General features: G+C 41.6%; 2 protein-coding genes and 1 long non-coding RNA gene across 11 annotated transcripts; 1 reads left to right on the top strand and 2 right to left on the bottom strand.

Annotated features, from left to right (window-relative positions):
- Positions 1–57,258: 57,258 nt before the first annotated feature.
- Positions 57,259–208,600, top strand: pex5lb (peroxisomal biogenesis factor 5-like b). 5 transcript variants are annotated; one of them, XM_036985505.1, is made up of 14 exons: positions 57,259–57,716; positions 112,093–112,188; positions 122,648–122,762; positions 157,243–157,473; positions 161,152–161,281; positions 161,625–161,712; positions 161,988–162,086; positions 181,159–181,275; positions 189,931–190,074; positions 192,490–192,560; positions 194,387–194,722; positions 202,924–203,089; positions 203,223–203,380; positions 207,629–208,600. In XM_036985505.1, the coding sequence occupies exons 1-14, from the start codon at positions 57,702–57,704 to the stop codon at positions 207,822–207,824; spliced, it is 1,962 nt and encodes a 653-aa protein (XP_036841400.1). In that variant the 5' UTR covers positions 57,259–57,701; the 3' UTR covers positions 207,825–208,600. The 5 variants fall into 5 exon arrangements, with proteins under 5 accessions (XP_036841400.1, XP_021468336.2, XP_036841402.1 ...); XM_021612661.2 differs by having other exon boundaries at positions 57,260–57,716; positions 194,507–194,722; XM_036985507.1 differs by lacking the exon at positions 112,093–112,188 and having other exon boundaries at positions 57,260–57,716.
- LOC118965520 lies at positions 146,286–156,169 on the bottom strand. The gene is made up of 3 exons (XR_005052882.1): positions 155,819–156,169; positions 151,867–154,178; positions 146,286–147,801 (listed from the first exon to the last, which is right to left on the bottom strand). It is a non-coding gene; the product is annotated as an uncharacterized LOC118965520 (long non-coding RNA).
- A 32,661-nt stretch (positions 208,601–241,261) lies between the features above and the next one.
- Positions 241,262–266,025, bottom strand: mfn1a (mitofusin 1a). Of its 5 annotated transcripts, none has more exons than XM_021612658.2 (18): positions 265,688–266,025; positions 265,426–265,549; positions 264,994–265,129; positions 264,401–264,563; positions 263,911–264,035; positions 254,984–255,092; positions 254,589–254,696; positions 253,997–254,159; positions 253,530–253,597; positions 253,302–253,423; positions 252,579–252,705; positions 252,002–252,106; positions 249,557–249,659; positions 248,773–248,999; positions 248,246–248,377; positions 247,059–247,255; positions 241,824–241,958; positions 241,262–241,665 (listed from the first exon to the last, which is right to left on the bottom strand). In XM_021612658.2, the coding sequence occupies exons 2-18, from the start codon at positions 265,538–265,540 to the stop codon at positions 241,596–241,598; spliced, it is 2,205 nt and encodes a 734-aa protein (XP_021468333.2). In that variant the 5' UTR covers positions 265,541–265,549; positions 265,688–266,025; the 3' UTR covers positions 241,262–241,595. The 5 variants fall into 5 exon arrangements, with proteins under 5 accessions (XP_021468333.2, XP_021468335.2, XP_021468334.2 ...); XM_021612660.2 differs by having other exon boundaries at positions 248,246–248,353; XM_021612659.2 differs by having other exon boundaries at positions 253,997–254,150.
- Between the last annotated feature and the right edge of the window lie 899 nt (positions 266,026–266,924).

Below are 266,924 nucleotides of genomic sequence, written 5' to 3'. Positions count from 1 at the left end.
GAGTCCAAACTTGAGATTTTTGGTTCCAACCGCCATCTCTTTGTGAGATGCAGAGTAGGTGAACGGATGATCTCTGCATGTGTGGTTCCCACCGTGAAGCATGGAGGAGGAGGTGTGCTGGTGTTTCAAACCACCTTCGTAGGTCAAATAAATACAATTTTATTGGTCACATACACATGTTTAGCAGATGTTATTGCGGGTATAGCGAAATTCAAATTTGAACAAAAAGGAGAGTGATGGAGTGCTATAACAATTGACCTGACCTCCACAATCCCCTGACCTCAAGCAAATTGAGATGGTGTGGGATGAGTTGGACCGCAGAGTGAAGGAAAAGCAGCCAATAAGTGCTCAGCATATGTGGGAACTCATTAAAGACTGTTGGAAAAGCATTCCGGGTGAAGCTGGTTGAGAGAATGCTAAGAGTGTGCAAAGCTGTCATCAAGGCAAAGGTTGGCTATTTGAAGAATCTCAAATATAAAATATATTTTGATTTGTTTAACACTTTTTTGGTTACTGTAACGGCCGTTGTTGGTGGAAGAAGGTGAGGACCAAAGTGCAGCGTGGTATGTGTCCATATTTATTAGAATTAACACGGAAATAACCAAAATAACAAAGAGAAACGACCGAAAACCGTTCTGGCTGGTGCAGACACACAACAGACAAAAGAAAATAATTAAATCAAATCAAATCAAATCAAATTTTATTTGTCACATACACATGGTTAGCAGATGTTAATGCGAGTGTAGCGAAATGCTTGTGCTTCTAGTTCCGACAATGCAGTAATAACAAGTAATCTAACTAACAATTCCAAAACTACTGTCTTGTACACAGTGTAAGGGGATAAAGAATATGTACATAAGGATATATGAATGAGTGATGGTACAGAGCAGCATAGGCAAGATACAGTAGATGGTATCGGGTACAGTATGTACAAATGAGATGAGTATGTAAACAAAGTGGCATAGTATAGTATAAAGTGGCTAGTGATACATGTATTACATAAGGATACCGTCGATGATATAGAGTACAGTATGCATATGAGATGAATAATGTAGGGTAAGTAACATTTATATAAGGTAGCATTGTTTAAAGTGGCTAGTGATATATTTACATCATTTCCCATCAATTCCCATTATTAAAGTGGCTGGAGTTGAGTCAGTGTCAGTGTGTTGGCAGCAGCCACTCAGTGTTAGTGGTGGTTGTTTAACAGTCTGATGGCCTTCCTGTTTTTCAGTCTCTCGGTCCCAGCTTTGATGCACCTGTACTGACCTCGCCTTCTGGATGATAGCGGGGTGAACAGGCAGTGGCTCGGGTGGTTGATGTCCTTGATGATCTTTATGGCCTTCCTGTGACATCGGGTGGTGTAGGTGTCCTGGAGGGCAGGTAGTTTGCCCCTGGTGATGCGTTGTGCAGACCTCACTACCCTCTGGAGAGCCTTACGGTTGAGGGCGGTGCAGTTGCCATACCAGGCGGTGATACAGCCCGCCAGGATGCTCTCGATTGTGCATCTGTAGAAGTTTGTCACCCACGAATCACCCACGAAACACAATAGAAAACCCACCTAAATATGGTTCTCAATCAGGGACAACGATAGACAGCTGCCTCTGATTGAGAACCATACCAGGCCAAACAGAGAAATAGCAAATCATAGAAGAACTAACATAGACAACCCACCCGACTCATGCCCTGACCATACTAAAACAAAGACATGATAAAAGAACTAAGGTCAGAACGTGACAGTTACTACATGATTCCATATGTGTTATTTCAATAGTGTTGATGTCTTCACTTTTATTCTACAATGTAGAAAATAGTAAAAATAAAGAAAAACCCTTGAATGAGTAGGTGTTCTAAAACTTTTGACCGGTAGTGTATATAGGCAGCAGCCTCTATGTGCTAGTGATGGCTATTTAACAGTCTGGTGGCCTTGGCTGTTTTTCAGTCTCTCGGTCCCAGCTTTGATGCACCTGTACTGACCTCGCCTTCTGGATGATAGTGGGGTGAACAGGCAGTGGCTCAGGTGGTTGTTGTCCTTGATCTTTTTGGCCTTCCTGTGATCTTTGGTGCTGTAGGTGTCCTGGAGGGTAGGTAGTTTGCCCTCTGTGATGTGTTATGCAGACCGAACCACCCTCTGGAGAGCCCTGCGATTGCGTGCGGTGCAGTTGCCACACCTAGCGGTGATACAGCCCGACAGGATGCTCTCAATTGTGCATCTGTAAAAGCTTGTGAGGGTTTTAGGTGCCAAGCCAAATTTCTTCAGCCTTCAGCCACTATCTGTTTGGATGGACCATTTTAGTTTGTCAGTGATTTGTACACCTTCTCCACTGAGGTCCCGCCCTAAGAGCTAGAAGCAAGGCAGCCCTCTTTCATTTCGCTGCCATTTTGAAATATTTATTTTATTCAACCCTTATTTAACCAGGAAAGGCTCATTGGGATTTGAAATCTAATTTTCAAGAGCGCCCTGGCCAAGATAGGCAGCACAAAGTCATTACACAATTACAGACAGACAACATGAAAAACTACAGGTAATCTAGTAAAAAAACATAACATTCACAAGAGTATAATAAAATCATAAAACAGCTAATTAAAAACATTGACAGGTCAGGGAATCAGCCTCAAAATTCTTCATCAATGCTTTAAAAACACCAATCGGGACAAGATCTTACAGTTTAAAAGTACATAAATGCCCTTTTACCAAATTCAGTTCAGACATTTGGAACAGTGTGCAGGATAAAGTCTTGCGAACGAAGAGAGTACCCACCACATTTCTGAACAATAAAAATGGTAAATAGTAGTAAATAAAAATAGTAGTAAACCCAAAATGGCTTTGTAAATAAAAGTATACCAGTGACTGAGCCTATGAATGACTAGAGAAGGCCAGCCAACCCTGGTATATAATAAAGTGCAGTGGTGCGTAAATGTTTTGCAGTTTAAAATAAATCTCAATGCTCCATGGTAAATGGTGTCAATTGATCTCAAACACTGACCAGAAGCATTCATATGTAAAATATCCCCATAGTCTAGTATAGGCATGAATGTAGCTGATACTAGCCTCCTTCTGGCTTCAAAAGAAAACACAGCATGGTAGCAACACAACATGACAACAACATGGTAGAAACATAACTTGGCAGCAGCACAACATGGTAGCAGCACAAAACATGATACAAACATTTTTGGGCACAGACAACAGCACAAAGGGCAAGAAGGTAGAGACAACAATACATCACGCGAAGCAGCAACTGTCAGTAAGAGCGTCCATGATTGAGTCTTTGAATGAAGAGATAAAACGGTCCAGTTGGAGTGTTTTTTGCAAGCGACCCAGGGATGTGTGTGCTTTGGGAACCTTTAACAGATTGTGACTGGCAGAACGGGTGTTGTATGTGGAGGATGAGGACTGCAGTAGGTATCTCAGATAAGGTGGAGTGAGGCCTAAGGGGTTTTTATAAATAAGCATCAACCAGTGGGTCTTGTGATGGGTATTCAGAGATGACCAGTTTACAGAGTAGTATAGAGTGCAGATCTGCTTGTCTCAAATTAATACTAGATTATTGGTCACCAGGATTAGTTATTTGATTCTAGTCTCTTAATAATTGCATAATGGTGCAAGTTAGACACATGTTCATTATAGTCATACTAAGTGGTGACGCAAGGCTCGCTACCTTCACGAGATCCTCTAGAGACTCACAGAGCCTGTTGCATTGATTCACATAATAATGGAGTCAGATGAATAAATGTAGTTTATGATTATATTCAACATCATTTCTACATAATGGTTGGATCATTTCCATCCAACTACAGGAGGACTATCCGTACCAAACTTTTAAGTTGTATTTCCCGGTACTAGCATTTCATCCCATCCTAAAGGTTTAGACATGATACATTCCATAAACAATGTCAACTACGCTTTGGCCCAATTATTGCTCACACAATTGGTTTTATGCAAAATTGAAAAACAATGTAACTGGGTATCAAAATGGCATGCTAATACTTCAAGAATTCCTTGCGATCTGAACGACAGCCTTTTTTGCATTCCCCCAATTGTCCAAATGTGTAATCCGTACCCTTGCCGAAAACATGGACAGTAATTGTTTGAGCACATTCCAAAATTTGAAAGACACATACACATTACCGTTCAACTCTGTTTTTTCTGCATTTGCCCACTTAGGTCAGCTATGCTGGTCTATGGAATCCCTTAGGAAACCCAACTGCCGGACCATCTAATGATGGGATTTATAAATATATTATCTTGGCTCCCGAAAGGACTGATCTCTTTAAAGTATAAGCAACTTTTGGAAAGCTCATATTCTGAGCCATTAAAAAGTATGGTCCACAGATCTAACTGAATCTGAACAACCTTAAGGATCAGTGTTTCACTAGTGGGACAAATTCCGGTGAAACTGGAGGGCGCGGAATTCAAATAAATAATCATACATATTATGGATTTTAAACATTTATGTACATATACGTGTCTTATATCAGATGAAAGCTTAAATTATTGTTAATCTAACTGCACTGTCCGGTTTACATTAGCTATTACAGCGAAAACATGCCATGCGATTGTTTGAGGACGACGCCCCGCATCAAAATATTTTTCCACCGGCTCAAGTTTCATACATTCACATATAACAATAAAATATTCACTTACTTTTTGAAAATCGTCCTCTGATTTGTCATCCAAGGGGTCCCAGCTATAACATGTAGTGTCATTTTGTTAAATAAAATCCTTCTTTATATCCCAAAAAGTCAGTTTAGTTGGCGCCATCGATTTGAGTAATCCACTCGATCAACTTGCAGAGAAACGAATCCGAAAATCTACCCCTAAACTTTGTTTCAACAAGTCAAACTACATTTCTATTTACTCCTCAGATACCCTAAAATGTAATCAAACTATAATATTTATTTCAGAAAGAAGTATGTTCAATAGGAAACAAATTTTAGCAGGTGCATAATGTCTTCAAGGCGCAACCAAACACAAATTTCCAAGACAGTGTCCCTCAACTAAAACTGTTATTTCTCATTCATTTTTGAAATTACAAGCATGAAACCTTGAACATAGACTGCTGACACAATGTGGAAGCTGCTATAGAAATTGCATCGAGAGAGCAAAAATTATTTCCGTTGTTTTGTCATTATTTAGTATGGTCAGGGCGTGAGTTGGGGTGGGCAGTCTATGTTTGTTTTTCTATGATTTTGGGATTTGTATGTTTCGGCCTAGTATGGTTCTCAATCAGAGGCAGGTGTCATTAGTTGTCTCTGATTGAGAATCATACTTAGGTAGTCTGGGTTTCATTGTTTGTTTGTGGGTGATTGTCTATGTTGATTGCTTGTGTCAGCACAGTTCTCATTAGCTTCACAATCGTTATTTTGTTTATTGTTTTTGTATAGTGTGTTTCAGTGTTCAGTGTTTTCTTTATTAAATATCAAGATGAACACAAACCACGCCGCATTTTGGTCCTCCGATCCTTCTCGCCTCTCCTCTTCAGATGAAGAGGAGGAAGACCGTGACAACGTCATTCAGGCAGGAAGTGGGAGAAAAAAGCGGCCAAGCCCTAAGAAGTTTTAAAACCAGTTATGCATTAGGGGGCGCTATTAAAATGTTTGGATGAAAAACGTTCCCGTTTTAAACAAGATATTTTGTCACGAAAAGATGCTCGACTATGCATATAATTGACAGCTTTGGAAAGAAAACACTCTGACGTTTCCAAAACTGCAAAGATATTGTCTGTGAGTGCCACAGAACTGATGTTACAGGCGAAATCCAGATAGAAATCCAACCAGGAAGTGCAGCATTTTTTGAAACCGCCTCATGCCAATGACTCCTTATATGGCTGTGGATAAGCTACGAATGAGCTTACGTTTTCCACGTATTACCCAAGGTGTCTACAGCATTGTGACGTCTTTTTAGGCATTTCCATTGAAGAATGTCCGTCAGGGACCATATATAGCATGTGGTCACATGGTGTCTCCCGCAGAAAATCTCGCGTAAAATACTGAGGTAGCCATTTTTCCAATCGCTTCTTATGAGAAACCAATTGCCTCGACGGATATATTATCGAATATATATGTTAAAAACACCTTGAGGATGGATCCTAAACAACGTTTGCCGTGTTTCTGTCGATATTATGGAGCAAATTTTGAAAAAAGTTTGGCGTTATAGTTGCAGCATTTTCCGGTCGATTTCTCAGCCGAGCACGATGAAGAAACAGGAGCTACAGTGCCTTGCGAAAGTATTCGGCCCCCTTGAACTTTGCGACCTTTTGCCACATTTCAGGCTTCAAACATAAAGATATAAAACTGTATTTTTTTGTGAAGAATCAACAACAAGTGGGACACAATCATGAAGTGGAACGACATTTATTGGATATTTCAAACTTTTTTAACAAATCAAAAACTGAACATTTGGGCGTGCAAAATTATTCAGCCCCTTTACTTTCAGTGCAGCAAACTCTCTCCAGAAGTTCAGTGAGGATCTCTGAATGATCCAATGTTGACCTAAATGACTAATGATGATAAATACAATCCACCTGTGTGTAATCAAGTCTCCGTTTAAATGCACCGCACTGTGATAGTCTCAGAGGTCCGTTAAAAGCGCAGAGAGCATCATGAAGAACAAGGAACACACCAGGCAGGTCCGAGATACTGTTGTGAAGACGTTTAAAGCCGGATTTGGATACAAAAAGATTTCCCAAGCTTTAAACATCCCAAGGAGCACTGTGCAAGCGATAATATTGAAATGGAAAGAGGATCAGACCACTGCAAATCTACCAAGACCTGGCCGTCCCTCTAAACTTTCAGCTCATACAAGGAGAAGACTGATCAGAGATGCAGCCAAGAGGCCCATGATCACTCTGGATGAACTGCAGAGATCTACAGCTGAGGTGGGAGACTCTGTCCATAGGACAACAATCAGTCGTATATTGCACAAATCTGGCCTTTATGGAAGAGTGGCAAGAAGAAAGCCATTTCTTAAAGATATCCATAAAAAGTGTTGTTTAAAGTTTGCCACAAGCCACCTGGGAGACACACCAAACACGTGGAAGAAGGTGCTCTGGTCAGATGAAACCAAAATGGAACTTTTTGGCAACAATGCAAAACGTTATGTTTGGCATAAAAGCAACACAGCTCATCACCCTGAACACACCATCTCCACTGTCAAACATGGTGGTGGCAGCATCATGGTTTGGGCCTGCTTTTCTTCAGCAGGGACAGGGAAGATGGTTAAAATTGATGGGAAGATGGATGGAGCCAAATACAGGACCATTCTGGAAGAAAACCTGATGGAGTCTGCAAAAGACCTGAGACTGGGACGGAGATTTGTCTTCCAACAAGACAATGATCCAAAACGTAAAGCAAAATCTACAATGGAATGGTTCAAAAATAAACATATCCAGGTGTTAGAATGGCCAAGTCAAAGTCCAGACCTGAATCCAATCGAGAATCTGTGGAAAGAACTGAAAACTGCTGTTCACAAATGCTCTCCATCCAACCTCACTGAGCTCGAGCTGTTTTGCAAGGAGGAATGGGAAAAGATTTCAGTCTCTCGATGTGCAAAACTGATAGAGACATACCCCAAGCGACTTACAGCTGTAATCGCAGCAAAAGGTGGCGCTACAAAGTATTAACTTAAGGGGGCTGAATAATTTTGCACGCCCAATTTTTCAGTTTTTGATTTGTTAAAAAAGTTAGAAATATCCAATAAATGTCGTTCCACTTCATGATTGTGTCCCACTTGTTGTTGATTCTTCACAAAAAAATACAGTTTTATATCTTTATGTTTGAAGCCTGAAATGTGGCAAAAGGTCGCAAAGTTCAAGGGGGCCGAATACTTTCGCAAGGCACTGTATTTCGCCTACAAAAATAATGTTTTTGGAAAAAAGGAACATTTGCTATCTAACTGGGAGTCTCCTGAGTGAAAGCATCTGAAGTTCTTCAAAGGTAAATTATTTAATTTGGTTGCTTTTCTTATTTTCGTGAAAGATTTGCCTGCTGCCAGCAGAGCTAGCATAGCATTATGCCATGATAAACTTACACAAATGCTTGTCTATCGTTGGCTGTAACGCATATTTTGAAAATCTGAGATGACAGTGTTGTTAACAAAAGGCTAAGCTTGTGTTTGAATATATTTATTTCATTTCATTTGCGATTTTATGGAACTGAAAATTAAAAAATATGACCTTGGCATCTCGTAATGCGAACCATAAATGTATACATTTTAAATTTGTTCACAGACTGTATTTAACACCAAGGAAAAGTTTTGCGATGAAATTGGCCCCAAATCCCAACTGTTCTCTGTGTCCCCTAATTCAGGTTGGCACATTCCTTGATATGATTTGGGAGTGCCCTGCAGTTAAAAGCTTCTGGTACAAAGTTATTTCAAAGGGCATGAATATAAATATTCAATGTTGTTGCTTCTGCTATGTTACTTAGCTCCTTGAATGTCTCAATCAGAGATGATTACTACTGGCAGGCAGCACCGCCGCAAACAATATGTTGGCTTTTAGATGGCAATCACCCCACTCTCTCCCTATCCGCCAGTGGATACAGTTACTTTCAGAAGTCATAGCATTAGAATTATCGACAGCAAAAATGAATGGAACATTTGAGGCCTGGAAAAATATACTTGACTCTGTAAAAAATAATCTCAGCTAAACACATAAATAAACCATCTATAAAGCCCAACTCATACATACATTATATATACAGATATACTGTATACCTATTTTCATATTTTGTACTCTCTTTGATTTCAGGCCCACAGCGAAGGGGTGGTATGGGGAAGGGTTTTTCTCTGGTCACCGGGAGGGGGACCTAAGTACTTTTTGAAAATGATTGCCTGTGTGATTTGAGCCCCTCAAAAAAAGGTACAAAATTATAAAAAGTTGTTCACAAAAGAAAACACAATGTCTGTCAACAGTATAAATACTTAATAGAACTGCAATACAGAACTCCGATGTGCTCTGAATCTAGGCAGAGAGATGTATTGGTGTGTATTCTCCGAAAGTAGTTATTCTAGGGCAAATCTGAAAAAAAAAAATTTGAATCCAGATTTCCTGGAGACATAATATTAAGTTATGCATATCCTTAGAGGGTGGACGGGGGACCTGATGGAGTGATCTTGACCTAATAGACAGATCACCTGCAGAGATGGCGCACCTTATGTACTCACCTATGTTTATACCTGGTTATCACTAGGTATGACCATGTACAACATCTAAATTGCCTTTCATTTATGCTTAGTTGCAGTCAAAACAGTTCATAAACATCTGTCAGTTGTCAAGTGTGCTCCCTCTCCGGCCTCTAGGTCACCAGGCTGCTCGTTATGGCGCACACCTAAATCAAATCAAATCAATTTTTTTTTGTCACATACACATGGTTAGCAGATGTTAATGCGAGTGTAGCGAAATGCTTGTGCTTCTAGTTCCGACAATGCAGTAATAACCAACAAGTAATCTAACTAACAATTCCAAAACTACTGTCTTATACACAGTGTAAGGGGATAAAGAATATGTACATAAGGATATATGACTGAGTGATGGTACAGAGCAGCATAGGCAAGATACAGTAGATGGTATCGAGTACAGTATATGCATATGAGATGAGTATGTAAACAAAGTGGCATAGTTGAAGTGGCTAGTGATACATGTATTACATAAGGATACAGTCGATGATATAGAGTACAGTATATACGTATGCATATGAGATGAATAATGTAGGGTAAGTAACATTATATAAGGTAGCATTGTTTAAAGTGGCTAGTGATATATTTACATCATTTCCCATCAATTCCCATTATTAAAGTGGCTGGAGTTGAGTCAGTGTCAGTGTGTTGGCAGCAGCCACTCAATGTTAGTGGTGGCTGTTTAACAGTCTGATGGCCTTGAGATAGAAGCTGTTTTTCAGTCTCTCAGTCCCAGCTTTGATGCACCTGTACTGACCTCGCCTTCTGGATGATAGCGGGGTGAACAGGCAGTGGCTCGGGTGGTTGATGTCCTTGATGATCTTTATGGCCTTCCTGTAACATCGGGTGGTGTAGGTGTCCTGGAGGGCAGGTAGTTTGACCCCGGTGATGCATTGTGCAGACCTCACTACCCTCTGGAGAGCCTTACGGTTGTGGGCGGAGCAGTTGCCGTACCAGGCGGTGATACAGCCCGCCAGGATGCTCTCGATTGTGCATCTGTAGAAGTTTGTGAGTGCTTTTGGTGACAAACCGAATTTCTTCAGCCTCCTGAGGTTGAAGAGGCGCTGCTGCGCCTTCTTCACGATGCTGTCTGTGTGAGTGGACCAATTCAGTTTGTCTGTGATGTGTATGCCGAGGAACTTAAAACTTACTACCCTCTCCACTACTGTTCCATCGATGTGGATAGGGGGGTGTTCCCTCTGCTGTTTCCTGAAGTCCACAATCATCTCCTTAGTTTTGTTGACGTTGAGTGTGAGGTTATTTTCCTGACACCACACTCCGAGGGCCCTCACCTCCTCCCTGTAGGCCGTCTCGTCGTTGTTGGTAATCAAGCCTACCACTGTTGTGTCGTCCGCAAACTTGATGATTGAGTTGGAGGCGTGCGTGGCCACGCAGTCGTGGGTGAACAGGGAGTACAGGAGAGGGCTCAGAACGCACCCTTGTGGGGCCCCAGTGTTGAGGATCAGCGGGGTGGAGATGTTGTTGCCTACCCTCACCACCTGGGGGCGGCCCGTCAGGAAGTCCAGTACCCAGTTGCACAGGGCGGGGTCGAGACCCAGGGTCTCGAGCTTGATGACGAGCTTGGAGGGTACTATGGTGTTGAATGCCGAGCTGTAGTCGATGAACAGCATTCTCACATAGGTATTCCTCTTGTCCAGATGGGTTAGGGCAGTGTGCAGTGTGGTTGAGATTGCATCGTCTGTGGACCTATTTGGGCGGTAAGCAAATTGGAGTGGGTCTAGGGTGTCAGGTAGGGTGGAGGTCACCATCGTTACACGCACCTGTGCTTCATCACTCACCTGGACTCCATCCCTTCCTTGATTACCTGCCCTATATATGTCACTCCCTTTGGTTCCTTCCCCAGGCTGATACCCGTCTGTTCGTTGTTTGTGTTTCTTGTTTTGTATTATGTTTATTTTTTATTTTTCCCTGAACATGCTTCCCGACTCTCAGTGCACATCATTACATCAGTGGTATGAATACTTGGTAGAACTGAAGAAATCAGAAACCCTCTAAATGTACACTCTATTGGTATCAGACCTTAGGATAAGACCCAGATGCAGACAGTTTGTGGTAACAAAAAATGTATTACAAAAACAGGGGGTAGGCAAACTATAGGTCAAGGGCAGGCAGAGGTCAGTAATCCAGAGCAGAGTCCGAAAGGTACAGATCGGCAGGCAGGGTCAGGGCAGGCAGAGGTCAGTAATCCAGGGCAGTGTCACAAGGTAAAGGATGGCAGGCAGGCTCAGGGAGACAGAGGGCTGTGAGACAGATCCTTGATCCATGAAACGTGGGATGTATACAGAGAGTGCGGGGCAACAGAAGACAAACAGCAGAGGAGCTAAGGATCTTGGAAATGGGGAAAGGGCAGATAAAACGGGGGGAAAGTTTGCGGGACTCTACCCGGAGGGGCAGATCCCGAGTAGACAGCCGGCTCCAGGTGGTGGGGTTGGCCGAGACGAGGCACCGAAGAGTCATCTCCAGGTCCTGATTGGCATGATCCTGATTGGCCATTGGATTGGGGATGAAATCCAGGGGACAGGCTGGCCGACGACCCAATGAGTGTGCAGAACGCTTTCCAGAACCGGGATGAGAACTGAGGACCACGGTCGGAAACCATGTTTTTTTATTTCACCTTTATTTAACCAGGTAGGCTAGTTGAGAACAAGTTCTCATTTACAACTGCAACCTGGCCTAGATAAAGCATAGCAGTGTGAACAGACAACAACACAGAGTTACACATGGAGTAAACAATAAACAAGTCAATAACACAGTAGAGAGAAAAAAAAGAGTCTATATACATTGTGTGCAAAAGGCATGAGGAGGTAGGCAAATAATTACAATTTAGCAGATTAACACTGGAGTGATAAATGATCAGATGGTCATGGACAGGTAGAGATACTGGTGTGCAAAAGAGCAGAAAAGTAAATAAATAAAAACAGTATGGGGATGAGGTAGGTAAATTGGGTGGGCTATTTACCGATGGACTATGTACAGCTGCAGTGATCGGTTAGCTGCTCAGATAGCAGATGTTTGAGGGAGATAAAAGTCTCCAACTTCAGCGATTTTTGCAATTCGTTCCAGTCACAGGCAGCAGAGAACTGGAAGGAAAGGCGGCCAAATGAGGTGTTGGCTTTAGGGATGATCAGTGAGATACACCTGCTGGAGCGCGTGCTACGGGTGGGTGTTGCCATCGTGACCAGTGACCATTGAAATGAGATAAGGCGGAGCTTTACCTAGCATGGACTTGTAGATGACCTGGAGCCAGTGGGTCTGGCGACGAATATGTAGCGGGGACCAGCCGACTAGAGCATACAGGTCGCAGTGGTGGGTGGTATAAGGTGCTTTAGTAACAAAACGGATGGCACTGTGATAAACTGCATCCAGTTTGCTGAGTAGAGTATTGGAAGCTATTTTGTAGATGACATCGCCGAAGTCGAGGATCGGTAGGATAGTCAGTTTTACTAGGGTAAGTTTGGCGGCGTGAGTGAAGGAGGCTTTGTTGCAGAATAGAAAGCCGACTCTAGATTTGATTTTAGATTGGAGATGTTTGATATGAGTCTGGAAGGAGAGTTTACAGTCTAGCCAGACACCTAGGTACTTGCAGATGTCCACATATTCTAGGTCGGAACCATCCAGGGTGGTGATGCTAGTCGGGCGTGCGGGTGCAGGCAGCGAACGGTTGAAAAGCATGCATTTGGTTTTACTAGCGTTGGAGGCCACGGAAGGAGTGTTGTATGGCATTGAAGCTCGTTTGGAGGTTAGATAGCACAGTGTCCAAGGAAGGGCCAGAGGTATACAGAATGGTGTCGTCTGCGTAGAGGTGGATCAGGGAATCGCCCGCAGCAAGAGCAACATCATTGATATATACAGAGAAAAGAGTCGGCCCGAGAATTGAACCCTGTGGCACCCCATAGAGACTGCCAGAGGACCGGACAACATGCCCTCCGATTTGACACACTGAACTCTGTCTGCAAAGTAGTTGGTGAACCAGGCAAGGCAGTCATTAGAAAAACCGAGGCTACTGAGTCTGCCGATAAGAATATGGTGATTGACAGAGTCGAAAGCCTTGGCCAGGTCGATGAAGACGGCTGCACAGTACTGTCTTTTATTGATGGCGGTTATGATATTGTTTAGTACCTTGAGCGTGGTTGAGGTGTACCCGTGACCGGCTCGGAAACCAGATTGCACAGCGGAGAAGGTACGGTGCGATTCGAGATGGTCAGTGATCTGTTTGTTGACTAGCCTTTCGAAAGACCTTAGATAGGCAGGGCAGGATGGATATAGGTCTGTAACAGTTTGGGTCCAGGGTGTCTCCCCCTTTGAAGAGGGGGATGACTGCGGCACCTTTCCAATCCTTGGGGATCTCAGACGATATGAAAGAGAGGTTGAACAGGCTGGTAATAGGGGTTGCGACAATGGCGGCGGATGGTTTCAGAAATAGAGGGTCCAGATTGTCAAGCCCAGCTGATTTGTACGGGTCCAGGTTTTGCAGCTCTTTCAGAACATCTGCTATCCGGATTTGGGTAAAGGAGAAGCTGGGTAGGCTTGGGCGAGTAGCTGCGGTGGGGGCAGAGCTGTTGGCCAAGGTTGGAGTAGCCAGGAGGAAGGCATGACCAGCCGTTGAGAAATGCTTGTTGAAGTTTTCGATTATCATGGATTTATCAGTGGTGACCGTGTTACCTAGCCTCAGTGCAGTGGGCAGCTGGGAGGAGGTGCTCTTGTTCTCCATGGACTTTACAGTGTCCCATAACTTTTTGGAGTTAAATTTCTGCTTGAAAAAGCTGGCCTTTGCTTTCCTGACTGACTGCGTGTATTGGTTCCTGACTTCCCTGAACAGTTTCATATCGCGGGGACTATTCAATGCTATTGCAGTCCGCCACTGGTCGAGGGCAGTCAGGTCTGGAGTGAACCAAGGGCTATATCTGTTCTTAGTTCTGCATTTTCTGAACGGAGCATGCTTATCTAAGATGGTGAGGAAGTTACTTTTAAAGAATGACCAGGCATCCTCAACTGACGGGATGAGGTCAATATCCTTCCAGGATACCCAGGCCAGGTCGATTAGAAATGCCTGCTCACAGAAGTGTTTTAGGGAGCGTTTGACAGTGATGAGGGGTGGTCGTTTGACTGCGGACCCGTAGCGGATACAGGCAATGAGGCAGTGATCACTGAGATCCTGATTGAAGACAGCGTAGGTGTATTTGGAGGGCCAGTTGGTCAGGATAACGTCTATGAGGGTGCACTTGTTTACACATTTAGGGTTGTACCTGGTGGGTTCCTTGATGATTTGTGTGAGATTGAGGGCATCTAGCTTAGATTGTAGGACTGCCGGGGTGTTAAGCATATCCCAGTTTAGGTCACCTAACAGAACAATCTCTGAAGCTAGATGGGGGACGATCAATTCACAAATGGTGTCCAGGGCACAGCTGGGAGCTGAGGGGGGTCGGTAGCAGGCGGCAACAGTGAGAGACTTATTTCTGGAGAGAGTATTTTTTTAAATGAGTAGTTCGAACTGTTTGGGTATGGACCTAGAAAGTATGGCATTACTTTGCAGGCTATCTCTGCAGTAGACTGCAACTCCGCCCCCTTTGGCAGTTCTATCTTGACGGAAAATGTAATAGTTGGGTGTGGAAATCTCCGAATTTTTGGTGGCCTTCCTAAGCCAGGATTCAGACACGGCAAGGACATCAGGTATGGCAGAGTGTGCTAAAGCAGTGAGTAAAACAAACTTAGGGAGGAGGCTTCTGATGTTGACATGCATGAAACCAAGGCTTTTTCAATCACAGAAGTCAACAAATGAGGGTGCCTGGGGACATGCAGGGGCTGAGTTTACCTCCTCTCCACCGGAAGTCCATGAATCCGGAAGACGTTCTACACCATGAGCTGGGCCGTCTCCTTGGCTGAAGTTAGCTTGGGGAGGGGGATGAAATGGGCTGTTTTGGAAAACCTGTCCACCATTGCGAGGATAGTGTTATTGCCATCAGGTGGAGGGAGACCAGTGACGAAGTCCAGGGATATATTTGACCAGGGATGGTGAGGGACAGAAAGAGGTTGAAGGAGGCCAGCCAGAGCTTGCCGAGGAGTCTTGTTCTGAGCACAGACAGTGCAGGCGGCGACGAACGCGGAGACGTCCGGAACCATGGTGGGCAACCAAAAGCTTTGTAGCACAACGGCCAGGGTTCGACAGGAGACGCTGGAGGGCTTGTCGGTCGTGGAGGAAGTGTTCTTGAGACGAGTGTGAAAAGACGAGGATGTTGTTGAGGAACACAAACCGGTTCAGCATATCCCAGAGAACGTCATTAACCAGGGCCTGGAACACAGCAGGAGCATTGGTCAAACCGAATGGCATCACCAGGTATTCATAGCGTCCACTAGCAGTGTTGAAGTCTATCTTCCACTTGTCACCTTCCCATATCCGTACCAGGTGGTAGGCGTTCGGCAGGTCTGACTTAAAGAAGATAGTGGCCCCCTGGAGCCACTCGAAAGCCGAGGCGATGAGTAGCAGCGGGTAGCGGTTCCTAACCGTGATGTCATTGAGGCCCCGGTAGTCCATGCACAGGCGCAGAGTTTTGTCCTTCTTCTTCACAAATTAGAACCCTGCGCCGGCGGGGGAGGCAGAAGGATGGATAACCCTTGCAGCCAGGGAGTCCTCGATGTACTCCATAGTCCTATGTCTCCATAGCCTTGGTCTCCGGATCCGACAGTGAATACAGCTGTCCCCGGGGTGGTGTAGTGTCCAGGAGTAGGTCGATCCCGCAGTGATAAGGTCAATGCGGAGGAAGCGAAGTGACCCCGGCCTTGCTGAAAACCTCCCGGAGATCCTGGAACTCCGCAGGAACAGCGGAGAGGTCCGAGGCTTCTTCCAAGCCTACAGGAAGACGTCCCGGGGCAGGCTGCGCCGACTTTAGGCAATGGGCGTGGCAGAACGGGCTCCAGCCCACGATAGTACCAGCAGTCCAGTTGATAAGGGGATTGTGGCGCTGGAGCCAAGAAAACCCCAATACAACAGGAACCTGAGGAGATTTGATGAGCATAAACTGTATAGACTCACTGTGGTTCCCGGGAACATGCAGGTGGATAGGAGTAGTTTTGTGGGTAACCCTGCCTATAGAGCGCCCATCCAGTGCTCTAACGTCCAGGGGACTGGAGAGGGGCTGAGTGGGGATGCCCAGCTCAGACACCAGTGTGGCGTCCATGAAACTCTTGTCAGCCCCAGAATCAATAAGAACCCGGAGAGATTTAGACTGGTCACCTCACAGCAGGATGGCATGGAGAGAGGTTTGTGTAAGGGGAGAAGAAAAACTCTCCTTATGGCCCACCAGAGTATTCGTTCCTACTGATGAGCCCGATCTCTTTAAAGGACAGGTAGACACATAATGACCGGCAGTTCCGCAATACAGACAACTCTGGGTCTGCATAAGCGTTCGGCTGGAGCCTCTGAGAAAAGAGTCGGCAGACCTCCGAGACTCTCGGGGGAACTCGGGTAAGCTCAGATCCTCTTGGGGACGTAGATGCCAGGGACTTCCGTAGTTCCTTAGAGGCAATGTGGGATCCTTGGGCAAAGGATTGGGACCAAAATCCGACCTCCTCTCCCTCCTACATTCCCGTAACCGCCCATCGAGCCGGACGGTCAAGGCGATAAGAGAATCGAGATCCATAGGCAGCTCCAGGGCTGCGAGCTCGTCCTTAACCTCCTCAAATAATCTATGAAGAGATGTGTTGAACAGGAATTCCGGGTTCCAGGCACTCTCGGCAGCCGACGTGCGGAAATCAACTGCATAGTCCGCCACACTGCGGCAGTCTTGGCGAAGCTGGAGTAACTTCAGTGCATCCTCTCTCCCGGACAACGGAGAATCTAAAACCTTTTTCACCTCAGCCACAAACTGCTCCAGGCTGAAACACACGGCAGATTGTTGTTCCCACACTGCAGTAGCCCAGGCGAGAGCCCTCCCGGACATTAGCATTATGAGATAGGCTATCTTCGAGCAGTCCGAGAGGAAGGACGAGGGCTGCAGCTCGAAGATGAGGGAACACTGGGAGAGAAATGCCTGAGAGGTTCCTGCCTGTCCAGCGAAGCGTTCCGGAGGAGGTAAGCAGGGTTCTCAGGAAGCAGGGGTGGCCTGGAGAGACGCACTGCTGACAGCGGTGTTGCTGGGGGGCTGGGAGGCTACTGTCGTAGCCGGCGGCCTCACAGATAATCAGCGGAATTGCTCCAGCAATGAATTCAAGGCACAGTCATGGCATTCTGCCAAGGCCTGGAATCCATTCATAAGACCTCAGAGTAACTCCTCGTGTCTCCCAATCGTGGCTCCTTGGGAGGAGATTGCGTTGTGGAGCTGGTCCGAGTCTGCTGGGTCAGTCATGACCAGTTCGTACTATCAGACCTCAGGATAAGACCCAGATGCAGACAGTTCGAAGTAACAAAAGTTTATTACAAAAACAGGGGGCAGGCAAAGTCCGAAAGGTACAGAACAGCAGGCAGGCTCAGGGTCAGGGCAGGCAGAGGTCAGTAATCCAGGGCAGTCTCACAAGGTACAGAACGGCAGGCAAGCTCACGGTCAGGGCAAACAGAATGGTCGAAACCGGGAAAACTAGAAAACGTATTAGAGAGAAAAACAGGAGTATGGGAAAGACGCTGGTAGGCTTGACGAGACAAGACGAACTGGCAACAGACAAACAGAAAACACAGGTACACAAGGGATAATGGGGGAAATGGACGACACCTGGAGGAGGTGGAGACAAGCACAAGACAGATGAAATGGATCAGGGTGTGACAATTGGTGTATATTCTCTCCCAAATAAGTTATTCTACAGGAAATGTTTTATAAATATCAGAATTCCTATAATATTCTAAAAAATTCTGTATGTGCAACCTATTATGGTATTTGGGTTGCTATAACATTTGATTTGAAGTGACTTTTGAGGATTTGGGCATGCTTTTTTAAGCATCCTGCCATAGGCCCTTCCACTCCAGTTGCTTCACTAGGAGCAATGCTAATGCTGGCTGTGGGGTAAGTAGATTAATAAAACTAAGTCATATTTTTGGTCATTGACTCTCAGGATCAATGGATAAATTAAGTGTATTTCAAATTCTGGTGTACTGCAGTCATTTTTACCACAAAAATAGGATCACTTTTTAGCTTTAGCTTTTTTTATGTGGATACTTATGTGGATTGTACTTTGGCAAAAAGCTGCACATTATTTAAGGGAAACATTTATATTTTTGTTTTACAGAATATGTAAATTAAAGGTACTTAAGTCTGTTTTTTTTAGATAACATAATTTACATGTCTAATGATGTTTTGATAAGAATTGAGTTTATATTTAGCTATGATTGTTGTTTTCTCGAATAGTTTCTTTTTGGGGTCAAAATGACATCCAAAATGACATACAGTATTTCAGTATGTGAAATACTGTATGTTGATAGTATGAGGGTTAAGGCCTGCAGTGTGAACAAGGCATAATTAATAGGTTAATGTAATAGGTTATTGTCATCAGTGCTTAGTTACAGAATGTGTAAGAAAAGGTGCTTCAACTCAGTTTTGACCTTGGCGAGTATAGTGCTGCAGGTCTAGGCAGTTTGAGCATGTGCTAAATTATGGATGATGTAGATTTGCATATGAAAAGTGCTGATATTTGGAAAAATGCTGATGTAATGCAGTTTACACTGTGGCAATGTGGTGTCTAGTCTAGAGAATGACTTACCTGGTTGAATAAAGGCAAAATAAATACATACTGCTGGAAAATAATGTGAGAGATAAGAGGCAGATTCATACGCAAGGAGAAAAGGGCAGGTAGGATGATCCTATCTTTCCAACGAATGACTAGTAGAACACAATTGACAGTACACAACATTTTGGGTTTGCATTTTGATTTTACACCCTGAAAATGTTGATATGACAATATGTGTTGACTTCTCATCTACAGGACATGGCAGCACACCACTGTAGGCAGACAATGGTTGCAGTCCAATTCTCTACCTTACAGTGAAGTCATAGCTATACTGAACAAAACACTTGATTTGCCTGCCCTTTATGGCAACATTCCTTTCTTTAAAAACGTTCTGAACAATGTTACAGGTAAGAGTGCACCTGATTTAGATATGGTCACCTAGTCTAGTGCTCTGTGGTCCCATTTCAGCACCATGTCGCTGTCCTCAAGTGCTGCACAGTCTCTATGGGGCTCAAACAATTTCAGCATAGTGGTGCTGTATGTCAATGCATGGACTCATGCTGAACCGGGTTATGATACTGATGGTTTGTAAGGTTGTGGCTAGATTTGGGTTACCGAGTGGCGCAGTGGACTAAGGCACTGCAGCTCAGTGCTAGAGGCGTCACTACAGACCCTGGTTAGATTCCAGGCTGTATCTCAACCTCCCATTATTGGGAGTCCCATAGGGCAGCGCACAATTGGCCTAGGCCATCGTTGTAAATAAGAATCTGTTCTTAACTGACTTACCTAGTCAAATAAAGGTTAAATAAATGGAGTACAACTCTATCTAGTTGTCGCGTCAGGGGTTTAACAGCAGTTGACAACTGTAGCATTTTAGCCAAGCCTAACCCTTTTCCTAACCTTAACCTCATTCTTGTAACCTACTACATGAATTCTCTTAATCTGCTGCGTTAACTCTCCTAATCTGCTGCGTTAGTTCTCCTAACCTGCTACATGAAGTAATTTCTGTCCGTAGCTGGGTTAGGCTTAGCTAAAAAAAACATCAGTCCCAACAAAACATCAGGGTCATCACAGCTCCAGTCATACACACACCTGATACCAACTTTACTTAATTGTCTACAACATGTTTACTCTGTGTCTGCTACGTGTTCTCATTCAGATGTAGGCCAAGGTGTCCGAAATGTCTATATTTTTTTTAATCTCCTAAATAAAGGATGTTTTTACTTCATGAGCGAGAGCTGCACTTGTTCTCTCCAGACACGGTCACAAAAATAGATTTTGAAAGACTGTACAAGGACACAATCATAAGAAATAACTTTAATTTGGCAAACCCACATATCATGACCCTAAGCCTAGATTCAATCCAGACTGCAGAAGATGTGCTGTAAAGGAGTGTACGTTCACTAATGTCTTTAGTCTTACACATTTTTTTGTCTAAACTCTCGGTAAGAAGAATGTCAGCAACTCCAGTTCCAGTTATGATGTTTAATTACATATTATTTGTTCATGAGCAAAGACATTTGGTTTCTGGTAGTACAGAATTAAAATGATTTTGTAAAATATCGGGTTATCACCAATAGTACAATATTACAATGAAGTAACATAACTGCTAGAGTACAATAATATGTCACATTAACAATGACAGTTATAATTGAGTCAGTGATTCACATAGGGAAACCATAACTGTAAAGCTCCACAAGGGGGCAGGGCAGAGCTATAACTAAACAGGCCAAATGGCTTTCAGCGTGGAGCTGACAGCAATTTCAAACGACGAGGAAGGAGGCAGTCATGTGGTGCTTTCAAGACAACTCGGAAAATCAGAACTTTTTTTGGTGTAGAGCTTCCTATTGGTTGATTATGATATCTTCCAAGTGAGAAACTCGGAGCTCATCTTTCTACGAGTTTCCATGTCGAAAATGTCTGAGTTTTCCAAGTTCCGATTAGTCTTGAACGTGCAATTAGCAATAGGAGCCAGCAATTCTCCATCTCCATATTCGCATACAAGTTACAAAGAACCAGTGGAGGAATGTACATAAGCACATGGACACAATAGGATGCAATAAAGGTTATGAAAAATACCTTGCGGTAAAATACATGTCCGCGGTTATAACAAAAACCCTGCATACTGTTGAAAAGGCCATTAAAAATGCATTGTTTATTTAAGCAAGGTTAGAAGATTAACGTTTCAGCCTTCAATGGCCTTTATCAGAATAATCACAAAAAGATAATAGACAAGTTCATATAGGGCACGGGAAAGACAATTAGAGAGAAAACTCTCTTCAACTGGTGGTGCTAATGAGACAGGGTGTGGTAGACTATACAGGTTGGTCCTCAGGAAGAGGGGTTCTGTGGTCAATGTCTCCACTTAATGATGATTTACATATTCACTATACATATGCGCAATTGGGCATTAGGCCACCACTGAAATCAATTAGCGATTAGTTTAACTTGTGTGCTAAAGTAGAAAACTTAATGAAATATACAACAAGGAAATATTTGTCACTTGTGCCTGTGGTTCTATTTAGTTTGTTTTGCTTTATTCCCTCGTGTGCTTTAAATATTTATCCTGTTGTGTGCTGTTGTTTTGGTTGATTTATTTTTACTTGTTTGAGTGACTATTTGAGTGTGACCCTGCTCGGGATGAAGAGCCGAATGACGTGTGAGGGCGTACCAATGGTTTACAGTATGATGACGTTACTGATGAAGCTTTCTCCACCCTCTCCAGACATGACCCGGAACCCCATGATGCTGAAGCAACTAACGCTCCATGCCAAACAACTATGGACTCTAAAGTGTATGTGGTGTGAGTATGCCTGGGCCTGTCCTTGTGTTTAGTTCTGTGTTGCTTTCATACTATAGCCCCCTTTTAATATTAAGAAAAAAATAGAGATATTAAAGAACCGTAAACATTGACAGTCTGCCTCCTGCCTGTGTCTGTGGTATTGGGATTGAAATAACTTTGGTTTTGGACATATGCATTATGGTAAGGTGCTTACTGTTGCATGAACGCACACATACATGTATTATTGGTTAGGAAACAACAAAAGGCAAAGGTGTGCCAGGGGGAAAATGTGCTGATGCGTACAACAAGTTCGTGCAGGTTCTGTATGAATATGCAAATGTACTCACGCACAGAACAGGTGAGGGATTTAGCACCCAAAACGGCACGGAACGACAGAGAATATTGTACATCCTCGTTATAATGCAATTGACATTTATAGGTCATTTCCAATTGAGCCAACATATTCAGCGTTTACCGTGAATGTGGTCTTCGCGAAAGCAGTAAAACGTGCATAGCGAACCAACCATGATCAGATTGAATTTGGCCTTTAGACATTCCCTAGTGAAAGGACTTTCCACCCAGTTTCATTTGTTGTACTTACCCCTCAGAGATGGACTGCTACCCACCACCTTGAGAGAGATTTATGCTTAGGTCTGCAGAGAGACAGATGGCCCTGGGAGGATCGCCATTGACAGAGTGTGAGAGGGGGACAGAGGGTGGGGGGTGGGGTGGGGGGGGGTGGGTGGGGGGGGGGGGGGGGGGGGGGGGGGGGGGGGGGTAGAGAGAGAGACAGGGAGAAAAAGAGGGGGAAGGGTGGGGAGAACAGGAGGGGGAGTATTTTTTGTCAAGCTCCATGTCCAACCCAGACTGACCTCTACATTGGCCCGAAATCCTCCCCATCGCCACAGACACCTGGCAATCCACCAGAGGCCTGCCCTGACGTCAGCACCAGCTTGGGTTGCCAGATTCCAGACGTTGCCCGCGACCTTTGCCGGCCGCCCACTCTGGCCATAGCATGCTGCCAACTGAGCTGATTGAATATTATTTGATTACTCTGAAATCCGAAGGCATCAAGAGATTAGAGCCAGCTCAGAGGGTCAGCTCAGAGTATTTACCTCGAAATACGGCTCACAGACATTTTAGTTTTCAGGAAGACCAAAAAAACAAACAGACGTAACAATGGTATGATGCTTTTGCACATGGTGGATAGGACTATTCACATCAAAAATGTGAATGGTGATTGGTACTACCAACTATGGCTATACAGATGTAGGATCTTAATTTGAGTTTGCTACAACTTGCTACAGCAGGAAAATAATCCTGCAGCAACAGGAAATGTGAATTTTGTGAATTATAATTAATGGTCAGCTGGCTCTTGGATGTACACAGTGAGCTAATATTAATAATATGTATGTCAATCTCTCCTGGCTGAAAGTGGAGGAGCGATTGACTTTCCCAATACTTTTATTTATGAGAGGTATTGATTGACATGCTGAATGCACCAAGCTGTCTGTCTAAACTACTCGCACACAGCTCGGACACCCATCCATACCCCACAAGACATGCCACCAGAGGTCTCTTCACAGTCCCCAAGTCCAGAACAGACTATGGGAGGCACACGGTACAACATAGAGCCATGACTACATGGAACTCTATTCCACATCAAGTAACTGACGCAAGCAGTAAAATTTGTTTAAAAAAAACAGATTAAAAAAACACCTTATGGAACAGCGAGGACTGTGAAGCAACAAAAACATTGGCACATACACACACACACACACACACACACACACACACACACACACGATAACATACGCACTATACATACACATGGATTTAGTACTGTAGACATGTGGTAGTGGTGAAAAAGGGGCCTGAGTGTGTTGTGAAATCTGTGAATGTATTGTAATGTTTTAAAATAGTATAAACAGCCTTAATTTTACTGGACCCCAGGAAGAGTAGCTGCTGCTTTGGCATCAGTTTATGGAGATCCATAATAAGTACAAATACAAATATGTCTGATGGAAAATGAGCTAAATCCAACTCATGAAAGGAAGGTCAAATTACCAAATCATTTTACCTGTTCAGGGGCCAAAAACCATTGTGCTTCTTCACATGGTGACATATCTGAGCGTACAATTGCATCATACTCTGTAGTAGGCTACACAAGACACGGAAAGGCAAAAATCGGCATATATAATCCAAGTTGCTATTTCCAAAGCATCTCTCTGCTATTTCTGTATGGAAAAAGATGCAGTATAGCAAATCCAGAGCTCCAATCACAACACATGTTTTCTGTAAAGATGCAAACGTAGACCAATCATTGCTAAAAATGTATTTTATTTATTTAACAGAAAATAAAAGTTGCACAGCCTCAATACCCCTCCTCGCAGTCCAGACCCAACGTGGTGTTAGTGTTGGTCTGTGATCCACTCCAAACTGTCAATACATAAATCATTAATCAAAATAACCACACCACAAGGTAGTTACTCTACCTGCTTCATTCATAACAAGAAAACTAACGTTAACTGTAAGAAGCTAGCTAGCTGGCCAAGTTGCTAGTTAGCTAAGTTAGTAAACTTGCTAGCTTATATTAACCAGTAATAGAAAATACGCCTAAACGATTTAAAACCTTAGCTGTCACCTTGAGGATTGATAGGGGACATTACCCTGAAGGGAAGGCAATTTCGTTATTTGTTAGCTAGCTAAGCTACCAGGTAGCTTTTACCCCCCATCAAGCATAGCTAGTTAGCCCTACTGGCTGCAAACCTTTATTTAAACTAGGTAAGCATGTCAAAAAACAATTCTTATTTACAATGACGGCCTAGGAACAGTTGGCTAACTGCCTTGTTCAGGGGTAGAACAACAGCTTGGGGATTCGATCCACCAACCTTTCGGTTACTGGCCTGACGCTTTAACCACCAGGCTACCTGCCCCCCCAAGATAAAGAGAAATAAAACTTCTCAAATTAGCTACTAACTTTAGCGTCAACTTCTTTGAGGTATTTTTTGAACAGCTTCTCACTTCTTTATTTATCCAGTTGTCAGTTCGACTACACACCGTTTACACACTCATTTGTGGCACCCCAAAAAATTAAAAAGACAGTTGAAAGTACACAGCAGAAAATACGTGATTCTTGTTGTTAAACTATCAATACAGTGCTTTTTAGCTTGCGTTTTGCGCATGGCTTTATCCATAAGGAATATAAACGTTATAACTAGTGTCTGAAAGAATTATGTTGATTTAATATTTGTCAAATTATTGAGAATGTCTTCAAAACTCAAATAAGCATCAGAAATGGTCCTTATTTAGCCTATCCTGATAGGAGAATATGCATTATGTGCTGAGAATATATATCATGTAGCCCTACTGTCAGTATTTGTCATCATAAAGAGAAAATAAATGTCCACATCTCAGGAGATATAATCCAGAGGGTATCAAACAATTATTTGTGCATGAAAGAAAAATATGGATATCATGTTTGTGAAATGATTGAGCATGTGGTGAAAACTCAGAAATCATCCTTATTTTCAGCATTTCAAAATCCGGAAATGGACCTCAGCCAAAATAAGCACATCTGGAATCAATATAGTTTCATATCTTGAATGTACTGAGAAAACACAGATACGTGATATATATACAGTCAGTATTTAATCAACATGAAGAGGGAAAATGGGATGTCACATATGTCAGGATATTGAATGAGTCCATATCCGGCCATAGAAAATGTCCATATGTGGTATTCGGAGTAATCCCAATATCCTATATGTCTAAAAGACACATTTGTATTCAGAAATGGTCAGGATATGGTGCATATCCACAAAGCAGAAAATATTCATTTGTAATGGCCTGTAATTCTGTAGAATATCAAAAACGTGTCATGTAAAGTTGTCCCCTGATATTGACTCATTTCGCCCAGTGCATGGTTATAGCATAAAGTTAACAGATGGCACAAGCTTTTATGAAACTGGCATAGTTCTAGGCAGACGATTTAATCTTTGATTGACACATCCAGCTTGTTAAACATGGTTGGCTTTTAGCATGTGACAGTACTCTATGGAATGAAATGAAATGTTCCATGTCAATGCAGAAAGTAAACTCAAGTTGAATCCTCACATGAAATCTGATGGGTAAGTGGTATTTTCCCATAGGCTAGGAAAACGTACAGTTATGAATATAACTACTGTTTCCTGAATCGATTGCTCAGTTTGGCATAGCGGTCAGCTCTAGGAAGGGTCTTGGTGGTTCCAAACTCCTTCCATTTAAGAATGATGGAGGCCACTGTGTTCTTGGGGACCTTTAACGCCTTTCTAGGATCTCTATGGACAATTTCCAAATCATGTCTAATCAGGTGAATTTACCACAGATGGACCATAGGTGGACTCCAAACAAGTTGTAGAAACATCTCCAGGATGATCAATGGAAACAGGTTGTACTTAAGCTCAATTTCGTGTCTCATAGCAAAGGGTCTGAAAATGTATGTAAATAAGTTTTCTGTTTCTATTTGTGATGAATTTGCAAACATTTCTAAAAGCACGTTCCCTCTGTCATTGTGGGGTATTGTGTGTAGATTGAGGAACAAAATGTATTTCATCCATTTTGGAATAAGGCTGTAACGAACAAAATGTGGAAAAAGGTAAGGGGTCTGAATACTTTCCAAATGCACTGTATATACACGTATACAGTGTCACAGGTGGGATTGAACCCTGGTCTCCAGTTCTGATTTATAAGTCGGAAGAGTCCGACTCACCTTTGCTACAACAGCACAACTACGTATGTATACAACTCTCTCGTAGAGAGAGCACGTGCCGACTGTATGGTCGTAATCACGTTCGAGGGTAAACCCCTAGGCCTCAAATTCAACTTTTCAGGGGCCGAATCCACAGATCCCATATCTGCGGTCGTGGGTACCACACTCTCCTGTGCGCCTGGGACAATAGATCCAGAAGACACGGAACCCTCCACGGATCCCCGCCTGACAAGAAGTTCATATCCGGGAACCAACGAAGAGTCGCCAGACTCAACAGCAGACCATCCTGACGGACCCTCTCCACGGTGGCCTGAATCAGATATCCATCCATTCTCAAAGGTCCCTCATTGAGAAGTACAGACAACAGTGTGCGTTTTTGCGCGATGCGTAAAGATCAACGTTGGATCTGCCGAACCCCACCCCAGAGAGATATGAGCCCTCTTGAAAGTAGATCCGCACCCACGTTGAGGGATCGGGGACGATACGTCACCCTGAGCAACAGGAAATGTGCACTGCTCCATACAAGCAGATAACGGCCAGGTTTTGGAGAGAGAGAGAGACCACGTCCCCTCGCCTGTTGATGTACTATACTGCCATCCTGTTGTCGAACCTTACCAACACATGCTGGCTCTCCAACATCGGAAGGAAATGCCTCAGTGCTAGCAAAACAATCAGTAGCTCTAGATTAATGATATTCAGTGCCCTTTACGCTGTTGACCAAATCCCTCTTTTCGAGTAGCCCACAAACAGCGCTCCCCTCCTAGTAAGGATGCGTCTGTTGTGATCACCTTTGTGGGACACTACCCGGCTCATGAGAACCCCATGCAACAGCAGTCGCAGGTCCCTTAGGCACGACAGGGATACTTTGAGCCACCGATGGCAGTCACAAGATGCGTCCAGATGCATAGCAATCACCTAGCATTGAAACAGACACATCAACAGAAGTCCCAGAGGCACCACAGCTATCATAGAGGCCATCTGACCCAATAATCACAGGCTCAAGTGAAAAGGCACCGAGTGCCTCAGCTGGAACTGTACTAGACAGAGCTGGAATGCGACCCTCCTCTGTGTTACGATCAACTAGGAGTGGTGGGTGGAATCAGGCGCAGAGAGCAGGGTTCAGTCGTTTGTCAAATTTATTCACCAGCGCAACAAAACAGTCACGCCAACACACATATAAGTTGCCAGTCCAAACAACAGGACAAAAATAGTCGGGAGAATAGAGACACGAATAAATCACACCATCAAACACAGCGTAACAAAAAACAAGCCCGCACAAATACCCAGCGGGCCTAGTGCCCTTAAATACCCTACAAACAAACCCTAATACAAAACAGGTGTACCCAATTACCCAATAACCAAAACAAACGGAAAGGGAATCGATGGCAGCTAATAGGCCTGCGACGACGACCGCCGAGCACCGCCCGAACAGGAAGAGGCACCATCTTCGGCGAGGTTCGTGACAGTACCCCCCCCCCGACGCGCGGCTCCCGCAGCGCGCCGACCACGGTCTCGAGGACGAGGCGCAGGGCGATCCGGGTGGAGGTGGTGGAAATCCCTCAAGAGGGAAGGATCTAAAATGTCCCTCCCCGGTACCCAGCACCTCTCCTCCGGACCGTACCCCTCCCAGTCCACGAGGTACTGCAGGCCCCTCACCCGGCGTCTCGAGTCCAGAATAGCTCGTACTGTGTACGCCGGGGACCCCTCGATGTCCAGAGGGGGTGGAGGGACCTCCGGTACCTTACTGTCTTGTAGGGGACCAGCTACCACCGGCCTGAGGAGAGACACATGAAACGAGGGGTTAATACGATAATAAGAGGGAAGTTGCAATCTATAACACACCTCGTTTATCCTCCTCAGGACTTTAAATGGCCCCACACACTGCGGCCCCAGCTTCCGGCAGGGCAGGCGGAGGGGCAGGTTTCGGGTCGAGAGCCAGACCCTGTCCCCTGGTGCGAACACCGGGGCCTCACTGCGGTGGCGGTCAGCGTCTCTCTTCTGCCGTTCACTGGCCTGCCTGAGAGAATCCTGGACTGCCCGCCAGGTCTCTCTAGAGCGCTGTACCCACTCCTCCACCGCAGGAGCCTCGGTCTGACTCTGATGCCACGGAGCCAGGACCGGCTGGTAGCCCAGTACGCATTCGAATGGCGACATATTCGTGGACGAATGCCGAAGAGAGTTCTGGGCCAACTCTGCCCACTCCGCCCATTCTCCTGGCCGGTCCTGGCAATACGACCTCAGAAACCTACCCACTTCCTGGTTTTCTCTCTCCACCTGCCCATTACTTTCGGGGTGGTAACCAGAGGTAAGGCTGACCGAGATCCCCAGACGCTCCATAAACGCCTTCCAAACCCGGGACGTGAACTGGGGACCCCGATCGGAGACGATATCCTCTGGAACCCCATAGTGCCGGAAGACGTGGGTAAATAGAGCCTCTGCAGTCTGTAGGGCCGTAGGGAGACCAGGCAATGGGAGGAGACGGCAGGACTTAGAGAACCGATCCACAACGACCAGAGCGGTAGTGTTCCCCTGAGATGGGGGAAGATCAGTAAGGATATCTACCGAGAGATGGGACCATGGCCGTTGTGGAACCGGGAGGGGCTGTAACTTCCCTCTAGGAAGGTGCCTAGGAGCCTTACTCTGGGCGAATACCGAACAGGAAGAGACATAGAGCCTCACATCCCTAGCTAAGGTGAGCCACCAGTATTTCCCCCTAAGACCCCGCACTGTCCTATCAATCCCCGGATGACCCGCAGACGGTAGTGTGTGGGCCCACCGAATCAACTTATCACGGACACCAAGCGGTACGTAACTTCAACCAGTCGGACACTGTGTAGGCGCAGGTTCAACCCTCAACGCCCGCTCGATGTCCGCGTCCACCTCCCATACCACTGGGGCCACCAGCCGAGAGGCTGGAAGGATGGGACTGGGTTCGATGGACCGGTCCTCGGTGTCATAGAGACGGGACAGCGCGTCGGCCTTAGTGTTGAGGGAACCTGGTCTGTAAGTGATCGTAAATCTAAAACGTGTAAAGAACATGATCCACCTAGCCTGACGCGGATTCAGTATCCTCGCTGCTCGAATATACTCCAGATTACGGTGGTCAGTCCAGATGAGAAAAGGGTGTTTAGCCCCCTCTAGCCAGTGTCTCCACACCTTCAGGGCCTTTACCATAGCTAGTAACTCCCGGTCCCCCACATCATAGTTCCGCTCCGCCGGACCCAGCTTCTTAGAAAAGAAAGCGCAGGGACGGAGCTTTGGTGGCGTGCCCGAGCGCTGAGACAGCACGGCTCCAACCCCAGCCTCGGACGCATCCACCTCCACTATGAATGCTAACGAAGGGTCCGGATGCGCCAACACGGGAGCCCCAGTGAACAGTGCCTTCAACTGGTTAAAGGCTCCATCAGCCTCTGCTGACCACCGCAGACCCACCGGCCCCCCCTTCAGCAGTGAGGTAATGGGCACCGCTACTTGACCAAAACCCCGGATAAACCTCCGGTAGTAATTGGCAAACCCTAAAAACCGCTGCACCTCCTTTACCGTGGTCGGAGTCGGCCAATTACGCACAGCGTTAACGCGGTCACACTCCATCATCATCCCCGAGCTGGAAATGCGATAACCCAGGAAGGAGACGGCTGGTTTGGAGAACACACATTTCTCAGCCTTGACGTATAGGTCATGCTCCAGCAGTCGCCCAAGAAACTTGCGCACCAGGGAAACATGCGTGTGGTAGAATAAATCAAGATGTCATCAATATAGACTACCACACCCTGCCCGTGCAAGTCCCTGAGAATCTCATCTACAAAGGATTGGAAGACGGCTGGAGCATTCTTCAACCCATACGGCATGACGAGGTACTCATAGTGGGCTGATGTGGTACTAAACGCTGTTTTCCACTTGTCTCCTCCCCGAATACGCACCAGATTATACGCACCCCTGAGGTCCAGTTTTGTGAAGAAACGCGCTCCGTGGAATGATTCCACCGCCGTAGCGATGAGAGGTAGCGGATAACTAAAACCCACTGTGATCGAATTGAGACCTCGATAATCAATGCACGGACGCAGACCTCCCTCCTTTTTCCTCACAAAAAAGAAACTCAAGGAGACGGGTGACATGGAGGGCCGAATGCACCCCTGTCTCAGAGCTTCCGTGACATGTGTTTCCATAGCCAGCGTCTCCTCCTGTGACAGTGGGTACACATGACTCCGGGGAAGTGCAGCGTTCTCCTGGAGGTTTATCACGCAATCCCACCGTCGATGGGGTGGTAATTTGGTCGCTTTCTTCTTACTAAAAGCGATAGCCAAATCGGCATATTCTGGGGGAATGCGCACAGTGGAAACCTGGTCTGGACTCTCCACCGTCGTGGCACCGATGGAAACTCCTATACACCTCTCTGAACACTCGTCTGACCACCCCTTAAGAGCCCCCTGTTTCCAGGAAATAAGGGGATTGTGAATAGCCAGCCAGGGAACCCCCAACACCACTGGAAACCCAGGTGAATCAATAAGGTAGAAACTGATCCTCTCCCTATGATTCCCCTGCGTTACCATGTCCAGCGGAATCGTGGCCTCCCTGACCAGCCCTGACCCTAACGGTCGGCTATCTAAGGAGTGCACGGGGACAGGTGGGTCTATCTGCACTAACGGAATACCCAATTTACGGGCGAGTCCACGATCCATAAAACTCCCAGCTGCGCCTGAATCGACTAGCGCCTTATGCTGAAGAGAGGGGAAAAACGCAGGGAAAAAAATTAACAAAAACATGTGACCAACAGGGAGCTCTGGGTGAGTTTGGTGCTTACTCACCTGGTTTGGCCGAGGAGTGTTCCGCCGACCATCTCGACTCCCAGAGGGACTCCTCCAACACCGGTCCGAAGTGTGTCCTCTCCGTCCACAATAGGAGCAGGAGGAGCCCCCTCTGATCCCCCTAGATGCAGCTCCTCCCAACTCCATCGGAGTGGAAGTGGGAGAGCTGGAAGGTGGAATTAACAGGACCCCTTCTGAACGCCCGCGGGCAGCTAGCAGGTTGTCCAATCGAATAGACATGTCTATTAGTTCATCCAGGGAGAGAGTTGTGTCCCTGCAAGCTAGCTCCCGGCGGACGTCCTCCCGGAGACTACACCGGTAATGGTCCATCAGGGCCCTGTCATTCCACCCAGCACCAGCAGCTTGGGTCCTAATCTCCAACGCGAAGTCCTGCGCGATCCTCGTCTCCTGTCTGAGGTGGAACAGTCGCACTCCAGGTAGTTGTCCCGAGCCGAGTCTGGACTGTTCCAGACTGCGTTAGCCCAGTCCAGGGCCCTGCCCGTTAAACAGGAGACGAGGAGGCTCACACTCTCCTCACCGAGGGAGCCGGACGCACGGTAGCCAGGTAGAGCTCTAGCTGGAGCAAAAATCCCTGGCACCCAGCCGCCGCTCCATCGTACTCCCTCTGGGGGGGGGGGGGGGGAGACGCAGTGCGCCGGACCCAGAGGACGACGTAGGTGGAGTAGGTGGTGTCGGCAGTGGGGGAGCTGGGGTAAACGTCGGTAGACCACTCCTCTCCCATCGTTCCATCCTCTCCATCATCTGGTCCATCGCGGTACCAATCCGATGGAGGACAGCTGTGTGGTGATGGACGCGCTCCTCCATAGTAGGGAGAAGAGTGGTCGCTGCTCCTGCTGACTCCATTTCTGGTGGTGCGGGCTTCTGTTACGATCAACTAGGAGTGGTGGGTGGAATCAGGCGCAGAGAGCAGGGTTCAGTCGTTTGTCAAATTTATTCACCAGCGCAACAAAACAGTCACCGCAACACACAGGGCGTATATAAGTTGCCAGTCCAAACAACAGGACAAAAATAGTCCGGAGAATAGAGACACGAATAAATCACACCATCAAACACAGCGAAACAAAAAACAAGCCCGCACAAATACCCAGCGGGCGTAGTGCCCTTAAATACCCTACAAACAAACCCTAATACAAAACAGGTGTACCCAATTACCCAATAACCAAAACAAAGGAAAGGGAATCGATGGCAGCTAATAGGCCGGCGACGACGACCGCCGAGCACCGCCCGAACAGGAAGAGGCACCATCTTTGGCGAGGTTCGTGACACTCTGTTAGGACAAAAACGCATGATTCAGACCTGGGTCCAGAACAAGACCCAGAAACTGAATGCGCTGAGCAGGAGTCAAACAACTTTTCTTGTGATTCACTATGAACCCCAGAGACTGAATATGGGAAACCATTGTGGCAGTGTGGAGTTACACCTGTTCCCTTGACTCCTCTACGACCAGCCAATCATTCAAGCTAGGCCAATACTCTGACTCCCTGGCACCCCACCGGTGCTGAAGCTGCCTCCACCACCATAGACAAGGTGCGTGGGATAGGAAGGGCCCGAAAGGCAGGACCAAACACTTGTAGGCCACACCCTCAAAGTGTGAGCATTTTGAACTTGCAAATGTTGAGGTGCTTGTACACAAGTCCAGGATGGGATGCAACGTTCCATCGCTCTTGGGAACTAAGAAGTACCAGTTGTACCAAACGCTCTGTACTTTTGACACGTGGGACCACCCAAATAGCCTGCTTTAGAAGGAGAGTGGAAATCTCCTCTCTCAAGACAGGCGCTAGGACCTCTGGGACCAATGACGTAATGACACCATGAACACGCAGCGAACTACAGACCGTACCCCCTTGTCACCTTCCTCATCACCAGTAGAGAAACTACATATGCCTGCCTCTGGATGGAGCACGCTGCCAGTCTCCCATACTTTATCTCTTAAAGGGGCAGAGTGCCACCCTAAGGACTAGGACATTGAAGGATTTTAGTAGGAAAAGGACCCGTAGAGCAGCGTCCTGTTTTTGTTTCTTCTCGCCTGTAAGGAGTCCATAGCCGAGCCAAACAACTTTGTTGGCGAAACTGGCTCATCCAAATACATCTGCCTGTTCCTCTCAGGAATCCGGGACAATTTAAACCAGAAGTGGCACTGAGCCACCACTGTCATCCCCATACTTCCTCCCACAGCCATGATAGTACCGCCGGGACAGATGCAGCACAAAATCAGCCACAGCCCAGATTTGATCAAGAATCTTTGAAACCGGCTTCCCGCCTCCATGGTCTTATTCAGCTCCTGCAGCAGATTGAAATGATACATCTTCAGCATTTTGACCACACTCAATGACCGGGTCGCAACACCCTCAGCCTGTTACACTTTGCCCAGCTCATCTGCAGAGAGCCAGCACTGTTTATTCGGAAGCACCATGCTAGGAGTTACTCATCAGCTTTCCATCTATTGGTGATGTGGAAACGAGCCCGGCCCCCTCCTTAACTCTCTACATTCATGAACTCGCCATAATATGTTAGCACCAGCCTGGCTGGATGAGGGGAATCCCAGGTTGCCTTTAGCTCATCTGCAAAGATCTTTAAACAAGAGTAAACAACGCTTCACAGCTGGGGTATAAGACGGCTAATCCACCCCCGGGTGATCTGCCACCCTACAACACAACTATATCAAAGGTGCATTAACCACCAATGGTTCACTCTCCCCCATTGAATCCAAAGCCAGTTCACACTCTGAAAACCCTCCAGAGCCAACCAGGACTAGTATATCATCCCTACAATCCGGACTTGGCTGGTTAGCCTTTTTGAACTTACTCTTACCACTGGCCATCTTACTCAAGCAAGGAAGCACTGGCTACACAAGCAAAGCAGCAAGTAGCATTTAGCAAACACAAAACCCGATACCAAAACCCAAAACTCGCAACATCTAGGGGGACGAGTACTCTCGCTCCACTAGCCTACACGTAAGTCGGGCGTCAAATCTCGTAGTCTTCATGTGCTTCAAAAGTTTGTAAGTTGCGAGCTGAAGAGCGAATAATTTATTGCCAGGAAGGCGGGGGCATCCGAGGGCGGGCTCGGCATCCATTGGCTATTTTGGTTTGATTTCAGTTTTCTTCAGCTGAATGTGATTGTCTCCCCCATAGTATGTTATACCGCTTTAACAGAATTTCATCATGGGTCCCTGATCTGTACTACACAGAAATGCATACTTATGGATACGATTGTCATTCTCTTCATGGTGATGTATCTTAAATAGGTACACAAATGTGTAAATATGCAATATCCTATGCAAATTTGGGTATTATTCTACACAATGGCTATTATTTTAATGAGCTCTGCCCCCAAACAAGACCAAATTTGGTTGGTCCGGGTCTCACCAAATCTAAACTAATCATAGACATCTACTGTATGTTGCACACGTTTGGACATAACAGTACAGCACAATAGAGTTCAGTAAAGTACAGTAGAGTACAGTTGAGTACAGTAAAGTAGAGTATAGTTCAGTACAGTAGATTATAGGGTACTCAAAATATAGTGCGCTCTACTGAACTATACTCTACTTTTCTTTACTGTACTGTGCTGTGCTGTACTCTGCTGTCTAAACTTGTGAATCCAACTGTGGTTTGTGACTACTATGATTTCCCATTGTGGACAATTCAATTGCAGAACTTCCGTTACCAATTTTTGGGAAATTCCATTACCGATTTGGTCGAGGAATTCTGAGTTTTAATCACTTAATAATTCATAAACGCAATTCATATCAGTAAAAACACTATAAATAATTGATAGGTCTACCTTTACCTTTTTTACTTCTTGAACTTTCATTATCCTCCCTCCCTATTCATGAGGTAGAGAAATTAGAAAATATCTTAAAGATATGTATGTTTTTGGAAACTGAATTTCAAGGCACAAGGCAATGTTTTCTTAAACTTACAGAAGGAAGAGAAATTCCTCCAAAACTAAATATAAGTGTTGATATGAACTTCACATGTTGGTGCTCATGTTTTTTTTACTGCACATGGAAATGACCATCACCTGTTACTTGTTGTCAGCAGATGATTTAGGTGCAAACAACAATCTATACCAGAAGCTTTTTGTCTTTTGGTTCAAAGTAATGAAGACGATCTTCAACAGCGCCAGATTTCCCAACATGCTGCAGTTTTGGGAGTAGTGGATAATGACCTAAATGAAAGTTGTCTCTCACTTTACTGGTGCTGTTTTGGGGACATACAGTATGTCCCTGTTATCGCTGTCTCATCGTCTGACCTTAGAGGCATGGAGGTTTGACAGCACCCCATATGTCCCAATACTCCCCCCTTCCTTCCCTCCCTCCAGTGCTGCCATTCTGAACGGCAGACAGAGCTCTGAAAGTTGGCACTCAGTTCTCCAACTCAGCAGGGCAGCTATAGAAACGGAGCCAAACTTAGTGGGGACACGTCAGGATGTGAGGAAATTCAATTAAAGTCATTTTCACACCCACCCCAGTTGGTGACACGGGGAGTACCGGTGTGTACTCTGCTGATAGAGGCTGCAATATTGCTTGGCGCTCCTGTAATATCATTGGTCACACTGCTGTTCGGTCATGTCAAATCTGCGAGTCTCACAGGCAGGCTACACTGGATGCAGAACTTTAGCAGAGCGTGAGGCGCTCCCATTCATTTCAATGAAACCTGGGTGTAAACAACATAAAATTACGGATGTGAAATTATTAAATTATTTGCCATTTTTTGTAGTCTTTAATTAAGCTGCCAAAGCAGCAGCTACTCTTCATGGGGTCCAGAAAAATTAAGGCAGTTTATACAATTTTAAAAATACATTCACAGATTTCACAACCCACTGTGTGCCCTACTCCACCACTACCACATATCTACATTACTAAATTCATGTGTATGTATAGTGCGTATGTTATTGTGTGTGTGTGTGTGTGTGTGTGTGTGTGTGTGTGTGCCAATGTTTGTGTTGCTTCACATTGCCCACTGTTCCATAAGTTGTTTTTTTAATCTGTTTTTTAAATCCTCATCAATCCAAGGAGATTTAACAGTTTTTTACAGTCATTTTCTTAATGGGTGCGTGCTTATTAGCAACTGGAATAAGTAGTTGTTTCATAAATGCGTCAAGTGCAGTGTCTGGTTGCTCCTCATTACATACCATAGACCAGCAAATATGATTTACATCAACATATGAATCACTACAAAACTTATTGTATACACTATATTAGACCCAACATTTGGAACTTTGGTTTCCTAGATATGGCTACTATATTGTGATCACTACATCCTATGGATCTGGATACTGCTTTAAAGCAAATTTCTGCAGCATTAGTAAAGATATGATCAATACATGTTGATGATTTAATTCCTGTGTTGTTTTTAACCACCCTGGTAGATTGACTGACAACCTTAATTTCAGGTCCAGTACCATCGTTGGGCCGCGGGTGTGAAAGATTCAGCAGACTGCTGGCATTACACATCTGGATAAAAGACTACTGTAGCTCTGCTGGAGTCACTTTTATCGATAGCTTTGACACCTTCTGGAAACAGAAGATACTCTACCGAAATGACGTCCACCCAAATCATCTTGACTCATGGACTCTCTCCACGCATTTCAAGGCTGCGTTGAAACAATGACTGGTAAATTATCGAGAAAAGTGCTAAAAATAGCCCATATTTACATACGTAGCCTAAGAAACAAGGTCCATGAAGTCAATAACTTGCTTGTAACAGATGACATTCCTATTCTGACTATCTCTGAAACTCACTTAGATAATATGTTTGACGATACAGTGGTAGCAATACATGGTTATAACATCTACCGAAAAGACAGAAATGCCAACAGAGGCGGTGTTGTGGTCTATATTCAGAACCACATTCCTATAAAGCTTAGAGATGATCTAATGTTAAATACTATTGAAGTTAAATGGCTACAGGTTCATCTGCCTCACCTAAAGCCCATTATTGTGGGAAGCTGCTATAGACCACCAAGTGATAACAGTCAGCATCTGGATAATATGTGTGAAATGCTTGATAATGAATGTGATATCAACAGAGAAGTATTTTTTCTGGGTGATTTAAATATTGACTGGCTATCATTAAGCTGCCCACTCAAGAAAAAAATTAAAACTGTAACCAGTGTCTGCAACCTGGATCAGGTTAAATTATTGGCCGTTTTTTGTAGACTTTAATTGCCAAAATCAGTTCTTTAAAATCCATTTTCAAATGTTCCGAGCTAGTCCTCCTGATGTCGTTTGACCCCACATGGACTACGACAGTGTCAGCTCCCAGAATCTGCGGTAGAACAGTCGGAAGCAGCCTTGTTATGTCCTGTACTCGTGCTACTGGGTAGCACAGGGTTTTTGCCTTGGGGACCGAGATGTTTCTCACCATAGAGCTGCCTATGATGACAGCTGGCGATGTTGAAAAGGGCCGGTATCTCAGGCAGCCTCACGGTCTGATGAGGCTGGGAGCTCCAAGGATCTGAACCCGAGGTAGAAGTCACCGGAGAGGGAGACAGAACCGAGAACCAAGACGCAGGTACCTCCGGATCCGATCTTGATTGGGAAGCCACCAAGGAAGAAGGCGCCGGAACCTCGGGATCCAGGGCAGCAAAGCTGTTTCTGGTCTGTGTCAGTTCCGGGCTCAACGTCTTCATGGAGACGCCTTCTTCGACTTCCACGGCGAGTGACGTACCTCCATGGCTGGTTGGTTGGGTCGAGAACAGCCTGTTCTCCAGGGAAGGTGGACACCCCTTCGGGGATGGAACCATACCGAGCACCAGCCTGTGGAGAGTCGACACAGCGGCAAAACTTCCACCAGACCAGAGTGGCGTCCTGCTACTGGGGTGGAAGAAAAATAAAATGTAGGTTGGCGTGGGTTCCCCAGTAGCTTATGTAGGTTTGATTCTTACTTGCTAAGAGTAGCTACTTCACTCCTGTCCTCCGCAAGCAAGCAGTTGCTATATTGAAAGTCAGCGTGGTCCACATTGTCCCTGAACAAAGCAAAGTAACAGAGCTCCTGCAATGCTGGAAATGTTCAATAGCGGCCTCCATTTGAGCCCGCCGAGCCAGCTAGGCGAGCTGGGCTTTCGTGTCTCTCCCCTATATGGAATCTGACAAGATCCTAGGACAGATAGCAGGGCTCACAGTAATTTAGCCCAACAGAGCCGCAGGATTCAAAATAATATAAAAGTATATAAAAACACTGTCAGCTCTCAAACCGATGTCTTTAGTTCAGGTTTCGGCATTCGACAACAAACATACGTCGATGGCAATACAACACAGAAAAATAGTCATTGTCATAATGCACACACTATGAATAGGCTACAGTATGTCATAACTTTTACAAAATCCTTCTCTCCAAAAAAATAAGCAATTTGCAAATATATGGCAATTTTTTTAAGTTAACTTCTGTTCTGTTTGTAGAATGTGTGCTTAGTCATTGTACTGTACACACTGCATCTGTGTGTACAGACATACAGAGACATACACACAGTGTGCAGTGCGCATACACAAACACACAGCCCTCGTGAATTATTCCACGTAGACCTCGTGAATTATTACGGAGGGTGCTCCTTTTAGAGCCATGCCACTTCACCCTAGGCTAGCATCTCACAGCAGCTTAGACATACTGCAGCACACAAACCCTGCTGCCAAACTTGAACCTCGAGGCATTCCGAAAAGCCTCTCAATTATTACACAGGATTTCCTCACCCTTTACTGTAATACCATGCACACAAACATTTACATGTACTCAAGCATGGACAAGCATGCACACACACACACACACACACACACACACACACACACGTACAGACACACATACAGACACACGTACAAACACACACACAGATGCACACACGTACAAACACACACACAGACACACACACGTACAAACACACACACAGGCACACACACACACACACGTACAAACACACACACAGACACACAGACATACAGACACACACACAGACACAGACACACGTACAGACACAGACACACATACAAACACACACACAGATACACACACGTACAAACACACACAGACACACACACGTACAAACACACACACACACAGACACACGTACAGACACAGACACACATACAAACACACACACAGATACACACACGTACAAACACACACAGACACACACACGTACAAACACACACACAGACACACACACGTACAAACACACACACGTACAAACACACACACACGTACAGACACACACACAGTAAGACCTTTGAGACTCTATCCTGAGAGATACCAAGCGTCTTCCTTTGTGATTCTGAAGTGATGACTGCCCCCGTCATTGTATTACCTCCAAATCAACAATCCAGGGTAGAATCAGGCCCTTAATCGATTTTCACCCACTTGATTGCCTGAGAGGCCAACATCACTTGTCCTTGGTAAGAATTCATGAAACTGACAAAAATAGTTCATGAGTGAGAGAGTGGTGTCAGAATTCGAAACAAAAAACATTTATTTCAAAGTTACTTTTAACAATTTACATTGAACATTTTACAAACAGGGATTTACTGGGAGAACTGTGCAGATGCAAAGTTTGGGAAGATAATTTCTGTCAAATGTCTCATTTTTATTTATGTGTACATGTTTTCCAAAAACAAGAATTAAGATTCAACAATGTCTGCAGAAATAATCGGGTGTCAGCTATGACATGACACATTCCCTTCATTTTCATTTAGAATTTTTTTTAGGGTGTAGATCAGCTTTAATATTGCAGATAGATTGTAGCTTCTATCAATGTAATTATCTGCATAATTTCAAACCCCCATATATTTTGGGGAAGATACAGTACCAGTCTAAATTTTGGACACACCTACTCATTCAAGAGTTTTTCTTTATTTGTACTATTTTCTACTTTCTAGAATAATAGTGAAGACATCACAACCATGAAATAACACACATGGAATCATGTAGTAACCAAAAAAGTGTTAAGATTCTTCAAAGTAGCCACACTTTGCCTTGATGACAGCTTTGCACACTCTTGGCATTCTCTCATCCAGCTTCACCTGGAATTATTTTGCAATGGTCCTGAAGGAGTTCCAACATATGCTGAGCACTTGTTGAATACTTTTCCTTCACTCTGCGGTCCAACTCATCCCAAACCATCTCAATTGGGTTGAGGTCAGGTGACTGTGGAGGCTAGGTCATCTTATGCAGCACTCCATCACTCTCCTTCTTGGTCAAATAGCCCTTACACAGCCTGGAGGTGTCCTGTTGAAAAAAATATGTTAGTCCCACTAAGCACAAAGCAGATGGGATGCAGAATGCTGTGGTAGCCATGCTGGTTAAGTGTGCCTTAAATTCTAAATAAATCTCTGACTGTGTCACCACCAAAGCACCCCCACACCATCACACCTCCTCCTCCATGCTTCACAGTGGGAACCACACATGCGGAGATCATCCATTCGCCTACTCTGCGTCTCAAAAAGACACGGCGGTTGGAACCAAAAATCGCAAATTTGGACTCATCAGACCAAAGGACAGATTTCCACCGGGCTAATGTCCATTGCTCATGTTTCTTGACCCAAGCAAGTCTCTTCTTCTTATTAGTGTCCTTTTGTAGTGGTTTCTTTGCAACAATTCAACCATAAAGGCCTGATTCACGCAGTCTCCTCTGAACAGTTGATGTTGAGATGTGTCTGTTACTTGAACTCTGTGAAGCATTTATTTGGGCTGCAATCTGAGGTGCCATTAACTCTAATGATGTCACGACTTCCACCGAAGTTGTTCCCTCTCCTTGTTCGGGTGGCATTCGGCTGTCGACGTCACCGGCTTTCTAGCTGCCACCGATCCATGTTTGATTTTTCCTTTTGTTTTGTCTGTTTACACACCTCGTTCCCATCTCATAATTATGTTCCTTATTTAACCCTCTGATTTCCCTTTCTGTTTTGTGCGCGATTGTCTTTCGTGTGTTGGAGTTCGAGTCCTGTTTTGTCCTTGTTTGATAACGGGATTTTTGTTCCGTTCTTGGATTGTTTTTTTACTCTTACCTGTGTCCTGCGCCTGACTCCTTCGCTATCTTCTAGATAGACTCTGACAAATGACCTTGTCCTCTGCAGCAATAAAAACTGTTTTTTAGAAATGTTTGCAGATTTATAAATAAAAAAAAAAAACAGAAATACCTTATTAACATAAGTATTCAGACCCTTTGCTATGACACTCAACATTGAGATCAAGGTGCATTCTGTTTCCATTGATCATCCGTTTCTACAACTTGATTGGAGTCCACCTGTGGTAAATTCAATTGATTGGACATTATTTGGAAAGGCACACACATGCCTATATAAGGTTCCACAGTTGACAGCACAACCTTCCAGAAGAACAACCATCTTTGCAGCACTCCACCAATCAGGCCTTTATGCTTGAGTGTGCAAACGGAAGCCACTCCTCAGTAAAAGTCACATAACAGCCTGCTTGGAGTTTGCCAAAAGGCACCTAAAGGACTCTCAGACCACCTCTGGTCTGATGAAACCAAGATTGAACACTTTGGACTGAATGCCAAGCATCAAGTCTGGAGAAAACCTGGCACCATCCCCACAGTGAAGCATGGTGGTTTTTCAGTAGCAGGGACTGGGAGATTAGTCAGGATTGAGGGAAAGGTTAATGGAGCAAGGTACAGTACAGTACAATACATTACATTATAGTGTGCTCTACTGTGTACTGTACTGTAATGTATTGAACTATACTTTCTTTACTGTACTGTACTGTGCTCTTCTGTGCTGTGCTGTACTGTGCTGTCCAAGCTTGTGAACCCAACTGTGGTTTGTGACTACTATGATTTCCCATTGTAGCCAATTCTATTGCAGAAATTCCAATTCGGTCATGGAATTTCAAGTTTTAATCAGTAATTCATCAGCAAATTTGATATCAGTAAATCAACTGTAACTAATTGAGGTCTACCTTACCTAGGTCTACCTTTACTTTTTACTTCTGTGAAATGCAATTATCCTCCCTCCTCATGAGGGAGAGAAATTAGAAAATATCTTTAAGATATATGTGTTTTTGAGAATAGAATTTCAAGGCACAGGGTAATGTTCCTTAAACTTAGGCAGAAGAAATTTCTCCAAAACGAAATATTAGTGTATATGCCTTAATTTCTAACAAAATATAGACTCTTACCTTTCATTTGACACCCAACTTGACATGCTCCTATTAACTTGACCAGAGAGAGAGAGAGAGAGAGAGGAGGGCCTACAGCAGCACCTAGATCTTATGCACAGATTCTGCCAGAGCTGGGCCCTGACAGTAAATCTCAGTAATACAAAAATAATGGTGTTCCAAAAAAGGTCCAATTGCCAGGACTACAAATATAAATTCCATCTAGACACCGTTGCCCCAGAGCACACTGAAAACTATACATACCTCAGCCTAAACATCAGCACCACAGTTAACTTCCACAAAGCTGTGAACGAGCTGAGAGAGAAGACCTATGCCATCAAAAGGAACATAAAATTCGACATACCAATTAGGATCTGACAAAAAATATTTGAATCAGTTATAGAACCCATTGCCCTTTATGGTTGTGAGGTCTGAGGTCCACTCACCAACGAAGAATTTACAGTAGGACAAACACCACATTGAGACTCTGCATGCAGAATTCTGCAAACAATATTATCCGTGTACAACATAAAACACCAAATAATGCATGAATTAGGCCGATACCCACCAATTGAAAAGAGACGTTAAATTCTACAACCAATTAAAAGGAAGCGATTCCCAAACCTTCCACAACAAAGCCATCACTTACAGAGAGTGAACCTTGAGAAGAGTCCTCTAAACAAGCTGGTCCTGGGGCTCTGTTCACGAGCACAAACAGGCCCCACAGAGCCCCAGGAAAGCAACACAATTAGACCCAACCAAATCAATGCTGTTCATCGACTACAGCTCAGCATTCAACACCATAGTACCCTCCAAGCTCATCATTAAGCTTGAGGCCCTCGGTCTTAATCCCGCCCTGTGCAATTGGGTCCAGGACTTCCTGACAGGCCGCCCCCAGGTGGTGAAGGTAGGAAACAACATCTCTACTTTGCTGATCCTCAACACTGGAGCCCCACAAGGGTGCATGCTCAGCCCCCTCCTGTACTCCCTGTTCACCCATGACTGCGTGGCCATGCACGCCTCCAACTCTATCATCAAGTTTGCAGATGACACAACAGTAGTTGGCTTGATTACCAACAACAATGAGACAGCCTACAGGGAGGAGGTGAGGGCACTCAGAGTGTGGTGTCAGGAAAACAACCTCTCACTCAATGTCAACTTAACAAAGGAGATGATCGTGGACTTCAAGAAACAGCAGAGGGAGCAACCCTCTATCCACATCGATGGAACAGCAGTGGAGAAGGTGGAAAGTTCCTAGGCGTACACATCACAGACAAACTGAAATGGTCCACCCACACAGAGAGTGTGGTGAAGAAGGCTCACTCACAAACTTTTACAAATGCACAATTGAGAGCATCCTGTCGGGCTGTATCACCGCCTGGTACAGCAATTGCACCACCCACAACCGCAAGGCTCTCCAAAGTGTGATGCGGTCTGCACAATGCATCACCTGGGGCAAACTACCTTCCCTTTAGGACACTACAGCACCCAATGTCACAGGGAGGCCAAAAAGATTATCAAGGACAACAATCACCCGAGCCACTGCCTGTTCACCCCGCTACCATCCAGAAGGTGAGGTCAGAACAGGTGCATCAAATCTGGGACCGAGAAACTGAAAAACAGCTTCTATCTCAAGGCCATCAGACTGTTAAACAGCCATCATTGACACAGAGGCGCTGCTGCCTATATACAGACTCGAAATCATTGGCCACTTTAAAACCTCTCTAGGGTACATGGGACGGTAGACCCCCACCTGGCCAACATCCAGTGAAATTGCAGAGCGCGAAATTCAAACTACAGAATTGTAAATATTTAACATTCTTTAAAATACACATGCAATATGTCAAATTAAAGCTTAACTTCTTGTTAATCCAGCCAAGGTGTCAGATTTCAAGAAGGCTTTACGGTGAAAGCAAACCATGCGATTATCTGAGGACAGCACCCCATGAAACAAACACAGACAATCATATTTCATCCCGCCAGGCGCTACACAAAACTCAGAAATAACGATATAATTCATGCCTTACCTTTGAAGAGCTTCTTCTGTTGGCACTCTAATATGTCCCATAAACATCACAAATGGTCCTTTTGTGATTAATTCCGTCGTTATATCTCCAAAATGTCAATTTATTTGGCGCATTTGATCCAGAAAAACACTGGTTCCAACTCACGCAACATGACTACAAAATACCTAATTAGTTACCTGTAATCTTTGTCCAAACATTTCAAACAACTTTCCTAATACAACATTAAGTATTTTTTTACGTAAATAATCAATCAAATTTAAGACGGGATAAACTGCGTTCAATACAGGATGAAAGCTTTCAGGTCACACGCCCCAACCACAACAGTACACTTCACTCTACCCTCGTTCTGAACAGGGCCACTTCTTAATTTCTCAAAGGAAAAACATCAACCAATTTCTAAAGACTGTTGACATCCAGTGAAAGCGATAGGAACTGCAAGTAAGTGCTTTACAAATCTAGATCCCCATAAAAAAACTAATGGAAAAGGGGTTTCGTCTGCCAAATAAGTTCTGTTATACACATAGACATCATTCAAACAGTTTTAGAAACTTCAGAGTGTTTTCCATCAAATACTACCAATTATATGCATATCCTAGCTTCTGGGCCTGAGTAGCATGCAGTTTACTTTGGACACCTCAGTCATCCAAACTTCCGAATACTGTCCCCTACCCCGAAGAAGTTAATAAATGGATCACCAGTCACTTTAATAATGCCACTTTAATAATGTTTACATATCTTGCATTACTCATCTCATATGAATATATTGTATTCTATACCATCTATTACATCTTGCCTACGCCGCTCATCCATATATTTACATGTACAATGGGGAGAACAAGTATTTGATACACTGCCGATTTTGCAGGTTTTCCTACTTACAAAGCATGTAGAGGTCTGTCATTTTTATCATAGGTACACTTCAACTGTGAGAGACGGAATAAAAAAAACAAAAAGGATCAGTCTGTTATAGGATCAGTCTGTTATGTCTTATCTGGTTTACTTTGTGAATTTGGTTCCTCTCTAGGTTTCTCCCGAGGTTCCTGCCTTTCTAGGGAGTTTTTCCTCTTCTCTCAGAGGATCTGAGCCCTAGAACCATGCCTCAGGACTACCTGGCCTGATGACTCCTTGCGATCCCCAGTCCACCTCGTCGCGCTGTGGCTCCAGTTTCAACTGTTCTGCCTGCGGTTATGGGACTGTGACTTGTTCACCAGACGTGCTACCTTGTCCTGGACATGCTGTTTTCGACTCTCTCTCTCTACCGCGCCTGCTGAACTCTGAATGATCGGCTATGAAAAGCCAACTGACATTTACTCCTGAGGTGCTGACCTGTTGCACCCTCTACAACCACTGTGATTATTATTATTTGACTCTGCTGGTCTTCTATGAACGTTTAAACATCTTGGCCATATACTGTTATAATCTCCACCCGGCACAGCCAGAAGAGGACTGGCCACCACTTAGAGCCTGGTTGCTCTCTAGGTTTCTTCCTAGGTTCCCGCTTTTCTAAAGAGTTTTTCCTAGCCACCGTGCTTCTACATCTGCATTGCTTGCTGTTTGATGTTTTAGGCTGCGTTTCTGTATAGCACTTTGTGACACCGGCTAATGTAAAAAGGACTTTATAAATACATTTGATGGAAATTTGATTTATTCTCCGGCTGTCCCCATAGGAGAACCCTTTGGTTCCAGGTCGAACCCTTTGTGTTCCAGGTAGAACTATTTTGGGTTCCATGTAGAACCCTTTCTACACAGGGTTCTACATGGAAGTTGAAAGAGTTCTACATATAACCAAAAAGGTTTCAACCTAGAACCAAAAAGGGTTCTTCTAAGGGGATGGCCAAAGAACCCTTTTGGAACCCTTTTTACTAAGTGTGTGTAACGAATGTGAAATGGCTAGCTTAGTTAGCAGTGGTGCGCGCTAAATAGCGTTTCAATCGGTGACGTCACTTGCTCTGAGACCTTGAAGTAGTAGTTCCCCTTGCTCTGCAAGGGCCGTGACTTTTGTGGAGCGATGGGTAACGATGCTTCGAGGGTGACTGTTGTTAATGTGTGCAGAGGGTTCTTGGTTCGCGCCCGGGTATGGGCGAGGGAACGGTCTAAAGTTATACTGTTACATTGATGCTGTTGACCCGGATCACTGGTTGCTGCGGAAAAGGAGGAGGTCAAAAGGAGGGTGAGTGTAACGGATGTGAAACAGCTAGCTTAGTTAGCGGTGGTGCGCGCTAAATAGCGTTTCAATCCGCGAAGTCACTTGCTCTGAGACCTTGAAGTAGTAGTTCCCCTTGCTCTGCAAGGACTGCGGCTTTTGTGGAGCGATGGGTAACGATGCTTCGTGGGTGACTGTTGTTGATGTGTGCAGAGGGTCCCTGGTTCGCGCCCGGTTATGGGCGAGGGGACGGTCTAAAGTTATACTGTTACAATTGTACAGCACAAACAGATTTGGGACCAAGTTAATACGATGTTGAGGGTTAAATAAAGGATTAAAGGGTTGAAGGTTGAGGGTTAAATAAATATGAGATGTAGGCTCACTTTTGTGGGATTTGCTTGTCTCGACATCATTTTGAGATTATGGACTACATAATCTGCGTAATGTGCCAAATAGCATGCTATCTGTGAGGAGTTCTACCAACCTCATTACTCTAATGTGGTATGTGGGGAAAACGATGGGCGCCTGGAGATTAAATACACTGTATGTTATATCATCTAAAAAAAAATCTACAGAGCTCTATCCTTTGTTTCCTACCTAGGGAAACCTTCACTGGTCTGGGATCAGAATTTTGGAGTACAGATGAACAAAGAAAAAAGGGATGGGGCTAGGTTTGAAGATAGAGATGCAGCTGTCATGACGTGGCCCTTTCTGGTTATAGATCGTGGCATCCCCCTCTCTCTCTCCTACACCCAGGTTCTGTTATCTCAGGTTGTAAATTCCTGGAGGAGACTCTCTCCCCTGGCCATGCAGAAAGATTGTAACAGTAGAACAAAGTAACTCCTTCCACATCACAGAACTTGAGAACTGAACAATATCCATGTTCAGTTCTCAACATTATCCATGTTTTGGAGAAGCCACCTAAAATGAATGAGTAAAGATTAAACTATTTGTGAAATGATGTAATGTGACGTTAAACCGTTACTGTGAGAGAATTGTGTTCCCTTTAAAGTTGAACTAAGTCATTGGCCCGCCCCATGAGCACCGACATGATCTGGCTCATGGGACAGCCCTTTCCTATTGTTATGAATAAATCCCCCTCCTGAAGAAATCCTCTTCAGACCACATGTCCCTCGATGAACACCGGGGGCACAGGTTGAGTTCAGACCACAAAACCTCAGTATAAGCTTAGGTTGTAATGGTTGTTGAATTCCTAACCATACCACGTGGAGCATTGGCTACATGGCGGGAAATGGTTAAACTCTGAGACTATCGATCCTGACAGAATAAGAGCAAATCTTAGATACTACTTACTAGTTTGCAGCTAGAAATTATGTCAACCTGGGATGCGAAGACCTACAACCGCCGAAACATCTATTCTATAAAGAACATTTCTGAATGACACTCTGAAGTATCCAATCTAACCATGAAAGACTTCAGGGAAGCAGAGAGGCGCTGGGATGAACTTTCCAACAAAACGACTGATGATTTCAACAGAGATCACGACGACACACAGGGTGTAAATATATATTGATTGCAATTATTCCCGAATGAGTGAGCGTTCAAGTGCAAAGGATTAGCATTTCAATTAATATAAATATCAACTGTGTAGCGACTCCTTCTGTTCTTTCCCGCCTTTTCAGTCCACACCCACATCCCTTTGTCCACCAAGCCATCATATCGGCTTAACCCCTTATCATTTCCTTGTAACCATATCTACTGTGTTGTTTGTTTTTGCAATCCTGTGATTATTTAGTGAGTTGGCAAATAAATGATTAAGACAATTGATGTATGGATGATTCATAGTAAAGGCTGGGTTCGTGCAGATTACCAACAATTTACTACGTTTGGAATGAGACTAACGTGAGGTAAAGAATAATTCATTAATTAGAAGACTAATTGATCAGTTATTAAAATATCTGAAGAGTTATATTAGGAAAATTCTAACTTTGTAATTAGTTAGATTTTCCTTGGTGCCCCGACTTCCTAGTTAATTACATTTACATGATTAGTTTAATCATGAAATAATTATTACAGAAAATTGATTTGATAAAATAACACAACACAGCCATGATTTAGTGTAGTTCAGTGGCGTGCATTCATGGATGCCAAGGGAAGCCCCCCTCCAAAAAATGGACAAAACATTTTACAAAATAAAAAACTATCTTTCGTCTTTTTTCATAATTTTCCTTCAATTCACAAGAGGCTGAATGTATCTCACTGGAGAAACCCTCCGTACGAGTGAAGCAACACCAAGTTAAACAGTCTGACCAAAAGGTGTATGACATTGTTGCCGCCCGTAGCATATAATTCAATAACAAGGGAATCCAGCAAGCATTTGGTCTCTCTTGATAAAAAAAAAAAAAACATTACAAAATATAGCCAATCAACATTGAGCTAAACTGAGTGGCTCAAATGTGAATGGTCCTGGCAGACCAAACAAAAGTGTCAAGAGAAGCCAATTTGGCTTCAGACCAATCACATAAGTTTGAAAGCAAAACGTAATAAACAGAAAAAATGTGAATTGTTGCATCTCGTTGTGTTGTTGTCCTCCGGTGGCTAGCTAGCTAGTTAAAATCATCCCTTTCCTAAATTAGCCATAGGATGGAGATTTGGATTTGGACTTGTTGTTTCACTTAATTCTCCGTACTGGCCAATGATTATAAAGGCGATTGGGATCCAAACAAAAATTCATACATTGTGCCCCTGGCCTGAGAGGATGGAAGTTCAATATGTAGCTAGATGTAGTAGGCTAATGTTAACTAGCTGGCTCCTCGTTGCCCATGAAAGGAAGTTAGGCTAGCGAACAAATATTTTAGCCAGGTAGCCTAGGACAACAAAACTAAAAGCGTGTCATGTATGACAGAGTCATAGACCGTTTCGGCAACATGAAAGAGAGGAGAACGGTACTTGCGTTCCTCTACAAGTAGGGTGAGTCAACATGTGTTTTCTACTTGCACGCACACGTGCACACACACAGTCTTGTTTAAGTAACCTTGTGGGGACATACAATTCAGTCCCATTCAAAATCCTATTTTCCCTAACCCTAACCTTAAACCTAACCCTAACCCTAACACCAACCCTTAACCATAACCCTACCCTAACCCTAAACCTAAACCTTAACCGTAAACCCCCTAGAAATAGCATACGACCTTGTGGGGGCTAATAAAATGTCCCCAGCTGGTGACATTTTTGTACATTTACAATTATTGTGTTGTCTACACAAGTACAGTAAAAAACGTCCACACACACACACACACACACACACACACACACACACACACACACACACACACAGTCTTGTATAAGTCACCTTGTGGGGACAAAATTCAGTCCCATTCAAAATCCCCTCTTGCCGCTCCGATCCCTTTAGCGGGATCATTTTCGTCTATATCCGGTGAATTGCAGAGCGTCAAATTCAAATTAAATTACTAAAAATATTTAATTTTCATGAAATCAATACGCCAAAACACAGCTTAATTTGTTGTTAATCCAGCCGGCGTGTCAGATTTCAAAAGGGCTTTACGGTGAAAGCAAACCATGCGATTACGTGAGGACAGCTCTCAGCAGACAAAACATTACAAACAGCTAGCAGCAAAGTAGATTGGTCAAGAAAGTCAGAAAAGCAATCAAATTAATCACTTAACTTTGATGAGCTTCGTATGTTTGCACTCACGAGACTCCCAGTTACACAATAAATGTTTGTTTTGTTCGATAAAGATTCTCTTTATATCCAAAAACCTCCATTTGGTTGGCACGTTTTGTTCAGTAATCCACAGACTCATGCGGTCACGACGGGCAGACGAAAATTCCAAATAGTAGCCATAAAGTTCGTAGAAACTTGTCAAACGTTTTTTATAATCAATCCTCAGGTTGTTTTTATAATAAATAATCGATAATATTTCAACCGGACAGTAGCCTTTTCAATAGCAGAGAGAAAGAAAAGGTCTCGCTCCCAGCGCATGCATGCACAACTCTGAGGACATCTGGCTATCCACTGCTGCGATGTGATCATTCTTGCTCATTTTTCAGAATAAAGTCTAAAGACTGTTCACACCTGGAATCTGGATGATATCCCTTTAAATGGAGGATAGACTTGCAATGGAAAATAGAAGTTTCAGAAAAACAGCACTTCCTGGATGGATTTTCCTCAGGTTTTCGCCTGCCATATCAGTTCTGTTATACTCAGAAAATTTAGAGTGTTTTCTATCCTAATCTGCCAATTATATGCATATTCTAGCTTCTGGGCCTGAGAAATAGGCAGTTTACTTTGGGCATGTTTTTCATCCAAACATCAAATACTGCCCCCTAGCCTTTTAAACCCTAACCCTTACTCTAACCTTGGCATTAACCTTAACCCTAACATTAACCCTAACCGTAAACCCCCTAGAAATAGCATTTGACCTCATGGGGACTAACAAAATGTCCCCAGTTGGTCAAATTTTTGTTCATTTACAATTGAAATGTTGAAGTTGAAATGATGCTGGAATGGTGGAGGCAGCTCCTGTTTTCTTTGTGACTGGTGATAACTCTTCGTGGCTCTAAATCAGTAGTTGTTTAGTAGTCCATAAATGTTAACTTGCTTGACCATGCTGTAGGTCATGTAACTGTTTGTTAAATGCAATATGCTTTGTTCACTGGACAGATGTTGCTCTCCGGTATTGTGATGAAACACGTTGTTGAATTTATTCTACTACTGTGTGACTGCCTTCTTATTGTCTCTGCCCTATGCTTATATATTATGGTGGCATATGAACTAACAGGTTGAAGAGCAAACAATGCAATTATTACAACACATAGGTTGCAATACGTTTTTTTCCCCTTGCTTGTCTTCCCTAGTGATTTTACTTAGGCATCCCTGCTGTTTTAGTTTGTGGGGAATTTGTTTCTTCCTCATAGCTCATTTCAGTAGCTCAAACCGTAGCTCTATTCAGTTATTTTCTGTTTTTCCCCAAGATCTTTCTATTTCATCACAAAACTCTTCTTCTAACGAGTTACTCTATCACTCACATAGAAAACCAATTTATGTCTGATTTCGGTCCGATTCCTATGCGTGAAACAAAGGTCAACAAAAGGTCACGAGAAGCCTCAAAAATGCAATAACTCTGTGGGCACAAACTGGTTGAATCAACATTGTTTCAACGTAATTTGTCAACATATTGTGACGTGGAATCTACATGAAAAATACATTGGATTTGAAAAAGTAATCAACAACAGATTTTATGTACAAATTCTGCATATTTTGGGTTTTTCTATGTTGAAAATTGGTTCATTTTAAGGTTGTTTTAAGGTTACATTTCAACCACAGAATTATGTCATCATGTTATATGTTATAAAAAAACAAAAGGCTGGGCAGCACCTTCTACTGGAGAGTTTATCTACAGCTTTCCATTTGGTCTCCATCTGGAGACGTGAATCCAACACAGCAATTATTAGTTTGTGGACAAACTGGATATTGAATTGTTTTTGGTTGTCAACGCAACCAAATATAATTTGAAGGAGATATATCTTCTGCTTTGATAGTTCAATCTGTGCAACTGGCTTTAATTCCAGTTTGTCAAATGAATAAGAGATTGGTTGGATTCACGTCTCCATTTCAACTTTAAATGCACTTTAAATTATAACGTTTGATTTAGTTCAATTCATTAACCATTTTTGGTTGAGATGGAGATGTGAATCCAAAATATAAATTATTCATCTGTAGACAAACTTGAATTAAGACCAGACTAAGTATGGGGCACAAAAGATACATCTCCTTCAAATGTTGATATTTGTTTGCATTGACAACCAAACACAATATCACTTTTGCAATACAGTAAATAGTAGCGTGGGACGATAGCCCTAATGTTGGAAACAAACATCTTTATGATGTCATCCAGAGTTTTATTTTTTGTTTTCCAAGCTACAGCACACAATAGTTTACATAAACCAAAGGGTTTAGCCTGCTTGGTTTGTGTTTTCATTTTTGCCATGGGCAAAATATTGCGATACTGGTATAGTCACAGTGTTACGGCTCTCGTTGGTGGTAGGAAGAGTGGACCAAAGAGCAGCGTGGTAAGTGTTCATGATTCCTTTTATTCAAACACTTAAACAAAATAACAATGCGACCGCGCACAGTTCTGTCAGGTACAGACACGAAACAAAAAACAAGATCCCACAAAACCAAAAAGGAAAATGACAACTTATGTGATCCCCAATCAGAGACAACGATAGACAGCTGCTTCTGATTGGGAAACACACACACACACACACACACACGCACACACACGGCCAAAAACAAAGAAATAGAAAACATAGACTTTCCCACCCGAGTCATACCCTGACCTAACCAAACATAGAGAATAATTAGGATCTCTAAGGTCAGGGCGTGACACACTGTCACGTTCGTTGTAATGAGTAGACCAAGGCGCAGCGTGAGTAGAGTTACACATAATTTTTTTATAAACTGAAACTCACCAAACAATACAAACAAGTACAAACGAAAACGTGACGTGTAGACAAGATCCCACGAATCACAATGGGGAAATGGCTACCTAAATATGATCCCCAATCAGAGACAATGATAAACAGCTGCTTCTGGTTGGGAACCATATCAGGCCACCATAGAAATACAATTCACCTCGATGACCCACCCAAGTCACAATCACGCCCCAACCAACATAGAGAATAAACTATTTACTATGGTCAGGGCGTGACACACACAGCCCCTGTAAATAGCCAATTAACTTGTCGACAAGTTAACAAATTATATGTTGGACTCACATCTCCATCTAAACCAAAAATAAAAGTTAAAGAATAGGATTAAGCCAATGGCTCAGATGAAGCTATGTAATGGAGAAGGTGGAACGTTTTAAATTCCTCGGCGTACACATCACAGACAAAAAATGTGGCTTGTCACCTAAAACCCTGACAAACATTTACAGATGCACATTTGAGAGCTTCCTGTTGGGCTGTATTCTGGTACAGCAACTGCACCGCCCTCAACCACAAGGCTCTCCAGAGGGTGGTGCGGTCTGCACAACACATCACCGGGGGCAAACTACATTTCCTCCAGAACACCTACAGCACCCGATGTCACAGGAAGGCCAAAAAGATAATCAAGGACAACAACCACCCGAGGCACTGCCTGTTCACCCCGCTACCATCCAGAAGGCGAGGTCAATACAGGTGCATCAAAGCTGGGACCGAGAGACTGAAAAACAGCTTCTATCTCAAGGCCATCAGACATTTAAACAGCCATCATTGACACAGAGAGGCTGCTGCCTACATACAGACTTAAATCATTGGCCACTTTAATAAATGGATCACTAGTCACTTTAATAATGCCACTTCAATAATGTTTACATATCTTGCATTACTGATCTCATATGTATATACTGAATATTATACCATCTATTGCATCTTGCCTATACCGCTCGGTCATCGCTCATCCATATATTTATATGTACATATTCTTATTCCATCCCTTTAGATTTGTGTGTATTAGGTAGTTGTCGTGGAATTGTTAGATTACTTGTTAGATATTACTGTACTGTCAGAACTAGAAGCACAAGCGTTTCGCTACACTCGCATTAACATCTGCTAAGCCTGTGTATGTGACCAATACAATTTGATTTGATTTGAAACATTAGATATGTCTATTTTAAATGTTGAAATTTGGCTGTGTTGTCAACCAAACACAATTCAATATTACTTTTGTAATACAGTAAAGAGAGAAAATTGAAGGCTGTCTTAAACTAATGTAACAGTATTTATTCAACACATCCATGGCCATGTTGAGGTTACTGTAGCTATAAATGTCTTCTTATGTAATCATAGAAAGCGTGCATGTTCAACATAGCATGCAAAGATCACAGGTTTGTGGAAATCTTCACAATTGCTATAATAATCTATGCAGAATCTCGAACAGCATTGACCACCTGCACTATGTACATTTAATGTAATCTCAACTGCAATCCAGGTTATTTGGTTGTGATATTAGATGAAGCATAGTGATAACACATTAAGTTGTATAAATACAAAATATCTGACATTGTATATTTGAACTTTGTTGTGCTTTTAAATGGTTGAACGTGCAGTGATAACACATTTAGATGACAAATAAACCAAAAATCAGACATTGTTTTTCCATGAGAATTTTGTTGTGCTTTTAGATAGTTGAAATCATAGTAATAACACATTGGGAATTCAACAAACTTTCTTTTTAAATTGGTGACTAAAGATTGAAATCTTAATGATCAATGTCTCAACCAAATATTATCCCAATGAAATCATGTGGTGTGTGCCCAGTGGGAAAGCCCCTTTCTCTGTAAACACACCAAAATGGGATTCTGACATTGGTGACTGGTGCCCAGTTTTTGGTCACACCATTTGTGGATGAGATTGTCTCGCTGTTTATGGGGGGAACAAAATATCAAATGTAATTGAATGATAATCCTAATCCCAAACGGAAATTTGTCTGTAATCCAGAGGTCTCTGTTCCAAATGAAGAGACTGGCTCCAATCCAGTCTGCTGCTTTGGTAGTCTTTGATGAAAATAGATAGGTCAACAAAGGTCTATTATTGTCATGCATGGAAAATGTGATGATGTTGTGTTGTATTTTGTGATGTAGATGTGGGAGTGTTTTAGGTCAGTAAAAGCTTAATGAAGAGGTTATATTGTCTGGTTTCCGGGAAACAGATTGAGCCTAGTCCTGGACTATAAAGGACTGTCAATGGAGAATCTCTATCGAAATAGCTTTTTGTCAACAGTTGTCTTTTTGAGCCTATAAATCCACAACACAAAACCATCTTCCTTCCTAAGTATAATGATGTGGGCAAATATGGGTCAATAGGATCTTAAATCATTGATACAGGAAGTGTAAACATGTATTTTCTACGCAGACTAAGTAAAAAAAAAAAGTAGCGTCTAGAGAGGCATAACATGAACACTCAACAACAGGAAGAATAGCTGCTGCTTCGGCAAAAGCTAATGGGGATCCAAATAAACCAATAAAAACAAACATGTTATGCAAAATACAGAGAGCACATTTCATTCATTCCACATCAGTTTCATTGGGATGCCTGATATTCTCTTGCCACTGCACAAGTAGATCTTATACAGTAAATAATTATGGGATAGGGAAAGTCAATTTCTCAGTTCAATGGACTTAATCAGACTGTTTCCTATTCTTGTCTGAGCAAATTGGTACAAGGTTGCCTGTAGTGATGGGCATTCCGCCTATTTTCAGTGAGCCGGCTCGTTCGGCTTAGCTCACCAAAAAGAGCCGGCTCTTTTGGTTCCCAAACGGCTTTTAAAAAAAATATGTTTTGTATTTTTTCAAGTCAAACAGTTTGCGATAGTTTGACTATGATTGGTGTTAAAACAATTCTAATGAAATTATTAAATTAAATCATACTCTACCTTAAGCACAATGTATTTAAAAATGCATTGGTTTGTTTTGAAAAAGGATGCTATTAAACATTTGCATTTACAGTATAACTTTTTAATGTATATAAACAATGTGCATATAAATCTAACCATTCAAAACAAATACAATCTGAACAGCATAATAGAATATTGCACCATATCAAAAAAAATGTTTTTTTTTGCAAAACTACAGCATCCCACAAATTGAAATGAATGTAAAAAAGCAGGATGCTATTACACATGTACATTTAAAGTATAACTTTTTTAATGTTTATAAACAAAGTGCATATAAATGTAACAATTCAAAATGAATACAATCTGAACAACATAATAATAGAATATTGCACCATATCAAAGAAAAATAAATAATAATGTGCAAAACTGCAGCATCCCACTTAAAACATTAAACTGGTCCCTCTTTTCTGTCTCTTCTTTATTGCCATGTTATAACCAGCAGCACACAGCAATGCTGACCATATGTTGCTTTTATGAGCGATTTGCATTCAGAAATGCAAGCTGCCTCACTTTCGAAGGGCTGATGCGGTTTCTTCTCTCAGTAATTATTTGTCCTGTTTTTGAGAAGACTCTCAGAGGGAACAGATGAGGCCACTATGCAGAGTCTCCCTGTCATGACTTTAGTAAGCTGTCGGTAGACAGAGGCCTTGTTCTTCCACCAGCTCAGCTCACATGCAAATGTTTAATAGCATCCTTTTTCATAACAAACCAATGCATTTTTAAATACATTGTGCTTAAGGTAGAGTATGATTTCATTTAACAATTTAATTAGAATTGTTTTAACACCAATCATAGTCAAACTATCGCAAACTGTTTGACTTAAAGAGCCGTTTGGGAACCAAAAGAGCCGGCTCTTTTTGGTGAGCTGAGCCGAACGAGCCGGCTCACTGAAAAGAGCCGAAACGCCCATCACTAGCTTGCCTGCACTCCACGGTTGCATGTTTTGGCTAAATTACATCTCAGCTACTGCCGACAAGGACTAAATTGATTAGGCTGCCTCAGTTGAGAGGTTGACTTATGATTCTTAGAAAGGGATTTCACTCAAACCTAACTCTTTATCACTTCTGGTAGACTAGTGGAAAATTACATAGATTCTGCTCTGTTTCTCCATTTCTTTGAAAAGCACAAATGGATGACATGGGAATCTTGCTGGCTTTTAGGCTCTTATAACCTTCATAACACGTGTCAGTCTGCAGTGCAAAATAGTAGAATATCATTTTGGGGGGGTAAAAACACAACTGTGTGCAAGTACTTGTTATGAAATGTCATAAAATATTCATGTTGCCGCGTCTTCTCAAAAGACCATGTCGGGTTAACGACATCTCACGTTGACTCGGGCTGTATTCTCGTTCATTTCCGGAGGGCACGTCAGCGGACGAGTCGCATAGAGCGAGAGTGCGCTGTCTCTTCAGGGGTTGGGACAACCGAAGCTCCATTCATTCTATCCTACTAAAAAATATAGCCCCGAGCGCAATGCTGCTGCAATTTTGAAACTAATACTATTTACAATTGTGTAAATATTGGAAACATGACCCGGGCTCATTGCCGAATCAATACGTTAGTTTGTGAGTAATTTGGCTGGTTTGAGAAACGCCGATCGTTGACTAATGGTCCGGGACCTCTCTTCGCCGATGGGGTAGCAGCTAGCAGGATACGAAAACAGCGTCAACTCCGTGTTCAGTGAACTCCATGAGCAAGGGACAGCCTGTCAAAGCCTTCTGTGGTGAAAAGGTTCAGCAACCAAGTGCTGAACTAGCCTATTCGACTTCAACAATCCTGTTTGACTGAATTATGTACCAGGTGCAGGTAAGCTTACGATTTGAAAAGCAGTCCTCCAAAAGCCAGTTTTTCACGCCATAATGGCACGTGTAGGCTACATAACCTAGTAAAAAAACTGTGATTCTATAGCCCACAGACTGCTTGAGGACATTTTATGGAAGTAAAATGAATTACTATAAAAAAAATTGTGCGGACATAAGATGAATGACGATAGACATTAAGTAGTTTTTGCAAGAGTAATAACATGTAACACCGAGTGTACTAAACATTAGGAACATCTGCTCTTTCCATGAGACTGACCAGGTGAAAGCTATGATCCCTTATTGATGTCACTTGTTAAATCCATTTCGATCAGTGTAGATGAAGGGGAGGAGACCTGATAAAGGGGGTTTAACCCTTGAGACAATTGAGAAATGGATTGTGTATGTGTGCCATTCAGAGGTTGAATGGGCAAGACAAGATTTGTCTTTGAACGGGGTATGGCAGTAGGTGCCAGGCGCATTGGTTTAAGTGAGTCAAGAACTGCAACGCTGCTGGATTTTTCATGCTCAACCGTTTCTCTTGTGTATCAAGAATAGTCCACCACCCAAAGGACATTAATACAATTTGACACAACTATGGGAAGCTTTGGAGTTAACATGGGCCAGCATCCCTGTGGAAGTCTTGACACTTTGTAGAGTCCATGCCTGACCAATTTAGGCTGTCCTGAGGGCAAAGGGGCTGCAAACTCAATTATTAGGAAGGTGTTAATGTTTTGTACACCGTCTATACGAACCAGCCAGGGAATGCCCACAACCTTTACTTCAATGAGTGAGACCAATTTATCTTTTAATGATTTAAACTTCAGTTTATCTTGCTGTTTTCTTTATTGAGAGTGAGTCGTTATTTGGTTTCTATTAGTGGACCACTTATCAACATCTAAGGTATCATGACTGTGCCTGCTGAAAGCACATTTTAGCACTCCCTCTTACAGTGCATTTGGGAAGTATTCAGACCCCTTGACTTTTTCCACATTTTGTTATGTTACAGCCTTATTCTAAAATGGATTTAAAAAAAATCCCCCCTCAATCTACACACTACCCCATAACTACAAAGCAAAGCAAAGCAAAAACTGGTTTTTAGAAATGTTTACTAATTTATAAAAATACAAAACGGAAATATCACATTTACATAAGTATTCAGACCCTTTACTCAGTACTTTGTTGAAGCACCTTTGGTAGCGATTACAGTCTTGAGTTTTCTTGGTTATGATGCTACAAGCTTGGTACACCTGTATTTGGGGAGTTTCCACCATTATTTTCTGCAGATCCTCTCAAACGCTGTCAGGTTGGATGGGGAGTAGAGGTCGACTGATTAATCGAAATGGCCAATTAATTAGGGTCAATTTTCAAGTTTTCATAACAATCGGTAATCAGCATTTTTGGACACTGATCATGGCCGATTACATTGCACTCCACAAGGAGACTGCGTGGCAGGCTGACTACCTGTTATGCGAGTGCAGCAAAGAGCTAAGGTAAGGTGCTAGCTAGCATTAAACGTATCTTATAAAAAAACAATCTTAACATAATCACCAGTTAACTACACATGGTTGATATTATTGATATTACTAGTTTATCTAGCTTGTCCTGCGTTGCATTTAATCAATGCGGTGCCTGTTAATTTATCATTGAATCATAGCCTACTTCGCCAAACGGGTGATTTAACAAGCACATTCGCGAAAAAAGCACTGTCGTTGCACCAAAGTGTACTTAACCATGAACATCAACGCCTTAATTAAAATCAATACCCAAGTGTATATTTTTAAACCTGCATATTTAGTTAAAAGAAATTCAGGTTAGCAGGCAATATTAAACTAGGAAAATTGTGTAACTTCTCTTGCTCTCATTGCACACAGAGTCAGGGTATATGCAGCAGTTTGGGTCGCCTGGCTCGTTGCGAACTAATTTGCCAGAATTCTACGCAATTATGACATGACATTGAATGTTGTGCAATGCAACAGCACTATTTAGACTTATGGATGCCACCTGTTAGATAAAATAGGGAACGGTTATGTATTTCACTGAAAGAATAAACGTTTTGTTTTCGAAATTATCGTTTCCGGATTTTACCATATTAATAACCTAAGGTTCGTATTTCTGTCTGTTATTATAATTGTCTTTGATTTGATAAAATCAATTTAGCCTCAAATAAATAATGAAACATGTTCAATTTGGTTAAAATAATGCAAAAACAAAGTGTTGGAGAAGAAAGTAAAAGTGCAATATGTGTCATGTTAGAAAGCTAACGTTTAAGTTCCTTGCTCAGAACATGAGAACATATGAAAGCTGGTGGTTCCTTTTAACATCAGTCTTCAATATTCCCAGGTAAGAAGTTTTAGGCTGTAGTTATTATAGGACTATTTCTCTCTATACCATTTGTATTTCATATACCTTTGACTATTGGATGTTTTTATAGGCACTTTAGTATTGCCAGTGTAACCGTATAGCTTCTGTCCCTCTCCTCGCCCCTACCTGGGCTCGAACCAGGAACACATCGAAAACAGCCAGCCTCGAAGCATCATTATCCTTTGCTCCACAAATGCCGCGGCCCTTGCAGAGCAAGGGGAACAACTAATTCAAGGTCTCAGAGCGAGTGCCGTCACCGATTGAAATGCTATTAGTGCGCACCCCGCTGGCTAGCTAGCCATTTCACATCAGTTACACCAGCCTAATCTCGGGAGTTGATAGGCTTGAAGTCATAAACACTTCAATGCTTGAAGCACAACGAAGAGCTGCTGGCAAACGCACAAAAGTGCTGTTTGAATGAATGCTTACTGAATGAAGCCTGCTGCTGCCTACCACCGCTCAGTCAGAATGCTCTATCAAATCATAGATTTAATTTTAACATAATAACACACAGAAATGCGAGCCTTAGGTCATTAATGTGGTCGGATCCGGAAACCATAATTTAGAAAACAAACGTTTTATTCTTTCAGTTAAATACGGAACCGTTCCGTATTTTATCTAACGGGTGGCATAATATTGCTGTTACATTGTACAACCTTTCAATGTTATGTTATAATAATGTACAATTCAGGCAAATTAATTACGGTCTTTGTTAGGAATAAATGGCCTTCACACAGTTCGCAACGTGCCAGGCGGCCCAAACTGCTGCATATACCCCGACTCTGCTTGCACGGAACGCAAGAGAGGTGACACAATTTCTCTTGTTAAAAGTCATGTTAGCAGGCAATATTAACTAAATATGCAGGTTTAAAAATATATACTTGTGTATTGATTTTAAAGAAAGGCATTGATGTTTATGGTTAGGTACACATTGGTGCAACGACAGTGCTTTTTTTTGCGAATGCGCTTGTTAAATCATCACCCGTTTGGCAAAGTATTATATGCAACTCATATTTACTGATGATGATATTTACTAGTTTAACTAGTGATTATGTTAAGGTTGATTGTTTTTGATAAGATAAGTTTAATGCTAGCTAGCAACTTACCTTGGCTTCTTGCTGCACTCGCGTAACAGGTAGTCATCCTGCCACACAGGCTCCTCGTGGAGTGCAATGTAAGGCAGGTGGTTAGAGTGTTGGACTAGTAAAGCGTGATTCATCACTCCAGAGAAGCGGCAGGTAGCCTATCGGTTAGAGCGTTGGACTAGGAACCAGAAGGTTGCAAGATCGAATCCCTGAGCTGACAAGGTAAAAATCTGTCGTTCTGCCCCTGAACAAGGTAGTTAACCCACCATTCGTAGGCTGTCATTGAAAATAAGAATGTGTTCTTAACTGACTTGCCTAGTTAAATAAAGGTAAAAAATAAATCGTCCACAATCGATGTCCAAAAATGCAGATTATGAAAATCGGCTCTAATTTGTCGGACATTCCGATTAATCGGTCAACCTCTAGAATAGACCGAGGCGTGCAGTACTACATAGAGCCATGACTACATGGAACTCTATTCCACATCAAGTAACTGATGCAAGCAGTAAAATTAGATTTAAAAAACACCTTATGGAACAGCGGGGACTGTGAAGCAACACAAACATTGGCACAGACAAATGATAACATACACACTGTACATAGACATGGATTTAGTACTGTATATATGTGGTAGGGGCTTGAGGGCACACAGTGTGTTCTGAATTCTGTGAATATATTGTAATGTTTTAAAATGTATAAACTGCCTTAATTTTGCTGGACCCCAGGAAGAGCTGCTCTTCCTAAAGCAGCAGCTAATGGGGATCCATAATAAGTACAAATACTCCTGCATTGTCGTGGCTGTGTGCTGAGGGTCGTTGTCCTGTTGGAAGGTGAACCTTCACCCTAGTCTGAGGTCCTGAGCTCCTCTGGAGCAGGTTTTCATCAAGGATCTCTCCGTTCATCTCTCCCTCGAGCCTGACTAGTCTCCCAGTCTCTCCCTCTGAAAAACATCCCCACAGCATGGTGCAGCCACCACCATGCTTCCTCCAGACGTGTCACTTTGCATTCAGGCCAAAGAGTTCAATCTTGGTTTCATCAGACCAAAGATAATTTTTCCTCATGTCTTTAGGTGCCTGTTGGCACACTCCAAGTGGGCTGTCGTGCCTTTTACTGAGGGGTGGCTTCCATCTGGCCACTCTACCATAAATACCTGATTGGTGGTGGGCTGCAGAGATGGTTGTCCTTCTGGAAGGTTCTCCCCTCTCCACAGAGGAACTTTGAAGCGGTGCCAGTGACCATTGTGTTCTTGGTCACCTCCCTTCTCCCCTGATTGCTCAGTTTGGCCAGCTCTAGGAAGTCTTGGTGGTTCCAGTTTTCTTCCATTGAAGAACGGAGGCCACTGTGTTCTTGGGGACCTTCAATGCTGCTGTGCCTGGACACAATCTTGTCTAGGAGCTCTACGGACAATTCCTTCCACCTCATGGCTTAGTTTTTGCTCTGACATGCACTGTCAACTGTGGGACTTTATATAGAGAGGTGTGTGTCTTTCCAAATCATGTCCAATCAATTTAATTTATCACAGATGGAGTCCATTGAAGTTGTAGAAACATCTCAAGGATGGCCAATGGAAACTAGTTCTTATTCTTTCAAATGACTGCTCGATCCACACAGCAGACGTTGTGGGCTAGGTTAAGAATGCTGTGTTGCAAGTGTAGCGCTACATTTAGCGCTACAGATACTTCACTTTAAGCCTTTTTAGATCCCTTTTTGTGCACTATGCGCTCTAATCTTTTAAAAGCATTTTGCCAAGGCAAAGACTTAAACTAGATAAGAATTATCTTGAGTAACGATCCCTGACTGAATATGATGAAAAAGTTGGCAAACATGATAGGTTTGCAGCATTTGATTCATGTCTGTTGGAAGATTCCAAGGAAGTGCATTTTTTGTCACTATACATCATATGCTAGCCTCCTATATTGCAATGCTCCTCAAACCAAGCTCATGCAAAAATGATGACGGGACACTATTTGGCAGGCAAGTTTTATCTCACGAACATGAGTACTCAATGCACAGTATACTGATGTCAGGGTGGAGGGGCAAATACACCTGAATACTGAGACGAGACAGTGAGAACCTTGAAGTCAGATAAGTGGACAATCTGTACAATACTTAAAGCCCCCCCCCCCCATGCAGTCTTTTTTTTTTTACATTACATTTTTTAAATCGTCACTGTTCATGAAAATAACTCCAAATATATTTTTTATTATTTATATCCCTGAGCGTCCTTTTGCCATTTAAAATGCCCAGTCTGATCGTGTGGGCGTATTGATGCAACTGTAAATATTTACATACACAGCCCTGATTGGTGGATAGGATCGTCTAGACCAGGAGTACTCAAATCTTACCATACGAGGTCCTGAGCTTGCTGGTTTTCTATTCTACCTGATAATTAATTGCACACAGCTGGCGTCCCTGGTTTAAACCAGTTCCTGATTAGAGCGGAACAATGGAAAAATGCAGTGGAACTATCTTCGAGGTCCAGAGTTGAGTTTGAGGGGTGTAGACTTTACCCCTTCAAAGTAGGAGGATCCATATGCAAATAGAAGCTTTCTGATCATTGGTAATAAATAATCAGATTGTTATGTCATGATTAGGGATGCACGATATATTGGTCAACTTATCGGAAATCGGCCGATGTATGTCTAGTTTAACGCTGATGTGCAAAACCGATGTCAAAGCTGACGTGCATACCTATATAATGTAGGCACATGACAATGACGCCACGTAAAATGTAGCGCTACACATGCAACACAGCATTCTTAACCTAGCCCACAACGTCTGCTGTGTGGCTCGAGGAGTCATTTGAAAGATTAAGAAAATTTCAGCGAGACAACGCCAAGATAATGGATTTCATTGCCCTTCTCTGTCGTGGGTGATGTTGGCTTTCACCGACTGGTCGAGCACCTGTACACACTACCAAGTGTGCTGTTTTTCAGATGTTGCCCTACCGGAGTTACACAGTAATAGCATCACTGCTATTAGCTTAACGACTGACATTTGGACCAGCGATGTCAGCCCCATGAACATGCTGAGTCTGATAGCACAGTGGGTGGTGGAGGATTTCGTACTGAGGAAAGTCGTATTGCATGCTCATATATGTGCTGGTTGTCATACCGCTGCTGCCATTTCAATGGCATTTGAGAACATGCTTGAAACATTTAAACCTGAACACACTAGCTAGCTCCATTCGAACAACTGACTGGAGAAATAAGCTCATCAACTGCGCCTGCAGCAGACGTGATACCCTCTGTCATGGCATTGAAACTAGAGGTCGACCGATTAATCGCAATGGCCAATTAATTAGGGCCGATTTCAAGTTTTCATAACAATCAGAATTTTTGGGCGCCGATTTTATTATTATTATTTTTCTACACCTTTTATTTAATCTTTATTTAACTAGGCAAGTCAGTTAAGAACACATTCTTATTTTCAATGACGGCCTAGGAACGAGTCAGAACGACAGATTTTTACCTTGTCAGCTCGGGGGAATCCAATCTTGCAACCTTACAGTTAACTAGTCCAACACTCTAACCACCTGCCTTACGAGGAGCCTGCCTGTTATGCGAATGCAGTAAGCCAAGGTAAGTTGCTAGCTAGCATTAAACGTATCTTTATAAAAAACCAATCAATCAACAACTGTCGTTGCTTCAATGTGTACTTAACCATAAACATCAATGCCTTTCTTAAAATCAATACACAGAAGTATATATTTTTAAACCTGCATATTTATCTAAAAGAAATTCAGGTTAGCAGGCAATATTAACCAGGTGAAATTGTGTCACTTCTTGCGTTCATTGCACGCAGAGTCAGGGTATATGCAACAGTTTGGGCCGCCTGGCTCTTTGCGAACTAATTTGCCAGAATTTTATGTAATTATGACATAACATTGAAGGTTGTGCAATGTAACAGGAATATTTAGAATCATGGATGCCACCCGCTAGATAAAATACAGAACGGAATAAACGTTTTGTTTTCGAGGTGATAGTTTCTGGATTTGACCTGAGGCTCGTATTTCTGTGTGTTTATTATAGTTAAGTTTATGATTTGATAGAGCAGTCTGACTGAGGGGTGGTAGGCAGCAGCAGGCTCGTAATAGTCAAAGGTATATGGTTTAGAGAGATAGTCGACGCGTTATAATTCCTGTAATAACTTGCGGCTGAACTTGAAAGGGGTTCCTTCGTTATTTTACCGTTCATGTCTTCCATAGAGAAAGTCTTGATCTACTTCAAATAAGGTCTGTGTTTCGTGCAAACTTAAACCACCTTGGAGTTTTGATACCCGTGTAAATCTCACTAGGATAAGGTAACGTTTGTCAAAATATTTTCATAAATCCACTACAATTTTTTTAAATCTTCGCTTATATTTAGCCAATATTGATCAGAGTTACCTTGTCCTATGGATATCTACACAGTTATAAAATTGGCAAGGTGGTGTAATCCTACACGAAACACAGACCTTATTTTAAGTGAATCTAAAAATATCCTATGGAATAAATTAATGAAGGAACCGCTTTTCAGATTTTGCTAGAAGGTGTCATGGGAATTATGACTAGCACTTTGGTAGTCCATTATTAAAATATGATTTCCTGCATATAGAAATTACAGTTTTTGTTTTCAACATTCATCACAGGTAATTTAAGCTCTATTTTTATTCAAACAGTTGAGAGTATTTGTCTCCTAAGCAGACTCTTCAGTATCATTGTCACTTCAGAGCTGTGTGTGTGTTTTACAGATGGCAGAGAAAAGCAGAGCACCAGTGTGGGACTATTACATGGAATTGGCACCAGGGAAAGCAAGGTGTCTTATTTGTGATAAAGATGTAAGCATGGGGTCAGCAACGGCTAAATCAAAAAATACCACCAACCTGTGGAATCACCTTAAGAACACCCATCCAAAAGCCCATAATATGTATTATATTAAGTTAAAAGTGTTCATTGCTCATTCAGTATTGTTGCAATTGTCATTATTACAAAAATGTATATACAGTGGGAAAACAAGTATTTGATACACTGACGATTTTGCAGGTTTTCCTAATTGCAAAGCATGTAGAGGTCTGTAATTTCTATCATAGGTACACTTCAACTGTGAGAGACGGAATCTAAAACAAAATTCCAGAAAATCACATTGTATGATATTTAAGTAATTAATTTGCAAAGCTCGGCTTTGAGTAACCCTGCTCTAAATATCGGTGGTGCATTATCTGCACAACACAAATTTCACAAGTGCTACTAGAGCTATTCTGTACACAGTAATGGAAAGTTAGAACAAAGTTGGAACAATGAGAATCTATATTACTGGTCCTTATTACTGATCCTCACAAGTATTTAATTTCTGATCATGGTGAAAATGGAGACCTTTTCGCTTCTTACATGCACGTGTATTGGTGTTTTGACCCAGGGCAGGCATGTAGGCTATTTGTTTCTTCTCTATACTATAACCTGTCTGTGCATGATTCCCTGTTCAGTCCCCCTAGATTGATCTATTCCTTTACCTCACATGTAAGGTTGCACATTTTGGGGAATATTCAGAGGTGGAAATTGTCTGTGGGAATTAACAGAAACATATTAATATTAATACCATGTTTTTTGCACTGGATATATTTACCATATCATGGGATGATTTCACTGAACACAAAAGGGAATATTGAATGATCCATTCCATCTCCTAAAAATGTTTTCAACATACATCTGTAAAATTATACTCTAGAAACTAAAGCTTTGGTTGTCTTCCTGTCAGGCTTCCATGTCTTCTTCTCCCTGGACCTCCTCAATGTCCACGTCTTGAACATCAGACTCTGAGGCCTCATCTTCACTGTCACTTTCCAGCCTTGTTGAGGATGGTTCGTTGCCAGGCTCAAAAAGCCTCACATTTGCCCAGAGGGCCACCAATTTTTCAACCCTTGTGTTGGTCAGCTGGTGTGTTTCCAAACAAGGACCAGTTGCACTCTAAAATGGCTGATGTTGGTGGGATTTGGAGGATGATGGAGGCAAGAGGGGAAAGAGCCTAAGATACACAAAGTCCCTTCCACCAGGTGGCTGATGAGATATGTTGGCACGACTGACATATTGCATCTCCATCTCAAAGCCCTTACTTGGAAGTGTACTTCGCCAGACTGCCAAGAACCTTGCCCTCACCCAGGCCAAGGTGGCGAGACACGGTAGTGATGACACCATAGGCCTTGTTGATCTCTGCACCAGACAGGATGCCCTTGCCAGCATACTTGGGATCCAACATGTACGCTGAGGTGTGTATGGGCTTCAGGCAGAAGTCTTCATGCTTTTTGTTGTATTTCAGAACTGCAGTTTCCTCTGCTTGGAGCAACAGTGAAGTGGGCAGGGCAGTACGAATTTCTTCTCTTACATCTGCAAGCAGAGTCTGAACATCAGACAGGATGGCATTGTCTCCCTCAATCTGTGCAATGGCTACTGCTATAGGTTTCAGGCTGCTTACCACTCTCTCCCAAAATACGTCATCCAGGAAGATCCTCTTGATGGGGCTGTTCATATCGGCAGACTGTGATATGGCCAGAGACACCTTCCCCTCCAGGAGACTATCAAACATTATGACAACACCACCCCAACGGGTGTTGCTGGGCAGCTTCAATGTGGTGCACTGATTCTTCTCACTTTGTTTGGTGAGGTAGATTGCTGCTTGGCCCTCTTGTACAGTCATGGCCAAAAGTTGAGAATGACACAAATATTAATTTCCACAACGTTTGCTGCTTCAGTGTCTTTAGATATTTTTGTCTGATGTTACTATGGAATACTGAAGTATAATTACAAGCATTTCATAAGTGTCAAAAGGCTTTTATTGACAATTACATGAAGTTGATGCAAAGAGTCAATATTTGCAGTGTTGACCCTTCTTTTTCAATACCTCTGCAATCCGCCCTGGCATGCTGTCAATTAACTTCTGGGCCACATCCTGACTGACGGCAGCCCCTTCTTGCATAATCAATGCTTGGAGTTTGTCAGAATTTGTGTTTTTTTGTTTGTCCACCTGCCTCTTGAGGGTTGACCACAAGTTCTCAGTGGGATTAAGGTCTGGGGAGTTTCCTGGCCATGAACCCAAAATATTGACGTTTTGTTCCCCGAGCCACTTAGTTATCACTTTTGCCTTATGGCAAGGTGCTCCATCATGCTGGAAAAGGCATTGTTTGTCACCAAACCGTTCCTGGATGGTCGGGAGAAGTTGCTCTCGGAGGATGTGTTGGTACCATTCTTTATTCATGGCTGTGTTCTTAGGCAAAATGGTGAGTGAGCCCACTCCCCTTGGCTGAGAAGCAACCCCACACATGAATGGTCTCAGGATGCTTTACTGTTGGCATGACACAGGACTGATGGTAGCGCTCACCTTGTCTTCTCCGGACAAGCTTTTTTCCGAATGCCCCAAACAATCGGAAAGGGGATTCATCAGAGAAAATGACTTTACCCCAGTCCTCAGGAGTCCAATCCCTGTACCTTTTGAAGAATGTCAGTCTGTCCCTGATGTTTTTCCTGGAGAGAAGTGGCTTCTTTGCTGCCCTTCTTGACACCAGGCCATCCTCAAAGTATTCGCCTCACTGTGCGTGCAGATGCACTCACACCTGCCTGCTGCCCCTCCTGAGCAAGCGCTGTACTGGTGGTGCCCCGATCCTGCAGCTGAATCAACTTTAGGAGTCGGTCCTGGTGCTTGCTGGACTTTCTTGGGCGCCCTGAAGCCTTCTTCACAACAATTGAACTGCTCTCCTTGAAGTTCTTGATGATCTTATAAATGGTTGATTTAGGTGCAATCTTACTGGCAGCAATATCCTTGCCTGTGAAGCCCTTTTTGTGCAAAGCAATGATGACGGCACGTGTTTCCTTGCAGGTAACCATGGTTGACAGAGGAAGAACAATGATTCCAAGCACCACCCTCCTTTTGAAGCTTCCAGTCTATTATTCAAACTCAATCAGCATGACAGAGTGATCTCTAGCCTTGTCTTCGTCAACGCTCACACCTGTGTTAACGAGAGAATCACTTACATGTCAGTTAGTCCTTTTGTGCTTTCTCTATGATTTGCTTGACCTTCACTTGAACTCTGCATCCAGCAAATCAATAGATAAAGCATGTCTGGTTGGAGGGGTAAGAACATTCAGAAATCTCCTCCAATACACATTCCCTGTGAGCCAGTTGGTGAACCAGTTGCATGCACAGCTCAAGCAAGACATTCATCAGCATTGCTCTGACTACGTTCCTCCATTGAGTCAAATAATTTCTGATTCCAGGATGACCATGAGCTGTTGCTATCGATAAGGTGTCTGATTCATCATTTTCACCTCAAATAGAAATAGAGGGACTTTTATTCGATTACAATACCCCACCCAGTGTTGTAATCAAAACTTACCAGAAAGCATGTTGTCCTTGGCTCAGAAAGTGTAGTAGTGTGGGATCAATAGCTTCTCATTAGTGTGAAAGATCTTGAGAATCAGCTGTACATGTGATGGAAGAATGCACTGTGCATGCAGAGAGTTGCAGTTCCATTGAATTGTGGATAGTTTAACCCAAATATGCCACAAGACCTAGAATTGCCTTATGTGTATCCCACAAAAAAAGGTTCACTGTTATAAGCTAACTTTTTTTTAAATGAATTTAAGCAAAATTCCAGGGCTTAACTTCCCATGGAAAATTTCCCGGAAAGTTTCCGACCCTTTGCAACCCTACACACATGGCTGGCTATATGTCATGTAGGTCTGACCGATAGCTATTATATACACATAGAAGTCTGTCTCTCTGTCATCTCTAATGGAAGAAGCATTGGCTGCGTACTTGTCCATTTCCGTCAATGTCAAATTCGGGCCTTCGAGGGTTGGTGATGTATAGAGTGCGCTGTTAAAATGAAGTGCTTCGTAAGAGAAACAACTTGGAAGGAGACGAAACCTTAACTATGCTGGAGTTTTGAAACTCATCATCCTGAGATGTTTTGAAACATTAAATGGTTTCTTGTAACACTACTAAATCAAGTTTTGTGCAACACCTTGCCAGGGACTGGAAGCACTAACAGAAACAATTTTAAATGCCTTTTTTGTGTCTTAATGTTTTATGTATTTGATAATTTGTCATTTTAGCTGGTATTGTCAAGCACAGTGTTCAAACCACCAGCAGTAACTGGAGGTTGAACTTCAAGATTTGAGGATTCTGCACTTGCCTCTTCCGTTGACAATCATGAATGGGTGCTGTCCTTATTGAACTGCAATTTGCCTGACTGTTTTGGTATCCATTCATCATTATCCAGTACACCTCATCGCACAACAAGCTTAATACTAATATATAAATATACTCTTTCTTCAAACATGCATACAACATTGTGTGAAAGAATCATGAAGTCTACAAATTTTGAATTACCCTCAATCCTTTAAAAACAGAGTTCCTGGCAAGATAGGACATGCAAGGTGATTAGTTCAATCACTGTTTTCTCTCTCTTTGGTTATTCTCATGAAGATACAGTGCCTTGCGAAAGTATTCGGCCCCCTTGAACTTTGCGACCTTTTGCCACATTTCAGGCTTCAAACATAAAGATATAAAACTGTATTTTTTTGTGAAGAATCAACAACAAGTGGGACACAATCATGAAGTGGAACGACATTTATTGGATATTTCAAACTTTTTTAACAAATCAAAAACTGAAAAATTGGGCGTGCAAAATTATTCAGCCCCCTTAAGTTAATACTTTGTAGTGCCACCTTTTGCTGCGATTACAGCTGTAAGTCACTTGGGGTATGTCTCTATCAGTTTTGCACATCGAGAGACTGAAATTTTTTCCCATTCCTCCTTGCAAAACAGCTCGAGCTCAGTGAGGTTGGATGGAGAGCATTTGTGAACAGCAGTTTTCAGTTCTTTCCACAGATTCTCGATTGGATTCAGGTCTGGACTTTGACTTGGCCATTCTAACACCTGGATATGTTTATTTTTGAACCATTCCATTGTAGATTTTGCTTTATGTTTTGGATCATTGTCTTGTTGGAAGACAAATCTCCGTCCCAGTCTCAGGTCTTTTGCAGACTCCATCAGGTTTTCTTCCAGAATGGTCCTGTATTTGGCTCCATCCATCTTCCCATCAATTTTAACCATCTCCCCTGTCCCTGCTGAAGAAAAGCAGGCCCAAACCATGATGCTGCCACCACCATGTTTGACAGTGGGGATGGTGTGTTCAGCTGTGTTGCTTTTACGCCAAACGTAACGTTTTGCATTGTTGCCAAAAAGTTACATTTTGGTTTCATCTGACCAGAGCACCTTCTTCCACATGTTTGGTGTGTCTCCCAGGTGGCTTGTGGCAAACTTTAAACAACACTTTTTATGGATATCTCTAAGAAATGGCTTTCTTCTTGCCACTCTTCCATAAAGGCCAGATTTGTGCAATATACGACTGATTGTTGTCCTATGGACAGAGTCTCCCACCTCAGCTGTAGATCTCTGCAGTTCATCCAGAGTGATCATGGGCCTCTTGGCTGCATCTCTGATCAGTCTTCTCCTTGTATGAGCTGAAAGTTTAGAGGGACGGCCAGGTCTTGGTAGATTTGCAGTGGTCTGATACTCCTTCCATTTCAATATTATCGCTTGCACAGTGCTCCTTGGGATGTTTAAAGCTTGGGAAATCTTTTTGTATCCAAATCCGACTTTAAACTTCTTCACAACAGTATCTTGGACCTGCCTGGTGTGTTCCTTGTTCTTCATGATGCTCTCTGCGCTTTTAACGGACCTCTGAAACTATCACAGTGCAGGTGCATTTATACGGAGACTTGATTACACACAGGTGGATTTTATTTATCATCATTAGTCATTTAGGTCAACATTGGATCATTCAGAGATCCTCACTGAACTTCTTGAGAGAGTTTGCTGCACTGAAAGTAAAGGGGCTGAATAATTTTGCACGCCCAATTTTTCAGTTTTTGATTTTTTTTTAAAGTTTGAAATATCCAATAAATGTCGTTCCACTTCATGATTGTGTCCCACTTGTTGTTGATTCTTCACAAAAAAATACAGTTTTATATCTTTATGTTTGAAGCCTGAAATGTGGCAAAAGGTCGCAAAGTTCAAGGGGGCCGAATACTTTCGCAAGGCACTGTACTTACATTTTGAGCAATATATTAAGTTGGATTTTTTCATGCATTTATTTTTGGTAAAATTAAATGAACAAATTGAAATAACTTGCACACATTTAAAAAGATAGATTTTTGGGGTTATTTTTACACTTTGAGACAGTTATGAAATGACAGGGGGGTACAGATTGGTAGGGGAAATGATTTGAAGGGTTGGAGCGGGGAATTTAATCCCGGTCTTCAGAAGGGAGAGGGATGAAGTGTCTAAGCCGGGTGCGTTACTGCTAGACCACGGGCTCTGCACGATGTGCGTTCATTTTTATTAAATAGGTTTATTTTGTTTTCTTTGTCAATTTCAATTCACCCCAGAATAATTTCTAAGTGTGGTTGAGTGGGTAACATTCCAAAGAAATGTACTATCTTATTACCCCTCCTGTTTCCAATCTGTCTAAATAAAGCAGGGGAAAAAAATAAAGGTGGAAATCCACAAAAAATATTCTCCATAGGCCCTGATCAGTCAAATTTTAGGCTATATACCATTTGCATTTCTGAACCAGTGATTGTATGAGAAACATTGTTTTTGTATTTTGATTCTGCGTTTTACATGCATTGAATCCCCTGAAAGTGTTTTCACAATGCTCTCTTAAAAACACCAATATTCAGGTTGAATAACCACTTTGCGTGTTTTAGTATACTTCATTTCTGTTTTAAAACACATTCTGTGTATTAATTAAAGCACTACATTGGGTTTACATTCAAACACCCTCCAAACACCAGATCTCAGCTTAGGTGCACTACTTTTCATGGTTTCATTACACAATCATGGTGTTTTGAGACTTTACATTTTTACAGAGGGTGGCCGAAGAGGCAAAGGGAGAGCACGACACAGCAGCTGAAGATGGCTGTTTTGTGGGCTTAAGAATGAGCTTTAGGGGGAGAAAAGATGGTGAGACCCATCTTAACTCATAAATGTCCTCCCTCCTGCGGTTTATGGCTCGAGGTTGATTTGTCCCAGCTCTTTGATAGGAATTTAATGGCCATGTCAAGGTGATGCCTCTGAAGAGAAAACAATTGTGAAAATGAGAAGGTGCGGGCGGCACAAAGTGCTAAATGTTTAATTTGGGCTAAACGGCTATATTGGTGACTCAATGAGTCTGAGGTCCAGTCCTTGTTCCTGGCTTGGTCTTGCATGTGCTTTTAAAGGGTAGGTTGACCTTTTAGACATATTCATGGTTTTTCAGACAGTGTTTAAGTCCTGGATTCAGATTTGTTTAAATAACCATAGCTAATGTTTATTTTACATTTTTATTCAACAAGGTAAGATCCATTGAGGTTAAAAACCTCTTTTGCAAGGGTGACCTGGCAAGAAGGCAAAACGGGGAAATATAATACATAAAATACAAAACCTATCTCAGTTCTAAACTTAGGAACAGACAAGGACAGCAGCGACTGTGAACGAAGACTGTATTGAGTGACTGATCTAGTCAGTAGGGAACAGAGATACAAAGGGACTTGCCCCATCAATGCTTTGTACACAGAAATGCCCCAGTGCTTTAGCCTCCTGGTGGAGAGAGAGGGCCATTGCACAATAGCATACAGATAAGTGATGAGTGAGTGATCTAGCGTTGGTAATACATTTTAAAGCACCATGATACACTGTGTCCAGAGTTAAGGTACTTGCTGAGGCATATAGACAATATCACTATAATCCAGCACTGATTTAAAAGGAAAAAGTGCTTTGAACAAGATCCTTTCTGACTAACAAAGTTAGTCACCACCTAACCAAACAACAATAGGAGTGATAGGGGCGTGGTTCGCAATTTTAAAATTGCATAGAAAAGCCATGATTGGAAGTTACTAAGATCTGATTAGGCCACAAATTTGGGACATGCAAACCATACTGCCTCTATCCTAACTGTTTAAAAAGTGAACCTACCTTTTAAATGTCTCTGTCCATTTTGTAGAACACAGCTTCCAAGTAAAACAACCTATATGACCAGAACACCCTATGATTTGCTGTCTATAAATGCTCAAATAAGAAAATGGACAGCGAAAATGCTCTAGCCACAATTACATGCTCTTAAGTGCGTTGGGATTCTGTAATTTGTTTGCAGAGGTCTGTCTTTTAAAACTGTGTGACAATACAATGTGGTTCCACTTGACTGTTCAGCCTAAGTTAACACTTTTCACACCTGCGCTGAGGAAAAATCACTTTGACCAATCTCTGATTTTAAACCAGTAACACTTAAAGGAAATGTTCAGAGGTTTGATGTTATTGGTTGGCTGTTTTTCAAAGCTGTTGAGCAATAATACACTGCTCAAAAAAATAAAGGGAACACTTAAACAACACAATGTAACTCCAAGTCAATCACACTTCTGTGAAATCAAACTGTCCACTTAGGAAGCAACACTGATTGACAATACATTTCACATGCTGTTGTGCAAATGGAATAGACAACAGGTGGAAATGATTGGCAATTAGCAAGACACCCCCAATAAAGGAGTGCTTCTGCAGGTGGTGACCACAGACCACTTCTCAGTTCCTATGCTTCCTGGCTGATGTTTTGGTCACTTTTGAATGCTGGCGGTGCTTTCACTCTAGTGGTAGCATGAGACGGAGTCTACAACCCACACAAGTGGCTCAGGTAGTGCAGCTCATCCAGGATGGCACATCAATGCGAGCTGTGGCAAGGTTTGCTATGTCTGTCAGCGTTGTGTCCAGAGCATGGAGGCGCTACCAGGAGACAGGCCAGTACATCAGGAGATGTGGAGGAGGCCTTAGGAGGGCAACAACCCAGCAGCAAGACCGCTACCTCCGCCTTTGTGCAAGGAGGAGCAGGAGGAGCACTGCCAGAGCCCTGCAAAATGACCTCCAGCAGGCCACAAATGTGCATGTGTCTGCTAAAGCGGTCAGAAACAGACTCCATGGCGGTGGTATGAGAGCCCGACGTCCACAGGTGGGGGTTGTGCTTACAGCCCAACACCGTGCTTACAGCCCAACACCGTGCAGGACGTTTGGCATTTGCCAGAGAACACCAAGATTGGCAAATTCGCCACTGGCGCCCTGTGCTCTCCACAGATGAAATCAGGTTCACACTGAGCACATGTGACAGAGTCTGGAGACGCCGTGGAAAACGTTCTGCTGCCTGCAACATCCTCCAGCATGACCGGTTTGGTGGTGGGTCAGTCATGGTGTGGGGTGGAATTTCTTTGGGGGGCCGCACAGCCCTCCATGTGCTCGCCAGAGGTAGCCTGACTGCCATTAGGTACCGAGATGAGATCCTCAGACCCCTTGTGAGACCATATGCTGGTGCGGTTGGCCCTGGGTTCCTCCTAATGCGAGACAATGCTAGACCTCATGTGGCTGGAGTGTGTCAGCAGTTCCTGCATCAATGCCTTCCTCTTGCTATGGACTGACCCGCCCGTTCCCCAGACCTGAATCCAATTGAGCACATCTGGGACATCATGTCTCGCTCCATCCACCAACTGTTGCACCACAGACTGTCCAGGAGTTGGCGGATGCTTTAGTCCAGGTCTGGGAGGAGATCCCTCAGGAGACCATCCGCCACCTCATCAGGAGCATGCCCAGGCGTTGTAGGGAGGTCATACAGGCACGTGGAGGCCACACACACTACTGAGCCCCATTTAGACTTTTAATTAAGGACATTACATCAAAGTTGGATCAGCCTGTAGTGTGGTTTTCCACTTTAATTTTGAGTGTGACTCCAAATCCAGACCTCCATGGGTTGATAAATTTGATTTCCATTGATAATTTTTGTGTGATTTTGTTGTCAGCACATTCAACTATGTAAAGAAAAAAGTATTTAATAAGAATATTTCATTCATTCAAATCTAGGATGTGTTATTTTAGTGTTCCCTTTATTTTTTTGAGCAGTGTATATAAGGTTGCTTGTATTCTGGGCAGTGCTTAAAGTGAAAGTAATATAATTATATAGGATTAACATGCTATAAATGTGTTAAACAATCTTCGTTTTGAATTGTCATTTATGGTCATGGAAAACTGAATGCCATCTTTTATCAAACTGAAGGTTATTGTTATGTAGTGGTTTTGGAGCAACGGAAGCATGCATCTGTGCACATTAACCTAACCATCCTAATGGAAGATGAACGTAGTCAAGCTCTGGCTTAAGTGCTAAGTCCCACTAATGACACTGGCCTCGGAAAGATCACATAATTTTAAATGTTTGCTTTTCTCGTTCTTGTTTATGTTTGGCTGAACTAGAGGTGCAGCTGTTAGCCAGTGTCACTCTAGAGCAGGGTTTCCCAACTGCTTGAATATTCCCAACAGTACACATTTTTGTTGTAGCCCCGGACAAGCACACCTGAATCAACTTGTCAACTATTCATCATGCACTCATTGAGTTGAATCAGGTGAGTTAAAACAAAAATGTGTGATGTTGGGGGTGCTCGAGGACGAGTTGGGAAACACTGCTCTAGAAAACCATCGGGGCCAGGAGAGTGCCGGCTCCAACGCACGTAAGGAGCTTAGGGACTGACCCCATGAGGGAGGTGCACAGAGATGTGGAGTTAGTCCTGGGCCGCCCCATGGAATGCCACGGGTGGCTGAGGATCCTGTAACTCAGCTGGTGCAGGACTGCTGGGGCACATCTGTGGGCACTGATTAAGATGCCGGAGGCTGGCCAAAGCTGAAGGAGGTGGCTTACGTAATGTGGCAGAGGAAGGCAATGGCTCCCATGGTGGAGCAGGGAGGCCTATGAGAGATCTGGAGGCAGGAGCAGGCTGGGCCCCAGAGTCAGTCAGGTGATCTCCCAGGTGTGAGGGTCGACGTCGTCCAGTGCAGAAGGTGGGTGGCCCCCCCAGATCTGGTGACAGCAGGGCCCCCAGGCCAGGAAACGGTGGGTCCCCCAAGTCAGGGGGTTGAGGGCTTAGCAGGGAAGGAAACCCAGGGTCTGACAGGGCAGGGGACTGAGAAACAAGCTGACTAGGGAACTTGGTGCCTGGCATTAGGACAGGGGGCAGAGACTGCAGAACTAGAGGGGCAGAGCTGGGCTTGTAGCAATGAGGGAGCTGACTGCTTGCCGACTGAGGCTGGGGATTTCGGACTAACTGAGGGCAGAGGCTGTGGACCTAGTATGGCAGCGACCCTAAAGTCTGGCGGAGTAGTGGACTGAGGGCTGATTTAGGACTGGAGATAGCAAAACTAGAACGGCTGTGAAGGCTGGCAGCCTCGTGCTGATAACGTTGGGCCTGACAGGGACACTGACTCTAGGCCTGACAGGCAGTGGTGGGAAAAGTACCCAACAATCATACTTTAGTAAAAGTAAAGATACCTTTTTAATATTAATAGAAAATGACAAGTAAAAGTCACCCAGTAAAATTCTACTTGAGTAAAAGTATTTGGTTTAAAATATACTTTATCAAAAGTAAAAGTATAAATAATTTCAAATTCCTTAAACCAGATGGCACCATTTTCTTGTTTTTTTTTAATTTACGGAAAGCCACGGGCACACTCCAACATTCAGACTTAATTTACAAACAAAGCATGTGTCTAGTGAGTCCGCCAGATCAGAGGCAGTAGGGATGATGGGTTGGTAAGTGGGTGAATTTGACTATTTTCCTGTCCTGCTAAGCATTCAAAATGTAACGAGTACTTTTGGGTGTCAAGGAAAATGTATGGAGCAAAAAGTACAATATTTTCTTAAGGAATGTAGTAAAATAAAAGTAGTAAAACTATCCAAGCATTAGATCTATTTTAAATGTTAATATTCGGTTGCGTTCGTCAAACACACATTCTATATTACTTTTGTAATACAGTAAATAGCCAGTCTTAAACTAATGTAACAGTATTTATTTAACACATCCATGGCCATGTTACGGTTACTGTAGCTATAAATGTCTTATGTAATCATAGAATGCGTGCATGCTCAACATAACATGCATTGGTCGCAGGTCTGTGGAAATCTTCACAATTGCTATAGTAATCTATGCAGAATCTCGAACAGCATTGATCACCTGCACTATGTACATTTAATGTAATCTCAACTGCAATCCAGGTTATTTAGAAGTGCTATTAGATAAAGCATAGTGAAAACGCATTGTTATTGTAAATACAAAATATCTGACAATTTATTCCCATTTGAACTTTGTTGTGGTTGAAAATGCAGTGATAACACATTTAGATGACAACTAAACCAAAAATCAGACATTGTTTTTAAGTTGGATTTTGGTTGTGCTTTTAGATGGTTGAAAGCATAGTGATAATGCATTGGGAATTCAACAAACTTTTGTCTGGCCTTTTTAGAGGTTGAAATCTCATTGATCAACGTCTCAACCAGATATTACCCACATTTCCGCGTTTAAATGACGTGGTGTGCCCAGTGGGAGAGAAGAAAAATGCATAGAAGATTCTGACCAGCCACCCTCTGCAGACAGGGTTGAATATTTCTTTAGACATTTCTTTGGCATGGGTGGGGATTTTAATGAGCAGCTAGTGTGACAGGGACAGGGCAAATCTGACCTTGGTTCTGAAATGAATGCAATAAATAGGCTTGAGGCTAAAATGGCTTTTCTCGAGGCTGTATTAGGAGAAGCCTGTCCGTGTAGGACTGTGCTGTGTGGAATAGGGTATTTTCTCTCCACAAATTATGGACTTGGGGGCTTAGTCTAACCAATTGCTTGCCTTTATTAGACTCTTTTCAATTGTGTCATAAGTATGAATGAATGTGCTCATATAATGGCGATAGAAAACTATAATTCTGTCATTGATTACATTCAGCCTGGATGTGAATGTATTAATATTTAGTTGATATACAGTACCAGTCAAAAGTTTGGAAACACTGACTCTTTCAAGGTTTTTTTTCTTCTACATTGTAGAATAATGGTGAAGACATCAAAGCTATGAAATAACACATGGAATCATGTATTAACCAAAAATGTGTTAAACAAATCTAAATATATTTTAGATTCTTCAAAGTAGCCACCCTTTGCCTTGCTGACAGCTTTGCACACTCCTGGGATTATCTCAACCAGCTTCACCTTAATTTTGTAAATATTTGTTTTATTTTATTTCACCTTTATTTAACCAGTTAGGCTAGTTGAGAACAAGTTCTCATTTGCAACTGCGACCTGGCCAAGATAAAGCATAGCAATTCGACACATACAACAACACCGAGTTACACAAGAATAAACAAAACATACAGTCAATAATACAGTAGAACAAAAGAAAACAAAAAGTATATATACAGTGAGTGCAAATGAGGTAAGTTAAGGAAATAAATAGGCCATGGTGGCGAAGTAATTACAATATAGCAATTAAACACTGGAATGGTAGATCGACAGAAGATGAATGTGCAGGTAGAGATACTGGGGTGCAAAGGAGCTAAATAAATAAATACCAGTATGGGGATGAGGTAGGTGGATGGGCTGTTTACAGATAGGCTAAGTACAGATGCAGTGATCTGTAAACTGCTCTGACAGCTGGAGCTTAATTAAAGCTAGTGAGGGAGATGTGAGTCTCCAGCTTCAGAGAAATGCTTTTCCAACAGTCTTGAAGGAGTTCCCACATATGCTGAGCACTTGTTGGCTGCTTTTCCTTCACTCTGCGGTCCAATTCATCCCAAACCATCTCAATTGGATTGAGGTCGGGGGATTGTGGAGGGCAGGTCATCTGATACAGCACTACATCACTCTCCTTGGTTAAATAGCCCTTACACAGCCTGGAGGTGTGTTGGGTCATTGTCCTGTTGAAAAACAAATGATAGTCCCACTAAGCGCAAACCAGATGCAGAATGCTGTGGTAGCCATGCTGGTTAAGTGTGCCTTCACTTCTAAATAAATCACAGACAGTGTCATCTGCAAATCACCCCCACACCATCATACCTCCTCCATGCTTCATGATGGGAACCACACATGCGGAGGTCATCCGTTTATCTACTCGGCATCTAACAAAGACATGGCAGTTGGAGAAAAAAAATTGATGGTAGACAAAAATCTCAAATTTGGACTCATCAGACCAAAATACATATTTAAACCAGTCTAATGTCCATTGCTCGTGTTTCTTGCACCAATAAATTCTTCTTATTGTTTTCTTTTTAGTAGTGGTTTCTTTGCAGCAATTCGTCCATGAAGGCCTGATTCACGCAGTCTCCTCTGAACAGTTGATGTGTCTGTTACTTGAACTCTATAGCATTTATTTGGGCTGCAATTTCTGAGGCTGGTAACTCTAATGAACTTATCCTATGCAGCAGAGGGAACTCTGTCTTCCTTTCCTGTGACGGCCCTCATGAGGGCCAGTTTCATCACAGAGCTTGGTTTTTGCGACTGGTTTTGAACTTTTCCGGATTGACTAACCTTCAGGTCTTAAAGTAATGATGGACTGTCATTTCTCTTTGCTTATTTGAGCTGTTCTTGCCATAATATGGACTTAGCCCTATTTGGTAAAAGACCATCTTCTGTAAACCACCCCTACCTTGTCACAACACAACTTATTTGCTCAAACACATTAAGAAGGAAATATATTCAACATATTCACTTTTTAACAAGGCACACCTGTTAATCGAAATATATTCCAGTTTACTACCTCATGAAGATGGTTGAGAGAATGCAAGGCAAAGGGTGGCTACTTTGAAGAATCTCAAATATAAAATCTATTTTGATTTGTTTAACACTTTTGATTACTACATGATTCCATGTGTTATTTCATAGTTTTGATGTCTCCACTATTATTCTGCAATGTAGAAAATAGTAAAAATATATAAAAACCCTTGAATAAGTACGTGTCCAAACTTTTGACTGGTACTGGAGATCAGAATTCGGGTGCAGCGCTTTTTATTTTAGGTACAGAAGTATGCCCTATGAATACTTCTGATATGACACCGATATGACATTTTTGGCCGATACCGATATTTGATATTTTCCTTGCCAAAAAAAAAAACGATACCAAAGAACAATATTTAAAAGTTTTGCGGCCTTTTTAAGCATTCTAGTACAATTTAAATAGTTGAAACACACACACATTGACCAAAAGTTATTTTGTTGGCATTACGTATGTCCCCATTACCAGTAAAACATAAATAGGTTTTGATTATTTCACTTACTTGCTGTGCTGTCGTTGTTTATTTGTTCAGTCACAACCAGGATTTCATCATACATGTTGAAATGGCAGCAGTGGTATGACAACCAGCACATTCATGAGCATGCAATACGACTTTCCTCAGTATGAAATCCTCCACGACCCACTGTACATGCTCATGGGGCTGACATCGCTGGTCCAAATCGTCAGTCAGTCGTTAAGCTAATAGCAGTGACGCTATTACTGTGTAACTCCGGTAGGGCAACATCTGAAATATAGCTCACTTGGTAGTGTGTACCGGTGCTCGACCAGTCGGTGAAAGCCAACATCATCCACGACAGAGAACGGTTGATTGTCAAGGGCAATGAAATCCATTATCTTGACGGATTTCGCCTTTGAGTTGTCTCGCTGAAAATGTCATACTCTTTCAAAAGTCTGCTCGACTTGAATTTGTTTGGTTGTAGGATGTGTGTGCTTAGTATTTTTCTACTTTTGTTCTGTGTAGCGCTGCATTTCATGTGGCGTCATTACTTCGTCGGCGTCAAACTTGACATCGGGCCAATGCCGACGTTGGCATTTTTAGCTAATACTGTCCCATTCTGATATGCTTACTGATATATCGTGCATTCCTAGTATGCCCCATCAGGGAGTTCTTACAATTAGTCATTTAACCTAATTTCCACCTTTTTTTATGGTACTAAACAGAGACAGTTCTACAGTATAAGGGTATTTTTATTTTGCGTTGTCCATGCAATTTTCTCCCTTAGCCGTTAGCTGTTTCAAGACAGTGACTCCAATTCCTTTTTCTTTGCTCTTCACTGAGCATGCTTATATTGTAATTCCTCATAGTCTTCTGAAAGAGACCTCATTCACGTTCTCCGAGAAGATTCAGAGGGTGTGAAATAAGCCCCAAAGCTCTTTATTACTCTGTCAATACAAGCTGCCCTTTTCTGTTAACAAGTATAGTGAGTTGATTTCTAGAACTGGAATAAAAAGGGTTTTTCTAACTATACAACAGTGACAGCGTGAGTGGGAATTCACATTAAAACTTTGGGTCATAATCTCCTGAACTGTCACTTGATTTACCTCAACGTGAGGTAAAGGACACTCAAGGAAACTTTATGAATGTGTAAGTATGCTGATTCGCATCAGGTTGACCTTTGACTGCTTCAAATTAGGAGTATAGTCCCATGTAATCCTCATGAGTCATGAAACATTTGTACAGCGAGTATCAAAAGGTGTTCGCTCAATGGACAGAGAATACCCCAACACCAAGGGCTGTGATTGGGTTCCTAGGAGTAGGTGGAAGGAGGAAGCTGCAGAAACTGAGGATGTTTGGTAGTACCTCTTAAATCTGACAGATGTAATGCGTTCTGGTGTGGTTATAATGCATTGTAAGACATAAGCTCTTTGTAAGATCTATTATGTTGAACAGTTCAAAAATCACGGAACATGTTATGTCTCGCAACAGTGTTTGTCTTTGTTCACCAACAGAGCATCAAATAATAAAATCAAAGCCTTGTATGGCTTTTGAGAGATGTAGTGGAAACGTAAACATTGTGTGATGTATAGAAGAAAAGACATAACAAAAACATGCATTACCAGGTGCAGTTAAGGTCAGACATAGGGCACCACTTTGCTAAAGGGCTGTTTCAAGTGTCTCACTACAATGGTTTAATCGGAGAGAAAGCTCAATGTTCAACATTAGAACTACTTTGTCTGCTCAGTATGATCAAAGCAGAGGATGCTTTATCAGCAGGCTAGGGACCCTAAAGCTCTGGATATTGGTCTTCGTCATGCATCCTGTCAATTTACTTGAGAGAAAAAGCAGATGGTTGTCTGAAAGAACGCAGCACGTGGTTCTTAGGTAGAGAAATAAATTGGTGCCTTAACTTCAGGGTAGACGTTGGAGCCGAATGTTATTCATAACCCTCATGAGACATTCATGGCACATCATCAGACTTTTATAATAATAATGTATTACATTTGTTAAGCACTTTTCATTATACAAGAATAATCTCAAATTGCATAAAATAAGTTAAAATAGTTAGCCAAACAAACATAAATAACCATATCATAAAAGCAACAACGTCTAGGAGGAAAGGTAGGACAGCTGATAAAGGGAGTTCCAAAGGTGTGGTGCGTGGGAGGAAAAGGCACGGTTCCCCATTGTTCGGAGCCAGGTCCTGGGTGCATGAAGCAGTTTGGTGAGGCTTGACCGTAGGGTGTGTGGAGGTTCATAGGGGGAGAGTAGATCAGACAGGTAGGCAAATTCAATCTCATTTAGGCTTTTGTAGACCAGGAGAATAATTTAAGTAATTTCTTTGAGGGACAGGTAGCCAATGGATGTGGTCAAGGATGGGGGTGATGTGAGCAGAGTTTTTTTTGTTGGTGTTAGAATCCTTGCAGCACTGCTTTGAATAATCTGTAATTTATTAATTGAGTTTACTGGCATGCACCCAAGTACTGCATTCATAATAATTGAAAAAGCGTCAGAAGTGGTCTTAGGCTGGAGATGTTTTTCATGTGAAAGAATTACGTTTTACAGACCAGACTAATGCGTGGAGGAAGTTGTTCTGCTGCCAGGATTTAAAACCTCTTCCAGACAGTTGGATAAGGTTGACAGAGCAGATGTTGTTAGGCTTGGTTTCAAACAATTTTAAGATATTAACACCAAACCAACTTCCAAATATGCAGACTGCCCCAATGTAGATTGCTTGAGGAAATATAACTATTTAATTTAGCTAGCTCAGTGAATTTCAATGGGGAAAACACTCCATAGACTTTAATTATTTTATTTTTTTCTCCTGGTCTCCCTGGATGGGACACCAGCTTCTGCTGGAAGTTGTGTTAGAGGACTAGTAGTAGGCACCCTTTCCTCTGTTCTAAAGAAAATCACAATGCCCCAAGGCAGTGATTGGGGACATTGCCCTGTGTAGGGTACCGTCTTTCAGATGGGACGTTAAACGGGTGTCCTGACTCTCTGGTCACTAAAGATCCCATGGCACTTATCGTAAGAGTAGGGGTGTTAACCCTGGTGTCCTGGCTAAATTCTCAATCTGGCCTTCATACCATCATACCATCATGGCCACCTAATCATCCCCAGTTTACAATTGGCTCATTCATCCGCCCCTCCTCTCCCCTGTAACTATTCCCCAGGTCGTTGCTGTAAATGAGAATGTGTTCTCAGTCAACTTACCTGGTTAAATAAAATATTCAAGCTAGAGACACCAAGCCAACACATATTCAAGATATCCTAACATCCAGTAACAGTGGGGCAAAAAAGTGTTTAGTCAGCCACCAATTGTGCAAGTTCTCCCACTTAAAAAGATGAGAGAGGCCTGTAATTTTCATCATAGGTACACTTCAACTATGACAGACAAAATGAGAAAAAGAAATCCAGAAAATCACATTGTAGGATTTTTAATGAATTTATTAGCAAATTATGGTGGAAAAGGCCTCTCTCATCTTTTTAAGTGGGAGAACTTGCACAATTGGTGGCTGACTAAATACTTTTTTGCCCCACTGTATATATATTTTTTACATCAATTTAGGGCTGCCCCGATTTAGGCGACTGGTCAATTGTTTGATCGATAGGCTGTTGGTCGACCGAGATTTTTTTTGAGTCAAGCAGTAGCACAAAAAAAGACACCACTGTCTGTTGTTGAAGCCGTGGGGATGGCACAGTCCATCACTCAAAGGCATTTGCTACTGACATTTTATATGGTTATATTACATAAGAACAATGGTGCAACACTAATAAAAATATTTTACAACAAATTCACCTTCTGCCGCATTGGGTAGCGGTCGCTGTCCGTGGTTCTGAAACATCAGTGCGTTGTTGAATTGGCTCCTTTTCCTATACATGTTTCTATGTGCATAGTAGCAAAGTTACCCAGCATATTGGTGTTGAGAATAATGCAGCTGTGGATTTAGGAGATGAGCAAACAACCCTTGACTTATTTGTCTAAGAACAGTGAGGAATCCCAAATTTAATTAGGTCTATAATCAACAGACTAACTCTAGCTACAGAAATAAAGCATATCCTGCATGTGTTGCCTGTTTGAGTGTTTGTTTAATAGCCTACTGATTCCGTGAGCACCAAGCCTCATGCAACCACATGTCGGATGAACAAGTATACAAATTCGGCTGTTTTTAATATTTGCTATGCTGTAAGAAAGGCTTAACATTTTAAACATTTGTTTTTAGAACAGCCTCTCCGGTATGAATTATAATTTATTTAGTGTTTACACTGTTCCAAATTGTTAAATTTATAACCCTTCCTTGATCTCGTTGTTGTTATTATTATGATCATCATTATAATAAGTAATGTCGTTATCATTAGTAGGCTTAGTATAGCAGCCTTGTATAACCACCATTGAGCTGCAGGCCTAAGAGCGCATCCTGTTTAGTCTTAATACCATCATTTAGGCCTATATTTCAATACTTAATCCATTCGGAAAGTATTCAGACCCCTTCCCTTTTTCAACATTTTGTTACGTTACAGCCTTATTCTGAAATGGATTAAATATTTTTTTTTACCCATCAATCTACACACTACCCTGTAATGACGAAGTGAAAATAGGTTTTTAGAAATGTTGGTTAATGTATTCAAAATATATATATTTACAGTACCAGTCAAAAGTTTGGGCACACCTACTCATTCCATTTTTTATTTTTTTTTTTACCGTTTCTACCTTGTAGAATAATAGTGACGACATCAAAACTACAAAATAACCAATATGGAATCCTGTTGTAACCTAAAAATTGTTAAACGAATCAAATATATTTTATATTTGAGATTCTTCAAAGTAGCCACCCTTTGCCTTGATGACAGCTTTGCACACTCCTATCCCTTTTCTTTCCATGTCCTTCAGAAATCATTTATAAACATTTCAAACATTTCCATCATTCTACATACCCAGTTTAAAACCAAACTGAAAAGACCCCACACAATAAATCCCACTGTATTAACACCACTAACTAGAGGTCGACCAATTCATCGGAATGGCCGATTTAATTAGGGCCGATTTCAAGCTTTCATAACAATCGATAATCTGCATTTTTGGACACCGATTTTGGCTGATTACATTGCACTCCACAAGGAGACCGTGGCAGGCTGACTACCTGTTACGTGAGTGCAGCAAGGAGCCAAGGTAAGTTGCTAGCTAACATTAAACTTATCTTATAAAGAACAATCAATCTTAACTAGTGATTATGTTAACTACACATGGTTGATGATATTACTAGATTATCTAGTTTGTCCTGCGTTGCATATAATCGATGCGGTGCCTGTTAATTTATCATCGAATCACAGCCTACTTTGCCAAATGGGTGTTGATTTAACAATCACATTTGCGAACAAGGACTGTCTTTGCTCCAATGTGTACCTAACCATAAACATCCATGCCTTTCTTAAAATCAATACAAGTATACAGTGCCTTGCGAAAGTATTCGGCCCCCTTGAACTTTGCGACCTTTTGACACATTTCAGGCTTCAAACATAAAGATATAAAACTGTATTTTTTTGTGAAGAATCAACAACAAGTGTGACACAATCATGAAGTGGAACGACATTTATTGGATATTTCAAACTTTTTTAACAAATCAAAAACTGAAAAATTGGGCGTGCAAAATTATTCAGCCCCCTTAAGTTAATACTTTGTAGCGCCACCTTTTGCTGCGATTACAGCTGTAAGTCGCTTGGGGTATGTCTCTATCAGTTTTGCACATCGAGAGACTGACATTTTTTCCCATTCCTCCTTGCAAAACAGCTCGAGCTCAGTGAGGTTGGATGGAGAGCATTTGTGAACAGCAGTTTTCAGTTCTTTGCACAGATTCTCGATTGGATTCAGGTCTGGACTTTGACTTGGCCATTCTAACACCTGGATATGTTTATTTTTGAACCATTCCATTGTAGATTTTATATATATATATATATATATATATATATATATATATATATATATATATATATATATATATATATATAAAAATCGGCCGAGTAATCGGTACCAGCTTTTTTGGTCCTTCAATAATCGGTATTACCGTTGAAAAATCATAATTGGTCGAACTCTACCACTGACACATATTCAAACCGGTGAGTTTTGTGTGTGTGGTAAATTGTAGGTCGAAAACGCACACATGAATATGCCTTGACCTTAGCCTTGGGAGACTTCCCAAAGAGATAATCGCCGTCTTCGGGAAAAGTGTACTTTTTGTTAGCATTCACTATGCTACTGCACCACAATGCCCTTCATGTTCACGAACAAAACATTTTAAAAGTTAATTTTAGGTTTTGTAACCCCAATGCTGTCGCTTGACGGAATTGCTTCTTTAAACTCTACGAACAATTAACTCCAATCTAATTCCTCATGACTGCTCCCTTTCGTCCGTTCTTAAAATCAATTTCAGAATAAGACGATATAAAATGTAAACCCCAAGGTTTTCTAAGTTTGTTTGTGTTTGGACAGAATTTCAATTTGTTACCTCTTTAGAATCGTATAGATTCTAAAACCCCAAATAGTTTTTCCTTTGGCAAATTTAGCCAATTTCTCATAAGGAATCTGCAATATCTGATCCCTGGCCTCTATTAGAATGTTGTGGTCTCCTACGTCTCTAAAGACCGTAATCTCTATGAACCACTATTGATCAAACCGAGGCCATACACCGCTATTTCCTTATTTCCTTTCCCACTGTTTTCAGGAGTGTTTGCTGCTGTTGTTTTGACAAAGATGCTTTCGAAACACAACCCAACCAAGCCGCACTGCTTCTTAACACAACGCGCATCCAACCCGGAAGCCAGCCGCACCAATGTGTCGGAGGAAACATCTGGCGACCTGGTTAGCGTGCACTGCGCCCGGCCCGCCACAGGAGTCGCTGGTGCGCAAGGATATCCATACTGGCCAAACCCGGACGTCGCTAGGCCAATTGTGCGCAGCCGACAGTGGGCGCGAACCCAGAGTCTCTGGTGGCACAGCTAGCACTGCAATAACCATGTTTCCAAATATGTAAAAACTTTCCAGAGGGTGTACATTTTCACATGACTGTAAATGTGAATACATTTGCATAAAATGACTCACCAACAGTAACTTTTGAACTGTTAAGCTCGAGACACCAAACCAAAAAAAAAAAATCAAGTTCAGAAATAAGTTCAAAATCAGCAGCCTAAATAAAAAAAAATATACAAAATAAAATAAAATCTGAATGTACACTTTTGGAATTACAGTAACACTGCAATCTAGGTATATAATATATATGTTCAGACTATTCTAACTTGAAATGTGTATTTATTATGGATGCCAATTAGCTTCTGCTATGGCAGCAGTCTTCCTGGGGTCCAGCAAAATTATTGCAGTTACACTTTTTTATGCAATTTTAAAAACATTACAATACACCCCTCAACACACTAAGTGTGTGCCCTCAGGGCCCCCACTCTACTACCACATATCTTCAACACAAAATCTATGTGTACGTGTGTGTGTATAGTGCGTATGTTATTGTGTGTATCCATGCTTTTGTCTTCACAGTCCCCACTGTTCCATAAGGTGTATTTTTATCTGTTTTTTTTTTATCTAATTTTACTGCTTGTATGAGTTACTTGATGTGGAAAAGAGTTCCATGTAGTCATTTCTCTATGTAGTACTGTGCACCTCCAATAGTCTGTTCTGGACTTGGGGACTGAGAAGAGACCTCTTGTGGGGTATGCATGGGTGTCCGAGCTGTGTGCCAGTAGCTCAAACAGACAGCTCGTTGCATTCAACATGTCAATACCTCTCACAAGTACAAGTAGTGATGAAGTCAATCTCTCCTCCACTTTGAGCCAGGATAGATTGACATGCATATTATTAATGATATTAATGTTCTGTTCTGAGCCAATTGCAAAGTCACTCTTTGTGGCACCTGACCACACGACTGAACAGTAGTCAAGGTGTGACAAAACCAGGGCCTGTAGGACCTGCCTTGTTGATAGTGTTGTTAAGGTACAGTAGCTCTTTATTATGGACATACTTCTCTCCATCTTAGCTATTGTTGTATCAATATGCTTTGACCATGACAGTTTACAATCCAGGGTTACTCCACGCAGTTTAGTCAGTTTAACTTGATCAATTTCCACATTATGGAAACAATTTAGTGAGATTTAGGGTTTAGTGAATGATTTGTCTCAAATACAATGCTTTTAGTTTTTGAATTATTTAGGATGAACTCATTCCTTGCCACCCATTCTGACCTGCAGCCCTTTAAATGTTTCAGTCGCTGAGTAGCTGACGTGTATAGTGTTGAGTCATCCGCATACATAGACAAGCCAGTGGCATGTTTTTAGTAAATATTGAAAAAAGTAAGATGCCTAGACATCTGCCCTAGGGAATTCCTGATTCTACCTGGATTATGTTGGATAGGCTTCCTCTGTGTTCTGTTACCTCTCTAAGTCTTTATCCACATCATAGCAGGGGGTGTAAAGCCATTACACACATTTTTTCAGCAGCTGACTGATCGATAATGTCAAAAGCCACACTGAAGTCTAACAAGACAGCCCCCACAATATTTGTATCATCAATTTCTCTCTGCCAATCATCAGTAATTTGTGTGTGCTTGTTGAATTTCTTTCCCTATAAGCAATTTGTTTACTGTAAAATAGCATGTATATCTGGTCTAACACAATTTTTTCAAAAAAGGTACTTAGGGTTGGTAACAGGCTCATTGGTTGGCTAAATTGAGCCAGTAAAGGAGGCTTTACTATTCTTGGGTAGCGGAATGACTTTTGCTTCCCTCCAAGCCTGAGGGGGCACACCTTCTAGTAGGCTTAAATTGAAGACATGGCAAATAGGAGTGGCAATATTGTAATTTTCCATCCAAGTTGTCAGACCCCGGTGGCTTGTCATTGTTGATAGACAACGAAACATTTTTCACCTCTTCCACACTCCGTATACGAGTTTCAGAATTACATTGCTTGTCTTTCATAATTTGGTCAGATATACTTGGACATGTAGTGTCAGTGTTTGGTGGTGGCATGTCATGCCTACATTTGCTTATCGTGCCAATGGGAAAAAAAATACAAATTAAAGTAGTTGGAAATATCAGCGTTTTTTGTGATGAATGAGCCATCTGATTCAATGAATGATGGAGCGGAGTTTGCCTTGCCCAAAATGTCATTCAATGTGCAAGTTTTTACTGTCATTTATCTTTGTTTCATAGTGTATAATCTTTTTATTTATGTATACACATTTCTGCAGCATTAGCAAAGATGTGATCAATACATGTTGATAATTTCATTCCTGTGCTGTTTGTAACTACCCTGGTAGGTTGACTGATAAACTGAATCAGGTTGCAGGCACTTGTTACAGTTTGAACGTTTCTCTTGAGTGGGCAGCCTGATGAAAGCCAGTCTATTTAAATCATGCAGAAAATATACTTCTCTGTTGATATCACATATATTATAAAGCATTTCACACGTTCTCCAAATACTGACTTCACTTGGTGATAGCTTCCCACCAGAATGGGCGTTTGGCGAGGCAGATGAACCTGTAGCCATATTACTTCAACTCTATTTAACATGACTATATATCAACCATAGCTACAGTGCCTTGCGAAAGTATTCGGCCCCTTTGAACTTTGCGACCTTTTGCCACATTTCAGGCTTCAAACATAAAGATATAAAACTATATTTTTTTGTGAAGAATCAACAACAAGTGGGACACAATCATAAAGTGGAACAACATTTATTGGATATTTCAAACTTTTTTAACAAATCAAAAACGGAAAAATTGGGCGTGCAAAATTATTCAGCCCCCTTAAGTTAATACTTTGTAGCACCACCTTTTGCTGCGATTACAACTGTAAGTCGCTTGGGGTATGTCTCTATCAGTTTTGCACATCGAGAGACTGACATTTTTTCCCATTCCTCCTTGTAAAACAGCTCGAGCTCAGTGAGGTTGGATGGAGAGCATTTGTGAACAGCAGTTTTCAGTTCTTTCCACAGATTCTCGATTGGATTCAGGTCTGGACTTTGACTTGGCCATTCTAACACCTGGATATGTTTATTTTTGAACCATTCCATTGTAGATTTTGCTTTATGTTTTGGATCATTGTCTTGTTGGAAGACTAATCTCCGTCCCAGTCTCAGGTCTTTTGCAGACTCCATCAGGTTTTCTTCCAGAATGGTCCTGTATTTGGCTCCATCCATCTTCCCCTCAATTTTAACCATCTTCCCTGTCCCTGCTGAAGAAAAGCAGGCCCAAACCATGATGCTGCCACCACCATGTTTGACAGTGGGGATGGTGTGTTCAGCTGTGTTGCTTTTACGCCAAACATAACGTTTTGCATTGTTGCCAAAAAGTTCAATTTTGGTTTCGTCTGACCAGAGCACCTTCTTCCACATGTTTGGTGTGTCTCCCAGGTGGCTTGTGGCAAACTTTAAACAACACTTTTTATGGATATCTTTAAGAAATGGCTTTCTTCTTGCCACTCTTCCATAAAGGCCAGATTTGTGCAATATACGACTGATTGTTGTCCTATGGACAGAGTCTCCCACCTCAGCTGTAGATCTCTGCAGTTCATCCAGAGTGATCATGGGCCTCTTGGCTGCATCTCTGATCAGTCTTCTCCTTGTATGAGCTGAAAGTTTAGAGGGACGGCCAGGTCTTGGTAGATTTGTAGTGGTCTGATACTCCTTCTATTTCAATATTATCGCTTGCACAGTGCTCCTTGGGATGTTTATTAAAGCTTGGGAAATCTTTTGTATCCAAATCCGGCTTTAAACGTCTTCACAACAGTATCTCGGACCTGCCTGGTGTGTTCCTTGTTCTTCATGATGCTCTCTGCGCTTTTAACGGACCTCTGAGACTATCCCAAGGCAGGTGCATTTATACGGAGACTTGATTACACACAGGTGGATTGTATTTATCATCATTAGTCATTTAGGTCAACATTGGATCATTCAGAGATCCTCACTGAACTTCTGGAGAGAGTTTGCTGCACTGAAAGTAAAGGGGCTGAATAATTTTGCACGCCCAATTTTTCAGTTTTTGATTTGTTAAAAAAGTTTGAAATATCCAATAAATGTCGTTCCACTTCACGATTGTGTCCCACTTGTTGTTGATTCTTCACAAAAAAAATACAGTTTTATATCTTTATGTTTGAAGCCTGAAATGTGGCAAAAGGTCGCAAAGTTCAAGGGGGCCGAATACTTTCGCAAGGCACTGTATATACATTTGCATAAAATAAAAATATCCACTAACACAAACTCTTGAAGTGTTCAAGCTAAAGGGACCTAAACAAACTTGTACATGTTATCCTATCAATCAGTCCTTCACAAGCCAGCACACCACATTTTCAGGAAATTTACTTTTTCTAGTTTTCAATTGAAATGTTAAAAAAATAATAAAGAGCATATTTTCAGGAAATTTACTTTTCAATTGAAATGTTCAAAAATAATAAAGAGCATATAAGATAAGAGCAATTTCTCAAGCAAGAATTTTGCTAAGACTTTCTGGGATTGGTATGAGTGGGGATGGGAAAACTGAAAACTAGCTGGTATTGGTGGAGTGGTTTGGAATTCTTAATTATTGGCCTGCCTGGTGATGTCACCAGGAAGGCCAAAAGTCCATCCCACTAAAATGGTCTGTCTTTTCAAACAGCTCTTATACTGAAAGGACATTATCATTTTCACTATCACCGTATTATTCCAACTTTATAGTGTGGAAATGTGTATAAAACACATGAAAATCAAATGTTTTACTGCACTGGTCCTTTATATTTTCATACATTTCAGGCCTGCGGCAGAAATGCTACAAAAGTAGGTTTCCAAATGATAAGGTAAGCATTCAGCCCAAATAGCAGCCTACAAAGTACAGTAGCAGTGCTGTTTCCTATCACATTGACTCTTATTGCTTGTTAAAAACAGAACCTTTTTAACTTGCATTGCTTTTTCTAAGGCTCCACAGTATTAAAGTGGGGCACGGCAGGAGCCAGCAATACGACTCAATAAGACCCCAAGCCAGTCTGCACACTTCACAAGACAGTCCATTTTCACTAATAAACCAACGCATTAACTTAAAACACAAAAACACAGCCAGCTGCATACATACGCAAACACACTTGCTCTGTCCATTCTCCAAGTTAAAGCTCTAGTTAAAATATAAAATACCATGTTTGTCCATCATTTTCTTGCTCGCATTGCTGGGCAGATGCTTTTTTTAAGCTACCCTCATGGTGGACATATGACCAATTCTTCCCAATCCATAGAACACTGTGTGTTAATGTAGGCGACTTGATTTAAAGTGCCATAACAGTGCTGCAACCCTTCTGGAATTTCATCACTGGTTTTCAATCCATCCTGGAAAAAGAATGCAGATGATGCTGTTGAGTGCATATATGTGGTCTACAGTAAATGGTGAACTGGAGCATGCCACTGCGGAGGTTGACCCATGCGTTATAAAATGAACAATAATGCATATGCAGATTCTGGGAAATTAATGTTTCAAATTTTGTCTGCCTTTAATCTACAATAATCCTAGCACAACTAACCCCTACCCCCAATCACTGACCTCAACCATAGCCATAATCTAGATGTAGATATTAAGAACGTATGACGGGCTTGTCTACGGTCTGTGACTACTCCACTCCATCACTCCATTTCAACCCCTTTACAAGGGTACACAATGACATCGTCACATAATAGACTAGAGCCAGGAAATTAGACCCCAATCCTCACCTGAAAAGTAGTCGTGTTCATTAGGGCACACACCATCCAAACCTATTGGACAGGTTTGGACAGTACCTTCCCACTATTTAGCTGGGAGCCTGTCCTCTCCTCTAGGGCATCTGTACTGTAGTTAGTCACAGAGACTCAGGTGGAAATAACCACAGGAGGGATGCTTTCATACAAGATTTATTAGAAAGAACTCTGCCTGATTACTGGTGGTTATAAATACATAAAACCTTTTGGGGTCAATTAATTTCAGTCCACACAATTTTTAACCTCACCTGACACACAGTGATAGACAGTGGCTAGAGACATGTCCCCACCTCCCCCTGTTGCCCTTGGCTTGCTTTCAGGAGGTTGTTGGCCTGCATGCATATGCTCTTGGCAGTAGGCTGATGATCAGTGTCTGACATTTTTAAAAGCTCAGCAAATAATAATGCATATTAGGTTGAATGATTCATTTCCTAAATAATTAATATCAACTCAGTACCATTTCTGCAATTTCTCAAAGAGGATGTTCATTTTATGCCATTCTGTCCTTGCAGAAAACGCACTACAAATGAATCCCTATCCTCAATACTAACTGGATCCAATGAGAACAAGGGAAGGAGTCGTGGTGACATAGATATAGGCCATGTTTCCTTTTATGTACGTCTTTGAAACAAAACACTGCACTTCGGTTTGCATCTACTATGAAATGTGATGCCCACACGAAATTATATTGGCCACATTCCAGAGACCCAGTATCAGTTGAATACCGCGTATGTCATTACCCTAGAATACGCAAGGACTCTTGCATGCATGTGTGCTGTATTAATTGTGTTTCATTAAAAATAAAAAAACAGCAATGAGCACTAATGATATCCATTTACTTGCATACAGTACCTGGTACACAATAATTACATCACCTATTACTTCATAGTAATCTTGGAATAATGTGTACTAAACATTAGGAACACATGGTCTTTCCATGACATAGACTGACCAGTTGAATCCAGGTGAAGGCCATGATCCCTTATTGATGTCACTTGTTAAATCCACTACAATCAGTGTAGATAAAGGGGAGGAGACAGGTTAAAGAAGGATTTTTAAGCCTTTAGACAATCGAGACCTGGATTGTGTATGTGTGCCATTCAGAGGGTGGATGGGCAAGACAGAAAGCATGTAAATTCCTTTGAACAGGGTATGGTAGTAGGTGCCGGGCGCACCTGTTTGAGTGTGTCAAGAACAGCAACGCTGCTGGGTTTTTCACTCTCAGCAATTTCTTGTGTGTCTCAAGAAAGGTCCACTGCCCAAAGGAAATCACCAACTTGATACAACTGTGTGAAGCACTGGCATCAATATGGGCCAGCATCCCTGTGGAAGTCTTTTGACACCTTGTAGAGTCCATGTCCAGACAAATTGAGGCTGTTCGAAAGGATATTATGCAACTAAATATTAGGAAGGGGTTTCTAATGTTTTATACACTCAGTGTAAGTGTTGCCAATATTTCCAAAGTTTCTAAAAGAACATGAGGTCAGGTTATTCAATCAAATGCAGATGATTTGGTTGGATTGATTTTCAATCCAATCAGGTTCTAATTCTGGCACAGACATGGCTATTGGGACTCATGATATGCTTGACTTGCAAAAGTAATGCATCATTATACAGGTGTGGGATGGTTTTGTCGAAACAGATGTGGTGGGGAAAAAACGTTTAAGCCTCAGCCCAGATCAGCTCGGCTCTGCACTACTGGGAGTCTCAATGGTCGGAGGTAGACTGTTTGCTCAGCATACGACAGGTTTATTTTTAGATCTGAAACGCGACTGCAACTCCCAAGCCACAACGATACTGAAGAGCTTTACAGCCGCATAAGATGCATGCATGGGTAAAAGAGTTGGAGAGAGAACGAAAGAGACGAGTTAAGGTGAGGCCAACATCCATTACCTTCTTATATCCATAAAAAAGTGCTGACTACATGGAGGATGCTAACTGGCCACAAGCCTCTAGTGCAGAGAAGTTAATGTGGGTCCTTTATTGTAGGAACAGCATGTGAATTTTATTTTGATATGCTCTTCTGGAGGTTAAGAGAAGAGCAGATGTTAATTTAGGCAGTCTTGAGATTGGTGTGACTGTAGGTGCCATGCTGGTTTTATGATTTTGCCTTTCCCTAAATTGTAGTACTCTGCTATTTATTAAACATTAAAGTATTGGCTTACGGAGTTGCATTGTACCTGGTCATAATTCATGCTATCGGTCTTACGTTAACATAGAAAAATATATTAAAATAGAAGCTTATTTCAAATTAAATGAACCGCCCCCCCACCTCTGTCATGGTTGAACTATTTTTTTCCCATGAGGCTGCATTACAGTCCTGTTTCTCAGCCCCTTTTCAGGTGTCCCAACTCTTCTCTAGAAAAAATATCATTTTGTCAGCAAGACAATTTTGGTGTTTTGTAACAGATGTCTCTTTCCATTCATCAAATAGATGCTGGAATTATTTTGGAGTGGATGAACATGTGCAGGTAGCCTACTTTTTTCCTGTCTTTATTATTAGCCCCATACATACCCCGAATGTTAAGGTATAATTCGCACTTGGACCATGAGCCATTTAAACTGAACAACACTTTCGATGTCGAAAGCCAAATAACATCGAACAATTGACGAAAGAAGTGCATCTCTCAGTTTGAGCGTGATTGAGGGAGAAAGAGACTGAGAAACGAGATCAAACCTAAAGTTAGCATGGCAGAGGAGTGGAAAAAATCTAAATGTCAGCTTGGTGTTTAGAGGTTGTTGTTGTTGTTGTTTACTTCTGTCCCTTTTAGCCTTTTCTGTTTTTGGTGTATATCTGAAAAGTAAATGGAAAAGAAGCGTGAAACTGCTAGCTTAGGCTGTGTTGTCATTGATCGTGCAGTGGGTTACCTGCCCTGAGACCTGAAGTAGTGTCGCCATCGCCCGATCAGGTCCATCCCACTGGGCACACCACATAATTTCAACATGGACATTTTGGTTGAGAAGTTGAAGTTTATTCACACACTCAGACAGCCAGAAGTTTGTTGAATTCCCAATGTGTTATCACTATTCTTTCAACCACAACTAAAAGCAAACCAAATTCCAATGGAAAAACAAGGTTAGATATTTTGTATTTTTACAGCAATGTAATGTTATCACTTTGCTTCATCTAAAAGCACAACCAAAGGACATGGATTGTAGTTGAGATTACATAAAAAATACATGGTGCAAGTGATCAATGCTGTTCAGATTATTACAGCAATTGTGAGGATCGCCACAGACCTGCGACCTTTGCATGCTATCTTGAACATGCATGCCTTCTATGATTACATAAATGAGACTTTTATATTTACAGTAGGCTAACCTCAATGTGGCCATGGATATGTTACTCATTTTAAGGTTGAATAAACACTTACATTAGGCTATTTACTGTATTACAAAATCATTGAATTGTGTTTGGTTGACAATGCAACTAAATATCAACTTTTAAAGAATATCTAATGCTTCGATAGTTTAACAAATAATATACAGTGCATTTGGAAAGTATTCAAACGCCTTGATTTTTCCACATTTTGTTCCGTTACAGACTTATTCTAAAATTGATGAGGAAAACATTTTTATTTAAATAATCTACACCCAATACTCCACAATGGAAAAGCGAAAACAGGTTTTTAGAAATGTTTGCAAACTATAAAAAAACAGATACCTTATTTACATAAGTATTCAGACCCTTTGCTATGGGGCTCAGGTGCATCTTGTTTCCATTCATCATCCTTGATGTTTCTTCAACTTGATAGGAGTCCACCTGTGGTAAATTCAATTGATTGGACATGATTTGGAAAGGCACACACCTGTCGAAATAAGGTCCCACAGTTGACAGTGCATGTCAGGGCAAAAACCACGCTATGAGTTATAAGGATTTGTCCGTAGAGCTCCCAGACAGGATTTTTTCGAGGCACAGATCTGGGGAAGGGTACCATAAAATGTCTGTAGCATTGAAGGTCCCCAAGAATAGTGGCCTCCATCATTCTTAAATGGAAGAAGTTTGGAACCACCAAGACTCTTCCTAGAGCTGGCCACCCGGCCAAACTGAGCAATCGGGGAAGAAGCGCCTTGGTCAGGGCGATAGTCAATCTGACAGCGCTCCAGAGTTCCTCTCTGGATATGGGAGAACCTTCCAGAAGGACAAACATCTATGCAGCACTCCAACAATCAGGCCTTTATGTTTGAGTGGCCTGACAGAAGCCACCCCTCAGTAAAAGGCACGACAGCCTGTTTGTAGTTTGCCAAAAGGCGCCTAAAGATTCTGACTGTGAGAAACATTTTGCAACTCATGATTACATCTTCAGTCGTTGTGGGAAAGACGCAACGTTAAATACATTTGTAAACAACTGGTTACAGTTCAGAGCCAACCTGGATACTAAGGAGATTCTGAGGGAAATCGATGAGTATCAACATACTCCATCATGGAAAGATCTGGCTAACTCACAAAATAACTCTAACCTGACAAGAAAAGAGAGACAGGTTCATCTATAGACACGGACAATTTACTTACCGTTGAACTAGAGGCTAGTGCTCTTTCTGGAATCTATGAAACACTTAAAGTTGTGTGATGAGGTACAAGGGCTAAGGGGGAGTTTGGAGTTTCGCAAGAGTGAAATTCTCACACTCCATGGAGAAAACAAAGTACTTACAGCCAAGGTAAACACCCTTGATTCCAACATGGGTTGTCTACACGGGGAAAAGAGAGCGATGAGGGAGTCGCTACTAGACATACAAAGCATGCATGAAAATCTAAATATTTTCTTGGATTCCCGAGGACACCCAATAATCCAGAGGGGGTGATCAGAGAGTTCATGCAATCCGCCTTGAAACTTCCTTTAGAGGCTGTAAACAAGGTGGCTTTCCACCGAGTGTGCAGACTTGGAGCGACAAGACCAAGAGTCCCCAACCTATCATCACAAAATTTGAACACTACCAACAAAAGGAGCTGATCGAGAGCAGGGGAAGGGAGCTTGAAGAGACCAAATTCTCAATGACGAATTTCCCCGGGAGATAAACGAACTTTGCAAGAAGCTGTATCCTGTGCAGAGTTAGCAAAGGGAGAGGGGTAAGCGTGCCTTTCTCATTGTGGACAAACTCTTTATAGATGGACAGCTCTTCCGAGACAGCTCCATGACACCATGGCTGTACTAAATTCTACGGAGACGTCAGGGTTCCAAAAAAAAGAAAAAAAAGTATGGGATCTGTAAAAATATCTGAACACTATGAAGTTGATATGAACACACACACACTCAATTACATGCTCACTTACACACACGCACAGACAGATAGACTTGATCTTGTTCTGTTCTATCCTCTCTTTCTCTCTCTGTCAAACTTTTCTATAATTTAATGTGTTTTGCTAATTTATCTTTTCTGTCTTTGTCTACATATTTATCTATGTTTACGACAAACAAGGGGAAGATACCAGAACAGCGACATTGAGGAATAATAACATTGTACGGGATACGTTTGTAGTGAAGCCGTCTCTATAGTAATGCAAGGTCTCTTTCATTATCATGTGAAACATCAATTGCTATGGAAATGCTGGGATGTGTTTTTCTATGAAAATTATGTTTAAGGTAATTATGATGAAACTATGATGGTGATACGATAGGGATTACAATTATCATCCTGAATATTAAGACTGTACTCCATGTTACACACAGACACTCAAACATGCAAATTGGCTGGGTTATTATTTATTTGGACATCACACATTATAGTCTTACTTTTATCCAGACATCGTGCACACTCTTACTTAATAACATCTAATATCATACACATCAACCTACTCGGATTTACTACACACAATATCTTGACCCAATTTTCTAACATCTGTGGCATTGGCTCACAGGCAAGGGACTAAAACAAATATTGCTAGAACCTGTTTCTTGAATTCTAAATATCAGACATTTGAAATCTCTCATTTTGACCCTCATAATAACTCTGATGGCAGTAACTTTACAATCACTTATTATGGTAAATTTCGACTGAGAATAGCATCTAGTTATGGTGAAGGGTGAAATAAGTATAGCCAGTTATAATTGTAACGGTGTAGCAGATTATAAAAAGAGAAGATGAGTCTTTACGTGGCTAAAATAATAGGAATATAACATAGGAAACTCACTACATCCTGATGAAGTTATGGGGTGGTGAAATAATTTTCTGTCATGGACAAAGGAACTCAAAAGGTGTGACGATATTAACACATTTACTGAATGTTCAAAGGCACTTACATTTTTTTGTCTTGCCCATTCACCCTCTGAATGGCGCACATACACCATCCATGTCTCAATTGTCTAAAGGCTTAAAAATACTTCTTTAACCTGTCTCCTCCCCTTCATCTACACTGATTTGAAGTGGATTTAACAAGTGACATGATATGCTTGACTTGCAAAAGTGATGCATCATTATACAGGTGTGGGATGGTTTTGTCGAAACAGATGTGGTGGGGAAAAAAATGTTTAAGCCTCAGCCCAGATCAGCTCGGCTCTGCACTACTGGGAGTCTCAATGGTCGGAGGTAGACTGTTTGCTCAGCATATGGAAGGTTTATTTTTAGGTCTGAAACGCGACGGCAGCTCCCAAGCCACAACGATACTGAAGAGCTTTACAGCCGCATAAAATGCATGCATGTGTAAAAGAGTTGGAGAGAGAACGAAAGAGACGAGTTAAGGTGAGGCCAACATCCATTACCTTCTTATATCCATAAAAAAGTGCTGACTACATGGAGGATGCTAACTGGCCACAAGCCTCTAGTGCAGAGAAGTTAATGTGGGTCCTTTATTGTAGGAACAGCATGTGACTTTTATTTTGATATGCTCTTCTGGAGGTTAAGAGAAGAGCAGATGTTAATTTAGGCAGTCTTGAGATTGGTGTGACTGCAGGTGCCATGCTGGTTTTATGATTTTGCCTTTCCCTAATTAGTAGTACTCTACTATTAAACATTGAAGTCTTGGATTACAGAGTTGCATTGTACCTGGTCATTCCAACTGTTGGATTCGAAATGTTGAACATTGAGATATTAAAGACATGATAGTATAGTAAGGAGTGAGATCTGTAGAAAGACCGAGTGGATGTGGAATGTGCTGGGTGGACTGGGTGGACGGGAGGAGATCAAAGGATTGCCATAGGGGAGACAGATGGACATCTGTGGACTAGGCGAAGGAGGGGTTGAGGTCAGGAGGTGAGGTCAGATCCCCTGAAGGGAGTAATAAAGGTTTACTACCAGTTTCCCGTGGAACCATAAGATGTAAGGATTGGAGACAAATAGTGTCTTAAGGGGAATATATATATAACTGTGATGGGAAAAATGTTGGGTGTCTTTGTTACAGCTGTACAGATCCTTTTGGGAAGAATAAACTTGGTTAAAGCTTCTCTAGTGTCCGTGAGTGACTTACTAAGAACCTAACAATACTATTGGTCTTATGTTAACATATCATTTATTTTATTAAAATAGAAGCTTATTCCAAATTAATGAACCTCTGTTACGGTTTAACCATTTTTTCCCATGTGGCTGCACTACAGTCCCGTATGTTGATATGCTCTTCTGGAGGTTAACAAGTGACATGATATGGTTGACTTGCAAAAATGATGCGTCAATATACAGGTGTGGGATGGTTTCGCAAGAAAGGGCAATCTTTTTGAATATGAAAGTGGATGAAAAACTCATTAATCTATATTTTGGTGATTCCCTTATAAAATGGGTAAAAGTTATGTATAGCAACCCCAGATGTAAATAGCGGCTACTTCTCAGAGTTTTGAATTGTCAAGTAGTTAAACAAGGGTGTCCGCTGTCACCATATCTATTCATTATGGCTATCGAAATGCTAGCTATTAAAATCAGATCAAATAACATTGAAGGATTAGAAATCCAAGGCTTAAAAACAAAGGTGTTCATGTATGCCAATGACTCACATTCTATATTAAGTCTGCAAGCTAAATTCCTGCAATGTCTCATTGAAGATATAGATAACTTTTCTGGACACTGGACTAAAACCTAATTATGATAAGTGTACAATATTACATATTGGAACTATAAAAAATACAACTTTTACATTACCTTGCAGTTTACCTATAAAATGGTCTGAAGGTGAAGTAGACGTACTTGGTATTCATATCACAAAATATATAAATGAGCTCTCCACAATGAATTTCAATAGAAAACTAGTAAAAATAGACAAGCTCCTGTAACCATGGAGAGGTAAATACCTGTCTATTTATGGATAAATTGCCCTGAATAACTCGTTAGTCATATCAGTTTACTCACTTACTTATGGCGCTGCCTACTCCTGATGATTTGTTTTTCAAATCATATGAGCAAAATATATTTAGCTTTATCTGGGATGCTAAACCAGACAAGATAAAGCAAAGCATGCCGATCTATATAACGAATATGAACTGGGTGGGTTGAGATTATTAAATATAAAAGCATTGAACCTCTCTCTAAAAGCTTCACTTATTCAAAAGTTGTATTTGTATCCTAAATGGTTCCCAAGTAGATTACTAAGAAAAGCTTATAATTTTTTTTTTAAATGACCTTTTTGCCTTTGTGCAGATTGCCATGTCTCAATTTTGATTAATTGAAAATAATACTTTTTTTCGAAGTATCTCTCTTTTTCAAACAAGCATTGCAGAGCTGGCTACAATTTCATCCGCTTGAAAAGATAGAACACATATAATGGCTGGACTCAAATGTTCTGGTTGATAAAATACCTGTATTTAAATATGCTTGAAAATTGGTATTTAGTTTTTAAATGATATTGGAATGGTAGCGTTATGTCTTTCATGGAGTTTATCAGAATATTATGGGAAGGTCTGCTCAATCGAAGATTACAACCATTTGATTTCAGCATTACCCCAAAAATGGAAGAGGCAGGTTGCAGCGGGAGGAGGTAGGGAAGTGGTCTGTCTGCCCAATATAAAGGATCAAAACTGGTGGAGGAATAAAAATAGCATAAATAGGAAAGTATACCAGTTTAATTTCAGGACCAGGATGTTGTCTATTCAAGTAATAAGGCCCGAAAGGTGTGGTATATGGCCAATATTCCACGGCTAAAGGCTGTTCTTATGCGCGACGCAATGCCGAGTGCCTTGGATACAGCCCTTAGCCGTGATATATTGGCCGTATACCACAAACCCCTGAGGTGCCTTATTGAAATCATAACATTTTTACAAATGTAATTAGAACAGTAAACAAGTCGTTTGTATCATACCCATGGTATATGGTCTTATATACCACGGCTTTCAGCATTAATGGCTCGAAGAACCCGGTTTATAATTTTTGTTGAACCCTGGGTTGAATTGAAACGATAGCTGTTGATGCAAATCATATATAGGCCTAAATAGTATAATTCATGATTTCTGACTTATAAGCTGTGGTTACATTTAATTTGCTTTGTTAAACCTACCCTTTGGAATGACTTTGATAGCAACAGTGAATATATTTAGTTATTAAGAGGTCTCTTAATAATCATTCTCATGATAGAACATTGGTTAAGCAGAGCTAAGCAGAGCCGGGCTTGGTTAAAAACATGGATAGGAGACTAAATGAATAGCCTTAGATCAACTCTCCAGTAGTAGGTACTGCCCAGCCTTATTTTTGGGGGGATAGTGGATACAACGTTGAAGATCTTACGTTGTTTCAAAGGTACAAATGTAACATATTTTATATAAGTGTCACGTTCTGACCTTTATTTCCTTTGTTTTGTCTTTATTTTAGTATGGTCAGGGCGTGAGTTGGGGTGGGCAGACTGTTTTGTGTTTCTATGTCTTTCTAAATTCTGTGTTCAGACTAGTATGGTTCTCAATCAGAGGCAGGTGTCGTTAGTTGTCTCTGATTGAGAATCATACATAGGCAACCTGTTTTTCACTATTGGTTTGTGGGTGATTGTTTCCTGTGTCAGTGCCACATGGGACTGTTTCGGTTTGTTCACAGTTATTGTTTTTGTATTTTGTGTTCATGTTGAGTTTTTCTTATTTAAACATGGACACTTACCACGCCGCATCTTGGTCCGATCCTTGCTACACCTCTTCAGAGGAAGAAATCAGCCGTTACAATAAGGTTTGTCTATGTTGAAAATTTGTTACAATGGTGACATTATCCTGTGGTTTTAAATTTCACCCTCAAAACAACAGTTAATTCTTTCAAATCCAACATATTTTCTACGTCACATTATGTTGACACAACCAGTTTGTGGCAGGCTAGTGGTTAGCTTACTAGCTTTAGAAGTGTGAAGTGTCATTGCTTTTCTTTTTAATAAAGGAGCATGGAGAGTCACACTCCAGTATTTTTTTCATGCTTTATTGACAGACAGTAGAAACCATGGGAGATAAGTGAAGGGAAAACAAAGTTGAAAGGGGCACATAGGGATTTAACGTGAGATCAAATCTCAAGTGGGACAAATGCAGTTGAAGTCGGAAGTTTGAATACACCTTAGCCAAATACATTTAAACTCAATTTTTCACAATTCCTGACATTTAATCCAAGTAAACATTCCCTGTCTTAAGTCAGTTAGGATCACCATTTTATTTTAAGAATGTGACATGTCAGAATAATAGTGTAGAGTGATTTATTTCAGCTTTTATTTATTTCATTACATTCCCAGTGGTTCAGAAGTTTACATACTCAATTAGTATTTGGTGATAGCATTGCCTTTAAATGGTTTAATTTGGGTCAAACCACAAGCTTTCCACAAGCTTCCCACAATAAGTTGGGTGAATTTGGGCCCATTCCTCCTGACAGAGCTGGTGTAACTGAGTCCGGTTTGTAGGTGTCCTTGCTCACACACGATTTTTCAATTCTGCCATCCAATTTTCCATAGGATTGAGGTCAAGGCTTTGTGATGGCCACTCCAATACCTTGACTTTGTTGTCCTTAAGCCATTTTGCCACAACTTTGGAAGTATGCTTGGGGTCATTGTCCATTTGGAACACCCATTTGCGACCAAGCTTTAACTTCCTGACTGAGGTCTTAAGACGTTGCTTCAATATATCCACGTAATTTTCCTGCCTCATGATGCCATCTTTTTTTGTGAAGTGCACAAGACCCTCCTGCAGCAAAGCACCCCCACAACATGATGCTGCCACCCCTGTGCTTTACGGTTGGGATGGTGTTCTTCGGCTTGCAAGCCTACCCCTTTTTCCTCCAAACAGTTCTATTTTTGTTTCATCAGACCAGAGGACATTTCTCCAAAGTACGATCTTTGTCCCTATGTGCAGTTGCAAACCGTAGTCTGGCTTTTTTATGGCGGTTTTGGAGCAGTGGCTTCTTCCTTGCTGAGCGGCCTTTCAGGTTATGTCGATATAGGACTTGTTTTATTGTGGATATAGATACTTTTGTGCCTGTTTCCTCCAGCATCTTCACAAAGTCCTTTGCTGTTTTTCTGGGATTGATATGCACTTTTCGCATCAAAGTACGTTCATCTCTAGGAGAAAGATCGCGTCTCCTTCCTGAGCGGCGTGACGGCTGTGTGGTCCCATGGTGTTTATACTTGCGTACTATTGTTTGATTAATTAGGGCCGATTTCAAGTTTTCATATCAATCGGAAATCGGTATTTTTGGACACCGATTTGTCAGATTATTATATATATATATATATATATATCTTTTTTTTTACACCTTTATTTAACTAGGCAAGTCAGTTAAGAACACATTCTTATTTTCAATGACGGCCTAGGAACGGTGGGTTAACCTCCTTGTTCAGGGAAAGAATGACAGATTTTTACCTTGTAAGCTCGGGGATTAAATCTTGCAACCTTACAGTTAACTAGTCCAACGCTCCAACCACCTGATTACATTGCACTCCACGAGGAGACTGCCTGTTATGCGAATGCAGTAAGAAGCCAAGGTAAGTTGCTAGCTAGCATTAAACTTATCTTATAAAAAACAATCAATCAATCATAATCACTAGTTAACTACACATGGTTGATGATATTACTAGTTTATCTAGCGTGTCCTGCGTTGCATATAATTGATGCGGTGCGTATTCACGAAAAAGCACTGTCTTTGCTCCAACGGGTACCTAACTATAAACATCAATGCCTTTTCTTAAAATCAATACACAAGTATATATTTTTAAACCTGCATATGTAGTTAATATTGCCTGCTAACATGACTCGTTGCGAACTGTGAAGACTTTCTTCCTAACAAAGACAGCCAACTTCGACAAACGGGGGATGATTTAACAAAAGCGCATTTGCTGTACCTAACCATAAACATCAATGCATTTCTTAAAATCAATAGACAGAAGTATATATTTTTAAACCTGCATATTTAGCTAAAAGAAATCCAGGTTAGCAGGCAATATTTACCAGATGAAATTGTCACTTCTCTTGTGTTCATTGCACGCAGAGTCGGTGTATATGCAACAGTTTGGGCTGCCTAATTTGCCAGAATTCTACGAAATTATGAAATGACATTGAAGGTTGTGCAATGTAACAGGAATATTTAGATTTAGGGATGCCACCCGTTAGATGAAATAGGGAACGGTCCCGTATTTCACTGTTTTCGAGATGTTAGTTTCCAGATTCGACCATATTAATGACCTAAGGCTCGTATTTCTGTGTGTTATTATGTTATAATTAAGTCTATGATTTGATAGAGCAGTCTGACTGAGCGGTGGTAGGCACCAGCAGGCTCATTCATTCAAACAGCACTTTCATGCGTTTTGCCAGCAGCTCTTCGCTGTGCTTCAAGCATTGAGCTATTTATGACTTCAAGTCTATCAACTCCCGAGATAAGGCTGGTGTAACCGATGTGAAATGGCTAGCTAATTAGCGGGGTGCGCACTAATTGCATTTCAAACGTCACTCCCTCTGAGACTTGGAGTGGTTGTTCCCCTTGCTCTGCATGGGTAACGCTGCTTTGAGGGTGGCTGTTGTCGATATGTTCCTGGTTCGAGCCCAGGTAGGGGCGAGGAGAGGGACGGAAACTATACTGTTTCACTGGCAATACCAAAGTACCTATAAGAACATCCAATAGTCAAAGGTATATGAAATACAAATCACATAGAGAGAAATAGTCCTATAACAACTACAACCTAAAACTTCTTACCCGGGAATATTGAAGACTATTGAAAATGAACACCATATGTTCTCATGTTCTGAGCAAGGAACTTAAACGTTAGCTTTTTTTTTTTTTTTTTACTTGGCACATATTGCACTTTTACTTTCTTCTCCAACACTGTTTTTGCATTATTTAAACCAAATTGAACATGTTTAATTTTTTATTTGAGGCTAAATTGATTTTATTGATGTGTTATTAAGTTAAAATAAGTGTTTATTCAGTATTGTTGTAATTTTCATTATTACAACAAAAACAAAATTGAATCGTCCGATTTAATCAGTATCGGCTTTTTTTGGTCCTCCAATAATCGGTATCGGCGTTGAAAAATCATTGGTCGACCTCCAGTACCTTCAGGCATTTGGAAATTGCTCCCAAGGATGAACCAGACTTGTGGAGGTCTTGGCTGATTTCTTTAGATTTTTTCCATGATGTCAATCAAAGAGGCACTGAGCTTGAAGGTAAGGCCTTGAAATACATCCACAGGTACACCTCCAATTGACTCAAATGATGTCAATTAGCCTATCGGAAGCTTCTACAGCCATGACATCATTTTCTGGAATTTTCCAAGCTGTTTAAAGGCACAGTCAACTTAGTGTATGTAATCTTCTGACCCACTGGAATTGTGATACAGTGAATTATAAGTGAAATAATCTCTGTAAACAATGGTTGGAAAAATGACTTGTCATGCACAAAGTAATGTCCTAACCGACTTGCCAAAACTATAGTTTGTTAACAAGACATTTGTGGAGTGGTTGAAAATCGAGTTTTAATGACTCCAACCTAAGTGTATGTAAACTTCTGACTTCAACTGTAGCAGTGGCAACTCTGTCACTGACTGAAATGTACATTTCATCCACCTCCCACTATTAGTCATCTTTTAAGAAAAGTTTTATGGGAGCTGTTATGAAACAAGATGTTTAATAAATGAGTGGAGATACTAAAGCAGAGAGACAAGCCGTAAAAGTACTAGCTGCCAAGCTTCCTAAAATATGGCTGTGCAGATGTGAGGAAATTGTGAGTTGACACTGGTGTCCTAGAGTGAACTCTTTCCACTCCAAGTATCGAACCCAGACCGCATGATGGAAGAGCTTGTTTGCCATCTGAGCTAAAGCCTTGGTTTAGCTCTTGGAGCTAGCATGAGCCTTCAGGTTTAAGACAAGTTTATTTACCATGCAAATGTAGTGCAATGAACCAATCATTTCTTACATTGTTGAGTAAGTTGTCAAGACAAGTTACGCATCACATTCACTCATTCGGTGATCAATGTCCTTATCATAACTAAAGTGGAGTGTCTACTTCAAAATACTTATTTACTCTTTAAAGTGTTAGGATCTTATTTTTTAAAGTAAATAACTCACGGACACTAGAGAAGCTTAACAAAGTTGAATTCTTCCCAAAGTGTCGACACAGCTGTATTCAGACAACAAAAAAAAAACATTTCTCACCATCACAGGTGTGTGTGTATATATACACTCCTCCTTCTCTCCAATCCTTACATCTTGTAGTTCCACAGGAAGAGGGTAACAGGATAATAAACCCTTTACTCCCTTCAGGGGATCTGACCTGACCTCCTGACTTCAACCCCTCCTTCGCCTAATCCACCGATGTCCATCTGCTTCCTCTATAGCAATCCTTTGATCTCCTCCCGTCCACCCAACACATTCCAAAGCCATCTGTCTTTCTACAGAAAACCATTAACTTCTGACATAAAACCCACTCCTTATATTCTATGCTTCTGATCTATCATTTCTTTAATATCTCAATGTTTTAAAGTTTAACCCGATTCCAACAAAAGCTAGAATCCTTAGTTGTTACATCCATTTTAGGACTTGTATATTAATAATATTCTTCAATAATCAATGGGCATATATCATTTACAAATGCCTCATGAGCTTATTTCAACGGTACCTCATCAGAACCCAAAATATATCATCTTGTTTTACTCCATTGTTTGTAAACAACAAATGTTGTTTACAACATAACATGGTTAAAACTATGCCTCATAACATGGTTAAAACTATGCATTTGATATCATGGATGGTCAGTCCTTGCACCCATAGCTCTGTCTATGAATGTGTGGTTACATTTCTCCAGCCCCATCCCTTAACTTTTTGGGTGAAACGGGCAGGGAGACGATTTGTTATTGTTGCAGTTAAGGATTCTAGCTCTGTCACTCAAAGGCTTGTAGTGGAGACTGATTTCATCTTTCCATCTCAACTAATTTCTATATTGAGTTGTAATAATAGAAACCTGGACCAGTGTTCTCTCAAATGTTAAGCACATTTCTTTGTCTTCTGAGTGAAAATTCTGCAACTTCCAGTGTGCGTTTACTATGCACACTGAGGCTGTATCCGCTTTAAGTTAGTTTCAGACAGTTGTCATGTAGGCTACTGTGGCTATTTGATCATAATGTAGACCTACCAGATTAGCATACCATTAAAAAAAATGCTTTCTATAACATTTTACGTGGAAATGGCTGTTCTATTATTCAGCCTACAGTACCAGCCAATGTTTGGTGTAAAATGTAGGCCTACATTGCATGAGACTAGGGAGGGTTTAACATTAACCTGTTTATCCACTTGTCCTTTAAACAAGGGGGTGACAAAATGTTTTGTTTGATAAAAAAAAACACTTTACAAAATAGTTATTATTCCCATACCATTATTACAGAGAACCAGACAAATTATGCTACCCTCTGCCTATTGGCTACTTAGCTTACTCAATAACCTCTCAAAATACAACACTGTGCCTTTAACCTTTGCGTGGTAATGTTACCCCCATATACCCCCACATTTTTTGCAAAATAAACACAAAATAAACACACCTTATTTACGTAAGTGTTCAGACCCTTTACTATGACACTAGAAATTGAGCTCAGGTACATCCTGTTTCAATTGATCATCCTTGATGTTTCTACAACTTGATTGGAGTCCACCTGTGGTAAATTCAATTTATTGGACATGATTTGGAAAGGCACATACATACCTGTTGTCTATATAAGGTCCCACAATTGAAAGTGTATGTCAGAGCAAAAACCACACCATGAGGTCGAATAGAATTGTTGAGACCCATATCTGCGGAAGGGTACCAAAACATTTCTGCAGCATTGATAGTCCCCAAGAATACAGTGGCCCCATCATTCTTAAAAGGAAGTTTTGAACCACCTAGACTCTTCCTAGAGCTGGCCGCCCCGGCCAAACTGAGCAACCGTCAGAGAGTAGGCTATGCGTCAGGGAGTTGACCAAGAATCAGAGTTCCTCTGTGAAGATGGCAGAACATTCCAGAAGGACAGCCATCTCTGCAGCACTCCACCAATTAGGCTTTTTTAATGGTAGAGTGGCCAGATGGAAGCCACTCCTCAGTAAAAGGACATGGCACCCCACTTGGAGTTTGCCAAAAGGCACCTAAAGGACTCTGACCATGAGAAACAAGATTCTCTAGTCTGATGAATCCAAGCTTGAAATCTTTGGCCTGAATTCTAAGCGTCAAGTCTGGAGGAAACCTGGCACCATCGCTACGGTGAAGCGTGGTGGCAGCATCATGCTGTGGGGATATTAGTCAGGATCAAGGGAAAGATGAATTGAGAAAAGTACAGAGATCCTTGATGAAAACCTTCTCCAGAGCTCTCAGGACCTCCGACTGGGGTGAAAGTTCACCTTCCAACAGGACATCAACCCTAAGCACACAGCCAAGACAACACAGGAGTAGCTTCAGGACAAGTCTCTGAATGTCCTTGAGTGGCCCAGCCAGATCTCTGCCAAAGGTGCTTCAACAAAGTACTGAGTAAAGGGTCTGAATACTTATGTTAATGTGATATTTCAGTGTCTTAAAGGTTTTTTCTTTGTCATAATGGGGTATTGTGTCTAGATTGATGATGGGAAAACGATTTAATTAATTTAAGAATAAGGTTGTAACATAACAATGTGGAAAAAGTTGAGGTCTGAATACTTTGACTGCACTGTACGTACAGTACCAGTCAAAAGTTTGGACACCTTATTCATGACTTTTTTTCCTTTATTTTTTTACAAATTTCTGCAATGTAGAATAATAGTGAAGACAACATTATGAAATAACACCTGGAATCATGTAGTAACCAAAAATAGTGTTAAACAAAATATATTTTTTTGTTTAATATATTTTTCAAAATGTATTTTATATTAGCAAAAGCCACCCTTTGCCTTGATGACAGTTTTGCACACTCTTGGCATTCTCTCAACCAGCTTCATGAGGTGGTCACCTGGAATGCATTTCAATTAACATGTGTGCCTTGTTCAATTCATGTCTGTAATTCATTTCCTCAATGTGTTTGCGATAATCAGTTGTGTTGTGAGAAGGTAGGGCTATCTTCTGTATTCTACCCCTATTTGGTAAAAGACCAAGTCCATATTATCGCAAGAACAGCTCAAATAAGCAAAGAGAAATGACAGTAAATCATTACTTTAAGACATGAAGGTCAGTCAATTTCAAGATACCCTGATATTTTATGGTACGATTATTAAACTCTTATGTCATGCTGCCCCTCACACGGTTGTCTTCAGTTTAAAGGGGCAGCCCATCCATTTATCAGACTCTATATGCCTTTTCTTTTTGTCATCATCTGAACATGAAACCTTATATTAAGTAATCCTTTTAAGGTAATGATCTACTTAAATTCAGATTTCTGTAGTGGACCACCTGTTTAAGTTATTTCAAACTGCCTATTAAATTCCTTGATATAAAAAGACATTGTCAGCATCCACTTTCAGTTTTTTTCTTCTACAGTATAAGTTCAATTAAAACCATAAAATTTGAATTATTAGAATGGACTTTCACATTCAAGTCAATGTTCTGTGATAGGTGTACAGGTGGCCATATTGAGTTTACCCATGAGTGCACTGTCAAGTTGCCAGTCAGATTAATTTTTTTTGTTCTAGTAATTCTATATCTATGGTTATAACAGGCCATTAAATGGTAAATTGAGGAAGTGGAATAGAAACCATTTATCACCGCTGACACAAGTCATTGTTGATCTCACTGTTATAGGGGAAAGGGGAAAGGGCTGTTGCCATGGTGCTGAAGGAGCTTCCGGGTAAAAAGGCATCCTCAGAAGGAAACCCCCTCCTCACCGTGACAACCAAGGTGGGCATGACGACCACCGACAGGAAGCAGCAATCAATCACTTCCTGGTTTGGTATACTGTACACAACGGCTTTTTTCGATTTCTTTACTTTGGCTTGCAGTGTCTGCTAAGCAACTTAGAATTCTGCACACATTTTTATATACAGCCTGGCAGTGAACCAATTAAGGTTAAATGCAGTGCCAGTGGCAGTGTTTCTTGCAGTGCCCCCTTGGGACTTAAAACAACTACCAACATATCACCAATGCTGTTCCCAATGTTTACTTGGCTTGCTGCTGGCTGCATGTGATTGTATTTTTGCAAGCTGGAGCTGCGTCTAGACCCTTTACAACAATCAAAAGTAAAAAGAGAATGTCAAATCTGTTCTGCAGCTGCAACATTCTATTTCTGAAAACAAACTGCAACATACACTCAAGGCCTTCTAAAAAATATTGGTATCGTCAATTTATATTACCGTTCTAAAACAATGCATGACATTTTCACATGTTAATTTTAAAACCATGAAAACCTGGGGTGAAATTACTTAATGTGTAATATTTTTTAAATTAAAACTCAACCACCCCCAGGGGCCTCCCGAGTGGCGCAGCAGTCTAAGTCACTGCATCGCAGTGCTTGAGGTGTCACTACAGACACTGGAGTCCCATGAGGTGAGGCACAATTGGCCCAGCGTTGTTAGGGGAGGGTTTATTCGGCTGAGATTTCCTTGTCCCATCAGGCTCCAGCAACTCCTGTGGCTGGCCGAGCGCCTGCACGCTGACATGGTCGCCAGTTGTACGTTGTTTCCTCCAACACATTGGTGCGGCTGGCTTCCGGGTTAAGCGTGCAGTGTGTCAAGAAGCAGTGCGACTTGTCAGGGTCATGTTTCGGAGGACGCGTGGCTCTCGACCTTCGCCTCTACCGAGTCCGTACAGGAATCGCAGCGATGGGATAAGACTAAATACTAATTGGATATCCCGAAATTGGGGAGAAAAAGGGGTAAAAGTACCTAAATAAATAAATAAATAAATATATCTATATATCTATCTATACATGCATGCATGCAGACTATGATTTCAACATTTAAATTCAAAATGAGAAACTTAGATGCTGCTTAGCTTTTCTTTTCTGCTCCAATCCAAGCAATCTTGTTTTTATTTTATATGATTTTGTGTGTGAAGTGTGCTTTAATGCAACATTTTATTTTTGCGAATATGCTGTATTTGCAAAACTGATCTCTTAGTTATCCCATGCAGTAATACTATATTTGTTACCCCAGAAATGGATAATTACATTTTTTCTATTTTGGCTCATCAATATATTCTACTATGCAATGAAATAGGCTTTTGGTGTTTTAGTAGCTTGTTTTATTTAAATGCCGATGGTAGAAATGTATGTGCTTGTTGCCCCCCAGTAACAGTCTCGAATCACACTGAATGCACTGTTTCGCCCCTTACATTTCCGTTAGTTCTACAGTATATTTTCCTTATGACTCCTTGACATATGTATAGCCTATATACAAGTAACTGCCAAAATAAATAATCACTTCTGGCGGCTCTGTTACGGTGTGCATTTTCCTGACATGGTTTAGGTCCACTCAACCCCTTAGAGGGCAAGGTACACGGCAATAAATGCGCAGCCTTTCTGAGTGATCACCTTCAACCTGTGGTGAATCATTTCTATGCCCCCATCCACAGGGCACGAGTGGTCATTGAATGTTTTTTTTTGAGCATGAAAACAATGTAAACCATATGTCATGGTCATCTCAGTCACCAGATCTCAACCCAATTGAACACTTATGTGAGATTCTGGAGCGGTGCCTGAGACGGTGTTTTACACCACCATCAACAGAATTATGGAATTTCCCATGGAAAAATTATGTGACACTTCCACCATACAACTGCTCCTTAACCAACTAGCTGACTGGTCAGAACATAACAAGATGAAGCTCAACCCAACAATGTGCAAAGTCACGTACGCCTGTTTCAGCCACAATCCTGACCCACCACTGCCATTATCCATCTCTGTTCACACACTTTGGTATCCAGCACCAAAGTGCTCGGCGTGCCAAGCCAATCTAAAATGGAACACGCCCAAATCTGACATTATCTGATATTATCAACAAAGGTGATGATAAACTATCTTCGCCACTTAAACTTCCCTGTTTTGTCCATCCAGTGCTGGTCTATGGTCTATCCTTGACATGTAGGTTTCTCACTTATGGGTGGCACACATTGCGATATGTGCGAGGGGAATAGGCAGGGTATATGCAAGTTAAATACTGTAGTATTACTATAGTTAAACTGTTGTGTTTTTGCGGTCATTACTATAATATTAACTAGTGTTTTTTTTTTTCAGCTATTACTGTAGTGTTAATATAGTATTCTACAGTGTACTACACAATTACATAGTAAGTACTACACGTGATTGAAGGCTACTACAGAGTGTACTATATTTTCTGCAATATACTGCAGTTTACTACAGAATTCTATAGTAAATACTAGAGGTCAACCGATTCAGCGCAATGGCAGATTTGAATTAGGGCCGATTTTTCAAGTTTTCATAACGATCGGTGATCAGCATTTTTGGACGCCGATTATGGCTGATTATATTGCAATTCACGAGGAGACTGCGTGTCAGGCTGACCACCTGTTATGCGAGTGCAGGCAGCAAGGAGCCATGGTAAGTTGCTAGCTAGTATTAAACTTATCTTATTAAAAACAATCAATCTTAACATAATCACTAGTTAACTACACATGGTTGATATTATTAATTTAACTAGCTTGCCCTGCGTTGCATATAATCAATGCGGTGCCTGAAATTGTCACTTCTCTTGGGTTCAGTGTAAGCGGAGTCAGGGTATATACAGCAGTTTGGGCCGTTGCGAACTGGCTCGTTGCGAACTGCGTGAAGACCATTTCTTCCTAACATAGACCGTGATTAATTTGCCAGAATGTTACATAATTATGACATAACATTGAAGGTTGTGCAATGTAACAGCAATATTTAGACTTAGGGTTGCCACCCTTTCGATAAAATACGGAACGGTTCCGTATCACTGAAGGAATAAACGTTTTGTTTTAGAAATGATAGTTTCCTGATTTGACCATATTAATGACCTAAGGCTTGTATCTCTGTCTTTATTATATTATAATTAAGTCTATGATTTGATATTTTATAGAGCAGTCTGACTGAGCGGTGGTAGGCAGCAGCAGGCTCGTAAGCATTCAATCAAACAGCACGTTCCTGCGTTTGCCAGCAGCTTTTCGCAATGCTTGAAGCACAGCGCTGTTTATGACTTCAAGCATATCAACTCCCGAGATTAGGCTGGCAATACGATAGTGCTTATAAGAACATTCAATAGAAAAAAGGTCTATGAAATACAAATGGTATAGAGAGAAAAAGTCCTATAATTTCTTTAACTACAACCTAAAACCTCTTAACTGGGATTTATGAAGACTCATGTTTAAAGGAACCACCAGCTTTCATATGTTCTGAGCAAGGAACTTAAACGTTAGCTTTTTTTCATGGCACATATTGCACTTTTATTTTCTTCTCCAACACTGTGTTTTTGCATTATTTATACCAAATTGAACATGTTTCTTTATTTATTTGAGACTAAATAGATTTTATTGATGTATTATATTAAGTTAAAATAAGTTAATTGTTCATTCAGTATTGTTGTAATTTTCATTATTTCAAATGTATATAAAATCGGCCGATTTTAATCGGTATTGGCTTTTTTTGGTTGGTAATAATCGGTATCGGTGTTGAAAAATCATAATCGACCGACCTCTAGTAAATACTGCATTATTCTATGGTAAACTGTATTTTTGTGCTCTATGATCTTTGGAAGCTCCAATGTTTGTGGAATTGGAGCCTTAAACCAGTATTAAATATATCACAGAAAGTGGCAATCAATCAATCAAATGTATTTATAAAGCCTTTTTTCTTAACCTGAGCAATGTCGCTTTCCTTCCAATAACACAAGATTCCTTTCATAGTACTTCACTCGTATATGCTGCTCCTCATCATTCATTTCAAATAATATGGGTACCAGGGTTGAAGTCTATTCCATTTCAATACGCTTAGAAAATCAAAAAGTTAACATTGCTGGAATTACCTTGCCGTTTTGGAGAAACTGTTGTGTTTGCTAGCAAAGAGATTTGTGGTGGCTGATTTAAGTGAATTGTTTCGCCCCACAGTTATTCAAGATGATTAGTACGCCAGCTAAAATTGTTTACAATAGTTAGCAATCACTTCTTCACCTATTTTGCTAGCTACAGTGTGCCTGCCGTGTCAATGTATCCAAAACTGACGTGCTGTTTACAATTTTGACACTCATCCATGTGTATCCACTCTATGCACATTGAGTCAATTTCGTAGTTGTCCTCATTGAAAAGCATTGAATTGATTGAATTTAAATGGAATTAACCCCGACCCTGGTGACGTACTGTCTCCGGCCATTCACATTGAAGTTGACTTCATACATCTCATGTAATGTGATTAGGATTTCTAAAGCAGAGCAGATTTGGGGACTAGAACAGATCGTCTGTGATGCTGGCAATATTTACAGCCAGGGATTAGGCCATGGTTAAGCTTTAAGAGTAGGACGATTACTCCTCTATGATTTGATAATAGATCAAATTCAGAAGGTATTCAGACCCCTTCACTTTTTCCCCAAAAAATGTACATTTCTAAAATGAATTAAATTGTTTTTTCCCTCGTCAATCTCCACACAATACCCTATAATAAACAAAGCAAAAACAGGTTTACATCTTTTTAATAGAATATCACATTTACGTAAGTATTCAGACCCTTTACTCAATACTTTGTTGAAACACCTTTGGTAATGATTACAGCCTCGAGTCTTTTTGGGTATGACACTACAAGCGTGGCACACTTGTATTTGGGGAGTTTCTCCCATTCTTCTCTTCAGATCCTCTCAAGCTCTGTCAGGTTGGATGGTGAGCGTCGATGCACAGCTATTTTCAGGTTTCTATAGAGATGTTAGATCGGGTTCAAGTCCAGGCACCGGCTGGGTGCTTCAAGGACATTCACAGACTTGTCCCCGAAGCCATTTCTGCATTGTCTTGGCTGTGGGCCTAGGGTTGTTGTCCTACTGGAAGGTGAACCTTCGCTCCAGTCTGAGGTCCTGAGTGCTCTGGAGCAGGTTTTCATCAAGGATCTCTCTGTACTTTGCTCTTCTCGTCTTTCCCTCGATCCTGACTAGACTCCCTGTCCATGCCTCTGAAAAAATCCCCGCAGCATGATTCTGCCACCACCATGCTTCACCGAGGGGATGGTATTGGCCAGGTGATGAGCGGTGCTTGGTTTCCTCTAGATGTGACACTTGGCATTCAGGTCAAAGAGTTCAGTCTTAGTTTCATCAGATCAGAGAATCTTGTTTCCTTTAGGTACCTTTTGGCAAACTCCAAGTGGGCTGTCACGTCTTTTACTGAGGAGTGGCTTCCGTCCAAACACTGTACCATAAAGATCTGATTGTTGGAGTGCTGCATCAATGGTTGTCCTTCTGGAAGGTTCTCCCATCTCCACAGACGAACTCTGCAGCTCTGTCAGTTACCATTGGGTTCTTGGTCACCTCACTCCCTTCTCCCCGATTGTCAAGTTTGGCTGGGTGGCCAGCTCTAAGAAGTCTTGGTGGTTCCAAACTTCTTCCATTTAAAAATGTCAGAGGCCACTGTGTTCTTGGGAACCTTCAATACTGCAGAAATGTTATGGTACCCTGCCCCATAATTGTGCCTTGACACATTCCTGTCTTGGAGCTCTACGGACAATTCCTTCGATCTCATGGCTTGGTTTTTGCTGTCAACTGTAGGACCTTATATAGACAGGTGTGTGCCTTTCCAAATCATGTCCAATCAATTGAATTTAATACAGGTGGACTCCAAGTGACTATCTCTCTCATCGTCACTCAATGCATAGGTTTACCTTCACTGTTTTCACATCCACACCTTGTCTGTACATTATGCCTTGAATCTATTCTACCTTGCCCAGAAACCTGCTCCTTTTACTCTCTGTTCCGAACATGCTAGTCGACCAGTTCTTATAGCCTTTAGCCGTACCCTTATCCTACCCCTCTGTTCCTTTGGTGATGTAGAGGTCAGTCCAGGCCCTGCAGTTCCTAGCCCCACTCTCATTCCCCAGGCGTTCTCATTTGTTAACTTCTGTAACCGTAAAAGCTTTGGTTTCATGCATGTTAACATTAGAAGCCTCCTCCCTAGGTTTGTTTTATTCACCGCTTTAGCCAACCCGGATGTCCTTGCCGTATCTGAATCCTGGCTTAGGAAGGCCACCAAAAACTCTGAAATTTCCGTCCCTAACTATAACATTTTCCGATAAGATAGAACTGCCAAATTGGGCGGAGTTAGCCTGCAGAGTCCTGTCTTACTATCCAGGTCTGTGCCCAAACAATTCGAGTTTCTACTTTTAAAAATCCACCTTTCCAGAAACAAGTCTCTCACTGTTGTTGCTTGCTATAGACCACCTTCTGCCCCCAGCTGTGCCCTGGACACCATATGTAAATTGATTGATTGATTGATTAAATTGATTGCCATTGATTGCCATCTATCTTCAGAGCTCGTGCTGTTAGGTGACCTAAACTGGGACATGCTTAACACCCCGGCCATCCTATAATCCAAGCTTAATGCCCTCAATCTCACACAAATGATCAATGAATCTACCAGGTATAACCCCAAATCCGTAAACACGGTCACCCTCATAGATATCATCCGAACCAACCTGCCCTCCAAATACACCTCTTCTGTCTTCAACCAGGATCTCAACAATCACTGCCTCATTGCCTGTGTCCGTAATGGGTCTGCGGTCAAACGACCAACCCCCATCACTGTCAAACGCTCCCTAAAATACTTCAACAAGCAGGCCTTTCGAATCGACCTAGCCCGGGTATCCTGGAAGGATATTGACCTCATTCCGTCAGTAGAGGATGCTTGGTTATTCTTTAAAAGTGCTTTCCTCACCATCTTAAATAAGCATGCCACATTCAAAACATGTAGAACCATGAACAGATATAGACCTTGGTTCACTCCCGACCTGACTTCCCTTGAGAAGCACAAAAACATACTGTGGCGTATTGCCCCCGCGATATTTAACTTTTCAGGGAAGTTAGGAACCAATATACACAGGCAGTTAGGAAAGCAAAGGCTAGCTTTTTCAAACAGAAATTTGCATCCTGTAGCACAAACTCCCAAAAGTTCTGGGACACTAAAGTCCATGGAGAATAAGAGCACCTCCTCCCAGCTGCCCACGGCACTGAGGCTAGGATACACTGTCACCACCAATAAATCCCCGGTAATTGAGAATTTCAATAAGCATTTTAGTACGGCTGGCCATGATTTCCACCTGGCTACCCCTACACTGGTCAACAGCCCTGCACCCCCCACAGCAACTTGCCCAAGCCTCCCCCATTTCTCCTTCACCCAAATCCAGATAACCGATGTTCTGAAAGAGCTGCAAAATCTGGGCCCCTACAAATCAGCCGGGCTACACAGTCTGGACCCTCTCCGTCTAAAATTATGTGTCGAAATTATTGCAACCCCTATTACTAGCCTCTTCAACCTCTCTTTCGTATTGTCCAAGATCCCCAAAAATTGAAGAGGGGGGATGACTGCGGCAGCTTTCCAAAGGGGGAGACACTCTAGACCCAAACTGTTACAGACCTATATCTATCCTACCTTGCCTTTTCTAAGTTCTTCGAAAGCCAAGTTAACAAACAGATCACCAACCATTTCGAATTCCACCGTACCTTCTCTGATATGCAATCTGGTATCTGAGCTGGTCATGGGTGCACCTCAGACACGCTCAAGGTCCTAAACGATATCATAACCGCCATCGATAAGAGACAATACTGTGCAGCTGTTTTCATCGACCTGGCCAAGGCTTTCGACTCTGTCAATCACCACATTCTTATCGGTAGACTCAACAGCCTTGGTTTCTCAAATGACAGCCTCGCCTGGTTCACCAACTACTTCTCAGACAGAGTTCAGTGTGTCAAATCGGAGGGCCTGTTGTCCGGACCTCTGGCAGTCTCTATGGGGGTTCAATTCTCAGGCCTCAGGCCTCTTTTTTTCAATTCTCAGGCGACTCTTTTCTCTGTATACATCAATGATGTCGCTCTTGCTGCTGGTGATTCTTTGATCCACCTCTACGCAGACGATACCATTCTGTATACCTCTGGCCCTTCTTTGGACACTGTGTTAACTAACCTCCAGATGAGCTTCAATGCCATACAACTCTCCCTCTCCAACTGCTCTTAAATGCAAGTAAAACTAAATGCATGCTCTTCAACCGATCGCTGTCCGTACCTGCCCACCCGTCCTTCATCACTACTCTGGACGGTTCCGATTAAGAATATGTGGACAACTACAAATACCTAGGTGTCTGGTTAGACTGTAAACTCTCCTTCCAGACTCACATTAAGCATCTCCAGTCCAAAATTAAATCTAGAATTGGCTTCCTATTTCGCAACAAAGCATCCTTTACTCATGCTGCCAAACATATCCTCGTGAAACTGACTATCCTACCGATCCTTGAATTCAGCGATGTCATTTACCAAATAGCCTCCAACACTCTACTCAGACTGCATCCAATTTGCTATCACAGTGCCGTCCGTTTTGTCACCAAAGCCCCATATACTACCTACCACTGCGACCTGTATGCTCTCGTTAGCTGGCCCTCGCTTCATATTCGTCGCCAAATCCACTGTCTCCAGGTCATGTATAAGTCCTTGCTAGGTAAAGCCCCGCCTTATCTCAGCTCGCTGGTCACCATAGCAGCACCCACCCGTAGGACGTGCTCCAGTAGGTATATTTCACTGGTCACCCCCAAAACCAATCTCTCCTTTAGCCACCTTTCCTTCCAGTTCTCTGTCGCCAATGACTGGAACGAACTGCAAAAATCACTGAAGCTGGAGACTCATATCTTCCTCACTATCTTTAAGCTCCAGCTGTCAGAGCAGTTTACAGATCACTGCACCTGTACATAACCCATCTGTAAATTGCCCATCCAACTACCTCATCCCCATGCTGTTATTTATTTTATTTATTTTGCTCCTTTGCACCCCAGTATCTCTACTTGCACACTCATCTTCTGCACATCTATCACTCCAGTGTTTAATTGCTATATTGTAATTATTTCGCCACTATGGCCTATTTATTGCCTTACCTCCCTTATCCTACCTCATTTACACACACTGTATATACTTTTTCTATTGTATTATTGCCTGTATGTTTGTTTATTCCATGAGTAACTCTGTGTTTGTGTCGCACTGCTTTGCTTTATCTTGGCCAGGTCGCAGTTGTAAACTAGCCTACCTAGTTAAATGAAGGTGAAATTAAAAAATAAAAGCCATTCCAAATTGTCTTTCTCATTCCTAATTAAAGGGGTTGTAATGTCTGAGTCATTAGAGTCTACCTCACAGAGACAGTTATGACTCTAGGTCACACTCAGACCCTCTATCATTTTCCTTCCCAAATAGACATGGGCGAACATCCATAGTGCACATGGGCATGTATGTCCTCGACGAACATAATACGCACGGACAAACACACGCACAGTGGTTTGATGGTGTCTATGGTAGAGGAAGCAGTGCTCTCTATCTCCCAGCTCCTGCTTATCTGTTTGAAGGCAATGCACTGTTCCATATATAGTTTTATGTCCGTAAGTGGTCTATGTAACATCCCCAATGTTGCACAATCTGACATATATGGGATCTATATATATCTGTCGTGCTATATATCATCCCACAACAATAGAAAGTAAAGGATATCATATATTGTATTACATGACATTTTACTGTAAGCTGCTCTGTGTTTATTGAACATCAAGGAATACTCAGGGTCACTATTTAGTGAAGTAAATAAATATAATTTGGTTACACGTTCACTTTTAGATTTCATTCTCAAATGAAAAATCATAAATGACATTTCATTTTTCCCGTTTTATGATTTGAAGATCTGTTTCGTATGGTATGGTCAAGGGATGTTGGCAGCTGTTTCATTATGTGTTGTAGGTTTTACCATCGCTCCTCTTTTGGTTCTGCTTCATCAAAATCAGTTATTTTCCTCATCCTCAACGTGTTTAGCTTTGCTGTGATCCGATTCATCTCAATCCCTATGAATTCAGGCATAAACTTGAAGTGTTCCATAACCAGTTGATAGTAGTTTCTAAATTGACTCTTAGATTGAAATGGACTTTAGCCCCCCTCAAGTTTGCCTTCCGTTACTGTATCTAACCTAAGAGTGTTATACATAAACAAAATAGGGCATCAACTGTTGACCAGGGATATTCTCCAACATAAAAAAGACAACCTTGGTGTTCCACATCAAATCGGTTTGTGGGCTGGATTTGGCTCACAAGCCACGAGATGCAGACTCCTACTATGGAGTATCCTTCTCCTGCAGTGTTTTTGTTTTCTGTTTTCCTCACTGCGTCTCTCCTCCCCAGCTGGTCGGTGAGCAGCAAGAGAGCCGCCCGCTGCTGAGCCCCTCCATCGACGACTTCCTGTCAGAGAGCCGCATTGATGGCCCTGTTGTCCGGCCGGTCACCTCCAACACAGCAGGTAGCCCTCTCTCATTACCCACAACTCATTAATGCCCTCATCTGCTCCTCTCCTCTCATTCTCTCTCTCAGCCAGTCCCAATTTGTTCCCTGCCCCACCCTTCCCCTAGGCAAGTGTTTGCCATAGCTCTCCTCAAGGGCCCCCAGCCAGTTACACTTGAAGTATTCCAGTACAAGCACACCTGAATCAATGGCAAAGGTTCATAAAGATGCCGGAATTCAGATATGACGTCATTGTTTTAGGACTATCCACAGAGTTTTTAAACAACGGCATTTGACATCGTTCAATATACAAATAAACCTCAAATGTTCCAATTGGCAGGCATCTCAAAGCTACCCCACACTCAATACCCCATAATGTTGAAGTTGAATTGTTTTTTTTTTCACATAAAAAAATGTAAAACTGAAATTTCATTAGTCAGTAAGTATTCAACCCCTTTGTTAACCTGGTGTGTCCCCCCCTCCCCACGGGACGGTTGAGCTAACGTGTGCTAATGTGATTAGCATGATGTTTTAAGTATGAAGAACATTTCCCAGGACATAGACATATCTGATATGGGCAGAAAGCTTTAATTATTGTTAATCTAACTGCACTGTCCAATTTACAGTAGCTATTACAGTGAAAGAATACCATGCTATTGTTTGAGGAGAGTGCACCGTTATGAACTTGAAAATGAATTAATAAACCAATTAGGCACATTTGGGCAGTCTTGATACAACATTTTGAACAGAAATACAATGGTTCATTGCATCAGTCTCAAACTTTGCATATACACTGCTGTCACCTAGTGGCCAAAATCTAAATTGTGCCTAGATTCCTAAGTTAAATATTGCACTTTCTGTTGTATTTCAAAGATGGAGAAGAAAAAAAACACATGCTTTTATTCTTTGTATTATCTTTAACCAGATCTAATATGTTTCACATTTCCACAAACTTCAAATGGTATCAAGAATATGCACATCCTTGCATCAGGTCCTGAGCTACAGGCAGTTAGATTTGAGTATGTCATTTTAGGCGACGAGGATGGATCAACATTGTAGTTACGCCACAATACTAACCTAGATGACAGAGTGAAAAGAAGGAAGCTGGTACAGAGAACATGCATCCTGATATTTTTGTAATCCTTATTATACCAGGTAAGTTGACTGGGAAGACATTCTCATTTACAGCAACGACCTGGGGAATGTTTACAGTGGAGTGGAAGGTGGATGAATGAGCCAATTGGAAGCTGGGGATGATGGTATGGGAATTTAGCCAGGAGACCGGGGTTAACACCCCAATCTTACGTTAAGTGCCATGGGATCTTTAGTGACCACAGAGAGTTAGGACACTTGTTTAACGAAAGACGACACCCTACAGAAGGCAATGTCCCCAATCACTGCCCTGGGGTATTGGGATCTTTTTTTAGACCAGAGGAAAGAGTGACTCCTACTGGCCCTTCAACACCACTTCCAGCAGCATCTGGTCTCCCATCTAGGGACCAACCAGATCCAACTTAGTTAGTTGAACGTCTACAGACTAACACTAGTAACCCTCTGTAGATATGCATTCGGACCATCTAAATAAAGCTGTTCTGTTCTGTACCTTATTGACTCTGACCTGGATTACTGACCTCTGCCTGCTTTTGACCTGGATTTTGCCTGCCTGCTGTTTGGGTCAATATACCTCTGTGACTAGCTGTCTGCATTTGGGTCTTATCCTGAGTTCTGATAGAACGAACTGGCCCTGACTGACCCAGCACTCAGACCAGCTCCACAATGCCGTCTCCCTGCAAGGAGCCACCATTGGAAGACACAAGGAGCTACTGCAATGTCTTATGGAGAGACTCCATACCCTGGTAGAACACCATGACCAGGCGTTTGATACATTGCTGGAGCAATTCCACAGATTCCCTACTGGGTAACGGATCACACCAGTAATCTCCCAGCCTACCAAAGTGTCCCGAGGACCCCGCTTGCCGCCTCCGGAGCGCTACGCTGGAGATTCTGGAACCTGCCATGCTTTTCTCTCCTAGTGCTCCCTCATTTTTGAGCTGCAGTCTTCTTCGTTCCCCTTGGACCGCTCGAGGATAGCGTACATCATAACGCTGATATCCGGGAAGGCACTCTCTTGGGCTGTGGTGGTGTTGGTGCAACCGTCTGCCTCAGTCTGGAGGAGTTTGTGGCAGCAGTTCGGAAGGTTTGGAAGGATTGTTTGTTGTCCGGGAGAGCGGCTGCTTGTTAGCTGCTTGTTAGCTGCTCCAGCTACATCAAGACTCCCGTAGTGTGGCAGACTATGCGGTTGATTTTTGCACGTTTGCTGCTGAGAGTGCCTCGAACCCGGAAGCATTGTTCAAACATGTTCCTTCACAAATTATCGGAGGTGATCAAAGAAGAGTACACTAGTGGGCCATACAGAACTTTTGCTCTCCCCTAACTCGCACACCTTTCCATGCTATCCTGCTGTGGGGGAACCAGTCAAAATCCCTCCGACTCTGGGGCAGCCTGCCCCGGGACATATTCCTGCAGGCACCGAAGTTGCCCTGGTCCTCAATGACATCACGGTGAAAAACCACTAACCTCTACCCCTCATCGGCTCGGCCTTTGAGCCGCTCCAGGGGCCCACCGCTTTCTCCATTTTGGACCTGCGGAACAACAACCATTTGGTGCGTTTACGGGAAGGGGATGACTGGAAGACTGCCTTCAACATGGCCAGCGGCCACTACGAATACCTGGTAATGCCATTTGGACTTACCAACGCCCCTGCTGTGTTCCAGGCCCTGGTTAATGACGTTGTCCACGACATGTTGAGCTGGTATGTTTTCGTCTACCTTGAAGACATCCTTGTTTCTTCCCATTCAGCCCAAGAACACGTGCTCCACGTCCAATAGGTCCTCCAGGGCCTTTTTGTGAAAGCGGAGAAATACGGATTCCATCGCCCCACCAACCGCTTCCTTGGTTACATCATTGCTGCAATGTACAGATCCCGGGAAGGTGAGAGCGGTGGGGGATTGGCCCCAGCTTACGTCCAGAATGCAGCTGCAACGCTTCCTGGGATTCACCGCTTTAGCCGGGGTTACAGCACCCTAGTTTCCCCCGTCTGCACTCACCTTTCCGAAGGTTTCGTTCACATGGTTCGCAGCTGCTGACCGGGCGTTCCGGGACTTCAAGCACCACGCCACCACTGCTCCCGTCAGTTCGTGGTGGAGGCCGATGCTTCGGATGTCGGAGTGGGGACTGTCCTGTCCCAGCGTTCTGCCCTGTACCTCAAGTTAAATCTCTGCGCCTTCTCACATCACCTCAACGCCACAGAGAGGAACTACGATGTGGGGAATCGTGAACTTCTCGTTGTAAACATGGCATTGGAGGAGTGGAGACACTGGTTGGAGGGGGTGGAACATTCGTTCATTGTGTGGACAGACGATAGGAACCTGGAATATCTCCCGACCGCCAAGCGTCTAGATTCCAGGCAAGCCAGGTGGGTCCTGCTTTTCACCCGGTTTAACTTCTCCCTCTCCTACCGACCAGGATCCAAGAACATCAAGCCGGATGCATTGTCACGTCGTTATAGCCCCACCGCTACACTCTCAGATCCCGAGACCATTCTTCCCACCTCATGTCTGGCGACAGCACTCATCTGGGGAATAGGGAAGCAGGTTCGTGAGGCACAGCGTTCCCAGTCAAACCCAGGGGAGGGGGCCCAGATATCCGGATGTTTATGCCTGACTCTGTCCGCTCCTTGGTCCTGGAGTGGGCCCACTCCTCCAGGCTTGCCTGCCACCCGGGCTCCAGTCAGACACTGACCTTTGTGCGGAAACGCTTTTGGTGGTATGGTCCCGGACTTCTCCGCGTTCGTCGCCGCCTGCACGGTCTCTGCACAGAACAAGACTCCTCGGCAAGCTCTGGCTATTCTTCAACCATTGCCTGTCCCTCACCATCCCTGGTCTCGCATGTCCCTGGACTTCATCACGAGTCTTCCCCCGTCTGATGGCAACACCGCCATTCTGACAGTAGTGGACCGGTTTTCCAAAGCCACCCACTTCATTCCTCTCCCCAAGCTACCCTCTGCCAAAGAGATGGCCCAGCTCATGGTGCAGCACATCTAATGTTTGCATGGACTCCCAGTGGACATGGTCTCCGACCGGGGTCCTCAGTTCTCGTCCCGGTTCTGGAAGGAGTTCTGCACGCTCATTGGGTCGTCAGCCTGTCCTCCGGGTTCCACCTGCAGTCCAATGGCCAGTCGGAGCAAGCCAACCACGACCTGAAGACGGCTCATTGCTGTCTTGTCTCCGCCAACCCCACCACCTGGAGCCAGCAACTTGTGTGGGTTGAATACGCCCGCAACACCCTCCCCTGCTCTGCCACTGGGCTCTCGACTTTCGAGTGTTCTCTTGGGTATCAGCCCCTGATAGAGGTTGGCATACCCTTGGCCCAGATGTAATGTCGCCGTATATGGAAGGGGGGGTGCTGCTGTCACACCCTGGTCTGTTTCACTTGTCTTTGTGCTTGTCTCCACCCCTTCCAGGTGACGCCCATCTTCCTAATTATCGGCAGTGTATTTATACCTTTTGTTCTCTGTTGCCAGTTTGTTTTGTCTTACCAGCACGTTTTCCCATCTCCCTGCTTTCTCATGTTCTGTTTCCCCGGTTCTGACCATTCTGCCTGCCCTGACTCCGAGCCTGCCTGCCGTTCTGTACCTTATTGACTCTGCCTTGGTTTACGGACCTCTGCCTGCCTTTGTCCTGTCATTTGCCTGCCCCCTGTTTGGGTCAATTAACCTCTGTGACTCTAGCTGTCTGCATCTGGGTCTTATCCTGAGTTTTGATTTAAAGGCTGCCAGTGAAAGTGTGAGTGTATCGTCAGTGGGAGAGTTGTGCTAGAGACCTGAAGATTTGTCTTATTGGTATTCTTTGTACTGACAGAATACATTTAAGTGAGAATCCATAAACCATAATATATTAAATTAAACAGAGTTCCTAATTTGGAATAATGTCACCTATCTTCTGTTTCGGCAGTCAACTTGATCAGTTGCTGCTCCAGAAATGCTCGATCAGCCTCCAGGTCTTCCACTGGAGCCTGGAGGATCTCTGCTTTAATCTTCCATTGAACCAATTCCTGGTTCATCTACTTAATTTTTTCACTTGAACTTCAACAACATAAACTGAATAAAATTATAAACGCAAGAGGCAACAATTTCAAAGATATTTTACTGAGTTACAGTTCATAGAAGGAAATCAGTCAATTGAAATAAATAAATGAGGCCCTAATCTATGGATTTCACATGACTGTCCAGGGGCGCAGCCATGGGGCTGGGAGGGCATAGGCCCACCGACTTGGGAGCCAGGTCCACCCACCTGGGAGCTAGGCCCAGCCAATCAGATTGAGTTTTTCCCAACAAAAGGGCTTTATTACAGAAATACTCCTCAGCACCCTCCCTCCCCCTTCTCAGTCGACCCCGCAAGTGAAGAAGCCGAATGTGGAGGTCCTGGGGTGGTGTGGTTACACGTGGTCTGCAGTTGTGAAGCCTGTTGGATGTACTGCCAAATTCTCTGAAACAATGTTGGAGGTGGCTTATGGTAGAGAAATTAACATCTGTGACATTGTGTTGTGAGACAAAACTGCACATTTTAGAATGGCTTTTTATTGTCCCCAGCACAAGTTGCACTTGTGTAACGATCATGCAGGTTAATCAGCTTCATAATATGCCACAACTGTCAGGCGGATGGATTATCTTGGCAAATGAGAAATATTCACTAACAGATGGTAACACATTTGTGCACAGACGTTGAGAGAAATAGCTTTTTGTGCACATGGAATATTTCTGGCATCTTTTGTCAGCTCATGAAAAGTGGGACCAACACACTACATGTGTTTATATTTTTGTTCAGTATAGTTGGTTGGAAAATATAGCACGGGAAAGTTCATCATGCCAGACACGAGACATTCAATAACCAAATTTGGTTGTTTTTTATGTTTGCATGCTTTTTATTCACTGTAGCATCATTTCAGGACCAATGGTGACTGAAAATATATGTTTTACAATCTGAACTCTTGAAGAGATCCAGCATGTGATCGTTAACGTTAACATTGACAAATGCTAGGTAAGTATAGCTGGCTAACTAAACATGGTATTTCACAAAGTTTAGCTTTCTAGCTAGTTAGGTAGCTACCTTTTTATAGCTTATACCATAGATAAGAGGTTAGCTAGTTTTATAATCTTTGCTTATACTGTTAACATTAGCTAGGCTAGTAGCTTGCTAATTACTTACATTCTCCCTCCTCGTCCTCTTCCTTTGCATGGTCACACATCCGTGCTCTTGTCCCCTGAGCAGAAAATATAGTGGACATGAAAACGTGAGCTAGCTAGCTAAACAAGCTCCAGGTAGCTAACTAGCTGTGGCCGAAAACAGCAACAGCAATTATAATAGCAGCAATTGACTTGCAGTTTACATTTTGCTAGCCAAGATTTTTTAGCTCAGACATTAATCATATTTCAACAATGTAGCTAGGCACCTAACATTAATTTACCTTGTATATTATTTTATTGCTTTGTAGACACTCCATATGGTCCTCATGCAGTTGCAGTGGTGAATGTAACGTTACTGCAGGCGGGGAGAGGGGGCCCGTCTTGTTCGACATAGAAACTAACACCCACATAGACGTCACTCATGAAAGATAGCAGTGAAATCTATCTGCATGGTTATGCACTTTGATCCCAGCCAATGAAATTAGTGTGCCAATTATATTCAAATGGTACGCCAATTCCAGTCAAAACACTATCCATTATTCCAGCCTGTCCCGAATGGATAGTTTGGTTATAAAACTAACTAGCATGGTCTATGTCAAACAAAAAAAAAATCTACATAGAAATTGATAAACTGGCTGCAGGAGAAATGTCTGCTGAAAGGAAAAATGAAAAGCAAGAAATGTGGACGGAAGATGAAGATGGTGTCATACCAGTGCACAGACATCTTCATCTGGTAAGTCATTGTTAGCTAGTGTTAGCTGTGTTAATCAACTGGAAGCAAGTGGTATTTTTATTTATTTTAGAAACAATGTTTAATTTAAATATGTAATAATGCAGCCCATCAATATTTTTTGTCGACCATAAACTGGAAAACAAGCTGATATGTTAATAAACCATCGTGTTGCAGTCTGGGCCGAGAGGTGTGTTGCTGAGTCACTCAGAGATATGAGCTTTGAATGTTTTTTTTGTGGTCCAAAAGGCTCTTCAACAGCTTCTACCCCCAAGCCATAAGACTGCTGAACAATTCATCAAATGGCCACCCCGGACTATTTACATTGACACATTATGCATAGTCACTCTACCCCTACCTACATGTAAATATTACTTCGACTAACCTGTACACCCGCACATTGACTCAGTACCAGTACCCCCTGTATATAGCCTCGTTAATGTTATTTGATTGTTACTTTTTATTATTTTTTTTAACTTTAATTTATTTAGTAAATATGTTCTTATCCAACAATGCAGTTCAAGAAATAGAGTTAAGCGCTTGACAAATACATTTCGATTTGATTTGCTGTGGTGGAGTTCTGCAGTAGCCAGTGAGTGCAGTTAGTTAGCGGTGGTGCGCGCTAATAGCGTTTCAATCGGTGACATCACTCGCTCTGAGACCTTGAAGTAGTTGTGGCACGATGGGTACTTCGTGGGTGTCAGTTGTTGGTGTGTGCAGAGGGTCCCTGGTTCGAGCCCAGGTAGGGGCGAGGAGAGGGACGGAAGATATACTGTTACATATGGTCTCCACCGTATAGGTGACACCACTGTGTAATCACACTAAATGGTAGAACATGGAACTATGTCCCCTGTTGAAGGCCTGTGTACGTTATAATTCCTATTTATGAAAACTGGGAATGTCTTCACATTTCAGACTATGGATACAGCAAATAGGACCTGGCAACCCTGTTTAGTTATTATACGATACATGTCATATGTGACTGGGTCAATTTTGTACTGGTCCCACTCCAGCCTCTTTATGTGGATGCAATACATACACTGGTAGTTCTGCGTTATCACTGACAATGGGAGATGAGAGGTAAATGTGTGAAGAAAATGTAAAATAAATAGCTTTGTATTTTCATTAGACAATAATACATGCTATAAATTATTTATTACATGTCCATAGAGACCCAGTTTCTTATAATGGTCTTTTTTTGTGTAAACATAATTATTGTCAGACTTTTCACTGGGTGAAAAGTGTCCATAACACGGGACATCTTTACATGACACGTTATTGATATTCTAGAGATTACAGACAATTTCCAATGAGTTTTTAGAGTTTTCTGGATAGGCACTTTTGGATGTTATATTGTAACATGCGTTACCAAGAAAGCACAACGTGAAAGTGAAATGAAACGTTGCCCCTAAAATAAATGAAATTATTAATATATGAAAATAATGTGTTGATGTACAGTCGTGATCAAAAGTTGAGAATGACACAAATATACAATGGAATACTGAAGTATAATTACAAGCGTTTCATAAGTGTCAAAGGCTTTTATTGACAATTACATGAAGTTGATGCAAAGAGTCAATATTTGCAGTGTTGACCCTTCTTTTTCAATACCTCTGCAATCCGCCCTGGCATGCTGTCAATTAACTTCTGGGCCACATCCTGACTGATGGCAGCCCTTTCTTGCATAATCAATGCTTGGAGTTTGAAAGAATTTGTGGGTTTTTGTTTGTCCACTCGGCTCTTGATGATTGACCACAAGTTCTCAATGGGATTAAGGTCTAGGGAGTTTCCTGGCCATGAACCCAAAATATTGATATTTTGTTCCCCGAGCCACTTAGTTATCACCTTTTCCTTATGGCAAGGTGCTCCATCATGCTGGAAAAGGCATTGTTCGTCACAACTGTTCCTGGATGGTTGGGAGAAGTTGCTCTCAGAGGATGTGTTGGTACCATTCTTTATTCATGGCTGTGTTCTTAGGCAAAATTGTGAGTGAGCCCACTCCCTTGGCTGAGAAGCAACCCCACACATGAATGGTCTCAGGATGCTTTACTGTTTGCATGACACAGGACTGATGGTACCGCTCACCTTGTCTTCTCCGGACAAGCTTTTTTCCGGACGCTCCAAACAATCGGAAAGGGGATTCATCAGAGAAAAGGACTTTACCCCAGTCCTTAGCAGTCCAATCTCTGCACCTTTTGCAGAATATCAGTCTGTCCCTGATGTTTTTCCTGGAGAGAAGTGGCTTCTTTGCTGCCCTTCTTGACACAAGGCCATCCTCCTAATGTCTTCGCCTCACCGTGTGTGCAGATGCACTCACACCTGCCTGCTGCCATTCCTGAGCAAGCTCGGTCCTGGTGCTTGCTGGACTTTCTTGGGTGCCCTGAAGCCTTCACAACAATTGAACCGCTCTCCTTGAAGTTCTTGATGATCTGATAAATGGTTGATTTAGGTGCAATCTTACTGGCAGCAATATCCTTGCCTGTGAAGCCCTTTTTGTTCAAAGCAATGATGACTGCACGTGTTTCCTTGCAGGTAACCATGGAAGAACAATAATTCCAAGCACCACCCTCCTTTTGAAGCTTCCAGTCTATTATTCAAACTCATCAGCATGACAGAATGATCTCCAGCCTTGTCCTCGTCAACACTTACCCATGTGTTAACGAGAATCACTGACATGTCAGCTGGTCCTTTTGTGGCAGGGCTGAAATGCAGTGAATGTTTTTTGGGGGGATTCAGTTTATTTTTATGGCAAAGAGGGACTTTGCAATTAATTGCAATTCATCTGATCACTCTTCATAACATTCTGGAGTATTTGCAAATTGCGATCATACAAACTGAGGCAGCAGACTTTGTGAAAATCTATATTTTTGTCATTCTCAACTTTTGGCCACGACAAGACTATGTTAACACACTGTGTTGTGACTATAATGGCCTATTATGTAGTAGTGCTTTAAGGCTGCAGTTATGGATGTGGTTGGAGGCGTGTCCAACCCACAGGTGCCATCTTGAATTTGCTGCAAGCCCATTCTGAGAGACAGCTGGGGCTAGCTCGATCCAATCGGGAGAGACTCTGGTTGGAGCTGGAGACCGAACAGTTGACGGCTGGTTTGTGCTTTGTCAGTGTCCGATTCGGATTGGAATGCGACAGGTTTTTGAGTGTTGATGTGGAGTTGTTTATCCTTCACTGCGCTGTGACTGGAGCAGAGATGGATGGATGGAAGTGTAAGGGGGTTAGGACTTGAGGAGGATGTGATGGAGTGTAGCAGTGGAGGGGGAAAGTTTGAAGGAAGAGTAGTGCGAGTAGATATGAAGACTGAGGATCTTTTGCAGGTCTCGTCAGGGGAGAGTGGTAATGAGGGAGGTTCCGATCAGTGTTTTATGGAGAGAAGTGGAGTTCAATGGGTTGGTTAAGTTTAAGGACAAGAGTGGAGTAATGGCGGTGAGTCTGATGGAATTGGCTCGTGATTTGTATCTGTATTTGTATGTCTGCTAAAAGTCTTTGTGATGGAAGTTTGGTGGTGGTGTGTATTGATGCTAAACAGCATGAGAAGGCTCTCAAACTCAAGCAGGTATGTAAACGTGAGGTTGATAGTAGCATACCGGATCAAACCGGAAGGTAGTGGCTGACAGGAATTATTTTACCCAGAAATAGTTAACATAAACTAAATAAAGAATCACTTGAAGGGAGGCTCTCTTATTGATGCAAAGTGCCTCCAGATGACAAAAGAAGGGAAGGTGGATAGCCTGTCAGAGATACTAAACTTTGAGGATCCGGTATTGGCAGAAAAAGTTAAGATGTGCAAGCTTATGTTCCCGAAACCATTGCATTGATATAACTGTTAAAGGTTTGGGTATGTGGCGGTGGTGTTTAAAGGGAAAATGAGATTTGTGAAGTGTGGGGCCGAACATGAATGTGGAGATCCAGTTAAACTGCTGTGCAGTGATGAAAAGACAAGTAGAAGTGCAGCAGGTGAGGAGTGAGCGTGAAATCTCATATGCAGAAGCAGTAAAGGTTGTAAACGCAGAGCACCTAGAAGAGCAGGTATTCCAGGACAGATTGGGATGCAGGTTGGGCGTGATGTAGGGAGAAGAATGGGAGAGAACACACGACTGGTAGACATGAAGAAGGTTGTTACATATGCACGCACGGTAAGTGAGAAATCTAAGAATAAGATTTGGCTTGTTTAGCATAGCCCTGCCCTGCCCCCTTGTGGAGCTCTTCAGTTACTGTTTCTTATATAATTCATAATTGGGATTTTGTTATTGCAACTTATTTTTATAGCAGTGTTATTATGTTACTTCATTGTAATATTGTTTTATTGCTATTTCCTGATATTGTATTCTAATTACTAACAATTCCTCATTCTGTACTTTCAGAAACCACACACATAAACAGTAACAAACATTAATTGTGAACATCATAACTGGACATCTTTCTTGCCGAAGATTGAGGCCAACTTTTGTATGCTAGCAACATACTGTTTGAATTTACACTCCTTTACAGTTTTAGTGGAGGAAAAAATAGGTCTATATGTAATGGTTGTCTATTTTTTTTGAAGTATTGGTGGTGATTGAGCAACAGAAACAGCAAGAAAAGACTGACAACTTATTAATATGCAAAACCCATATTTCAATAATGTTGTGATTGAACAACAACTGCATTTCCATCCCCCACCTCTAAAGGCATAGTATCAAGGCAGGTCACCTGTCAAGACAGTCAGTCAGTAATTGCGGCAGATGTGCTCAATAGTCCCCAAAGCGTGGCGTAACACAGGGTGCGTCACAAGCTAAACACATGTCCTTTATGAACATCCTCTGCTTCCTTCTCCTGATGCTGGACAAGCAGACTATGCAGTGCCTCCTTATGCGACTGCCTTGAGCAGCAGTTTGAGGGTCTTCGGAGGGAAAATGCAGTGCCGTGAGGCATATCAGCAGGACACCCGCCAGTGGATGGACACAAGTGTGTGGTGCTCGTTCAGCGGCTCTCATGAGGTTCTCTCTATACTTTTGGTAGGTGATCATCTCACCAATGAGGGAGTAGGTACGTGGGTGAGATATTGTCAATATAATTGCATAAAAGGAACTGTATGTGAACTATATGTCCAATTACAAAGGATCCTTGTTATATATTCATCTCCCCTCTTAGCTGTCGGTGAATTATGTGGCCATTGAGAACAGCAGTGTAGACCTGAAGAAAAAATATATTCTTATACCACTTGGTAGTTTTCCGAGCACATTCCACAAAGCTGTTTATCATGTCCACCTTATCCACTGTCCCCATTTTGATTTTCTAGTCAAGCACGCAGTCTGGTTTGCTCTTTCTCCCGTCAGGTGGTCCACCTTTCCTGTGGCAACATGGTTGCTATATGGACAGTGGAGAGGACATGGACAAATACAGCTGTTCTCCTTGAACTCCTCACTGATTCCTGACTTTCCGACTCAGAATTTACGAAAATCTCTAGAATATTTTGCTTTTGAAAGACATTGCTAATGCTACAGCTTAGCCCACTAGCTACATACATAAACAACAACACTGAATTTCTCTGAGTGACTGTCAGAGTTTACTTGATTGACTGCCGGCACGCGCCAATTGTATGAATAAATCAATATCAGAAAGTGGTTTGTGGTGTTTTATTCACATGTTTTCAAGTACTGGTGACAAATCATGGATTCCGATTCTTGCATAGATTGTAATGGACACATACAGTATGATGTGTGTAAAATCCTTTTTCAAGGTTGTACTGTTATGATGAGCTAATTGCTAGTTAAGTGTGGAACCATGTTTGTTATCATCTAACAATGCATTCTGGGTGTCACAGTAACGCCTGTCAGACTAAAGATGTTATAACAAAACGAGGTGAAAGGATGGTTCTAATTAAATTGTATTTAGCACATGCGCTGAATACAAAAGGTGTAGACTTTACCATTAAATGGTTACTTACGAGCCCTTTCCCAACAATGCAGATTTAAAAAGTAAGAACATTTAGCTTTTTTTTTTAAGGAAAAGGTAATACAATTAAATACGATTTTACTGAGTTACAGTTCATATAAGAAAATCAGTGAAATTAAATAAATTCATTACGCCCTAATCAATGGATTTCACATGACTGGGAATACAGATATGCATCTGTTGGTCACAGATAACTTTGAAAAAAGTCTGGTGTGGATCAGGCTCTCAGGATCTCATCACCGTATCTCTGTGCATTCAAATTACCATCGATAAAATGCAATTGTTTTCGTTGTCAATAGCGTATGCCTGCCCATACCATAACCCCACCATGGGGCACTCTGTTCACAATGTTGACATCCGTAAACCGCTCACCCACACGACGCCATGCACGCACGTGGTCTGCGGTTGTAAAGCCAGTTGAACGTACTGCCAAATACTCTAAAATTATGTTGTTGGCAGCTTATGGTAAAGAAACAATCAATTCTCTAGGACCAGCTCGGGTGGACGTTCCTGCAATCAGCATGCCAAATGCATGCTCCCTCAACTTGAACTCTTTGGCTTGAATGCTAAGCGTCACGTCTGGAGGAAAAAAACTAACAATTTAATCAATTGTAACGACCCTGGGTTTATAAGCGAGGAAATCGACCCTGCTGCTCGAGCATGCTTTTGCGGCACAGTCGATAGCGCGCCGGACCTCGGGCTAGAAGGTCGACGGTTCGAGACCTGCTCCCTGCCTGTTTCATTACATTGGTGTCAGAAGTGGGATCGTTACACAATTTTAGAATAAGGCTGTAACGTAACAAAATGTGGAATTAGTCAAGGGGTCTTAATACTTTTTGAATGCCTTTATGGTTCAATCATTAGTGATTTTTGGGTTTGGGCTCATTAAATGTCTTTAATGTTGGGCTAATAAAATTTGTTTGAATTATGGCTCATCAGGCTCAGTTAGCATCAGGCTCGAATTTACAATCAAATCCAGACACAGGCCTATGCTTTTGAATGATGTTTACGGTTTTGGCAGGAAATCCCGGGTTACCTGGGAGAAAAGTGATTTACAGTGCAGTACGGAAATTATTCAGACTCCTCTATTTTTTCCACATTTGTTACATTACAGCCTTATTCTAAAATTGATTACATTTTTGTTCCTCATCAATCTACACACAATACCCTGTAATGACAAAGCAAAAACTTGTTTTTAGACATTTTTGCAAATGTGTGTGTATATATATTTTTAAAAAATTTACGTGAGTATTCTGTCCCTTTACTCATTACTCTGTTAAAGCACCTTTGGCAGCGATTACAGCCTCGAGTCTTCTTGGGTATGACGCTAAAAGCTTGGCACACCTGTATTTGGTGAGTTTCTCCCATTTTTCTCTGCAGATCCTCTCAAGCTCTGTCAGGTTGGATGGGGAGCGTCGCAGCACAGCAACATCCCTACAGCATGATGCTGCCACCACCATACTTCACAGTAGTGATGGTGCCAGGTTTCCTGCATATGTGACGCTTGGCATTCAGGCCAAATAGTTCATTCTTGGTTTCAACAAACCAGAGAATATTGTTTCTCATGGTCTGAGAGTCCTTTAAGTGCCTTTTGGCAAACTCCAAGTGGGCTGTCGTGCCTTTTACTGAGCAGGGGCTTCCGTCTGGGCACTCTACCATAAATGCCTGATTGGTGGAGTGCTGCTGAGATGGTTGTCCTTCTGGAAGGTACTCCCATCTCCACAGATGAACTCTGGAGCTCTGTAAGAGTGACCATCGGGTTCTTGGTCACCTCCCTGACCAAGGCCCTTCTCCCCCGATTGCTCAGTTTGGCCGGATGGCCAGCTCTAGAGAGAGTCTTGGTGGTTCAAAACTTCTTCCATTTAAGAATGATGGAGGCCACTGTGTTCTTGGGGACCTTCAATGCTGCAGAAATTTTTTGGTACCCTTCCCCAGATCTGTGCCTTGACACAATCCTGTCTCGGAGCTCTACAGACAATTAATTCGACCTCATGGCTTGGTTTTTGCTCTGACATGCACTGCCAACTGTGGGACTTTATATAGACAGGTGTGTGTGCCTTTCCAAATCATGTCCAATCAATTGAATTTATCACAGGTCGACTCCAATGACGTTGTAGAAACATCAAGGATGATCAATGAAAACAGGATGCACCTGAGCTCAATTTCAAGGCTAATAGCAAAGAGTCTAAATACTTATGTAAATCAGGCCTGTTTTTTGTTATAAATGCATTTCCCAAACTGTCTAATAACCTGTTTTAGCTTTGTCATTATCGAGTATTGTATGTAGATTGATGAGGAAAACATTTTATTTAATACATTTTAGAATAAGGCTGTGACGCAACAAAATGTGGAGGAAGGGGTCTGAATACTTTCCGAATATACATCCTCCGGTTCAGCAAGCCCCATAAATATGGATACTTTTTTGTCTGGTATAGTATTATCTAGATTATCAGATAGTACAGACCAGGTCTACCTGGCTATAACAGAAGATGAGGTTAGAGCTGCCATTTTATGTATGAAAGCTGGGAAGTCACCTGGTCTGGATGGCCTTCCTGTAGAATATTTTGAAAAGTATATTGACATTCTTGTACCTATATTGACAGTGGTTTAACAGGGGTCATTAATAATGGCTCCCTTTCGGACACCTTTAATGAAGCTTTGATATCGCTTATCCCTAAAAAGGATAGCGATACTAAAGAACCTGGGAAATTTAGAGCTATCAGCCTCCTTAATGTGGATTGTAAGATTCTTACTAAGACCCTTGCGATATGCTTAGAGAAGGCACTACCTAATATCGTACATGGTGACCAAGTAGGATTTATTAAGAACAGGACCTCAACTGATAATATGAGGAGGCTCTTACATCTCATGTGGTTAAACCGCTCAAACATAGTTCCTACCACTGCTGTCACCTTAGATGCTGGATTAATATGAAGATGTGTTCACCAAGGGATGTAGGAGGCTTGGCTTTACCAGATGTTAAATTGTACAATTTACCATTTGAAATGGCTAAATTGGCAAAGCATTGGGTAAAAGGGATGCTGGCTTGGATTGGATAACAATAGAACGAGAACTAAGTTATCCTTTCACCCCTGTTGATACTCTGTCACATAGTCCTACAGGGGAGAGGTCTGTTGAAACTCCCAAACCAAATTTGTTACACTCAAGTGGTGGGGAGAACAGTACACAATGTAGAATTTCACATCTAAGGGTACTCATCTTTGTGGCACAATCCTAGGCTACTGATGGGAAAGAAGTCTGTGTACTGGAAACAGTGGCTAATGAAAATAATTCATACTATAGGTAATCTGTACAATGAAGATGTTTTAAAGTCATACTTTTGGTACAAAAATATGTGGGAGACGAGGGACATTTCTGGAAATATTCACAATGGAGGGAGTGTTTGTTAAACGGCTATCAACAAAATCCAGGAAAGAACCCAAAAGCTGAATATTTGGAATTACCCAAATATAAAGCAGATGTTTTTTTACTCAATATTTAGTCATCTGCTGAGTAAAGACTAAAAACCTCTCAACAATATGGAAATTGACCTTAAGTGTGTTGATACCTGGTTGAAGGTTTTGTCCAGCTCAGGGAGGAACATAAGGGAAGCCAGGGGGAAACTTACTCAATATAAGATACTACATAGGTTTTATTGGACTCCAACAAGGCTTCATAAGATGGGGCTTGACCAACATACGTATCTGTGTTGGAAATGCCAAAAAGACACTGGGCCATTTTTACATGCAATATGACAATGTACATTAGTGCTACCTTTCTGGAAGGATGTTTTTTAAATATCTGGAGGAATGGTTGGGGTTAACAATTTCAGGTATACCAATGTCTCTTGGGCGATAGAACAGAGTTACCTAATGTAACAAATGATGAATTTGCACTGATCGCTGTTGTTATCGTTACATGCCACTCCTACTCTAAAACAGTGGATAGAATCAATGTTGGAGGTAGTATCTTATGAACAAATGCTTGATAGGATCACTGGTAGAAACGACAATTCTAGAAGCTGGTCGCATTTTATTTGTCATGTTGTTGTTTCTAAGACTGGGAGGTGATTAACCTATGCGTGTGAACCCATTTTAGTTTAGTATTTTAGCTTGTAAGATACTATTTGACTGATTATATGTGATATGTTGGAGGTGTTTGTCACGCCCTGACCATAGTTTACTTTGTATTTTCTATGTTTTGATTGGTCAGGGTGTGATCTGAGTGGGCATTCTATGTTACATGTCTAGTTTGTCTAGTTCTATGTTCGGCCTGATATGGTTCTCAATCAGAGGCAGGTGTTCGTCATTGTCTCTGATTGGGAACCATATTTAGGTAGCCTGGGTTTCACTGTGTGTTGGTGGGTGATTGTCCTTAGTGTCCTGATGTCATTGTTCCTGTCTATGTGTTTTTCACCAGATAGGCTGTTTAGGTTTTCGTTACGTTCATCACGTTCTTTATTTTGTAGTGTTTGCATTGATTCGTGTTTTACGTTTGTTCATTAAAACATGGATCGCAATCTACACGCTGCATTTTGGTCCGACTCTCCTTCACATAAAGAAAACCGTTACAGAATCACCCACCACCAATGGACCAAGCAGCGTGTCAACAGGCAGCAACAGCAGCGTAAAGAGGAATGGACATGGGAGGACGTTTTAGATGGCAAGGGCTGTTACACTTGGGAGGAGATACTGGCTGGAAGAGATCGCCTCCCATGGGAACAGGTGGAGGCACTTAGGAGAGCAGAGGCAGCCGGAGAGAGGAGCCGGCGATATGAGGGAACACGGCTGGCAAGGAAGCCCGAGAGGCAGCCCCAAAAATGTCTTGGGGGGGGGCTAACAGGGAGTATGGCTACGCCAGGTAGGAGACCTGGGCAGACTCCCTGTGCTTACCGGGGGGCTAGAGAGACCGGACAGACACCGTGTTATGCAGTGGTGCGCACGGTGTCTCCAGTGCGGGTGCATAGCCCGGTGCGGTATATTCCAGCTCCGCGTGTCTGCCGGGCTAGATTGAGCGTCGAGCCTAATGCCATGAAGCCGGCTCTACGCAGCTGGTCCCCAGTGCGTCTCCTTGGGCCGGCTTACATGGCACCAGCCTTGCGCTCGGTGTCTCCGGTTCGCCTGCATAGCCCAGTGCGGGCTATTCCACCTCGCCGCACTGGCAGGGCGACCGTGAGCATTCAACCAGGTAAGGTTGGGCAGGCTCGGTGCTCAAGAGCTCCAGTGCGCCTGCACGGTCCGGTTTTTCCAGTACCACCTCCACACCCCAGCCCTCCGGTAGCAGCTCCCCGCACCAGGCTTCCTGTGCGTGTCCTCGGCCCAGTACCACCAGTGCCAGCACCACGCATCAGGCCTACAGTGCGCCTCGCCTGTCCAGCGCTGTCGGAGCCCTCCTCTCCAGCGTTGTCGGAGTCTCCCGCCTGTTTAGCGCTGTTAGAGCCTTCCTTCTCTACAGCGCTGCCGGAGTCTCCCGCCTGTTCAGAACTGCCAGTTTGCAAAGAGCTGCCAGTTAGCATAGAGCTGCCAGTTAGCATAGAGCTGCCAGTTAGCATAGAGCTGCCAGTTAGCATAGAGCTGCCAGTCTGCAAGGAGCTGCCAGTCTGCAAGGAGCTGCCAGTCTGCAAGGAGCTGCCAGTCTGCAAGGAGCTGCCAGTCTGCATAGAGCTGCCAGTCTGCAAGGAGCTGCCAGTCTGCAAGGAGCCGCCAGAGCTGCCTGTCTGCAGGATGCCGCCAAAGCTGCCAGTCTGCAAGGAGCCGCCAGAGCTGCCAGTCTGCAAGGAGCCGCCAGAGCTGCCAGTTAGCATGGAGCAGCCAGGGCCGCCAGTCAGTATGGAGCAGCCAGGGCCGCCAGTCAGCATGGAGCAGCCAGGGCCGCCAGTCAGCATGGAGCAGCCAGGGCCGCCAGTCAGCATGGAGCAGCCAGTCAGCATGGAGCAGCCAGAGCAGCCAGTCAGCATGGAGCAGCCAGAGCTGCCAGTCAGCATGGAGCAGCCAGTCAGCATGGAGCAGCCAGGGCCGCCAGTCAGCATGGAGCAGCCAGGGCCGCCAGTCAGCATGGAGCAGCCAGGGCCGCCAGTCAGCATGGAGCAGCCAGGGCCGCCAGTCAGCATGGAGCAGCCAGTCAGCATGGAGCAGCCAGAGCAGCCAGTCAGCATGGAGCAGCCAGAGCTGCCAGTCAGCATGGAGCAGCCAGTCAGCATGGAGCAGCCAGAGCTGCCAGTCAGCATGGAGCAGCCAGTCAGCATGGAGCAGCCAGAGCTGCCAGTCATCATGGAGCAGCCAGTCAGCATGGAGCAGCCAGAGCTGCCAGTTGACCAGACTCTTCCAGATCTGCCAGTCGTCCAGACTCTTCCAGATCTGCCAGTCGTCCAGACTCTTCCAGATCTGCCAGTCGTCCAGACTCTTCCAGATCTGCCAGTCGTCCAGACTCTTCCAGATCTGCCAGTCGTCCAGACTCTTCCAGATCTGCCAGTCGACCAGACTCTTCCAGATCTGCCAGTCGACCAGACTCTTCCAGATCTGCCAGTCGACCAGACTCTTCCAGATCTGCCAGTCGACCAGACTCTTCCAGATCTGCCAGTCGACCAGACTCTTCCAGATCTGCCAGTCGTCCAGACTCTCTCAGATCTGCCAGTCGTCCAGATTCTCCCAGATCTGCCAGTCGACCAGATTCTCCCAGATCCGCCAGTCGACCAGATTCTCCCAGATCCGCCAGTCGACCAGATTCTCCCAGATCCGCCAGTCGACCAGATTCTCCCAGATCCGCCAGTCGACCAGATTCTTCCAGATCTGCTAGTCGACCAGGATCTGCTGAAACCGCCAGCCAGCCAGGTTCTGGTAGTTTCTACTACCTGCCTGGGCTTCCTCTCAGTGCTGAGCTTCTTCTCAGTGCTGAGCTTCTTCTCAGTGCTGAGCTTCCTCTCAGTGCTGAGCTACCCATCTGTCCCGAGTTACCTCTGTCCCGAGCTGTCCCTCTGTCCCATGTTATCATTGTGGTGGGTAACCTATTTAGGGACGTTTAGGAGGGGGATTAAAACTGTCATGGAGTGGGGTCCACGTCCAGCGCCAGAGCCGCCACCGCGGACAGATGCCCACCCAGACCCTCCCCTATAGGTTCAGGTTTTGCGGCCGGAGTCCGCACCTTGGGGGGGGGGGGTACTGTCACGCCCTGACCATAGTTTACTTTGTATTTTCTATGTTTTGATTGGTCAGGGTGTGATCTGAGTGGGCATTCTATGTTACATGTCTAGTTTGTCTAGTTCTATGTTCGGCCTGATATGGTTCTCAATCAGAGGCAGGTGTTCGTCATTGTCTCTGATTGGGAACCATATTTAGGTAGCCTGGGTTTCACTGTGTGTTGGTGGGTGATTGTCCTTAGTGTCCTGATGTCATTGTTCTGTGTTAGGTTACACAAGTATAGGCTGTTTCGGTTTTCGTTAAGTTTATTGTTTTGGTAGTGTTTGTGTTTAGTGTGTTACTTCATTAAACATGGATTGCAATAGACACGCCGCATTTTGGTCCGACTCTCCTTCTCATCAAGAAAACCGTTACAGTGTTGGTCCATTTCTTCAACAGATGATCAGGTCTATATAATTATCAAACTTATATTGGTAGAAGAAAGGAAACAGACTCTTTGTTTAAGTATTTACAGTGCCTTGCGAAAGTATTCGGCCCCCTTGAACTTTGCGACCTTTTGCCACATTTCAGGCTTCAAACATAAAGATATAAAACTGTATTTTTTTTGTGAAGAATCAACAACAAGTGGGACACAATCATGAAGTGGAAAGACATTTATTGGATATTTCAAACTTTTTTAACAAATCAAAAACTGAAAAATTGGGCGTGCAAAATTATTCAGCCCCCTTAAGTTAATACTTTGTAGCACCACCTTTTGCTGCGATTACAGCTGTAAGTCGCTTGGGGTATGTCTCTATCAGTTTTGCACATCGAGAGACTGAAATTTTTTCCCATTCCTCCTTGCAAAACAGCTCGAGCTCAGTGAGGTTGGATGGAGAGCATTTGTTAACAGCAGTTTTCAGTTCTTTCCACAGATTCTCGATTGGATTCAGGTCTGGACTTTGACTTGGCCATTCTAACACCTGGATATGTTTATTTTTGAACCATTCCATTGTAGATTTTGCTTTATGTTTTGGATCATTGTCTTGTTGGAAGACAAATCTCCGTCCCAGTCTCAGGTCTTTTGCAGACTCCATCAGGTTTTCTTCCAGAATGGTCCTGTATTTGGCTCCATCCATCTTCCCATCAATTTTAACCATCTTCCCTGTCCCTGCTGAAGAAAAACAGGCCCAAACCATGATGCTGCCACCACCATGTTTGACAGTGGGGATGGTGTGTTCAGCTGTGTTGCTTTTACGCCAAACATAACGTTTTGCATTGTTGCCAAAAAGTTCAATTTTGGTTTCATCTGACCAGAGCACCTTCTTCCACATGTTTGGTGTGTCTCCCAGGTGGCTTGTGGCAAACTTTAAACAACACTTTTTATGGATATCTTTAAGAAATGGCTTTCTTCTTGCCACTCTTCCATAAAGGCCAGATTTGTGCAATATACTTGATTGTTGTCCTATGGACAGAGTCTCCCACCTCAGCTGTAGATCGATGCAGGTCATCCAGAGTGATCATGGGCCTCTTGGCTGCATCTCTGATCAGTCTTCTCCTTGTATGAGCTGAAGGTTTAGAGGGACGGCCAGGTCTTGGTAGATTTGCAGTGGTCTGATACTCCTTCCATTTCAATATTATCGCTTGCACAGTGCTCCTTGGGATGTTTAAAGCTTGGGAAATCGTTTTGTATCCAAATCCGGCTTTAAACTTCTTCATAACAGTATCTCGGACCTGCCTGGTGTGTTCCTTGTTCTTCGTGATGCTCTCTGCGCTTTTAACGGACCTCTGAGACTATCACAGTGCAGGTGCATTTATACGGAGACTTGATTAAACACAGGTGGATTGTATTTATCATCATTAGTCATTTAGGTCAACATTGGATCATTCAGAGATCCTCACTGAACTTCTGGAGAGAGTTTGCTGCACTGAAAGTAAAGGGGCTGAATAATTTTGCACGCCCAATTTTTCAGTTTTTGTTTGTTAAAAAAGTTTGAAATATCCAATAAATGTCGTTCCACTTCATGATTGTGTCCCACTTGTTGTTGATTCTTCACAAAAAAATACAGTTTTATATCTTTATGTTTGAAGCCTGAAATGTGGCAAAAGGTCGCAAAGTTCAAGGGGACCGAATACTTTCGCAAGGCACTGTAGATTATCCCTCAGTAATACAATTGTAGGCAGAAGTTGGTACAGAGTTCAGTATATGACTGGGGGGGGGGGGGGGGGGGGGGGGGCGAAGACCTGGGGAGAGAGCTAAGACATTCTGTAACTCATTTAGCCTCCCCAGTCCCCCTTGCATGACTTTCCCTGGCAACAACATTTTAATAAATATAACCTCTCCCTGACAGCAGCAACCATCTTGTCAGCAATTAAAAGCTCGGAAGTGGGTTTGACCGAAACTTGACCTTTCATCACAAGTGTAGGGTCATAACAAGGTGAACGAGTCTAAGCATCTTCTGACAGGAGGCTGTTCGCAGAAACTCAGATAGCCACGGTTTCCACCTTCTGATAGTGTCTGAAGGGGACAACACTCAAAACAGGTGTTACCACAGACCCAGAGGTCTCTGTACAGTTTATCATAACTCAATTTATTAACCCTTTAAAAGGTATGAGGCCTTGGTTTAACCCCTTCAGAGGATATGTCTGGATGTCATGCTCAATATTTTTATGCTGTACATTTAAAAAAAAAAAATGTGTTTGTGGAAAACAATATATCCAACTTTAATAACAAACCAAAAAACTAGCATTAGTTCAATCGTCTTGGGGTAACAGTTGGAATAATGGGGCAATTCGTAGTACAGTGCCTTTCTCATCCCTGGATTGATGTGCTTTTTCTAAACTATATCTCACGCTGGCTCCACAGTGTCTTAATCTATACAGCCTGTCTGACCCTAGTGCAGCTGTAAGCAAGTGGGTCGGATCTGTTCGCTAACAGTAGGCCTACAGTTGAAGTCGGAAGTTTACATACACCTTAGCCAAATACATTTAAACTCAGTTTTTTACAATTCCTGACATTTAATCCTAATAAAAATTCCCTGTCTTAGGTCAGTTAGGAACACCACTTAATTTTAAGAATGTGAAATGTCAGAATAATAGCAGAGTGATTTATTTCAGCGTTTATTTCTTTCATCACATTCCCAGTGGGTCAGAAGTTTACATACACTTAATTAGTATTTGGTAGCATTGCCTTTAAAATTGTGCAGGCCTCGGTGTAACGCTCATTCCTTTGATGATAAACACGAATCCGACCATCACCCCCAGAGAAGAGCACTTTTTGCCAGTCCTTTCTGGCCCAGCGACGGTGGGTTTGTGCCCATAGGCGATGCTATTGCTGGTGATGTCTGGTGAGGACCTGCCTTACAACAGGCCTACAAGCCCTGTGACCTTAATTTCCTACCTTCTGTAAGCTGTTAGTGTGTTAATGACCGTTCCACAGGTGCATGTTCATTCATTATTTATGGTTCATTGAACAAGCATGGGAAACAGTTTATCCTTTACAAACCCTCTACAATGAAGATCTGTGAAGTTATTTGGATTTTTACAAATTATCTTTGAAAGACAGGTTCCTGAAAAAGGGACGTGTCTTTTTTTGTCGAATTTAGTATATATTCTCAACAAATACACTACATATGCTTTTTGACTGAGTTCCGTATCAGGATATTTATGTGCATTTTGATATACTACATTTTCTGTTTATTTGAGTTTTGAGGACATGTTCAATAATTTGAAATATTATTGACATATAATTTGAAATATTATTGCCATATAATTCTTAGACATAAAGGCGCAAAACCGCAAGCTACAAGCACTGTAACTGTTAGCCTAGCAACAATAACCACTTTTTTTCTGCTGCAGAATTCAAACCGTCATTTTTTTACTTGGGCGCCACAAATGAGTGTGTAAATGCTGTGGTCGAACTGCCTCAAGGCCTCAACAAAAGTGAAGTAACTCAAGCATAATGATTATAAGAATCATCCACAAAAGGTGCGTTAGATTGCAAGCAATCCTCAGGAGATTGAGAATAGAAATAAGGGTCTGGGGGATGAGGAACATGAAGCATAAACATGCCTGGCATAGCCTTATGAAGTACACATTTGCCAGCTGCACAGAATGCACAAATGCAAATTAACAAAACGATCAGTGGGAGCAGTAATGGAACCAAAATGGAAAACAACTTAAATCCAAAATGTCCTAATTTATCTTTCAACCACCCAAACGGGAACCAGGAGTCTTCTCCTGTGGGGGTGTAGGTATCAGCCAACCGTGTTAATTCTTTCAAAATCTCTGTCAGAGGAGTCAAGGAGAAGCATAGCACATTCAGTCGGTGGAAATAGAATTTAGGGCCCTGCAGTATCCCCCCTCCTTATCCAGGATGTTGTCTAATGCCAGGCTATACCTGGCTGTAACAGCTTTAAGACTCTGAACATCAGTGGAAAGGAGGGCAAAACCAGCAATAGTCAAATTCATATGGGCCTGCATGGAGTAGGTGACGTTGTTAATCCAATCACCTACGACAATTGATCCAAACAACTCACTCCGAGGGTTTTTCAAAACGACTACATACGAACCACTTGGCGTGACTCGTCTACTCTGGTTTTGGACCATGTTTACCCATTGATTACTGGTTTTCAATTGGTTCTCCTGGATCTCTATTCCACTGAGCAGAGACTGCTGGTGCAGAATAAGAACAACCAAAAACATGTACCTTTTTAAAGGTTTACCCCAAGTTTTGTTTTTAACAATGTGAGCATAATGTTCATGTGTGACAACATCTGGGTCTGGTTGTGCACTCTTATCTGTTATGAGGGCTGTGACGTCTTCTGGCAGTGTGATAGGTGGTGCCACCCCTGGTGCTCCTGGACCTTCACTGCTGTGGGTGTTGCTGAGATGACCTGTTATGGGCCCATCCATCTGGGGTGGTTCCATGTTTGTTTGTGGACCTTCAGCTTGATCCACTCTCCAACGTCAACAGGCAGGCTGTCTGGGTCGCCCTGTTCTTGAACTTCCTGGGCCTTCCTGTGTTGGGAATACAAAGACATAACAGCATGGATTAGTTCCTTCATATATTTACTCAAATCATCATCCAGTGTAGTCAGGTCAGTCAGTTTTGGAGTCATTGGTCTGTGTAAAGGAACGTTCATTGGATGGTCAGATAAGCGCTCATGTGGGCTAAGCCCTGTTCTGCGGTTTATGCTATTGTGCTTTTTCATCAAGACTAAGGAGAGACACTCTACCCATGACTGCCCTGTGGAGTGACATGCTTTGGCAAGCCCCCCTTTTATGGTTTGATTAGCTCTTAAAGTAATCCCATTACTTTGTGGTTGGTAGATACAAACAAACTCTTGGTAGATGACAAACTCCCCAATTGGGCAGCCACCTGTGCAACCACATCTCCTGTGAAATGGGTGTCATTGTCTGCAGAAATAATTTCTGGTCAAATCTAGGGATGATTTCCCTTACCAGAAGTTTTGCTACCGTTTTGGCATCACAGTGCACGGTTGGAAATGCTTCAACCCACCTGGTAAGCAGTCAATTATTACCTGGCAGTATCTCTTTCTTTCCTTTAGTTCAGCCATGTCTATGAAATCCATAGCTAAATGGATGAATGGATGAATGGCCGGCCGGTGCTGGACATTTCCCTGGTTTCACGAGGGTACACTTACCAATGTTGTATTGCATGCATGTAGTACATTTATACATGTGTGTTTTGAAAATTCCAATCAGATTTGGACAAAACCAGGTGTCAGATATTAGTCTTACCATCTCCCCCTTGGCGCCTTGCCAAGCGACACTCAGAGGAGACGAGAGGTTTGCCAGAGAGGGACTGCCTCCAAAGGCCATCAGGGGCCCTAGAGCAGCCTCTAGACTCCCACAAAGGGTGATTAAGTGCATCCGTAGCCTGGTGTTGGTCCAGATCAGGGATTTCAGAATTACACAGGGTAGTAAGCATAACGGCATGAGTATGGCAGTGAGAAGCAGCATTCTTAGCAGCATCAGCAGCAGCATTACCTAAACTAATGCTATCAGTGTTGCCTGTGTGGGCACGGACCTTGAGAATAGCCAACTCAGCTGGAAGCAACATGGCCTCCATCAGGGATTCAATCTGTATACGGTTCTTGATAGGAGTACCAGACGCGTTAACAAAGTCCCTACCTTTCCAAACCCCTATCCAAGACAGGCAAACACCAATGGTGTATGCAGAGTCAGAATACATGTTAACCTTCAAATCACTACATAATTGACATGCTTCAGTAAGTGCCAACAGCTCAGCTTGTTGGGCAGAGCAATATTCAGGCATGGGCTGTTCAGTCAACAGTGACCTATCCAGTGAGACTATACCAAAACCTGCATGTTTCCTACCAGTGTCCTTATCAATAAAGGCAGAGACTTCAACAAAGAGAGCAACATCAGGGAGCTCACGAGGTTCATCATAAAGGTCAGGTCGTGCCTTTGAATCATGTTGGACTTGATCAGGAAAATGTCTACCCAGTAGGCTAACGGGAGTGGCTGGAGAGTTCAGAAAGGGAGCCTTAATTGTATTACCGTCCCCAGGTCAATTGTTGTATCTTCAGTCCAGTACAGCTTTTGAGATATCCCAGCGACTCCCATCGTCTTCACTGACTTAGATGTGAGTCCCAGGCCGAGGTGTTGGCCTGTAGATCCAATGCAGGAGGTGTGAGCGCCAGCGTCTATTAAAAATGATTCCTCTTGATCGTTGACCTTCAGAGTAATGATTGGTTCTTTGGTACCATCCGGGAATATGTACTGGTGACACTGGAGAAGGGGGTCAGGGCGTCCCTTTTGTTGATTATTTTGCGGTGGGAACCACGCCTGGTTTGTTGCAGGAGGTTGTTGGGGCCATCCATATTGTCTACCATTCAGAGTCTGGGGAAGAAACAGGTTGAGGCTGTCCAGTGTAGGCTGGTCTTCCACCTCTACCACCTTGCAAGTTCTCTCTGCCAGCATTCCCTCTCCATTGACCTTCCGCTCTGCTGCCAAAGTTGCTGCTGTGGTTGTTGTGGGCACATGTTTCTCATATGACCTGTCATTCCACAATTCCAGCACACCAGCAGTTGTCTAAGTGGTGCTAGGTATCGTTGTGGGTTCCCATATGGCTGAGGAGGGAACTGAGCTGCAGGTGGTTGAGGAAGTTGTGTTGGTGGTTGTTGTTACTTGATGGCTGAAGTTACAGCCACCGTCAGGTTGTTGGTCTTTCCTTTGTCCAGCTGGGCTAGCTGGGCCTTCTTGAGCTGTGTGTCAAGTCCAGCCTTTCTTGCTCTTTCCTCAGTCTTCCTTTATGTTACTTCCACTCATCGTTTTGTCTGTCTTCATCATTGCAATGTCGTCTGATTTTGTCAACAGCTTTATCCATTTCTCTCTGCACCTTCTTTTCTTGAGCTGCCATGAGGTCCTTTGCTGTGGTAACTCTAGGGTAGAGAGGTGTTGAGTGATCCCTGGCATCATTCCATATATCCCCTAGTTCTTGATACATTCTACCTGGTGGTGGGGGAGAGTTGTCAACTTGGTCTGGCAGGGGAATAGATTCCCGTGTCTCCGAATTCAGAAAAGTCAAGTCTCCAGTAAAGACAACCTTCCTGGTACCATCCGAATCCCCTCCTTGGCTCGGGGCTCTTCCTCCCTCTGGTCCTGGAGACCAAGCACCTGGAGCTACTAGTTTGTTTGGGAGTAGTGGATACATTCTTTTAAACCTATCTCCGCAGCAGGGAGGGGGCGGTGGAACATATGGTAGGGGCGCTACACTCCAGAGGAAGCTTCTCTTTTTTAAGAGAGCCAGCGTCTTTAATCTCTGTCAATTCCTTTTTCAAACGGGTAGCTTTCTGTTGAGTCCAGAATAGGTTACCCTCAGTTTTTAACATTGCCAAAGCAGTCACGGTAAACAGGGTGGACTTATTTTCCTGTCTTCTTTTCACAATGTCCTGCACATGTTGATATTTGGTCTTGTTAAATGATCCATCCGTAGGCCATCTATATTCAAAAGCCTCTTTGGTCCACTCATGCCATTTCTTGAAAACCCAGGTTGTCTTTTTCCACAGTGGGGTATTTCCCAATTTAAAACTGTTGAGACAACTCTGAGCTCCCGTCAGCCATATCTCAAAAATGTTTTCCATTTCTTTTTAAATTAGACTCTGCGTGTAATGTAAAGATAAATGAACTGCAAAATATCCCTATATGTGCGTATAATCTACCCCTTACGTCGTGTAAGTGTGTTGAGAACATGGTGATAAGTAAATGATAATTGAATACCATGTAATGTATGGGTGGTGTAATATAAACATCCTCTATGGAGCAACCACGGAACAGTAAAAGGTTCAAGATGATTTATAACTGGTATAAATTTCGGTATAACCCCCACTACGATTCTGGTATCCCTGTGATAATGTTCTCCTTCCAAAGGAGAAACTACTACTTCGAAACTAGTTCCTTCTAAGATAACATGGGTCAGTAACACACGGGTAGGTGTATTTCCTAATACAACAGGGTGTATGCATTAAGGTTCATACCCCCACAGGCAACTCTTCGAGCGTCTGATCCGAATGTCCACTCAGTTAACTCAAATACACGGGCATTATATTGTTTATAATTAACTCCTGATTAAATGTCCCACCATCCAGTAATAACACACAGAAAATATCATAAACAGAACAATTACAAATTAAATTATTATAAGATATTTTAACTCTCAATTCTATCAAATATCGGTGTTTTATACTTGGATTTTATGCCCTATCACCAAGTCTCATCACAATAATCTCAACAATCAGTGTTTTATACTTGGAATTTGTGCCCTAAGTCCTATCACCAAATCTCATCTTCTTTGTCAAAGTCATTAACTTGTTATTTAACCTAGGAATGTATAACCTATTTCCACCTAGGCGGTCTGTGCTTCCTCTGAAGAATTTCACAACAATAGGTTCACACTTTCAATTATTTCATCATTACACAGAAATGTAGGTTTGTATAAATTTAACAGCGAGGTGCCACTACTTGCCAGAATGACTCATTAACCACAATGTGCTATAGCAAACTTACAGACTTTAGATATAACATGCGTCTGCTTACCTTATAATTTTGTAGCTCTTGCACGTGGATCAATGGTCAGTCTAGCGAAGTGGTCACTCGATCCTGGAAAGCTCACCAAAGTGTTGGTCAATTTCTTCAACAGATGATTAGGTCTATATAATTTACAAACTTATATATATATATTTGTAGTAGAAAGTAAACACTGACTCTTTGTTTAATAAGTATTAAGATATCCTTTAGTAATACAATTATAGGCAGAAGTTGGTACAGAGTACAGTATATGATTCTCTCCCCAGGTTCTGCAGTGTCTAAGACATCCTGTACTCATATAGCCTCCCCAGTCCCCCTTGCGTGACTTTCCCTGGCAACAACATTTTAATAAATCTAACCTCTCCCTGACAGCAGCAACCATCTTGTCAGCAATTAAAAGTTCAGAAGTGGGTTTGACCGAAACATGACTTTTCATCACAAGAATAGGGTCATAACAAGGTGAACGAGTCTAAGCATCTTCTGACAGGAGGCTGTTTTCATCAGGCCTGCGGCAGCCTTGTGTTCTCAGGGAAACAGTCGTGTTCGCAGAAACTCAGATAGCCACGGTTTCCGCCTTCTGATAGTGTCTGAAGGGGACAACACTCAAAACAGATGTTACCACACACCCAGAGGTCTCCTTACAGTTTATCACAATTTAACACAATTTATTAAACCTTTAAAAGGTATGAGGCCTTGGTTTAACCCCTTCAGAGGATATGTCTGGATGTCATGCTCAATATTGTTATGCTGTATGTTGTTTTTAAAAAATGTGTTTGTGGAAAAAATATATACAACTTTAATAACAAACCAAAAAACTAGCATTAGTTCAATCGTCTTGGGGTAGTTGGAATAATGGGGCAATTCGTAGAACAGTGCATTTCTCATCCCTGGATTTATGTACTTTTTCCAAACTATATCTCACGCTGGCTCCACAGTGTCTTAATCTATACAGGAAGCCTGTCTGACCCTATTGCAGCTGTAAGCAAGTGGCTCGGATCTGTTGGCTAACAATACGGCTACATAGTATATTTTCTCAACAAATACAATGCATATGCTCTTGACTGAGGTCCGTATCAGGATCTTGATATGCGTTTTGATTTACATTGTCTGTTTATTTGAGTTTTGAGGACATGCTCAATACTTTGTTATATATTAAATCCATATAATTCATAAAGGTGCAAACCGCAAGCTACAAGCACTGTAACTGGTAGCCTAGCAACAAGAACCACTTTTTTTCTGCTGCAGAATACAAACCGTCATTTTCTTTATTTGGGCGCCACAAATGAGTGTGTAAATGCTGTGGTCGAACTGACAACTGGAAAAACAAAGTGAGAAACTATTCAGAAAATACCTCAAAGCAGTTAAAGTGAGTAGCTAATTTGAGATGTTTTATTTATCTTATTAACTCGAAACAAGAACGTTAGCTAATTTGGCCAGTAGCCAGCAGGTCTAACTTAGCTAGCTAGGCTTGATAGGGTGACTTCAGGCTGTTGTGAGAGTCCAGCTTGCTTAGCGAGTACCGCTTCCCCCTGATTCAGCTTATACAGAGACTCAAACTCGGGACCTCTGCTTTAAAAACACACGTGACCGTCCTCCTGTACCATACCATCCCATCACGCCATTTAAAAAAGGCTTCTTCAATAGCGCAAGGGGTCACACTTCAGGCTGAGGAGTGAGTTTCACAGATCCCAATCTGCTACACTAATACAAGTCTGCATAATCCTGCAAGGTTAATCATCAAAAGAGAATTTTTTGGTGACCCAGGCTTATGTGATGAGAAACTGAAGATTGGTTTGTTTCAAGTACTCATTATAAGGGTAACGTGACTGGGTTAAGACTTTGTTAGCCTACTGAGCTAAAGCCTAGGCATTGGTTATGTTACTTTGATTGGTCTCTTCGAGGAAGACGTCAAAGGGGGGTGAAGTGTAACACAGGTGGTCCGGGGACCACATTTGCGTGATAACTAACATTTCAGAGACAAGTTACATTGTCTGCACGCCCAATTTTTCAGTTTTTGATTTGTTAAAAAAGTTTGAAATATCCAATAAATGTCGTTCCACTTCATGATTGTGTCCCACTTGTTGTTGATTCTTCACAAAAAAATACAGTTTTATATCTTTATGTTTGAAGCCTGAAATGTGGCAAAAGGTCACAAAGTTCAAGGGGGCCGAATACTTTCGGAAGGCACTGTACATTCACCATGCTACATTGGCTTCAGAAAACACCAGAAACCTGCTTAACATAGTGTTTGATTCTCTTTTCTCTTTTACCATTTCTTGCTGGCAAGGTACAGTACCAAGATGTTGTCTCTGGTTTTGAATCTGAAATTAGAGAACTGAAATTAAGAACTGAACGCATCTGAGAAGTTGAATATATTAAACTTTGGTAAACTTGAAATTATGGTTTTTAACTTGATACACAGACAATGAATGCAATAGTTACCATATTGAAACTGAATATATAAAGAACAGTAAAGGGGCCTCCTGATGTGGCGCAGCAGTCTAAGAGGCGTCACTACAGACCCGGGTTCGATCCCACGCTGTGTTGCAGCTAGCCGCGACTGGGAGACCGCACATGAGGCAGCGCACAATTGGCCCAGCGTCTTGCGGCTGAGATGTCCTTGTCCCATCGCACTCTAGAGCATCCTGTGGCGGGCCGGGCGCATGCACGCTGACTTCGGTCGCAAGCTATACAGTGTTTCCTCCGAAATATTGGTGCGGCTGACTTCCGGGTTAAGTAAGCAGTGTATCAAGAAGCAGTGCGGCTTGGCAGGGCCGTGTTTCGAACTTCAGGGCCGCGTCTCGACCTTCGCTTCGTTGCAGCGATGGGACTAGACTGTAACTACCACTTGGATATCCACGAAAAAGGGGAGGTTAGCATTTTTTTTGTGGGGGGGGGGGTAACTTTCTCACTCATAATTATTCACAATTCAGGATTATTTGTAATCATGGTAGCATCCACATTACTGTGTCCCAATACTTTTGGCTCTCATGGTAAGTCTAAATAAACAAAACACTCCAGTGATAACAACTAACTTTTTCATTTGAAAACTGCTGTTCAGATCTTTACCAAAACTATGGTGGGGTTTCACTTTATCTTTTGAACTGCAGATTGCCTCTTTAATGTGTAGGTTGATTCCTTGTTCACTAACGATATTTTGACACTATTTAATTCCAGTACACCAGAGGACACTTTGGAAATACATGGAGGACAAAGACATGGGTGTTCGGAAATGTTGGCGATCCGGTGCAACTCCAGTCGTCACAATCCCTCGGCTTGTGAAGAGGAGGAACAAGGAGACCCTGGTTGCTGTCATCAAGAAGCATGTGAAGCGTTAGATTATGGTAGTCAGTGACAAGTGGAGAGCCTTTGCAGGTTTCTCAAAGGAGGACTACAGGTCAACCACAGTCAGAATTATGTAGACCCACTTACAGGTCTGCACACTCAGAATATTGAGAGGGCGTGGCAGATTTACAAGAAGGAAGTGTGGCATGGAAACCGGTCAGAGAAGTCCCTAAAGAGGAAGCTCTGCTTCATAGAGTGGATACACGTTGGGGCAGGAGACACAAACATGGAGTCCTTGGTAGACTTTTCAAGGACATAAGGAATGTTTAAAACTGAGGTTGTGATGGTTTTGACCATTTGAAACGCAAAACTTGTGCATCACCCATGTGCAGCACACACCATACACATACACAAACGCTCTATGGGTCACCATAAACGCACCGTTCTTATACTGGTCGTTCAGTACAGTTTCCTTTTAATTATACATTGCACACTACTCTGTCAAACTGAACACACCCCTGGCAACGTTATGCATGGTGGGTGATAATCAAGTAAAGGTCACAGAGATGAAGAGAAAGGGGGAGCTACTTCCCCTTCAACTAAGATGAGGAAAAACATGTTTTCCTTGTTGCAGGAAGACTGTACTTTGTTACATTCGATAGAAAGAAAAACGTACCTGAGTTTTTCCCCAAATTGAATTCAACTTCCCTGGTGCTGCAATGTCTCTCTCTTTGACTCACTCTCCTCGAGCAATGGCCCAACATGCACTGGCAGCCTTTAGCAATTAGGCCAAAAATGTTGATAGACCTAAAACATAAAACATTAAGAAAACTAATATTCAGTTGCATTCCCCCTTTTCCCGTCAGATCACCCTCAGTTCATCAGGGTGTCAAGTTGGAGTCAACTCTACAAGGTGTCAAGCGTTCCACAGGGATGCTGGCTCATGTTGACTCCAATGCTTCCCACAGTTGTGTTAAATTGGCTTGACATTGGCTGGATGTCCTTTTGTTGGTGGTCCATTCTAGATACACACAGGAAACTGTTGAGCGTAAAAAAACAAGCGTTGGAGTTCTTGACACAAACCAGTGTGCCTGGCACCTACTACCATACCTTGTTCAAAGGAACTTAAATCTGTTGTCTTGCCCATCCACCCTCTGAATGGCACACATACACAATCCATGTTTCAATTGTCTCAATTTGTACACTCAATGTATATTGTCCCATAAAATAAACTGTACTCTTAATTTTTGCAATTCCTAGTGGTGACCCCACTGCAAATCCGACTTTGAATACCTCTGCTGTAAGCAGTCTATGGACAAGGTATAACAGCAATCCGTGCTTCGGTTTAGTTTCTCTGACACTGTTTCCACATGCTAATGTTTTAGCATTTGTGGCTCAAATCACATTCAAGTCATTGGAACGATATTGGCTTTCACGCATCATGTCCAAATCATTCGAAAGTATCTAAAATCGATTGTGAAGCTCAACAAAGTCACTGAGATAATTTGAACATTATGCGTGAAAAATGCTAGTATCGGTGCCATGCCTTGAATGGTATTTGTGCTATAAAGGCTAAAGCATTAGCATGTGGAAACAGTGCCGCTAAGGAAACTAAACCAAAGCACGGATTGCTGTCCATATACGGCTTACAATGAAAGGAAACCAATATGTAACTGATATGCAGTTGAAATGCTGCTGATAGTCTACAGATGGTTTGTTGAGCATCTATAGATGGAATATCCAAATAAAGTGTTACCGAATAGATCAACTAAGTGGAAGTGGGAGGAGAATACTCAAGTAATAGGTTTGGGAAACACTGCTCTATCCCTTTGATGTTTGCAGATCTGTAAGAAGTAAACAATATGGTAGAAGTCCTACCACTACACGGTCTGCTTATACTTATCCAGACAACTCAGATCTGCAAGCATGGAAGGGTTATAGGGTCAGGGGGATGGATATAATTAGAATAGGTTGTCTCACAAGTCTTTTGTATGCATTACATGTTCTCCTAGAAAGTGTTACCCAAGTTGTTAATTCAGCAGTAACACAACTACATTTATGACTACACAGAAATTACCTTCTGTTTGTGTGTCTCCTCAGTTCTATCCTCAGCCCTTGACCTGGTGGACCTGAGCGAGCCCAGTGAACGCAGTAGCAGGAAGGTCAGCGTCAGGGAGCGTCCGAGCCCCTTGGGGCCCCGTAAGGGAAATTCTAAAAACAGCCCACGGAGAGGGAATAGACGAGATGAGACAGAGCTCATCCATGTGGAGGTGGAGCGCTCATCGAGTGCTCGCACCACACGAGCCCCCGAGAGGGTCTCCCTAGAGTCAGGTATTGACTGCAAGATGTGTGTGTTTGGATTGAGGGGGGGTGGGTGAATGTTTTGTGCATGGGGGGGTTGTGTGTTTGAGTGTTACAACATGCAGTTGTCTTCATACTGTGTACCTACAGCAATATCATTAGACATTCATATTGGGAGGACACTTACAGTGCCTTCAGAAAGTATTCACACCCCTTGAATTTTTCAACATTTTGTTGTTACAAAGTAGGTTTAAAATGGATTTAATTGTCATTTTTTGTCAATGATCTACAGTGAGGGAAAAAAGTATTTGATCCCCTGCTGATTTTGTACGTTTGCCCACTGACAAAGAAATTATCCGTCTATAATTTTAATGGTAGGTTTATTTGAACAGTGAGAGACAGAATAACAACAAAAAACATCCAGAAAAATGCATGTCAAAAATGTTATAAATTGATTTGCATTTTAATGAGGGAAATAAGTATTTGACCCCTCTACAAAACACGACTTAGTACTTGGTGGCAAAACCCTTGTTGGCAATCAGAGGTCAGACATTTCTTGTAGTTAGCCACCAGGTTTGCAAACATCTCAGGAGGGATTTTGTCCCACTCCTCTTTGCAGATCTTCTCCAAGTCATTAAGGTTTTGAGGCTGATATTTGGGAACTCGAACCTTCAGCTCCCTCCACAGATTTTCTATGGGATTAAGGTCTGGAGACTGGCTAGGCCACTCCAGGCCCTAATGTGCTTCTTCTTGAGCCACTCCTTTGTTGCCTTGGCCGTGTGTTTTGGGTCATTGTCATGCTGGAATACCCATCCACGACCCATTTTCAATGCCCTGGCTGAGGGAAAGAGGTTCTCACCCAAGATTTGACGGTACATGGCCCCGTCCATCGTCCCTTTGATGCGGTGAAGTGGTCCTGTCCCCTTAGCAGAAAAACACCCTCAAAGCATAATGTTTCCACCTCCATGTTCAACGGTGGGGGATGGTGTTCTTGGGGTTATTGGCAGCATTCCTCCTCCTCCAAACACGGCAAGTTGAGTTGATGCCAAAGAGCTCCATTTTGGTCTCATCTGACCACAACACTTTCACCCAGTTGTCCTCTGAATCATTCAGATGTTCATTGGCAAACTTCAGAAGGGCATGTATATGTGTGTTCTTGAGCAGGGGGACCTTGCGGGTGCTGCAGGATTTCAGTCCTTCACGGCGTATTGTGTTACCAATGGTTTTCTTGGTGACTATGGTCCCAGCTGCCTCGAGATCATTGACAAGATCCTCCCGTGTAGTTCTGAGCTGATTCCTCACCGTTCTTAGGATCATTGCAACTCCACGAGGTGAGATCTTGCATGGAGCCCCAGGCCAAGGGAGATTCACAGTTATTTTGTGTTTCTTACATTTGCGAATAATCGCACCAACTGTTGTCACCTTCTCACCAAGCTGCTTGGCGATGGTCTTGTAGCCCATTCCAGCCTTGTGTAGGTCTACAATCTTGTCCCTGACATCCTTGGAGAATTTCTTTCCACATTCTTTGCAATTTTACTTTAGTGCCTTATTGCAAACAGGATGCATGTTTTGGAATATTTTATTATGTACAGGCTTCTTTCTTTTCACTCTGTGGAGTAACAACAGTGTTTTCTCCTTATCACAGCCATTAAACTCTATACATTGGCCTCATGGTGAAATCCTTGAATGGTTTCCTTCCTCTAGGGCAACTTAGTTAGGAAAGACGCCTGTATCTTTGTAGTGACTGGGAGTATTGATACACCATCCAAAGTGTAATTAATAACTTCACCATGCCCAAAGTGATATTCAATGTCTTTGCGAGGCATTGGAAAACCTCCCTGGTCTTTGTGGTTGAATCTGTGTTTGAAATTTACTGTTTGACTGAGGGACCTTACAAATAATTGTACGTGTGGGGTACAGAGATTAGGTATTTGTTTAAGAATCATGTTAAACTCTGTTATTGTCCAGGCAACTTATGTTAATTGTTAAGCAAATGTTTACTCCTTAACTTATTTAGGCTTGCCATAACAAAGGGGTTGGATACTTATTGACTCAAGGCATTTTAGCTTTTCATTTTTAATGTGCTCAATTTTAAATTCAGACTGTGTAACAACAAAATGTGGAAACAGTCTAGGGGTGTAAATACTTTCTGAAGGCACTGAATGTGTTTAATAATAATAATGTGCTTTTCATGAGAAGGATACAAAAGGCATAACAATCTCTTCACTCCATTCCTATTACTGTTTTGGCTTAAATCCCTGTGTTCCAAATCACTGCTCAGAGCTACTTTAAAATAGGCCAGATTAAGGTTTCACTGGATTGACAAATTCCTTTCATGTGGAAATGTCAGTTTGCCAGTAAGTAATAAATTGGTCAATTGACCAGTGCAAAGCCTCAAGCCACACAGCTATCCTATTTTCTACATCATCATGGTACTGTCATTTGATTTATGCTGTGACATGATTAAATGCTGCTGCTGATTGATTGTAATCTCTGTTCTTAGCCTAATGTCTTATTTAGATGTCTCTATAACCACGTTTCCATCCACAGTTTTAAAGTCAATCAGTAAAGTCAATCAGTATAAAAAATAAAATCATGAAAGCTATGATGGAAACAGGTAGCTTCGGTAAAATTGTATAAATATTGACAGATCATTTGTTCATTCGACGTGGTGGGATCTTTTTATTTTGGTAAAATAAATTATGCGAGAAATGGAGTTGGAAACGCCTTTGTGCAAATATTGATATAATAACCATCAAATGGAAATAAACTTTGAGTCACGCAATGATATGGTGTGTGTGGTCCTCCTACTACGACTTGGGAAACCATGTAGTTTATTAGGCTACAGATGAAATAATTTATAATGAACTTCACAGGGTGGTGAAAGTGCACAGTGATCTTGATGCTCCTTTCTAATAAATATTGAGGGCCTTATTCTGGTGACATGATGATTGATGCTTGACTGCCACTTGACAAATAAAAATTATTCTTGCTCTTATCCATAATAATCATCATCAAGGACTAGCCTACTTGCACTGTATCTGCGAGCTGTTGGCTAGAGCGCAAGTGTCAAGACTAGAATCGGCACATTTGCTATTTAACGCAACAGTTTGAGACAAAACTATCGGTAGAGTTAAAAATGTGAGGGAAACACATTGAACTTTATTTGGTACAGGAAAACATAAGCAAAGAATTACATTTTGTGTGCACTATGTCATCACATACTGACTTTTATCCGCAACAAGTCTGTTTGGTGGGAAACACACCACTGGGGGGAAAATGAATGTAAACCTAGCTACTGACACTGACTGACCTAGGGGCAATTTTTCAAAACTTTCGTACACACAGATTTGATTGTAAATTGCGCATACAGCTAAATCCACACCAACCATTGTAATTTATAAATCTTGAACTTAACATCAAGATATGTGATTTACTTGGAATATGCTCTAGTATGGTTTGTGTGAAAATTTGCATCACTGTTATGTTCCTATTGTTGGATAGCACTATGCTAACAGTACTTTGTGGATAGCATTATGCAAACAGTTCTATGTTCTTGTCCATGTTGTTGGATAGCATTATGCTAACAGTTCTATGTTTCTGTCTATATCTTGTGGATAGCATTATGCTAACAGTTCTATGTTTCTGCCTATATCTTGTGGATAGCATTTTGCTAACAGTTCTACACCCTTTATTCCTTCTGCTCAGTCAGTTCCTCGTCTCCTTTGGAGAAATGGGAGGAAGTGAATCTTCACCCTGAAGGTGCCCTGAATGACAGCAGGAAGAGAAGATACGAAAAGAAGTGCACCTCACACCACTCCTCCAGTGAATTAATATGGTAAAGAAATGTTTATAAGCATTTAAAATGCTTTATTTGTTATTTAACCTTTTATTTAGCTAGGCAAGTCAGTTAAGAACAAATTCTTATTTACATTGACGGCCTACCATGGCTATACTTTCCACCTTGTCCACTTTAAACGTCAACATTAGAAATAGAGTTCAATCAATTATGTGTTATAAGTTACAGGAAACAAAACATAAAAAATGAAATATTACTAGAAATATGAATAGTGGTTGTGAACATATTTTTTTATTTTGTTGTACAACTGTAGTGTTAGAGTATATTGTAGAAGTATAATTTCCCTTCGATACCAGAAATGTTTACCCTTCTTTCTCCCCAGGTCAGCAGAGTTTAAAACAAATCCATCTGTGAAAAACTCATTTGAAGTCAATAGCAATGATGACGAGGACCACATATCAGCACTAAAGGTCTACAGAACCTCCATTAACATGTATACTAATAGAAAAGTATGTGAAGTTATGGTATGTTCCTTGAAAATAACCATATACAGGTCAAGTTTCATCACAAAGTGTGAGGATGTATTGAAAGCTATTTTAAATGATATATTGGTGTCTCCATTGCCTTCTGGGATTATGTGTGACCCCTCACACAGTTACAGGTGAGGGTGTTTTTGCTGATCTTGCATTTCTGTGTGTGTGTGCGTGTGTGTGTGTGTGTACGTACACATTTCTGTGTCCTACAGGACCCAGTACCCCAACAAGTGCGGCCCAGTCTCCGTCACCTCTTGGGCAGACATCATTCCCAGGAGGAGGAGTTTGTAAGGGCAAAGGCTGCTGTAGAGGTGAGAGATTAATACACACACACATAATCTAAGATATTTGTTTGCTGGAAGTAGTAGTTTGGTAATGGCTAAAACTTTAAAAACATCCTACACATCTGTTATCTACAAGTTTCCACATGCACAGGATACAACAGGTGTAAAACGGTACAGTGAAATACTTACCTTGAGAGCTCTTTCCGAACAATGCAGTAATAATATACGGTAGATAATAATAGGAAATAGAATAAAAAATGAAAGCAAAAACAAAAGCCATACAATAACTACAATGAGAGTTAAAGAAACACAAGAATGCAAGTTTGTATACAGTCCAGGTCAGTACCAGTACCTTATTCAATGTGCAGGGCTACTGGAGTGGTTGAGGTGGGTTTATACATAAAACGTGACTGGTAGTAGGATATACATGTAAACATGGCTGAAAAGGGACTGGTAGCAGGAATATATAAATACGTATGGTAATATGTGACCGACCGCCTCGATTCGTTCTTATGGTTGCTCGACTAAAGGTTTTGAGATTATGCTGCGGGATTTAGAGGTCATTTGTGGTTTGGTACGGTACCATGCATCACTGCTTCATTTCTGAAGCCCAGCGCAAGGGGGAGTTAGAACACTTATTATGATTTTGGGTCCCAAGGCGTTACTGTGTCTCTGACAATGAATGGGTGACATAAACCAAATAGAAATTGATAATTGTGCACGACTCTTCAAAATGTAATTTCAATTAACTGAATGATGAGGATGAAGGTGATTGAATTGAGAACAATAGTGTAATATCATACCCGCTTGCGCCATCGTGTGCAAATGTATTTTGTCCCCCCACATCAAATGCGATCACGAAACGCAGGTTGAAATATCAAAACAAACTCTGAATATTAATTTGGGGACAGGTCGGGAAAGCATTAAACATTTATGGCAATTTAGTTAGCTAGCTTGCAATTGCTAGCTAATTTGTCCTATTTAGCTAGCTTGCTGTTGCTAGTTAATTTGTTATGAACGTTGAGGTGTTATTTCTCTACTCTGACAATTAATCCACACATAAAACGGTCAACTGAATCGTTTCTAGTCATCTCTCCTCCTTCCAGGCTTTTTCTTCTTTGGACTTTATATGACGATTGGCAACTAACTTTCATAAGGTGTATTACCACCACTGACCTCAATCACCCACGTGGGTATAACCAATGAGGAGATGGCACATGGGTAAATGCTAAAAGCCAATGAGGAGATGGGAGAGGCAGGACTTGCTGCACGTTCTGTGCCACAAATAGAAGCAACTTCTATTTTAGCACCTGGCAACGCAGACGCATGCGACCCTGGGCGGCAGGGTAGCCTAGTGGTTAGAGCGTTGTACTAGTAACCGGAAGGTTGCAAGTTCAAACCCCCGAGCTGACAAGGTACAAATCTGTCATTCTGCCCCTGAACAGGCCGTTAACCCACTGTTCCTAGGCCGTCATTGAAAATAAGAATTTGTTTGACTTGCCTATTTGCCACCCAGCATGTAAGAATTGCTTTTCCTCTGTCCTGCACGTGCACACCCGGAAAAGCACACATTTTTTTGTTACTACTCATCAGTATTCATACTTACTAAAACTGTTGTTACACTAAGAAACAAAAAAATTCAATTATATTCCAGGATATTCTTAAAATATATGTATTGACTGAATAGAAGCAAGTGTCTGCTAAATGATTAAGTTGATGGCGCAGTTATATAGCATCGGCACATACATAAAGCTGAGTGACTCACTCATTCATGGCTTTGGATCAAAATAAATAAGTACCAACATTCTTTCTGATAGTCTTTAATAAAGAAACGTTTTGGTTATTCTGACCTGGACACCATGTATTATAGTCTCTAAAAGGAACATTTTACAACCGTTTCTTGCGCATATCATTTTCCATATGGATCCATAACAAATTACTATGGGAATAAATATCACTGAATGACAGAAATATTGGAACAAAGTAGGCTAAAGAAGGTAAACAAATTGTTGCTTACTGGAAAAACCTCTTTCAAAAATGAATGGAAGAGGCAAGTGGAAGGGGGAAAAGACAGCATTCAGAGGTCAAGACAGCACTGCTCTGAGACAAGCATGGGGACTGGTCTTGATAAATCAACAAGATGTTTATTTTCACTAAGTCTCCGTTTGGGTATTGGTTAGACTACAATTAGGGTATTGGAAATGTTAGGATTATTTTGCTCTTACTGTAATACTGTAGCGTACTCCCGACCCATAAAGGCTAATAGCCATTATGGGCTATTAGCAGGACAATAGACTCTTGCCAACACCTCCCAGTATTTTGATTATTTGTGCAAGGCAATTCATCAGCATTAAAAAATTAAAAACAACTCATAGGCTTCTACTTCCAGCTTATACATACTATATACAGTTTACGGACACAGAGTAGTTTACAATAGTTATATTTTATTTGTTTTTAGTCCCATCCTACAGCTCCTCTCAACCTCTCCCATCTATCTCTGAACACCATCCAGTTTTTTATATTTGCCATATATTTTTCAACTGGGCTGTGATGTTTGACAAAAGTTCTGAACCTTTCTATTCTCATAGATTCTACAAATTAAAGATAAACACTTTTGCTAAGATTATTATTATATTATTCATCGATTGACTATTGCTTTTTAAATCACCCAGCAGTGCTATTTGCAGAGTTAGCTCCAGGTAAATGTTGCAGAGCTGGTATGGTTGTATCTCCCATATATAACATTCTATTGGTTGCAAGAATTTTGTATAATAATTTTAAATGGAACATTTCTACGTTTTGAACACAGCGTTGTTTTGTGTATCAGTTCATAAACCATGTGCCATGGAATCGGTACATAGAGAATCTCTTCCCAACTATTTTGCTATCTGAATGGTACAGCTGTCAGTATTTTGGTCCTTAAATTAAACTAGTATACATTTTTATTTATCACAATTGTCTTTACCAATTTTGGTCTTTAATGCAGGGCAGACAGATAAGTTCCTTACTTTCTCCCCCTTCCACTTGCCTCCTTCATTTTTGCCTTAATGCTGCAATTAGGTGGTTGTAATTTTGAGTAGAGCAGACATTTACATATATTTTTGTTAGCTGCATGTGTGACAACTCCACCAGTCCTATTTATGAAAATAATTTACAAAGATTATGTCGTAATATTTGTTGTAATATGTTATTTTCTGGTGGAATAAACTGAAATTGCAACCAACTTTCAAAGACTTAAAAATAGCGATATTTTCACATTTTCAAAGTGAGAGGTTGAAATCTGAATAAAGGAGAAAATGACATTCTTGAACATGGGGTGGGCCATTCTTACTAATCTGCTAGAGAACCAGTTCGGATTTAAGTAAACTCAGCAAAAATAGGCAACGTTGTTGCCGGTGATATCTGGGGAGGACCTGCCTTACAACAGGCCTACAAGCCCTCAGTCCAGCCTCTCTCAGCCTATTGCGGACAGTGTGAGCACTGATGGAGGGATTGTGCGTTCCTGGTGTAACTTGGGCAGGTGTTATTACACGTGGTCTGCCACTGCAAGGACGATCAGCTGTCCGTCCTGTCTCCCTGTAGCGCTGTCTTAGGCGTCTCTCATTACGGACATTGCAATTTATTGCCCTGGCCTCATCTGCAGTCATCATGCCTCCTTGCAGGATGTCTAAGGCACGTTCACGCAGATGAGCAGGGACACTGGGCATCTTTCTTTTGGTGTTTTTCAGAGTCAGTAGAAAGGCCTCTTTAATGTCCTAAGTTTTCATAACTGTGACCTTAATTGCCTACCGTCTGTAAGCTGTTAGTGTCTTAACGACCGTTCCACAGGCACCTGTGTCCCATCTGCTCCTGCAACGCCCTCTTAATGCTCATCCTGTGTCTCCTTGACCTGCCACCACTCCCCCAGTACTCCCTCCCTCTCTCTGGTTGTTACTATTCAGACCCTGTTATCCATTTGTTCCTGTTTTCCTCTCCGCTACAGTTCGCTCTGACACTGGTCCCTGTCTCCAGTCCACGTCTCGTCATCCTGCTACTCTGTCCTCGATTCCCCACTCTGCTACTCCCTTGGATTCCCCTCCGGACCTACTTACCCTGTCTCAACCCCTCTCGCTCCAGCCTCAGCCTCCGCACCTGGTTTCCAGAAACCCGGCCGAGCTTCCCTTGACCTGCACTCCCATCTCCCCCCTGTGTCTCAAAAAATACCTTGGTTACTTCATGCCAGTCTCCTCGTCTGAGTCTGCTCTTGGGTTCCCCTGTTCCACTCCGCGTAACAGCATGTTCATTAATTGTTTATTGTTCATTGAACAAGCATGGGAAACAGTCTTTAAACCCTTTACAATGAAGATCTGTGAAGTCATTTGGATTTTTACAAATGATCTTTGAAAGACAGGGTCCTGAAAAGGGGTTTTATAGAAATTACCATAGCTCAAAATATGCATGACACAGTATACTTTAAATGCATGCAAAGTTGTTTGTATTATATTTGGGTCATTCAAGAAATATTAAAGATATATTTAAAGATCTTGTTAGGTATGCATTGATATTTGTTTGTGTGTGAATGTCCATCCCGGGTTCAAATAGTAATTCAAATCAAATGCAATGATTTTGAATACGGTTTGAACCTAAGTCTGGTGAATGGTGAATGTAATGTATGCCTCTCGTCCCCTTTCCATCTGTATGGAAAATTGTTACTTGATCCTAAGCAAATAAAAGGCCAAAGCTGATAAGACAGTACAAAAAAGTCACATACAGTATATGAGTTTTTACTGCCATTATCTGACGATTCTCTGTATATCTATCTATAGCTCTTGCAACAGCCAATAGCTGGACATGTTATGGAGGTTTGGGTATCGGAGCTGAAACAAAGCACAAGATGCATGTCATCAAAGTATTCGATTACTCCGTTGAGCCCTCATTCTTCTCCACCTCACCTTCCTCCTAACCTTCTCCCCCTTTCCGCCCTTGTGTCTCCCCTTTCAGTTTAATGGGGGCATGATATCAGTTCTGCCATGCCATATGTACAGTGCTGTAAATATGCTGACCTCTTTGTTTGCTGTCAAACTGATATGTTACCGCAGGTGTTGTTTTCCAATGGTTAAGTTCAATTGTGAATGAAGTTGTCTTTATTTGTCTCACAATGCATTATAAAGTTAGTTAATTTGACCAGGGAATAATATCCCCTCATATTAATGTCCCAGGTGTGTGTGTGTGCACGTGGGTGCGCATGTGTGTGTGTTCACCTGTGCATCCATGTGTGTATGCATCTGTGTCTGTATGCATCCCATTTCATTAACAACTATTGACCCATCATTTTCAAATCTGGACCTCGAAGCCAGTTCCACTGCTTTTTTTTCTTGATCTGTGTGCTATTCCTGTGCGCCACCATTCACTTCAATTTCAGTCATCAGTCAGGTAAGAAAGAGGATAAGAAATTCAGACAATAGCGAGCCCACTTTCCTTACTTTGGCTAAATCACCAATTGTTCTGCAACTGATATAAGCTGTATTTATGCTGCATTAAACAGCACAATTCTTGACACGTGTCATTTAAATTTAGGTGATCAAACAGGTGAATAGTGAATATCATCGTACTGAAAAAAAGATATATTCCATATTCCCAGAGGTATTGTCAGTAATAATCTTGCGACCATAAGGTTCAATTCCACTGTTAGCCCATTTGGGAAGCCCACTGTGGTAAGCTCATCCAGTGCTAATACTTTAAATGCCATAAATATGGATACCCCCACTGTTTTAAATCGTGTAGGAGGCTTGAGCTGTTGCATATCAACGTGCAAAGTTTGTCAAAGATCGACCTTCTTGATATCTGAGTGCATGACATGAGCCCGGATATTTTCATTCTCTTGGAGACTTGTCTAAATGGCTCGATCCCGGATAAGGACCATGACATTGCTGATTACAACGTCTACAAACTTGTTTTTGCATGGATTCCGCGACACGGTTAGCTTTTAACAGCTAGGGTCGCTATTTCTTGTGCCGGAATCCCGCTCTAGACCTGTTGAAGCCTGCTTGACAGACAGGTTGAAGCCTGCTTGATGGAGACGCTAAGCTGCTAGCCATCATACTAACAAAGTTGGGAACAGATGAGTTTTGCAATGGAGCCCTCTGTCTGGAGAAATAAATGAACGGTTCCAGCACTGTAAGAGCTGTATCTACTACGCTTTGTTTCAGGACAAACCGGATCATTCTGACTTCCAATGCGGCACTTGCCGAGGATTATAGGCTTGAGGTTGCTTCTTTGATCACGCTGGTCGCCAGCCTACGTAAGAAACTGGGGAAAACGCGGAGTGGAATGTGACATTTTCTACGCCAGTGGCAGGATGGCGTTTGCGTTCGCCAGTGTTGCCCGGACCTCCCCCATCTGATAGCAGAATGGAAGTTGCACCGTAAAAGGAGCAAGGCAATCAAAGATGGTCACATGTTACAAGCCAGGAAGCCGAAGACATCTGCCTCTTGCAAAGCAGTCTACACTCCCAACGAGAGGCCCAGAGCGGATACAAACAATGAATAGTTTTGCCGTCCTGAAACCTGATCTTCCTGCACTCTCCTCGCTGGAGATGCCAGTGTCTGTGGGGCCACAATGTCTACTACTACAATTTCAAAGGCGACTTCGGCAACCTTCTGTCCCTGCTCTGGATCGAGTGGGCTTCTCCATCTGTCGGAGGCCTGCGCCGGGCTCAACTTATTCTGCGCTCGAGTAAATTACATTACTAAGCTGTTCCTGAATGTACTACGTCAGGACATGGGAATTGATTGTATCGTAGTCCATGTGGGTTTTAATTACATTATGATGGGCAGCACTGAGCAGTTGAAACTGGATTTTAAAGAGCTGATTGACTCTCTGCTAGACACTAACAAATATCTGCTCCTGTGCCTTCTCTGAATCGTGGCATTGATCGCTTTAGCAGGATTCTTTCTCTTCACAACTGGCTACGTGATTATTGCAGCTCAATGGGTGTAACTTTTGTTGACAATTTCAATACCTTTTAGAAACAAAGGCAAAGACAATTCCCTTTATAAAGGGGATGGGATCCACCCAAATCATATGGGTTCCTGGATCCTTTCAAAGCATTATAAGGCTGCGTTGAGACTGACTTATCAATGACCCAAGCCCAGCTCAGGTAATCCCTACCATTGTCACGCAGAGTTGACATAATGCTTCAACAAATGTACATTACACCAGGGGCGTTGGCAAATACAATGTAAGTAACCTAATTCATATCCCTCTAACTGCTCTGAATGCCTCTTATCCTACAGCTATTGTATGCAGTAATCATGTGCCTATGAACCAGATTTATACTGTTAGCACTGATCCAGTGTGCCCTAGGAGGAAGTCCACTGTATGCAGCTCACCCTGCACTAACATAAATAACATAATAAGCTTCCCAGTAAAGCAATAAAACAAGTAAGCATCCCAGAAGACAAGTGCTCAAAATAGCCCACGTTAACATATGTAGCTTAGAAACAAGGTTCATGAAATCAATAATTTGCTAGTAACAGATGACATTCATATTCTGACTATCTCTGAAACTCAGTTAGACAATGCCTTTGGTGATACAGTGGTAGCAATACAAGGTTACAACATTTACAGAAAATATAGAAATGCCAATGGTGGAGGTGTTGCTGTTTATATTCAGAGCCACATTCCTGTAAAGATTAGAGAGGATCTCATGTTAAATACTGTTGAAGTAATATGGCTACAGAAATGCTTGATAATGTTTGAAATGCTTGATAATGTATGTGATATTATATTTTCTGGGTGATTTAATTATTGACTGGCTTTCATCAAGCTCGCCCACTCAAGAAAAAGCTTCAAACTGTAACCAGTGCCTGCAACCTGGTTCAGATTATCAGTCAAACTACCAGGGTAGTTACAAACAGCACATGAATGAAATCATCAACATGTATTGATCACATATTTACTAATGCTGCAGAAATGTGCTTTAAAGCAGTATCCAGATCCACTGGATGTAGTGATTACAATATAGTAGCCATATCTAGGAAACCAAAGTTCCAAAGGCTGGGCATAATATAGTGTATAAGAGGTCATGCAAGAGGTTTTGTAGTGATTCCTATGTTTTATGATTTAAAGAATCTGTTGGTCCGTGGTGTGTAATGAGGAGCAAACAGACACTTAATTTGACACATTTATGAAATTGCTTATTCCAGTTACTAATAAGCATGCACCTATTAAGAAAACGACTGTAAAAACTGTTAAATCCCAGTGGATTGATGAGGAATTTAAACATGTTATGCTTGACAGGGATGAGGCAAAAGGAATGGCAAATAAGTCTGACTGCACAACGTGTTGCAAATTGTGAAATCATGTGACTAAACTGAATAAAAATAACTACACTATGAAACAAAGGTAAATTACATACAGAATGATAGTAAAAAGGTTTGGAGCACCTTAAATTACATTTTGGGAAAAAGGCAAACTCGGCTCCATCATTCATTGAATCAGATGGTACATTCATCACAAAACCAACTGATATTGGCAACTACTTTAATGATTTTTTCATTGGCAAAATTAGGCATACAAACAAATGCTGACACTACACATCCTGTCACGCCCTGACCATAGAGAGCCCTTGGGGTTCTCTATGGTGCAATAGGTCAGAGCGTGACTTTATAGTGTTTTAGTCTTGAATTCCTATTTTTGGTGTGAGTATGGTTCCCAATTGGAGGCAGCTGATGATCGTTGCCTCTAATTGGGGATCATACTTAGTGTGGTCCTTTTCCCACCTGCGTTTGTGGGATATTGTTTTGTCTTGGTCTAGTGCTATGTGTGCTACGAACCGCACATTCGTTTATTCGAGTTATTCGACTTGCCTAGTTAAATAAAAGTTAGAGCATAACATTTCTACAGCCTAATTTTCTAGTTCTTGTCTAACCAATACCTAAATGGAGATTCAGTGAAAATAAAAGATAATTGGTTTATCAAGACCAGTCCCCATGCTTGTCACAGAGCAGTACGAAACGGTGCTAAAATATGTGTAGGCTATTGCTTCAAATCCTATTGCTTCTAACTTCAATATTCTCTTTAAATAAATAAGACCTACACCACTTTTAACAGAACATTACTCAACATTAGTGAGACTCATGTCGCCTAGAGTAGGCCTACAGTATATCTAAAAAAATGACATGACTCTCCGCCAATAATAACATATAGAGGATTGGAGGATATTTCTGTAATTCAGTGATATTTATTCCCATAGTAATTCATTATGGATCCATAACTAAATAAACACCGGCATTATGAAAGAGTATTTTTATATCCTTATTTTATTAACGAAAGTATAAAGATTCCATTATTAGTTTGAACGTGCAAACTGGCACAAAGAACAGAACAGCGGGAACGTTTCCCTAGTCAGCTCCGTTATTAGTGCAATGCCCCTTAAAGTGTTGCCAGTGTCACGGGGTGGGGGTCCACCCCCCCTCCTGGTTCCTCCTCCTTCCTTCCCCATGGGCTAGGTCCATCTTCTGTACGTGGCTCTGCGGCCCATCCCATGCCCTCGTGCCTTGAACCTTGCACACTTTCAGTGGATACAGCTGGAGAACTGCAAGGCAATCCCATTGTGCGCCACTCGGGAGCCATGACCAATATACACTGCTCAAAAAAATAAAGGGAACACTAAAATAAAACATCCTAGATCTGAATGAATGAAATATTCTTATTAAATACTTTTTTCTTTACATAGTTGAATGTGCTGACAACAAAATCACACAAAAATTATCAATGGAAATCAAATTCATCAACCCATGGAGTTCTGGATTTGGACTCAAAATTAAAGTGGAAAACCACACTACAGGCTGATCCAACTTTGATGTAATGTCCTTAAAACAAGTCAAGATGAGGCTCGGTAGTGTGTGTGGCCTCCACGTGCCTGTATGACCTCACTACAACGCCTGGGCATGCTCCTGATGAGGTGGCGGATGGTCTTCTGAGGGATCTCCTCCCAGACCTGGACTAAAGCATCCGCCAACTCCTGGACAGTCTGTGGTGCAACGTGGCGTTGGTGGATGAAGCGAGACATGATGTCCCAGATGTGCTCAATTGGATTCAGGTCTGGGGAACGGGCGGGCCAGTCCATAGCATCAATGCCTTCCTCTTGCAGGAACTGCTGACACACTCCAGCCACATGAGGTCTAGCATTGTCTTGCATTAGGAGGAACCCAGGGCCAACCGCACCAGCATATGGTCTCACAAGGGGTCTGAGAATCTCATCTCGGTACCTCATGGCAGTCAGGCTACCTCTGGCGAGCACATGGAGGAAAGAAAATGCCACCCCATACCATGACTGACCCACCGCCAAACCGGTCATGCTGGAGGATTTTGCAGGCAGCAGAACGTTCTCCACGGCGTCTCCAGACTCTGTCACGTCTGTCACATGTGCTCAGTGTGAACCTGATTTCATCTGTGAAGAGCACAGGGCGCCAGTGGTGAATTTGCCGATCTTGGTGTACTCTGAGAAATGCCAAACGTCCTGCACGGTGTTGGGCTGTAAGCACAACCCCCATCTGTGGACGTCGGGCCCTCATATACCACCCTCATGGAGACTGTTTCTGACCGTTTGAGCAGACACATGCACATTTGAGGCCTGCTGGAGGTCAGTTTGCAGGGCTCTGGCAGTGCTCCTCCTGCTCCTCCTTGCACAAAGGCGGAGGTAGCGGTCCTGCTGCTGGGTTATTGCCCTCCTACAGCCTCCTCCACGTCTCCTGATGTACTGGCCTGTCTCCTGGTAGCGCCTCCATGCTCTGGACTCTACGCTGACAGACACAGTAAACCTTCTTGCCACAGCTCGCATTGATGTGCCATCCTGGATGAGCTGCACTACCTGAGCCACTTGTGTGGGTTGTAGACTCTCATGGTACCACTAGAGTGAAAGCACTGCCAGCATTCAAAAGTGACCAAAACATCAGCCAGGAAGCAAAGGAACTGAGAAGTGGTCTGTGGTCACCACCTGCAGAACCACTCCTTTATTGGGGGTGTCTTGCTAATTGCCTATGATTTCCACCTGTTGTCTATTCCATTTGCACAACAGCATGTGAAATGTATTGTCAATCAGTGTTGCTTCCTAAGTGGACAGTTTGATTTCACAGAAGTGTGATTGACTTGGAGTTACATTGTGATGTTTAAGTGTTCCCTTTATTTTTTTGAGCAGTGTATATTGTCCTGCTAATAACAGGTTAATAATATATTTTTTGAGAATATCCAACGGCTTTTATATAATTCTAAATTAATAATAATAATCGCTTTGTATAAAAAAATATAAAAATTTTGGAGATTATTTCATTTTTTCAAATAACGTAAAAGGAGCAAGAAAAAGGCCATTCTTGAACATGGGGTGAGACATTGTTACTAGTTTGTAAATAAAGCCAGTTTGTTATTTAGGATTATTTTTCTGATTTTAGAGCAAGAGAAACTTAAAACCTACAATCATCTCATGGGTCTCCCAGTCATGGGCGGCACAGGTATTGAACCAGCATCTGTAGTAACACAGCTTGCACTGCTATGTAGTGTCTTATACTGTTGCGCTACTCAGACGCTGTATAATGTGACCGGTCGGGAGTGGCCTACAGTACTACAGTAAGAGAAAATAATCCTGACAAAATAAAATAATAAAAACCTTAGTGTAACAACAGTTTAAGTAAGTAATACTGAAGTTGTACACAATTATCAGTTTCTATTTAGGTTTATGTCGCCCATTCATTGTCAGTTAGAGACACAGTAGGACCCAAAACCATAATCAGTGCTCTAACTCCCCCTTGCGCTGGTCTGGAGCAATGAAGTGGTGACGCAGGGTACCGTACTAAACCTCAAATTAGTCCCGCAGCATTATCACACTTTTAGTGGAGCAACCACTGTACTCATTTAAGGGTTTTTCTTGTTTGGACTATTTTCCACATTGTAGAATAATATTGAAGACATCAAAGCAATGAAATAACATATATGGAATCATGTAGTAACCAAAAAAGTGTTAAACAAATCAAAATATATTTTTTATTTTAGATTCTTCAAAGTACCCACCCTTTTCCTTGATGACAGCTTTGTACACTCTTGGCATTCTCTCAACCAGCTTCATGAGGAAAGCTTTTCCAACAGTCTTGAACGAGTTCCCACATATGCTGAGCGCTTGTTGGTTGTTTTTCCTTCATTCTGCGGTCCAAATCATCCTAAACCATCTCAATTGGGTTGAGGTTGTGTTATTGTGGAGTCATCTGATGCAGCACTCCATTATTGTCCTTCTTGGTTAAGTAGCCCTTACACATCCTGTAAGTGTGTTGGTTCATTGTCCTGTTGAAAACAAATGATAGTCCCACTAAGCAGATGGGATGCAGAATTCTATGGTAGCCATGCTGGTTAAGTGTGCCTTGAATTCTAATTAAATCACTGACAGTGTCACCAGCAATTCACCATCACACCTCCTGATTCATGCTTCACAGTGGGAACAACACATGCAAAGGTCATCCGTTCACCTACTCTGCATCTCACAAAGACACGGCTTTTGGAACCAAAATTCAAACATTTGGAATCATCAGACCAAAGGACAGATTTCCACCAGTCTATTGCTCATGTTTCTTGGACCAAGCAAGTGTCTTCTTCTTATTGGTGTCCTTTAGTGATGGTTTCTTTGCAGCAATTCGACCATGAAGGCCTTATTCATTCAGTCTCCTCTGAACAGTTGATGTTGAGATGTGTCTGTTACTTGCACTCTGACTCATTTGTTTGGGCTGCAATCTCAAGTGCAGTTAACTCTAATGAAAGTATTCTCTGCAGCAGAGGTAACTCTGGGTCTTCCTTTCCGGTCCTCATGAGAGCCAGTTTCATCATAGCGCTTCATGGTTTTTGCGACTGCACTTGAAGAAACTTTCAAAGTTCTTGAAAATGTACAGACTGACTGACCTTCATGTCCAAAAGTAATGATGGACTGTCATTTATCTTTGTTTATTTGAGCTGTTCTTGCCATAATATGGACTTGGTCTTTTATCAAATAGGGCTATCCTCTGTATACCACCCCTACCTTCTCACAACACAACGGATTGGCTCAAACACATTAAGAAGGAAAAAATTCCACAATTAAAATTTTAACAAGTAATTGATATGCATACCAGGTGACTGACTACCTTATGAAGCTGGTTGAGAGAATGCCAAGAGTGTGCAAAGCTGTCATCAAGGGAAAGGGTGGCTACTTTGAAGAATCTCAAATATAAAAAACACTTTTTTGGTTACCACATGATTCCATATATGTTATTTATAGTTTTGATTTCCACTATTATTCTACAATGTAGAAAATAGTAAAAATAAAGAAAAACCCCTGAATGTGTAGGTGTGTCCAAACTTTTGACTGGTACAGTATGTGAAATCATCTCTTGTGGCATCATGTTACCTAAATATCACTATCCCCATATTATTATTATTTTTTTTTTTTATTTTAAACTTTTGGTTATAGGTTTTGCCATAAACCAAAATATGCATTTATCTGTTTCATTGATTTACTCTTTAGCTGATTGCCAGCTTTTCAGGCAATTGAGAAATAGATACACCTCCTCAATCAAGAACGCTATATCATGCTACTTTCTATCTCATATTCTGATGGTGTCCCGTCTAAATTTTGGAAAACAGTTAATGCAAAAATGAATCTCTCCCTGCCTAAGAAAGCTGTGGATCTAACATATTTACTGAGAAACATTTGATAAGTGAATATTTCAATCAATGTGTTATCTCCGCAGGACTTTTATTTGAAAAAAATGGTGGTTTAATTTACCCTGATCAGTCAATCGACTGCTTTTCCCTCTCCCAGCCTCTAGTTGGCATGAAGGAAGATCCAACTTCTGGGGCTAATTTGCTTGATCCTCTCTTGCTGCAGCATTCTGCTCCTCTAATTGTAGAATGATTGACACATTTTAAACCAGAGAAATATATTGGGTGCTATCCCTAGGGTCTGGAAGGCTGCCCATGTGCCTCCTCTCCAGAAAGGTGGTGACCGCTCTGACATTAATAATTATCACCTCATCTCTAAACTCTTTCCTATTGAAAAATGTTCAATCTTTAATCAACACAGCTTAGATATTTTCCAGTGTCCATCAGTCTGATTTCAGGCCAGTACTATATCTGCTTCTTCTTTGGTGATAAATTACATTGTAAATTGCTTGGACAAAAGGCAGCATTGTGCTGCCCTTCTTATAGGCTTGTGGAAGGCTTTCGACACTTGACCTGTCACCATTATTCATTTGTCGACTGTCTGAAATTGGCCTGGGTTAGGAAGCCTGCATTTGGTTTGAAAACTACCTGACAGACAGGACACAATGTTTTTCTTCTGATGGTGTTAAGTCAGGGTTCCTTGAGAGGAATAGGATGCCTTTCATTAAATAGCAGAAAACAAATAATTCAGTCAACATTCATGTCGGTTATAGTTTATGGTGATATCGCTTATATGAATGCAGCTGCCACTGTGCTTAAACCACTGGACAAAGTTTATCGTAACGCACTACACTTTATTACGGGTGACAGGTTCAGTGCACATCATTGCTTTCTGTATCAGAAAGTAGACTGGCCCTCTTTGAAGTCTTGTAGATCGATGCATTGCACTCTTTTTGTTTATGAAGCACTGTTGCATAGACTTCCGTCTTACTTCATTGGGAACCTGCAGACATACGCGCTACCAGACTCAGCCTCAGGGATGGTTTACTCTGGAGATCCCTTCGATCTCCACTGAGTTAGGTAAATTTGCTTCTAGTTTTTTTTACACCTTACTTATGGAATAATTTCAAAATTCTAAAATTGGAAGAATTGGTGACTAGGTGTCACGCCCTGGCCTTAGTATTTTGTGTTTTCTTTATTATTTTGGTCAGGCCAGGGTGTGACATGGGTGATCATGTGTTTGTCTTGTCTAGGTGTTTTGTAGATTGATAGGGTTGTGTTTAGTATAGTATTCTAGGTAAGTCTATGGTTGCCTAGAGTGGTTCTCAATCAGAGGCAGGTGTTTATCGTTGTCTCTGATTGGGAACCATATTTAGGCAGCCATATTCTTTGAGTATTTCGTGGGTGATTGTTTCCTGTCTTTGTTGCACCAGATAGGGCTGTTTTGGTTTTTTCACGGTTTCTTGTTTTGGTCATTTTTCATTAAAGATGTATAAAGCTAACCACACTGCATTTTGGTCCTCCTCTCTTTCACCAGAAAACTGTAACACTACGGCAATTCAGATGGCTGATTGAGGACCTTTGTACTGAAGAATGCATTTGTTTTATATTCTTGTTTTGCTTTTTGTATATTGATGTGTCTGTTTGATACAGGGCTCATCTGTACAATAGACCTTGGTCTCAGCAGACTCTCTGTCCAAAAAAGATTACTTAAAAAAATTTAATCGGAAGATTTGGCAATGTATTTGTTTCTTCTGTTCCAATTGAAGATGGCTTCTTTCCAAATATAGCGTATCTATCTATTGAGGCTAATTTGAACTGACAAGACCCACATTTAGCAGCGGGAGAAATATGCTTCAGTAAATGGGTGAAATTATGGATTTTTGTTCTGGGGTGTTGTCTTGGACAGAGGCCAGTGGGGGCATGCAAATTGAGTAAGCAAACACAAGCAACAAAACACGCAATTGGATTCTATTTTTTTCAGAGTCTGAATACTTTTATTTTGAATAAATATGAAAACATTTTTAAGTACCTGTTTTATTGCTTTGTCATTCCGGGGTATGTGTGTAGATTGAAGAAAAAAATATTTTAATCCATTTTAGAATAAGGCTGTAACATATCAAAATGTGGAAAAAGTGAAGGGGTCTGAATACTTTCCGAATGCACTAGCTTGGTCCTTGCAAGTTTGTGGATATTAGGGCTGACCCCATTTAGCCAACAGGTCAGTTGTTTGTTGAAAAGGCTTTTGGTTGACAGATTATTTTTGTTGAGCGGCCCATGAAACACGTGTCTGATTCGTGCCTGTCTCAGTGGACTAATCCATTGCGGAGGCCTCGGGAATGTCACAGTCCATCACTCTAAAACAGGCATCTGCAACATAAGGCACACGCGAGGGTATTTGCCTTGGCACGCCAAGCAATTTTATAATATAAAGAAAAAAAAGGGAAATTGCATTTGTTTCAAAATTGCATGGGTTTTTCCATAAATAGCTTTTGCTTTGGACATGACACCATTTAAGTTTTCCTTAGACCTATAGTATAGTATGTGTGAAGATAATCATTTTAAATTTGACTGTACGCTTGTTTATTCCATGTGTAACTCTGTTGTTGTTTGTGTCGCACTGCTTTGCTTTATCTTGGCCAGGTCGCAGTTGTAAATGAGAACTTGTTCTCAACTAGCTTACCTGGTAAAATAAAGGTGAAATAAAAAAATACAAATGTTGAGTCAAGAAGAAGGGGAATGTGGCTAAGATCCACAAGGCACGTCTCCCTCCAGAATGCGATCTGTCCTGCAAATTGGTGCACGTTCATTGTTTCATACCTTAATTGTGTGAACATTTTTCCCTTTGATTGTTATTGTCTATCAATTCCCCATTACGTACACTATATATACAAAAGTATGTGGACACCCCTTCAAATTCATGGATTCGGTTATTTCAGACACACTTGTTGCTGACAGGTGTATAAAATTGAGCCATGCAATCTCCATAGTTTGTTAAGTGGAATGTCTAAGCACAACAATGGCTCAACCACAAAATGGTAGGCCACACAAGCTCACAGAACTGGATAGCCAAGTGCTGAAGCTTGTAGCTTGGTAGTGAGTGTTGCAACCGAGGAAAGACGATTTGTCTGTCCTCGGTCGCAACACTCACTACTAAGTTCCAAATTGCCTCTGGAAGCAAAGTCAGCACAAGAACTGTTCGTTGGGAGCTTCATGAAATGGATTTCCATGGCTGAGCATCCGCACACAAGCCCAACATCATCATGTGCAATGCCAAGCGTCGGCTGAAGTGGTGTAAAGCTCGCCACCATTGGACTCTGGAGCTGTGGAAAGATGTTTTCCGGAGGGATGAATCACACTTCACCATCTGGAAGTCTGACGGATGACTCCCTGCAGCAATGTTCCAACATCTAGTGGAAAGCCTTCCGAGAAGAGTGGAGGCTGTTATAGCAGGAAAGGGGGGACCAACTCCATATTAATGCCCATGATTTTGGAATGAGATGTTTGACGACCAGGTGTCCACATACTTTTGGTCATGTAGTGTATATCACCAATAGTACATTTACCATAAATCCCCATAATTTCTAATGTACAATGTTTCTTTGGTTTCGGTAATTTCTGTTAATAGATTCAATAGGCAATTTTATTTCTACAGTCGTTTACTGTTCTCATTATCGGAGTGGACACATTGTTTGCAGAGCTCACAACCTATGCTATACCAGTAAGACACGTTTTGGTTTATTTCATTTACTAGTTTTGTCAATTTATTCATTGTCTTTTGTTTGGAGCGCTCCTGTCAATGTTGAGTAAGGACGCACACCTGATTGTGCATAGAGGTAGGCATAGGCTACCTATCCTGTGCGTAAATGTATAAATGTGGCCATTCGGGGATGTCAGATAGTATTTCTGATTGTCTTATCTCACCACCACGAATGAAAAGTAATTGTGTCTTCACCTTAAACAGCAAGTAAAGTCTGTTTTTACATCTATTGAGAATGACAATAGTTCCTCAATGTATTCAAAAACCTTTCCAGCTCTCTCCCTTTCAATAACCACTGAGCCTCTGGGTGAAAGGGAAAAATGTCAATCCCTCATCCAGTGGGCCGGACCCAGTTGATAGTTGATACAATATTTTAAGTTCGTTGTAGACAGGCGGTGTAGAGAGATGATGCGATTCAAAGAACATGAACAAACTGCCATGCGTAGCCAATGTGATTTAAAGGACATTTATTTTTATTAGGGTATTTTCTACCTAAAATTATTTTTATTTGTCGGTTTTCTTTTACGTAGTTGGCAATACAAGTTACTTGCATTGTTATATAGGCCTCTCTGTGTTCTGCACTAAGTTATTTATCTGCTAATGGCTCACGGTTTAGGCTATCATACAATGTGTTCATTTGGCAGAGGCTGGTGCTCTTGCATTAGATTGATTTGTATCATTTTCATTTCGATTTAGATAGAATTTAGATTAACTACATGACAATGATTTTGAGATACTAAGATGTTCTAAAAATTTACATGAAACTGCTCCATGAAAATGCTTTTGAAAATCATAACTTGCATGCAGATCGGTAGAAATGGTAAGATAAGTTGTAAATTGGCATTCCACATGAAAAAGGTTGCCGACCCCCGGCAACTTCAAGAGTTTATCGGCAGAATCTGCGAAGGCCAGTAGCAGCAGGAGTAGGAGAGTTGGGAACATTTTTCTTCAAATTCTTTTCTCTTCTATCTCTGGCTCTCTCTTGAGTCATTTGTGTGTGTTAATTATTTCATCAAACAGTGTGCTTAAACATCAAACAAGCTCAGTGCATATAGTTGATTTTATTAAAATGTTTATAAATGAAAAAATACATGTTTTAAAATATCTACCAATTGACTTGTCGAAAGAACAGATGACCCTCTGTCAACCAAGATATTATTTTGGGTCGGGGACAGCCAATAATGGTTAGAATGGAAATAGCTCATTGAAGATTTGGAAGAGAATGGTACATAAAGCCAATGACCCAATCCTAAACTATTCCATTGCTTTTACCTCTCTAGACCCTTTAATTGTTGTCCCTCCCTATTAGCGCTAACTAGCATTGTATTTATAGTTTTTTTGTATTGTCACAAACACCAAAGGCTATGTGGAGTTTATACCATATTGCTTACACTAGAGTTGACTTCAAAATGAACGAAACGGAAGAAAACAGATCAATAATGAGTGAAACGGGGATATTCTATCTGAACAAGGTGAAACGCTCATTTTCTGTTTAGAAACAGTTTGCTACAGTGTGCTCTAATGAACATGACCCTGTAGTATCTAGCTCCCATTAGATCCCATAAGGGTGTCACCAAGGGCCATGGGAATGGGATATGTCCAGTGGATGATTATGGGATTGGGCCATTACGAAGCAGAAATCAATTCCAACACCTCTTTCTCTTCTGTTCTCATCAGTCGGACACAGAGTTCTGGGATAAGATGCAGGCAGAATGGGAGGAACTGGCTCGCAGGAATTGGCTCGAGGAAGAAAATGAAGGCCCGATACCACCCAGCAGCTCTCCAATTGAGAAGGTAAACTCCCCCAACACCTAATTCTTTCCTCAACACTAATACTAATCTGGAAAAATCTCCCATTAGAGTTTCCAATATCATTTACCTAAACTTTCCCACCAATCCCAGAATTTATTCACAAAATGTCTATCCATTCAAAGAGATGCACTTACTGACCATAATCCCTGATACTAATCCCTGATATTACCCCCCAAAATAACCTTTTAAAACCACAAGCGATGGTAGGTACAAAACACCATCCCTTCATCAAAGCTATCTAATCCAATATTTTACATGGAGAAAAACAGTAATATCGATGTAATCACCAAACCTTTGAATTCATCTTCAACCTATCACTAACCTAGGAATCTCACAACTGCACTCATTTGTGATAGGTAGTGTAGAGCTAACATGAGAAAGTGATGTGTTGCTTCGAATGACAGGCCACTGATGGCTGATACTTAATCTAGAATTCTCTCAACTCCACTATTGTCTCAATTGGAACAGATTGTTGCTCAAATGTTGAGAGATCACAATAATGAGGGAGAAAAAAGGAGAGGGAGGAAGAGAGACAGACAGGGGATATGGAAAGGGGCAGTAGTGGAATAGTAGACAACTATCCCCCATTGGTTTAAGTCTTATTAATAACATACATTTACTTCTTATTTTCTTTGCAGTCAAATATGTTTCCTCCTGGAATTATTATTATTTTCAATCTGAAAGGTTGTGTTTCACATTCATTCATCAAAAATAATGCTGCAGTTGTCACTCCAGTTGATATGTAATAATAACTACCCACCACAACACATAATGCCCCGACCATATTCTGCCAGAATATATTGTGAAAATGTATATGACAATAAACATACCGGTATGTTAAATCAACATCCATTCCCCAAAATGAAGAAAATCTGTCATATTTATATTGCTATTACGTTATGTTATTACTTGCATCATATTTCAATTTTTGTATAGGTTATTCACCCTCCATGGTAAAGACCTTCATATATTGGAGGGTTGCCTTTGTTCTTGAATTCTTATCTAAACAAATGGCTGCTGTCAACAGCATCGAACAAGGCTCTAATTTTCTATAAATACATTTCAAATACCCATAGGACCAAACAGACCTGGGTTTAAATACATAAAGTATTTAAATATTTGTATTTGAAAATGCTATTTTCTGTGTTTGAGTTTTTTTAAATGCATGTCCATACTTTACTACGTGTAATTTCAAAGGAAGTTTGTCTAAATACTTACTTAAAATAACTGAAATACAATTTGTAGTATTTCAACCCAGATCTGGTAAATACTATTTTGTTTCTATAATGGGTAAAGACTTACTTTGACTACATATCATAACGCATTTATTACAGATCTATAAGCATTTTATGAACGTGTTATAACAGGTCCAAACCACATTGTTAAAGGTTAATTAAATGTATCCATAGGACATCTATACCACATTCATGTCATGGTATGCAAGAGCTCATTATGTATCTTAATAGATGCATCATTACAATGACAGCATAGTGTCATCATTATGGCTGTTCTCCAAAGTGTGCTTCTGACATTGCCCCCAACGGACTTACCTTACCACCTTCTTCTCACTGAGGTCAATGGTGCATAAAGATCCCCACAGGGTTGAATCCTCTTGGTAAATGATACGGTTCAAACGGTGTAGTTCTCATTCGTAACTCATGAACAGCCCTCTACATCACAATTAAGGTGGTCAAACGGGTCTTCAATGCACACATGAAGGGTCTATTTATGAATTCTATGCAGTCAAAGTAGTCATCAATTTTCCCATTCACAAACCATTTATAGCTAAGCACTTCGTGGCATTTAACTGAGCAGTTTGCCACTCTGATCTATAAAACCAACATTAAAGGTCTATGTATGAATTCTATGCAGTCAATATACTGTCATTTCTATTTTCTCTTTCATAAACATGCTTCACTTATCAAAAAGAATATGGACACAACACAAAATGTTAAAAGGATATTTCAGCATTTTTGCAATGAAGTCCTTTATCAACTTCCCCAGAGTCAGATGAACTCATGGATACCATGCATCCAGGAAGTTAGAGAGAGTTGTTCTAGTCAATGCTAACTAGTGATAGAGCAATGACTGAAAGTCTATGCTATCTACCGGCACACTAACGCTAGTTAGCAACTTCCTTCAAATTGCACACAGAGATAAAAATTGTATCATCTGACTCATTGCCAAAATCCAGAAGTATCCCTTTAAGGGAAATATTTTATTTACATTTTCCAGATGTAACACAGAAACAATTGCTGAAGAATCCTACTATTGACATTTTTCATTTGGACTTTTCTTGAATAGATTTAGCAAAGATCAATATTCAAAGCATTGAAATCAAGTTCCACATTTCAGACTCATAGCAATAACTATGAGTAAAACGTACTAACACAGGGTGGTAAAGCTAGCTAGCATTTCCCCCTTAATTAAAGGGTCCGCATGGTCAATCTGGCCTCCGCAGAAATTAGAGCATTCATACTTCTTGCACTTTGCAGAACAGAGCTGTTGTGAAGGAAGTTGTCGTCAAGGATGTGGGTAGCTGCAGCCCAATATGGTGACTGGAGTATGGGCGAGTGTGTTAGGAGCAGCTACTCTTCCTGGAGTCCACATAACATACAGTAATGGACAAGATAAGATATTTCATTAAAATAAGAGTTATATAAAGAAAAGTCACCAAAAGACAACAAAAATACTATATACACACTATTCATACATACATATTCATATTCTTATTTACAGTACAGTTAAATTAGATCTTTAGAAAGAGTGGTGGCGCTGTGATACAAGATGTTTTTATCTGTTTTTTAAAGCTAACCTTGCTTTTTTTGCCTGAGTAACCTCTGGTGGCAGAGCATTCCACGATGGCTCTATACATAACTGAGCAATGCATTAAATCTATTTATGATTTGGATGCCGTGAAGAAACCCAGCGAGTGTGTGTGTCGAAAGGAGTGGGTGTATGAAATGCGAATCGGCTAATTGGGCTGTTTTTTTGCCACTCGAGACAGTCTTGCGTGGCTGATTTTGCTGCACGGCTGATCGATAAGCCGGCAAGTCAAGTGCACCGGTGTTGTAGCGTGCCTGCCGAACTGAGGTGCTTCTCACTGGGCAGCTGTATCACGGCATCGCAGCCTACACAATAAATAACTAATATTGATAATAATCTAGATGTCACCTTGATACATACATACAGTCTACTACTCAATTGGGAGGGCATGAATGGCAACAACACTGGGACACAGTGCTCTTCGCTCCCGCTTGCCAAGCACTACTGACTGGCAATGGCGTGGGAAGTGTAGCTACCTAGTAGCCAATATCAGGGTGACAGTCACAGTAAGCAGACAACACATACAAGAAACAGTACACCCATCATCAGTACTTTTAATCAAAAATAAACCATTGTCACTTTTATAACTGAAAATCTACAATTATTTCTGTAACAGTGAAATACGACTCAGACTTATCCTCTGGCTTCAAAGCAAAGTCCAAACTCTCGCCGTACGGTAGCTCAACGTATGATAGTTGCGTGCTAACTTAAAGGAACTGAAGGGAAAAAACTCAATCAAATCAAACTATAGATAGTAGAGCGCTTGACACACCCACTCCTTTCCTCACGCCCACTACTTTCCTTTCAACACACCCACTTGCCCATACTCCGGTCACCATATTGGGCTGCAGCTGCCCCTTTCTCCTGACGTGAAGCTAATCAGGAGGAGAATGTGAGAGGTCAGTGAAATATCACTTCCTGTTGACCTCTTGTGACATTGTGCCAGGGGCTTAGCTAGCTAGCTACATTAGTGATAGCGCTGAAACCCCTAGAGGGCGTAGTTCTTCCTGATGTCGTATTACTGTTAGGTATGGACACAGTCAGCCCAGCCGGTAATACACATGTCCCCCATGGACCGGCTCATACATAAAACATCCTCCATTCAAGCTGCAAAGGCATTGGTTTCCTCCTTAACTCGATTTAAAGTAGCAGATAATGGACCCTGTCATATATTTATGTAGTTGGTGCTGTAGATTAACTAATGAGTTCTAACGTGAAAAATGGATTCTAACTTGGAAAAGTTTACAACTGTACAATTTATGCTATCCCCATATAAAAACCACGAAGACTGATGGAAAGCTCCGAAAGCAAGATGGTAATTTCTATGACTCACACAGTGGAGGAACATATTGCCTGTAGCCTGGTGTGCACCAAGTGGTATGTTTCTACAATATTCATAACATACTGACACAATTACAATCTTTATAGAATAAAAATCTAATTTCATCAATTACATGTGAAAAAACATACTTAAGTGAACATTAGCAAGCCAGCAGCAGATGAAACAGAAAGTGAATTCTCTCCTCTTTCTCTCCCAGGTGATATTCTATCACTGTCTAGGTTTAGGATATTTACTAGCTCATACCAGTGACAAACTTAGCTATGTTATAGACTTTTGGCAGTATACAAACCAAATCTATCTCACTTATTTTGCCAGCTAGAAAGAAAAAAAACACATTCATTCAAAAACGGAGGAAGAGAATAGCTAGCTATAGCAAGCTAATGTTAGCTTAGCTGCTGCTTCTTCAACAAGAATCGATCCTAAGAGTAAGACAACATTTTTTTATAAATAAAACTTTCCCCCCCAAAAAAATCCACAATCCCCCCCTCCAAAGAAAGCCTGGCCCCAGGGCTTCTCAGAAATTCCACCAGATCCGCGATTGAATCCATGGCCGAAGCTTTGCAGTTCAGTTTAGCCTGCACTCGACAGGCCGCATAGAAAACTCTCCTGGAGCCACAGAACGGCCAAATTATCTGCCATCAGTCCAGTGTAGGGAATATGTTCGAGATGCCCTAGCCCGTAGCTGATTTCGGAATAACATTATGCTGGAGGGGTCTCGCCAACCCACGTGGATCCATCTGACAAGCCATCCATCCACAGTCCCTCAGTCGCAGCCAAAACTACTCTTCCCCATACGCTTGTACTATCTATAGTATGACAGCACAAGCAGTTAGCAACCAACAACTGGCAGACATGTTTACATTTGGTTAGTTTGTGTTATTTAGATGGAAAATGTGAGCTAAATACGGTAGCTCTATAGTTACTCTTAGAAAAAAAAGTTTCCAAAAGAGTTCTTCAGCTGTCCCCATAGGAGAACCCTTTTTGGTTCCAGGTTTCCATGTACATGGAACCAAAAGTGTTCTACCTGCAACCAAAAAGGGTTTTTCATAGGGTTCTCCTATGGGGACAGCCGAAGAACCCTTTAAAAGGTCCTTGACCTTTAGGTCTTTCCCTTACCCTGTTCACTTCCATGCTCACTGAAGCCTATAAAAATGCTTGTTCTCTGTTGATGCTGCTAGCTGTTTGAGATGTTTTAGAATAGGGGTGTGCCGATCTCATTGTATTCATAATCGCATCCGTTTTATCACACTTCATAGTCATAATCGGATTTAGTCGTGATCAGACAACCCGGGAATGTGCTGTAAATGCCTATACCACAAGTGCGCATTCACTCAGAGTGCATCTCAGAGTGCATTATGTTCCTTTTAAATGACCCCGACCGATGAAAATGCACATGATACTTACTTAGTTCTATTCAATTATTAATGAAATAGGCTAATAAATAGTACTACTACTGCCTGCATTTATTCCAGGCACAGATTTAGATGAATGCCGGCTATATATTGTTGTACTTTTGAGAGGAGCAAAACTTTTCTCTCCCGCAACTTATGCCAGCCAACATTATACAATACATTTTAAAAAGTATCTACATTTGTCATTTTATTTTCTAATGATCTGTCGCTCGGTAAACATGCCTGGGTGAGAATAAATAATAATAGCAAGCAAGCTTGGGCTTGGATCATGACGTAATGACAGACGTCGTCAGCAATGAAATAATTATACGAACAGACAACATAGGCCTACTAAACAACGACAAGTAGACAGACAAAAACAATCATATGGTGTCAGCAAAGTCAACAGGAAATAACTAGATTGAACAACGATGACTAGCTACAGATTCTGATTCATACATGATGTTTGAAGATCGGGAGACGTGTGCACTGAGATGAGTGAAATGGGGAAATGAGAGCAGAGGGAGAGTGGCTTGTTCTAATCCAATCGTTGCAGCAGGCTCAACTGATACTCCATCTGATTCTTTACAGACAATATAACTAGCCAATAGTTGTTTAAAGCACACAGCGCTTAACACTGTTTGAGTGAAAGAGTGTGCTGGCAGCTGAATTATTATATTTTTTCTTTCACGGATAATTACAAAAAATACTTGTCATAATCGTATTCTGAAAATGTTCCATATCTGTTACGATACTCGTTTTGCCCAAGTACTCGGCACACCCCTACTTTAGAAGTCACGTTGATGGTAGGGACAGCATCCACTTTGAGAAGAAACTTATTTTTGAAGCCCTCCTTCCATTATTGATATCCGTGAGAGTAGACGCCCAATTCGACCACCTCATTCTCACAAATGTATTGAATTAAGAGGAATGTAGTTTTTCATTTCACTGTGTGACGCTGACCGCGGGGGGCTTTGGGATTGTTTCCAAAGTTCACCTTTTAAAACAACATTACAATAGTATAACAATTGATTTAAGTTTGCAATTTGGGAATGTTTTCATTGTGTTCTCTTAGTAATTATTATATGCATTTCTGGCATTGGGAAATAGGTGCTACACTCTCTTTAAAGGCTCGTTGGAGGGAAAAAAAATGGTGAAAATATTTGTAGTATCTTATTAAAATTTTCCACCACCATGCTAGGGTGGCTAATGCTACTTGCTGGTGTTGCGGTCTGCGTTCAACCAGGGATAAACAGACTCGCGATGTGCAACATCTGGAAGTTGTCAGAAAATCTGAAAATGGTGGTGGAAAATTTTATTTTTGTTAAGATATTTCTACTGATGAGCCATTAAATCAAGGTAAATCAGGTTAAGGAGGAAACCGATGTCTTTGCAGTTGAATGGAGGATGCTTTATGTACCAGCCGGTCCACGAGGGAAAGCAGTGTGTTGCTGGCTGAGTACATTAAAGTCGTACGTAAGATGATAAACGGTGTAAAAGGAATAATATTGCCATCTTGTGGCCGGTTAGGCAACATTAGTGAATAATGGGGAAATGCTTTGCCTGACGACTCAAATGGAATTATTCCACTGCTCTATCGTTCGCTACATACAGTACATCAATCTGAAACTGCCATCAATGAAGTTGTTTGTGGTGACGTCAAAATGAGGAGTGTTGTAAAAAATAAAATGAATCAAAGACAATAACAAATTTCCTAAACACCTCATTACTTATGCTTGTTCTTGCCTGACTAGTCAGGCGCTCTGGAAATCATCGGAGAGGTCGTCAGAAGCAGACTCATTGTGGAAAAGAAACTAACATCTGTGGGCATGGCGTAGTGTTTGGCCGGAGCAAGGAGTTTGAGTAGCCAGGCAAGGAAATTCTAGCTAGCTTTACCACCCTGTGTTTGTATGGTTTACTCACTAAAAAAGTTATGGCTATGAGTCTGAAATGGGATTTTGAATCTTTGTTAAATATATAAAGAATAGTCAATAGTAGGATTCATTTTCTATCAAATGTTCACATTTCCTTTAACATTCTGTGTTGTCTCACTTATCAAAAATAATACGGACACATGTTTATAAATTATTTATAAATGCTTTATGAATGGGAAAATACAAATGGCAGTACAATGACTGCATAGAAGCACCTCACAACTAAGCACTTCAGACCTTAAATGTTGGTGTTATAGATCAGTAGCAAACTACAGTTAATTACCTTGAAGTGCTTCGTTATAAATGCTTCATGGGAATAGGAAAATAGATTTAACTTTACTTTGACCGCATAGAATTCCTACATAGGAGGATTCAACCCTGTGGGGATCCTCATGCCCCATTGACCTCTGAGAAGAAGTAGTTATGGGCCTATACCGGCCTATATATCAGCATAATTTTCTAAATGTGTTTGGGCCTTTTGGAATATTCACGAACACTTTTGAGAACATCCATAATGATAACACTATATTGTCATTGTAATATGAACTATTGCATGACATGAATGTATTATAGATATGCTATTGATATACACTTACATTTAAAAATGTTGTTGGGACCTGTTATATCACATTCATTAAATGCTTATAGATGTGTAATAAATGCGTTATGATATGTAGTCAAAGTAAATCTTTACCCTTGTGGTATGGAATAAGAATAATTCATGATCTGCTTCATGGAGACTTAGCGTAAGTGTTGGGCAGTGGTGGGAGTGGAGGGACAGTTAGGGCTGGCGCTGGTGCACACTGCTGCTATGCCCTGAACACAATGCCTAACTTCATTTGCTGCGGTTATAGAAATTCATCCATATAATTGGATGATTTGAAATAGAATGAGCCACACAGTATAGATCCTCATGAATAACACATATTTGAATGCCTCACTGAGACCGTTATTACACCGAGGTGTGAAACACTGATCAGAAGATTATACATTTGTATTGTTTCATGAATTAACTGTTATACCGCAAATACCCTACTGTCAATTATGTCATATTAACCATTGTACTTGTATTCGTATGACCATGCAGACATGATTTACACAAACGTATGCAATTCATTCAAAAAGATGCCTGTGATATTTACAGGGCTACTACTTTCACACCAACAACCCGTACAAAGAGTGGCCCAATGCTTTTGAGGAAGGGCAGCAGAAGGCCAGAGATGGAGACCTGAACAATGCTGTCCTGCTACTGGAGGCGGCCATTTTGCAGGACCCATCGGATTCGGAGGTAAAAGATCGTTGAGTTCAGTGGTGTAGTGAAGGGTATACACAAGTATATGCCGTATACCCACATATTTTTCAGTGGGCATTGCGTATATTTATTTCTTAATCCCCACGATGCTTATTAAAGTAGTGTAATGGAGGTATACGTCGTATAAATTAATACGTCTGATGGAACAGATCAGAATGTTTAGCTTAAAATGTTGATAAACTATTATTTATTCACATTTTAGGAGCAGCTATGTACACACAGAGGTAGGCTTACACGCAAATGTTCCAAAATGCAATTTGCGGAAAACATTGTTCTAAAATGTGCACTGCACATACAAGCGGTTTCATGGACAGAGATGGAAATATCCGTTAGAAAGGGGAGATTTTAAGATGCACGAACTATCACAGGTTGCTAATAGTGCTCAGCGATTAACCGACATTTTGTTTGTGCACATTGCACAGTTTCTGTAGAGATACATCCGGTCAAGCCAGAACTATGCGAAGTAGTAGTAGGGAGTTGTAGTTTCCAACAGGCCAATATTCTATATGGTTTAGTGCAGAAAACTTGGTAAAGCCTGCTATGAAAAGAAGACAGAAGAATGCTTCGCGAGGTATCTCTAACTGAAAATACATGCTCTAAGTGATTTGATAGTTGCAGTTCAGCAGTCAGGTAACAGCTCTATGGAGATGAGATGATGACTTGGAAGTCATCAAATAAAACAAATGTAATATACACAACTGAAATATTTTATGGAAGTAAAGTAATGTGAATAAATTATTGATAAGTGATAATCAGTAATGTGCAGTCACTACCATCATGGGACTTTTATTAATTGTATTATTTTGTATTCTTACTGCATTCAACCCACAAAATGCATTGTGCATTTAATGTTTAAAAACTGATATGGAAAACTGATCTTTTTTTTTATAAGCCAACCGAATCCGAACCAACCTCAAAGCAATAATCGCTCATCACTAATTTCTAATATGAATAGGACAATGCCTTTGGCTGATAGACAATGAAAGAAAACCAATGGAACAGGAGAACACATAGGGGAAGACTATAAAATAATTGCCTACACGTTTCTATGGTGGAATTTTGGCTATAGGTATTTTGAAGCAAGGTAAGACATGCCTTAGAATATGAAATAAAACGTCCAGGTTTCAAACAATTAAGAAACAGGAAAAATGTAGCGATGTTACCGTCTTCTGGTAGATGGAAAGGCTTTCTCAGAAACCTTCTCAATTGAATGTTCGCTCCACAAAAGCCGCGGCCCTTGCAGAGCAAGGGGAACCACTACTTCAAGGTCTCAGAGCAAGTGACGTCACCGATTGAAACACTATTTAGCGCGCACCGCTAACTAAGCTAGCCGTTTCACATCCGTTTCACACCTACCTGGCATAATGATATCATGATTATTTGCGTCAATCCGGTGGCCATTTCTTTTGCAATTTCCATTTTATGTGCTAAAGAAACACTACTAACCAAACAACATTTCTAGGTGCCTGCGCAGTTGAACTAAAGGGTAACTACAATAAATAAATGACATGCATTTTTTCCCAGACCTCAAACGTGGTCTCCTGATGTGGTTAAAGCATTGTTATGGACTTAGAATGGACTTAGAACATCCACATTTGTTTTTGTTTTTTTATTTAAAAAGTTTGCCTTTTTGGGGGAAATCAGAAACCTGTGAAATTCAGGTTCAGTTAACAGCCTCATTTATTTGTTTTAATTGTAGGTAACATTGTGTGAAGTATTGAGTTTACTTTATTGAATCAATTCGAGAAATGTATCTTGTGTGTTATTTTGTCTTATTTTCTTTGTATTTGTTGAGTTTCAGCCCTAGTTCAAAGACCACTCTATCGCCGCAAAAAAATCTATTTCTCTTTGGAAGAGCGGGGATAGAGAGCTGTCTGAAACCATTAAGTGAGCCTCGTTCAAATTCTTTCAATAGTTCGGCAGCTTCTCTTTTGGCCCAGTGCGGTTGAAGTAAGCTTTTGTTTCATGCAGCACATCAGAGCAGTTCTTCCACTTTCAGGAGATATGGTAATACATATTAATATGTGTTAATTGCATGCAAATAATAGTTGCTTCACTACCACACCCACAACAGAAGCACAATCATTGTCTCGGATTTCCAGGTGGAGGACTTCTGTAAGAGGTTGCTGTTATGTCGCCCCAAAACCAACGAGGAAGTCTGCTGCAGTGTTGAGAGCAGTTGTATGAAACCAATCGGTACATCAAGCAAAGCTTTTAACCTTGCCAGGCCGCTCTTAATTTCTATTCAGTTCCACTCGCCATAAAATCTATGTTTGAACTGTGCATAAGATTTCCTTTAGTGAAGTACTGGTTAGCTCGGGAGTACTGATGTAATATTGTTTGACTTTGTTTGATGTGTTAGTTTGGTTGAAACCCTTTCTGCGTCTTTAGGCTTGGCAGGTTCTGGGCACCACACAGGCTGAGAATGAGAATGAGCAGGCAGCCATCGTGTCACTCCAGAGGTAAAAAAATGAGTTGTTTCTACTTACAATGCCTTCAGACCCCTTGACCTTTTCCACATTTTGTTACGTTAGCCTTATTCTGAAATTGATTAAATAAATAAAAATCCTCAGCAATCTACACACAATACCCCATAATGACAAAGCAAAGCAGGTTTTTAGACATTTTTGCAATTGTATTAAAAATAGAAAACACACTTTTTACATTATTATTATTATTTTTTTGCATCCTCTTTCCATTGATCATCCTTGAGATGTTTCTACAACTTGGAGTCCATCTGTGGTACATTCAGTTGATTGGACATGATTTGGAAAGGCACACCTGTCTATATAAGGTCCCACAGTTGACAGTGCATGTCAGAGCAAAAATCAAGCCATGAGGTTGAAGGAATTGTCCGTAGAGCTCCAAGACAGGATTTTGTCGAGGCACAGATCTGGGGAAGTGTACCAAAAAATGTCTGCAGCATTGAAGGTTCTCAAGAGCAAATTTGCCTCCATCATTCTTAAATGGAAGAAATTTGGAACCACCAAGACTCTTCCTAGAGCTGGCTGCACGGGCAAACTGAGCTTTCGGGGGAGAAGGGCCTTGGTCAGGGGGGTGACCAAGAACCCTATGGTCACTCTGACGGAGTGCTAGAGTTCCTCTGTGGAGATGGGATAACCTTCCAGAAGGACAACCATCTCTGCCACACTCCACCAATCAGGCCTTTGTTAGAGTGGCCAGACGGAAGACACTCCTCAGTAAAAGGCACATGACAGCCTGCTTGGAGTTTGCCAAAAGGCACCTAAAGACTCTCAGACCATGAGAAACAAATTTCTCTGGTCTGATGAAACCAAGATTGAACTCTTTGGCCTGAATGTCAAGCATCACATCTGGAAGAAACCTGTCACCATCCCTACGGTAAAGCATTGAGGTGTCAGCATCATGCTGTGGGCGATGTTTTTCAGCTGCAGGGACTGGGAGACTAGACAGGATCGTGGCAAAGAGTAACGGATCAACGTACAGATCCTTGATGAAAACCTGCTCCAGAGGGCTCAGGACCTCAGACTAGGGCGAAGGTTTACCTTCCAACAGGACAATGACCCTAAGCACACAGCCAAGACAACGCAGGAGTGGCTTCGGAACAAGTCTCTGAATGTCCTTGAGTGGCCCAGACAGAGCCTGGACTTGAACCCGATCAAACATCTCTGGAGAGACCTGAAAATAGCTGTGCACCAATCCTCCACATTCAACCTGACAGAGCTTGATAGGAGCTGCAGAGAGTAATGGGAGAAACCCCCCAAATACATGTGTTCCAAGCTTGCAGCGCCAAGAAGACTCAAGGCTGTAATCGCTGCCAAAGTTGTTTCAGTAAAGTACTGAGTAAAGGTTCTGAAAACATATGTAAATCTGCTAAAATAATAAAAAAAATGTTGTTTTTTGCTTCATCATTATGGGGTATTTTGTGTAGCTTGATTTAATACAATTGAATACATTTTAGAATAAGGCTGTAACGTAACAAAATGTGGAAAACGTAAAAGGGTCTGAGTACTTAACGAAAAGCACTGTATATACATGTATACAGTGTCACAGGTGGGATCGAACCCTGGTCTCCAGTTCTGATTTAAGTCGTAAGAGTCTAACTCACCTTCATTACAACAGCACAACTATGTTGTTTAACTTGATAGGGTTAACAGCAAACATAGTAATTTAAAAGGAAATTCCTAATCCATTACCTTTTTTCAATCCTCAAATAACTTAATTCAATGGGTGTTACGTGCATCAGCAAAAATGTAGTCTCTCGCAAAGAAAAAATTTGATTATTAAAACATTTCAAAACATTTCCAAGGAAGATGCATTCTCCCCATCCTCTCCCCATCCTACCTGGAACGACCTCACCTGGCGTGCACACAAAAAAGACAGAACCAGCACATCCTTGCACAGAAATCACAGCAGTCCCTGTCTGCAGGTGTCTAGACCTCCACCACAACAACTTGCAGGCCCTCATGGCCCTGGCGGTGAGTTTGACCAACACAGGCATGCAACAGGACGCTTGCAAGGCCCTGCACCGATGGATCTGCCACAACCCCCGTTATAAACACCTACTGCCAGGGAGCCGGAGCCCACTGCTGCAGGGGTCCCCCACCACACCGCGTAGGGGTCGTCCCCATACGCCAACCTCTTGGTACGCCCACCTCTTGGTTACAATGCATATTTAGTGGTTCCTCCTTTAAAAGTTGCGAGCTTACGCCGCAGGATTTAGAGGTAATTTGTTGTTTAGTACAGTACCCTGCGTCACCACTTCATTGCTCCAGACTAGTGCAGGGGGGAGTTAGAGCACTGATTATGCTTTTGGGTCCTACTGTGGCTCTAACTGACTGGGCAACACAAACCTAAATGGAAAATTGTGTGCGACTTCAGTATTACTGACTAAAACTGTTGTTACACTAAGGTTTTTATTATTTTATTTTGTTTGGATTATTACTGTAGTATTGTAGGCCACTCCCGACCGGTCACATTGTACAGCGCCTGAGTGGAGCATTGGTCTAAGACACTGCATATCAGTGCAAGCTGTGTTGCTACACATGCTGGTTCAATAACTGTGCCGGCCTCAACTGGGAGACCCATGAGATGACTGTAGGTTTTTGGTTTTTCTCTGTCTAAAAACATAAATAAATTATTCCAAATAACATACTGGCTTTATTTACAAATTAGTAACAACGTCTCACCCCATGTTCAAGAATGACCTTTTTTTCACTAATTTTACGTTATTTGAAAACCAAATCTCCAAAATATTTAAAGGGACACTTCACTAATAATGGTGCTGACTAGGGAAACGTTCCCACTGTTCTTAGAGACAGTCTGCACGTTCAAACTAAAACATTGCAACTAATAATGGCATCTTCATGCTTTCATTAATAAAATAATGATAAAATACTCTTTCAAAATGCTGATGTTTATTTAGTTATGGATCCATAACGAATTACTATGGGAATAAAATCACTAAATTACAGAAATATTATTATTATACCTTTATTTCAACAAGGAACACAGACTGAGCTGGGCCCTGCGTATACATGTTTACACATACAGTTTAGGTACAGTGATTAAAAAATTACACAAGACAAACAAAAAAATCACAAATAACATTTAAAAAAATACAACAGCAGATTCTTACATTTACACATACACTACCGTTCAAAAGTTTTGAGTCAATTAGAAATGTCTTTGTTTTCCATGAAAACAAGAAATTAGTGACAAAATGAATAGGATACTGTACAGCGTCTAATTACGTACCATATGGTCAAGCTGCTCCCACAAAAGCTCAATAGGGTTGAGATACGGTGACTGTGCTGGCCACTCCATTATAGAAAGAATGCCAGCTGACTGCGTCTTCCCTAAATAGTTAGTGCATAGTTTGGAGCTGTGCTTTGGGTCATTGTCCTGTTGTAGGAGGAAATTGGCTCCAATTAAGTGCAATCCACAGGGTATGGCATGGCGTTGCAAAATGGAGTGATATCCTTCCTTCTTCAAGATCCCTTTTACCCTTTACAATTCTCCCACTTTACCACCACCAAAGCACCCCCAGACCATCACATTGCCTTCACCATGCTTGACAGATGGCGTCAAGCACTCCACCAGGATATTTTCATTTTTTCTTCGTCTCACAAATGTTCTTCTTTGTGATCCGAACACGTCAAGCTTAGAGTCGTCTGTCCATAACACTTTTTTCCAATCTTCCCGTCCAGTGTTTTATTTTTATTGGCTAGTCTGAGATATGGCTTTTTCTTTGCAACTCTGCCTAGAAAGGTCAGCATCCCGGAGTCACCTCTTCACTGTTGACATTGAGACTAGTGTTTTGCGGGTACTATTTAATGAAGCTGCCAGTTGAAGACTTGTGAGGCATCTGTTTCTGAAACTGGACACTAATGTATATGTCCTCTTGCTCAGTTGTGCGCCGGGGCCTCCCACTCCTCTTTCTATTCTGGTTAAAGCCAGTTTTCGCTGTTCTGTGAAGGGAGTAGTACACAGCGTTGTATGAGATCTTCAGTTTCTTGGCAATTTCTCTCATGGAATAGCCTTCATTTCTCAGAACAAGAATAGACAGTTTCAGAAGGAAGGTATTTGTTTCTGGCCATTTTGAGCTTGTAATCAAACCGACAAATGCTGATGCTCCAGGTACTTAGCTCGTCTAAAGAAGGACAGTTTTATTGCTGTTTTTAAACAGCACAAACGTTTTCAGCTGTGCTAACATAATTGCAAAAGTGTTTTCTAATGATTCAAATAGCCATTTAAAATGATACACTTGGATTAGCTAACACAACGTGCCATTGGAACACAGGAGTGATGGTTGCTGATAATGGGCCTCTGTACACCTATGTAGATATTCCATTACAAATCAGCTGTTTCCAGCTACAGTAGTCATTTACAACATGAACAATGTCTAAACTGTATTTCTGATCAATTCGTTATTTTAATGGACAAAAACAAGGTCATTTCTAAGTGACCCCAAACTTTTGAACGTTAGTGTTAGGTTATTCCCCTAATAGCACAATAGCTTGCATTACCCAAAGCAGTTACAAGCAATACAAAAAATCCTCCAATAAATGTTTAAAATGTGCAACAGGGGGACAAGTCTCAAGTTTAGTCTGCAGGCTATTCCATAAGCAAGGAGCGTAACAGGAAAAGGCAGCCATACCCAACTCTGTAGAGATCTCAGGGGCCTTAAGTGTAATCCATGCTTGAGACCTGGTTTTATGAATTATAATTCCAATGATGATAAATAAGAAGGTAGTTTATTCAGAAGTTCTTTATAGACATACATGGGATCATGTTGTTCTTGTCTCATGGACAGCGAAGTCCAACCCACATTTTTATCTAAAACACAGTGGTGAGTTCTGTAACTAGCACCTGTAATAAACCTAAGTGCACAACGATAAGTAGCATCCAGTGGTTTAAGTGTGGATGCCGTAGCATGCATGTAAATAATATCCCCATGATCTATAACAGACATAAAAGTAGCTTGCACAATTTGTCATGTCCTGTTTCTATAGAGGAAGCCTAGCTTTTTGCAATGTTCATTAACATGCATTTTAAAAGACAGTTTATCATCCAGCCATATCCCTAAGTATTTATATGCAGAGACCCGATTCATTTGAGAGCCATCTAAGCTCGTAAGTGCAAGTCTATTTTCAACTTACTGGACCTATTAAAAATCATAAATGTGTTTTCTTAGCATTTAAAACAAGTTTAAACTGTAAAAAATACCCTTGTAATATCTTAAAATTGGTCTCCAACTGTGATAATGCTTGGTCAGCCGTTGAAGCAATAGAGTACATGACAGTGTCATCAGCATATAGATGAATTTGGCACTATTACCTCATCATCGATATTGTTTATGCAGAGAGTGAACAATAATGGACCAAGTATTGAACCTTGAGGCACCCCTTTAACCAAATCCAATGGCTCCGACTGGATGGCGTCAACTCTAACAGCCTGACTTCTATCCTTTAGATAGTCATGAAACCAACGACAGGCATCCGATTCCAGTCCTATTGACGACAGCTTACCCAAAAGTATCGCATGACCTACAGTGTCAAAAGCTTTAGACAAATCTATGAACACTGTACTTTCTATTATCTAGGGCATTAGCAATATAATTTACAACATGCACAGTGGCCGAAGTGGTACTGTGTTTAGGTCTGAAGCCAGATTGATTGCTAGAAAGAGTATTGATAACAGTTCAAAATGGTTGTAGTTGCCTATTCACCAATTAAATTTTGCCAAACAGGAGAGCTTAGAGATGGGCCGATAATTATCCAATTCACTACCATCACCTCCCTTGAGGAGTGGTATAACAAAAGCTGTTATCCAAGCTTCAGGAATCTTTCCTACAACTAATGTTTGATTTGAAGATGTGCGTCACTGCACTAGCAATGATAGGTGCTGCACACTTGTGTAAATATGGATCCAGATGATCAGCGGCTAACGATTTCTTTGAATCTATAGCAGATAAGACATCATCTTCTGTGACTTTTTGAAAATTAAAAACCGGCTTACTGTTTTCCACATCAGCTGGTGGCCGAGGGGCTGAAACAATAGACCGGTCAGGATCATATTGGCCATTTTTTTATTTCAAAAAGAAGAAATAAAGTGCTTATTAAAAACATCACAAATTTCAGTTTGGTCACTGACGATCCCAGATTCTAATGTAATTTGCTTTGGTAGGGACGTCGAGGAGTTTCCTCCTTTAAGTGAGTTAACGGATTTCCATAAGTTAGAGGGATCACCAGCAGACTCTGTCATAGCACTAGATTTGGCCTTTTTTATTCCTCGGGTCCATTTATTTCTCAATTGCCAAAAAATCAGCTGTTTCACCAGTATTCCTCGCCAAGAGCCATGCTTGATTCTTTTGCAGGAAAAGGATTTTCAAATCAGAGGAGATTTTTTTTTAACCCTAAATCGCTTTAACGGGGTGTGTTTATCAGCAATGGAGGTAAAAATGTATGAAAAGAAAGAACTCTAAAACTGGGTCCTCCAATCCTCTATATGTAATTATTGGCGGAGATTCATGTCATATTTTCCGATATACTGTAGGTGACATGAGTCTCACTAGTGTTGAGTAATGTGCTGTTAAAAGTGGTGTAGGTCCTATTTATTTAAAGAGCATATTGACGTTAAAGCAATAAGCCTACAACTATTGTAGCACTGTTTCGCGCTGCTCTGAGATAAACATGGGGACTGGTCTTGATCAATCAATGAGATTTTTATTTTCAGTTCATCTCCGTTTGGGTGTTGGTTAGACTAGAATAAAAAAATGAGGGTGCAGAAATGTTATGCTCTTAGTGTAACCTTTATTTAACTAGGCAAGGCGTTTAAGAACAAATTCTTATTTACAAGGATAGCCTACTCCTTCCTCCCTGTCGGGGAATTGAACCCCGGTCTTCTGCGTGCCCTGCCCGCAGGACATGGGGATTCTTTAGCTAAATAGCCCAATACTGTACTGGCAACCATCACGTTATACAGCGCTATCTTTTCCGTTCCATCCTAACAGAAACCCAGAGGGTACCAAGTACCAATCAAAAGTTTGGATACACCTACTTATTCCAGGATTTTTCTTTATTTTTACTATTTTCTACATTGTAGAATAATAGTGAAGACATCACAACTATGAAATAACACATATGGAATCAGTTAAGAATAAATTCTTATTTACAAGGACAACCTACTCCTCCTCCCCGTCGGGGAATTGAAACCCGGTCTCCCGCGTGCCAGCATTCTCTTGTACAGCCATTATTGAAGGTACTTGAGGTCACCAAGAAAGTCTGGACATGGCTTGCTCTCCCTTATGTAAGGAATTAGGCACCTTCCCATGTTTTCTACAGTATGTATTGTAGGCTGTTTACTTGACGGACTGCACAGTAGCCTAATAAACAAATGCAGGTGACTTATATCTTCTAAATGCTTTATTATCCAAATGTAAAAGCATATACTGTACAGTACTGTATTTCATCATCAGCATCTTTATACTTTTGTTAATGAAATAATGATAAAAAATACTCTTTCAAAATGCAGATGTTGATTTAGTTACGGATCCATAACAAATTATTGTCAGAATAAATAGCACTGAATTACAGAAATATTGGAACAAAGTTGTATAATGAAGGCAAACAAATTGTTGCTTACTGGAAAATACTCTTTCAAACACACATGGTCATGTTGTACAGCATCATTATGGCTATTAGCAGGGCTATATTTTGGCTTTCATAAATATTATTTTGGCCTTTATTCAGATTACAATCGCTCACTGTCATTATACAGTTGAAGTCGTAAGTTTACAAACACTTAGGTTGGAGTCAATTAAACTTGTTTTTCAACCACTCCACAAATGTATTGTTAACAAACCATAGCTTTGGTAAGTCTGTTATGACATCTACTTTGTGCATGACACAAGTAATTTTTCCAACAGTTGTTTACAGACAGATTATTTAACTTATAATTCACTATATCACAATTACAGTGGGTCAGAAGTTTACATACACTAAGTTGACTGTGCCTTTAAATGGCTTTTAACCTCTTGAATCTAGGGGGCACTATTTTCATTTTTGGAAAAATAACGTCCCCAAAGTAAACGGCTATTTTGTCAGGACAAGATGCTAGAATATGCATATAATTAATAATATTGTCTGTGAGTATAACAGAACTGATATTGCAGGCGAAAGCCTGAGAAAAGTCCAATCAGGAAGGGACTCTTATTTAGAAAGCTCTGCGTTCCTATGCGTCCCTATTGAGCAGTGAATGAAAGGCTGAAAATTATGTCATGGCTTTAGAAGCTTCTGATAGGCTAATTGACATCATTTGAATCAATTGGAGGTGTACCTGTAGATGTATTTCAAGGCCTACCTTCAAACTCAGTGCCTATTTGCTTGACATCATGGGAAAATCAAAAGAAATCAGCCAAAGACCTCAGGAAAAAAAATGGTTCATCCTTGGAAACAATTTCCAAACGCCTGAAGGTACCACGTTCATCTGTACAAACAATAGTATGCAAGTATAAATACCATGGGACCACGCAGCCGTCATACCGCTCAGGAAGGAGACGCGTTCTGTCTCCTAGAGATGAACCTACTTTGGTGTGAAAATTGCAAATCAATCCCAGAACAACAGCAAAGGACCTTGTGAAGATGCTGGAGGAAACAGGTACAAAGTATCTGTATCCACGGTAAAATGAGTCCTATATCGACATAACCTGAAAAGCCGCTCAGCAAGGAAGAAGCCACTGCTCCAAAACCAACAAATGGACAATGACCCCAAGCATACTTCCAAAGTTGTGGCAAAATGGCTTAAGGACAACAAAGTCAAGGTATTGGAGTGGCCATCTCAAAGCCCTGACCTCAATCCCATAGAACATTTTTGGACAGAACTGAAAAAGTGTGTGCGAGCAAGGAGGCCTACAAACGTGACTCAGTTACACCAGCTCTGTCAGGAGGAATGGGACAACATTCACCCAACTTATTGTGGGAAGCTTGTGGAAGGCTACCCGAAACGTTTGACCCAAGTTAAACAATTTAAAGGCAATTCTTAAAATAAAGTGGTGATCCTAACTGACCTAAGACAGGGAATTTTTACTTGGATTAAATGTCAGGAATTGTGAAAAACTGAGTTTAATGTATTTGGCTAAGGTGTATGTAAACTTCCCACTTCAACTGTATATAACCTTCCCCCTTTAGACGTCTATTTAAGCACCGTTTCGCACTGTTCTGAGACAAGCATGGTGAAACGAAAATGTTCAATTATATTCCATGATATTAAGATAAATGTGTTAACTGAATATAAGCAAGTGATGTCTGCTAAATAATCAAGTTAGGTTTCTCCAGAAATAAATCATTTTAAATAAGAAACTGGCTTTATTTACAAATTAGTGATGTCTCACCATGTTCAAGAATTGCATTTTTCTCGCTCACTCTAGGTTAAATTAAAATGAAATCTCCAAAATATTGTTACTTTTTAAAGAAAGTGATTATTATTTATTTATTTAGAATTATATTAAAGTCTCACAGATCCTAACAGAAAATGTAATTGTTGGCAGAGAGTCTCGTCATTGAAATAAATTTAGATATGCTATAGGCCTACCATAGGTGAAATGAATATTTATTTCACTACAATTAGGGTGTGGAAATGTTATACCCCTTAGATAGTAATTTAGAATCCTCCTATGCTGTAGTCTACTCCCGACCGTCACGTTGTACAGCGCAATATTTTCCATTAAATTCTAACGGAAATCCTGGGGGTTTCGTTTTTCTTGGAATAAAAACACGATAATATCAAATTAATTAAGCCAAATTTCTTAAAATCAATCTCATGTACTCTGTTATTACAAAAAAGGTTTAACATTTTCTAGTAATGCCAATATGGGAGACTATCAAATGCTTCTCAAAGTTGCCCTCTGGTGGTCAAACTAGCACTAACTTGCATTAACGTAAAAAATGGCTGACAATTAAATAACGGGCCATAGAATGCTGTAGCAGCCCGCAAGATGTGCTGCAGTATGACACAACTTTTAAAGGAGGAACCACTATAGCTCGCAGATATATTGCATTATTCATTGTTATAAGCATATATGAGCCTTTATAATGTAAAGTGTCCATTTTAGGATAGCCTCAGTCTCAAGATGACTTCTTTCAATCTCAGGATATCTTAACAATGTCTTAACATATTAAGCCTATCCGGCAAAAAGATTATGTCCTTCGTTTCTGATGGAGCTCATTTTAACATTTCTGCATAATTTACTTAAACTTGTTGAATCCATGCACTTCGGTTACTGTCTTGAAGCACATCAAGTGCACAGTGTGTCAATTGTCACAGTGTGTGTGTGTGTGCTTGCAGCAGCCAGCTGGCGGAGGTCAAGGGATTGTATCAGGAGGCCGTCTTGCTGAATACAGATGGGGTGGACCCGGACCTCCAGACAGGCCTTGGGGTCCTGTTCAACCTCAGCTCCGAGTTTGACAAGGCTGTGGAGGCCTTCAAGTCAGCCCTGTCTGTCAGACCTGAGGTATCCATTAATATAGTACAGAAACACACACACTATGCACAAACCTATCACAAAAACACCTAAACCTACCACACGCACATGCACACACACACCCTTTCACCCCCACCTATTCTGGTTATGTTGTGTCTGTCAGGACTACCTGCTGTGGAACCGCCTGGGGGCCACACTGGCTAATGGGGACCATAGTGAGGAGGCAGTGGAGGCATACACCCGGGCCCTGGAGCTCCAGCCGGGCTTCATCAGGTCCCGCTACAACCTGGGCATCAGCTGCATCAACCTGGGAGCGCACAAGTAGGCGAGGGGTATGGGATGGGATGGGTTGGGTTGAGCTGAGTGAGAGGGCAGTCAGATAGGGAGAGAGTGGAGTAACAGATGCATTAATAATTTTCTACTTTATAGCGCTCTTCATTACATTAAAGAATCTGAGGTTTAAAATGAGACATGCAATTTAGAAAAAACAACGTCACATCATCATGAGATGGACAGTCATTAGAAAGGTCATGGCTTGAGTGGTCATCTGAGGGAGGGGGCAAGAAAGCAGCACGGTCTTATCAATGTGTCTCGCATCTACTACCGAAATGGAGCACCCACTTGGATGATGCTACGGCAGTCACGTGGCGCCAGAAAGCACACCACATTTCATAATGCTACTTGTCCTCCCTACGATCCTCATCACTGGACACCTCTGCCGTCATGCTTTTCAGGCTTCTCTTCATCCTCAACCTCTGAACACTGGCTGGCATTTGAATCAAAACATTTGCCAGCTAGCCTGTTAACATTAGCTTGCTAGCCAAACAAACAAATGACTTGCCAGCTTCAGTCTTAATGCTGTGGTGGATTCTGATGATATTAGCTATACTAATTGTTCCAAATGAATTACAAAAATATTTACAAAAAAGTTACTCGGCTTATGTAGCGTGGTTCGTTCTGCGTTGTGTACTTTTAATTAGGACGCTGCCACAACTGGAGGTCTGCTAGTAGAATTGTTTTTATTTGCCCTGCACATGAGGAGACGACACACAATATTTTAGCCCTTGGCGCAGTCATAGTGCTCAGGCACCTTGCTATGCCGAAGGTCAGGCAAAAGAGAGCGTCAAAAGGAAATAACAGGTGCTGCGTGCACACATTCAGTGCACAAGAGCACACCATACCATACAAGTAAAATGATACAGAACATAATTCAGACAAAATAAAAGACATACCTGCACACGAAGAGACAACACACAACATGTTAGCCCTTGGCGCAGTCATAGCGCTCAGGCACCTGCGCAAGCACACGGACACTCACTCAAACACGGTCCCAAGTACTCACAAGTTACAATAGATACCCTAGTTAGCGAGCTCGGTGAAACTTGTTAACATAAATCTTTATCTTGTCCACATTGTAACACACTTATGGTTGCATAACAGCACATTGTGTAACATTACCACGGTTTTATATTGAAATATCGCGGAGACAAGGACAACATACCTTGCTAGCCGAAGGTCAGGCAAAAGAGAACAATAAGGGGGTACGGATGTACGCGATGGACCAAACCAAAATAAACAAAACTTTTACAATCACATGTACAGTGGGGCAAAAAAGTATTTAGTCAGCCACCAATTGTGCAAGTTCTCCCACTTAAAAAGATGAGAGGCCTGTAATTTTCATCATAGGTACACTTCAACTATGACAGGCAAAATGAGAAAAAAAATCCAGAAAATCACATTGTAGGATTTTTAATGAATTTATTTGCAAATTATGGTGGAAAATAAGTATTTGGTCACCTACAAACAAGCAAGATTTCTGGCTCTCACAGACCTGTAACTTCTTATTTAACTTCTTTGATATAGGGGGCGCTCTTTTAATTTTTGGATTAAAAAACGTTCCCGTTTTAAACAAGATATTTTGTCACGAAAAGATGCTCGACCATGCATATAATTGACAGCTTTGGAAAGAAAACACTCTGACGTTTCCAAATCTGCAAAGATATTATCTGTGAGTGCCACAGAACTGATGCTACAGGCATGACTGAATTTACGTTTTTTTTTCTTAGTCAAACGTGATGAACAAAACGGAGCGATTTCTCCTACACAAATAATATTTTTGGAAAAACTGAACATTTGCTATCTAACTGAGAGTCTCCTCATTGAAAACATCCAAAGTTCTTCAAAGGTAAATGATTTTATTTGAATGCTTTTCTTGTTTTTGTGAAAATGTTGCCTGCTGAATGCTAGGCTTAATGCTATGCTAGCTATCAATACTCTTACACAAATGCTTGTGTAGCTATGGTTGAAAAGCATATTTTGAAAATCTGAGATGACAGTGTTGTTAACAAAAGGCTAAGCTTGTGAGCCAATATATTTATTTAATTTCATTTGCGATTTTCATGAATAGTTGACGTTGCGTTATGGTAATGAGCTTGAGGCTATGATTACGCTCCCGGATAAGGTTAAGAGGTTCCTCTGTCCTCCACTCCTTACCTGTATTAATGGCACCTGTTTGAACTTGTTATCAGTATAAAAGACACCTGTCCACAACCTCAAACAGTCACACTCCAAACTCCACTATGGCCAAGACCAAAGAGCTGTCAAAGGATACCAGAAACAAAATTGTAGACCTGCACCAGGTTGGGAAGACTGAATCTGCAATAGGTAAGCAGCTTGGTTTGAAGAAATCAACTGTGGGAGCAATTATTAGGAAATGGAAGACATACAAGACCACTGATAATCTCCCTCGACCTGGGGCTCCACGCAAGATCTCACCCCGTGGGGTCAAAATGATCACAAGAACGGTGAGCAAAAATCCCAGAACCACACGGGGGGACCTAGTGAATGACCTGCAGAAAGCTGGGACCAAAGTAACAAAGCCTACCATCAGTAACACACTACTCCGCCAGGGACTCAAATCCTGCAGTGCCAGACGTGTGCCCCTGCTTAAGCCAGTACATGTCCAGGCCCGTCTGAAGTTTGCTAGAGAGCATTTGGATGATCCAGAAGAAGATTGGGAGAATGTCATATGGTCAGATGAAACCAAAATATAACTTTTTGGTAAAAACTCAACTCGTCGTGTTTGGAGGACAAAGAATGCTGAGTTGCATCCAAAGAACACCATACCTACTGTGAAGCATGGGGGTGGAAACATCATGCTTTGGGGCTGTTTTTCTGCAAATGGACCAGGACTTCTGATCCGTGTAAAGGAAAGAATGAATGGGGCCATGTATCGTGAGATTTTGAGTGAAAACCTTCCATAAGCAAGGGCATTGAAGATGAAACGTGGCTGGGTCTTTCAGCATGACAATGATCCCAAACACACCGCCTGGGCAAAGAAGGAGTTGCTTCGTAAGAAGCATTTCAAGGTCCTGGAGTGGCCTAGCCAGTCTCCAGATCTCAACCCCATAGAAAATCTTTGGAGGGAGTTGAAAGTCCGTGTTGCCCAGCAACAGCCCCAAAACATCACTGCTCTAGAGGAGATCTGCATGGAGCAATGGGCCAAAATACCAGCAACAGTTTGACCATCTTGTGAAGACTTACAGAAAACGTTTGACCTCTGTCATTGCCAACAAAGGGTATATAACAAAGTATTGAGATAAACTTGTGTTATTGACCAAATCCTTATTTTCCACCATAATTTGCAAATAAATACATAAAAAATTCTGCAATGTGATTTTCTGGATTTTTTTTTCTGTCATAGTTGAAGTGTACCTATGATGAACATTTCAGGCCTCTCACATCTTTTTAAGTGGGAGATCTTGCACAATTGGTGGCTGACTAAATACTTTTTTGCCTCACTGTGTGTACAATATTGATATGAAAAAAGTGTTTGTACACCAAAGAATAACATTAGCTATGCAGCTGTAATGAAATAAAATACACACTGAAATATTATTATTTTCAAATTATTAACATCCCCTCTTGACCTGGCCAATTTGAATTGGTCCTTGTGTGCGACTTGGTGCATAATCTAGGGGAACAACATCACGCTGCTACACTTAGGCTGCTACTAGGGTGCCATGGCAACTGTAGAACGATGTTGTTGAAGGCTTACTGTCCTGTGGGGTTAGGAATAGGATATCCAGGTTTAAAGGGATAGTTCAGTCAAATTTACTGTTTCCATACCTTGAAAGCAGTCTAATGAGGGACTGACTGGACTGGCTACTTTGACAAAACCAAATCAATGATTACAGTCTTTCCTTGTCCATAGACTGCTCTCAAAGTAGGTATATATACTTTTAATTGAGCTATCCCATACTTTGGCGTCCTACCAATGCTAACAGGGGTCCTAACTCTCCAATTGTTTTACACTGAACAATGCTAATGCTATTAAAGTTGTTTGTAAACAAACCCATATTTTGGGTTACAGAATCTCTTGGTCCATGTACTACTTTCTACTTATCCATAAGATTAATTGAAGTTGTAATAACGGAAAACTATTCCTTTAAGATGAAGTAAAATTGTAATATCAGCGAACTCTCTCTTAAGATAAAGTAAAGAGAGTAATAATTAAAATACTTTAAAGTTGTTGTTTTTTAAAATCTTTTTCCTGATTTTTTTTTTTAGGGAGGCAGCTAGTAACTTCCTGACTGCCCTTAACCAGCAGAGGCAGAGCCAGAGTCACCAAGTCATGTCGGCTAACATCTGGGCTGCCCTTCGGATCGCCCTCTCCATGATGGACCGGCCCGAGCTCTTCCAGGCTGCGAACCTTGGAGACCTGGACCGACTCATGAAGGCCTTCGAAATGGGGCGGGTTATGTGACCAGGTTTAGTGGGGCTCCTCAGATAAACAGTTCGCTAATTGGCTAGAGGGTTGCCAGATTGGTGACCAAGAATGGCTTCTGTTAATGTAAAGCTAAATTAATGTCTGACAGAAGAGAGATGAATGTTATTGAAGATCGGAAAAAGAGGTGGGATTGTAGAATAATGGAGGTGTTCTAGTATTTGAAATGCCATTATAGTGGAAATATTGGAAGACCTGAACCAACTTGGGAAATATACACACTCTTTTATTTTAGACTGGCCTCCAGCAGCTGAAATTAGGCTACAATAACGCAGCCATAGATCAAACGTGATCATTTATTCCCTATTTGTTTTGGTATGGCACTGTATACAACTTCTGCTGTGTGGTCATATACCATCTACTTTAAGTGGATGGGAAGATTGTTTTTAACCCGTTGAAACGGATTTGCACCACTGCAATGGGGTACTACTATTTAATTTTTATCCCCGAAGAGCACAACGTTGACTGAGAAAAGGAAAGACAGAGTCTGCTGTAAAGTAGAGGAAAAACAAGCCATGCATGCCCGGCAATCACATTGTGAAAGAACTGAAGCCTTATACTAAATGAAATTATATCAAATGCACAAGTCGTAATCACTTTTATAGACAGCAGGTACTGATGGTCAAATTGTGTGTAATAGTATAGACTAGAGTCCTCTTGTGTATAGTTTTTTGTCATTTTGTACATACCTGTATTTATTTGGAATATCACTTCCATGCATTGCTCCAAGTACAGTATGTAATAAATGACTGGTTGACAGGTCCGATAGGCCGGAAAGTAAATAAGCTAATTTGGACATACACACACGTTTGTCGGTACACAGACTGCCTCTGGATGAACAATCATTGTACCATTTGGGGGGGGGGGTGTGTTTGTGTGTGTGTGTGTTTGTGTGTGTGTGTGTGTGTGTGTGTGTGTGTGTGTGTGTGTGTGTGTGTGTGTGTGTGTGTGTGTGTGTGTGTGTGTGTGTGTGTGTGTGTAGCTTGATTTTATTTCAACCACTCTACAGCAATAAGTGTCGTGTTTTTCCACAATACCCACTTACTATTCAAGTAGTAAGTACCCGCACACACCTGCTTGCGACACCTGTTCCATCTGTTTTTGCAACATCAGTCACATGAAAGGATTTCTGCCTCTCATCTTTACTAGCATCTCAGTAGCAACTAGTGATGTTCAAACAGTGCTTTGTGATCCTGGCTTCAAACTGTGGCAACAACCGCTGAAAATGAAATCCCTCTAAAGCAGCCTGTCATGTTCAAATGAGAGTGATTAAGTCAACAGTGAGGAAAATGCACTGAAAAGACCTTAAAACAAGTTATGCAAGTCACCCGTTCATTCATTGGTTTTACGAATCAGTGTTTGATGAGATATGATTTCAAGCATAAGTCATCTGCTTTTTAAGAAATTCTGTTTTTGATGATAGATTTTCCAGTTTACTCTTTCTTACCAGAAAAAGGTGTGGTGTTTAAAGTGATTATTGGTATACAACTGAATTGGTAGTGGACATGTGTGTTGAATTGACAGTAAATTCCCTATGCAATATACAGGATATTTGTATAACATTGACTGCTGTCTCATATTTGGTTCAATTAACCAAACACATTGTTTCTTTGGGAGTTTGCACTTCTGTCCACATGCAAAGGCTAAAGACATTACGATATTTTTTTAGTGCCAGGCTGGAACAAAAGCCTGTTTCTCTGGAAGTGGACCCTGATTTACACTAACCAATTCCCCATTTCCTTAGAACTTACTTTGGGTATTTTTACCTTCTCAGATTCTCAATAAGTTGAATGTTGGCCATGGAATTTGAGAATGTTGGCTTGTGTAATGTAGTATAATAATATTTTTTACATTGTACAGTACATACCAATCAAATGGCAAAGTTACTAAACAGTTTCCCCACTGTTTCTACACTGTAAATAGCATGCACTGTATAAATTAAAGTTACAGCCTAATTCTAAAATGGATTAAATAAAAACAAAATGCTCAATCTACACACAATACCCCATAATGACAAAGCATTCAGACCCTTTCCTATGAGACTCAAAATTGAGCTCAGGTGCATCCTGTTTCCATTGATGATCCTTGAGATGTTTCTACAACTTGGAGTCCACCTAAGGAAAATTCAGTTGATGGGACATGATTTGGAAAGGCACACCTGTCTATATATGGTCCCACAGTTGACAGAGCCAAAACCAAGCGATGAGGTTGACGGAATTTGGGAAGGGTACCAAAATAATTCTGCGGCATTGAAGGTCCCAAAAAACACAGTGGCCTCCATCATTCTTAAATAGAAGAAGTTTGGAACCACCAAGGCTCTTCCTAGAGCTAGCAGCTGAGTAAAACTGAGTAATCGGGGATAAGGGTCTTGGTCAGGGAGGTGACAAAGAACCCGATGGTCACTCTGACAGAGCACTTGAGTTCCTCTGTAGGAGAAACTTCGAGGGACAACCATCTCTGCAGCACTCCACCAATCAGGCCTTTTTGGTAGAGTGTCCAGACAGAAGCCACTCCTCAGTAAAAGGCACATGACAGCCCGTTTGGAGTTTGCCAAAAGGTACCTAAAGACTCTCAGATCGTGAGAAACCAAGATTGAATTCTTTGTCGTGAATTTCAAGCGTCACATCTGGAGGAAACCTGGCACCATCCCTACGGTGAAGCACGGTGGTGGAAGCATCCTGCTGTGGTAATGTTTTCCAGAGGCAGGGACGGGAGACTAGTCAGGATCGAGGCAAAGATGAACAGAGCAAAGTACAGAGAGATCCTTGATGAAAACCTGCTCCAGAGGGCTCAGGACCTCAGACCCGGGTGAAGGTTCACATTCCAAAAGGGCAACGACCCTATGCACACAGCCAAGACAACGCAGGAGTGACATCGGAACAAATCTCTGAATGTCCTTGAGTGGCCCAGCCAGAGCCTGGGCTTGAACCCAATCAAACATCTCTGAAGAGACCTGAAAATAGCTGTGCAGAAACGCTCCCCATAAAACCAGACAGAGCTTGAGAGGATCTGCAGAGAAGAATGGGAGAAACTCCCCAAATATAGGTGTGCATAGCTTGCACCGTCATACCAAAAAAGACTGCCAAAGCTGCATCAACAAAATACTGAGTAAATTGTCTGAATACTTATGTAAATGTAATATTTCTGTATTATCTAAAAACTACTTTTTGCTTTGTCGTTATGGGGTATTGTGTGTAGATGGCTGAGATAAAAAAAAAAAAAAATTAAAGTCAATTTTAGAATAAGGCTGTAACGTAACAAAATGTGGAAAAAGTCAAGGGGTCTGAATACTTTCTGAAGGCACTGTACATAAAAAGCAAAACCTATCAAAAATTGTATTTACAGGATAATACCAATATATATTTAATGCATTTCTCTAAGAACAACTATTACATGTATTAGCAACGGAATATATTTTACTCACAATCTACAGTTGAAATGTCGCCTATAACCACAAGCACTTAAACTCAATCTGCACTTGCATATTTGTGATTAAAGGAATTGTTTGCCCAAATTACAAAATAAGTTAGTATACTTGCATGATAAGAAAACAACTATGAGCCAGCCATCACTATGGATAATATTCTCTTCTGGTCAATAGAAACATCTGATCATCTATCTTTGTAATTTGCGGAACTATCCCTTTAAGCCAACTTAATTAAAAATAGCTGTACTTATCAATATGCAATATGTTTAGCATGTAAACATGTTGTGAAGTCATATCCTTTGTAAGCATGTACCCATCATTAGTTGTCACTTAGCTATTCCAAATGTTCATGCCACTGTATAGCATACAGTATTCCTGTAAAGAAAAATTAAACACGGGTTTATTGTCTATATTCAAATAATATTTTAGAAATTAAAGTATTGTTACATAAGATGAATGCCATTGTTTTTTTCTGGATGTCTCACAGCTGCAACACATTTTCATTAAATAAGACACATAACAGTCTTATTACAGCCCAGTGGCGCCCTTGTACTGGAATCCTTACCACATCCTTGATTTGAAATTAAACATACAGTACCATTCAAATGTTTGGAGACACCTACTCATTCATGGGTCTCTTTCTTTTTACTATTTTCTACATTGTAGAATAATAGTGAAGACATCAAAACTATGAAATAACACATATGAAATCATGTAGTAACCAAAAAAGTGTTAAACAAAATATATTTTAGATTCTTCAAAGTAGCCACCCTTTGCCTTGACAGCTTTGCACACTTGGTATTCTCTTAACCAGTTTCACCTGGAATGCTTTTCCAACAGTCTTGAAGGAGTTCCCACATATGCTGAACACTTGTTGGCTGCTTTTCCTTCACTCTGTGGTCCAACTCATCCTGAACTATCTCAATTGGGTTGTCGGGTGATTGTGGAGGCAAGGTCATCTGATGCAGCACTCCATCACTCTTGTTCTTAGTCAAATAGCCCTTACACAGCCTGGAGGTGTGTTGGGTCATTGTCCTGTTGAAAAACAAATGATAGTCCCACTAAGCGCAAACCAGATGGGATGGTGTATCGCTGCAGAATGCTGTGGAAGACATGTTGTTTGATTGTGCCTTGAACTCCAAATAAATCACAGACCGTTTCACCAGCAAAGCACCCCCACACCATCACACCTCCTCCTCCATGCTTCATGGTGGGAACCACACATGCAGGGATCATCTGTTCACCTACTCTGCATCTCACATAGACACGTCGGTTGGAACCAAAATCTTCAAATTTGGACTCATCAGCCCAAAGACAGATTTCCATTACTCGTGTTTCTTGGCCCAAGTAAGTTAATTATTTTTAACCCTTGTTAAAATAGGAAACATATGTGGATATATTGAAGCAACATCTCAAGATATCAGTCAGGAAGTTAAAGCTTGGTTTAATGACAATGACCCCAAGCATACTTCCAAAGTTGTGGCAAAATGGCTTAATTACGGACAACAAAGTCATGGTATTGGAGTTGCCATCACAAAGCCCTGACCTAAATCCTATAAAAAATGTGTGGGCAGAACTGAAAAATCGTGTGCGAGCAAGGAAGCCTACAAACCCGACTGTTACACCAGCTCTGTCAGGAGCCAACTTATTGTGGGAAGCTTGTGGAAAGGCTACCTGAAACGTTCGACCCAAGTTAAACAATTTAAAGGCAATGCTATCAAATACTAATTGAGTGTATGTATACTTCTGGCCCACTGGGAATGTGATGAAAGAAAGAAAAGTTGAAATACATCATTATCTCTACTATTATTCTGACATTTCACATTCTTAAAATAAAGTGGTGATCCTAACTGACCTAAGACAGGGAATTTTTACTAGGATTGAATGTCAGGAATTGTGAAAGTTTGAGTTTAAATGTATTTAGCTAAGGTGTTTGTAAACTTCTGACTCCATGGAAATCTTTAGGCAAAATGAGTTTGAACAGACAAGGAAAGGATATCCAACAAAACAATTAATCAATTGATCATCATTCTCACCATGCTTATGGCCTCAAGGCAATCTAGATCATCTTAAAAGCCCAGAAACTCCCAAGTTTCTATATCGTCCAAGTCCAGATCGGACATGTCTTCATCCTCAAAGCCTTCTATATCCTATTGAATGTCCATAACTTTAAGAGTGTCCCACAAAACAAGAGTAGCCAGAGAATGTCTGGAGCTTAAAGAATTTTGAAGTATGACCCCAAAAATCTGGAACATCCAAATTCTTCAAATTGAGTTGAGGTGAGCAAGTGGTGACGTTTGATATTTGATACCTCTTTTCATCAGCATGGCGTAGTGGAAAAATTAGCCACAGCTATGAGTGACAAACCTGGGCCTTGTTCAAATACTCTAAAAAATGCATCCTTCCTTCCTTTCCTAATCTGACATGACTAGGGTCAAAGAAATTCAATGGAACCCTTTGTTTAGAGATATCAAATGATGTTAGAGCAGTGATTACTTCAACAATGGAAAGAAGTATGGCTGCTTAACCTATGAGCCCTGCCCCCTTGGCACTTGTGGAGATCTGGGAGTATTAGATAGGTGTAAGAAATAATAGTACATGTAGCTCTCCTTGCTCTATCTATGCTATAAATCCACAGGTGTTCATCCTTCTTTAAAGTTAAGGTTAGGATAAGTTTTCCTCTTGATCTTCAACACTGTGTTAAATGCTTCAAATGGAAATCTCACCACTATTCATCATCTCCAGCACCACCCCAACATCAACATATGTAACTTTGGTGACTTATCAGAAGGATCACAATCATCCAGCTTCAGTTCACCTTAATAATGGAGAAGCTGGACCACTACACGCCAAGACTGTTGTCCTTGTTTGAGTCAAGAGGAGGTTTATTATTCAACTAAGCAGGAAAATGTTAATTTACTAACTTTGCCTGCTCATAGTTGTTTTAAATGTAATGGTGCTCACCAGATGATGTCAGTGTTTTGTACAGTACAGTTATTGCAAAAATAAAATAAATAAACTTGTTTCAGTGACAGTCACTGTGAGCAACCCGGCCTATGTATTATTATTACCAGCAGCATACCACCCTGCATACCACTGCTGGCTTGCTTCTGAAGCTAAGCAGAGTTGGTCCTGGTCAGTTCCTGGATGGGATACCAGATGCTGCTGGAAGTGGTTTTGGAGGGCCAGTAGGAGGCACTCTTTCCTCTGGTCTAAAAAAAATATCCCAATACCCCAGGGCAGTGATTGCCCTGTGTAGTGTAGGGTGTCCTGACTCTCTGAGGTCATTAAAGATCCCATGGTACGTAGGGGTGTTAACCCCGGTGTCCTGGCTAAATTCCCAATCTGGCCCTCAAACCATCACAGTCACCTAATAATCTCCAGTTTACAATTGGCTCATTAATCCCCCTCCTCTCCTCTGTAACTATTCCCCAGGTTGTTGCTTCAAATGAGAATGTGTTCTCAGTCAATTTACCTGGTAAAATAACAAATACATTTAAAAGATTGGATTGTGAAGATAAATATGCAGGCATCCTGTGCTTATTTTCTTTTTCATTTGGTGAAATATGCATAAAATTAGAGTAATTGCCCATAACTTTGCATGTTTTAAACCTTGTATTAAAAATGCAGAACAAAATCATTCTTACCAAAGAAAATCTCAATCTAATGTAATTTCTTAAAAGAAAGACCTACTTTATGTTTAATCAGTTTATAATCAAGATACATTTGTTTGTTAATCTTTATGTTGTATTGTTTTGATGAATTTATTTTAATTTAGACTATCATATTATAGTTTTGATGAATTAAGCAAAGCCAGTTCAGACAGGGAACTTGAGTGTTGCATCAACTGTTAGCGAGCACCATAGCATAAGTAAGCATTAGCTGAGATTCAAACAATCAGTTCTCACCTTTTTTTCAATTTTCGCCTAAAATGACATACCCAAATCTAACTGCCTGTAGCTCAGGCCCCGAAGCAAGGATAAGCATATTCTTGGTACAGTTTGAAAGAAAACATTTGAAGTTTATGGAAATAAGAAAGAAATGTAGTAGAATATAACACAATAGATCTGGTAAAAGATTATACATTGAAAAAAACATCACCTTTGAAATGCAAGAGAAAGGCCATAATGTATTATTCCAGCCCAGATGTAATTTAGATTTCTATTAAATACTTCTTAAGGTGAAACAATTCAAATTCAAATAAATAATTATAAACATTATGGATATTAAACATTAAGGTACGTATAAGTGTCTTATATCGGTTGAAAGCTTAGATTCTTGTTAATCTAACTGCACTGTCCGATTTACAGAAGCTATTACAGCAAAAACATGCCATGCGATTGTTTGAGGATGGCGCCGCACATCAAAATATTTTTCTACTGCCACAGGTTTCATAAATTCACAAATACGATTAAATATTCACTTTTTTAAAATCTTCCTCTGATTTGTCATCCAAAGGGTCCCAGCTATAACATGTAGTGTCGTTATATCCCAAAAATTCTGTTTAGTTGGCGCCATCGATTTGAGCAATCCACTCGTTCAACATGCAGAGAAAGGAATCTGAAAATCTACCGCTAAACTTTATTTCAACAAGTCAAAATATGTTCCTATTGACTCTTCAGATACCCTAAAATGTAATCAAACTATAATATTTCTTATGGAAAGAAGTATGTTCAATAGGAAACAGGTGCATCCTGTCTTCATGGCGCACGCAAATACGAATTTCTCAGATTGTGTCCCTGTACTAAAACTGTTATTTATTATTCATTTTTTAAGTTACAAGCCTTAAACCTTGAACATAGACTGCTGACACTCTGTGGAAGCCAGAGGAATTCCATCCAGGGAGCTAATTTCCCATATGACATTATACTTGCCATTGTAAGAGGATGGTCTCTCTCAAAAACAACATTCAGATTGGATTTTCTCCTACATTATTTTAACATTTCTACAAACTTCAAAGTGTTTTCTTTCCAATGGTACCAATTTTATGCATATCCTGACTTCAGGGCCTGAGCAACAGGCAGTTTACTTTGGGCACGTCATTCAGGCGGAAATTGAGGGAAAAAGTGGGCCTAGCCCTAAGAAGTTTTTTAATATCAAAATGTCTAAGACAAACTTCAGGAGCATAACACACTTGTTGAAACCATTTTGCAAATGTGTTTATATTCCCTTATCATACTGGCGACTTCCCCACAGAGTTACCCCTTAGGGAGAAATCCAGACCGTACAGCAGTCCCAATCTGGTGAGATTTGTCAAACAAGACGAAAACAACAACAACAGCAATACACTTCTTCAAAAAAACTAGAGATAAGAAAAGCTTGTCTTCCTTTCATAGGCAGACATGTGAAGAAACAAATTAGCATATTTACCAAAAGCCCCAGCGGACCAGTAATTAAAAACAACACTGTCTGTTAAATCAAAAATAACCAAATTAGAATAACAAATCAAATTAGAATTACAACTATTGATAACTCCATAAGGAAATAAGTATATCCCATAAGGTAATGGTAAAATAGACTAGAGACAGGTGTTCCTCATTCAAGGCAGCTCGCTCTCTCCTTCTCGTATTCCGAATAACACATGGGACTACTGCTAAATTATAAACTTCTCCCTAATTTTTAGTGTTTACATAGCCCATTTAAATCTCAGTCTTTCTAGTGAGGGTGATCGGGCCTCAGCAGGGAGCCAAATCAGAGGTCATTCAACCCCATTGTGTTTTCTTTATTTTTCTTTCCCTGTACCTCAGAAACCATTTAAAACACTTCCATCATTCTGCGTACCCAGTTTACAACCAAATAAAAAGACACCACACAATAAATCAAACATGGTATTAACACGACTTAACAAATAATCCTAACCGGGGAGTTGTGTGCGCCTGTGCTGGTAAAACATATGGCAAAACAAACAAACCAATGGCCAGGCCTTACTTATTTGGGAGCTCCCTCTATGGCCAGATCCGATACTTTTATAAAACTGCAGAATTTCACTAACTACTCTCGCAAGGCAACAGCCTCGGGAAACAGTTCAAAGGGAGTGAAATGAACATTTTATTTGTTTCCATTTTGCTATATCTTAATCAGTCCAAACAATTCTAATTAGAAATTCTTACTTTCCAATTAACTTACTATACCAGATGAACAAAAAGTTTTAAATTACAATCTAAACAAACATGATAATTTCTGTTCACAGGGAGGCCACTTCAATTACTTGTGACGCATCTTGCCTTTCATCAATTCTATTAATATATTTCGGAATAAGGTGTCTCACGATATTAAAACCCCTAGGATTTTCCTGAGTTCCATTGTTCCTACTCGATCATGTGTAATTTGCTTCGTAACTTCTGAAATCGAAAACCTCCAAATATGTTATCTTGTTTCGCTGGTTCCCATATGATGCCTTTTGGCCCTGCTCTACCAAATAGTTTACTAATGAGGTGATGTCTGGCATATGAGTTTCAAATTCACTACATATTGTATCAACACAGAACCCTAAAATTCACACCATTTAGCGATTGTTTAAATGTGGGGTGATACAAGTTAGACTATTTTCAGAACATAATTTGTTCTCTCGCCCATATATACAGCCAATTTTAATATGTTACCTAATATCCACTGTTTTTGATTCTCGCAAGGATTATCCAAGCTCAAAATCAGTTCCACACCCATCGCCATGTAAAATAATCTGGGTATTGTTGCTGGTCCCATGTTCAAAGACATGGGTAGTAGTCACATTGCTTTCGATTCTGCCTGTTTCCCCACTAAATATAATACTTTTCCTGTCATTAATTTAACCAATTTCAAGCTCTATTTCCCGTACATCCACTTTTCCAATGACACTATGCTTTTTTCACTACCCCTACAATATCCATTTTGATAACAGGTTTCAAACCTGCCATCAAAGCAGACGTACATATTCTTTCAATGTACTCACATACCCAAGCTGTGTTCGAATACCAATACTAATATAGCGTATTGTCACGCCTTGACCTTAGAGCTTTTCATGTCTCTATTTTGGTTTGGTCAGGGTGTAATTTGGGTGGGCATTCTATGTTCCTTTTTCTAGGTTTTGTATTTCTTTGTTTTGGCCAGGTATGGTTCTCAATCAGAGACAGCTGACTATCGTTGCTCTGATTGGGAACCAAATTTTGGTAGAATTTTCCCACATATGTTTTGTGGGTAATTGTTTTCTTTTTAGTGTTTTGCACCTGACAGGACTGTTTCGGTTTCGTTTATTCACTTTGTTATTTTTGTTTTGTGTTCAGTTCAAATAAAAATACACTTACCATGCTGCGCTTTGGTCCGATTCCTCTTCTTCAGACTACGACTACCGTGATACGTATACTACAGACTTAATGAGTATATACTTCATACTATGAGTTTAGTATACTGTAAACAATCTCTTTTGGAGAGATTGGAAACCCAAATTGGTCTACACGGACAAGTTCTGGCCTGGTTTAGATCTTATCTGTCGGAAAGATATCAGTTTGTCTCTGTGAATGGTTTGTCCTCTGACAAATCAACTGTAAATTTCGGTGTTCCTCAAGGTTCCGTTTTAGGACCACTATTGTTTTCACTATATATTTTACTTCTTGGGGATGTTATTCAAAAACATAATGTTAACTTTCACTGCTATGCGGATGACACACAGCTGTACATCTCAATTAAACATGGTGAAGCCCCAAAATTGCCCTTGCTAGAAGAATGTGTTTCAGACATAAGGAAGTGGATGGCTGCAAACTTTCTACTTTTAAACTCGGACAAAACAGAGATGCTTGTTCTAGGTCCCAAGAAACAAAGAGATCTTCTGTTGAATCTGACAATTAATCTTAATGGTTGTACAGTCGTCTCAAATAAAACTGTGAAGGACCTCGGCGTTACTCTGGACCCTGATCTCTCTTTTGAAGAAAATATCAAGGCCATTTCAAGGACAGCTTTTTTCCATCTACGTAACATTGCAAAAATCAGAAACTTTCTGTCCAAAAATGATGCAGAAAAATGAATCCATGCTTTTGTCACTTCTAGGTTAGACTACTGCAATGCTCTACTTTCCGGCTACCCGGATAAAGCACTAAATAAACTTCAGTTAGTGCTAAATACGGCTGCTAGAATCCTGACTAGAACCAAAAAATTTGATCATATTACTCCAGTGCTAGCCTCTCTACACTGGCTTCCTGTCAAAGCAAGGGCTGATTTCAAGGTTTTACTGCTAACCTACAAAGCATTACATGGGCTTGCTCCTACCTATCTCTCTGATTTGGTCCTGCCGTACATACCTACACGTACGCTACGGTCACAAGACGCAGGCCTCCTAATTGTCCCTAGAATTTTTAAGCAAACAGCTGGAGGCAGGGCTTTCTCCTATAGAGCTCCATTTTTATGGAACGGTCTGCCTACCCATGTCAGAGACGCAAACTCGGTCTCAACCTTTAAGTCTCTACTGAAGACTCATCTCTTCAGTGGGTCATATGATTGAGTGTAGTCTGGCCCAGGAGTGGGAGGGTGACTGTGCTGCTGCTCCAGTTTCAACTATTCTGCCTTATTATTATTCGACCATGCTGGTCATTTATGAACATTTGAACATCTTGACCATGTTTTGTTATAATCTCCACCCGGCACAGCCAGAAGAGGACTGGCCACCCCACATAGCCTGGTTCCTCTCTAGGTTTCTTCCTAGGTTTTGGCCTTTCTAGGGAGTTTTTCCTAGCCACCGTGCTTCTACACCTGCATTGCTTGCTGTTTGGGGTTTTAGGCTGGGTTTCTGTACAGCACTTTGAGATATCAGCTGATGTACGAAGGGCTATATAAATACATTTGATTTGATTTGATTTGACGGTAACCTTTCAGTTGAGCTTTACATGTCTACCGGAAGTTGATGCTGTTGCTATGCAGCCTCTTGGTAGCTTGTTAGCATAACAAATGACTAGTTAGACATTTTACAACATCAGGTGTTTTGGAAAGTCAGACTCTTCAGAGCGCACACTGCCCGCTCTGGATGAGGATAAGGGTTGATCAAAGCTCTCTGATCTCACAAAGGCAGTCAAGCACTCAAGCTAACTGCCTCTTAACTCTGACCATTCTACTCACCCTAGCAGAGCTGGTTAGGCTTTTTCCATGTTATGACACCGGCCATATTCAACGGGTGTTGAGCGTTCGGAAATTCATCACTTAGTCTGGGCTCTGGTACATTCAGACAAGTGTGCTCTGAAATCAGAGCAGATAGCCAGCGCGAATTTACAAAGCACCCGTTTTAACAATGTCCATTGAGAACGCACAATACCATTTAGCTAAGCGAAGAATGACGTGAATAATAAAGTTAAAAAACGTTGGGTAGTTGAATAGCATATAGTTAATATACTAGCAAGTTCGATGCAATGACATGTTACACGGTTCATATGGATAGCGTAACCAACAAATTGTCAGTCAACATAACTTTATATGAAAGTCATTACTTTATAACATTGCTCAACATGTTCTTAACATTAGTCATAATTAGTTAAATCTATTCATTTGTATCTTAATACCAATAAGCATACTACATACTCAATTTACAAATAGTATGATTAGTGCGGTTATGCTGAGTAATGTTAAATGTACTAAACTTGGTTTTAACGGTTTTTGTTCTTTGTTGATAGAACGTTGACATCAAAATGCTGATGTATTGACCTTTAGATTTTTATTTTATGTCATTGTGCCAACTCACAATAGCATCTCTGAATTCTTTATTAGATTGGAATTTTCCATCAGCAGAGAAATGTTGCCCAATTTTATCCATGATTCGTTTTTTTTCCCATATTCGAGACGAATTGGTAGAATTCTCTTGCACTGCCTTTAGTGCCTCTATTGCTTTGCTATAGTTTACCTCTTCTATGATGGTTATTTCTGCACCTCTCTCAACAGTGTCCAGAGTTTAGATTTCCTCACTCATGGTTTTAATATATGCAAATTTTTGCAATTTTCAAGTTAGTGATACCCACTTCCCCAGAGAATAGTTATGGTATTTGTGCCTTTTAATTGGTCACGGCACCTGATACCTTGTATTAGAACCAATACAAAAGTGTCTGCCAATTTACTACTAGAGAACATGGAAGACCTAATGTCTTATACCAGTCTCGCGCTTCAAATATCACTGTGGTTGACAACACATATTACCAAAATACGGTCAATCGTTTGTCCATTAAAATAAATGTCTTGTCAATACACACACACACACACACACACACACACACACACACACACACACACACACACACACACACACACACACACACACACACACACACACACACACACACACAAATTTCTTCTCCATCAAAATATTTTTTCATTACTCCATGTAATTTTAAATGTATAGCTGGTTTCGCAATCATAACCAACTGTTTTACCAGTTCACTGACCAAATCATTTTATTGTACAATGTCCTTTTTTATTTTTTTCCTGAAGGAATATTTTCTTTGCGCAGGGATCACATAACTCGTAACCGTGTCATATCATCCCATGCTTCAACAGAGAAACACAACCCCTGTCTCTAAACAGAATACTTCTGCTTCAACAAAAATATCCCAATTGGAGATTCCTAAAGGGTCACCCTGCTTCAATAGGGTTTTTACTTCTAGGACTTCCCCTATTCAGAAATAACTCTGCCATAACAACATTTCTAACTAGGGGTGTCTTTACTACAACAACACAATGTGCACAACCTGTCTCAGAACAGGATTTTCTATTATGTTTTCAAGAAACCAGTCTCACCCCTTAATTTATCTGATCTGTCCAGAATGACGTATCCACTCGCTGACGCTCCCTGCCGGTCTGAGCGGGTCCCTTTCCTGCTCCGCTTAAGCGGAGTGTGGGCTACCCTGAGCGACGTTTAATGGAGCCCCTGCGCTCAATTTAACCTCTGTCTCCCCAGGAGCAATCAGCAAGCGGAATATGCATCCCATCCTCGTCGCCAAATTGTCAGAGAAATTCTATAGGAAGAGAGACTGCAGATTCTTTCAAACAACAATTTTATAAGATTTGCAAAAAGGAAGCAATCAACAACAACCACTTAATAGTGCATCATTAGGAAAGCCCAACGAACAGTTGTCTCTCTCCTCTTGTTGAAAAATTACAACCCATTTTGTCGACGTGGTAATTTAGCAGATGGGTGGAAACAGGGACGGAACATGGTGTGTAAAATCTGATTTAGCTTGTATGTGCAGATTAAGAGAGCTGACGTTGCCACCATTGTTTGTTCCTTTCTGCATGTTTCCACACATCTAGGTTCCTGCAGATTGTCACACTCTGACCATTATTTGCGTTGTTTGTTTCTATGTTTTATTTGGTCAGGGTGTGATATGAGTGTGCATTCTATGTTGCATGTCTAGTTAGTCTGTTTCTATGTGTTTTGGCCTGATATGGTTCTCAATCAGTGGCAGGTGTTTGTCCTTGTCTCTGATTGGGAACCATTTTAGGTAGCCTGTTTTGTATCGTGGTTCGTGGGTTATTGTCTATGTTATGTTGCTTGTTAGCACAGTGTTTCTTTAGCAGTCACGTTCGTCTAGTTAGTTAGTTAGTTAGTTAGTTAGTTAGTTAGTTAGTTAGTTAGTTAGTTAGTTAGTTAGTTAGTTAGTAAGTTAGTTTTAGTGTACTTCGTGTTTTTTCCGTCTTTTCATTAAATCATGCATTCACACCACGCTGCGCTTTGGTCTACTCAATACGACGATCGTGACACAGATTGTGAAAACAGTATGTCACATACTGTAATCGTACTCACATAAGACAAGCCTGTATTAGCAAAATACTAACATATAACAATGGAAAATTCTCTAACTAAAACAGCATAGTATCTGTAAGTAACTTCAGGTTAGGGTCCTTTTTTCAGAATTTTCACCTGACTGATGTTCCCAAAGTAAACTACCTGTTACTCAGGCCCACAAGCCAGGATATGCATATAATCGGAATCATTGCATAGAAAACACTTTTACGTTTGTAGAAATGTTAAAATAATGTATGAGACTATAATACAATTGATATGGTAGCCGAAACTCAGAAGAAAAACCAACCAGTATCTTTTTTTTTTTAGATCCCATGCTCTTTCAATGGAAAGCTAATTCCAGCTCCCAGATTGCAATTCATATGGCTTCCACTAGATGTCAACAGTCTTTGTTCCAGGTTTCAGGCTTGTTTCTTCCAAAATTAGGAAGAATTTTGAGTTTTGGTACCGGGAGTCACAGTTGGAAATCAGTCTGTGGGCACGTGTCGAAGTGGCCATGCACTTTCTAATTTTACTTTTCTATTAAACATACTTCTTTCCTTATGAAATATTATAGTTTATTTACATTATAGGGTACCTGAGGATTAAAAATAAACATAGTTTGACTTGTTTTAACAAAGTTTAGCGATAGCTTTTTGTATTCCTTTGTCTGCATGTTGAGCGAGTGGATTACTGAAATCGATGGTGCCAAATAAACAGACTTTTGGGGATATAAAGAAGGATTTTATCTAACAAAATGACCATGCATGTTGTAGCTGGGACCCTTGGGATTGAAAACAGAGGAAGATTTTCAAAAAGTAAGTGATTATTTAAATTGATATTTGTGATTTTATGAAGCCTGTGCTGGTTGAAAAATATGTTGATGTGGGACGCCGTCCTCAAACAATCGCATGGTACGCTTTAGCTGTAAAGCCAATTTGTTAATCGTACAATGCAGTTAGATTAACCAGTTGGATTTAGGGGGCGCTATTTTAATTTTGGATGAAAAACGTTCCCGTTTTAAACAAGATATTTTTTCACGAAAAGATGCTCGACTATAATTGACAGCTTTGGAAAGAAGACACTGACGTTTCCAAAACTGCAAAGATATTGTCTGTGAGTGCCACAGAACTGATGTTACAGGCAAAACCCAGATAAAAATCCAACCAGGAAGTGCTGTATTTTTTGAAACCGCCTCATGCCAATGACTCCCTATATGGCTGTGAATGAGCAACAAATGAGTTTACGTTTTCCACGTTTTCCCCAAGGTGTCTACAGCATTGTGACGTCTTCTTAGGCATTTCCCTTGAAGAATGGCTGTAAGGGACCATATATTTTTTATTTGTATCCGTTATTTTACCAGGTAAGTTGACTGAGAACACATTCTCATTTGCAGCAACGACCTGGGGAATAGTTACAGGGGAGAGGAGGGGGATGAATGAGCCAATTGTAAACTGGGGATTATTAGGTGACGGTTTGATGGCCAGATTGGGAATTTAGCCAGGACACCGGGGTTAACACCCCTACTCTTACGATAAGTGCCATGGGATCTTTAATGACCTCAGAGAGTCAGGACACCCGTTTAACGTCCCATCCGAAAGTCGGCACCCAACACAGGGCAATGTCCCCAATCACTGCCCTGGGGCATTGGGATATTTTTTTTTTTAGACCAGAGGAAAGAGTGCCTCCTACTGGCCCTCCAACACCACTTCCAGCAGCATCTGGTCTCCCAACCAGGAACTGACCAATACCAACCCTGCTTAGCTTCAGAAGCAAGCCAGCAGTGGTATGTAGGGTGGTATGCTGCTGGCATGTGGTCACATGGTGTCTCCCGCAGAAAACCTACTGAGGTAGCCATTTTTCTAATCGCTTCTTATGAGAAACCAACTGCCTCGACGGATATATTATATAATATATTTGTTAAAAACACCTTGAGGATGGATCATAAACAACGTTTGCCGTGTTTCTTTCGATATTACGGAGCAAATTTTGAAAAAAGTTTGGCAATATAGTTGAAGCATTTTAGGGTCGATTTCTCAGCCAAGCATGATGAACGAACGGGAACTATTTCGCCTACAAAAATAATATTTTTGGGAAAAGGAACATTTGCTATCTAACTGGGAGTCTCCTGAGTGAAAGCATCTGAAGTTCTTCAAAGGTAAATGATTTAATTTGGTTGCTTTTCTTATTTTCGTGAAAATGTTGCCTGCTGCCAGCAGAGCCTAGCATAGCATTATGCCATGATAAACTTACACAAATGCTTGTCTAGCGTTGGCTGTAACGCATATTTTGAAAATCTGAGATGACAGTGTTGTTAACAAAAGGCTAAGCTTGTGTTTGAATATATTTATTTCATTTAATTTGCGATTTTCATGAATGGGAAAAGTTTATAGGGGTATTTATGTCCGTTGCGTTATGCTAATGCTTTGAGGCTATGATTACGCTCCCGGATACGAGTTTGCTCGTCGCAAAAGGTTAACAAGAATTTAATTGTCCAATGCATTTCATAAAATTCAGTGCATTACATGTTAATCTTAAAATAGACATTTAATGAGTGTGAAGTAGAAAGTGAATACCCAATTTATTGCCCTGGCCACATCTGCAGTCCTCATGTCTCCTTGCAGCATGCCTAAGGCACGTTCACGCAGATGAGCAGTGGCCCTGGGCATCTTTCTTTTGTTGTTTTTCAGAGTCAGTAGAAAGGCCTCTTTAGTGTTCTAAGTTTTCATAACAGTGACCTTAATTGCCTACCGTCTGTAAGCTGTTAGTGTCTTAACGACCGTATCACAGGTGCATGTTCATTAAACATATTGCAAATGGACAAAAGTCAGCCAGCAAGTCACCATCCATACACATAGACAAAACACATTAAAGGCTATTGATTAGAACTTAATATAACGGGCCAACACCCTATGGCGCGTGTTACCCACAATAGGAATTTCAAAAGAGAGAGAAAAAAAAGTACACAAGGGAAATATACATTTGGGTGAATTTGTCAGCTATGTTATTCCAACCCTAGCCTTGCCTCAAACTGCCGCTCTTATGGGTCAGAATATAATGATGTAATTACGTGGGGGGTGATCTCTGGGGATTCTCCGCATGGACCGTTACGTTGTTCGATGACGCACTTCTCCTGTGCACCTCGTTGCTCGTCCTCCCGGTGTCCGTGTCCCTTTTGGCTTAGGAGTCTGTGTCCCCCCCTTTTCCCTGGAAGGGGTCTTCTGAGGACAGACAGCTCTGTAGCTCAGAGCTCACAGCATAGGAATGAAACACTTTAGATACCACGATTCGATGGGAGATGGAGGCTAGATGGTTCGACTTGAATTCACCCGCTTAGACAGCTACTCATCCATAGCTTGGATAGAAAAGGATTTCTTTGTCCTCAAACTTGCGTTGCGTTCTGGGTTGGTTGACTTTTTCAGACACTGCTGCAGCTGGGGTCACGTAGTTCTGTTGTAAATTCTATACTCACAGGTTTTATACCCTTGGGTCAGAAGTGGGCGAAACCGCCTTTAGGGCAATTCTCTGGGCGTACCAAGTTAATGAGGCAAGGGCTAGATTTTTCTCAAATCCCATTTTAGACAACTAACTTAACATTTCATCTTCCCCAAAACATTCTCTTTGATTTGGATATTTTCCATACAACGTACAATGTATAAACATTAGACATATACTTGGAAAACCCTTCACATTACAATGTTTTCGTAATAACGTCATCTATTAACCTTTAATAACAGAACAAAAATGACATACATTTTCATAGTCCATCTATCGTCATGACCATCATTGTTGCTGACGGAAACCATTCTTCCAAAGTCCCTTTATTTCATGTTTAATGTTCTGAGGCTGGTTCTCCATAGTAACGGGACAAAGGAATTTGTCTGTGGCCTGAAATTTACCAGGGGCATCATCAGAACCCTATATCTCTCCTCCTCTGTTGGGGGTGAGAGATAATCTGTAGGGTTGTGGTCTCCTGTAACCTGACCTGATCAAGACAGTCATGACAGTCCCCCTCTGGTAGGTTCAACTTGGAATGATTCTGCATGTTGCAACCCACCATAAGAATGACCATCGGATGTCCTGGTTTGTGGATCATCATAGCAGTTCACCCCCCCCCCCCCTTTTGGTGGTTCACCCTGGTAGGATTTCCGCAAGCTGCGGACGACCACCAGACTGGACCTGGGAGGTCCGGCAGTGGCTCTGTGTTTCGGCCCGTTGTCCGGTTATCCCGGCTAGTGGACCTAGGCAGTAACTTGGCAGATGTTAATAACGCACAACACTCAGGCAATACATAATTACATTTCCTCCCCAAACGAGCGGCATTGGGCTCTACTGCTTCCTAAGTGTCAAAGGAAATTAAACAAAAAATAATGGGATAAAAACATAAAAATATACAAAATGTGTCTACCACACCTTAATCATCTAATTTGGACTATGTTCTATATATGTCCAAGGTCTTGGCTAAATGACTCTATCGTGGCATTGTCTCTAATGTCATGTCTAGGGTGATCCTACTTGCACGTGGGTAGTTAAGGCACTTGGGAAAACTTGGCCCCTGAAGGCCAAAGCTTTCATTGGGCACATTACTGGGCTGACCTAATGAGTTCAGGAGAGGAGGCTGGGACTGGGCCCCCTAAGGGGGTTTCAGGATCTATTGCCAACTTTCCAAACATCGGAATCGCTTCCGTCCCACGGGTGATCCTGGTTTAAGATTCATTAGGTCTTACATTGCACGTGTGCGCCTGTGTATGTAGTAGGTGAACACGCCAAGGGAAATAAGACCTAGTATCATGGTAACAGTCAGGATACTGTCCGGCACCGTCCAAGAGCGGGCGACAGACCAATCTTTCGGTCTGTAGTCAGTCGGTTCAACTAAAAGTGCCTCATCCCACATGTTAAGATCAACAGTCATGGGTCCCTCGTACTGAATTTGGTTTTGAATGGCTTGTGGTAACTCAAGGAAACATTTAGCAAAAGCGTTCGGAATTTCAATCTCTGTGTCTATCCTGTCGTCGGGAAGTTGGTATAGAGCGAGGTCGTCTATGTGTATAATCTCCCCGCTCTGGTACCTTAAACAATTCTCTCAAATGATGGCGCTCAGTGTCATTGACAAGATCATCAGCCTCCGACAGTAGTTGTATTACCTGTGCATGGAAACCAGGATATGGTTTGGTGACATTGTACAGGTCTTCATTGGATGGTGATGGCATGTCACTTTTGGGAGAGTCATCGATTGTTACCTCACAAGAGTGTACTTCGCATGCAGGAGGAGACGCGATATCATCCTCCGTGATGATGGAGTATATCGACAGGTTGCTGTCAGAATCGACATCCAGCCTGAACGTTGATGTGTCGTCAAGTGGCAATACGGGAGTTAGTGCGATTGCTTTTGACTGACAAGTAAACAGCGTACCTCTCTCTCCATCTAGGTCAAGGGAGGATGGAAGAGGCCCAATCACGGGAACAACCAGTTCAAAATCATGGAAGGAGTAATCCATCAATGTTCCTAGCTGAGTGTGCCAAGAAATGGAAATATCCGCTTGAGTCAGATTATGTACCAGGAGGTAAGTGGATCTAGTGGTTAGTTCCAACAGCGGGTTGCCATTGATAGTTAGCCCCAAGTCGAATAGTTGCGGAGAGGGTTGGAAGAATGCAGTGGTGCCTTACATCCAGTATCCGGGAGCCAGGTTCAGTCTTACAGAAACCTCTGTGGTTCTTGCCGGAATCAACATAGCGGACTCAGTTATCACCTTGCAAGCTTCAGGAATAGTCTGCCCGGATGCCATTCGCACCGGGTTGAAAGACGAGGCATGTTGGTTTGGCTGCGCCAAAGACCAAAGAACTTGGTGTATGGTATCGAGTTTCAAACCCAATCTTACCAAAATGTCCGCTCCCACATAGACTGTATGTGGGATGTCCGCGACAACCAGTAGGTAGTGAGATACTTCCTTGGTTCCAATGCGGATCGATAGCGCACACGCCCCTATTGCAGTGAGTGTCGTCTGGGGAGTCGTTCCCAGTGGAAATCTAAACGTTTTCGGCACAAGGGGATGGCAGTTAACCGTTTTCGAAAGTTTGTTGAACATTTCCAAACTGATTGCGGATTTTTCTGACCAGGTTGCCAATCTGGCATCCTCAACCATAGTGCCGTTTAGGCACACGCCCCCTATCAGAGGAGGGCAGTAAGTGTCGGCTGGTGAGTCACCCAAGCCACACAGGAAAACCTCATGTTCGGTTAAGTTCCGAGTTGAACTCACCTTGTCATTTGCCACCAATGGCGGGCTCATGGACAGGTTCACCGGTTTTGCGTCAGATGCTGACGTCGAACCCACATCATTGCACAATGTATGGCAGGTAGCCTTGGAAGAGTGCGTTGAAGTCAACGGAGTTGGCATAGGTATTTGTGACCAGATTTGATTGGTTTTCCAATCCATTAGTTGTACCAAGCAGTCAATTAAATCGATCCCAATCAGCATCCCTTCAATTTCGATGCTGGTCACATACACAGGGTGGATCAGTGACACGCTTTCGAAGTTGAGTTTAAGTAGGAGACGTTTGGTTAGGGGCGAGGTAGCTTGAGTGAAACCTTGAAGATTCGTATCGCGATGTTCCGTTTTCAACCAGGGTGCGGGATCCACTGCCCTTTTTAGTTCATCCAGCAAGGTTTCGGATATGAGGGAAATTGTCGAACCCGAATCTATCAGAGCGTGATAGGTCAAACAGTCCTCCAGGACTGTTCTAAGGTATGGCCTGTTCGAGTTGGTTTTTCTTGTCATATCTCCAACAAAATGTAGTGGGTTGCGAGAACGGAGCGGGTTGTAATGAGTGTCAATTTTCAAGACAGATAAGTCACCTACGTGACCCAGTGGGTCCTCTATCGGAATGAGAGAGGAATCATCTGTTGCAAAGCTGCTTATCTTGTGCATCTCCACATCCGTATCCAAGTCTGTAGACAAACCCTGCGGGCTTGTGTCTAGAACGAGCGGTTCCTGGACAGGGATTTGAGTGGAGGCGGGGGTAATGGAAATGTTTGCGTCCTCTCGAATTGCAAGAGTTTCGGCGGACTTGGTTTCCAACGGTTTTACACCTAGTCATGATGACTTATCCTTGTCATCCTTCTCAGATTTCTTACGATGCAGTACATCTCTAATCAGAGCTTCTAGATCATTTCGGTTAGCATTTAGATCATTGTTGAACACTTTGTTTCCCTTGTTACGCTTGTTACCCTTAGGTCCTGACCCTTTGTGAGAGTTAGGCGCAGGGGTATATCGGCTAGGTTGATCTCTACGGGATCTGTTAGATTGGGGACGTTCATCGTAGCTATTGTTACGGCGGTGGTTGTCGGGGTGGTGGTTACGTGGTAGCCACCCCCTTGATCGTCATCTTTTACCCCACATGCCCCCGATGCAGCATCTTCTAATTTGAGTGATGTTTCACGCCTAAGCTCGAAAGTCGAGGTGTCCGGGCTCTTAGCAAAAAGCGGCTTGCTTTTAATGCTTCAAAAGTGGTGCTTGCAAGTTCTCGGAGCGTCGAGATTGGCAACCCAACGTGGGCAGTAGTGCCCAAGTAGTTAATGAAGTTGGGAGACATGTTTGACAGGAACAGTTGTTTAAATGGTAATAGATCTTCCATTCCGGTTTCAGTGAGCATACCAAAGTAAGCTGAACGAAGCCGGTGATAGTAGATTTGTGGATGTTCATTTCGAGCTTGTCTGATATTGTTAGCAAACGAGCTATCGTGTTTGCGAGTCTCAGAACCACTGAATTCTATTTTCAAAACTGTGGCAAGTTTAGCATAGTCGTTTTGCACGTGTTGCTCTTGTAGACGGATGAACCTTGTCACGTGTCTGTTAGCTTCAAAAGGTAGAGCCTGTCTGCATTCGTATCATTTGGGTAGCCATCCAAGGCATCCTCTATATCTGCTAAGAATGTCTCAGTGTCGTTTTGCTTTCCCGGGACGGGGTCAAAGAGGCGGAAGTTTTTGAAGATTTTGTCAAGTCGATCCCCGCCAAGTGCGCGGGGAGTATCTGCACTCTCCCGTGGGGAATTGTGGGCCGAAAGGCCAAGAGGAAAAGTTAAACCGTGGTTGTGTTGGCGAGGAGGCCCCAATTCACTGTGGGCCGAATGGCCAAGAGAAAGAGGCTGAAATCTCCTGTTATGTACATTCCCTCAGTCTCTGAGCTCCGGATGTGAGCTAGGTTACTTGGTTTGGTTGTACCGCGATAGCGCGTGACTGTTCTGGAATTCCTCCAGATGACCACCTAAGGGTGGTGTTCTGCTGCATCGCAGAGTCCACCTTGGAGTTGAGGGTGTTTATTTTAGACACGTAGGTGTCACCCTTGCTCCGCTTGGCCTCATACTTATCTGTCATGGTTTGCAGTGAGAGGTCTTGAGTGTGGAGTGAGAGATCCAGTGAAGCGATGTCCTCCTTTTGTTTAGAGGTCACATTTTCCAACTTTCTCACCTGGTGTTTCTCCTCCTTCATTAAATCAGCGACTTCAATGAGTTCTGCTGTTTTGTCCTCCAACTTGGTGATTTTGTTCATTAACTGATCGTCTTTGGTCTGCAGCTTTTGGAATAGAGCAATATTGCTTTGAGTGGTTTCATTCACAACCGTTTACAGGGCATCAAGTTGCTCACCCAGATTTCTAGCTAGCTCGTTAGATTCATCTATCTTTGCGTGGACTTAATCATATTTAGTTTTGGCTAAAACGAGTTGTTGCTTTAGAATATGGACTTGTTCAAGAGTTTGTTCGCATTCTTTGTTATAAGTGTTAGACAGATCTTCCAATTTATCTGTCCTCACACACAGTTCCTCGGCTAGCAGCAGCTTATCCTTTTCGGCTTTCGATGCCAGCTCCCTGGTTCTCTCCACCTGTGCCCTGAACTCCCAAGCTTCCTGCTCGTGCCTCTGCTGGGCACTGAGGTACTGGTGCACTGTCCATCTCTGCTGGTGGGCATGGTTGAGGGCTAAACTGGAGAGAACCTTTACCAGGCCTCCGCCTGATGGTCTATTTTGAAAATCATCTGTCGCAATGTCTGCATTTTTCTCGCTTAAGGCATCGAAATCTAACATTTCCAGCCCCTTGGTATAGTTAGGATTTGCATCGTTGCTGAGGTCAGCGATCAACCTTTCCGTGGTGAAGGTCCACTGATTAGAGGGGAAATGGGTGGAAACCCATTTGATGGATTGCTCATTGTTATGATTATCAGTTATTTCAATTTACGTAATGTTTTTTTTTTTTTAGTTGGCTGCAAATACGATTTAAGTATGTATAAAATTGAAAGACAATATAATCCAATCAGTTGAGACTGGTGTGATATCCTACAGCGTAACCTGAATTATTTCAGGAAAAAATGACTGGCGATTTGTTGCCAGGGGTTACTGATAGCGCAAGCTGAGATCTCACAGGATTCCCACCTGGCGTGAGAATTCACTATGAACAAAGGGAAAAACAAAAATGGCTGCTCCCCTTTGTTAGCTTAGCATCTGGCGCAATGCTTAGCTTTCCTTGTGCGTCTTTTCCACCCCGACACACAAGGGAAGTTCCCTCCAACGAGGGAATGGGTTTACTTGGTGACGTCTCACGTTCAACCCTTAACTCTTCAAGTTACCTAACGCGAGAGGTGGAGAGATAATGACTTCGCTTCGGTCAAACGAATATATCTACTCCAATTTCTGTACTGGCTGGCTCATATGAATTGGAATTGCTTATGAGGTCACTCAGGTCACTCCTGGAAGCGATCGACAGAAATAACACTAAATTGGTTCCAACTAGTATTATTCTTAGAATAGCTGCATCGGCTGGTACTTATGCCCTAGCTCGTAGCATTCAGTAGACCCCCCTACCCACGGGCTTTCCTCAGAAATACCACAGGGGTTTCTCTCCAGACCAGTATCCGGGTGCAATTGAACATCGCACACACACACACGCTTCTCTCCCGCACTAGTCCTGCCTATAGCTATTAATGGTATCTATGTATCTTGTTACACAATTGGTATGGAATTAACCCAACATGTTAGATTCCTCACAGGGGGCACCAATTTGTCGTGACGTTGTATTGGTTAATGTGACGACTGTTGCTAATCGAATGATTACAAGTTTCTAATTACGTGATAAACTGAATCAAGCGATTATTAACTCATTAACCTGCACCATGGAAAAACTAGTTTTTATTGAGTTTCTATTTCCCAAATTAACTCAAAGAATATCAGAATATCAATTTTACAACAGCCGCTAATTAACTTCTTAACTTCTTGCATCGCGCAAACACGTATCCACTAGCGTAATCATAGCCTCAAGCTCATTACCATAACGCAATGTTAACTATTCATGAAAATCGCAAATTAAATGAAAGAAATATATTGACTCACAAGCTTAGCCTTTTGTTAACAACACTGTCATCTCAGATTTTCAAAATATGCTTTTCAACCATAGCTACACAAGCATTTGTGTAAGAGTATTGATAGCTAGCATAGCATTAAGCCTAGCATTCAGCAGGCAACATTTTCACAAAAACAAGAAAAGCATTCAAATAAAATCATTTACCTTTGAAGAACTTTGGATGTTTTCAATGAGGAGACTCTCAGTTAGATAGCAAATGTTCAGTTTTTCCAAAAATATTATTTGTGTAGGAGAAATCGCTCCGTTTTGTTCATCACGTTTGGCTAAGAAAAAAAAAACGAAAATTCAGTCATTACAACGCCAAACTTTTTTCCAAATGAACTCCATAATATCAACAGAAACATGGCAAACGTTGTTTAGAATCAATCCTCAAGGTGTTTTTCACATATCTATTCGATGATAAATCATTCGTGGCAGTTGGGTTTCTCCTCTGAAGCAAATGGAAAAATACACGCAGCCTGGAGATTACGCAATAATTGCGACGGAGGACACCAAGCGAGCACCTGGTAGATGTAGTGTAAAATGGTCAATATTCCAATGATATACAAATACGTCACAATGCTGCAGACACCTTGGGGAAACGACAGAAAGTGTAAGCTCATTCCTGGCGCATTCACAGCCATATAAGGAGACATTGGAACACAGCGCCTTCAAAATCTGGGGCATTTCCTGTTTGAAATTTCATCTTGGTTTCGCCTGTAGCATCAGTTCTGTGGCACTCACAGATAATATCTTTGCAGATTTGGAAACGTCAGAGTGTTTCCTTTCCAAAGCTGTCAATTATATGCATAGTCAAGCATCTTTTCGTGACAAAATATCTTGTTTAAAATAGGAACGTTTTTTTATCCAAAAATTAAAAGAGCGCCCCCTATATCGAATAAGTTATGCATATTATTAGTAGATTTGGAAAGAAAACACTCTGTAGTTTCGACAACTGTTTGAATCATGTCTGTGAGTATAACAGAACTTATGTAGCAGTCAAAATTCCGAGGACTAACAGTTCAGAATTTTCTTTTTTGGTCTCTGTCTGTTCACTGACTTCTCATTGGCAAATTATATTTCTTAGGAACCTGTTTTCAGTTCCTACCACTTCCACTGGATGTCACCAGTCTTTGGAATTTGGTTGAGGTTATTCCTTTGTGCAATGAAGAAGTAGGCCATCTAGGAACTGGGTAACACTGTTGAGTGAGCAAGATGTGAAAAGTAGCATGGTTTGTTGTCTTCCTGTATTGAAAACAGATAGACCCGTCTACAAATTGATTGATTATTAACGTTTAAAAATACCTAAAGTTGTATTACAAAAGTAGTTTGAAATATTTTGGCAAAGTTTATAGGCAACTTTTGAAATATTTTGTAGTGACGTTGCGTTTTTTGGAAGCTGTTTAAATAAATGGACATTTGGACATATATGGACGGAATTAATCGAACAAAAGGACCAATTGTGATGTTTATAGGACATATTGGAGTGCCAACAAAAGAAGCTCGTCAAAGGTAATGCATGTTTTATATTTTATTTCTACGTTTTGTGGAGCACTTGCAGGGTTGAAATATGCTACCCTCTTTGTTTACTATTGTGCTATCATCAGATAATAGCTTTTTATGCTTTCACGGAAAAGCATTTAAAAAATCTGACATGTTGCTGGATTCACAACGAGTGTAGCTTTAATTGAGTATCTTACATGTGTGATTTTTAAAATATTTTTTATTATTATGATTTTTTTTACCCCTTTTTCTCCCCGATTTTGTGGTATCCAATTGTTTAGTAGCTACTATCTTGTCTCATCGCTACAACTCCCGTACTGGCTTGGGAGAGACGAAGGTTGAAAGTCATGCGTCCTCCGATACACAACCCAACCTAGCCGCACTGCCTCTTTACACAGCGCACATCCAACCCGGAAGCCAGCCGCACCAATGTGTCAGAGGAAACAGCGTGCACCTGGCAACCTTGGTTAGCGTGCACTGCGCCCGGCCCGCCACAGGAGTCGCTGGTGCGCGATGAGTCAAGGATATCCCTACCGGCCAAGCCCTCCCTAACCCGGACGATGCTGGGCCAATTGTGCGTCGCCCCACTGACCTCCCTGTCGCGGCCGGTTGCGACAGAGCCTGGGCTCTGAAATCCCAAGTGCAATATAGCAAAACACAGCTTAGCTTGTTGTTAATCCACCTGGCGTGTCAGATTTCAAAACATATTTTCGGTGAAAGCATACCAAGCGTTTTTTAAGGACATCTCTCTCAGTAAACAAAATATTACAAACAGCTAGCAGCCAAGTAGATAGGTCACGAAAGTCAGAAAAGCAATAAAATGAATTGCTTACCTTTGATGATCTTCAGATGTTTGCACTCACGAGACTCCCAGTTACACAATAAATGTTCCTTTTGTTCCATAAAAATTATTTCTATATCCAAAATACCTCCATTTGGTTGGCGCGTTATGTTCAGAAATCCACAGGCTCGAGTGGTCAAGACCGGGCAGACGAAAATTCCAAATAGTATCCGTAAAGTTCGTAGAAACATGTGAAACGTTTTTTATAATCAATCCTCAGGATTTTTTTTATAATCGATAATATTTCAACCGGGACTGTAGCTTCATAAATAGGAGAGAGATAGAACATGTCTGCTCCAAGCTGTTGCACATGCAAAACTCTGCTGGCACCCAGCCATCCAATGACATGAAGTGATCTTTCTCACTAATTTTTCAAAATAAAAGCCTTAAGACTGTTCACACCATGGGGAAGCCATAAGAAAATGAATCTGGTTGATATCCCTTTAAATGGAGTGAATTCAGGCTATGGAACAGAGCTTTCAGGAAAAACAGCACTTCCAGGTTGGATTTTCCTCAGGTTTTTGCCTGCAATATCTGTTCTGTTGTACTCACAGACAATATGTTGACACTTTTGGAAACTTTAGAGTGTTTTCTATCCTAATCTGACAATTATATGCATATTCTAGATTCTGGGCCTGAGAAATAGGCAGTTTCATTTGGGTACGTTTTTCATCCAAACATCAAAATACTGCCCCCTACACTCAACAGATTAAATCAAGGTCAAATAATCAACATCAACAGATTTTTTTCACTTAGTCGGCTCTAAACAAGCGACGTTTCAGTTACTGGCCCAAAGCTCTTAACTCCTAGGCTACCAGTGTTGGTGTAATATGGTTAATTCCATCAACACACCTTTTGTGTCCTGTAATTTAGTCAAAGTGCCAATTAAAGAAACAGGATTGACGATTTCATCTGAAATCAGCAATAAATCCCCTTGTCACAAGGGGAATGGAATCTTGATTTGTGCAACAGGGAGGGGCAATTGAATGCAAGCTTCAGCATTTTTTTTTATTGTCTATCTATGCGTAACAGGGTTGACTATTTATGCATGACACGCTCAGTTTTTTCTTTTGAAAATAAATATTTAAAAAGGAAGATTTTCATCATATTAAAACTAGAGTTCAGTTCACGTAACAGGGTTGACCTTAAAATTAGGGACAAATGTAAATGAATGACTAATTACATTAAATAAATAATAATCTTCAGAAATTACTTTGTCAAAGCAATAAAATAACTAGGGCTTTACAATGATTATGAAAACTTGGGGTTAAGTGGGTTAAAATCTTAATAGAGGTCGGGAAAATATAGCATGGAACAAAAGAAAGTCTGATTTATTGAATTTTCCATGTGGTTTATACACTGAGTCTACAAAACATTAAGAACAACGTCCTAATATTGAGATGCACCCCCCCCCATTTGCCCTCATAACAGCCTCAATTCATTGGAGCATGGGCTCTACAAGGTGTCAAAAGCATTCCACGGGGATGCTGGCCCATGTTGTGTTTCCCCCAGTTGACTGGTTGTCCTTTGGGTGGTGGACCATTCTTTATACACACAGGAAACTGTTGAGCGTGAACAACCCATCAGTTATTGACACAAAGTGGTGCGCCTGGTACCTACTACCATACCCTGTTCAAATGTACTTCAATCTTTTGTCTTGCACATTCACCCTCTGAATGACACATATACACAACCTATGTCTCAATTATCTCAAGGCTTAAAAATCCTTATTTAGCCTGTCTCCTCCCCTTCATCTTTACTGATTGAAGTCGATTTAACAAGTGACATCAATAAGGGATCATAACTTTCCCCTGGTCAGTCTATGTTCATAACGTTTTGTTCACTCAGTGTATTAAAGGGCACTTCATTAAATATAGCAGGCTTTTAAAATTCAACACTGGTGCAACATTTTTACTTAAAATATTTAAAAAAATATCAGGCACAATATTCATGTAACGACCCATATATTGCCTCCCGTCAAACAGTATTTCCACCTTGGCGTGGCAAATCCTCAACAGGCAAGAAACACAGACCCAAGAAATATCTGGCCAGATTTATTGCACTTAGTAGATATGAAGTAACTAAGTCTGTTTATTCATATCTTCACTTGAGTGAAGATGAAAAGCACAGTCATGAATAAATAGTGTCTCTCTAATATACTAAATGTAATGTGCAGAGTTGCAAAAAATGCAAGTACAATACATTTGAGTTTACTTGGTACAAAGGTGACAAAACTGGTTGTAGAACTTAGCAGCAAAATGAACCGTATACCATATATTTATCCTATTATTTTGCTAAAGGGTGTCAACACTAACATTATTTTTGAGCTGGAAAATAACTGATGTTTGTAAAGCTGAAGAAGAGATTCATTTCAAACTCAGTAGCCTGAACTACAAATACTGTACAATATGAGTGAAAAACTACTACTGACTTAGATCATAGGAAGTCAAAACAGGTCCCATCTGTAAAACAAAAATGTCTTCATGGCAATACTGTATGGTGTGTGCAGAGCCCGTAGTCTAGCGGTAACACCACAGGCTCTAGACATATATACTCTCTCTCCCCACCGCAGACCGGGGTTCATTCTTCACTCTAAGGGCTTGATTCAATCCGTAATGCCAAAGTTCAGTGCTATAGCGCAATTAAAATTGAAAGGCAATTTTACCATATTCGCAGAGACTGCATTCATTGTAAATGCTGCGTATGTCGGCTCAATTGGAAATGACCTCATAGCGAACTATAGCGCTGATTGAATCTAGCCCTAAAACGTCAAATGAGACCTAAAACTTCATACTGTTACTCCCATCTATCTGTATACCCCTCTGTGATTTCACAACTGCCTAAATAAAATACTGTATGCCACTATGCCTGTTGTTTTATTGTGTTTTACTGAATCAGCTTGCCCCTGTATACAGTGTATTCGGAAAGTATTCAAACCACTTGACTTTTTCCACATTTTGTTACGTTACAGCCTTATTCTAAAATGGATTCAATACTCCCCCCATAAATCTACACACAATACCCCACAATGATAAAGCGAAAACAGGTTTTTAGACATTTTTGCAAATGCATAAAAAATAAAAAAAAACAATCAGACTTTCCTAGAGCCGGCCAAGCTGAGCACTCAGTGGAGAAGGGACTTGGTCAGGGAGGTGACCAAGAACCCAATGGTCACTCTGACAGACCTCCAGAGTTCCTCTGTGAAGATGGCAGAATCTTCCAGAAGGACAACCATCTCTGCAACACTCCACCAATCAGGCCTTTATGGTAGAGAGGCCAGACGGAATCCACTACTCAGTAAAAGGCACGACAGCCCACTTGGAGTTTGCCAAAAGGCACCTAAAAGGCCTCTCAGACCATGAGAAACAAGATGTAACCAAGATATAACTCTTTGGCCTGAATGCTGTGTGGATGTTTTTCAGTGGCAGGGAGTAGGAGACTAGTCAGGATCGAGGGAAAGATGAACAGAGCAAAGTACAGAGAGATCCTTGATGAAAACCTGCCCCAGAGAGCCCAGGACCTCAGACTAAGGGGAAGGTTCACCTTCCAACATGACAACAACCCTAAGCACACAGCCAAGACAACGCAGGAGTGGCTTCGGGACAAGTCTCTGAATGTCCTTGAATGGCCCAATCAGAGCCCAGACTTGAACCCAATCGAACGTCTCTGGAGAAACCTGAAAATACAGTGCCTTGCGAAAGTATTCGGCCCCCTTGAACTTTGCGACCTTTTGCCACATTTCAGGCTTCAAACATAAAGATATAAAACTGTATTTTTTTGTGAAGAATCAACAACAAGTGGGACACAATCATGAAGTGGAACGACATTTATTGGATATTTCAAACTTTTTTAACAAATCAAAAACTGAAAAATTGGGTGTGCAAAATTATTCAGCCCCTTTACTTTCAGTGCAGCAAACTCTCTCCAGAAGTTCAGTGAGGATCTCTGAATGATCCAATGTTGACCTAAATGACTAATGATGATAAATACAATCCACCTGTGTGTAATCAAGTCTCCGTATAAATGCACCTGCACTGTGATAGTCATAGAGGTCCGTTAAAAGCGCAGAGAGCATCATGAAGAACAAGGAACACACCAGGCAGGTCCGAGATACTGCTGTGAAGAAGTTTAAAGCCGGATTTGGATACAAAAAGATTTCCCAAGCTTTAAACATCCCAAGGAGCACTGTGCAAGCGATAATATTGAAATGGAAGGAGTATCAGACCACTGCAAATCTACCAAGACCTGGCCGTCCCTCTAAACTTTCAGCTCATACAAGGAGAAGACTGATCAGAGATGCAGCCAAGAGGCCCATGGTCACTCTGGATGAACTGCAGAGATCTACAGCTGAGGTAGGAGACTCTGTCCATAGGACAACAATCAGTCGTATATTGCACAAATCTGGCCTTTATGGAAGAGTGGCAAGAAGAAAGCCATTTCTTAAAGATATCCATAAAAAGTGTTGTTTAAAGTTTGCCACAAGCCACCTGGGAGACACACCAAACATGTGGAAGAAGGTGCTCTGGTCAGATGAAGCCAAAATTGAACTTTTTGGCAACAATGCAAAACGTTATGTTTGGCGTAAAAGCAACACAGCTCATCACCCTGAACACACCATCCCCACTGTCAAACATGGTGCTGGCAGCATCATGGTTTGGGCCTGCTTTTCTTCAGCAGGGACAGGGAAGATGGTTAAAATTGATGGGAAGATGGATGGAGCCAAATACAGGACCATTCTGGAAGAAAACCTGATGGAGTCTGCAAAAGACCTGAGACTGGGACGGAGATTTGTCTTCCAACAAGACAATGATCCAAAACATAAAGCAAAATCTACAATGGAATGGTTCAAAAATAAACATATCCAGGTGTTAGAATGGCCAAGTCAAAGTCCAGACCTGAATCCAATCGAGAATCTGTGGAAAGAACTGAAAACTGCTGTTCACAAATGCTCTCCATCCAACCTCACTGAGCTCGAGCTGTTTTACAAGGAGGAATGGGAAAAAATGTCAGTCTCTCGATGTGCAAAACTGATAGAGACATACCCCAAGTGACTTACAGCTGTAATCGCAGCAAAAGGTGGCGCTACAAAGTATTAACTTAAGGGGGCTGAATAATTTTGCACGCCCAATTTTTCAGTTTTTATGAATTGTTAAAAAAGTTTGAAATATCCAATAAATGTCGTTCCACTTCATGATTGTGTCCCACTTGTTGTTGATTCTTCACAAAAAAATACAGTTTTATATCTTTATGTTTGAAGCCTGAAATGTGACAAAAGGTCGCAAAGTTCAACGGGGCCGAATACTTTCGCGAGGCACTGTAGCTGTGCAGCTACACTCCCACTCCCACTTGAGAGGATCAGCAGAGAAAAATGGGGGAAACTCCCAAAATACAGGTGTCGCTGCCAAAGGTGCTTCAACAAAGTACTGAGTAAAGGGTCTGAGTACTGTGATATTTCAGTTTTCATTTTTTTTTCATAAATGTGCAAACATTTCTAAAAACCTGTTTTTGCTTTGTCGTTATGGGGTATTGTGTGTAGATTGATGAAATGAAAACAATTTAATACATTTTAGAATAAGTCTGTGACATAAGAAAATGTGGAAAAAGTCAAGGGGTCTGAATACATTCCGAATGCACTGTACCTGTGTGAGATGTGCCCCATGCGATAACACATGCAATGACACATCCAGATGCTATCCAGCTAGAACATTTGGTTCCTTGGAAGTTGTGGGAATGTCTGTTTTTGGTTTTAAATTGGTTATTGGAAATTGAGTAGTTTTTGTATAGAATGATCATGGTACCACAGACCATTTTAGAACCAGTTCCATTGAAAACCTCAATGTATCTCCTTGTGAGGATCTGTTCACTCAGCACTGATTCTGCAGATACTGGGCAGAGAATGCCTCCAGCTGAGACTCCAGATCTGTGGCTCTGTGTCTGTAGGAAACAGAAGAGATTTATCACTCTGTTATTTTCTAACTTTTCATGTCAGTAGTTTGTATTGAAGTGTGTGTGTGTACAATGTGTTCAGAGAGCCCTACTATCAGACATTAAAAAGCTGAGATGAACAATGCAAGGTAGAGTGGCTATTCGACCTGAGAGTCTTGGAGCGTCGCTGGACATTCTCCAGTCTCTGGATCCTGCCACTCAGCAGTCGAATGTGCCCCTCCAGCTCCACCTCGCTCAGGTCAACCCGCTGGCACAGATGGGCAAAGGTCGTTGCCAACTCCCTGCCACAACCAAAAGGTCACATTAGGAGGGCATGAGAGCTGGAAAATACACATACAGTACTGTACATGTAACAGTATAGCTTCTGTCTCTGTTCTGTCCCGAGATGTGAGCAAATCAGAGACCCTTATCACCCACAAAGCAACATTCTAACCAATAGCTCTACAAAAAACATGGTCTTGGTTGAGCAAGGGTGACACGATCTCTAGGTCAAATAAAGGGTGACATCACTTGGAAGATTGTCACTACTAGCGCACAGCTAATTAGCGAGTGATTCCACATTGAGGCTACATAGGATACACATGACAGTATAGCTGTAAAATAACCACAGTTAATAGCAAAATGACTGCACTGTATAAAGCTGTAGTAACCCTGCAGTTACAATAGATTCTGTAATTTTTCAGACGCAGTAGTGGAACTGCAATGTACTGCATTGTAACTGCAATTATTTTTGTAAGGTTAGTACTCTACTCACCATACACTAGTGCTGAGCTTTTTGAGGTCAATTTGGTTTCGGTTAGATTATAAATAATCACGGTTTTCGATTTCGTTTATAAAAAAATATAAATAAACGCACTATGCATTCTGTGGGTTGAATGCTCTAACAACACTCTAACAACACAGTCCCATGATGGTAGTGTCTGCCCATTACTGCTTATCACTTATTTACCATCATTTATTCACATTACTTGAATAAAATATTTCAGTTGTGTATATTACATTTGTTTTATTTGATGACTATTATTTCATTTCAAGTCATCATCTCATCTCGATAGAGCTGCTGCCTATGCTGCCTGACAAAATCGCTATTTTACTCGTTCTTAAAAAGTAAATAAGGCAGACTTTTATGACTGCTGAATACCAACTATCAATCATTTTGATCATGTATTTTCAGGTAGAAGTACCTTGCGAAGCAACTGCTTTCTAACCCTCTCGATTGCGCATTCTTCTGTCTCTTCTCTCCCTCTCTGTGTCTACCCCACTAACCTAACTTAACAGTTGTAAAATAAACACACACAGACCAGACAAGTAGGTGTGCAATGGATTATGGTCATTTTAGTTAATTACCATGTTTTCTGCGCTAAACTATGTAGAATATTAGCCAGTTGGCAACTACAACTCCCTAATACATCGCACAGTTCAGGCTTGATCTGATTTATCTCTAGAACAGTGGTCACCAACCGGTCGATGGAGAACTGTAAAAAAACAAACTATAAGACTTGTGTTCATATTTTATTTATTTGTCTCAAGTTGTTGGTGGTAGGTGCACCCAATTCAACTGCCCTGCGTGTCGGGTAGGCGATATGTTCCAATTTTGAACCATTTCATGTCTGAAGGTAGGGGGTAGCAAATCAAGTGGACTACAGGCCTACCACTTGTCAATCAGATGGCTCAGATCTTATTGTTTGCAGTAACATAGCAGGTATATAAAAAAAGCTACTGCAAAGTTGATATGTGTAATTTCAAAGCTTTTAAAACCATGAATAGAGAGAGAGCTGCTGTTTTTATGATTGAGTTCCTGTTTAAGTTTACGCAACACTGTCAACACTTTCTAAAGGGAGAGCGGAGGGACATTGAAAGGCACAACATAAAATGTTGAAATATCATTTAAAAAATGTTCTGAGAATAACCACAAATGCAAGGCAATTCAAGCAAAACTAATATGTGACTCGTTTCAGGAAACTAGGCGTATGTCGCGCGTCACTACTTCACAGGAGAGGCATTTTAACATAAACCTTAAAAAGAAATCTAAAACCATTTTTGACAGAAATGCATTCTGGAACATGTGAACTTTCATGTGCCTCAACAACGAACTTGTATGCCATCTGTAAATTTGAATACAATTGTTAAATTACGATCCATGATCCATGGAAAAGGCCAGGAACCTTCCCAATAGCCATGATTGTCTGAGATAATGGATTGGCTGGACATGCCAAGAGAGGAGTTTGGATTGGTCTGCCATATAGCATGCTTCTGTCTATAACATGAGCTGGTCAGTACGTGTAGGTAATCCTTTCTAACTCGGCTTTATTGAAAGATATCACATAGTAGAACTGAAAAACTGCTGCTCTCCACTTTCTGGAGGACTGAGATTTGAAATCAGTGGAATGACCGGTGGAATTAGAGTATGATAGCTTTTCATTTCAAGTTAAAGCGGAGTGTTAGCTAGCTAGCTAACGTTAGCTGGCTGGCTCGCTAGCTAACAATTATCAGTTTATTATTTGGTTTGTATTGCCCATTCATTGTCAGTTAGAGACACAGTAATGCACACCCAAAAGCATAATCAGTGCTCTAACTCCCCCTCGGTCATTAGGGAAAATGTGGTCTGTGATAGGACAGGGGTTTTTCACACCTAGCTTAGCTATTAGACTATTCTTTAGTAAAGGTTGAATAGTCTATTGTTCAGCTATTAGGCACAGTCCCCAACTTGCAGAAATGTTTGTTGCTCTCTTTTTGTCGATAGCAAAACTTTTTTTATTTTGAATCAAAAATAATTGTTCTGAAAGCAATAACGAGGCTATAAAGTAAAAAAAAAAAAGGTTTTGCAATCAAGTAATGTGTAATAGAGCGCAAAACGTTATGCATTTTATTCCCCCAAAATATTTTGTGAACAAAAAATGTATTTGAAAACAAAACTCCAATTTAATTTCGCTATCAACCACCCTCCATTTTGGCCATTTTTGAGTGTCAGTTTGGCTACAGTACTGTTCAGCCTTTCTTTCCAACACAAAGGAAGTCAGAGCAGACACCCATGAAGGACTGTGTGATGATGTCATCTCAGGTAAGCAGCACTGGGCATTATTCTGTCCATTTTCTACATAGCTAGTAGTTAGCTCCTACGATTCAGGGACGGTTCATAACATTCTACTGTATTACATAGATATATACATACATAGAATGATAAATCATGCAATTATTATTCTCAAACTAACCAAAAACATTTAGCTACGAATGCCTTTTCTCGCCATTTTCAGTTGAATTCATCTAACTTTCTTTCATGGCAACTCATAAGCAGGCCATGTCCTATTTGTTTCATAGTCGATATATATATATATATATATATATATATTACATGACAGTGTAATGGTTAGCTTTTTTTTACAGAAGGATGAAAGAGCACAATATGTCTGTCAGGGAATGCATTTCTGATATGTCAGATGAAGACCAGAAAGTCAGCGCCATGATGGCGAGGATGCCCCATGCAGGCTTTAGAATGGTCAAAGGAAGTCTCAGAGCAATGGGCCATTGTGTAAAATGGCGAAGAGTTAGTGAGTCTTTGCAGCGTGTAGATGGTGCAGGTATCATTGCCAGGATGATCCAGCTTCGTTGCATTGCTCGGCAAAAATACTCTGTTCCTGCTCCCCTGTCTCTAGTCCACATTGATACAAATCATAAATTGATAGGGTACTAAGTGTCACACCCTGATCAGTTTCACCTGTGCTTGTTACTGTCTCCACCCCCTCCAGCTGTCGCTTATTTTCCCCAGTCTATTTATCCCTGTGTTTCCTGTCTCTCTGTGCCAGTTCGTCTTGTATGTTTAGTCAAGTCAACCAGCGTGTTTTTCCCGTGCTCCTTTTGCTATTCTCTTTTTCTAGTCGTCCCGGTTTTGACCCTTGCCTGTTTCTGGACTCTGTACCTGCTTGACTGACCATTCTACCTGCCTTGACCATGAGCATGTCTGCCACTCTGTACCTCCTGGACTCTGATCTGGTTTTGACCTTTTTGCCTGTCCACGACCATTCTCTTGCCTACCCCTTTGGATTATTAAACATTGTAAGACTCCAACCATCTGACTCCTGTGTCTGCATCTGTGTCTCGCCTTGTGCCTTTATACTAAGATGTATAATGTCTTCATCAAGTATAAGAATTGATTTAAACTTTTTTATTCTTACTTATTCGTAGACACATTTTCAATGATGTATGAAATTGGAGTTGTTCTTGATCAACTGGTAACACATAAATAATGAAGCAGGTTAATAGGTTAAACATTTGACTTTTAATTCCAATGCTTTTTTTCAAGATACAACATTGTCATCTTTGGCGGTATAGATGGATTTTCAAGGAAGGTAAGTATATTATTTTGTATGCAAATTGCCCATTTCCCAAAATGAGATCTGCTGCTTTGAACAGTGATATCTCAGTTATTGTTTTCATATCTACAAAAAATATACTTTACTTTCAGAGTGCGAGCTGATCAAGGGGTCAAAAATGTAGATATTACATCCACTGTTTCACAAGACGACAGCCTGGTTTGCTGGTTTTCTCAGGAGTCCCTAAAACATTAAACAACACAAATTACAAATTCATACTCATGTCATAACACTAACTAGCTAATTGGCTAATGTTAGCTAGTCAGCTAATTTGCTAAATAGCAATTTACGTAAATTTACTTTATGACAAAAAAATATGCACAATCGTTGGTATCTACATTAGCTAACATATTCCTCTGAATTTTACATTTTTTTGCTTGACTCGTTATAACTACTTACATTTGCTTCCACCATAATGTTTTGCCAGCCATCTTTGAAGAAAGTCACCAGGGACCGGTGGCTCGCATCAAATTCGTCATTGGAACCACTCGATATGATTGGTCATATAAAAACCTTTTGACCCAAATGCATAATGAGTGCTCTACCTCTTCCTTGCGGTGGTCTGGAGCACTGAAGCCATAACGCTGGGTACCTCTAAGTCCTGCAGTGTAAGCTCGCAACTTTTAAAGGAGGAACCACTGTATGCAGTGATAATGTTTTGGGCCTACAGCTTACTGCACAAACCTCATTACTAGGGTACTGTTTTTAATAGGTTCATGTTGCACAATCGTATGTTTTTTAATTAAGTAATGTAAAAATAATAATTGCGTTTTCATTTTTTGACTCAAAGCGATCGCTCAAAAAAGGTTGGTGACCACAGCTCTAGAGAAACTGAGGAATGTGTGCATTGAGCTCACAGAAAAAAAACAGAATGAAATGGAATTCAAATAATTTAGAATAATAATTGGTTAATTGCGTAACACTACCATACACTCCTTTAAATTCAATCAAAAGCCACAGAAACTAAATTAAATCCTATCCTCTCTCTGTTACGGTAGAACTGGGACTCACTGGTGAACCTGCTGGCTGCAGCTCCCACTGGTGAAGGGGATGATGGCCCTAAGTCGGTGGATGGCGAACTCCACAAACTGCTGCTTCAGAGCCCTTTCCCTGGAGGCGTTGGTCCACGTCAGCTTCTCGTACAGGTAGAGCAGGCCATAAAGTGTTGCGGAGAGGGCGATGAGTCTCCAGCCCACTGAGCGCCACACCTGCCACACAGGGTGGGAGGAGATCACCTGCTTTAGCATTAGCTGTAATAGCGGTGCTAGACTAGCAAGACAAATCAGTGTTAGCATTAGCTTTTACAAACAGTTGTCAGTATTAATAGCAAATTAGCAATATAATCATGTGTCAGTGTTTGCTTTACTGTGTCAGTTTTGGCACGCAAGTCTTCTGTTATCATTACAAACAAGTAACGGTAGCCAACACTGTTCCATAGAGATTTTGCGTACCATGGCATTCAAACGAGGCTGCGATGAAAACAAATGGGACTGTGGTGACTATGTTGGTATCAAAATCCCGGTGGCATAAACTATGTTTCCATTCAAGCGTTGATTGACATTGTAATAGACCAATAGTTTTCGAGACAATAGGAAAACCTGACCCCTCTGACGTTGTACGATACATGTTTCTCTCGCAGATTAAAAACAAGAAAGTGAAAGGGATAGGGAAAGGGGGATACCTAGTCAATTGTACAACTGAATGCATTCATTTTTTGCGTCATCACTGCAAGCCATCTCTTTCAAAGCCGTGATAGCCGCAGTTTACATGTGAATATTACTTTAGCTTTGCCCTAAAAGCCCTATTCAAATTCGACACAAACCTTTAAATAGGTATGTAATGACACATTATTTTAACTCTTTATAGTGTTTTATAAAACATGTAGAGGTGATAAGTTGCCCAAATCGGGTGAAAAAAGCTCTCACACAACATACCTCCCCCTTTCACTATTACTCAGTAGCCTTAGCTTCCCCCTCTGCAATTTAAAAAAAGACCGTGCGGAGCTCAGTTGCCTTCTTCAATCATGTATGGAAGTGTTAAGCGTTAGTGTGCCAAAAGATAACGGCTAGCAATGCATGCGTTAGCGATGGCCAATACAAGCACCTTTCAGTTTTATCAGTAGCTGTTAGCAAATAAGAGTACATTATAAAATGAAATACAAACATAATTGGTTTGAATAGAAGAGAACGTGCACATACCACTCCGCCAATGACAAGCACAGTCATGGAGGCTCTGGAGGTGAGTGACACAACACCTGTTGCCATTGAAAAGACCATGTGGTCTTGTAGGCTGGTTCCACCTTGTGCCTGGAGTGCAGTAGGAGAGGTATTCTGGAGAGAATGTAAGGGCATATGATACTGGTGGCCACCTACATCAGTCCTCCTCATCGAGAGCTATGGGGTGTACAGGCTTTCATTCCAACCCTGCTAAAATTACTTAGCTGTTCTTCGAGACCTTGATTAGCTGAATCAGGCGTTAAGAATAGGGTTGGTGCAAAACCCTGCAGTCCCAGTAGCTCAAGAGGATGACTGGCCACCCCTGGCATATCACTCATTTATCCTACTGTTGTCAAAGTAAACTTTTTTTTTAAGCATCTCAGAGTAGGAGTGCTGATCTAGAATGATGTCCATGACATATTTTTGAAATATGATTTAAAGGGCTAAACTGATCCTATATCAGCACCTCTACTCTAAGAGACTGAATATAGACCCTGACCATGGCTAACCTGAAACTTCTGGTTCATAGCCGTCAGGGCACGTTTGGCATTGCTCGGCCCAATGAATCGACTGACAAGGGCAGTCCAGCCGAGAGAGAACTGGAAGTCGATGTTTTCCTGGAAGTCGGCACAGAGGGTGGCCAGGTTAAGGTCGTAGGTCAGGACAAACTTCCTGCTGGGTAGGTGAATGTGGAACTGCTCCTGGACATCAGGGGGCAGCAGCGGCCTAATATTCTCTGAAATACAGAATCCTCATCATGGGTTTAACTACACATAAAAATAATATATCTATATAAATCAATGACTTCCTAATTCATGGATTGACATTGTAGCGATCCTCACTAATGAGCCCACATTACAATTCCCCCAAAGTGAGTTAACCCTATTGGAGAAATGTGTAGCAAGATTCCCTTTCACAGGAGAGATCTGGGTTCTATTGCTGATCCCTCCATTTGCTATATTGGTGACAGAGGTTTGGGATGGCGCCAGTGAAGCCATCGCAATGCACAGATGGACGTGCTTCGTAAACCTGAAAGATGGTCCAGCACGGAGACGTATCTGTGTTCGGACGGGGCAGTGTAGCAATCCTCACTAATGAGCCCACATTACAATTCCCTCCAACTGGGTTAACCCTAATGTGTACCGTTGTTTGCCTTTCACAGGAGCAACACGGTTCCTATTCCCGCTCCCTCTATTCGCTATAATATAATAATGTCATGCCCATGATCACCAAACTGTTTTGGAATTTCAAAAAACACATTCACGGCTCAAGCAAAGTGTGTACTATACCTACCAATCATGTTTTTCTGGCATGACTGCATGTGGCCAATGATCCCAGTGGAACAACGAAAGGCCAAACATGTACTCATCCTCTCTTCCACATGCATCATAAGTTTCTGCAGGTGAAAACAATGAGGAGAAAGAGATTATGAGACCACATGTAATGGAGGTGGTTCAGTGAACCACGCTCGCGTGATCAGTAACCTTATCGGAGACCTGGATACCTAGGATAGCTCCCCAAGCTCTGGCCAGGCTTTAGCTCAGCGGGCTAATGGTGTTGTGGTGAGTAGACAACCCGGGTTTAAACCTGCTTGGTCACACACACAACCTATTACTCAAAAGGATGTCAGTGAAGATTTAGTTTACCATCATCATATTTTTTAGACAATCAGACACAACCAAGTGCTAATGCCATAAAAAATTACAATTTAAATGACACTGACCAGTACTTTTAAAGTTCACACATCACTGTGTTATCATCCATAGATGTAAACAAAGCTTACATTCACACACACAGTCACACACAGTACAATGCCCTATTGACCCTATGTCTATTGACCCCATCCACCCCCCTCTGACCAGCAGGACTTTAAGAGGCTTTCCTTTCATCCTGTTTAGCGTGATCACTCACTCTCCAGCCAGCTGTACTGATCATATAGGGTACACTGAGACTGTGTGTGTGTGTGTGTGTGTGTGTGTCAGGGTTTCCGTTAGCCAGTAATTCACGGCTTTTGGCTGATTAAAAAAATTAAAAGAGATAACTAAAATGGTTGCCGGCCAAATTGACCCTGAGCGGGTAAACTGATAGCGAAGAGACGCTGTAGACGCTACTACTAGTCACATCCCAAATCTCACACACACAGACACACGTGACATGACTCAAGTGACCCCGTTACCACGGTAACCTCCCGCCCTTAAAGGACAGCTGAACATTTTGTCTCATCTGATATTTTGGGTAAAATATATATATTTTTAAATGGATTAATATACCACATTACTTCTTACTTGTATATTTTTTAATCTACCCACCACAGTTGATGGTGGAACAAAAAGTTACATTTTAGGCCCTGATTTTAGGCCCTGATTTTAGGCCCTGCATTTAAATAATTAAGGGAAATATCTGTCGATGTAAATACATTTGACTGTTGTTGCTGCTGGAGTGAATCAAACGCTTTAATAAGCCAAGTCCTTCCGCAACAATTCTAAATGCAATCGTGTGTTAAAAACACATTTGATGGCCACAACTGAAAATAGCTACTATTTTTAGTTCTTTACTGGTAATTGAATCGCACCATTCAAGTGCATAGGCAATAGTAGGCAGGCTATCAGTGCGTCACCCACCACTTTGCAATGTGATCTGGAGGCAGTATGCATTTTGAAAACATATATTTATTTATTTGAAACCTGAATGTTTTACTTCATATTATGAGGCATGTCTTACCTCGATTTGATTCAAAGTAGCCTAGTCAAAATTGGACCATAGAAACATGGAGGCAATTATTTTATAAAGACTTCCTCATGGCCTCCCGAGTAGCGCAGCAGTCTATGGCACTGCATCGCAAGGCTTGAGGCATCACTACAGACCCGGGTTCAATCCCAGGCTGTCGCAGCTGGCCGTGACTGGGAGACCCATGAGGCGGTACACGATTGGCCCAGCGACGTCCGGGTTAGGGGAGGGCTTGGCCGGCCGGGATTTCCTTGTCCTATTGCACTCTACCAGCCTTTCTCTCCTGTTCTATAGGTTTTCATATCAACTTTCTTCCGTTGTCCGGAAACCAAAGGCACAATCCTAGTCATATCAGCAACGCATCCTAGTTGTTGCATCTTTAGATTCCCACTCTTTCTCGGTTTTTAACAGAGATTTTCATTTCTTTCACATATGGAACCACTCATATCAGGTTTGCTGTTTAGAATGGTGTTTTCCTGCGAATTGCATTTTGTCAAGTGTTTGAAAATTACGTTTTATTGTCTGCTACATTACAGCAGTTGCATGATCTGTTAAGATGAACTACCATAATCGAAATGTGATCTAAATGTTCTATCATTCTGAGCACTGTGGGTGGACGCTCTAATGGGTTACACACCCAATGCATATACTGTATAGGTCCGGTAAATTTCTCAAATGGCCGGTAAATTAAAATCTTCCTGGTCACATTGTCTGGCGCCACATTTTCCTGACGGAAACCCTAGTGTGTGTTTGTGTGCATAGGTCTGTGCGCAGATCTGAGTGTTTGCCCATGGGTGTGAAGGTTAAATGTCACATTTTAAAAAAACATGACAGTGTAGAAAGGGTGAAATAGTTCAAGGGAATTACAATTTTAATGCCACTTTTTCTGTCCTGAAAAAAAGTGTGTTGTTGGGATTAGGCCTGTAGGCTACATGTAACAATTAAGATAGAGTTTAACTGTTGATCATGGGTTAATATTGCTAGGATATGGGATCTAGAAGCAGAACTCACTGCTTTGTAGAGCGGCAATGCATGTGGTGTTGGTGTAAAATCAGCACTGAACTCATCAACCTGAGCTGGGAGACCACGAATCTGCTCCACCATGGCAACGGTCACCTAAACAAAATGTATAGTAAAATCATAAACCAACAGATAATTTACTAACCTTAATCTGTCCATTGCCTACACTATTTATATGTGGCTAACAATACACAAAATATAATTGAACACAAAATCTTGAACACAAACTGCTTGTCAGCCCAACTATAGACAAACATATGTGTTGTATGAGAGAGTTGAAAGTTGAAAACTATAAATGACCATCTGTTAATCCTAAACCAATCATTTACTCACACATTTACGCACCGCTATCCTTGCATTATTTTGATTTGAGATCTGTGTGCTTAATGAAAATGTTCTCCCATTAACATAAATTCATTATTTAGGTCAAGAGTGAAATATGTGTGTGCTTATCTCAACTCTGAATCAGGCCTACAGTAAATGATAGGCTATTCCCCTTTGTCATTTGGCTTAACAGACAGTCCCTCCCTTTTTATACAACTGTACGTGGGTGATTGCGAATGTCTACCTTGGCAGCCACCTCATCTGTTATGGTGTTGATCTTCTCTTTGATGTTCTCGGTCAGGCGGTTAAGTTGGCCTCTGACAAACTCTAGACGGTCCTTCTGGTCCTCTCGGTCCTCCAGGGAAAATATCCTGCACACGGAGAGGTCAAAGGGGAAAGAGCAAAGGTTGTCATAGTTAGGAGCAAATTGGAAAGCTTCTCTCTTTCAAGGCTAAATCCTATGCTGAGATAAACATTTGAGTCAGAGTTTTGCGCAATTCATACAGTACATGGATGTTAGTAGGAAGTTAGTGTGAAAATTGGAGGTTTGGATGCACAGATCTAGCATTTGGACCTTTAAAGGGATACTGCGATATTTAGGTCTTCAATCTATTTATCCATTACTATGAATAGCTTCGTAAGACTATAAATGACCAACCAGCCAGTTGTGGAGTATTTAGAAGGTCTATTCCCCTGCTTTTGAGAGGAGCTGGCTACTGTACTGGGGAACTTCCAGCAATTGTGCAAAAATAACGATATGCTAACTTCAATAATCTCCAAACAGCATGCAGATACATAAAAATGGTATCCATGAGTTCATAGGACTCTGGGTAAGTAGATAAACGGTCTAAATCTTGAAATATCACAGTATCCCTTTAATCTAATGATTAATAATCAATACTGTTTAGGTGCGTATGGCAGTAGCACATTACCAATGCTCCTATAAAAAACTGGGGGAGAAACTCACTTCCTTTCGGCAGATGCGATATTTATGGCATCCATGACTGCTTTGATTGCTTCTGTGATCTGCCACGCCCTGAGCGTGTGCTGCTCAAACTTGGTCTTGACCGCAGAGTGTGAGATGAACTCCTGTGCAGTCGTAAATACAGTAAGTTAGTGTGACGATGCCAATCAACGTGAAATTGACAATGATATTACAATGGACCATGACAATCAGTTATGCTTCAGTGCTTGCCTCAAAAGTCCTCTCGAATCTCTGGAACTCCCTCAGTCTCTCGTGGAATCCCTCTGCTAAAGCGCCACCTAGAAAGACCAGCAGAAGTCCAAATAAAAATAATAGCCGAGGACCTCCAGCATATTAAGTTATAGTTAATGTGGGCATTCATGGATGGCCGGGTAAGGTGAGCAGTTCAAAGCTTTAAGATAGCAATGTTTTTGAGGCGAGACAGTAACAGGAGAGAGATGCCTATTACAGGGCCGATGGAGGAAAATCTGTCAGGAGTGTGCTGGCAACTGCTTGTCAACTTCTTATGAATGCCGATGTATTCAAGTAAATTGATATTTTGCCTTCTAAATTACCATAACCATATCAATATCGTATAATTATTGTTCCCAAACCTGATCAGCGAGCCAGCCCAGCCAGTCAATCAGCGTCATGCAACCTCGCCCAACTAGCCTTTGGTCCCTCCTCACTGATCTCACCTGTCTCGGGCATGCCCTGGGCACAGTGCATCCTGGAGCTGAGCACCTCCTTGGCCGACACAAAGAAGATTCTGCCCGGAGCCTCCTCTTGTCTCACCACCCTCAGCTCCTCCACCAGGAAACTCACACAGCGGTCCATGTGCTGCTTACGCACCTGAGGGAGCTCATTATCCATTAGGTTTGACATTTTGGTCACTCAAAAAGTAGGCAAATCGAATGAAGGACTCAATGAAGCGCACCATTAGCCCTTTATAAGAGGGACCCATCTTGTTTTTCTCACAGCTAAACTACACAAGACATGTAATGTAAGCATAGTGTCCACAAAGCGCAAGCATGGATGACACTGAGCCACTGTGAGCAAAGAGAAATGATACTCCAGCTGAGCAAGCAGCAAGTCAATGAAGCGATCTTGCGCTGCTTAAGTGTCTATTTCAAGTATTTCACTCCTGCTTTCAGTGTTCTCAACAAGCGGATTTCACTATTGATTGATCACGATTGATCTCCTTTTGCTGCTTCTGGTGTAACATGGCAAAAACAACGCTTATGAAATGCTTGCACTATGCTTGCAGTGTAGTTTCACAGTCAAACTCACTTCATCAATGTACTCGGGCTCCCACGCAGAGGCATCCCAGCGGTTGTGCAGGATAAAAATGTTTGGCTTGGATATTCGCTCGCTCACTTTGTGGAAAAACAGCTTCTCCTTTAAAGAGTAATAGACACATCAAGAAACACATATATATGAGTACAGAAGCAATGGAAAGAAAAAATAGTTTTAAATGAACAAAAAAACAAGTGCAAAAATGCATCATGGGACACAATATAATAATTGATTATGCTCATAGTGGTGTGCATAGGCGTAATTTCCAGTCGGAACGGGGGGAATTTTGTAAGGTAGTATAAAAATGCAGAAAATATATTTGAATGGCAAAAAACATTCTTAAAGTTTTCTAAAGAGTTAAAAGAGTGGTTTAGTTTTTTTTCTCTCACTGTGTTCATCAGTGTGGATTCTGCATTGCCCACCAACACAAAGACGTCAGCATCCAGACAGAACTTGTCGATCCAGCTGTCCAGGTAAGAGGTCACATCAGTCCCTGGGCTGTGCATGCATAATGAAACATATAAGTAGAATTGATTGATAAGAGGAAGTCAAATAATACATTTTGAACACATACAAATTGAACACAGTTTTTATGAAATACAAAATATACAAACACTGCACAGACAAGTCAGGACAACCCAGCGTAACAGAGCCAGTCCGGGTTGTATATTGTACAGTTCTTTCAGAAAGTAATCATACCCCTTGACATATTCCACATTTTGTTGTTTTACAGCCTGAATTCAAAATGGATTAATTAAAACATGTTTCTTACCAATATACACACACAATACCTCATAATGACAAAGTGTAAACATATTTTTCAAAAATGTAACAAATGTATTGAAAATGAAATAAAGAAATATCTAGTCTACCCACCCCTGATTCAATACACCTTTGGCAGCGATTACAACTGTGAGTCTTTATGGGTAAGTATAAGAGTTTTGAAGACCTGGATTGTACAATATTTGCACATCATTTGTTTTAATACTTCAAGCTCTGTCAAGTTGGTTGTCAATGGCTAGACAACTATTTTCAAGTCTTGCTATATATTTTTAAGCCCATTTAAGTCTAAACTGTAACTAGGCTACTCGGAACATTCAACGACATCATGGTAAGCAACTCCAGTGTATATTTGGCCTTGTGTTTTAGGTTATTGTTCTGCTGAAAGGTACATTTGTCTCCCAGTATCTGTTGGAAAGCAGACTGAACCAGGTTTTCCTCTAGGATTTTGTCTGTGCTTAGCTCTATTCCATTTATTTTTATCCCACAAACTCCCTAGTCCTTGTCGATGACAAGCAAACCCATAACATGATGCAGTCACGACAATGCTAGAACTCAGTGGTACTCAGTGAGGTGTTGTGTTGGATTTGCCCCAAACATAACGCTTTGTATTCAGGACTTAAAGTTAATTTCTTTGCACTTAATTGTTAGTGCCTTCAAGCAAACAGGATGTTTCTGAATATTTTTTATTCTGTACAGGCTTCCTTCTTTTCACTCTGTCATTTAGGTTAGTATTGTGGAGTAACTGCAATATTGTTGATCCATCCTCAGTTTTCTCCTATCACCGCCATTAAACTCTAACTGTTTTAAAGTCACCATTGGACTCATGGTGAAATCCCTGGGCAGTTTAGAAGAGACACCTGTATTTTTGTAGTGACTGGGTGTATGGATACACCATCCAAAGTGTAATTAATAACTTCACCATGCTTAAAGGGATATTCAATGTCTGTCTTGTATACCCATCACTGCTCGACTGAGGGACTTTACAGAAGTGCGGAGTACAGAGATGAGGTAGTCATTAATAAATCATGTTAACCACTATTATTGCACACAGAGTGAGTACATACAACTCATTATGTGACTTTTTAAGCAATATTTTACTCCTGAAATTATTTAGGCTTGCCATAACAATGGGTTGAATACTTATTGACTTGACATTTCAGCTTTTAATTTTTTATTAATTTAAACAACAAAAAAAATCTAAAAACATAATTCCACTTTGACATTATGGGATATTGTGTGTAGGACAGTGACACACAATCTCAATTTAACCCATTTTAAACTCAGGCTGTAACACAACAAAATGTGGAAAGGGTGAAATGGTGTGAATACTTTCTGAGGACATTAGAAAAACGGATTCCAAAAGGGTTCTTGGGCTGTTCCCATAGAATAACCCTTTTTGGTTCCAACATACATTTTATTTGAATCCCATAATTTATCATTTGTATTTGGATATGAATATGAATTTAATATTGTACAATTTGTACTGGACATGTTGAATCATTGAATTTATAAACTGAACTTGTATATTCATACTTTTTTTAAATATGGTAGATATTGCATTAATTGTCTGTGTATCAAGTTTATAAACTCATTTCAAGTATATCAAAGGTATACTCAACTTCTCAGGTGCATGTTTTCAAATTCAGATCTCAAATTCAGATTCAAAACAAGAGACAACATCCTGGTACTTTGCCAGCCAGGAAAGGTAGAGAACAAATGCTCTCTGTGTTAAAAGAGAAGTTTCTGGAGGTTTCTGAAGCCAAAGTGGCGTGTTGAATTGATTTTAGTCATTAAAACTAGGTCAGATAGGAGTGAGGTGTTGTGAGGTGTTGTTTAATTTGTTTTTTAAAGCAAAATTAGCTGTTTGCTTGAGTAATTTGAGATGGAAGGGAGTTCCATATGATCATGGCTCTATATAATACTATGCGTTGCCTTGAATTCTAACTGGATTGGGGGACTGTGAAGAGACCTCTGGTGGCATGTCTGGTGGGGTAAGTATATCTGTCAGAGCTATACGTAAGTTGATTATACAGACAATTTGGACATTTTAACACAATATTTCTCACAAAAACAAAAATGTATGCAGTCAGCCCTCAAAAAGGAAAGCCTGGCATGCATGTTGTTGATGTTAGTTCTGTATGTTAAGGTCAAGGAATGCTGCTATGTTTTAAGGCATCTTCAGCTTTGCTAGGTATTTCTTTGCTGCACTTAACCATATTACCGGACAGTAATCAAGATGGGACAAGACCAGAGCCTGAACTAGTACAGTTGATTTTTGTGTCAAAAACACAGAACATCTTTTTAAAACAGACATACCACTCCCCATCTTCACAACAACTTTGTCAATATGATTTGACTATGATAATTGACCATCCAATGTTATACCTAGGAGTTTAGCTTCCTCAACTTGCTCAATGGTCACACCCACAACTCCATTTGAGGTTTAGGTCTTAGAGAATGTTTTGAACCAAATACAATTATTTTAGTTTTAGCTGTATTTAAGACCAGTTTATTATTAATCACCCATTCTGATACTGACGGTAACTCCTTATTTAGAATTTCAGTGAGCTCACTGACTTTGGGTGCTGACATGTAGAGTGTGGAATCATTCACATACATAGTCGTTCTAGCTTTGTTGAAGACCAGTGTCAAATCCTTTGTAATAATAGAGAAGAGTAACGGCACAAATCAACTGTCCTGAGGGACACTGCACTGTACATATCCGATGTTAGAGAAGCTTCCAATGAAGAAGACTCTCTAGGTTCTATTGGCTAAATAGGAACACCTGCTATTTCTTTGACATAGACTGACAAGGGGAAAGCTATGATCCCTTATTGATGTCACCTGTAAAAATCCACTTCAATCAGTGTAGATGAAGAGAAGGAGACAGGTTAAAGAAGGATTTTTAAGCCTTGAGACAATTGAGACATGTATTGTTTATGTGTGCCATTCAGAGGGTGAATGGTCAAGTCAAAATATTTAAGTGCCATTGAACAGGGTATGGCAGTAGGTGCCAGGCACCGGTTTGATATTGTCACAAACTGTAATACTGCAGGATTTTTCACACTCAACAGTTTCCCGTGTGTATCAAGAATGGTCCACCACCCAAATGACATCCAGCATACTTGACACAACTCTGTGGGGGCATTGGAGACAACATGGGCCAGCATCCCTGTGGAACGCCTTCGACACCTTGTAGTCAAAGTCCGGACAAATTGAGGCTGTTCTGAGGGCAAAAGGGGGTGCAACTCAATATTAGGAAGGTGTTCCTAATGTTTTGTATGCTTAGTGTATATTCTCATAGGGGCCAAATCATGCTTTTTGTGACACTTTCTTCTAATGTGTCCTCTAATGTGATCGTCAAAGAGGGGAACAGAAGTCATGTCCATGTTCCAGAGGTCTTAACTTTCAGGTATGGCGTCAAATTACACTACATGACCAAAAGTATGTGGACACCTGTTTGTTGAACATCTCATTCTAAAATCATGGACATTAATATGGAGTTGGTCAACCCTTTGCTAATATAACAGCCTTCACTCTTCTCGGAAGATAACTTTCTACTAGACGTTGGAACATTGCTGTGGGTACTTGCTTCCATTCAGCAACAAGAGCATTAGTGAGGTCGGGCACTGATGTTGGGCGAATAGGCCTGGCTCACAGTCAGTATTCCAATTCATCCCAAAGGTGTTCAATGGGATTAAGGTCAGGGTTCTGTACAGGCCACATCTCCACATCTCGACAAACCATTTCTGTTTGGACCTCGCTTTAAGCAGGGGGGCATTGTCATACTGAAATAGGAAAGGGCATTCTCCAAACTGTTGCCACAAAGTTGGAAGCATCATCTAGAATGTCATTATATATAGTAGTGTTAAGATTTCTCTTCACTGGAACTATGTGGCCTAGCCCGAACCATTAAAAACAGCCCCAGACCATTATTCCTCCTCCACCAAACTTTACAGTTGTCACTGTGCATTGTGGCAGGTAGCATTATCCTGGCATTCGTCCAACCCAGATTCTTCCGTCGGACTGGCAGATGATGAACCATGATTCATCACTCCAGGGAATTAGTTTTCACTGCTCCACAGTTCAATGGCAGCAAGCTTTACATCGAATCAAATTTTATTGGTCACATACAAATATTTAACAGTTGTTATTGCAGGTGTAGTGAAATCTTGTGTTCCTAGCTCCAACAGTGCAATAGTATCTAAAAACAATACACACAAATCTAAAATTAAAAGAATGGAATTAAGAAATATGTAAGTATTAGATTGAGAAAAGTCAGAGTGGCATTGACTATAATATAGTAGAATAGAATATGAGATGAGTAAAGGAGTATGTAAACATTATTTAAACATTATTAAAGTGACTAGTTTTCCATTATTAAAGTGGCCAGTGAATCCAAGTCTATGTATACAGGGCAGCAGCCTCTAAGGTCAGGGTTGCGTAACTGGGTGGAAGCCGGCTAGTGATAGAAGCTGTTTTTCAGTCTCTCGGTCCCCGCTTTGATGCACCTGTACTGGCCCTGTCTTCTGGATGATAGCGTGGTGACATCGGGTGCTGTAGGTGTTTAGGAGGGAAAGTAGTTTGCCCCCGGTGATGCGTTGGGCAGACCGCACCACCCACTGGAGAGCCCTGCGGTTGCGGGTGGTGCAGGTTTTAGGGCCAAGGCAAATTTCTTCAGCCTCCTGAGGTTGAAGAGGTGCTGTTGCGCCTTCTTCACCACGCTGTCTGTGTGGGTGGACCATTTCAGATGGTCAGTGATGTGTACGCCGAGGAACTTGAAGCTTTCCACCTTCTCCTCAGCGGTCCCGTCGATGTAGATAGGGGCGTGCTCCCTCTGCTGTTTCCTGAAGTTCACAATCAGCTCTTTTGTTTTGTTGACATTGAGAGGTTATTTTCCTGGCACCACTCTCCCAGGGCCCTCACCTCCTCCCTGTAGGCTGTCTCGTCATTGTTGGTAATCAGGCCTACTACTGTTATGTCATCTGCAAACTTGATGATTGAGTTGGAGGCGTGAGTGGCCACGCAGTCATGGGTGAACAGGGAGTACAGGAGGGGGCTGAGCACGCACCCTTGTGGGGCCCCTGTGATGAGGGTTAGTGAAGTGTAGGTGTTGTTTCCTACCTTCACCACCTGGGGGCGGCCCACCAGGAAGTCCAGGACCCAGTTGCAAAGGGCGTGGTTCAGACCTAGGGCCTTGAGCTTAATGATGAGCTTGGAGGGTACTACGGTGTTAAATGCTGAGCTATAGTCAATGAACAGCATTCTTACATAGGTATTCCTCTTGTCCAGATAGGATAGGGCAGTGTGCAGTGTGATGGCGGTTGCATCGTCTGTGGATCTCTTGGGGTGGTAAACAAATTGAAGTGGGTCTAGGGTGTCAGGTAAGGTAGAGGTGATATGATCCTTAACTAGCCTTTCAAAGCACTTCATGATGACAGAAGTGAGTGGTACGGGGCAATAGTACCTTTGCTTTCTTGGGTACAGGAACAATGGTCTACATCTTGATGCAAGTCGGGACAGCAGACTGGGATAGGGAGAGATTGAATATGTCCGTAAACACTCCATCCAGCTGGTCTGAGCATGCTCTGAGGACGCAAATAGGGATGCCGTCTGGGCCGGTAGCCTTGCGAGGGTTAACTCATTTAAATGTCTTACTTATGTCGGCCATAGAAAAGAAGAGTCCACAGTCCTTGGTAGTGGGCCACGTCGGTGGCACTGTGTTATCCTCAAAGCAGGCCAAGAAGGTGTCTGGTTTTCCCTTTGTAGTCTGTGATTGTCTGTAGACCCTGCCACATACGTCTCATGTCAGGGCCATTGAATTGCTACTCGACTTTCTCTGTACTGACTTTTGCCTGTTTGATTGCCTTATGGAGAGAATAACACTGTTTGTATTCAGCCATATTCCAGTTACCTTGCCATGGTTATATGCAGTGGTTCGCGCTTTCAGTTTTGCGCGAATACTGCCATCTATCCATGGTTTCCGGTTTGGGTAGGTTTTAATAGTCACAGTGGGTACAACATCTCCTATTCACTTCCTGATGAACTCAGTCACCGTATCCGTGTATTCGTCAATGTTATTTTCAGAGGCTACCCAGAACATGTCACAGTCCGCGTGATCAAAACAATCTTGAAGCATGGATTGCGATTGGTCAGACCAGCGTTGAATAGACCTTAGCACGGGTACTTTCTGTTTGAGTTTTACCTATAGAAACCGAGGAGCAAAATGGAGTCGTGATCAGATTTGCAGAGGGGAGGGCCTTGTAGGCATTTCAAAAAGTTCAGTAGCAGTGGTCCAATGTTTTACCAGCATGAATACTACAGTCAATGTGTTTGTAGATCGTCGGTAGCGTTTTCCTCCAATTTGCTTTGTTAAAATTGCCAGCTACAATAAATGCGGCCTGAGTATATGTGGTTTCCAGTTTGCATAAAGTCAAGTAAAGTTCTTTGAGGGCTGTTGTGGTATCGGCTTGCGGCGGAATATACACGGCTTTGACAATAAACAAAGAGAATTATCTTTGAAGATAATACGGTCGCCGTTTGATTGTGAGGTATTCTAGGTCGGGTGAACAAAAGGACTTGAGTTTCTGTATGTTTTCACAATCACACCATGAAACACCATGAAACATACACCCCCGCCTTTCTTCTACCTGGAGAGTTCTTTATTCCTGTCTTCACGATATACAGAGAACCCAGATGGCTGAATGGACGGGGGCAGTATATCCCAAGAGAGCCATGTTTCTGTGAAACAGAGCATGTTACAATCCTTGATGTCTCTCTGGAAGGAGATCCTCTCCCTGAGCACATCTACTTTATTATCCAGAGACTGAACATTAGCAAGTAATATACTCAGAAGTGGTGGATGGACTAGAGTCGGACTAGAAATTCACTCCGAATACCTCTTCTCTGCCTGTTGTGTTTTGGAGCAGACTGGAAGAAGTTCAATTGCCCTGCGGGGTACGAACAAAAGATCCAGGAAAGTCGCATTCCTGGTTGTAATGCTGTTGAGTTACCGCTGATCTGATATCCAAAAGTTATTTCTGGCTGTATGTATTAACACAAAAAAATTCTGGGCTAATAATGTAAGAAATAAAAAAAATGAAAAAAATGAAATACTGCAAAGTTGTTTAGGAGGAAGAGGCAGAGCTGTCATATCCGTCGGCACCATCTTACTTTTCTTACTTACACCACTCTAGCCGACACTTGGCATTGCACATGGTGATGTTAGGCTTGTGTGCGGCTGCTCAGCCATGGAAACCCATTTCATGAAGCTCCTGACGAACAGTTATTGTGGTGACGTTGCTTTCAGAGGCAGTTTGGAACTCGGTAGTGAGTATTGCAACCGAGGACAGATATTTTTTACGTGCTTCAGCACTCTGCAGTCCTGCTCTGTGAGCTTGTGTTGCCTACCACTCCCCGGCTGAGCCGTTGTGGCTCCAAGACGTTTCCACTTCACAATAACAGCACTTACAGTTGACCGGGGCAGCTATAGCACGGCCGAAATTTGACAAACTGACCTGTTGGAAAGGTGCCATGTTGAAAGTCACTGAGCTCTTCAGTAAGGCCATTCTACTGCCAATATTTGTCTATGGAGATTGCATGGCTGTGTGCTCGATTTTATACCCTGTCAGCAACGGGTGTGGCTGAAATAGCCGAACCACTAATTTGAAGGGGTGTCCACATACTTTTGTATCTGAGAAGTTTACTATTTGATCAACTTGAAATTAAAAGTTTGATGGACAAACAATTAATTAAATATCTGCTATATTTAAACTGAATATATAAATATTGAAATTGAACATTCAATTAAATTGAAATCCAATGTTCATAAATTTCAATTTCAAATCATGAAATACAAGTTCAATTTATGAATTCAATAATTACATTTGTGCTTCACAAATAAATATACAGTATATTAAAGAAAAATTAAATATCCTCATACAAATTCAAAATTATGGAATTCAAACACAATTTCTGTTGGCACTGAAATCACTCCATAGAACATGCACCATGGATAACGCTGAGATTAATCAATTACCTGCGAATCTGATTAAGCCCGTCTTGCTCTCACTTTTGTAGTGTAACATCATTGTACAATGTTGCGAATGTCTAGGCTATTTCAGACCCAGTGTATCAGACATTTTGTTAACAGTGAATAGCACATTTTGAGCCTCTTCCAGTGCCACACAGCTAGTTTGGGGATTGTCTACCGTAACTGTGTCGACAGGTTGTGTGTAGCCTATTCATGATAGTTAGCAATGCAAGCCATGAAAGTAAGTATTATGTTCTATAGGGGACTTAATGGTGAGTAAATATGGCAGGCTACTAATGTTGTGATGACTGGTCGAATGTATGAATGAAGCCATTTGTAGCTATTTGCACCTGCACATTTATTTTTTATTTTTTTGTGGTGGCATAGAAATTCTAAATAATTGGTGCACGGGTCCCGTCATTATTTTTCTCAGGAAATTGGAAGGAGCATGGTTTGGAAGTCCTGAGATACCGGTCACTGGCATTAAACCCTAGCGCGTACCTGTCCATAATAACAAGGTCATCCCTCAGCAGGGCACACCTGGACTTGGGCCAGAACACCTTCACTTGGCAGCCTGAGTCTAGACTGCGCTCCATATGCAGGGCATGGGCCAGCTGATTGACTGACTGGAAGGGAGGAAGAAAAAGATGCAGAGACATACATAAAGTAGTAGAACAGAGGGAAATATCATTGCTAACAATTGTGTGTTATACTGCACGTCGAAAAGGCTGTTCTGGCGATATTGCCGCAGCCATACCTCAGCCTCCGTCTACATTATAATTTGCAAATAAATTCATTAAAAATCCTACAATGTGATTTTCTGGTTTTTTTTCTCATTTTGTCTGTCATAGTTGAAGTGTACAAATGACGAAAATTACAGGCCTCTCTCATCTTTTTAAGTGGGAGAACTTGCACAATTGGTGGCTGACTAAATACTTTTTATATATATACACAGTAGATCAGTCTGCGACCCCCTGGTTTGACCCCAGACCTTGACGCTTTTTCTGTCATCAGAGCCCTCGGTGGTGAGGTAGGCATCTTCCCCGTCTGTGCCTTCCACCCTCAAAAAGCAGTTGGTGGTGTGGCCAATGCCGCTGGGCAGCACCCGGTCCCTCAGCATGGCATTGATCACCGTGCTTTTACCGTTACTCGTCCTGCCAGGGAGAGAGAAAGGAAATGTCTCTTTACTCCTTTGACAAAATGTTTACAATTATGGTCACAAGGCTAATGTGAACAGCTTTGTTCTAACCTGGGTCTCCTGCCACCACAGTAATTATGCTGCGATAAAGCCTAGGTAGCTCAGTGAGCTAGCACAAATCTTCCACCTCCGTTACACTAACTTTTGGGAAAATCATTCTGCACATCCAAAATTATGGTACTAATATTTACTTATGCTGTATCAATAGTTACACCATACTATCTAGGTAGTGTGAAAAACATCTGGAATAACAGTGAGACTACTTAATTATACCAATCCAGCAGCAAACTGTATATTATAAATGTCCTTTACATATGGACCCTCAGTAATGCATCTGTGTTGAATATTGGGTTCAATTCTATTTCCAATAAACCATTGACTCTCACCTCCCAAAAAAGGCTACCTTCATGTGCCTACGCGCCAGCACCTCCCGAATGGTGGCCAGTTTCCTAGCACAGGTCTGGATTTCAAGGCACTGCTCCTCAACTGCAACCTGCTCCAGATCCGCACTTCGCCATGTCTCTGGGCATCACAGAAGCAGATAGACAAGAATGGATATTGTGGTAAATGACAACTAAAACCCCCACACTAGTGTAAGGTAGCCCACCATGTGTACGCGTTAATATGTAATAGGTAACCACGCAAAAAAAGTTAACAATTAACAAGGGAATTGTCTGAAGGGTGCCCTTTTAGATGCAGATTATAGCATAACACCATCTATACCTATGTGTATACATCTTTATTCAAACTGTAAGACGCTATTGATGCTAATAATCTACAAAACACACTTTTTGTTAAGTAACACTATGTAGACTCACCGTCCACAAACTCTGAGCCCTCTTTGACATACTCCAGCAACTGATCAAATATACCGTTGATAGTCTTCTTCGCCACCACAAAATGCATGAGGGGCGATGGGCCCCCCGGGTCCATTTCAACTTCCTGAGCATAGTGTTGAGATTAATTTAATAGGCACAGACAAACTGACTGACAGGCAGGCAGACAGACGGACAGACTGGTGACACACAGGCACACATTATGCAAACACAGTACACACATGCACATAAAGTCTGTCAGTACCTTGGCTAGGGGATAGTTGCAGTGAGAGAAATCTTCAGAGGTTCTGGATTCATTTGCTTCCCAATCAATGCTATTAGAACGTGTTGAAAAGCGTAGTTGCAGGACAAGAATTGACAACACTTCCTCTCCCTAAATGATCAAATACACCTGGTTTGCCTAATTACATTTTTTTTCTCCATTATATCATCTGTTTATGCACCCGTACACTCTCATTTCCACTTCTTTCTATTCTTCATACACAATCTATTTCACCTCTACCCTCTTCCTCTCACTCTCCATCATACAACCTGGGTCTACCTGCTTTCTGTCTGAAGATCAGATCTCTGACGCGCAGTGGACTTACACAGCCTTTCCAGCTGGTGTGTGTGGAGCCTGTAAATCTCCAATCCTCTTAGCTAGGACTTAATGCATCAGGTGGTTCGGTGTTTCCTTACCTGCAGCGTCTACTATGAATAATACTATGGGTAATACTATCCTTTAGCAATGTTCACTGAGTTCAACTGGGCCTAACTGCAGATTGGATACTTGTGTAAAGTTTACAATGTTTTAGGCATATTGGTATTTTTATAACTGCTGTTTACCATTCACTTTTGATATCTGCTAATCAAATGGACTATTTGCATTGTCTTGTAAGTTAGCATTTCACTGTTGTATTCGGCGCATGTGACAAATAACATTTGATTTAATTAATCTATCTAACCAATTATTCTAATAAAGTAAACTAGTCTGTGTGTGTCTACGTGGGTGATTACTATATGATTCCATATGTGTTATTTCATAGTTTTGATGTCTACAATGTAGAAAATAGTAAAAATAAAGAAACCCTTGAATGAGTAGGTGTGTCCAAACTTTTGACTGGTACTGTAGCTACAGGGGTCTTTTGTTCAAAATCAAATAGCTAAATGATCCATTGTATGACCATCTTAAAACAATTCCATATTTTAGCTTAGTACCCATCCACCACCATTCATAATGGTGATATGTGGTACCCCACATGCCTTTGAATGTTGCCTTTGAATCACACGTTGTACTGTGTGATACGCGACCATTCAATGGTTATTTTGGACAATTTCAACTGAGACAGTGCACATGTTAAAATTGTCCAAATTTGTGGGTTTTGTGAGAAACTGTCCTTTCTCTCCTCGGGGTTCCACCCTCAGTCAAATGGGCAAACTGAGCGGGCCTACCAGCCCATCAACTGGAGCAAGTTCCTCATCTGGGCGGAGTATGCTCATAA

The sequence above is a fragment of the Oncorhynchus mykiss genome, chromosome 8 (genome assembly GCF_013265735.2).
Source record: "Oncorhynchus mykiss isolate Arlee chromosome 8, USDA_OmykA_1.1, whole genome shotgun sequence".
NCBI classification, from domain to species: domain Eukaryota; kingdom Metazoa; phylum Chordata; class Actinopteri; order Salmoniformes; family Salmonidae; genus Oncorhynchus; species Oncorhynchus mykiss.
This window is presented reverse-complemented; position numbering and strand designations above follow the sequence as displayed.

Bases quoted from the DNA above. Each gene is read 5' to 3' on its own strand.
- pex5lb (XM_036985505.1), top strand. The intron at 181,276-189,930 runs GTAAACTCCCCC...TGATATTTACAG, and splicing joins GCAGCTCTCCAATTGAGAAG to GGCTACTACTTTCACACCAA. The intron at 203,381-207,628 runs GTAGGCGAGGGG...TTTTTTTTTTAG, and splicing joins ATCAACCTGGGAGCGCACAA to GGAGGCAGCTAGTAACTTCC.
- mfn1a (XM_021612658.2), bottom strand. From the start codon at position 265,540: ATGGACCCGGGGGGCCCATCGCCCCTCATGCATTTTGTGGTGGCGAAG. The intron at 264,036-264,400 runs GTCTGGGGTCAA...CCTCCCTTCCAG, and splicing joins ATGACAGAAAAAGCGTCAAG to TCAGTCAATCAGCTGGCCCA. The intron at 254,697-254,983 runs GTGAGAGAAAAA...TACTCTTTAAAG, and splicing joins AATCCACACTGATGAACACA to GAGAAGCTGTTTTTCCACAA.